The sequence below is a fragment of the Mobula hypostoma genome, chromosome 22 (genome assembly GCF_963921235.1).
Source record: "Mobula hypostoma chromosome 22, sMobHyp1.1, whole genome shotgun sequence".
NCBI classification, from domain to species: Eukaryota; Metazoa; Chordata; class Chondrichthyes; order Myliobatiformes; family Myliobatidae; genus Mobula; species Mobula hypostoma.
The window spans coordinates 52,983,535-53,224,618 of record NC_086118.1 but is presented as its reverse complement, the minus strand read 5'-3'; the positions used below and the strand labels follow the sequence as shown (position 1 = coordinate 53,224,618).

General features: G+C 40.9%; 3 protein-coding genes, 2 non-coding genes and 1 pseudogene across 15 annotated transcripts; 3 read left to right on the top strand and 3 right to left on the bottom strand.

Annotated features, from left to right (window-relative positions):
• Positions 1–353: 353 nt before the first annotated feature.
• On the bottom strand, positions 354–435 carry trnas-aga (transfer RNA serine (anticodon AGA)). Its single transcript has one exon. It is a non-coding gene; the product is annotated as a tRNA-Ser (tRNA).
• A 19,143-nt stretch (positions 436–19,578) lies between these two features.
• On the top strand, positions 19,579–196,955 carry bptf (bromodomain PHD finger transcription factor). Of its 11 annotated transcripts, none has more exons than XM_063030611.1 (32): positions 19,579–20,108; positions 35,286–36,111; positions 72,326–72,549; positions 98,880–99,095; positions 100,396–100,605; positions 107,523–107,723; positions 108,660–108,853; positions 109,721–110,076; positions 110,668–110,799; positions 113,944–114,073; positions 114,684–114,819; positions 116,013–116,249; positions 117,554–119,864; positions 128,821–128,945; positions 132,669–132,797; positions 135,133–135,283; positions 138,213–138,255; positions 141,553–141,805; positions 146,821–146,985; positions 155,750–155,895; positions 156,929–157,049; positions 158,810–159,045; positions 161,447–161,672; positions 161,997–162,610; positions 164,267–164,352; positions 166,586–166,811; positions 176,542–176,789; positions 179,292–179,465; positions 182,432–182,624; positions 185,737–185,821; positions 192,116–192,302; positions 195,470–196,955. In XM_063030611.1, exons 1-32 carry the CDS (start codon positions 19,601–19,603, stop codon positions 195,480–195,482), a joined length of 9,102 nt encoding a protein of 3,033 aa, XP_062886681.1. In that variant the 5' UTR covers positions 19,579–19,600; the 3' UTR covers positions 195,483–196,955. The 11 variants fall into 11 exon arrangements, with proteins under 11 accessions (XP_062886681.1, XP_062886676.1, XP_062886675.1 ...); XM_063030606.1 differs by having other exon boundaries at positions 155,750–155,901; positions 156,929–157,064; XM_063030605.1 differs by having other exon boundaries at positions 138,213–138,336; positions 146,821–146,907; positions 155,750–155,901; positions 156,929–157,064.
• Positions 196,956–211,977: 15,022 nt separating this feature from the next.
• Positions 211,978–222,616, bottom strand: LOC134336553 (UPF0450 protein C17orf58 homolog). Its single transcript, XM_063030825.1, has 5 exons — positions 222,538–222,616; positions 219,991–220,659; positions 216,266–216,343; positions 214,263–214,454; positions 211,978–212,250 (listed from the first exon to the last, which is right to left on the bottom strand). Exons 1-5 carry the CDS (start codon positions 222,608–222,610, stop codon positions 212,036–212,038), a joined length of 1,227 nt encoding a protein of 408 aa, XP_062886895.1. The 5' UTR covers positions 222,611–222,616; the 3' UTR covers positions 211,978–212,035.
• Positions 222,617–223,928: 1,312 nt separating this feature from the next.
• trnar-ccg (transfer RNA arginine (anticodon CCG)) lies at positions 223,929–224,001 on the bottom strand. Its single transcript has one exon. It is a non-coding gene; the product is annotated as a tRNA-Arg (tRNA).
• Positions 224,002–235,483: 11,482 nt separating this feature from the next.
• LOC134336552 (importin subunit alpha-1-like) lies at positions 235,484–241,001 on the top strand. The gene is made up of 5 exons (XM_063030824.1): positions 235,484–235,590; positions 235,972–236,072; positions 236,261–236,398; positions 236,487–236,569; positions 240,722–241,001. Exons 2-5 carry the CDS (start codon positions 236,001–236,003, stop codon positions 240,999–241,001), a joined length of 573 nt encoding a protein of 190 aa, XP_062886894.1. The 5' UTR covers positions 235,484–235,590; positions 235,972–236,000.
• On the top strand, positions 240,069–240,135 carry LOC134336627 (U2 spliceosomal RNA; annotated as a pseudogene).
• Positions 241,002–241,084: the final 83 nt, after the last annotated feature.

The window sequence follows — 241,084 nt, the reverse complement described above, 5'->3', positions numbered from 1 at the left end:
ATTGTACACGGCAATTTTGAACAATTTCAATGGCTTATCCAGAAATGCGGCATTTTAACACAGTTATTACCACCGTTTTAATTATTCTAGCACTTTAAGATGTTCCATATATTTGTAAACTTAAAGAATCTAAAAAATTAGAGGTTCAGTTCAGCGGCTGCGGAGCCGACATGAGGAAGAAAGTTCGTTATTGTCAGAAGACCTCGACATTTCTGCAGATCCGAGTGATGAAATTGTGGACTCTTTGTTCAAATTTCGGTGTCGAGATCGCAGGCGACCTGTGCTGATTATTGTTCAGTGAAAAGAAACGTGGACGGAATGTATCAATAAATGTAACAAAAATGGAATCACCGCGTAGTCGGCAGGATTCGAACCTGCGCGGGGAGACCCCAATGGATTTCTAGTCCATCGCCTTAACCACTCGGCCACGACTACCGATAAGAAAATCTGTTCGCCTGCCGCTTGTTGTAGCTGTGGAACGTTGTGATGTCTGATTTTCGGTATCCCAGTGATGTTGCAATTGGTGTGGCGGGGTCATCCCAGGTCACAAGGACCCGCCGCACTGCCGCTTCATTCATTCATTCCTCCGGTCGGCTCCGAGTGAACCCGTGCGTTCCAAAGCCTCGCGTCCAACAATGGTTTCTTACTCCAATTCTGTGCACATGCACATCTTGTAGCAACCACATCGGCTAGACTCTTAGAAATTGCTTTGATTTTTTAAAAAATCATTACTTATTTGATCATGGTAAACTGACAAACTCTAAACATCACTGGACGTACGTTTCTGTCTGCAAAAGTCGCGCCGAGCAATTACCGGGATATTGACGCAGACATTAAGTATAAAGTCTGCGATTGTTTCATCTCGGAAACGCTTCAAAAATTTGCCCTCTTTATCAAATGACCTCAGTTTCCAGCACACAAGAAAACAAAACAAAGGCTTTGTGATGTAGTACTCGTTCTTCGTTTTCCTGTTGACAACGAAAAGCGCTGTTTTGTCAGTTGGAAAGTTAATGAAAAGTAATCAAACTGTTAAAAACAAATCCGACTATAACTTCATATTTTGTCAAATTATGCTGCATTTTCAAATGATTTTTCAATAAACTTTAATGGCATGAAAATTAAGAAACTTCTGAACCTGGTAATCAAAGATCATAGAAAAATTATGACACAAAAACTCAACGTATCCGTACAGGTGAAAAGAGCAGGTCTGTCGAATCTCACTGTCACCGCCCTTCAATTTCGCGTCCCATTGCCTTTTCAATGTAATGAGGGGCTTGTCTCTGGAAGGTAGCGGGTTCCTGACTCCAAGTGAAAAATAAATCCTCTTTTCTTTTCTAATCCTTCTACCGATTATTTTACATCTCCGACCTTTGATTTTTGATCCCCCAACTAATTGAAATGTGCCCTATTTCAAAGTGCAACATAAATTTATAATCTGTGACCGTATACTAACCCGCGACTTGTTTTCTTGCAGGCATTCACAGTAAAAACAAAGACATGCAATAGAATGAGTGAAAAACTACACACAAAGACCGACAGGTAATCAACGCGCAAATGAAGGCAGAATGGGCAACTGGGAAAAATAAATACAGAGAACGTGAGTTGTAGAGTCCAGAGGTTGTGTTCAGTGACCATTTCAGTGTTGTGGTGAGTGACGATGTCCGGGCTGGTTCACCAAACCGATGGGTCCTATTCTACTTAATCCTGTCATGATTTTCCACACGCGAATTAAGCACTGAAAATACTTCGTGGAAATTTTGTATCAACGACCACTATTCACCCATCCTGAAGGTTTACCGTGCTCTTTATCTCCACAGGCACCTGCCTGATTTGCTACAATTTTCCTTTGAAGTACAGTATTATGAAAATAACATTCAGTGGGAAGATGTTTAGGGAGAGCTCATCACTCAGTAAGTGAGTGAACCTTACTTACTGTGTAGCACAGAATAAACCAGGAAGGCCGCAGGTTCAGCCTTAACCTGCTTTCACTAAATTACATTGGCAAAAACAACTGTTCACCCGGTTATAGATAACTAGCAGCTATCCAGCTGAGGCACTAGGTTGCTGGCAGTGCCCATGAGACCGGACGTTGCTGATAAGAAACAAGAGAAAAATGGGGCGGGGGGGGGGGGACATAAATAATGACTGCAAAATCAAAATAACTTTTCAATTCCATTGTTCTTTCTCTCTTTTTAAATCTTTTTATTGAATAAGTACACAGAAGGTAAACCATATAGGCACTAATACACTGTTAGAATATAATATATTACAAGAAATATTAATACAGAAAAAAATTAATACAAACAGTGCAATTTAAACATAAAATAACAAGGTAATATAATAGTACACTATTTTTTCTATATATCAATAAAGAAAAAAACAAAAAAAAACCCACCGTGCAACTAAACTAAATAAAAAGCAAAGCAATGGGCTAACTAGGAAACAAGTAGAGTTAAAGAACTTAAAATCACGTCCTCAAACCCGACCTCCATTAAAAAACAGTTAAAAAAAACAAGAAGGAAATATAAATATGGACAGAGAGAAAAAAAATTACATTAAATGAAAATGTTGAATAAAAGATCTCCAGGTCTGTTCGAATTTAACTGAAGAATCATAAAGATTACTTCTAATTTTCTCCAAATTTAAGCATAATATCGTCCGGGAAAACCAAAAAAACGTAGTTGGAGCATTAGTCACCATTGTTCTAAAATGATAGCTCAATAAAAGTGGCACCAAATACTTATTTATATTTTAGAAATAAACTTCATGCATACTATATACCCAGTGAGTACAGCTGGAACATGTCTTTCTCTACAATTAATATACTGTACATTCTCTTACATAATATCCATTCTCTTACATTGCATCAACATGTCACAACCACGGATTCGGCAGCGCAGTAAATACGGCAATTGCGCTTGTGAATATGCAGGTGTCAGCTAATTGTTATTTAATCATGATAGTATTTAACTCCATACTTGTCAGCATAGTGCTTGTTGAGACTTGAACAGAGCACAGTAATGCTTCGCTGCCTGTTTGCATTTGGCCTTCCCTGAGAAATTGCACTGTCCAGTCATTGACTCTGAAGACTAGCGGTATTTGTTTAATGTTTAGATGTTCTTTTCAGCCGCACTGTAGGCTTCGTTTTCCATTTGAGAGTTTTAGTTAACGGCCCTGTTTGGCCTAGTTTGTTTTACTGTTTTATTTTCCCTTTAACACTGTTTGAAGTAAAGTCTGTGAACTATCGACCGGCTTCAGTGTCTCTCGCTCTGCACTTGGGTCATGTCCGAACCCGGTGACGCAACAATACTCACATTTCCTCTTTGGTTATTGATTAGTAAGGTTTCTTAGCTGTGTCGCACTCTCTGGGGGTCAACTCAGAGTGGAGATTCTTGCATTGTTGGGGCTGAGGTTCAGTGGGTGACAAGGTTGTGCTCAGGAGGTTGTTAACCCTGTAGGAAAACAGATTATTATCTGAATGGTGGCCGATTAGGAAAAGGGGAGGTGCAACGTGACCTGGGTGTCATTATACACCAGTCATTGAAAGTGGGCATGCAGGTACAGCAGGCGGTGAAAAAGGCGAATGGTATGCTGGCATTTATAGCGAGAGGATTCGAGTACAGGAGCAGGGAGGTACTACTGCAGTTGTACAAGGCCTTGGTGAGACCACACCTGGAGTATTGTGTGCAGTTTTGGTCCCCTAATCTGAGGAAAGACATGTTTGCCATAGAGGGAGTACAAAGAAGGTTCACCAGATTGATTCCTGGGATGGCAGGACTTTCATATGAAGAAAGACTGGATGAACTGGGCTTGTACTCGTTGGAATTTAGAAGATTGAGGGGGGATCTGATTGAAACGTATAAGATCCTAAAGGGATTGGACAGGCTGGATGCGGGAAGATTGTTCCCGATGTTGGGGAGGTCCAGAACGAGGGGTCACAGTTTGAGGATAGAGGGGAAGCCTTTTAGGACCGAGATTAGGAAAAACTTCTTCACACAGAGAGTGGTGAATCTGTGGAATTCTCTGCCACAGCAAACTGTTGAGGCCAGTTCATTGGCTATGTTTAAGAGGGAGTTAGATATGGCCCTTGTGGCTACGGGGGTCAGGGGGTATGGAGGGAAGGCTGGGGCGGGGTTCTGAGTTGGATGATCAGCCATGATCATAATAAATGGCGGTGCAGGCTCGAAGGGCCGAATGGCCTACTCCTGCACCTATTTTCTATGTTTCTATGTTTCTATGTTTCTATGTTTAAGGTTCGCTTCCTCACAACTAAGCGCACTTTTGGATTTTGCAGTTTACTTGGTTAAACTGGGATCTATCTGATCAGAAGAGAAGAACTTACCAATGGCAGACAGGCTTTACATTGACACTTCTTCCACCTGATCGTCACCTTCAGGCTACTCCATTCATTCCCCCCCGCCCACTCATCCTGGGCTTCGTGGGGAATCGATGCACAGACTTGAGTAAATGATGTATTGGGTTGTACGCCCTCTCTGCAGAACTGTTTCGATGTTGTCTCTGTGCAAACATTCACGGCCACTGTATCAGATGGGATGGCCGTGCATAGTTTTATGCCTTTGCTGGGATGTTCCACATATCCCACCAGCGCCTTTACTTCCTGAGAAAGCTAAAGAAATTTGGCCTGTCCCCTAAAACCTTCACTAATTTTTATAGATGCACCGTAGAAAGCATTCTTCTAGGGTGCATCACAACCTGGTATGGAAGTTGTCCTGTCCAAGACCGGAAGAAGCTGCAGAAGATCGTGAACACAGCCCAGCACATCACACAAACCAATCTTCCGTCCTTGGACTCACTTTACACCGCACGATGTCGGAGCAGTGCTGCCAGGACAATCAAGGACACGACCCACCCAGCCAACACCCAAAGGCTCAGGAGCTTGAAGACTCGTACGGCCAGATTTGGGAACAGCTTCTTTCCAACTGTGATAAGACTGCTGAACGGATCCTGACCCGGATCTGGGCCGTACCCTCCAAATATCTGGACCTGCATCTCAGTTTTTTTGCACTACCTTACTTTCCATATTTATATTTTCTATTTATGATTTATAATTTAAATTTTTAATATTTACTATCGATTTGTAATCCAGGGAGCGGGAAGCGCAGGATCAAACATCGCTGTGATGATTGTACGTTCTAGTATCAATTGTTTGGCGACAATAAAGTATAAGTACAAACGTTTGTATAAAGTATATCCTGCACTAATGCAGCTAACTGGGGCTAATACATTTAATTAACAATACTGTCTGAAGGTGAGTACACAGCTTTAAATCAATGCTACGATAATAAACTGCTTTCTCCCCCCCCCCCTTTTTCCATCTCCCTCTCACCCTTCTCTTTCCCGCACCTTCCCATGACCTCCCTCTGGGGCCCCTCCTCCTTCCCTTTCTTCTATGGTCTCTCTCCTCTGCTGTTAAATTCCTTCTACTTATCACCTTCCAGCTTCTCACTTCATTCCCCCTCCCCCTCACTTGCCTTCTGTCTCAGGGGTTCCCAACCTGGGGTCCGTGGACCCCTTGGTCAATGGTAGGGACCCATGGCATAAAAAAGATTGGGAGCCCCGGTTCCAGCTTATCCTTCTTCCCATCACCCCACCTTCTTCCCCCCTCCTTTCCAGTCCTGACAAAAGGTCTCGGCCTGAGATATCGACTGATCTTTCTCCTCTGTAGATGCTGGGACCTGCTGAGTTCATGCAGAACTTTTTGTGTGTGTGTGTGTGTGTGTGTGTTACTTTGGGGGTTCCACAGGACCCGAGTTTATTCCGTTGCTCTCTGCCTGTGTCAATGTAAAGTCATGGCATCATACATTTAAACTACATATTTGCATATGATGCCAACATTTCCCGTGTGGACGGCAGTGAGGTGGGAGACCTCAGCCTGAAAGAGGATCGGGGTCGGGACAATTGGGCAAAAAGTAGCAAATGAGATTTAGTCCAGAGAGTTGCAATAAAACGAAGGAATATGCAGTGCAGGTGGGGATGGGGGCAGATATTGAGTGGCCACAGAGGAATAGAGAGATTCATAGGGTCATACAACATGGGACTGCTCTATGCCAACCAGGATGCCCATCCAAGCTGGCATAATTGACCAGTGTTTGACCCATAACTCAAACCTTTCCTGTCTACATACCTGTCCAACTGACACTGAAGTCGATCTCTACAGGTAGCAAAAAAAACAGCTGGAGGAACTCAGGCAGAATCTGTGGAGGCAAAGTAATGGTTGAAATTTTGGACTGAAACCCGGCATCAGGAACTTTGAACAGGAGAGCGGCGAGCGGATATGATGGCACACAGCACACATTCCTTTTTCATCTGAGGGAGGTTAAGTTAGTTCAAAGTTATTTATTATCAAACTATATAAATGTCAGCATAAATGCAAGGATGTAATGCTGGGGCTGTATGGCGAGGCCTCACTTGGAGTGTTGTGAGCAGTTTTAGTCCCTTTTTGGGGAAAAAAGGATGTGCTGACGTTGGAGAGGGTTCAGAACAGGTTCACAAGAATGATTCCAGAAATGAAAAGGATTACCATATGGGCAGCCATTGATGGCTCTGGGCCTGCGCTCGCTGGAATTTAGAAGAATGGAGGGGGCAGGATCTCATTGAAACCTATCGAATGTTGAAAGGCCTTGACACAGTGGCTGGTAAGAGGATATTTCCTTTGGTGGGGGGGAGTCTCGGACCAGAGAGTACAGTCTTAAAACAGAGGGATGTCCATTTAGAACAGATAGAACAGCCAAACGCTGGTGAATCTGTGGAATTTGTTGCCACAGGCGGCTGATCCATTTCCCTCTTGGTCTCAATCTCCTGACTAATCAAGAATCTATGAACCTCCGCCTTAAATATACCCACAGATTTAAGGCGGAGGTGCATAGATTCTTGATTAGTCAGGAGATTGAGACCAAGAGGGAAATGGATCAGCCACAATGAAATAGTGGAGTAGACTCGATGGGCCAAATGGCCTAACTATGCTCCTATGTCTTAAGGCTTTGTTTACTATTCCTGAGATTTTTTTTTCCTTTTTATAAGCTTCTAAGCATGGTTGAGGACTGAATACATCTACACCTAAGACAAATTTATTAGAGAGACAGCACGGTAACAGGCCCTGCCTGTCCAATGACCCCATGCTGCCCAACTACAGCCCTGTGACCAACGATCCTACTAACTGGTAGATCAATGGAACGAGGGAGGAAACCAGGCACGCAGAAGGACACCCACATGGTCATGGGAGAAGGAGAGCTGATCGCCATCGTTGCAGATTGTTGCACTATCCTCTACGCTACCATGAAACCCGTCCAGCAGGGAAGGTTAGGTTAGTTGTGGAGTAGATTTATACCTTCAGTGGCCACTTTTTTCAACATCTTCTGGACCTCCTGTCCCTAATGAAGTGGGCACTGAGTGTATGTTTGTAGCCCGTCCACTTCAACGTTCAACGTGTTATGTATTCAGAGATACTCTTCTGCACACTACTGTTGTAACGTGTGGCTATCTGAGTTACAGTTGCCTTCCAGTCAGTTTGAACCAGTCTGGCCATTCTCCTCTGACCTCCCTCATTAACAAGGTGTGTTTGCCCTCTGAACTGCAGCTCTCTAGATTTTTTTTTGTTTCTTGTACCATTCTCTGTAAACTTTAGAGACTTTTGTGAAGATCTCAGTTTATGAGATACTCAAACCACCCCATCTAGCACCAACAATCATTCCAAAGTCAAAGTCACTTAGATCACATTCCTTTCCCATTCTGATGTTTGGTCTCAACAACTGAACCTCTCAACCATGTCTGCATGCTTTTATGCATTGAGTTGCTGCCAATAATTAGCTGATTAGATTTTTGCATTAACAAGTAGGTGTTCAGGTCTACCTATTACTGAGTGTACAACATCATGGGCTGACCGGCCCTCAATCGTGGTGTACTTTTTCCAAGTTCCGTGTTTTTTTTTTGTGTGTTCTATCATGATTCTTGTTGGAAATTTAAGTTATTTTCTGCTTCAGACTTTTTTTTTGGCAATAACACTCTGAATTCGACCTTCTCCAGTTGTTCAACAACTTACTTCTGCAACCTGAAGATGTAAATTTTTGCATTTATCTAATTTTGGTTGACACTAATCAGCTCCAAAGGAATTAACACTAATATTGTTAATTAATTACTAAGGTTTTGGATTCTTGTTGAGTTTTGTAATTCTCTAGAATACTTTACATGGAAACCACAGACATTATCAATTGTTTCAACTTAGCATCTATTTTCATAATTGGACCTGGCTGTGGGCAAATGGGCTTGCGTAGAATCCCACAAAATACAACTGGAATAAGACCAACAGTACTTAAATGGTTGTAACAATTATTCTGATTTGGAATGCCCTTAGGGGTGGCGCAGTTAGTGTAAAACTATCACAGCGCCAGCAACCTGCGTTCAATTCCCGCTGCTGTCTGTAAGGAGTTTGTACGTTCTCTCCATGACTGTGTAGGTTTCCTCTGGGTACTCTGGCTTCCTCCCATGTTCTAAAGACGTACAGGTTAGTAGGTTAATTGGTTACAGGTGTGTAATTGGACAGTGTGGCCTTGTTGGGACCAGAAGGATCTGTTACTGTGCTGTATCTCTCAATAATATTAAAGAGCTTAGATAAATGCCCTCTTGTTTGTTTGAGTTACTTTCTTGATGGGAATGTGTGAGTCATTTCTCAATGACATGAGATCACCTACCAACATTTCCCAGAATGAATGGTCTCGGCACCGAACCAGAAACCAGTGTGGATCGTACTTGCAACTTGCAAATCTTCAATTCAATTGGAAGAAATGATTCCCTATTACAGAAAGTATATTTGGAAGGCAAGGCAAGCTTATCATTCAAACTTTTTCTTCGTGTATTATTCAGTGATGTCAAAGATCAGGTTTCTTTAATTGGGTTCTTCCTGGTCTCTTGCTTAGTGGTTACCTGTGAGAAGGTTGTATAATTTATACATCCTTTGATAATAAATACACTTTAAATCACCTTTATTTGCCATATACAATTACAGTGCCTATAAAAAGTATTCACCTCCCTCTGCCTTGGAAGTTTTCATGTTTTACAACATTGAATCACAGTGACATTTGACCTCTGACACTGATCAACAGAAAAAGACTTTTTCATGTCAGAGTGAAAACAAATTTCTACAAATTGGTCTAACTTTATTACAATTATTAAACACAAAATAATGGATTGCATAAGTATTCATCTCCTTCAAGTCAGCATTCAGTAGATGCACCTTTAGCAGCAATTATAGCCTTGAGTCTGTGTAGATAGGTCTCTATCAGCTTTGCACATCTGAACACTGCAAATTTTCCCCATTCTGCTTTACAAAACTGCTCAAGCTATGTCAGATTGCATGGGGATTGTGTGTGAACAGCCCTTTACAAGTCCAGCCACAAATTCTCAATTGGATTGAGGTCTGGACTCTGACTTGGCCACTCCAGGACACTAACCTTGTTGTTTTTAAGCCATTTCAGTGTAGATTTGGCTTTATGCTTGGGGCCATTGTCTTGTTGGAAAACAAATCTTCTCCTAAGTTGCAGTTCTCTTGCAGACTGCATCAGGATTTCCCTGTATTTTGCTGCATTCATTTTACCCTCTATCTTCACAAGGCTTCCAGGGCCTGTTGCAGTGAAGCATCCCCACAGCACGATGCAGCCACCACCATGCTTCACGGTAGGGATGTTGTGTTTTTGATGATTTGTGATGGCAAACATAGGGTTTAGTCTGATGGCCAACAAGCTCAATTTTGGTTTCGTTAGACCATAGAACCTTCTTCCAGCTGACTTCAGACTCTCCCATATGCCTTCTGGTAAACTCTAGCCAAGATATCATGTAAGTTTTTTTTAAAACAGTGGCTTTCTCTTTGTCACTCTCCCATAAAGCTGCGACTGGTGAAGCTTTTGTATGTACAGAGTCTCCATTCTCAGCCACTGAAGATTGTAACTACTCCAGCGTTGCCATAGGTCTCTTGGTGTCCTCCCTCACCGGTTCCCTTCTTGCACAGTCACTCAGGTTTTGAGAACGGCCTGCTCTAGGCAGATTTACAGCTGTGCTATATTCTTTCCATTTCTTGATGATTGACTTAACTGTACTCCAAGGGATATTCAGTGACTTGGAAATTTTCTTGTATCCATCTCCTGACTTGTGATTTTCAATAACCTTTTTGTGAAGTTACCTGCAGTGTTCTTTTGTCTTCATGGTGTAGTTTTTGCCAGGATACTGACTCACCAGCAGTTGGACCTTCCAGATACAGGTGTATTTTTACTACAATCAGTTGAAACACCTTGACTGCACACAGTTCTCCAAAAGCAGATCTCAATTTAACTAATTATGTGACCTCTAAAACCAATTGGCTGCAGCAGTGGTGATTTGGTGTGTCATATTAAAGGGGGTCAATACCCATGCATTCAATTATTTTGTGTTTTATATCTGTAATTAATTTAGATCACTTTGTAGAGATCTGTTTTCACATCGACACAAAAGTCTTTTTCTGTTGATCTGTCAAAAAATCCAAATTAAATCCATTGTGATTCAATGTCGTAAAACAATAAAACATGAAAACTTCCAAGGGGGTGAATACTTTTTATGGTATTGTAGTATGAATTTGCAAGGGCGTGTTAGTCAGGGTGTGGCATACAACAGAAGAACACCAATATTCAACAATTATAAATAATTGTATAAAAATAAAGTTAAAGTACGGATGTGGAATAAAATTTGCTTACACCAACATGTATTTGCAATGTAAACAACATTATTAAATGTGGTTCAAAGTGTTTTCAGAGCAGTGCCAGTGCCTAAGGTAATGTTAGAGGGAGGTGAGGGGCTAACTGGAATGGTTGATCAGATTAACCTACTAGAGGAACGAACTTTTAAGGTGGAGAGAAGTATTGGTAAATGTATTTCTTATTAAAGACAGTTAACTCACATACAATAGTATGTGTGTCTTTTATGCATCTGCTTTTGACTGTTTTATATTTTATGTAAATAAATATTTTGGCATGTACACCCTAGTTTTGTTTAATGTCTATCAACTTGGGATGAGCGTGTTTATCCTCTCCCCACAGCAGACATGACTAATGAAGTACTGTACCTGCTCCCAGAGCCACAACTGTTGAACGCAGGGTGAACTCGAGGAAGCAATGGGCTTCTCCTGCCCGTCATTTGGTAAGCTCACTTGAGGGTGGTGGCACAGAGGGAGCTGCAGTTCAGTCTGACAGACCTTACCCCTATTTGATGCAGGCTCAGGCTCAAGGGCTGGATGGCTTACTCCTGCTCCAATGTTTCCTCACAATCTCCGGAAAAACCTGGGACATGAATTTGTCCAGGAAAATGTGTGGTGGAGGTGGAAAGTGGGAGAGGAAGGGTTTCTAAGAGTGGAGAGCATGTAAAGAAGCAGGATTAGGCTGCATGCCCGCCAGTCAACTCCAGAAATCATTAAGATAACCATGCACGTGTGTGTGAAAGTGAGTCTGCTTTTGCGTGTATTTGTGCATGATTGTGTGTTTGTTTGTGTATGTGTATACATCACTGAAAACTGTGTGTTTCTCTCTGTTTTCATGTGCGTACACCACTGAGCACTGTGTGTGTGTGTGTGTGTGTGTGTGTGTGTGTGTGTGTGTACCACCGAGTCCTAAAGATCTGTTTTCCCACAGACAGACAGGTCACTGGAAGCCCAATCCCACTCAAACCTGACATTCACCTGAAGAATTGGAAAAGCTGGAAATGAATCAAATCGGAGAATTTATCTTTAAAACTAATAACAACTCACTCGGGCCTGTTTTGCATTTTACATTAAGACCATAAGATGTAGGAGCAGAATTAGGCCATTCAGCCAATCGAGTCTGTTCCACCATTCCATCATGGCTGATCCCAGATCCCACTCAAACCCATATACCTGCCTTCTCACCATATCCTTTGGTGCTCTGACTGATCAGGAAATTATCAACTTCCGCCTTAAATATACGCATTGGACTTGGCCTCCACTGCGGTCTGTGGCAGAGCATTCCACAGATTCACTACTGTCTGGCTAAAAAAATTCCTCCTTACCTCTGTTCTAAAGGGTCTCCTCTCAATTTTGAGGCTGTGCCCTCCAGTTCTGGATATCCCCACCATAGGAAACACCCTCTCCACATCCACCCTAACTAGTCCTTTCAGCATTCGGTATGTTTCAATAAGATCCCCCAGCATTCTTCTAAATTCAATCGAGTACAGGCCCAAAGCTGCCAAACGCTGCTCTTATGTTAACCCCTTCATTCCCAGAATCATCCTCGTGAATCTCCTCTGGACTCTCTCCAATGACAACACATCCTTTCTGAGATATGGGGCCCAAAACTGTTGACAATACTACAAGTGCAGCCTGACTGGTGTCTTACAAAGCCTCAGCATTATCTCATTACTTTTATATTCTATTCCCCTTGAAATAAATGCCAACATTGCGATTGCCTTCTTTACCACAGACTCAATCTGTAAATTAATCTTCTGGGAGTCTTGCATGAGGACTCCTAAGTCCCTCTGTACCTCTGATGTTTGAACCTTCTCCCCATTTAGATAATAGTCAACACTATTGCTCCTTTTACCAAAATGCATAATCATACATTTCCCAACACTGTATTCCATCTGCCACCTTTTTTGCCCATCTTCCAATTTATCTAAGTCCTGCTGCAATCGCATTGCTTCCTCAGTCTACCTATGAACATTGAAAACATGACTGTGTCAGATCTAATCGGAAATGTTGATGAGATGCAGAGCATGGTCCCTCCACTTGCAGTGGGAGTCATTCACTTGGTAATGAGATTGATCTCCTGGGCTAATCAAAACATTTAATTTTTCAATGCAATATTGCAATTTATAGGCTGTTCTCCTTTAAGAAGAACAACTCATTAATTGGTGACACTTGTCATAATGAACAATGGAGTGTTAATGAGATCTATTGTACCACTCCACTGCTGTGGTACTTTGGAGTTGAGCTTGATGCATAAACAGAATTTTAACAGCATAAGATGTTTCCCTGCCTCTCATTTTGTTTCTACTTTCTGAACTTTCCCAAGAATATCAAAATGTGGGCATTGTTGTCTCACCTGAAGTTAATTGCTCATCTATAGCCGTCCTGAGATGAGGGGTGGTTTCCTGAATCACTAGTTTGAGTGGCAAACTCTATGTGATACAGCTGAGTGCAGCATTAAGCTAATATAGAGAGTAGTTAATCACCAGTCATGTTGGAATGGAAATGAAATCACTTGTAGGCAAGACCAGGTAAGAATGGGTTTCCTGTGCTACAGATGAAGAAGTGTTTTTTTTGAAAACATTCCAATAAAATTAATTTTCCTCCACTTTATAAAATATAACTGCACCTATATTTTTATATTATTGTGGTGAAATGTAATTTGTATTCTTTTGACGGAACTAACGATGAATTAAATCCACTATTTTAAACATTACCTCTAGGAAACATTTGTACAGCCTTTTTTAAAAAGATATTTGTTTTATTTTCTAAGTGAATTTTTGGAAATGTAAAACTGAACACCAAAAGCTTTTTCAATTTCATCTCCAACATTTTTTATTCACACCAGTCTTTAGCACACTTGTTTAGGCAGCTCCATCTTCACCTGTCTCCTTTGATCATCTCGGGGTTTCCATTTGATCACTGACCGATACAATTTTTTTGTCTAGTTGTGATAAGAGGTGACTTCTCTTTCCATAGACGCTGATCCCAGCTTTTCCCGCTGCTGTTGGTATTTTGTTCTGTATATTTTTCAAATGTGTTAACTTGTAACCTAGGTGTTCAAACAAGGGAGTGTTTTTCAACCACGGATGTAGTTTCCAACATTTCAGAAGTTTATTCTTCAACCATCAGATACCTGAACCAATGTAAACAACTTCACTTACCTCAGCTCTTGAACTGATTCCACAACTTGTGGGCTTGTTTAAATTGAATCTCAGGATTATGTATGGTGACATATATACTTCGATGCATCCAACTATGGCAACTGTAATGAAAACCAATTTCCCCCGGGATTGATAAAGTATGACTATAATAACTTTTCAAGGACTCATGTTCTCATGTTTTGTATGTCTGTTTTCTGCACATTGGTTATTAGTCTTTGTGTGTGGTTTTCACTCACTATTGCATTTCTATGTTTTCCTGTGAATGCCCACAAGAAAATGAATCTCAGGGTTTTATATGGTGATAATAAGTTACATTGACTTTGATCTGGGTTCAGATTTCCAGAATCTGTAGTTTTTCCCCCTTTCTATTGAGTTTCTTTTTAAGAATTGTTGGATGTTTCAGGAGATCTGTCCTGGGACCAGCACATCAGTGTCATCACAAACAAGTCATAACAGAACCTCCACTTTCTTAGAAGTTTGTGTAGGTTTGGCACGCCGCCAAAAATGGACAAACTTCTATAGGTGCACAGAGGAGAGTACTGTATCCTAACTGATTGGTATTTCCATACCAGGCCCCGATATGGAAAAGGCTTAAAGTGGTGGACACAGTTCACCCCATCACAAGCAAAGCCCTCCCCACCCCTGAGGACACTCACATAGAGCACTGTTACAAGAAAGCATCATCCATCATTAAGGGCCCCCACTATCACTGCTATGCTCTCTTCTCACTAATACCACTGGGTGGGACATAAAGAATTCTTGCGTCCTGCACCATCAGGAATAGGAACAGTTATTACAGTACAAGCTCAGCCTCCCGAATTGATGTGGATAATTCATTTACAACAACTCTGAACTGATTCTGTGGCCTACGGACTATATTCAGCAACCCTTTACAACTCGGTCCTCAGCACTTTTTATTTTCACAGTTTGCCTTTTGTCTCTCTCTCGGTTTATTGTAAAATTCTGCTGTTTTTTTTTCCCCTGCAGGAAAGTAAATCTGAAGGTAGTACATAGTAGTTGTGGTCGTCTGTCGTGTCCGACAATGACAGGGAACCTGTGCAGGAGAGTTTTTAAAGAGGAAAAGCTGTTGTATTGGGGCAGTTGCGCTCTCTCGACCCCAGGTCTGGGTCTGGTGGCCGCCTTTGGTTGCAGTGGATGACCGTAACGTTTTCTGTGCCTTGTCATGCCCTTTGCTCTCCCGGAAGCGTGGCGGAACTGCCTTCCTGGCCAAGACTAAGGAGCTGGTGGTAGACCTGAGGAGGGCTCAGGTACCGGTAACCCCTGTTTCCATCCAGGGGGTCAGTGTGGACATGGTGGAGGATTACAGATACCTGGGGATACGAATTGACAACAAACTGGACTGGTCAAAGAACACTGAGGCTGTCTACAAGAAAAGTCAGAGCTGTCTCTATTTCCTGAGGAGACTGAGGTCCTTTAACATCTGCCGGATGATACTGAGGATGTTCTACGAGTCTGTGGTGGCCAGTGCTATCATGTTTGCTGTTGTGTGCTGGGGCAGCACGCTGAGGGTAGCAGACACCAACAGAATCAACAAACTCATTCGTAAGGCCAGTGATGTTGTGGGGATGGAACTGGACTCTCTGATGGTGGTGTCTGAAAAGAGGATGTTGTCCAAGTTGCATGCCATCTTGGACAATGTCTCCCATCCACTACATAATGTACTGGGTGGGCACAGGAGTAGATTCAGCCAGAGACTCATTCCACCAAGATGCAGCACTGAGCGTCATAGGAAGTCATACCTGCCTGTGGCCATCAAACTTTACAACTCCTCCCTTGGAGGGTCAGACATCCTGGGCCAATGGGCTGGTCCTGGACTTATTTCATAATTTACTGGCATAATTTACATATTACTATTTAACTATTTATGGTTCTATTACTATTTATTATTTATGGAGCAACTGTAACAAAAACCAATTTCCCCCAGGATTAATAAAGTATGACTTTGACTGTTGGAACTCACCGTAGATCTCGTCCGCCTAGTGTGCCGGAGCGGACTTTGTGTGCTCAGACAGGCACGTCCCTTCCTCACTGGGGTACGAGGCCACCAGCGACCCTCGCCTGTCGAAGCCGGTGTACCGGTACCCGGGTGTGGCTGCTGTCACATGCACATAGCTACTTGGAGCCACGGGAGAGAGCTGAGTGTCCGGTGGGGACCAAAGGTGAGTGGACACGACAAGCCCCTTCACCAGAGGTGTTACCCCTCCCTGGACACCCTATGCACCCCTGGTAGTACAAGCATAATAAACTGACTTTGAACAGCAAGTTTAGCTTTAGGCCTAACATGATGTTCCCCACTGGGTACAATGGTTTCCATCAGAAGACAATGAAGTTTTCATGCTGGTGTGACTGACCGTTTATTGATTATGCTGCAGCTCGAGGATAACATGCAAATGCAGTGAAGACTCCATGTCATGGACATTGTCAGGCCGTGTATTACCTTCCAAGTAAATTGAAGATAAAATCAAGATTTGGATAGTACTTAAACGTCCAGGATATCTTTCTCTCTCTGATGCTGGTGTGGGCTCTACTCTGACGTTTCCCTCTGTTCCACTCTTCACACGAGACTCCACAAATACCAGCTGCTTCCCAGCCTGTCCTTTATAATTTTCTTTTCTGGTTACAGTTCTGTGAAGAGTCCTGAGATGCTTCCTTGGAGAAAAGAGAGTTGTCTTGTTTTTTTTTAAAAGAGCCACACAAAACAAAATGCTGGAGGAACTCAACACATCAGTCAGCATCTGTAGAGGGGAATTAACAGTGCCGTGACCCTTCATTGGGACTTTGTTTTAGTACAATTGTGGGGAAGCTAATTTGCAAAAAAAGAAACTTCTGCAAACAACAGAAAGGGCTGGAGAATCTGTGGAAGGTGTTGTTTTATAATCTACATGCACACTGATGTGATTCGTTCTCTTGCACTTTGGTCATTGATACAGACAGCACAAGATTGTGGCCAGCACTTCAGAACATTTGTAAGATTCTTGTGTTTACTAAGATTGTAGATGGACTTCACTCTGCAACTTGAGAACTCCATGAACACTTTGTTTATAGAACACTTTGGGCCCTTTGCCCCATATTGTGTTGACCTTTAAACCTTCCCAATCTAACCCTTTCTTCCTCCATAGCTCTTTATTTTCTATCATCCATGTGCCTACCTAAAGGTTTCTTAAAGGTCCCTCATGTATCTGCCTCCACCATCACCCCTGGTGGCTGTGTGCACCCAGCACCCTGTGCCTCAAGCAGTTCTTCCAGCTGTGAGTCTGTTGGGGTCATTTACTGTGTCCAGTCCTCCCAGTGTGGCCTCCTGTACATCGGCGAGACCCGATGTAGATTGGGAGAACACTTCGCTGAGCGCCTACGTTCCATCTGCCACAAAAAAGCGGAATTTCCCAGTGGTCACCCATTTCAATTCCACTTGCTGTTCCCTTATGTCAGTCCATGGCCGCCTCTGACGCAATGAGGCCACCTTGTATTCCGCCTGGGTAGCCTTCAACCTGATGGCATGAATATCTATTTCTTTCACCCCCCCCCCACTTCACCACATTCCCATTCCTGTTTTCTGCCCCCCCCACCTTATCTCCTTTCCTGCCCATCATCTCCCTCTGGTGCTTCTCCCCCTTCCTGTTCTTCCATGGCTTTCCGTCCTCTCCAGTCAGATTCCCCCCTCTCCAGCCCTCTGTCTCTTTCACCAATCGACCTCCCAGCTCTTCACTTTGTCCCTTCCTCCTCTCCTGGTCTCACCCAGTGCTCCCTCCTCCCCTCCCTCCACCCTTTTTCTCTGACGTCTCATCCTCTCTTTCCCAGTGCTGAAGACTGTTTACTCCTTTCCATCGATGCTGCCTGGCCTGTTGAGTTCCTCCTGCATTTTGTGTGTATTTCTCTGGATTTCTTAGCATTTGCAGATTTTCTTCTGCTTGTGACTCCACTGAAAGAATTTGCCTTTGACACCTTCCCCCCCCCCCATATACTTTCCTCCAAATCACCTTAAAACATCTTATTTTGCATTAGTCATTTCCACCCTGGGGAGAAAGGTCTCTGGCGGTCCACTAAATGTACTATTAACTCCCAGGAGTTAACCATGTTGGTGTTGTACAAGAGGTGCTAACACACCCAGAGTTGCAAAATACCAACATTTGCCAAGCCCCAAGTGACTCCTGCTGTTTTGACGCGCCCATTTATGCCGATGAACAGTCATTACCTCGATTTCTCTCTCCACACATGCTGTCTGAACTCAGGATTTTTTCTGATACTGAACTTGCTGCAGTTGGGGAAAGTTCTCTCCTGATGTACAGATCTGACCTAGGTCCGACTGTGCGCTCTGAGTTGTTTGGGACGGGACGAGTCAGACGACAACGGGGATCCCGGGCACAGCTGGGACTTCCGCCTCGGTGTCTGGACACCGGCACCGCACTTTGACAATTGGGGTCCCGGTCGGGTCTTTTTTTTAATATCCGAACGAGCAATGAACTTTTCCCACCCAAGACGCATCTAAAAGGTGCGTGTGCGTTGTAAAAGGGGGTTGGGGGAGGAAGAGGGTAAAATGCGCAGCGGCAACCCTCGTTCAAATGATTGTAGCAGCATCTTGCAAAGAGCAACGACGAGCTCTCATCCAACATTTAAAAGTGTACTTTGCGGAATTTGTTGCTTTATTTTGCTTTTCTCTGGAAGGGGCTTTTTGATTCGCAGTTGCCATGGGTTCAATGTTACGAGCGCATTGATTGGCCCCGGGCTCCTACCGCCACTCTCCGAGCCTTCCAACAGTTTGATTTAAAGCCTGAACTAATAAACTACCGGGGAATCCACCGGCCCGAACCTCACTTTATTAATATTATTACTTTTGTTATTATGGGGAGTGGACTGCAACGGCGGAAATCACTCCGCTCCTTTTCCACTCTGCAGTCTCTATCTCCGGTTGGAGTTAAAAGTAACCAATAGCAAAGCTGATCGCGTTTGATGCAAAAAAAAGAGATAAGTTTTTGTTTTAAATCAACCGGCTTCAGTGCAAAATTTGCTGAAGATGCTGTGTAGTTCGGATCTCAAACAGAATTTTTACTTTGTACGTTTTTAAAAAAAAGTTTGAGAAAACATGACCATGGTTCTGCACAAGAAAAGGCGGGGTGAAGTACTGCAGCCAGTTATATTTATAAAAATATATCTCTATATTCCTTCCGAGAGGGGGATTGCAAAGGCGGTGCGGCGAGGTCGGCTGCAGCAGCAGCGCTCGCGCCGCTCCGAGTCCGGGAAGCGGCGGCGCGCGCCGGGGCCGGGCTGGAAGTGAGGGGGGGGAGGGGGAGGGAGGGCAGGCGTCACGTGACCAGTTGACTGGTTGACAAAAATGGCGGCGATCCCCGAATACAACATGGATGCCGGAAGATCGGAGTGAAGCAGGAGGCGAGCGAGGAGGGAGGGGGGAGAGGGAGAGAGAGTGTGAGAGTGAGGGAGAGGAGGAAAATAATAATAATAGTCCGAGTGCGCGGGGCTCGGCGCCTCACTCCCGCCCGCCGGCCGGCCGCGGAGGGAGCAGACAGACTCTTGTGGAAAAAATAATAATAATAAATCCCAACATTTTGTGGAGGGGGTGGGGGGAGGGTCCCCGCTGAGGGGGAAGGGGGTTAAAGAGAGAGAAGGGCCGGGTGGGGGGGTAACTGAAGCCGACTGAAGTGGAGGGGGGGGTGAGAACGCCATGAGAGGGAGGAGAGGTAGGCCGCCCAAGACGCTCGATGCTTCGCCGGCCGCAGGTGGCGGCGGCCCGGCGGGTAGCCTGAGGTACCGGGCCGCCGGGGCGGGCAGGGGCAGAGGAGCGGACAGGCGGGGCAATCACTCGGCGACCGAAGCTGGCGGTAGAGGGAGTCGGACCCCGAGAGGGGGCAGGACGGCCACCCGGGGCAGGGCCCGGGCGGCGGTGCATCAGCAGCACCACCAGCAGCAGCGGCAGGGCGGCAGGTCCCGCAGGCTGACCGTCAACAAAGTGATCTACGACGACCACGAGAGCGAGGAGGAGGACGAGAGCCTGGTGTCGGAGGAAGACGAGGATGATGACGAGGACGAGCGAGGGAAGGAGGACGAGGACGAGCAGGATTCGGATTATCACCAGGCCAGCGATGAGGAAGAAGAGGAGGAAGACGACGATGATGCGAGTTATTGCACAGAGAGCAGCTTCAGGAGTCACAGCACTTACAGCAGTACTCCAGGTAATACATTGAAACATGGGCAGCAGCTTTCCTCCCATCCATAAAATGTTAGATCATCAGCCTAACGTCAGGGTTGTTGGCATTGTTTGAAAGTAGCACTTATACAGGCAAAAGCTTATCAAAACTATTTTGGAACCATGTATGCAACAGTTGCCAGTAAGTGACATTTGCAGAAGTATGGCAAATTTTATCTGTTGGAAAATATATTTCAACCTAGTTGTCATACTGATCAAAAGTTGAATGGGTTTGATCATAGACAGTAGCTTGTTCTAGCACCGTTGAATGGTTGGGATATGCCCAAAATAATGTACTGCCAACTTGTCTTGCTGTACACCTGCTGCAGAGTCGTTGGAAAGTGGTGGTGAGGGGCGAGGGAGGGAAGCAAGTTCAGAATGTCGATGTTGACAGGCCAAGTGTTTCTGACATCTGGGAAAGGAGGAATACTAAAATTTTTGTTTATCCTGACAGTTTTAAAATTGAGTTTGTATTTCTTTGTTTTCAGTTGTTTATAAATTTAAAGCAATGAATGAAAAACTGTAGATTTTGAAAAAAAATTGGAAATGTATAAAAGTATAGGAAAGCATGGTAATCTGTTTTAGTCAGAAGGAAGAAATTTTGATGTTTTAGGTCAAAACTATTGAGTCCAAATTAAATATTAATCTGTTTAAATACAAAGATTTTAATAAGTTGGTGATAAGGAGCCAAAAATTTGTATTATGGCATAGTTACTAAAACATTTTTGAACATTAAACTGTCATGATAAATGGAATTGTATTTTAGAACATTTTTGCAATTGTGTTCAGATTATCTAAATATAATACCAGTGATGGTTATTTTTGAATATCTTGCATCGTGCTTTTTAATATTAAAAATCTGCTAGTTATGCATAAGTTTGGAAGTGAAAATTCAAATTTGATTCATAAATGATAATCAAAGTACAGTTTCAAACAATTTCAGTAAATTTCAATTTCATTGCAAACCTTGCAAATAATAACTTGTAGCTTTTCAAATTACAAACATTATTTTCCAATATCCCTATTTAATTTTTAGTTATATGAATGGTAATTCTGTCCTACTTGAATGAAGCTGAGGTTATCAAAATAGGCCACAATATCTTTATCCATGAACCACAACTACTTGTGGAAATTGTTGAATTTTGTTTTCATTTTGGATTTACTTATGATTGTAATACTGCATTTTACTTTTGATTGTGGAGATCAATCAATCTGGTAATATTCTCATTTTAAATTGCTAATATTCTCCTTCAGGATTCTGTGTTCTTGCCCATGTTCAACTATTACTGACTTCAGCGTTCGTCCTTTGCCTTCAAACAGTACGAAAGTTGTACAATGCTTGAAGTTGCCTTTCAAAGTTCAGAGTACATTCATTATCAAAGTGCATTTATGTTACTATATAAAACCTTGAGATACATTTTCTTGCCGACATACTCAGAAAATCCAAGAAGCACATTAGAATCAATGAAAGACTGGAACAGAACAGTCAAACAACCAATGTGCAAAAGACAACAGGTGTGTAAATACTAAAGAAAAAAAATAACCAATAAATATGGGAACATGAGGTTAAGAGTCCTTGAGAGTGAGTCCTTTGGTTGTGGGAATAGTTCAGTGAACGGGTGAGTGAAGTTATCTCCTCTGGTTCAAGAGCCTGGTGGTTGAGGGGTAATAACTGTTTCTGAACCTGGTGGTGTGGGTCCCAACCTTCTTCCTGGTGACAGCAGTGAGAAAAGAGCATGGCCAGTCACCAAAAAATTCTTTTATTCATTCACGAGAAAATTGAGGCCCTTGCTCTGTTTCATGCCTGCTTTGGTCTGGTGCTCACTTCAAGCAACTGAAACCCAAATCTGTGCTAAAATCTTCGCTGGATTTTCTTTTTCAATGCTCTCCTTCAAAAACATTAACTAGCATCTAGTCCAGGTCCTTACTAGGGGGAGTTTTGTATACACATAGCCGCTTTCCCTACTTAAGTGCATGCCTGTAAGGGTCTCGGCCCGAAACGTCGTCTGTACCTCTTCCTATAGATGTTGCCTGGCCTGCTGCATTCACCAGCATTTTTTGTGTGTGTTACTTTGATTTTATGTTGCTTAATTATTTTCAAAACCCATAATTTTACCTCTATATTAGAGGGTTGCTCCAATTTTTATGACCCTTCTGTAGCCTTCTGGTTTATTTGTTTTCTGTGTATTTCCTAGTCATAGCACTTTTTTCTTTTTGGAACATTCTTTAAGAAACTTAAAATCTTCCCTTTAAAAGACTACCTCTATTTGTATTTCAGGGTCCAAGTTTCTCCCTGTCTTCTCTGCCATCTATCCCTCATACTCCGTCCCTTTCTTTCTCATGCTTTCTCCCTGGTCCCCTCACCTATATTGCTTATGAAGCAATGATTTTTTTCTAAGGGAGATTTGCAATGATTTTTGTATGGTTATGCTTTGTTTAAAACAAAAAGTTTTTTGAAAAAAAAGTTTCATTCTACTCATTATCATGGCCAAATTATAGTAGTTTGTATTTGGGAGAAAGTACTAACTAATAAAGACAAAAGATTCTGCAGATGGTGAAAACCAGGAGGAACTCAGCAGGTCAGGCAGCATCTATGGAAAGGGCAATTAGTACTGATTAAAACTAGATCTCACTACTGGTTGGGTGGGACAAGCTTGTAGCTAATTTGTGCAAAGTGAGCAGTTAATTTGGTCGAGCCATGCTGGTTGATTTATTGGGAAGGGCATTGGCAGAACTAACTACCTTTGAATAGTACTGTTGGATTTGGTTTTATATATGCTTGAGTATGATGTCTCTTTTGGAATGTGTTGCCTTTGAATGGAGGTTTTCATAATATGCACCGAAGGCTGTGTCCAAATTATGTGCTCAGGTCTGTTTGTTCTGCTGTGTATGTACTCCTGCTTTTCAGAAAGGGTTTAACAGTACAGTGAAATTATTTAGAGCATCTGGATTATATCCTTGATAACTCAGTGATATGTTTGCCAGTGTGCATATATTTAAAATAAAGCAAACTGAAATCCTATTTCCAGATAGTTCTAATTATGTTCCCTAAACCAAACAGAATGCCATTGTGTTTGAGTGGAAGATGTACTCTGATTATAGAGGATGAAGTTTAACTTTAAAAAGTTAAATTATTAAAAAAAGTAATCTAAAAGATGTTTGAAGGAGTATTGTCTTAGTTGGGAGAAATCCATTGATTCTGTTCAGATAGTCCAAAGGATCTTTTTATTAAACAATTCCTTGGAACCAAAGATGCCTTGATTTCATTCTGGTTTTGTGGGTACTGAGATGTCTGAAGAAACCAATGTGGGAACTGCAGAGTTATCCACAGAGGTGATGCTCTTGAGTGTGTGTAAACACACCATGCATCTGTCTGAGAGGGCCGGTAGTGTCCTGCATTAATATCCAAGCAAAGGGCAACATTTTATCAGTGAGCAGTGATTAGTTATCAGAAACACAGTAAAGTCTTCGACCAAAATTGTGTGCTCGGGTCTCAGGACTGTGGTTTGGTTTGCAACTCTCAGACTTAGGTGTGTAGTTTCAAGGTTGATAGCTTCTTGTCTGAAGTTACATATGTTCTATAAAAGTATGTTGCTAAGGAATTTTTAAATATTCAGGCAACACTTTTTCTTCCTTGTTGCTTTTGGCAAGCCACGCAATTGACTTCACGGTGGCATCGTGGTTAGCATAATGCTTTACACTGCCAGCGACTTGGGTTCAATTCCTGCCACTGTCTGTAAGGAATTTGTACATTCTCCCTGTGGGTTTCCTCCAATGGCTCCGGTTTCCTCCTACATTCCGAAGACATCTAGTTTAGTAGGTTAATTAATCACTTGGGTGTAATTGAACAGTGTGGGCTCGTTGGGCCGGAAGGGCCTGTTACCGTGCTGTATCTCTAAAATAAAAAAAATTGAAGTTGTATTTTGTTTTGAAAATACTGTAAATTTAACACAGATGAAATCTCTAAATTATGCATTACTTTTAAATAGTTGAGAATGTTTATAATTAATTAACTTGGGAGTTATCTGAACATGAGTTTTTTTTTCCATTCAGAATGTTATTCTAGTAATATTTCTGTGGACAATAGTGGTTAGACTAATGCAAACATATAGTAAAGTGGCCTTTATTGAAAAGAGGAGAGACAAAATGCTATTACTCCATGCACAAAATGCAGGAGGAACTCAGCAGGTCGGGCAGTATCTATGGAAATGAATTAACATTGGACACTTTGTGCTGAAACCCTTTGTCAGTTCCAAATGAAGAGCCTCGGCCCAAAGTATTGACTATTTGTTCCTCTCCAAAGATGCTCCCTGACCTGCTGAGTTCCTCCAGCATTTTGTGTATTGCTCTAGATTTCCATCATCTGCAGAATCTTTTGTGCATACGACTCCATCCCAATTGTTTGTAATGTATTAGTGTGCAAGTTCAAAGTATTCTGCCTTCACCATACCTAACTATTGCAATGCGCTATGAAACAACTTGGCTACTGACAATACAGTTCAGTATAATACTGTTAAGCTATAACAGTGAATTTGCTCAAATGTAGTGCATTGTTTTTTGACAGAAACATTTGAAAAGAAATACTGCATCATGAATTAGTAGGAAACAGTTTTCATTTGTACTTTCTCTTACTATATGGTGTACATTTTTGTATGAACCTGGAGTAGCAGTAAAATAAAGTTATCTTTCCACAGTAGGGTTGGGAAATTTGGAAAGCTGATAATGGAGCTCTATTTGCCGGTACTAAAATATAGAAACATAGAAAATAGGTGCAGGAGTAGGCCATTCGGCCCTTCGAGCCTGCATCGCCATTTATTATGATCATGGCTGATCATCCAACTCAGAACCCCGCCCCAGCCTTCCCTCCATACCCCCTGACCCCTGTAGCCACAAGGGCCATATCTAACTCCCTCTTAAACATAGCCAATGAACTGGCCTCAACAGTTTGCTGTTATTAATATTAATGGTTTTTTACCATAAATTTGGTTTCTTGGTTTCTAGCTTTGAAGTTGCAGATTTTGATTGATTTATGAGACTTGTACTTAAAGTTTCAAATTTTAGTTTGTGTGAAAAGACAATTCTGGGTGCATAGTTAAACATAAACAGCAATTTACCTTGAACAATCCTGGAAAAAAAAGTCAGAACTGGAATAACAATGAACAAGTTTGTATATTCAGAGTCCAATGGTGATGGTGTGGTTTAGTGAAAAAGAAGTTAACTTTTTTCTTCATCCAGATGCTTTGACCATAAGTCATACATCACACATTACTGGTAATTATGAAATAGATGCCCTGCTCTAATTCCAGCATTATTGGATGCTTGTTTTTGTTGTGGCTTTAAGACATTGTTCGGAAGATTCGTGTGTAAAGATATTGATACACATAGGTTAGAACTAGAGAAGCATTACATTTAAGCAATCAAGCAAACTTGTTTTGATTGAGAGTTTGAAAGGAATATTGATAATTATATTGGTGTAGCTAGTAGGTGTCCAAATTACTTTCTGCTGTTTCTAAGGGCTTAAGTTCATGAATTGAAAACAATGAGATTTAAGGTAATCTCTTAAATTGAGTAATTACAATTCTGCTGAATGAAATTAGTATATTTCCTGTCAGATGGAAGGAATGCAAATATTTGGAGTATTTACATTTGATTAGTGATTCTACTTGTGCAAAGAATTTGTAGACAATTTTAAATAATTCTAATTAAACATAAGCACAAGATTCTGCAGATGTTGGAAATCCAGAGGAATACAAACAAAATGCTGGAGAAACTCGGCATGTCAGGCAGCTTTTATGGAAATGAATAAATGGTCGCTGTTTCAGGCTGAGACCCTTAATCAGGACAGTTCTGATGCTGCCAACCCTGCTGAGTTCCTCCAACATTCTGTGTGTGCTACTTTGGGCTTCTTTTGTTTAATTGTTACTGATAGCTGTTTTGGCAGAGATGGTTGGGAGGCTGATGGAGCGAGTTAGCAGCATTAATATGTATAAAATGGTATATATGTAGGTGTCTTAGATTGAGGAGTAATATTTTAGAGTGTGTTCATATTTTTAGAAATTCTTTCCCTTTCGTTAAGTTATATTCAAATTTACGAATGAAAATATTGTTCTTGAAGACTCCACACTGAAAAACAAAATAAAACATCAATCTGTGACCTTTTGAAAGGAAAATAGAATACTTTTGGATGATTAGGGTTTCAAAGGTACATTTAATGTCAGAGAAATGTATACAATATACATCCTGAAATGCTTTTTCTTTGCAACCATCTACAAAAACAGAGGAGTGCCCCCAAAGAATAAATGACAGTTAAATGTTAGAACCCCACAGCCCCCCTCCAACTCCCTCCTCCCACGCTTAAGCAGCAGCAAAGCAACGATCCCCCTCCCCCACCAGCAAAAAAAAAAGTATTGGCACCCACCTCCAAGCACTCAAGCATGCAGCAAAGCAACAGCAAAGACACACTTGTGGTACCCTAAAGACTACTCATTCACCTGGTATTCAACATACCACAGGTGCGTGCTCCCTCCCCCTCCCGCCCCCTCCCTAATAAGGGAGAAAGAGGTGTCTTCGTTTCACAGCAAGAGGGGAGACCTAACAACTTGCTGATTACAATTAAAAGTCCGTTGCATTGCTTTTTCCAAGCTCTGTGCCCAAAGATCTTGGGTCTCTTGGCACATAGCCAGAGATCTTCCATCTCCCACGATACACTGATTTCCTGTTGGGACACTGACCTTCGGTCCGCCCGTCTCCAGAGCCACGAGCTCCCAGAACTCCAAAGGCGAGCTAATCTCTTGGGCTGCATCCTTGGCATATCGAATAACAACCAGTTGTAGAACCCTGAGAGCGGGTCCCATTCCCACAAAGAGCTGAAGTCAGTGTGCAACTCCAAGTCCGGGTCTTCAAAAGAACCCTTAAAGGGAAAAATAGAGATATTAAAGATGGAAATGGAGCTGTTTCCTAAGATGCAAGCAAAGGAGTTGCAGTTAGGTATCATTGTCTCCCCCTAAGCTTAGGGATGAGCAGGAGAAATATCTTCAGCTTGCGGACTTAATGTGGCTCAAATTCAGAATCTCTAATGAGTTGACAATGTTCTGAATTAGCAGTATCACAATTTTTTTTAGTTACTAAAAGCATTTCAAAGGTAAGATTTTTTCCCCCAGACTTGTAACTCTGACGTACCTGAGTAATATACTTATGAAAATCATGTTCCAATTTGCATCCAGTATTAAGTTTTCTTTTGGTGATTTTATTTTTGTTTTTAACAGTATAATTGACTCCATAGAAAGAACAGGCTATTGATTGGCTAACTGGAAAGGCAATTGAAGATTGGAGAATTTGGGGCTTTGGGAACTAGTATGGAAGAGAAGTTCAGGCCTAGGGCAGATAACTTTAAATGTTAGAGTGGACTTGATGCACCAGGTGCTGGTCCATTCTTATTTCCTTGTGTTCCTTGGTAGAAAGAATTGGAAAAACAGTGCTGAAAAATGGAAGCGAGGAAAAAGAGGTCAGCCTTCCAGAGCATTAGGGGTTGAGGGACAGACAAGAAAGGTCATGATGGCTTTGGTACAAGAATGCAATTTGGCTCTGGTCATTGAACATTTGAGAATGAATAATTAACTGCAGTTTGTTTGACTTTGATAGAATTCAAGAACCAGTTATTTTAATAACTGGTAGAATTGAAGAGCTAGTTATTTTAACATGTTTCAAGCAGTTTGGAGATGGTATATTTTTGATCTTTCGGGTACAAAATAGAGAAGTATTTTGTTATCTAAGAGGTACTGACGATCTGTGCTCTTTTAATTTGGGAGTGAGCATCATTTTTAGGGAACAGAGGTAATCTTAAACTGTATACTTCTAGTGAGTTAATATGCATTATAGATAAGGAGCAATAGGGGAATGCCCTATAATGTATATCTGCTTAATATGCCTACATACTGAATAGTTAACCTTTATAAGCACTTTTTGAAATTTGCCACTGTCTGACACTATTCCTATGGATAGCTTTGGTGACATGGTGTATAGTTCTGTTAATTATAGTGAGCTTTTAATTTCAGCCTGGTAGCTTTTGGAATGGGTGAACATACTATTGACTGGTTATGCGATTGAAACCACAATCATTTTAGACAAGCTGGACAGCCTGTTTTGACACTGTACTCAAGTTGAAAATCCTGCATCATATTGAAAGAATTGAGTTGCGGTGGCTATTTTGTCCCCTTGTTCATTTCTTTTCCCCCATATTTTTTTTGCTTTTAGATTATTTGTATTAGGGTATTTTGCCATGGGTAACAGTTGATCTGCAATTGAAATATATATAGCTGTTGCTACACACACCAGCTGGTAAGCATATTGCACTATTGTGACCAAGGGCCACAATGTCTAGGTTATGAAAGAGGTGTAGGGTGTCATAACATAATTCTAATGGATTAACTTAGAACTTTAATTAGCTTTAGCTGTCGCTTTATTTGTCAGATATGAAATGCATTATTTGTGTCAATGACCAAATTCTAGGGATGTGCTAGGGGCAGCCCACCATTGTTGCCTTGCTTCCAAGTGCCAATGTAGCTGGAAAAATTTCTCCAACATCTATAACAATTAAATTTTAAGAAAACGAACATTTGGAAATCTAACATTTGGTCTTTTCTACTGGTGCACTAATGCAGAAGACTAAAACATAAACATGTAAAACAAAATTTATATTAAAAACAATCTAGGGTGCCTGAGACTTTTGCACAGTACTGTAAATTAATTATTTAAGTTATTTTAAAATTATTTTTTGATGCAGAGCCAAGTTTAAAACTTGCATCTGGTAGTAATCCATTATTGATTTAAAAATGATGAACTGGTGACTTGTTTTAAATAATGGTTTTTAGCTTAAACTTTGAGAATAATCATTACAGAATGCTGGCATCTGGTTTGCTTCATTAGCTTGACAGAAAAAATTGAAATTAGGATTGGCCTAAGGAATTACTGGAATTGGACGATGGAAGAGGCATTTAGCATGCTGCCCTTCAGTCAGAGCATTGAGTATAGGAATTGGGACATTATGTTGCAGTTGTACAAGTCACTGGTTGGTGAGGCTGCACTTGGACTACTGTGCACAGTTTTGGTCACCCTGTTATAGGAAAGATGGGCTTAAACTTGAAAGAGTGCAGAAAAGATTTACTAGGATATTGCCAGGACTAGAGGGCCTGTGTTATAAGGAGAGTTTGTCCAGGCTAGTTTTTTTTTGGAACATAAGAAATTGAGGGGTCACCTTGCAGAAGTGTTTAAAATTGTGAGGCACAGGTTGATGGTAAGGGTCTTTTCCCCAAGGTAGCAAGTCCAAAACTATGGGATATATACTTAGCATGAGAGGGCATTGAATTAAAAGGGATATGACTGCCAGCCTTTTCAAGAAGAGGGTGATGAGTATATGGAATGAGTTGCCAGAGGAAGTGATTGAGACAGGTACTACAGTATCATTGTAGAAGCACTTGACTAGATACATGAAGGGGATGAGCCTGGATGGATATGTGCCGAATGCAGGAAATTGGGACCAGCTAGGTGGGCAACATGGTGTGTATTCATTGGACCAAAGGGACTGGATCTATACTGTGTTGCTCTATGACTAATGGAGTGATCATTAATCACAGGAAAGAAAGGGTCTTTGGTGAATTATGTTATGCTAGTGGATAACAAAAAAAATTGAAGAGCAATAATGTTGAGAAGGTTGCCTATGCATCTAACTGCACTGCATTTTCCCTGTAGCTGTCGCACTTCATTCTGCGTTCGGGTATTGTTTTACCTGGTACTATCTCAGTACATTGTGTAATGACTAGACATTAGGCAAGACAGCTTTTTGCTATACCTTGGTACACGTGACAATAATAAGCCAAATCCAAAGCCTTATGTAGATCACTGTCTATGTGAACTCCTGTGTCCACTTATTCCTTCCCACTGTCTCTCTCCTGGTACTGGGTGAAGTGCTGTATATGCCCCCCTGCACCACCTCCCTCACCCCCATTCAGGACCTCAGCAGTCCTTCCAAGTGAGGCAACACCACACAAGCCCGACAGGGTCATCTACTGTATACGATGCTTCTGGTGCGGCATCCTCTACATTGTTGAGACCCAATGGAGATTGGGGGAGCACCTTCGCTCCATCCAACTACAAAAAATGGATTTCCAAGTGGCCAACCATTTTAATTTCAATCCCCATTCGTAATCTTACATGTCAGTCCATGGTCTACTGCCACGATGAGACCACTCTCAGGTTGGAGGAGCACACTTTGGGTAGCTTCCAACCTAATGGTATGAACATTGATTTCTCCGAGTTCCAGTAATTTCTCCCCCCCCACCCTTTTCTCTTTATCCATTTCCTTTTCTGGTTGCCATCTCACCCCTTCTCTAAACTGCCCATTACCATCATTTGCTCCCCCTCCCCTTTCTTTTCTCCCATGCGCCACTGTCCTCTCCCCAGGTGTGCCAGTCAGTTGTTAATTTAGTTGGTTAAACTAGGGAGAGAATGCTCAAGAGTAGTGATTTAATTCTGAACGAAATGTATGATCTAAAACAGTGTAGTTTGAGAGAGAAGCAATATCTTGTTACATATCGCAGAAAGTGATACTGCTTTCACAGTGAGTAATCACTTGTTTGCCAAAAGAAGCAACACAATTCAAGTGTTGTGTGATATGTGATGTGATATTCTCTAATTGTTTTATTTTCTTCCACTCTCTCTCCTTTTTCTGTTTTTTATTCTCCCCTTCACCCCCGCTGAACCTTTATCTTTATTTGCCCCAACTGAATTGTGGCATTTGAAATCTTTCCTGTGTTAATCTGCTTTTTTTGTCTTAAGTTGTCATTTGGTGTTTCAAATAATGTTAATACATCGTCAAGCTGAATTCCTTTTGTTGATTTATTGAAATGTTATTTGAAGGTGATGTGAAGAGGTTTGGTTTCATAATGGCATCAGTAGTAATGATTTTGAAGCTGCAAAATTGTGCCTTGCAATATGACTGGATGCATTTCAAACATCAACAACGTTTTTCCTCATCAACCGTTCAAAACTTGAACATTTAAAAAGGTGACAAACTGCTGGAAGTAAGGTATTTTAGTAAATTACTTAATCTGTGTCATTGGTGTGTTGTGCAAAATTTTGCTTTATTAAAATATTTTTAAGCTTACTTGCCTAAAGATATTTACACAGAATATGCTGCCTGGCCTGCTGCGTTCGCCAGCAACTTTTATGTGTGTTACACAGAATAATGTCAGTTTCTTTCTTTAATTCTGCAAACGTTGATAAAAGTGGGAAAGCCACATTTACTGCTCAACCTTAGTTGCATTCTTGATAATTTCTTGTTTTATAACTTGTATTGAGAATTGGAATTAGGTATTATCATAAATCAAGTAGCTTTCGTAGTAAAATATTTAAAATTCCTGCTGTCCAATATTCAACGAATTAACTTTTACAGATTTCCATGATAAAGTTTTTCCTCAAGATCTTTGGTCTAGTGCACTTATAAATGATCTGTGAATTTTTTCTCAGTATTATGCATTTTGATTTGACAATTCTTCTTCTGGGGTCTCTCACTCTGTCTCTCATTGCTACTTGTTCACTAGGGAAACATTTCATGGAATGGATAGCTGCTTCCACTATCTGTAATGTTGAAGTTAACCACAATACAACTAATTGCTTTAATCTCTCTTATTCCACGTTTCTCTCTGCAAGAAATTTAAATCATGGATTTCTGTGAAGGGATACATTTGAATTTTATAGTGTGGTGTCCACATCTTGATAAATGTGTATGTATGTTTCTGAATTTATTACCCAGTCATATGGCCTGAGCTAGAAGCCAGTGCAGGTGGAATCTGTGTTTCTTCTGTTAGGAAGGAGGGAAGCTCTGAGCTGATGAAATTCACCTTTCATTATTATTTTTGTTTATGGTTCTCAGAATCAGGTTTATTATCACTGGCGTGTGTTGTGAAATTTGTTAACTTAGCAGTTCAATGTAATATATAATAGAAGAAGAAGAAAAATATACTAATAAATAAATCAATTGCAGTATATAGGATAGATTAAAAATCGTGCAAAAACAGACATCATATATATTTTAAAAGTGAGGTGGTGTTCACGGGTTCAGTGTCAATTTAGGAATTGGCTGGCAGAGGGGAAGAAGCTGTTCCTGAATCACTGTGTGTGCTTTCAGGCTTCTGTACCTCATACCTGATGGTAACAGTGAGAAAAGTGCATGCTCTGGGTGCTGGGGGTCCTTAATAATGGATGCTGCCTTTCTGAGACACCACTCCTTGAAGATGTCCTGGATACTTTGTAGGCTAGTATTCAAGATGGAGCCGACTAAATTTACAACCCTCTGCAGCTTCTTTTGGTCCTGTGCAGTAGTGCCCCCCCCCCCGCCGCCCCCCAATACCAGACAGTGATTCAGCCTGTCAGAATGCTCTCCAAGGTACATCAATGGAAGTTTTCTGAGTGTTTTTGTTGACATACCAAATCTCTTCAAACTCCTAATGAAGTATAGTCACTGTCTTGCCTCCTTTATAGATACATCGATTATGTTGGGACCAGGTTAGATCCTCAGAGATCTTGACACCCGGAAACTCTGCAGGTTCTCATTTAATTTGTCTTCTGTGAATGCCTTGTTTTATATTGGAGATGCTTTCTAAATACAAATAATTCTTGACATAATTTGAAGAGTAGTTATAATAGTTTTTCTTATTTATATTTCCTTTTCCTTACAGGCTCTGAAACCTGCTGTGGCCAAGGCCCTACTTAAAAAATATGTATTCTGCAATATTAAATGTATTTTGCAATTGCCCAGACTATCTCACACTCTTTTGATCTCTAACCTTCATCTTGGCTTTTCCTGAAGCACACTCTTTTTCAATTCACTCTTTGGCTCAGAGCTTGCCTGTTTGTGCAGCAGATCTTGCAAACTAAACCAGTTGCATACTTGGATTAGAGCAAAGATTTGCAATTCACTAAGGGGATATATACTAGGAAAAATACCCTTCAGTGACAATTTAATGGCATGACTTAAATGTTTCCAAAAAAGTATTAATAAAAGCTGCTCCCCTGAAACAAATAAACTTACTGATTTATGCAAAATACTACAATTACATAAAGTAAATAATAATTATCAGCAGTTTACTGCCTTATCAGCAACATGTCACAATTATTTCAAAGTTCATCCATGATCTGGGTTGTGCTTCAGCTATACTGTAACAAAATAATTTACAGTTGTTCTAAAAGTCTATTTGTAATTTTTAAAACTTTGGCTTCTGTTTGGAATAGGCAGGTGATCCCATTGATCTGCAAGAAATTTAAATTGATACATTTGTATTTCATTGCACATCTTGATGAGTATGTATGTTTTACCCAGTGTAGGTATTCCAGTAGGTGGGAGGGAAGATATGAGAAAACTAGCTGCCCTTGTTACTATCTCTTAAACATATTTAGAATTGTTTTACCTCTCCTGGAAGTATATATAGTCTATTATCTGAGAGTTGAAAATTTGGGAATTTTCCCTTCTCTATGTGAGAGGATGGAAAAGATGTATGTTGACATGTTAAATGGCAGCATTTCCTCTAGTTAACTTGTAATGGTCATTAGTCAGAAAGCATCATAACATTGGATAATGAGAGACAAAGACAGTGTTCTGATGAATGTCTGTGTAATTATGCAACAAAGATACAGGTTCACCAAGCAGCTATCCATGCTAATTTTGCTTTCTTCCCCCCGCCCCCCACATCCGCATTTCTCCACACCCCCTCCACCAGTTCTGCTGGCACCCACTGTTTTTCAGTTGCCAGAGAACCTGCTAAGTAGCCTTGTTTTGGAACATGGGGGCAGGGGATGGGGATGGGAGGGAATCAGAACAGGAAGAATAAGGAAGCAGAATATTGCATCCAAGTCTCTGGAGCTGTGTGAAATTGCACTGAACTGTTGTTCTACCCCAATGCAATGATACATTTGTACAATTGGATGTCAGAACAAAAGACTCTAGGTTTTAACAGCATTGTGGGTCATTCATTTAGCCTCTGGAGGAGACTCTGCAAGCTTTAATATTACATTCCTTATCTATTTGCATGGATCTCATTTTTGAAGCGTCCAAGATTGGAGCAATTTGATGTTCTAGTTCCAGATTTATCATTATAGAAGTGACAGAGAAGATTCACAAGAATGATTCTGCGAATGAAAGGGTTACTGTATGAGCAACGTCTGGCAGCTCTTAGGCTGTATTCTGTATTCCCTGGAGTTCAGGAGAATGAGAGGGGATCTCATAGAAACATTCTGAATATTAAAAGGCCTGAACAGATTAGATATGGCAAAGTTGTTTCTCACGGTAGGGGATTCTAGGACAAGAGGGCACAACTTTAGGATTGAAGGACGTCCTTTTAGAACTGAGATGCGGAGAAATTACTTTAGTCAGAGGGTGGTAAGTCTGTGGAATTTGTTGCCACGAGTGGCTGTGGAGGTCAAGTCATTGGGTACATTTAAGGCAGAGATAGATTGGTTCTTGTTTATTCAAGGCATCAAAGGGTAGGGGGTAAAAGCAGGGTTGTGGGGATGACTGAAAGAATTGGATCATCCCATGATTGAAAGGCGGAGCAGACTCATGGGCCGAATAGCCTACTTCTGCTCCTATATCTTATGGTCTTATCTCCAGAAGTAGACCTCTTCAAGCACTCCTTACTTGGTTTTGAGATAATGCAGTAAAAAGTAAAATAGAGTAATTGATGATAAAAGGGGAAAAAAGCTTGAGAAACAGCTGGTTAGTATTTAACTGCAGCCTATTTTTAGTAATAAAGATTTCAAAGATGCAATTATTGATTTATTGAATACATCTAATTTCTGATAGTGTCTTAACTGGTTCCATGTAATCAAAGCTTTGATGCTTTAATATTGGTTACAGCAGGTTACCAGTGTCTTCAACCAGTTTGAGAGACAAAGCAGTTGAGTGCCCTCCATTCATGTCATCCACAGACCCACAATATTTGACATATGGAGCAAAAGCCAAATGTGGATTTCGATGTCAACATGCCACTGCCTTAACAAAAATGAGGGAATTGATTTAAAAACGTAGATGTACAGAAGTATTGTCACTGAATTTAGAACTAGATTTGAAAGTTGAACAAATTTTAATTATATTTTTCTACTGCATTTACAGGAAGGAGAAGGCAGACAAGGGTCCACCGGCCACGGTCGCCACTATTTGAAGAGACTGATATTATTCCTCTTGATATTCCAAAATGTTCTGAGGACTTATTAGTGCCCACTGAACAGCTGATGAGCATTATTGCTATTTATGAGGTATTGAATAATTTTGGAACAGTCCTGCGACTTTCACCTTTCCGATTTGAAGACTTTTGTGCTGCCGTGGTTGGTCAAGAGCAATGCACGTTAATTGCAGAAATGCACATTGCTTTATTGAAAGCTATTTTACGAGAAGAGGATTCCTCTAATACCACCTTTGGTCCTGCTGACTTAAAAGATAGCATCAATTCGACATTGTACCTTATTGATGGAATGACGTGGCCAGAACTGGTACGGGCTTATTGTGAGAGTGACCCAGAATACCATCATGTACTGCCTTATCAGGAAAAGGATGACTACCCATATGGACCAATAGAAAATAAAATCAAAGTTCTTCAATTTTTAGTGGATCAGTTCCTGACAACGAACATTGCCCGTGAGGAGTTAATGTCTGAAGGCGTAATTCAGTATGATGACCACTGTCGTGTATGTCACAAGCTGGGTGATCTTCTCTGCTGTGAAACCTGCTCAGCAGTATACCATTTGGAATGTGTGAAACCACCACTTGAAGAGGTGCCAGAGGATGAATGGCAGTGTGAGATATGTGTGGCACATAAAGTGGTTGGTGTTTTTGATTGTGTGCCTGAAATACAGAAAAATAAACCATATGTTCGCCACGAGCCTATAGGATACGACAGGCACAGAAGGAAATATTGGTTCCTGACAAGAAGGATTATTATGTAAGTATACTTTGTAGTAATGGAACTTGCCCAATTCGGAAACGTACTTCTGGTCAATGTAAATAGAATTTCTTACTTAAATAGGAATCTGAGAATTTTAATAATTTCAAAATGTTAACTTGGGTTGAAAATGTGTCCAAAATACTGCTTGCTTGGTTATGTTTTGTTGTGCTCTGTTTTTTCTGCCCTGAGAAGTGGGCATGCTACGTTAACACCAGAATGTGAGGCGAAACTTGCAGGCTGCCTCCAACACATCTTGGATATGTTGGTTGTTAATGCGAATGACACATTTCACTGTCTGTTTTGATGTACATAGTATAAATAAATCTGAATCTGAAATCTGAAGAATCCAAAATCCTTTCAGATTTTTGGCCCAAAGTGCATTTTAGCAGAAATATATAGAGTTGTGATATGCTCCTCTTGGCATTTTTGATGCATCCAGATAGCAGTTTGGATGGATAAATTTGTTTTGTGTCGCTGTCTTACTTTGTTAAATGATGATAGAGAATTGGGAGGCGAGGATAAATTGCCACATCTTCATGTGTTAACAATTTGAAAGGAATTCTTCCAAGATTCTTCTGATTCAGTTTGTGTGTCCTGTTTTCTGAAAAGCCGAAATCCAGTTTTTTCAGTTTGAAAGGCTGCATTGTGGTAATTTAGACAAGTCTTTGTCAGCATGAAGCACATAGAAATAGTTTTTTTTCAGCATATATCCTCAAATAAAATTGGCTAATTAAACACAAAAGTTATATCAAACTTGCTGCAAGTTTTAATAAAATTTATGTAACAGGAAAGATTTTTTTGTTGATGAAGTCACAACAGTCATGTTGTGTTCAAGCCAGTAGATTTGACTTTTTTTTGCATATTCTAGTATCCTATGTGGCATTTTCAATGTTGCATCCTGCAAGTCTGATGCACTTTTTTTTGAGGCATTGAAATGAGTTTTTTTGTGGATGTTCCAGTGAATCTAGTGCCTCTAGGATATCCATGAAGAGCAGGAAGTAGTTGTGTTGTTGAGTCATTACCACAAAAACAAAATCAGCAGAAGTAACTCCTTGTGTGAATTATTGAGAAATTGTGATAGGTAAACTTCAACTCAGTGAAAATGTATGAAAGACTGAAAGAGCTTGAATTTGATATATAGAGCATTATTTTTATAGTTGCATTTGACTTTGCAAAATTACCTTGTCTCATTGCCTTGTTATTTTGTAATTTTCTCTTTTCAAGAGTACTGAGGTAATCTGGGTTAGGGACAAGTTATTTTGAAATTTTATTTTTTTTTTTCCCTTGATAGTTTTGTAATACACATGTTCCCAAGAGACAATGATTCCCAATTAGGTACTTTTTTCGTAGGCAATTATAATCTTTGGATCTTGCTGACATTTCATGGTAGATTTTGAATATTAATGTAAGGCAATATGTTTCCTATCACCTACCAGAGATTGTGTTTGGAAGAGATAACATTTTGACAATGGAAAGAGAAACAATGTTTTAGATCAAAGACATTTCGTTAGAACTGAGAGAGGAAACTGGAATAAGTAGCGGAGAAGATTGGGGAGGACCTGTGGGTGGAACAAAATGTATTTGTAATGGGGTGAAATAATGAAGCTGTTGAATAATCAATTGAACTCTCTTGTCTGAATATTATCTTGCTAATATTATGTCCAAGTAGTGTTGTATAACCTGGCTTCTGGGGCATTCCAGCAGGGCAGCATATGCACATGAAAAATTGCTTTTTCAGTCCAGTGTACTGCATTCATGGAGTTTTAAAATTTTGCAGCTGGAAGTGGTGCCATTGTTCCAGCTCCTCCATGCTGACCAGGATGTTTATCTGAGTTTGTCACATTTGCCTGCATTTAGCATATTTACCTTTTAAACTTTTTCTATCTGTACGTGTCTAAATATCTTTTAAACATGTCGTGTCATTGCACCTATCTCCACAGCTTCCACACTGGCAGCCCGTTCCATGTAGCAACCACCCAATGTTTGAATTAAAATGTCTTGTAGTAATATGGATAAGGTCCAGTAAATTAATTGACAGTTTTGGTTTTTGCAACTAAATCCAGAGTATGCTGGAATATTGGAGTTTTAGCAAAGTTGTTGCTAAAGTGTACTTATGTGAAATGATGGCCAAATCTTAATCTGCAGAGAGATAACAATGAGCGGGTGAAATTGGCTGAAATATGTCAGGTGAAGTTTAATCCAGACAATTGTGAGGTGATGCATTTTGGGAACACTTATGAGGTTAGGATGTACAACATGAATTACAGGGTCTTCAGGAGTATTGTGGAACAGAGGGACCTTGGAATACAAGCCCATTGATTCTTGAAGGTGGCATTGCAGGGAGATAATGTAGTTAGGAAGGCATATAGGTTACTGGCCGCCTTTAGTCAAAGTGGTGAATGTGGAAATAGGGAGATTTTCTCCAACTTTATAAAACTTTTAGGATATTTTAGGCGGGTTGAAAGAAAATTTTTCATTTTGTTAGTGATGATCTTGAAAGTTAATTCTCAAAGGGCAGGTTAAGAGTGAGATATTTTAAAAAATTAATGACTTTTTAAAAAACTAATGTGTGTAAGTTAAACTATTAACATTCTTGAATAGATTTGAGGCTTTGACAGGTAACCAGCTAGACAGGACTACTACATGAGATGCATCACTTGTATTTTAAGCATTTTATCTTTTGTGTGCTCAGTACCAAGTACCAGCTAAAAATTATTTGTGCATTCTAATTTCTTGGACCTTCATGATACAGAAAATTTGCAAAGGCTATTTTGCAAAATAGAAAATCTTGCTCGTGTGTAGTATCTTTTAATATAGCAAAATGACCCAGTTATTTCACAAGAATCTTATCTTATGGCTGGTTGAGTGGTGCTGCAACAACAGTCTTGCACTCAGCATCAGGAATTGATTGTGGACTCGGGGAGGGGAAATCAGGAAAACACACACAGGTCCTCATTGAGGGTTCAGCAGTGGGAAGGGTGAGCAGCTTCAAGTTCCTGGGTATCAGTATCTCAGAGGAACTATCTTGGGTCCAACACATGGATGCAATCATGAAGGAGGGACACCAGAGCCTCTACTTTGTTAGGAGTTTGAGGAGATTCTGTATGTCATTGAAGATTCTTACAAATTCTGTTAAGAGTATCCTGACTCATTCCAGCACAGACTCCAATGTACAGGATCATAAGAGGCTGTGGAGAGTTGTAAACTTAGCCAGTTCCATCATGAATGCAACCCTTTGCACATCTTCAGGAGGCAGTACCTCAAAAAGACAGCATCTATCAGAGGGTGGTGAATTTCAGAATCAGGTTTATTATCACCAGCACGTGTCGTGAAATTTGTTAACTTAGTACCGAAAGAAAAAAAATAAGTAGATCAATTACAGTAAGTGTGTGTGTGTGTGTGTGTATGTGTGTGTGTGTGTGTGTATATATATATATAATGAAATAGATTTTAAAAATAGGAATAACATAGTTGGAAGAAAAAGTTTGTGAACTCTTGGCGATTACCTGTTTTGCATTAGTTACTCATAAAAAGTGGTCTGACCATCTAATTCACAATAATAGACAAACACAATTTGCCTGAACTAATAACACAAACAATTGTACTTCTCCTTGTCAATACTGAGCACACCATTTAAACAGTCACTTCTGGGGTAATTAATGCCTTCTACAAAAGCTGTTTGGAGTTGGGTGTTCCAATCAATGAGATGAGATTGGCTGTGTGGGTTGGAGAGGTGCCCTACCCTATAAAAAAGACACACACAATAAGGTCACTGACAGCTCCTTCTCTTAAGAAATATCTGTTTATGTGCACTGTGCCTCAATCAAAACAACTTTCAGAGGACCTTAGAAGAAGAATTGTAGAGTTGCATGAAGCTGGAAAAGGCTAGAAAAGCATTTCTGAAGACCTGAGTGTTCATCAGTCCGGCGTAAGAAAAATAGTTTACAAATGGAGGAAATTCAGTACTGTTGCTACTCTCGCTAGAAGTGGACATCCTGCATAGAACACACCAAGAGCACAACGTGCAGTGCTGCAAGGAGGTGATAAAGAACCCAAGGGTAACAGCAAAAGACCTGCAGAAATCGCTAGAACCTGTTAAGGTCTGTGTTCATGTGTCCACTATAAGAAAAACACTGAGCAGCAATGGTGTTCATTGAAGGACACTACAGAGGGAACCTCTGCTCTTCAAAAAAAAACGTTGCTGCATGTCTCAAGTTTGCAAAAGACCACCTGGGTGTTCTGCAACACTTCTGAGACAATGTTCTGTGGTCAGATGCGATAAAAGTTGAACTTTTTGGCAGAAATGCACACTGCTATGTTTGGAGGAAAAAGGGCACTGCACACTAACACCAAACCTCATCCCAATTGTGAAGCATGGTGGAAGGAGCATCATGGTTTGGGGCTGCTTTGCTGCCACAGAGCCTGGACAGCTTGCGATCATTGAGGGAACAATGAATTCAAAATTGTACCAAGACATTTTACAGGTGAGTGCCAGAGTAGCGGTCCATCACCTGAAGCTAATAGAAGTTGGATGATGAAACAAGACAATTATCTGAAACACACGACTAAATCAACGGCAGAATGGTTTAAAAAGAAGAAAATTAGTGTTTTAAAATGACCAAGTCGGAGTCCAGACCTTAACCCAATTGAGATGCTGTGGCATGACCTGAAGAGGGCTGTTCATGCAAGGTATCCCAGAAATAATGATGAACTAACAGTCTTGTATGGAAGAATGGTCAATAATTCCGTCTTGCCAGAGTGCAAGTCTGATCAGCAGCTTCAGGAAGCGTTTGGTTGAGGTTATTGCTGCTAAAGGAGGTTCCACCAGCTATCAAGTACAAGGGTTCACATTTTTCCAGCCTGGACTTTGAGTGATTAAACAGTGTTCAATGAAGACGTGAAAAGTACAATTGCTTGTGTGTTATTAGTTTAGGCAGATTGTGTTGTCTATTATTGTGACTTAGCTGAACATCAGACCACATTTTATACATAATGCAGAAAACCAGGTAATGACAAAGGGTTCAGAAACTTTTTGTTTCAGCTGTGTGTGTGTATATATTATATATAATATTTAAAAAAGTGAAGTAGTGTTCATGGGGTCAATGTCCTTTTAGGAACTGTATGGCAGAGGGGAAGAAGCTGTTCCAGAATTGCACAGTGCGTGTTTTCAGGCTTCTGTACCTCCTTCCTGATGGTAACAATGAGAAGAGGGCATGTCCTGGGTGATGGTCCTTAAAAATGGATTCAGTCTTTCTGAGGCACCATTACTTGAAGATGTCTTGGATACTATGGAGGCTAGTACCCAAGATGGAGCTAACTAATTCTACAACTTTCTGTAGCTTCTTTTGGTCCTGTGTAGTTGCCCCCCCCACACCCCATATGAGACAGTGATACAGCCTGTCAGAATGCTCTCTGTGCGGTACATCTATAGAGTTTTTGAATATAGAAGTAGTGGAATTCATTGCCACTGACAGCTGTAGAAGCTGAGTCCTTTGGTATGTTTAAAGCGGAGGTTCATAGGTTCTTGATTAGTAAGGGCATCAAAGGTTGTGTGGAGAAGGCAGGAGAATGGGGTTGAGAACAATAATAAATCAGCCATTGTAAAATGGCAGAGCAGACTTGATGGGCTGAATTTCCTGATTCTGCTCCTTTGTCTTGTAGCCTTATGATCGAAGGTTGGTCTAGTGGTGACTATTAATGTAATTTCCAAAATGTAGAGACTAGAAATGAACTAGATCTATTTGACGAAACAGTGTGTCAAGATGACAGAAGATCAATGATGGTTATTTTTTAAAAAATGGTTTCATGTGATATAACTCTAAATTCTGTCCTTAAGATGCAAAAGCTCCAGTGGCCAACAAAACCAACTGGTGACATAATCTGCAACCCCCCCCAGCATGCAGATATCAATCATGTTGCAAATGAAAATAAGGTGGTTGGTGGACTTTGAGGCTGGTAGTCAAAGTGAATAGTTTGTACATCCCAAAAAAGTTAATTGCATATTTAAAAAAAAAACAGAATAACAGCAATGAAGAGTATATTACAACTGAAGGTAACAGTTAAATAGAATAATTTAAGTTTATATAGGACCTTTCTTGACCTTTTTGAGATGTTCGAAAATCACTTTACAGCTCATGAATTAATTCTGAAGAGTTGTGGTATAGTAAATGTAGCATTAAATTTATGCACATTAGACAGTTTTCGAATAATATACGAATGACCAGGTTACCCGTTTTAATGGTGTTGAGCAAAGGATAACTATAAGGTTAATGGTCACTGGGAGGTTTTCATGGATGAATATGAAGCCATGGAGAATGATTATAATTCTGAAGGACAAAAACTTAACAAAGGATAAAGAGTTTTTATCCCTGGGTTTTTAAGGAAGCAGTTGTCATAACTTTTTTAGTTATGCAAAAGTTATTTGCATTCTGTAAATACTCTTTTTATTTGGAAAATGGTGCATGTCACACTGCTCTTTAATAATGATGAAGAAAGGGAATAATGTGATGGAAAGCCAGTTAGTTTTGTATTTGTTACTGGGAAATATGAAGAAGTCTGAATTGAAGCTGAAGCTCGGTTAATTGGAAGTAGATTATAGTCCTCGCTAGGAAAGTGGCTGAAGAGCAAAACCGAGAATTGGGACATTCAATTGAAATTCAGAGTTGCAGAATGTGACCATTTGTGTCTTGCATAGACTGCTAATGGGGAAGCAGTGTTCACCATACTTAAAGGTAGCTTAAAAGGAGATACAGAAAGCCAGTACTGCCCAGAGTGCACTATTCAGCTGCTGCAAAACCACACATTTAACATTCTGTAAGCTGATGATAACAAACTGGATTCTGATTTGAGATATCTTTGGTTGCCGGATTGCTAGTGTTAGTTTTAGTAATAGTTTAACCAAATGGGTAAAAGTTGTGTTAAAAGGAAATTGGCATAGGCAGATATCAGGTCACACTAGATCTATAACAATTTTCTGCTGTTACAGGAAATGATTAAAGTAGTCAATACATTGATGTAATTTATATTTAGAAGGCTCAAATAGGAAGAGGGTTATGGTAGATTGGGATAGTATTTGTGCTGCAGCTGAATGAAACTGTAACCAGTTCTAAGCACCAAATCTTGAATGAAGTGAAGGGTAGATTTAGCAGGTTAATAATTAGTATTAACAAAATTCTGCAGTGAAATTCTGAAGAAGTGTATAGAAGCTGATGTTGTATTTCCTTGAATTTAAAGGTTATATGGTGGTTTTATCAAAGTTTTCAGATATCAAGAGGAATGGTAGTGAGAAAATACTGCTAGTTGGCCCAGGGATTTATTGTTTAAATTGGAGCTTAGGCTGTCTGGAGTAAATTTAGCGACTATTTACATATAACTGGTAGAGGTTGTCTGAAAATCTGCTCCAGGAGTGAGTATTATTTTTTTTCTTGGAGATGTTATATCTTTTCCCACAGTATATATTCAATAGTAAAGTTCTAAAATTGTCTGTAAATTAAATGTGATTTTGTAAAAATGAAATTGTGTTTAGCCATTTTATTACAGTTTCTGAAGAAATAATGTGCTGTGACTGAAGTATGGATAGAATCAGAATCTGGTTTAATATTACTGGCATATGTCAAAAAAATTTAACTTTGCAGCTGCAATGTGATGCAATATGATAAATATAGAAAAATACTGAAGTACAGTCAATGTGTGTGTGTGTGTGTGTGTGTGTGTGTATATATATTCCATTTAGAAGTACTAAACTTTTGTATATGTTGGTCTGGGAGAGGGCAATATTAGTTCAGTTACCTTTGCAATGAATTCAGTGGGTTTATGGAGACATGAATGGGTGTTTCTCCTGTATCTTCAGGGGTGCCTGATTATGAAGTCCAAGTCTGGATAGAAGACTCATGAGAGAGATGGGAGAAATGCTACCTTGGAAATGGTGAATTTTGTATCATATCAGGGATCCTGACCTAGAAATATAATTTTCTTGTATTAACTGAAGTTTCATTGAAGGAAATTATGAATTTCATCATTCATATCTGCCTTTGCCAAAATATTGAAACTAGTGTATATTTTCCCATTCCCAATGGAAGTTTGTTGTAGATGTGCAGCATCATCAAGGATGCAAAATGTGTAGGGATAAAGATGCAGTTTTCATTTCAATGCCTTTGTTGTTGAGCCGTTGATTTACTACCATGGCTTGCATGCTATGGTGGCAAGTAAAATGGAGGTGAATTTCTGTGGGAATCCAAATTTGTGAATTGTGAACCACTGCCCTTCCATTTGATAGATTCAAAGGTCATTGCAGGGTCAGAAAGGCCAGAAAATAGCCAGTGCCCCAAATGATGTGTTTACTTGTGAAGTTGTCATGTGGAGAATGGCCATGATTGAAAGCATTCATACTTGGATTCTGGGAAGGAGCACGTCAGAAGGATCCTGTTAATGACTTTACCTGTGACAGCCAACAGGGAGACCAGTTTTAAAACGCAAACAGCAGATGCTGGAAATTCAAGCAACACACATCAAAGTTGCTGGTGAACGCAGCAGGCCAGGCAGCATCTCTAGGAAGAGGTACAGTCGACGTTTCAGGCCGAGACCCTTCGTCAGGACTAGGATAATAAACTTAATGGTGGGATCCAGTTGGAGGTGGCGGAAGTTACGGAGAATAATATGTTGGACTCGGAGGCTGGTGGGGTGGTAGGTGAGGACCAGGGGAACCCTATTCCTAGTGGGGTGGTGGGAGGATGGAGTGAGAGCAGATGTGCGTGAAATGAGGGAGATGTGTTTGAGAGCAGAGTTGATGGTGGAGGAAGGGAAGCCCCTTTCTTTAAAAAAGGAGGACATCTCCCTCGTCCTGGAATGAAAAGCCTCATCCTGAGAGCAGATGCGGCGGAGACGGAGGAATTGCGAGAAGGGGATGGCATTTTTGCAAGAGACAGGGTGAGAAGAGGAATAGTCCAGATAGCTGTGAGAGTCAGTGGGCTTATAGTAGACATCAGTGGATAAGCTGTCTCCAGAGATGGAGACAGAAAGATCTAGAAAGGGGAGGGAGGTGTCGGAAATGGACCAGGTAAACTTGAGGGCAGGGTGAAGTTGGAGGCAAAGTTAATAAAGTCAACGAGCTCAGCATGTGTGCAGGAAGCAGCACCAATGCGGTCGTCGATGTAGCGAAGGAAAAGTGGGGGACAGATACCAGAATAGGTACGGAACATAGATTGTTCCACAAAGCCAACAAAAAGTCAGGCATAGCTAGGACCCATACGGGTGCCCATAGCTACACCTTTAGTTTGGATGAAGTGGGAGGAGCCAAAGGAGAAATTATTAAGAGTAAGGACTAATTCCACTAGACGGAGCAGAGTGGTGGTAAAGGGGAACTGATTAGGTCTGGAATCTAAAAAGAAGCGGAGAGCTTTGAGACCTTCCTGATGGGGGATGGAAGTATATAGGGACTGGACATCCATGGTGAAAATAAAGCATTGGGGGCCAGGGAACTTAAAATCATCGAAAAGTTTAAGAGCGTGAGAAGTGTCACGAACGTAGGTAGGAAGGGATTGAACAAGGGGGGATAAAACCTTGTCGAGGTATGCAGAAATGAGTTCGGTGGGGCAGGAGCAAGCTGAGACAATAGGTCTGCCAGGACAGGCAGGTTTGTGGATCTTGGGTAGGAGGTAGAAACGGGAAGTGCGAGGTGTGGGAACTATGAGGTTGGTAGCAGTGGATGGGAGATCCCCTGAGCGGATAAAGTCGGTGATGGTGTGGGAGACAATGGCCTGGTGCTCCTTAGTGGGGTCACGATTGAGGGGTAAATAAGAGGTATCCGCGAGTTGTCGCTGTGCCTCGGCAAGGTAGAGGTCAGTACGCCAGACTACAACAGCACCCCCGCTTATCGGCGGGTTTAATAGTAAGGTTAGGATTAGTGCGGAAGGAGTGGAGAGCAGAGCGTTCGGAATGAGTGAGGTTGGAATGGGAACAAGGTGCGGTGAAGTCGAGACGGTTGATGTCCCGTCGGCAGTTAGCGATAAAGAGATCCAGAGCAGGCAGGAGACCAGAGCGGGGTGTCCATGAAGAAGAGGAGGGTTGAAGACGGGAGAAGGGGTCATCGGTGGGGGTGGAAGAGTCCTTGCCGAAGAAGTAGGCTCGGAGACGGCGGAAGAAGAGTTCCGCATCATGGCGAACACGGAACTCGCTGAGGTGTGGGCGAAGGGGGACAAAGGTGAGGCCCTTACTGAGGACAGAGCGTTCTGCCTCAGGCAGTTGAAGCTTGGAGGGGATGGTAAAGACCCGGCACGGATGAGAGCTGGGATCAGAGGGGGGAGGGGGGAGGCTGGGGGTGTCGGTGGAGAGGGGAGGGTTGGGGTGAGAGGAAGATGGAGCCTCTGAGTACCCAGGAGCTGACGATGGGATCTGAAGGAGACGGGATTGCAGAGTATTGGTGGGGGAAGGGGAGACTGGCACATAAAGACCTGGCCTGGAGTTCAAGGCTGGAGTCGCAGTTGGCGGTTGCGCAATGGCTTTGAAGATGTCCATGGTTGTTGCTGGAGTCCGAGTTTTGAATATGCCCTGAGGTGTTGGAGGCCGGTGAGATCAATGGCAGAGGCAATCTGAAGTTCATGCCTGCTAGTTTCAGGGCCAGCAGGCTCTGGAGTCCGTAGATGTAGGATCTTGCGATCTTTGCCTAACATGACAAAGTCAAAAAAACAGCGATTGCACGCGTTGATCCGACGGAGGATGAAATAACAGGTAAGACCCGTTTTCATACAGCGAAGAAAGTGTCCCAAAGGTGTGGAAGGGTCTGGGATAGGGACACCAAATACCTCCTCATGGCGGAGAGGGTCACCTTCAGAGCTTGACGGGAGAAGCGGCAAGAGGCAGAGTCAATAAAATGTGAGTACCTGGGATCCTCAGGAGGTTCAAATTGAGAGGCTCGGAAACGAATCCTAAAGCCAACTGGAGTAAGTTGGCGACGGAGGCACGTTCCAAGAAAGGATATATGGCTGTGATAGCGAGTCTGAGTCAAAATGTGGTCGAAAAGTGAGCCGAAGAAATTACAGATGGGGAGCAGTGAGAGATGGTTTCACTGAACTCCCGTCGAAGAGAGGATCTAAACTTCTTCGGTGTAGGTCCTGACGAAGGGTCTTGGCTTGAAACGTCAACTGTACCTCTTCCTAGAGATGCTGCCTGGCCTGCTGCGTTCACCAACAACTTTGATGTGTGTTGCAGGGAGACCAATTTGTAGTTAGCATTGGTCTTGCCTCCTTTCCTGAAGGTGGTTGTGATTAGGGCATCTGAGTTACATTGATATATCCTCTTCCTAGATGTGGACGATGAAAGTGTAGATTTATGACTGCCGTGTTTCACTAAGCTGTAGGTTTACGGCAGGAATACTGTCTGCTGCTGAGGGTTTGTTTAATAGGGATATGGCCTTTTGGATGACTTGTTGATCAGCAGTACAGCAATATGGCTTAAATAGTTTGCTGTGAGATGTAAGTCAAGAATATACATGTCGAGGGGAGAGTTGTAGTTTGGTCTTTGAGACTTTCTGCCAACAGATGATGCCTTCCTCTCAGTCCCTGATGGTTGATTCCATGATTGAACCTTTGAAGAATCAGAATATTCATTATATCAAGGGCATGTTCCAATAATTCTGTGAAGAAAAGGCAAGGGTGGGGGGATGTTATCTTAAACGAAGGGATAAACTATTTAAAATACTGAGGCCACTCCACCCCCCCCCCCCCAGTTCTTTGGAACATTCTTCCTCAAAAGGCAGTGGAAGTAGAAACATTGGCTATCTGTTTCCATCTGTAGATGCTGCTTGAACCGCTGAGATCCTCTAACATTTTGAATGTTGCTGCTAGTTTTTGTATATTTTGATGGTAGAGGTAGAAATATACCTAAGCAAGGGTATGAAAGATTATTAGGTGGGTAGTTAACCATTATTCAAAGGCGAAGCAGGCTGCAGAAGCTGACTGATCTATTCTTACTTCTAATTTGAATGTTTGCAAGTAAAGGCGTATGTATGGAGATACAGAGTTTGATAATGGATTTGTCAGGATCCCATTGAAAGGTGGAACTGGAACAAGAGTATCTATTCCTGTTCCCACATTCTAATTTACTACAGATGCTAATGATCTTCTCCCGACAGATTTTTCCATTGCCTGCTTGAGTTCATGAATTCATGTTTTAAGATTATCCCCCTACCACCCCCATGCCCTTTCCTTCCTTGTGGTGTTGAATAGAGGTATAAGTTCTTTCCCTAAACTTTCTGGGTTGCAGAATGGAATACAAATCCCTACCATTTCGTCATTTTTTATTTGGGCAACTTAAGGTCTCAATCTATTTTGATTTTATATTGTCTATGGAAAATTATTTTCCTTCATCCTTTAAGTTCTTGAAATACTTACTGTGGTCTCTTGATGTAATGTAAAATTGTTTGGATCACTATTGCATATCTGACTAATTGTTTTGTATGTGAACAACTTTTAGTATTCCCAGTACTCTTTTTGATTATTTATTTCAGATATTGGTTTGCTTTATGCTGTGAGCGAAGTTCTGACACTCTCAGGTTGATTAATAGCTTGAATAGTATGGTTCTTGTTGATGTTCCAGCATTGGTGACATTTGTTCTATTATTTTGATTACCTTTTGAGACCACAGTAAGTATTTCAAGAACTTAAAGGATGAAGGAAAAAATTTTCCATAGTGAAATCTCTATTGCTGACTTTCCTTCATTACAGGTGATGGTGGTTCAGAGGTATTGATTCTGCTGACCAACAAACAGAATGGCTGAACCTGTACCTTCAGCCTCTCTGCACCTTGATCCTAATTTTTTTCCCTCTCTTTCCTAGTTCTGACCAGGAGTTTTCAACCTCTTACATCGTCCCTGTTTCTTTTTCCACTTATGTTGCCTCAATTTTGTGAGCATTTTTATCTTTTTCTGTGCTTGTCTTTGTTTTAGTGGCATATCTAGCTTGTGGGGTTGTTGCCACTGGACCAGCAATCTGTTGCTAGAGAATGTCCAGGTGTTGCTGCATCTTCAGCATCTTGCAGTGATGAGATGAAAGAATGGTACAGTAGGATTGTACTGTGAACATTTCAAAGGGAGAGATATTGCTACTTCAGAGTCCTGACGAAGGGTCTCGGCCTGAAACGTCGACTGCGCCTCTTCCTATAGATGCTGCTTGGCCTGCTGCGTTCACCAGCAACTTTGATGTATGTTGCTACTTCAGACTTGGTTTGTTCTGCTGCCATTTTCATCCAGGTTAAGTAATTTATATTCAAACACTTCTGTTTTATTAAAATCTTCTTTAACTTCACCAAGCAATAGAATAGTTGGGAGTGTTTAGTTTCAGTACATACTAAGTTAGCCACCCAGTTCATGCCCTCTTCTCATTGCTACTCAATGTTTTAGGAATAGCTTCTTCCCTTCTGTTGTTAGATTTCTGAACGGACAATGAACCTATGACCGCTATTTTCAGGTTCAAATTTGTTATCTGACTGTATGGTACTGTGCAAAAGTCTAAGGCACTTATATAGCTAGGTTATTTGTCAACATGGAGAGGAGAATGAGTTTGTAAATCTGGCAGGAGCAAAGGATGTTGGGAATGGTGACGGTGGAGTGCTGCAGGACGGGTGTGGTACAGATTGCAAAGGAGGAGTGCCAGGGGCAGGGGCAGGAGGTGGGGTTGGCGCAGATGCGGACGCACCCAGCTCTGAGACACCAGGCAAGGCAATTTGATTCCAAACACTTGGTTTATTGAACACTGCAAAATGTCTCTCTGGTCCTTCCTGCTCCTTTCCCTTTTCCTAACCATGATTTCCCTTTCCCTGCCCCCTTCTCACTCTCAGTCCACGATAGAGAACCACATCAGTATCAGGTTTATCTTCACTCACATGTCATGAAATTTGTTTTATTTTGTGGCAGCAGTACAATGCAATACATAAAATTACTACTGTACTTGTGCAAAAGTCTTAAGTACCTTAGGTATACACATGTGCCTAAGACTTTTGCGTAGATACATACAGTATATGCAACTAAACAAAACATTGTTCCTTGGACCACACTGCACTCACAAAACACATCACACGCAGCACATAAAACAAAATATGACCTCAAATAAGATAATAAAATGCCTGTATATAATTTATAGTATATTTTGTATATTAAATTGTACTGCTGTTGTAAACTTCTTTCGATCTACCTGATGCAAAGACACTACATACTACAGTGAATATAACTTTAACTCTTTATTAGCAAGTTACCAGAGAGAACCCTTCTTAAGCAATCCCTTGGGCTGCTCCGGGGGGACTCCTGCTTCTGAAGCAAATACAGCCCTTTTTATACATATGCAGTCACGTGCAGAGGTAAATGTGGGTTCACCCTCTTAGTTTCTGTACAGATGAGTATTGTTAACTTTATCAGCCATAAATTGTTTGTGTAACAGTTTTAATTGCCACTATGCCTAGATACAGACAGGCACAGGCCTTATTCAAAGCTTCCTATCCTTGAAACAGCCATTCCTTTTAATGCTTATCTTGCAGGTGCTATAGTGAGTACAAAGCAGAGTATATCTCTTACAGCAATTAATTAAGCAATGATACAAGTTACTCTAAGCAAGAACTGAAATTAAGTACAGGTCGCATACCAAAGATGATGGCACCAGCTCAGCTTATCTTATGAAAAAAACATTTGTGCTTCTATGCTTTTTTTCCAAAGTCTTAGCTGCTATGACCCTTACAAAATAGTCAGGGTCACAAGAGGCCTACGAGATGCTAACTTCTTAACATTACACTGCTGCAAAACAACAAGTTTCATGACACATATCAGTGATAATAAACCTGTCTCTGATTTTCTGGTTCTGACACTGGTTTCATGATTTCAGCTGAAGCAGAGGTATCATGTTCTTTAAAGCTGTTACTTAATGCAGAATAAAGAGGAGTATTGTTGCTTGCAGTTTCGAGCCAAAGCTTCTTTGCCTTTTTAGAGGAGGGAGAACAGTATACCAATGAGAAGTTGGCCGCATACCTTAGCAATCCTAATTAAATTGTGAAATACTGTAACAATTGTTCAGAATTTCTGCTTACTTGTAATATTGAACTTGAGAAAGGAAATGGGGTGATATAATAATCCCAAAACAAACATTTTTTGCTCTTACAGGAAACAAAAATTTGGAGGGAAAAAATAATATTGTTTGTCTCAAGTTTAGGAGAAAGTACGGATTTAATCATTGGAAGAGAGTTATACTGATTCTCCCATGCCTTGGGTGACAGTGGGTTCAATCTTCTGGCACTGTTGAGACTGTTGTCCAGCCATGTTATTGATTTGCTTTCTTGGGTTTCAGGAAAACTTGTCTAAATTTTGATTCCTGATTCCTTTCTCTAGGAATCATCAAGTTGTACATGGCCACATTGGACTCCGTTCTTAAGATGTCAGCTTAATTATTCCCTCAGTAGTTGAACGAGTAGTTCAACAATGATGCTTATTATATAGGTCAAGGACACTTGCCAATTTATTTAAGAGCCACAGTTACAGATCTAAACAGTTTTTAGAAGATGGAACAGTTTAAAGAAGGTGGTTAACTATTGACTTTTGAGTAATTATACCATCTTGTGTAATATATGCATATGCATATTTCCTGTTTACAAAACCAAATTTATTGCTACTTCTCCTTTCTAAATTCCTCTGACAAATTTATAATGGAATCTCTTATCAACTTGTCACACTATAATTGCACCTTCGACACAGACCAATTAATATAAATTTGTTAATTTAACTTCATTCTGAACTCCTTCCTATTTTCATTCATTACCCCATACCTTACAGCAGTCTAATGCCTAGGGAAGTACAAAATACTTTAAAATAAAAAAAAATTGAGCCCCTTTACATCGGCAGTGGAAACTGCAGGCAGTTTCAAACTCTTGAGAGTGCACATCTCACATAATCTCTTGTGGTCCCAGAACACATCCTACATAGTCGGGAAAGCTCACCAGTGCCTGTTCTTTCTGAGGAGGTGAAGAGAGCCGGACTATGCACATCCATACTCGTGTCATTCTGTAGATGCACAGTAAAGAGCATTCCAACAAACTGCATCACTGCATGTTACGGAAACCGCACTGCGATGGACCGAAGGGCTCCACAATGGATTGTCAAAATTGCCCAACACATCTCCAGCACCAGTCTACTTGTCATCAAGGACATGTATACAGAAAGGTGCTGGAAAAAGGTTAGTAGCCTCATAAAGTATCTCACCAACCCTGCTCATGGACTGTTTGTCCCATTCCCTTTAAGCAGGAGACTATGTAGCATTCATACCAGGGCCACCAGACTTGAACAGTTGCTTTCTCCAATCAGTAAGTCTGATCAACACCTCTGCCCACTAACACACTCCTCCATGCCTTGAACCATCACTACTTTATAATTTTCTGTCAGCTACATTAAGTACAGACACTCCTGTGCCTAGCGTCACTTTATGGACGTACAATACATAAGCTATCTTGTGTATTTATATTTATTGTGTTTTATATTTATTGTATACTTCTATCTTTTGTGTTTTTACTTGTGCTGCAACAGATCTGGAGTAACAATTATCTTGTTCTCCTTTATACTTGTGTACAGGAAATGGCATTTTAACAATCTAGAAATTTGACATGCCCCCTTTGACCCTCACCAGTTTTTATCAATGCACCTTCAAAAACATCCCATTCGGTTTCATCTAACGTCTACCCACCCCGGACATGCTCTCTTCTCAGCCCCTCTGTAACTGCAACATTTTATTTTGCATTATGTTATTATTTTCCCTTGTACTATCTCAGTGTTGTAATGCAATAATCTGTATGGACAGTACGCATGACAAGTTTTTTACTGTACCTTGGTACATATGACAATAATAAACCAATTTACCGATTTGATATTAGAAGAGGAAAATCTGCCAAAGTTCTTGACTCCTAAAGGGAATGGAAATGGAATCATGCAGCTCATAATCCAATCTTTGAATTATAATATCATCCACTGCCATGGATGCTTCCTGCACCCTTTTGACTACTTACAATGAGTTATCCTTGCCTCATAAACTAGTGTTTTTTTTTTGTGGAAGAAACGTGTGACCACTTCCTCAATGTTCAATTTAGTTCTATTCTTGTGCAATTTGTGTGTGCATATGTTGCTTTTCTTAACCTAGCTGACTCCATTACTACTTTAACCACCAGTCCAATTCTTTCATAAAGGCCTCAAGCAAATTGGTCCAAAATCTTGGAGGAACTCGAGGTCGGGCACATCAATGGAAATTAATAAGCAGTCGGCGTTTCAGGCTGACGTCCTTGGCTGTCTTTGACCTTTCTCCCACCTTCAACCCTCCTCCTCTTCCTGGACACGCTTCTCTGGTCTTCTGCCTGCTCTGTATCTTTTCATTGCTAACTGCTGATGAGCCATCAACCGTTTTGACTTCACTGCTCCTCTCTCCAATTCTAACTGCCTTTGGAATGCAGTGCTCTCCACACTAATCCTAACCTCACCATCAAACCTTACCCGCAGATAAGGGGGTACTGTAGTAGTCTTGCGGACTGACCTCTACCTTGCGGAGGCCAGGCGACAACTCTCAGACACCTTCTCTTACTAGCCCCTTGAATAGGACCCCACTAAGGAGAACTAGGCCATTGTCACCCGCATCATCATTGACCTTATTAACTCTGGGGATCTCCCATTCACTGCCACCAGCCTTATAATTCCCTTACCCTGCATCTCCCGTTTCTACTTCCTGCCCAAGATCCACAAATCTGCCTGTCTAGGTAGACCCATTGTTTGTGCTTATTCCTGCCCCACTGAACTTGTCTGCTTAACTCGATGGTGCTTTATCCCCCCTGGTTCAGTCCCTTCCTACCTGCACGCGCTCTGGATCTTTCCAATAACTTCAAGCTCTCTGGCCCCGGTTGTCTCAGTTTCACCATGGACATTGAGTGCTTATACACCTCCATTCCCCCATCAAGGAGGGCCTTAAAGCTCTCCACTTCTTTCTAGATAACAGACCCAACCAGTTCCCCTCCACCACTACTCTCTGTCTGGCCCAACTGGTCCTCACTCTCAATAAATTGTCCTTCAGCTGCTCCACTTCCTTCAAACAAAAGGTGTAGCTGTATGTGTTCCAGCTATGCCTGCCTTTTTGTCGGCTGTGTGGAACAGTCTATGCTCCAAGCCTTTACCAGTATCGCTCCAACTTTTCCTGCACTACATTGACAATGGCACTGGGGCTGCTTCTTGCACCCATGCTGAACCCATCAACTTTATCAACTTTGCCTCCAACTTCCATCCTGTCCCTTAATTTATCTGGTCATTTCTGACACCTCCCTCCCCTTTCTCGATCTCTCTGTCTCTATCTCTGGAGATAGTTTATTTACCAATATCTTTTGTAAACCCACTGATTCTCACAGCTACTTGGAGTATGCATCTTCCTACCCTGTCACTTGTATAAATGCCAATCAACCCCTTCTCGTAATTCCTCTGACTAAGTGTGCATCTGTTCTCAGGATGAGGTTTTTCATTCGAGAACTAATGAGATGCCCTCCAAAGAAAAGGGCTTTCCTTCCTCCACCATCAATGCTGCTCTCACCCACATCTCTTCCATTTAGTGCAAGTATGCCCTCACCTCATTCTCCTGCTACCCCACCAGGGATAGGGTTTCTCTTGTCCTCGCCCAAAACCCTAGTAACCTCTGCATCCAGCACATAATTCTCTGTAACTTCTGCCATCTTCAACATTGATCCCACCACTAAGCACCTATTTCTTTCCCTCCCATTTTCTGCTTTCCACAGGGATTGCTCCGTATGTGAGTCCCTTGTCCATTCATTGCTCCCCACTGATCTCCCCCTTGATACTTATCCTTGCAAGCAGAACAAGTGCTACACCTGCCCTTAACACCTCCTCCCTCATTCTTATTCAGGGCTTCAAGCAGTCCTCCCAGGAGAGGTGACACTTCACCTGTTAGTCTGTTTGAGTCATCTACTATATCTGGTGCTCATGGCATAGCCTCCTGTATGTCAGTGAGACCCAAAGTAGATTGGGAGATCACTTTGCTAAGCACTTATGCTCCATCTGCCAGAAAAAGAGGGATCTCCCTGTGGTCATTCATTTCAATTCTACTTCCTATTTGCATTCTGACGTATCAGTTCATGGCCTCCTCTTTTGGCCTAGATGAGGCCACACTCAGGTTGGAGGAGCAACACCTTGTATTCCGTCTGGGTAGCCTCCAACCTGATAGTCTGAACATCTATTTCTCAAACTTCCTGTAATGCCCCCTCCTCTCCTTCACCTGTTTCCCTTTCTCACCTTTATCTCCTCACATGCCAATCACCTCCCTCTGGTGCTCCTCCCCCTTACTTTTCTTCCATGGTCCTCTGTCCTCATCTACGAGATTCCCCTTTTTCCAGCCCTTTATCTCTTTCACCTATCAACTTCCCAGCTCTTTACTTCACTCCTCCCCCTCTCCTGGTTTCACCTATCAATGACCCCTTTGGACTTCTTCCTCCCCTTCTTCCACCTTCATGCTCTAACTTCTCAACTTTTTTTTCCCAGTCCCGTTGAAGGTTCTCATCCTGAAACATTAACTATTTACTCTTTTCCATAGATGCTGCCTGGCCTGCTGAGATCCTCCAGCATTGTGTGTGTTCCTTGGCTGCCTGACCTGCGTAATTCCTCCAACATTTTGTATGCGTTACTGTAGATTTCCAGCATCTGCAGAATTTCTTGTGTTTGCATTTTCAGTATAAAAAGATGTACCCCCTTCTATCCTGGAAGTAAGGAGAGAACAATTTAGTGGTGTCCTTCTTGTAATGTCTGTAGAGGCTTTGTTCTTTACCAGCTGAGAATACAAAAACTCGTGCAGCATTTTTGAAGAATCTCAATTGAGGCTTTAAAGTAGGATAATGTGAACCTTTATTTGCATTGTGGACCTCAGCTCATCATTCAGAGCTTTTCAATTTAATATCAGAAAACGCATCTTCACGTTTTAACAAGAAAATGTTGGAAATACTCATCAGGCTGCACAGTATCAACCAAGAGAAAGTTAATTAATGTCTAGATGGATGCCAAATAGTTCTAATGGCTGGCATTATCACATACATTATCTAACCTTTGAATATTTCTAACATTTTCGGCTGCTATTTGGGATGAATAGCAATTCTAGTGACACACATCAAAGTTGCTGGTGAACGCAGCAGGCCAAGCAGCATCTATAGGAAGAGGTGCAGTCGACGTTTCAGGCCGAGACCCTTCGTCAGGACTAACTGAAGGAAGAGTGACACTCACTCTCACTCTTCCTTCAGTTAGTCCTGACGAAGGGTCTCGGCCTGAAACGTCGACTGCGCCTCTTCCTATAGATGCTGCTTGGCCTCCTGCGTTCACCAGCAACTTTGATGTGTGTTGCTTGAATTTCCAGCATCTGCAGAATTCCTGTTGTTAGCAATTCTAGTGATCTTTATTTGTGAGTGAGGGAGGGGTTGGGGGAGGTTTTTGATGCTACTGTTGCTGTTCTTTATTGCGAGAGAGGGGGTTTGGGATTGCTATTGTCTTTTTCTGTGGGGAGGGAGTGAAGATTTGTTGCAATTACTGTTTTTTTCCTACAGGGGAGGTGATGAAGTATTTTGGGGTCTGCAAGTTTTTTTTTGGGCAGGGGTGGACTTGATGTATGATCTTCTGTATTTCATGGCTATCTGGAGAAGACAAACATCAGAGTCGTATTGTACGTGCATACTTTGAACCTCTCAATACCAGGTCATAGTAGTCGAATGCTGCATAAATATCAAGAGCAGTTGCTTTCACCTTGCCTCTGGAATTCAAATTCAATTTGTTGTCATTGCCATATTTTCATTCTGAATCATTTCATTAGCAGTGTTAGGCTTTAAATCTACATTACCAAATGCTGATTTTTGTTTTTATATATATATATATATATATATATACACCCCCCCCCCCCGGCAGGGCATGCACACCAGAGTACAACAGTCTAGTTTTTGTTCAGATTGTTACTGAAGAACCACAAGCTGATAATGGTTTCCTTATTTAAAATGAAGGAAATTTTGGCTAATGCTTTTGTGTTTTGATAACATAATTTGCTTGTAATGTATTTTATGGCTCCATTCGATCATGGAGATTCAATAACGTTTTTGGGTTTTCATCCAATCAGCATTAAGAATATAAAAAATTGCAGTAGCAGTCAGCCATTTAACCCCTTGAGTCTGCTCTGCTTTTTAATTAGATCATGTATGAATTTCTATCTCAACATTGTTTTATCCCTATCATTGGATCAATTGATTGTCATACCCAGAAATGTATTTATTTTAGTTTTGAATGCAGTCAGTAACAACCTCCACAGCTCTTTGGTATAGATGATTCTAAAGATGCACCACCCTTTGAGTGAAGAAATTTCAGTATCAGAATCACTTTATTGCCAGTAAGTAAAAGGTGCCAGAATTGATTGTGGTTCAGTGCCAAGCATAAAACACAGGACAGTATCATTAACAACACAATAGCAACCAACTGTTTGTAAGACAATAGTGCAAATGGCCAGGAGCAATCAACAATGAGCAGAATGGTCACATGTACAAAAGCAGACTTAAGTCTGTTCATATGTTCACATTTATTTAACAATTATTAACAGAATAAAGAGAGCAGGAAAGACCACTAAAGGGATGTTGTGCAGAGACAGTTAGAGTATTACACCTGAGTGAGTTCTCTTAAGAAGCTCATCTTCTCAATCCAAAAAAGGTTTTGAGACTGTGGCTTCTAGTTCTGGGTGCCAAAGCACAAGGAAACATCCTCTTTCATATCTGTCTTGACTTATTTTTCTCTCATTCCCAATCAGTGGAAGGACTCTGGGCCTGAAACGTTTAACCATTTCAACTTTCACAGTACTGCCTAGCACTTCCTGTTTTTGATCAGATTTCCACATCTGCAGTTTCTTCTACTTTTATTTACCTCCTACATTGTCATTGTCACAACAGATGTTGATTCCATTACTCATCGCTCATCTCTTTCTTTACAACTTCAATATTTCTTGAGGCTCTGAGTTGAGGTGAAAACAGCCCTGGATATAGGCTGAAGGCCAAAGCTTTTCCTTTGAGGTTAGAAGGAAAACGAATTCTACTTATTGCATGGTGATTGAAGTTATTTTGCATTGTGGATTCTTTGTCCATGTGCAAGAAAGAATGAATTTGTCCATATGAGTTTTTAAAATTTCAAAATAAACTATCCATAATAAAAATATATGAAGGAACATCAAAGCCCATGCTGTTTGTAGTATTAATTCAGTCAATACTTTGAGTGTTATTGCTGGTTCTATATAGAATAGTGTTAGCACATTAACAACACAAAATGCTGTTGGAACTCAGGTGGCCAGGCAGTATCTATTGAGAGGAATGAATAGACAACATTTCGAGTTGGGACCACTCATTGAGATTTCCAGTATCTGCAGAATCTTACGTGTGTATGTTGTTAGCACATTTTAAAAAAAAATGTAGTATCATTACTACTCATAAGATGTTCAGCTGGGTTGATACACACTTCTGTTGTTTGAAAGGCTTCACTATTGGACCTGGCCCTCAATATCCAGTAGCAGAAGGACTCTACACTGCAGTCCTTCCCCACAAGGTCTTTACATTAGTTGTACAAGGCTTCATTGTATACTTCAGCATGGACATCTTGATGTGCTGGAAAACCAACAGGTTCTTGGTAGACCAAAGTGTTAGTCACTGAGTTGGTGGTCTTGCAGCAGCACTTAATGCCTGTCTCTGCTTGTGTCCCCGGGAACAGCCCATAAATCAGCAAGTCCCTGCAAAGGAGATGGTACTTGTTTGTACACAGTATAATGGGCCTATATTAACTGTAACTTAAACTACCAGATTCCTGATTTGTACTTTGAGGATAAACAGAGGTACATGAAAAATGCATTTTTCTTAAATAAGTAAATAAAGGAATTAGGAAACAGTAAGTGAAACAATGCAGTAAGACATGAGGCCCCAGAGCAAACTAACCCTGCATGACCACACAGACTGGAGATGCCAAGTGCCTTTGTGGGTATTTCATCCTTATGGTTCCAATAGCAGTCAAGGGACATGGCATACCATGATTCATTAAGCTCTGTGTCATCGTTAGTGCACTTAAAAATCACACTTTGAGATGCAGTAAGAAGGAAATTGTATGCATAGTATTTTATGTTGGATGTACAAGTTATGACTAGGAGTTAAGTAAATTGTACCTTTTAATTGGCTATTCAAAACTTTTTGCAAAAGGACTTATGAAAATACTATAAACATGAGATCCTGCAGATGCTGGAAATCTTGAGCAACACACAAGATGTTGGAGGTACTCAGCAAGTCAGACATTATCTATGGATGGGAATAAACAGGTGGCGTTCTAGGCCGAGAACTTTAATCAGAACTGTTTATTCTCTCCTCTTCCCCCCTCCCCCACCACCCCTCCATAGACACTGCCTGAATTGCTGAGTTCCCCCTGCTTTTTGTATCGTTTATAGAGATATTACCAGAGTTGCTTTCAACTGGGGAGATCTTTGAGCGAGAGAGCAAAATCCAAATTTAAAAAATGACACCAAGTAGCTTTTCTAATACCTATCACCTTACTCATTTTTATTGAAAAAGGCAAGTGAACTGACTGATTTCCCTTCCTTTTAACTTGTGAATTTTTTCCCATGTGTTTTAGAATTGTTTACTAGTTTCATTATATCCAGTGGAACATTGGGGTGATACAGAGTTGAAATGAATTAAATTATGGCAATAGATTTTATAGGCTAGACGATTGAGTAATGTAGGTTAGCTGAAATTAATTTTGAATCAGAAATGTCCATCCATATTACTTTCTGTGGAAGATTGCAAGGGTGTAGAATAAATTTAGACATTCAGGCGGAATGTCATGGATCAATTTGAACAACAGAGAACAATAGAAACAGTTGAATATATTGAATCCTGAGATCAATAAATTTGATTTGTACAAATATAGAACGGTGAAGGGAAATGCAGATATGTTGAAATTAAATGATGGAAAATGCTTTGGATGCAAAGTAACTTGTTCCTGTTTTATTAAGTTTAATTCTTTTCGTATAAAATGTCCTTCTCATTCTTGGGTCCTGTCAAAGCATTTCAAACTAATTTTTTTGTATCAGTGGAGGAATACATGCTGATCCAGGCAGTGGAATAAAGACCCTCCTTTCTGAATAATTGGTTAGTATTTTTGTTATTTTCTTGAATTAGCAAAAAATGGTTTTGATTTAATACTTTCGGTGAGTGCAGTGCTGATGCTATATAAAAACAATTACCTTATCTATTCTGTCCATTTGACAGAGTATCTTTTGTTATAATTAATGCATTAACATCGCTGACCATTTAAAGTCTTTAGTAATTTAGACCAAGTTGAAGTTTAAATCATTTTTGAGTTTTGGTCACTTAGAATATAATTGAAGCATAGCTGTTCTTAAAAGTAAATGTTTCAAAAACTAATTCTGTTGAATATTTTGTGTAATTGTTCTTTTTTTCCTCCTTCACTGCTGGCTGTCTGGCCTGTAATCACAGTGAGTCATTTTTAATCTGGAGAGGACATGACAGTAAATTACTCCACATCTGCATATTTTAATCACAAAGCTCATTTCTAATTTCTTTCATTTTCTTTGTGAGATAATGTTGTCTTGGCCAAAGCCCTTGTTGAACATTGCAGTTTATCCTAGTGAGCTGAAAGGAAGAGGGAAACATTCTAGCAACACACATAAAAGTTGCTGGTGGATGCAGCAGGCCAGGCAGCATCTCTAGGAAGAGGTACAGTTGACGTTTCGGGCCGAGACCCTTCGTCAGGACTAACTGAAAGAAGAGCTAGTAAGAGATTTGAGAGGGGGAGGGGGAGATCTGAAAGGATAGGAGAAGACAGGAGGGGGAGGGATGGAGCCAAGAGCTGGACAGTTGATTGGCAAAGGGGTCATGAGAGGATCATGGGACAGGAGGCCTAGGGAGAAAGAAAAGGGGGAGGGGGGAAAACAGGATGGGCAAGGGGTATAGTGAGGGGGACAGAGTGAGAAAAAGAGAGGGAAAAAATGTGTGTATATAAATAACAGATGGGGTACAAGGGGGAGGTGAAGTTTGAGAAGTCAGTGTTCATGCCACCAGCTTGAAGGCTACCCAGACAAAATTTAAGGTGTTGTTCCTCCAACCTGAGTGTGGCTTCATCTTTACGGTAGAGGAGACCGTGGATAGACATATCAGAATGGGAATGGGACCTGGAATTAAAATGTGTGTCAGCTGGAAGATCCTGCTTTCTCTGGTGGACAGAGAGTAGGTGTTCAGTGAAACGATCTCCCAGTCTGCATCGGGTCTCGCCAATATACAGAAGGCCACATCGGGGGCACTAGACGCAGTATATCACCCCAGCCGACTCACAGGTGAAGTGTTTCACTGAAACCCCATGCAGACTGGGAGATGGTTTCGCTGAACACCTATGCTCTGTTTGCCAGAGAAAGCAGGATCTTCCAGTGGCCACACATTTTAATTTCACATCCCATTCCCATTCTGATATGTCTATCCACAGCCTCCTGTACTGTAATGATGAAGCCACACTCAGGTTGGAGGAACAACACTTTGTATTCCGTCTGGGTAGCCTCCAACCTGATGGCATGAGTATTGGCTTCTCAAACTTCCACTAATGCCCCACCTCCCCCTCGTACCCCATCTGTTATTTATTTATATACACACATTCTTTTTCTCTCTCTCCTTTTTCTCACTCTGTCCCCCTCACTATGCCCCTTGCCCATCCTCTGGTTCCCCCCCTCCCCCTTTTCTTTCTCCCTAGGCCTCCTCGCCCATGGTCCTCTCATATCCCTTTTGCCAATCAACTGTCCAGCTCTTGGCTCCATCCCTCCCCCTCCTGTCTTCTCCTATCCTTTCAGATCTCCCCCTCCCCCTCTCAAATCTCTTACTAGCTCTTCTTTCAGTTAGTCCTGACGAAGGGTCTTGGCCCAAAACGTCAACTGTACCTCTTCCTAGAGATGCTGCCTGGCCTGCTGTGTTCACCAGCATCTTTTATGTGTGTTGCTTGAAATTCCAGCATCTGCAGATTTCCTTGTGTTTGCGAGGGAAACATTCTAGTTTAGTAATTGCCTTTTCCTGTTTCTTGGAGCTTTCTTGCTTGTTTGGCCTTTACAAATAAAATATTTGGAAGTTCAGAGCCATTACAAATGAGTAATTAATCTGTTTCTTCAAAATACATCTAAAATGAAATTGGAAATAATAATAAATACAGGCTGCCTCAGCCTTTTCCTTACAGAAGATGTCATTGAAGAATTAATTTTCTTTGGAATTTTTTGAATACTTGCACCAATTCCACACGATCTCTTATTCTTCCAGATTTTTCAGTGCCATCACACTATTATTCAAAGCATAGATGGGTTTAGTCAGTAGTCTCTGGGTATTTTGAAAGCCCAGTTGTGGAATTTTTGAAGCAAAGTGAATCCAAATGTGAATTTTATGGCTTTGACGGTTGTACTAGTACTGAGTTTCATCAGTAGGATGAAAAAATCTATTTACCAGATATATAAAAAAAAACTTCTGGAAAGCAGCATGAGATGGCGCTAAGTGAGAATACCACAAACAGTTGATCCCACCAATTATAGATCTTTCATATTAAGGCTACATCCACATTGAACCGGGTAATTTTGAAAACGCTGGTTTCACGTAAAACGATAAGCGTCCACACCAGGTGTTTTTGAAAATACCTCCATCCACATTAAAACGGGTATTTGGCTGAATCTCCTTCTGTGGGGCATGCGCAGGACACATCTACAGAAAACAAGCAAAGAGGAAACGGTATACTATTTCCGTTTCCGCGGCGGTGTTGTGCTATTTCCATTGGTCAAAAACTAGAATACCTACAACAACAGCAAAAGGAAATTTTCAACAATGTCTTTGAGGAATACAAAGAAAACCTCCGCTGGAAAAAGCAGACCGGACTTCTTCGTTTCGACAGACGATGAAGTTGAGCTGCTTCTGTGAGTTACAAATGACCACAAAGTCAGCAAAGCAGTAGAGAAGTCGTGCCAAACCAAATACAACCGCTATAAAGAACGCTGTATGCGTTCAAGAAAACAATGAAACGCCGCGCTGCCGCCACCATCTGTTCTGGCCCATCATGACAGCATTTTTAAAAAGCTCCAGTTACCCCATACACACTACACCGCTCAACTGGCGTTTTCAGATTTACACACTCTGGGGAGTGTTTTAGAAAAGCTCTGTTTTCGGGGGAGGAAAATGCCGTTTCAGTGTGGATGGAGGGTCAAAACGAAGAGGAAAAGCTTCGGTTACGGATTTATCCGGTCTAGTGTGGATGTAGCCTAAGTCATGAACAGTGAGGATGTCACACCTCGTTATCAGGTGTGGGTAAGCGTGCCTGACCAGGATCACCAGTTGAACAAAACAGATAGTAAACCATAACACTTGAGTGCAAAGAGAAAGTGCAAAAGCTGCCCAAAAGTTATGAAGAAAAAAATATTTGCAAGTAGACAAATGAAATACAAACTTGTATGTACAAATATTTACAAATATAGAGGCTTTCCCCATAACATGCTTTGTCTTTAACTTTCCAATATAACTATTCACCAACTGTCAAATCCAACCTCCACACCTCTCTGTAGCAAAACCAGACTGAGGGTTTAAATTTGCCTTTGCCTGGCCTTGAAGAACCAGAAAATTCTACTATTGGTCTGGTTGGGGGGGGTGTGGGGGAGAAGAGGGGGGAATAATCACATGACCAGACCATAACAATTATTTCAGATACAGAATTGGAACACTGTAAACAGGGATTCTAACACCCTACAGTTTTATCCCACAACAAATACCTTCGTTAAACCCATGGATCAGTGTCCACATGCTCAGATGAATATAAAAGAATAATGCCTCCTCACCAGTAGTGTTGCCTGCATAAGGTGTAGTGTGCCTGCTCCCACTAACCCAAGTATTATTTAAGGATGCCCCAGACTCTCCCTCGGGTCTTTTGGGGCTGTTCTGTTGTCTGCAAACCAATGTAACGGTGTGAGTGAAAATAAATGAAACTGTTTGAAATGCCTATGTCTAAAAACCGTATTTTTATGAGTTATAAACCAGTAGAGCATGTTAACTGAAGGGATTGTTTTGATTAGCCAAGCTAGCAATTGTTTACTGTTGGGCTGTGTAAATGGTGAACTCCCCAAAACTGCAGACTGGGAGGGCACAGTGTGTGAACTACTGGGGAAACTAGACCGGGAACGGAATAAGGAGGAGTGACTAACCAGGCAAAGGGATAAGTTTAGCGGGAGAATTAGCATTGCAGGAGACCAGTACTGTCTCATCACCCACTCCCCCACTTCTGGATTGCACAATGTGGCCAATCGGGAGAGATAGTCTGCCGTGACGTTGTGCTGTCCTGCCTTTCGATGGATGTTGAAATGGAATGGTTGTAGATCCAGCTAGCATTTCATAATGCGTGCATTGTGGTCTTTCATGGAGTGGATCCGGGTGATGCTTTGTAGTTGGTCTCCAGAACGAACTCTCTGCCTCGCAGGTAATTTTATGGCAAGAGCTTCCTTCTCAGCAATGTCTTCATTGGTAGCACCTTCTGACTAAGGTACAATACCGGCTGTTCTCCCTTTTTCCCCTGGGTCATGACTGCTCCAATCCCCACTGCTGAGGCATTATCTTGGATGGTGAAGAGTTTGGTGAAGTCTGGGCTGATGCGGACCGGCCGAGAACACAAAGCCTCCTTCAGAGTCACAAAGGCTTCCTCACATTCTTTAGTCCACTGGACCAGATTCTTTGCAGATTTCAGCATCAGTTCTGTTAGTGGGACTGCAAAGGTGGCAAACTGAAGGATAAAGCAGCGATACCACCCTATTAACCCCAGGACCTGTTCCCTCCTACAAGACTGGGGATTGTTTCTCATGGCCTTGATCTTGTTAAACAGTGGCTGAACTCGTCCTTGCCCTATCTGGTAGCCCATGTACTGCGTCTCACTGCAGGCCCATACTTCACCAAACCATTCCCCGTCCATGGTACTGCCCAAATGCAATAACTCCTTTTTTCACAGTGTTATATGTTCGTGCTGGAAGGTGAGATTTGGCTGGATAGTCTTACTGTTGGCACAAATATGATGGGCTGAATGCTCTCCTCCTCTGTTCTAATTTCCAACCGTCATCAGTGGAACATTTGAATTTACATTGGTGGCTAGTTAAAAAGGTGGGGGGGGGGGAAGAGAAGGGCAATAATATTGCAAGTTAGGCAGTCATTCATTCCAACCACATATTTATAATAGTGCAAGTCTGACACTTAAAGGTGATTTGTGGGTTATCTGCAGTTAGTGATGTGATTTTATTGCAATAATTTAGTTATGGAAAATTTGTTAATGGAAGCAATTTAAACCTAAATCTTCATTCTTTTCGGTGTTCATTATGTCTGCAGCATGGTAACAGGTAGCAAACATTGTGTGACATTTCCTGAAATGTTAAACAGAGTTTATGCATAATGCATGGCAGTGTACACCCAGCACATCAAGTTGGTTGCTGGAGTAATTATTTTGGGGCACTGTTTCTAAAATAATTTCAAAGCAGTGTCACTAAGTGGAAGTGCAAGTTGTTGCAATGAATAAATCATGATTTAGCATAGCAGTTGTGTGGAAAAACTGTTCCTTTGCAGCTGCAGAGTGTTGTTAAAATACTGATTAACACTAAGGAATTCACAGACTCACAATGTATGAGAGACCCAGTGGAATTCCTTGAGGCTGCTGGTAGTATCACTCTGAGTTTGTGTATTACACATTAAGTGCATATGGTCTTTTCCGTCAAGGATTTTTGAACTGTCTGAACTGTCAGCAATAAATTATCAGAAATATAGTAATGATTTGTACTTTGTAAGAAAATGTAGAAGAGGTAAGCAAGAGTTCATGAGGAATAAATTCTTCTCAGGCTTCCAGCTGGGTACGGATATCGTCTTTAACCGATGTTTTGATGACAAACTCTGCCATCTTCATCAGGGATGATTCCTGGGCATGTCTGGTCGGGTGGTACTTATACCCCAGTTGTCTGTCCCTCCTGATTGGTTAGTCCTCATCCAATCAGGTTTCTGCTGTGCCACCTTGTTTACAATCAAACTCCAGTTCTTAGATAGAGTGAGACTTTGTCTTTGCTAAGATTCTTTCCCTCTAGTTTTATTTCAATGGCTCTTCTCTTTTGGCTTTTCCCACTTTCTTCAGACCAAGGGTGTAGCTATGGGAACTCGCATGGGCCCTAGCTATGCCTGCCTCTTCGTTGGTTAGGAGGAACAGTCTGTGCTCCAAACCTATTCTGGTACTGCTCCCCAACTTTTCCTTCGATACATTGATGACTACATTGGTGCTGCTTCCTGCACCCATGCTGAGCTCGTCAATTTCATCGACTTTACTTCTAACTTCCATCCAGCCCGCAAATTCACTTGGTCTATCTCGGACACTTCTCTTCCCTTTCTCGATTTCTCGGTCTCCATCTCTGGAGACAGACTGTCCACTGACATCTTCTACAAGCCCACTGACTCTCATAACTACCTCAACTATACCTCTTCCCACCCCGCCACATGCAAAAATGCCATTCCCTATTCCCAGTTCCTCCGTCTCTGCCGCATCTGCTCCGAGGATGAGGTTTTCCGTTCCAGGACATCTCAAATGTCCTCTTTCTTTAAGGATCGTGGTTTCCCTTCTGCTGTCATCAATGATGCCCTCACCTGCATCTCCTCCATTTCCCTCACTTCGGCTCTCACCCCGTCCTCCCGCCACCACAACAGGGACAGAGTTCCCCTTGTCCTCACCTACCACCCCACCAGCCTCTGGATCCAGCACATTATCCTCTGCAACTTCCGCCACCTTCAACGGGACCCCGCCACTAAGCACATCTTTCCCTCCGCACTTTCCGCAGGGATCGGTCCCTTCGTGACTCCCTGGTCCATATGTCCCTCCCCACTGAACTCCCACCCGGCACTTATCCCTGTAAGCATAAGTGCTACACCTGTCCCTACACCTCTTCTCTTGCCACCATTCAGGGCCCCAAACAGTCCTTCCAGGTGAGGCAGCACTTCACTTGTGAGTCTGTTGGGGTCATCTATTGCATCCGGTGCTCCCGGTGCGACCTCCTCTACATCAGTGAAACCCAACACAGATTGGGGCACCGCTTCGTCGAGCACCTCCACTCCGTCTGCCACAACAGACAGGATCTCCCAGTAGCCACCCACTTCAACTCTGCTTCACATTCCCATTCAGATATGTCCATACATGGCCTCCTCTACTGCCATGATGAGGCTAAACTTAGGTTGGAGGAGCAACACCTCATATACCATCTAGGTAGTCTCCAGCCCCTTGGTATGAGCATAGAGTTCTCTAACTTCGTCGAGCACCTCCACTCCGTCTGCCACAACAGACAGGATCTCCCAGTAGCCACCCACTTCAACTCTGCTTCACATTCCCATTCAGATATGTCCATACATGGCCTCCTCTACTGCCATGATGAGGCTAAACTTAGGTTGGAGGAGCAACACCTCATATACCATCTAGGTAGTCTCCAGCCCCTTGGTATGAGCATAGAGTTCTCTAACTTCTGGTAATTCCCTTCCCCTCCCTTCCCCTATCCCTATGTCACTCTGCTCCCTCCCCCACCTCCCTCATGGTTCTGCCTCCTTCTACTACCCATTGTGTTTTCCCCTATTCTTTCTTCATCTTTCCTGCCTATCATCTCCCTGCCTCCCCTCTCCCACCCCTTTATCTTTCCCCTTACTGGTTTTTCACCTGGAATCTACAGCCTTCTCCTTCCCACCCTCCTCCCACCTTCTTTATAGGGCCTCTGCCTCTTCCCTCTACAGACCTGACGAAGGGTTCCGGCCCGAAACATCGACCGATCTTTTCCACGGATGCTGCCTGACCTGCTGAGTTCGTCCAGCATGTTGTGAGTGTTGCTTTGACCCCAGCATCTGCAGATTATTTTGTGTTTCTCTTCACCAAGTGGTCCCAAATGTCATTGTCGTAGCAAAGTAGTTTTGTGCTGTTGAAATCAATCCTACAGCCATTGCAAATACAATGTTCTGTTACCGTTGATTTCTCCAGTAACCTAAACAGATACACCTCTTGGGCTTCTTGATGTGGGTTTCCACTGTGAATCCGCCTGGCTGATACATGCTGCTCTGCATTCACAGGGAATCCTGTAAACACCAGCCATCCTGAATCCCAGGTCATATACGTTGGGAAAGCACTAGATCCCTTTTTCAAGGGCTCATGAGATCTTCTGAAAGACATTTTTTGTGGCAAAGGCACCTTAAGTGAGAATTTATCCAACATGGAACATCTGAAAATTATACTTTAAACATCTAGAAATATTAAGGTTGGAGATACCTGAGGAGGATGTTTGAGATAGCGGTTTGCAACTTTGTCATCCTAATTATAGCAAATGGATTATTAAATATCCTTAAATTCATTGCTTCAGTACTTTTAGGTGTTTAATCTATTTAAAACTCAAGTAGAGCACAAAAGCTGGGACCTAGAAGAAGCTGGAATGGTGCAATGTCTTAGGAGAATTTATGGATTAGTCTCAAATTGCAGGAGGGTAGCTAACTTCAAATCCTCAGAGCTAAATACATTGAAGCCATTGTCTATAAGATATTTGCAGTTGTTATACCCTCAGAATTTGATTGACAGTAAGTGTGTTCCTCTGTTGCTGTCTGTCCAACACGTACTTTAAAATCTTTCTGGGTTGGTTCATTACTGCAGTCATGGTGGAGTACATACTTGTGCCTCTAACTTGATTTCCTGAAAAATAATAAAGTTATTAACTTGGAGATACCTGACAAAATCTTAGCTATACTTCTGGATGTTTCGTAACTTACTGGCCTGGCTTTACTTGACACTGATTATCAAGATATCATATCAAATCAAGTCAAGTTTATAGTCATTTAACTATATACATGTATATTACCATTAAATGTATATAGAAACAAGACAAAGTTTCTCTGAACCTGGATGTAAAACACAGTACACATATGATGTGTTATGTGTGCTGTGTTAACTTAAGGATAAAATCTACAGAAAAATCACATGAGTAATAAACTAAAGTGCATTAGTATTAAATATTGTAAGGTACAAAACAGATTAACCAATGACATTTCAATTGCGTTGCGGCAAGGAGTTGAGAAGCCTGATGGCCTGGGGAAAGAAACTGTTTCTCATGCTGTCCACTCTTGTTTTTATGCATTGCAGTCTCCTGCCTGATGGTAGAAAGTCAAACAGGATGCTGGATGGATGGGTAGGATCCTTAATAATACTAAGGGCCCTGTGTACATAGCACTTCTGATAAATGTCCCCGATTGATGGTATGGAGACCCCCCTATGATCCTTTCAGCCACTCTCACAGTCCTTTGTAGAGATTTGTGGTCTGATGTTTGGCTGCTCCCATACCAGGTAGAAATGCAACTTGCCAAGATGCTCTCAGTGATGCTCCTTTAAGATGCAGTTAAGGTGGGAGGGGAGGGTGCCTTGCTTGCCTCAATCTTCCAAAGAAGTGGAGGCACTGCTGTGCCACCTTGTGATGTGAACTCCCAGGAACTTGGTGCACTGAACTTTCTCTACGGAGGAGCCATGTATTCGCAGAAGGGGATGGTTTGTCCGCACCTTCCTGAAGTCCACTGTGATTTCCTTTGTCTTCTCCACGTTCAGGCTTAGGTTGTTTTTTTTTTCAATCAACAATCACTTCACTTTCTCTCTATACTCTGTCTCATCATCATTCTTGATAAGGGCACCCACTGTTTTGTTATCTGTAAACTTGATGACCCAGTTTGAGCTGGATCCCGCTATGCAGTCATTCATCAGCAGCGGGCTGAGCACACAGCCTTGGGGAGTGCCAGTGCTCAACATAATGAGACAAGAGATACTGCTGCCGATGTAGATTGACTGTGGCCTTATTGTTCAGAAGTCCAGTATCCAACTTCAGAGGGAGGTGTTGAGCCCCAGCGAGGACAGTTTCCCCACCAGTTTCTGGGGTATGATGGTGTTAAATGTCAAACTGAAATCTATAAACAGCAGTCTGACATACGAGACCCCATTTTCCATGTGGGACTGGACAGAAGGGAAGGCATAGGCTATTACATCATTGATTTGAGCGGACTGGAAAGGTTCCGATGTAGCAGGGAGAAAGGCTTTAGTGTGCTCTATGACTAGCTGCTCAAAGCATTTCATAATAGTTGATGTTAGTGCCACCAGACGATAGTCATTTAGGCAGGTTACTGTCACCTTCTTTGGCACTGGAATGATGGTTGTCGTCTTGAAAACTGAGGGGATGATGGATTGTTTCAGAGAGATGTTGAATATATCCACCAGCTGGGCCACACAGTCTTTCAGAACTTGACCTGGTATATTATCCTACCCCCAGCTTTATGTGGGTTGACTCTGGCCAGGGTCTTCTACACCTCACTTTCAGCCATACATCTGACAAAAAAGGCATACATCTGTTCTGCATTGTTAGGCCTGTTGGCCTTCAGTAGAAAGCACCTGAAAATGATGGGTAAGAGAAAATTGACATGCTGGATGACAAAAATTTATAGCATCAGGTCTGAAAGCAATATCATGTTAAACAGAAACTTCTTCACGAATGCAAAAACTCAGATTTCCTTTTTAGATCACTGGGTATTAAACCTAATTCACAAATTCCTCATGACAATTTCCAAATATTGCCCAAAGTCAGCAAGATGTTCAAAACCATATTTGCTCATACATTTTCTCAGAAGTGTATTCAAATAAAAGTTAAACTTACTTAGCAAACATGTTTCATTAAAAAGTTATCATGCTGGTATATTGCATTAGGTTAATTCAATTAAATGGCCAAGAGCTCAGGTGCTTATCAGTGTTGGTAGCTGCTGCCTTTATTCATTAATTGACCAGGGTTAATTTTCATTGTCATAAAGATGACAATAGACAATAGGTGCAGGAGTAGGCCATTCGGCCCTTCGAACCAGCACCACCATTCACTGTGATCATGGCTGATCATCCACAATCAGTATCCAGTTCCTGCCTTATCCCCATAACCTTTGATTCTGCTATCTTTAAGAGCTCTATCCATCTCTTTTTTGAAAGCATCCAGAGACTTGGCCTCCACAGCCTTTTGGGCCAGAGCATTCCATATATCCACCACTGTCTGGGTGAATACACTCAGTGGGAACATGCTTCCTGCCTCCAGCGTGTCCAATTCCTTAATAATCTTATATGTTTAGATAAGATCCCCTCTCAGCCTTCTAAATTCCAGAGTATACAAGCCCAGTCGCTTCAATCTTTCGACATATGACAGTCCGGCCATCCCGGGAATTAACCTTGTGAACCTGCGCTGCACTCCCTCAGTAGCAAGAATGTCCTTTCTCAAATTTGGAGACCAAAACTGCACACAGTACTCCAGGTGTGGTCTCACCAGAGCCCTGTACAGCTGCAGAAGGACCTCTTTGCTCTTATACTCAATTCTCCTTGTTATGAAGGCCAGCATGCCATTAGCTTTCTTCACTGCCTGCTGTACTTGCATGCTTGCTTTCAGTGACTGATTACAGTTTGCTCTGGCTGCAAGTTGTTACAGGAGTTTTTCAAAATCAGGTTTTAGGAAGTGCAAGGGAATAATATTTAATTAGCATATGTTTCTTTTATGATTCTGTTTTCCGTGAATATCAATGCCATGTCTAATCAATAACGTATCTTGGTGTTTTGTTCTTCGATTTTCAAAATATGCAGATTAGTTTTTGCCACTATGTTAGCTTTAATATTACAGTATCTTAAATCTATTAAAACATAATCCTTGTAATGTACAAATCACTAAACTTTAACAGTACAAGAGTATTTTAGTACCTGTAATAATGCAATATTAATTATATTCTCTTCTCATCTGTATATAGCAGTATAAGTGGTGGGAAATTGAATTTGTGTTTCCCAGCCTCATTTTCAATAACCTTGAATGGTAAGAAAAGGATTTTGCAACTTAATTTGGAATATAACACTGTTATATTAAGTAAATGAGGCATTTTACGTGCCACATAATGAAAACAAGCTCAATGGGATCATCTGTTGTTTGTGCTTCTTAATCCTGACCCCATTTGACCACTGTGTTTTCACTGTGTGATAATCTTGCCTTGCCTTGGATGCCAAATTGATCTAAAATGGTTTTACCTTTCTATTCAGTGAGGAAGACAAAGAAGACGGAAAGGATAAAAAAGTGTGGTATTACAGCTCAAAGGTACAGCTGGCTGAACTTATTGACTCTCTGGACAAAGAGTACTGGGAGTATGACCTCTGCAAAATACTGGAAGAAATGCGTGATGAAATTCATCGGCACATGGATATTACAGAAGACCTGACGAATAAAGTTCGTGGCAATAATAAATCTTGTCTAACCGCAGCTAATGGTAAGTGAATTTGGCACTTAGGATTTGTGATTTATGTCTATAATTTTAAGATTTGAAGAAAAGGTAGCCTTCAGTTTTCTGTTGTATAGGAGCATTTCAGGTGTTAAATACTGATGGTTTGTCTGTAACAAGTTTTGATAAGTGATTTGGAACTTCAGAAATAAGCAGCAAGTTCTGCAAATGCACATTAGCTTGGGCAGCATTTGAAGAGTATTTTTCATGTGTAAACTTTGAAGACTTTATCATGATCACTGTTGTGACTTTTTCTTTGATGCTGACTAATCATTTTTCTTTGACCAATTAACAGAGTCATAGAATTGTACACCACAGAAACGGATCTTTTGGCCCGCGCAGTCCATGCTGACCTTTTTTCTATTAATACCAATCATATCTGCATCCTTTGCCTTATCTATTCAAGTGCTGACCTAAATGTTCAAAGTAAATTTATTATCAAAGTCCATATCTGTCACCATATACCACTCTGAGCTTCGTTTTCTTGTGGGCATACTCAATAAATCTAATAACCATAACAGAATCAATGAAAGATTGCACCCAACAGGGCGGACAGCTAGTGTGCAAAAAAAACCCAACAAACTGCAATACAAAAGAAAAATATGATATAGTAATAAATAAGCAATAAATGCCAAGGATCAAGGTGAAGAGTCCTTAAAAGTCAGTCCATAGGTTTTAGGAAGTTCAGTGATGGGGCAAGTGGAGTTGAGTGGAAATTATCCCCTCTTGTTCAAGACCCTGATGGCTGTGGGGTAACAGCTGTTCCTGAACCTGGTGGTGTGAGTCCTGAGGCTTCAGTACCATCTTCCTGATGGCAGCAGCAAGAAGAGAGCGTGGCCTGGGTGGCGGGCGTCCCTGATGATGGATGACGCTTTCCTGTGACAGCATTTCACGTAGGTGTGCTTAATGATGTAGGGCTTTACCTGTGATGGTCTGGGCCGTGTCCACTACTTTTTGTAGGGTTTTCTGTTCAAAAGCATTGGTGTTTCCATACCAGGCAATCCAGCCATTCAGGATACTCTCCACCACACATCTATAGAAGTTTATCAAAGTTTGAGATATCATGCAGAATTTTTGTAAACTTTGAAGGAATTAGAGGCTTTCTTTGTAATTGCACTTATGTGCTGGGCATAGGACAGGTCCTTCAATATGATAACACTGAGGAATTTTAAGATGCTAACCCTCTCCACTTTTGATCTTCTGATGAGGGCTGGCTCATATACCTCTGGTTTCCTCTTCCTGAAGTCTATAATCAGCTTCTTGGTCTTGTTGACATTGATTTAGAGGTTGTTGTGGCACCAGTCAGTCAGTGTTTCAGTCTCGCTCCTGTATGCTGACTTGTCACCACCTTTGATTTAGCCAACGACAATAGTGTCGTCAGCAAGCTTAAATATAGCATTAGAGCTGTGCTTAGCCATGCAGTCATAAGTGTAAAGTGTGTGGACTATGGGGCTAAGCACCAGTCTGTGCACCTGTGCTGATGGGGATTGTGGAGATGTTATTGGCAATCTGAATTGACTGGGGTCTGCAAGTGAGGAAATCGAGGATCCAGTTGCACAAGGAGGTATTCAGGACATGGTATTGAATGTTGACCTGTAGTCGATAAAGAACATCCTGATGTAAACGTCTTCACTGTCCAGAAGAGCCAATGAGATGGCATCTACTATGGACCTGTTGTGCTGGGAGGCAAATTGGAGTGAATAAAGAACATAGTAATCCATAGCATATTACAGGTCCTTTGGCCCACAATGTTGTGCCAACCATATAACCTACTCTAGAAACTGCCTAGAATTTCCCTACCGCATAGCCCTCTATTTTTCTAAGCTCCATGCACCTATCTAAGAGCCTCTTAAAAGACCCTATTCTATCTGCCTCTACCACCATTGCTGGCAGTACATTCCATGCACTTACCATTCTGTGGAAAAACTTGCCTCTGACAATCGTCCTTTACCTACTTCCAAACTTCTTAAAACTGCCCCCTCGTGTTAGCCATTTCAGCCCTGGGGAAAAAGCCTTTGGCTGTCCACATGATAAATGCCTCTCATCATCTTATACACCTCTATTAGGTCACCTCTCATCCTCTGTCGCTCCAAGGAGAAAAGGCCAAGTTCACTCAGCCTATTCTCATAAGGCATGCTCTCCAATCCAGGCAACATCCTTGTAAATCTGCTTTGTACTCTCTATAGTATCCACATCCTTCCTGTAGTGAGGTAACCAGAACTGAACACAGTACTCCAATTGGGGTCTAATTGAGGTCTTGTATAGCTGTAACATCACCTCACAGCTCTTGAACTCAATCTCATGGTTGATGAAGGCCAACATACCGTACGCCGCCTTAATAACACTGTCAACCTGAGCAGCAGGTTTGAGTGTCCTATAGACATAGGGCCCCAAGATCTCTCAGATCCTCCACGCTGACAAGAATGCTTCCCTTATATTCTGTCTTCAAATATGACTTACCAAAATGAATTACTTCACCATTATCTGGGTTGAACTCTGTCTGCCACTTCTCAGCCCAGTTCTGCATCCTATCGATGTTGCGCTGTGACCTCTGACAACCCTCCAGACTATCCACAACACTCCCAACTTTTGTGTCATTAACAAACTTATTAACCCACCCTTCTACTTCATCTAGGTTATTTATAAAAATCACAAAGAGGAGGGGTCTCAGAGCAGATCTCTGCGGAACACCACAGGTCACCAACCTCCATGAGGAGTACGAACCATCTCCAACCACCCTTTGCCTTCTGTGGGCAAAGTATCCACAAAGCAAGGTCTCCTTGGATCCCATGCCTCCTTACTTTCTGAATGAGCTTTGCATGGGGAACCTTATCAAATGCCTTATTGAAATCCATATACACTACATCTACTGCTCTACCTTCATCAATATGATTTGTTACACCCTCAAAGAAATCATTCAGGCTCGTAAGGCACGGCTTGCCCTTGACAAAGCCATGTCTCTCCAAATGCGCATAAATCCTACCTTTCAGGATCTTCCTCAACAACTTGCCCACCACTGAAGTAAGACTCACTGGTCTATAATTTCCTGGGTTTTCTCTACTTCCTTTCTTGAACAAGGGAACAGCATTTGCAACCAGCCAATCCTCTGGTACTTTTTCCATCCCTATTGATGATGCAAAGATCATTGCCAGAAATGTAGTAATCTCCTCCCTCATTTCCCACAGTAGTCTGGGGTATATCTCCTCCGGACCTGGTGACTTATCTAACTTAATGCTTTTCAAAAGCTCCTGCACATTTTCTTTCATAATGTCTGTATGCTCAAGCATTTCAGTCTGCTGTAAGTCATCCGCATAATTGCCAAGGTCCTTTTCCCTGGTGAATACTGAAGCAAAGTATTCATTAAGTACCTCTGCTACTTCTCCAGCTCCATGCACACATTTCCACTGTCACACCTGATTGGTCCTATTCTTAGATCTTTCGTGCTCTTCCTGTTCACACACTTGTAAAATGTGTTGGGGTTTTCCTTGATCCTGCTCGCCAAGGCCTTCTCATGGCCTCTTCTAGCTTCGTAATTTCATTCTTAAGCTCCTTCCTGGCAACTTTGTAATTTTCTAGAGCTCTAACAGTACCTAGTTCCTTGAATCTTTTGTAAGCCTTTCTTTTCTTAACCAGATTTTTCTACATCCTTTGTACACTATGGTTCTTGTATCCTACCAACCTTTCCCTGCCTCAATGGAACATACCTATGCAGAAAGCCATGCAAATGTTCCCTGAGCATTTGCCTTATTTCTGCCATGCAGTTCCCTGAGAACCTCTGCTCCCAATTTATGCTTCCAGGTTTCTGTCTAATAGCATCATGTTTCCTCCTACCCCAATTAAATGTTTTTCCAAATTTTCTGCTCCAATCCCTCTCCCAGCACTATGGTAAAGGAGATAGAGTTGTGATCACTACCTCCAAAATACTCTCCCACTGAGAGATCTGATGCCTGACCAGGTTCATTTCTCAATCCCAGATCAAGTACAGCCTCTCAATGTTAGGAAAGTTAAAATCACCTATCACAATAACCCTATTATTGCACTGTCCCAGAATCTGCCTCCCTATCTGCTCCTCGATGTTACTCTTGGGGAGGGGGTCTATAAAAGAACACCCAACAGAGTTATTGCCCCCTTCCTGTTTCTAACTTTCACCCACACTGACTCAGAAGACGATCCCTCCATGACTTCCTCCTTTTCTGTAACCATGATACTATCCCTGATTAGCAATGCCACGCCCCTATCTCTTTTGCCTCCCTCTCTGTTCTTTTTGAAATCTCTAAAGCCTGGCACACTCAGCAGCCATTCTTGCTCCTGAGACATCCAAGTCTCTGTAATGGCCACGATGTCGTAGTTCCATGTATTGCTCCATGCTCTAAATTCATCTGCTTTGTTTATGATACTCCTTGCATTGAAACAGACACATCTCAAACCATCTGGCTGAGAGTATCTTTGCTCTATCACCTGCCTATCCTTTCTCACAAACTCCCTACAAGCTCTCTCTACTTGTGCGTCAGCCACCCCATCCTCTGCCTCTTCACTTCGGTTCCCACACCCTTGCAAATCTAGTTTAAACCCTCCCCAATAGCATTAGCTATTGGTTAACCAGAATATTGGTTCCCTTCCAGTTCAGGTGCAACCCGTCCCACTTGTACAAGTCATCCCTTCCCCAGAAAAGGTTCCAATGACCCAAGAACTTGAAACCTTGCCCCCTGCACCATCTCCTCAGCTACTCATTTGTCTGCGCTATCTTCCTGTTCTGACTTTCCCTAGCTCATGGCATCGGGAGTAATCTGGAGATTACCACCTTGGAGGTATGGCTCTTAGTCTTCTTCCTAGCTCTCTAAATTTACTGCGCAGGTCCTCTATCCCTCTCTTGCCCATGTCTTTGGTACCATGACCTCTGGCTGCTCACCCTCCCCTTCAAGAACTCCCCTGCAACTGCTCAGAGACATCCTGGGCCCTAGCATTCGGGAGGCAAAACACCATTCTGGCATGTCTTTTGCTGCTGCAGAATTTCCTATCTGTCCTCCTAACTATTGATTCCCCTATGATTATTGCTCCAGTTGACTTCACCATACCCTTCTGAGGCTCAGAGCTGACCACAGTGCTATTGGTCTGGCTGCTGCTCCCTTGGCCAGATATATCATTCCCATCAGCAGTATCCAAAGGGGTATTCCTGTTGATGAGGGGAATGGCCACAGGGAGACCCTGCACTGACTTCTTTCTCCCTTTACTTCTCTTGGTGTTCACCCATATACTCCCTGAATTCTGCACTCTGGGTGTATCTACCAGCTCAAATGTCTTATCTATCAATTGTTTTGCCTCCTGGATGATAACTTAGTTCATCCAACTCTAGCTTCAGCTCCTTAGAGTGGATCCAAGCCGCTTCTCAGGCAGGAGTTATGTTTCATCACCATCCTCTCAAAACACTTCATCACTGTGGATGCCAAGTGCTATTGGATGATAGTCATTGAGGCAGGTTACCCAGTTCTTCTTAGGCACCGGTATACTTGAAGCCTACTGGAAGTAGGTTGATACCTCAGACTGCTGAAGTGAGAGGTTAAAGACCTCTGTGAACACTCCACCCATTTGATCAGCACAGGTCTTTATTACTTGGTCAGTAACCCATCTGGACTGAATGTTTTCCATGTGTTCACTGTCCTGAAGGATGCTCTCACATTGGCTTCGGAGGCTGAAATAATAGGATCACTGGGGGTTATGAGAGTTTATCATGGTTTCTCCATGTTTTAACAGTCGAAGCGAATATATAAGTCATTGAGCTCATCTGGAAATGAAGCCCTGTTGTCAACTATGTTGCACGATTTCACTTTCTAAGAGGTGATAGCATTCAAGCTCTAACACAGCTGTTGAACATCCTTCGTTGATTTAAGTTTAGTTCAGAATGCCCATGAGGTGGCTTCCAATGATCATACCTGGACCTCTTGTAACTTTCTAGTTTGTCAGATATGAATGCCCCAATCCCTCAGCAGATTGTGGATCTCATGGTTCATGGCTTCTGGTTGGGGGAGATCTGAATGATTTTGTGGGGACGCACTCATCTATAACTGTTTTCATAAAGTCTGTGATATCTGGGGTGTATTCATTCAGATTCACAGATGAGTTCTTGAACACGGCCCAGTCCACTGAGTTGAAGCAATCCCATAGCAATCCTCTGCCTCTAGTGACCATCTTTTTGTTGTCCTTTTCTCTGGAACCTTGCTGTTTAGTGTTTGCCTGCATGCAGGTAGGAGAAGGACAACCAAGTGATTAGATTTCCTGCAGTGTGGTCCGGGCATGGAACGGAAGGCATTCCTTATCTTAGAAAGCAGTGTTCTAGTGTGTTGGAATCTCTAGTGCTACAGGTTATATGCTGATGGTAATTGGGCAGGGATTTCTTCAAATATCCTTGATTGAAATCCCCAACTACGATTTGAAATGTGTCAGGGTGGACTTTTTCTTGTTTGCTGATGGGATCATGCAGTATCTCCAGCATTTGATTATGGTCAGCTGGTGGTGGTATGTAACTGCACTCAGAATCACGGAGGAGTATTCTTTTGGTAACTAGAACGGTTGGCATTTGATCGTTAGGTCTTCAAGGTCAGAGGAACACAAGTATGATAAAACTGCCATAGCGGAGCACCGCGGAGAGTATATCGTGATACACACACCCCCACCTTTTGCCTTTTCTGAACCATCAATTTAGTGCATCCTGTGTACTGAGAAGCCTTCGGGTCTGCTTGCCATATCTGGCGTCCTCTGAGTAAGCCACGTCTTGGTAAAACACAGAACACAACAATTCCTCATTTCCCTACGGTACATCAGTCTCACCCATCTGTCCTCAATTTTGTTCTCCAGCATCTGCACATTTGCAAATAAGATTCTGGGTTAAGTGGACCTCATCCCTCTGCGTTTCAGCCTGGCTGGGAGTCCTTCTCTCCACCCCCCCCCCCCCACCTCGCTTCTGGTCATAGTGATGAACTTTCATCTACTTGAAGGTGCTGTACCTGCTTGCTTGGGAGCTAAAACGACCAAGTCCTTCAGAAGGTCGTGAAAGCTGTAGTTCATTAAGTTGATTTAAAAGTACATTGCTTAAAGGAAAACACAAGCTGCAGATTGCAGTGAGAGTAATTCAAAAGAAGTATATTTTGAAGTATTGTGTGTAGCCCGCAGAACATTGCTGTGGTTCATTATGCCATCTTAACAGAATGTCTTTTAAACATAGTGATTGCACCTGATTCCACCACCACTTCTGGTAATGAGTTTCAGGTATCAATCACTCATGTGAAAAAAATTTTCTCCCAAGATCTCCTTTAAACCTTGAGTTTATTCCCTCTTCTTCCCTCATGTTATTATAAATCTGCTTCTTATTCTTTTTTTCTTGTCCTTAACAGAGGGGGAGGGAGATTTTGATCATCTACTCTACCTTTGTCTCTTGTATATACCTTGAATAGATCGACTCAGCATCCTTCAGTCCAGGGAAAGAGCCCAACTAAATCCAATCCAATCTCTTCCCCATAAGACTAAAGTCTTCCAATCCAGGCAGCATCCTGGTAGATCTCCTCTGCATTTTCTTCAGTGCTACCACATCGTTTGCATAGTGTGATCAGAACTGTATGGTGTACTCCGTGTGGTCTAACCAGTGTTTTGTGAATCTGCTACATAACCTCTTAGCTTTGTACAGTCTGTGCTTCAACCTAGGGCATATTCATTTTGCAGTACCTTTAGTGCTGCTCTTGGGGAACTAGTCTCTTCAGCCCAAAGGCCCCTCTAATTATCAACATTTCTTAACTCCCTTCTATTTACAAGATAAGTCCAACTCCCTTTTGACTAAAAAAAAATGCATCACTTTTAACTTGCCAGGATTAAATCCCACTTTCCATCTGACCTATACCTTGTATTAGCCTTGGACAACCTTCCTTTGCTATCCATAACGCTAATAATTGCCATGCCATCTGCAGTCTTGATAATCATACACCTAACATTCACGTCCAATTCATTATGCATCACAAATAGCAAGGGTCCAGTCATCGATCTCTGCAGTACACCCCCAATTACAAACTTCTAATCAGAAAAGCAACCTTGCATATTACCACCCTTTGCCTTTCATCACCATGACAATTTTGGATCAGGATAGCTGGTTATGTACCCATGTACCCATCCCATGTACCATAATCTTCTGGACCAGCATACTACATAGGACCTTGTGAAATACTTTGCGTTTTTGTTTGACTTGCAATTGACCTTGTTTTTGCATGTAGATCTTTACCTTAAAAGATATCCTAATCTTTAAGTTAGCTCTTGCAACCAGTTTTACAATAAATAAATTTGGAATTTATTTATCATCTCTCGTTCTCATTGAAATGAACAAATAATAGAGTGTGTTAAAGTCATGTTTCACATGAATTGGTTTTCCTCTTGTGAAGTTTCAAAGTTGTTGACAATTTCTTCAGGTACCATTTTAATAGTGTTGGTTGGTTCTCAAAAATTCTAAGTGACCGTTTTGAAAGGGAGAACATTTATGGTGGGTGCTGTCAAGCTGCTTAGTGACCAGATATAATTAATATGCATTTAAATGTGATTTACAGATTGCTATTAATCAAGAACTATATCATCTTAGTTTCAGCTCGAAGTGCACAGTGGTGGATTCTGATGGAAGCATTTGTTTTGGAATTTGTGCACCATTTGTTTGCCGAAAATGTTTTGGTACACTTGACAGGTTTCATAACTTATTCTTCGAGCTTAATCAGTGTTTGAACTTGAACATGTGTTGCATGTATACAGTGGGGCAATTCATTAGTAATCCAGGTTATTTACATGTGTTCTGTGCTGTTGGTTTAAATGTTAAGTTACATTTAAACTTGGATCACGTGTCATGAATTATTTTCTTTAATATATCTTTCAAATCATTGTATTTCGTATTCTTATGATCATTGGCCTTGTGCATAATACTGTGGTGGCCCATACTTGAGAGAAGTCTCTGGTGCAAAATAGTTTTCACCTTGTGATTGTTGACATGCAAAGTATTTTGGCAGGAAAAAACAGCTCACTGGTATGGTTCTTGTTTTCAAGTTTTCCTTGCTTTCTCCAACTCATCTCCGTCTAATGAAAACCCATCAAAATTCTTGGCACCTTACTAATGCCAATACTAATTTTAACAAAACCACTTGACTGTGATATTTTAAAGGAAAACTTTTAATTTTGGTTCTGTTTACCTCTGGGCACAAAATATTTCAATGATTTTCATCTTTTACTCTCACCCTTCAGTAGTTGGAAATAATTCCGTTTCACTATGTGGCCCATCAGTTGATGTAACAGCCCATGTTTTTCTACTCATTGATATAACACAATTAATAACTTAGGCTGTGCACTTTTTTATGTGGCTTCATAGTTTTTGTTATTATTTAGGCAGCAACTTTGTCAAGTAGCAAATTTGGATATAAGCTAGAAATGCAGAAAATAGAAAAAATATTTCCTAGTAACACAAAAGTTAAAAAAAAAATGCCTAAGGTATTGGAGCAGATGCCCATCGAGTTGGATCCAGCTTTGGTTTTAGATGACTGGTTTTGTGCTAGGGTGAAATTTATTGTAAAACTGTTTAACGTGGTGATGGGTTCAGTTTTCCAAGGATACTTCTACCTTTGTTATGACAAGCACAAGGAAATTGCATATAAGTAGATTTAATCAAGGATTTTCTGGATAAATTGCTTAAAGTAATCCATGCTGCCTAGCTTGAGACATTGCAGAATCAAAATTGCTATGAAGCCTGATGCTAAAGGTATATTTTCCATCTGCACTCTTGAGAGATTAAATCACAAACGTTAATTGACTATAAATAAGGAGAAAACTTAATCAACGCACATAAAAGTTGCTGGTGAACGCAGCAGGCCAGGCAGTATCTCTAGGAAGAGGTGCAGTCGACGTTTCAGGCCGAGACCCTTTGTCAGGACTGGGTCTCAGCCTAAAACGTCGACTGCACCTCTTCCTAGAGATGCTGCCTGGCCTGCTGCATTCACCAGCAACTTTTATGTGTGTTGCTTGAATTTCCAGCATCTGCAGAATTCCTGTTGTTTGAGAAAACTTAATGTACTGTTGTCTGTTACCAGCTGATGTAATAATGGCTTGTTACGTCAGACATGCTTATCAGATTGCGTAGCAAATTTTATTGGTAAGCTGGTCCCCTGTTTAATGCAACATCAATTAGTTTTTGTACCAATTATAACTTACTTTTAGGTGTTATAAATCGTGATCTTGGGATTTGTATACATTTGATGTGAGCTGTTGCAACCTCCGAAAGTGGCCTGCCGACAATTCTTGAATTAAATGTTCAAATATTAACAGTTGCAATTCATTAAATTTGTTTTTCCTGCTGTGCTTGTAATATAATCATAGCACAGGTGAAATAATTGACTCAGGGGAATGGTAACACAATTAGCACTTGAAGAAGGAGTTTGAATGACATATTCTTTGCCGCTGTAGAATAGAGTGTCGGTAGCATGAGTGAAAGTTACTTCACCCCTGCATTCAGCTGTTGTATGTATGGACGTGTGGTATATGGGTTCGGGATATCTCACCTCACCTGCAGAGGAATTTGGAGAAGGAGAGGTAAGATCCAGTTGTTTATTTTATTTTTCTTATTTCGAGTTAAAAGTCCTCCTGGCCCTTTGAGCCACACCACCTGGCAACCCCTGACAACCTGATTTAACCCTAACCTAATCACAAGACAATTTACAAAGACCAATTAATGTACCTGATATGTCTTTGGACAGTGGAAGGAAACTGGAGCACCCAGGGAAACTCACTCTTTCCACAGGGAGGGTGTACAGAGACACCGTGCAGACGTGCTGGAATTGAATGCCGAACTCTGATGCCCCGAACTGTAATAGCACCACTACACTATCATAGCGCCCATGTAGGCACCAACAATGTGGGGAGACAAAGAAAAAAGGTCTGCTGAGGGAATTTGAGTGGTGGGGGACTAAATGAGAATGCAGAAGGAAAAAAGGTATTTGGTCTCTTACAGGTTAATAAGATTAGAGCACCAAATGTTTGGCTCAAAGAATGGTTTGGGAGAAGTGGGTTTGAATTTGAGGGACATTGACACCTGTACTGGGGAAGGAGGGAGCTGGTCTGATAGGATGGGGTCCAACTGAACCATGCTAGGACCAAGGTCCTGGCAAATCATATAACTAGGGCTGTAGATAGGGCTACAAACTAAAAAATGTGCGGAGTGGGAGTGGCATTAGCAGCTTGGAGAAGTATGGATAAAGTAGAAGACAATGTGAGTGTAGGAAAGTTTACTTGAAGTTTCTAGAATGAAAAATAAGACAAAAATATTTAGAAGGGGATAAGAATTTAGCTTCAGGCAACATGGAGATGAAATTAAAAAGAAGGGTGAGAATACAGGACAAAAGATGTTGGTTTGAATGCATGAAGTTTATGAAGCAAGGTAGATGATTATGTAGCGCATTTAAAATTGGCAGGTATGACATTGTTGACATCTCATTTGTGGATGAAAGAAGATCACAGCTGGGAGCATCAAAGCAAAGTGATGGCATACGAGATAGCAAAAATTAGTGGGAAGCTAAAGGATTGGGAAGCTTTTAAAAACCAACAAAAAACACCAAAAAAAAAAGGAGAGGGGAAAGATGAAAAACTGAAGGTATGTTAACCAATGATATAAAAGAGGATACCAATTTTTTCCCCCAAATATTTAAAGAGTAAAAGAGAAGCAAAAGTGGACATCAGACTGCTGGGAAATGATTGAGAGATAGTAATAGAAGCAAAGAAATGGCAGACAAACTGAATAAGTACTTTGCACCAGTTTTCACTGTGGAAGATATCAGCAGTATGCCAGAAATGTGAGTCTGTGAGGGGGCAGAAGTGAGTGTAGTCGCTATTACTAAGGAAATGTGCTTGGGAAGCTGAAAGCTCTGAAGATAGATAAGTCACCTTGACCAAATGGACTACATCCCAGTGTTCTGAAAGAAGTAACTGAAGAGATTGTGAAGGCATCATCAGTGATGTTTCAAGAATCACTTGATTCTTTAAATGTTCCAGAGGACTGAAAAATTGCAAATGTCACTCCACTCTTTAAGAAGGGAGGGAGACAAAATGCAAACAGTTAAAAGCCAATTCGCCTGACTTCTGTGGTTGAGGAAGTATTAGAGTCCATAATTAAGGATGAGATTTCATGGTACTTGAAGGCACATGATAAAATAGGCCTAAGTCAGCATGGTTTCTTTTGGGGGAAATCTTGCTTGACAAATCTTTTGGAATTCTTTGAAGAAATAACAGTCAGGATAGAAAAAGGAGAGTCAGTGGATGTTGTTTACTTGGATTTTCAGAAGACCTTTGTCAAGATGCCACACATGAGGTTGCTAAACAAAATAGAGCCTGTAGTGTTACAGAAAAGATACTTTGTATTAATGGAAGATTGGCTAGCTGGCAGGAGGCCAAGTATGGGAATAACAGGGGCTTTTTGGCTGCTGATATTTAGTGGTGTTCCACAGGGGTTGGTGTTGGGACTGCAACTTTTCACACTATATGTTAATGACCTGGATGAAGCAGTTAATGGCTTTGTGTCAGGTTTGCGGATGATACAAAGACAGGTTAAGAAGCAGGTGGTTTTTAGGAAGGACATGGACAGATCAGGAGAATGGACAAAGAAGTGGCAGTTGGAAAACATTTTGGTAGAAGAAATAAAGGCTTGGAATATTTTCCACTCGAGTATCAAATTCAGAAATTGGAGGTGCAAAGAGTGTTTTGGTTGTAAGAGTGAAGAATCCTATTGTCTTGTCTAGGGTAGGGGTTCCCAACCTGCAGTCCACAGACCCCTCAGTTAATGGTAGGGGCCCATGGCATTTTTAAAAAAAAAATGGTCATGAACCCTTTGATTAGGGCCTTGATGAGATTGCATCTGGAGTATTGGGTACATTTTTGTTCTTCTTACCTAAGAAAGAATGTATCTTCCTTAGAGTAGGGTTTCCCAACCTGGACCCCAACCCAGAGTTGATAGACCCTTTGGTTCATGGTAAGGCTCCATGGTATTTTTTTTAAAAAAGAGGTTTAGACCCCCTGCCATAGAGGAAGTACCGCGACAATTCGCTAGATGTTCCTAGAATGGCAGGTTTGGTGCATAATGAGAGATCAAGTGGTTTGTGATTGTATAGTTTAGGGCAGGGGTCCCCAACCTTGTTTGCACAGCGGACCAGTTTAATATTGACAATATTCTTGTGGACCGGCCGACGGGGGAGTGAGGGGGGTTGCTCAAGTTCAACAGTGCGTGACAAGGAATGAGGAAGGGTGCAGCTGACTCGTATCGTTACATATCGCCAAATCATATCATCTCTTCGTGGCCTGGTAGCACATGCTTTGCGGCCCGGTGGTTGGGGACCACTGGTCTAGAGTTCAAAGGAATAAGAAAGATCTCTTCGACATTTAGAAATTTGTTAAAGGATTTGACTACATAGAAGCAGTGATAACATTTTCCCTGACTTAGGAGCCTGGAACCGAACCTAAAAATTAGGGCGCAGGGCACTTAGGATTGTGGTGAAGAAAAATGACTTCTGTCAAAGAGTGAACTCTATCCTGACACATTTGTGTTCATTTTAAAATGGAGTTAAGTAGTTTCCAGAAAAGGGAATGATGTGGAAATTATGCTACTTTGTAGTGCCAATGTAAAAGATCAACTAGCATCTTGATGAAAAGTGGAGCAGGCTTAATGGGTTAGATGGCCCATTCTTGGAACTGTTGCTTGTTTTATTATGTTTTTTAAAAGGCATTTAAAATATCCAAATTATAATGTTTTTTTTAGCGTGTAGGTTATAAGAACATTGGTTGTAGGATGGTTTATTAAAGCAATATCCTTAATAACCTTGTTCATTTCCCTCCCACTTCCATTTGATTCTTATGAGGTATTCAATACCAATCTTGCTATTGGAAATGGGTTTTTAAAAGCACAAGTTAATTCTCAAGTTCTCTAAACTTGGAGGGGGAGGTGTGCAGTGCTACATGGTTTATACGATATACCTTTCCTTATTCTTCCTGCCCGTTATGTCACTAGTGTATGGGGTAGCAACGAAGGCTTCTTTCATTGCTGTTTCTGTAACAATTTATTTTATTTTTTGGACCAGTCAGGGTTGTTAGCCCTGAGCGGAACCCCTGAACCAGCAGGACCAGTGGACCACTCTTAGTCTGGCCTCTATCCTTTGACCTGTTTGGCATGGGTGACCCTACCAGTAATCAAAGCACAAGGCCCTGACTCTAGCCAGCATAGCTGTGCAGGTCATTGAGGCACACAAGCCTCCAAACCCTAGACAAGGTTGTGGTCCTCTTGGAGGCATTCCCTTAAGTCTTGCATTAAACATTTTGGTGTCACACAACACAGGATTTGCTGAATCTTGGTGTTTTTGCTTCTAATGTATTTCTTGTACAGATTACCATCAAGCAGTACTGTCTTTCAGGAAGTGGGGTATTCATGTGTCCTGGAACAATATGGATACATTAATAGTTCAAAGTTAAAAGTAAATTTATTACCAAAGTACATATATATCACCATATGCAACCTTGAGATTCATTTTCTTGCAGGCATACTCAATAAATCCAAGAACCACAATAGAAGTAATGAAAAACCACACCAGCAGGGTGGACAAATGGTGTGCGACAACAAAAGCTGTGCAAATACAAAAAGATAGAGAAAATAATTATAATAAAAAGTAAGCAATAAGTATAGATAATATGAGATGAAGAGTTCTTGAAAGTAAGTTTATAGGTTGTGGAACAGTTCAGTGATGGGACAAGTGATGTTGTGTGAAATTATCCTCTCTGGCTCAAGAGCCTGATGACTGAGGGGTAATAACTGTTACTGAACTTGGTGTGGTTCCTGACCTCCTGTACCACTTTCCTGGTGACAGCAGTGAGACGAGAGCATGACCAGATGATGGGAGTCCCTAATGATTGATGCTGCTTTCCTGCGACAATGCTCCTTGTAAATGTGCTCCGTGGTGGGGAGGGCTTTACCTGTGATGGACTGGACCACATCCATTACTTTTTGTAGGATTTTCTGTTCAAGAGCATTGGTGTTTCCATACCAGGCTGTGATCTAGCCATTCTATATATGCTCCACCACAAATCTCAAGAAGTTTGTCAAAGTTTTAGTTGCCGTGCTGAATCTGCGCAAACTCTTAAGGAATTAGAGGCGCTGCTATGCTTTCTTTATAATCGCACCTGTGTGCCGGGCCCAGGACAGGTTCTCTGAAATGATAACACTGAAAAATTAAAGTTGCTGACCTTTTCCATCTCTTCTCCAATGAGAACTGGCTCATAGACCTCTGATTTCCTCCTCCTGAAGTCAATAATCAGTTCCTTGGTCTTGCTGACATTGAGGAAAAGGTTGTTGAGGCACCACTCAGCCTCACTTACTGAAAGACAGCATGGGAATGTTTAAAGTGGAAGTTGACAGATTCTCAATTAGTATGAGTATCAAAGATTAGGGGGAGAAGACAAGAGAATTGGGTTGAGAGGGAATAATAAATCAGCTACAATCAAATGACGGAACAGACTAATTCTGCTCCTATGTTTTATGGTCTTATGTAAAATGTAATGTTTGGGTGTTAACGTGAGGAGAAAAGTGTGATCGTTACAATACACGATGTCTTTATGCAGCCTTGGAGTAGTTTGCAATATCTGGCATATGTCCATGCTAAATCATTCACGTTAAGTGTTGTATTGGACAGGTGCAGTGTAGGCTTCCAGACAGCTGCAGGAATGCAGGCCATGATCAGGGGCTCCCCCTGCAGCTCAGCATACTTTTGTATGTTGGGATTCCTGTAATTTCCATGATTACTCCGGATTTTTTTGTCTTAATATAAATTATTCAGAACTTTGCAATGTCATTTGGAGATGGGTTCAAGCTTGTTTTCAACAAACATGTATGTTACTGATTTAATCTGAAATTTAACAAAAAAGTCATCAGAAATAATTGCCACAAAACCCCAGATTGAATCTAATACAATTGAATCTTAAGTGGCCTCTGAAGTGGTGAGGGAAGCCTCATTGTTGCAGGGAAGCCAGAGTTGCCAACAGGGCCCAAAAGATGCATTTAAACAATATTTTGTTTTGGATAGCTATTCACCCTTTGTTATAAATGGCTACAAAATGTGGAAGTGATAGAAAGCCACAGTGATCCTTTGGTGATTTAATATTCTGTCAGGAAACTAATTGTTTGATTCATCTATAGATTTTATCTTTACCAACATAAATTATTGTGTGTTATGTATGGTATGTGTACTACTGTGTTTGCACCCTGGTTAGGAGAAACATTGTCTCGTTTCTCTATACATTATATGGTTGTATATGTTACATACATGTATATAGTTAAATGACAATAAACTTGTCTTGTTTGCTAACTGGGAAATTACAGCTGTCTTATATCGAAGGTGAAAGATGGTGGTAGAATTCACAGGATAATGTTAGCCTTAAAAGGATTACCCCAAAGAATTAATTAGAAGTGTTTTGCAAATTGACCCAAGTTTCACCCGGTGAAACTCGGATATAGATTGAAACATGGAGCCATATAGCACAGTATGGACCTTTCAGCCTACAATGTTGTACCAATCTACATAAACCTACTCCATGATCGATTTAACCTTTCCCTCCTATACAACCCGTAACTCCCCATTTTCTTTATATCCATGTGTCGATGTAAGTCTCTTAAAATGTCTCTATTGTATCAGCCTCTACCACCACCCCCACAGTGTATTTGGGGCACCTATTACTCTCTTTTTTAAAAAAAAAATGACCTCACCCCTGAATTTTCTTCTAGTTACCTTAAATGGATGTATTGGCTATTGCCGCCCCGGAAAAAATGTACTGGACTCCCATACTCTTAGACATTTCTATCAAGTTGCCTCTCATCCTCTTGTCACTCCAAAATGAAAAACCCTCGCTCGTTCAAAGGCATGTACTCTAATCCTTGTAATTCTTATAATCTCCTTTGCACTCTCTCTGAAGCTTCTATATTCTTCCTATAATAAGGCAACTAGAACAGAACACAATACTCAGCATAGTCCAACCAGTGGGTCATGAACTTAGTCCCCTGAAAATGAAGATCAACACCTTGCCCGACAACTTTGAAGGATCCATGGATTTGGACCCCAAAATTCTGCTGTTCTTCCACACTGCTAAGAATCTTGTTATTAACCTTGTGCTCCATTTTCAGGTTCGATCTTCCAAAGTGCATCACTCACACTTTTCTGGAGTGAACCCCATTTGTTACTTCTCCCTCCAGCTCTGCATCCTGTCAAACCACAACATTCTGCACTATCCACAACATCGTGAAACTTTATTTCATCTGTAACTTTACTAACCCACCCTGCCACTTCCTCATCGGGGTCATTTATAAAAATCACAGAACAGATCCCTGCAGAACACCATTGGTCACCAACCTCTGGGCAGAATGTGCTCCATCTATTACCGCCCTCTGTTTTGTGGGAACAAACCAGTTCTGCATCCATGCAGCCAAGTTTAAATGGAGTCCATTCCTTATGATTTTCTGGATGAGTCCACCATGGGGAGTCTTGTCAAATGTTTTACTAAAATCCATAAGTACTATACCCACTGCCCAACCTTTATCAGTTTGCTTTGCCACCAAAGAAGTTTGATACGTTGGCTGCTACCTCTGAATATGTATTTTTTCTGTTTAATTTATTGCTGAATCATTCACAGATTTTCATTTGCCCTGAAGTTGTGTTTGTGCATTTCCTTCAATGCTGTCTTTGGGGGTAGATTTCTGCTTGAGCTGGTTTCTCAGGGCAGTTGGCCATCTGACAGAACTGTGACAGCTGATGATGCTCCTCCCTTGGCTCACTGGCTCTCAAAATTATTGTTTAAATTGAATTTTTGTCAGTGTCATAGGAATACACACATGCAATCATACATACGTGCAAACAGAATTTAAAACACTAATAAAATGCTTCAACCAACATACATCAAAGTTGCTGGTGAACGCAGCAGGCCAAGCAGCATCTATAGGAAGAGGCGCAGTCGACGTTTCAGGCCGAGACAATGCTTCACTTTTTTTCCCCCCAACAACCAGTCTCCTTCATTTTATTGGGCCCATTGCAGTTCAGTGCATGTTTTTTTTGCTTGAAAATATACAGAAGCTCTACAAAGAGTCCAAAAGCAACACAGGTGTTCTGTGGCTAGCACCTTGCTAAGTAGAAGCTTGTGCTATGGCATCTGCTCTGCACACAGTAATGGGCACATCTGCTGGCATGTCTATGTGGGTCACAATGGAAGACTTGCATCTTGTCTTTTCTAATTAGATTGCACACAGTGACAAAGCCAATCCAAGACACAAAGAACATGAGTAGATAGTTTTGCTATGAGTGGAGTTTGGGTAAATTTGTTGTATCAGTTTGAAACTGAATCTAAGCCCATAGGTTTATATGTTGCTATAATTGTGTTTCTGGTAAAAAAAAAACACACTTACATTGCGAGAAGTTATGGTTATTTCAGCCAGATTTTCTGTTTCCTTCAATGTTTAATCTTACTCAAATTTGATGCACGCTGTACATTCAGTTGCTCACTTAGCATGACCCTAAATATGTCCTCTCATATTTAAGCCATTGATTGATATATCATTGTAGATGGAGACCTTTTAATTTTTGTTCATTTAATTTGGCCCTAAGTGAGAGTGCAGAGGAGCTGCCAGCACAAGTGGTGCATGCGAGCTCGATTTCAACGTTTAAGAGAAGTTTGGAGAGGTTAATAATGGAGAGGTTTGGAGAGGGTATGGAAGGTCATGGTCCCAGTGCTAGTTGATGGACAAGGCAGTTTAAATGGTTTCAGTATGAACTAGATGGACAGAGGGCCTGTTTCTGTGTTGTACTTTTCTATGTCAATGACTTTAATGTTTTAAAATAACACTTTTGTTACTTGCTTTAAATTTTATTTTCTTGATATCCTTTTTTTTCTTTTCCACCCAGTAAGTCTCATCTACTTCATTACTTTGTTTCTTTGAACTTTGAGGCTGTTTTCTTTACTGCGAAACAAGCGTATTTATAGCATTGTGGTCTTTAGCATTCTCCACGTTAATCTTGAAGGCCGTAAATTTCTTAAAATCTAGTAGATGTGATAATTCATCAGATTATCTTTTCAGTTTTTTTCATATATCCATGTCATATCAAAAATGCATGCATGGGTGTTGTGCTTTATTTTTAAATAATTTAAATTTAATTTTTAAACTTTTTTCTGGGTAAATAAGGGCTGAAGAGAACTAATCATGATAGTATGTCTGGTTAGTTGGTAGGCAGTTTGGCTGTTGACTACCATTTATTAAAGCCTAGTTGACTGGAAATAGCTGATAAAATAAAAAGGTGAGCCTTCAGAGTGAATGAGGTTAAGCATAGGATCCTGGTGGACCCATTGTTTTAGCCTGTACTTGTCCCACAGAGGGTATTTTCCCTGCCATTTAGCACTTTCTCTGCTTACCAAATTTCTTCCCAAATATGTCCACCTCCACCTTTAATACCCTCGGCCATTTTGACATTTTCCATTGAATTTCTCCACCTCTAGTTCACCTTCATGCTCAATACCTCTGCATCTCCAGTCCACGCTGTAAAGGGTTTGTCATTTGTATCAGGGAGAGGTTTGATCCTTCATCACTACTCTTCTTCACATGGTTGAACTCCTCCCTTTTCCAACTCAGAGGTGTAGTTATGTCTGACTCTTTGTGGTATACTCAGAACAGGCTTTGTTTCAGTACTACTCGGATCCCTTCAGTTGTTCATCATAACCCCTCTCTCACGTTTCTGATACAAGTTGACGTCTGTAAAGTTTTATCCCCTTTGCTGCACACACAAAAAGCTGGAGGAATTCAGCAGGTCAAGCTATGGAGGGGAATAAGGTCTCAGCCCGAGATGTCTCTTCATTCCTCTCCATAGCTTCTTCCTGACCTGCTGAGTTCTTCCACCATTTTGTGTGTGTTACTCTGGATTTCTAGTATCCGTGGAATCTCTTGTGTTTATCATCCCCTTTGTTGCCAAATTCAACTCTGCTCTCACTTTTATGTGGTCTATTTCTGAGTCTTCCATTTGCTTTCTTGGCTTCTGTAAACTAACCCCTGAGATGGAGAAGGCTCTGGGAACCTGTGAGCTTCCCTATTGCACTATCGGCAATGTGTTGACTAAATCTCTTTCTACTTCCTTTAATGACTCCACACATCTCTTCAGTTTCTCCAGATCTGTCGTATCTGTTTATCTTATCTAACCTCCCATTTCAGCCATCTGAGGGAGTTTGTTCTTTCAGTGACTCTACCATTTTCAGCAAAACTCACTTCTTTACTTTTGCAACTCTCGATTATACTTTCTCTTGCATTTTGCACTTCCCATCATCTAGCCCATCATGCTCTCCTAGTGAAGCAGCAATTTATGTAGTCCACAAGGTGCATCTTGGCTTCCAGTTATCTTTCTTATTCCATTCTCTATCTGACCTCTGCCTTTAGCTTCTGTTAAAATGAAGCCCAACCTAAGCTTGAAGAACAGTATCTCTTCAGGTTATGCATGTTCTATCCCTAGAGGTTTGGTAATGTTACACAACCTACCCTTCCAATTTGTGTCATATTGGGAAATTGTGAAGTCATTCATTCACTTTGAATGCTGCAGAAAAGCAGATTATTTATTAAGTGGTAAGAGATTTGGTAATGTTGCTATTCAAAAGGATCTGAGTAAAATCACAAGTTCCTGAAGGTGATTGGAGGTGCAGCTGGAAGTAAACAATACTTCTCATTACCCAGACTCCCAAATAAAAGGTCATTGATCTGTAAATAGGTTTTTCTGCTTCACGTTTTCCATGACCTGCTTATTATTTTCAACATTTTCTTTTATTTCTGGTTTCCTGTAATTACAGTGCTTTGCTTTTCTCAGTTTCAGCATTACTTTCCACTTCTTTCCTCATCACCCCTTCTTAATTTCTCCTTTAGACACATCAACTAGCAAGACTTCACTGCTTTTTTTCAGCTGCACTGTTACAAACTACAGCTTTCAGTTTCTCCACTCATAACCTATTCTGCAACTTAAAATATGCTAATGTTTAACTTTCCTTAGTCTGGGTCTATCCTGAATTAATCTTCACAGATGCTGCCTGTATTTCCTCTATTTTTTAATTTCTATTTTGGATGCACACGTGTTATGTAGGACACAAAATCTCCAAATTCGTGTAGGAAAGTTCCAGAATTAGATGATTTCATATTTGTTGCTAAAATTGTTTTTTTTTAAAAAACCAGTTAAGATAAGGGTAAAATAAAGTGAGTTGCCTTTTATTATTATATCCAGGTTTAGTACCAGGAAAATAAATCAATGTGAAAATCGTATACCATTTCCATAATGGTTCATTCTGCACTTGACAGTTTAATTTCAGTTTAAGATGATGAGTCTTAAATGTCTTGCCAAATCTCTGCAAACTCAAAAGAAGTAGAGGCGTTGCTGTGCTTTCTTTGTAATTGCACTTGCAGGCTGACTCCAGGATAGGTTCTCTGAAATAGTAATACCTAGGAATTTAAAGTTACTAACCCTCTCCACCTCTGATCCTCTGATGAGGATTGGCTCCTGGACCTCTGGTTTTCCTCTCCTGAACTCTACAATCCGTTCCTTGGCCTTGCCGAGATTTGAGTGAGAGGTTGTTGTTAAGACACCACTTAGACAGATGTTCAGTCTGCCTCCTACATGCTGATTCATCACCACATTTGATTCAGCTCGTGACAGCGGTGTCATTCGAAAACTTGAATATGGCATTGGAGCTGTGCTTCATAAATGTTAAGCAGGCTAAGCACACAGCCTTGTCGTGCACCTGTGCTAATGAAGATCATGACAGATATGTTGTTGCACAAGGAGGTATTGGGGCCATGGTCTCAGAACTAATTAGTTTTGAGGGAATGATGATATTGAATGCTGAACTGTAGTTGATGAAAGAACGTCCTGTAAGTGTATTGGAGCACCTAGCTGTCCTTCTACCTGCGTACAGGCAGAGGCTAAAGAGCAAAGCTTTCAGAGATGAGGACAATAAATAGGTGGTTGCAGGAGGCAGAGGAGTGGCTCCTGCAACCACCTATTTGTTGTGGTTGCAGGAGCCACTCCTGAGTCAGCGGATTGGGCCATGGTTCAAGCACTCGTCTAGAGGTCTGAATGAATACAGCATGGTTGTAACAGACTTCTATTAAAACAGCTGTAGACAAGTGTGTCCCCACTAAATCATTTAAGAGTCTTCCCCAATCAGAAGCCCTAAATGAGCCATGATATCTGAAATCTGTTGAGGACCAGATCAGAGGCATTCGGGTCTGGAGACCAAGAAAGGTACAAAAGGTCCAGGTACGATCTTCAGAGAGCCATCTCGGGCAGTGTGGAAATTTCATACCAAACTTAAATCCAAAAAGGCTGCTCAACAGCTATGTCAGGGCTTGAATGCTATCACCTCTTAGAAAGTTAAATCAAGCCACATGTGACACAGCAGGGCTTCTCTTCCAGATTAGATCAATGCCTTCTATGCTTGCTTTGACCATCAGAACATAGAGGAACCATCACAAGCCCCCCACATCCCCCAATGATTCTATGACTTCAGTCCCACAGAAAGCATCTGGACTAGATGGGGTATCTGGCCACATACTAAAGACCTGTGCTGATCAGCTGTCTGGAGTGTTCACTGAATGTGTGGTTAGAATTTTTGAGATGGTAGTTTAGGACTAGCCAGTTGATATGATGTTTATAGACTTGAGGAAGGCCTTTGATGTGTTACAGCAGAGATAATAAAACACAATTAAAGCATGTAGATTAAGGATTAACAGTCGAGAAATAAATATTAAATAAGCCATTTAAAATGAAAGGTGAATGCCACAGGGATTGGAGCTGAGTCTCCAGCTGTTCACCACTATCAGCAATTTTGATTTGGAATGGGGGGTCATGTACATCATTTAAATAGTTTTTAAAAAAGTAGATGACATTGGTGTTCAGAGAGACTTGATAAACTTGGATGGTGAATCCTGATAATTCAATCTTCCGTCCGTGGTCTCACTTTACACCGCACGCTGTCGGACCAGTGCTGCCAGGATAATCAAGGACACAACCCACCCAGCCAACAGACTTTTCGTCCCTCCTTCCTCAGGGAGAAGGTTCAGGAGCTTGAAGACTCGTACAGCCAGATTTGGGAACAGCTTCTTTCCAACTGTGAGATGACTGCTGAATGGATCCTGACCCGGATCTGGGCCGTACCCTCCAAATATCCAGACCTGCCTCTCGTTTTTGTTTTTGCACTACCTTACTTCCCATTTTTCTATTTTCTATTTATGATTTATAATTTTAAATTTTTAATATTTACTAATTTTGACTATTTTAAATATCTTTAGCATTTAATATTTGTAATTCAGAGAGTGTGAAGCAGAGAATCAAATATCGCTGTGATGATTGTATGTTCTAGTACCAATTGTTTGGCGACAATAAAGTATAATAAGACTATGGAGGGTCAGTCACTGAGTATGTTAAAGACAGAGATCAAGGTACAAGGGGAATTCGGGAAAATGGAATCAGAGCAGGAAAGAAGTGCTGAGATATGGATCAGCCATGATCATACTGAATGGCAAATTATGTGCAAGGGAATAAATTACTCACTCCTATTTATTTTCCAAAGGAGCTACAACCATTTTCCTTAGAGTAAAGTATAACCCCAATGATTTAATTGTTTCTTTTCTCCCCTCAATGTGCCGTGACTTCAGATTTGCCAGTAACCATTAAGCTTCTCCAAATCTTGCCCTGCACCTTCAAATTTATTAAAGGATTTTGAATTTTTATTTTTGGTAATCACTCATCATAAACTAGCATCTCATTCACTGATATTGTACACAGTAAATCTGTCACCCTTAGTTGATCTGACATACATGTGTGCAGATAAATTTTCTTTTATTGTTGACTCTTGATCTGGTTAAGAAATCATGTCGTGTGTCATTCAATTGTATCACAGTGGAGTAGTTCAAGATGATGGCTTCCAATGGGTATTATATGTTAAGGATTAGAATCCGGTTTATTATTACTGACATATTTCATGAAATCAGTTGATTTGTGGCAGCAGTACAGTAAATACATAAAATATACTTTAAATTACAATAAAATGTATTAAAAATTAAATGAGCAGTGCAAAAAGAGAGCACAATGGTGAGGTGGTGTTCATTGACTTTTCAGAAATCTGATCGTGGTAGAGAAGCAACCTTTACAAAACATTGAGCATGTGTCTTCAGTTGCTGTACCTTCTTTCTAATGGTGGTGATGAGAAGAGGGCATGTCCTGGGTGGTGAGGGTCCTTTTAGAGGCATCACCTTTTGAAGTCTAATGGGTCTTGGGTCACTCATATTTTATGATGTTAGTCTTTAAGAGCAAGTAACAGTACCTTTATTGCTTTGTTGAAGATATGTTTTACAAAATCTTGATGATTTTGTCTTGGACGTTCTGCTCACTCTTCTACATGTATGTTTCGGTCATGTGTATTTTGTTGTGTTTTTCAGAAATGATATAAGCTTCAAATATTAATTGCTGAATTGCAAATAATCTACCTGAACTGTTGTTTCTGTGACTGTGCATGTCATAATTAGTTGCTTCAATAATTACACATTGTATTAGTTTTTGCTCCTGGAATACTTCATCTGGAGTATCGACAGATGTGGCTAACAGTTAAATTTCCAGTTGTTCTGGCTCCAAGGCTCAATTTCCCACTATCTAAATAACTTATTATGGCTCCTCCTGCACTTTGCATTAGTTATCTTCTTGTTCATTTCAGGTTTCCTGAGAATCATCTTCATTCATGCTATTAGCTCCATTGCCTCATCTGATAACTTCTATTCAGAATTTGTTTAATGCCCATCCTTTTAGGTGTTTGTCCTTCAGTGCATCTTGGATAGTTATTACACTTCTTGCTCTGCTAAATTACCTAATGCTGAGCCTTCTGCGTCCTCTGCAGTTGGCCATTCCGCCTTAATTTAGTAATACACAAGTAAAATATTTCACTTAGATCCAACCCCAGATGGTAAACAAAAACCTAGACTGATACCTTTTCCACCTGGTTCTTGAAAATGTTAATTTACTCTATGCGTTTTGTTTTTTTGCTACCCCTCTGTTAATGAGGCTGTTTTAACTTGAAAAATCTTGATTTTTTTTCTACACCAATTGTTTCTGATTAAATACCTTGATGAATATTCAAGTACTTAACTTGTACTTTGAAATTTGGACCCAGGTTATATAACAAAAGCAAAACTCAGTAGTTTGCCTGCAGACACATCTGTAGCCCCCTTTGCTGCTAGATTGTATAAATTGGCCCATAATTTCCTGCCTTAATCCTTTCTCATTTTGTTAGAGTGGAACATTTGTTTTAATAATCCTTTGGCACAATAAATTTCTGTTTTCAAGCTTATTTTGGTACATCTTTATTATTAGCTTTTCCCATTTCTTTCCTTGTTTGCATGGCATTGAGTTTATATTTTTGTAACACCTTAATCCATGTTACCTTTTAATTTAGATGCTTCTGAATATACAACTGGCATGGTGGCTACTTCTGATGTTGAGTGCAGTTTTTCTTGTTAACTCTATTCCCTTGGGTCTTTCGTCTTTTCTCATGTAGCTTAGAAACGCTATGTAAGATACTAGACCTAGTTGTAGAGTAAGATATCAACTTGTGTCCTGAGAGTGCATATGTCTCTTAACTTGTGCTGATGTCCATGGTTTACTAATCACAATTGCTATTCTTATTTGGTCTGATTTTACGAAATGATTTGATCTATGGCAAGAAGAGGTTTGTTAAGGTTGCTTGTACTTTGCAGTTGAGTCATTTTAATTGGTGATTCTTTCAGTAGAATTAACATGAACTTTTATTTAAAAATCAATTGAATCATCAATCTAATTTGTGTTGTAAGCTATCTTTGAAGATTTATTCTGTGCTTCCTGTGAAGTTGAATTGATGCTGACTTAACAAAAACTATGATATTGTCCACCAAATTCCTCAATATTTAGCTGTTCTGACCACCCCCAGGTCATGCTGATTTCCCCCTTCCAACGCTGAACACGTTAATGTTCTGTAAAGCCATTAATTTTCTTTGTTATGAGTACTAAAGGGCACAGATTTCATATTGTTTCCAGCTTGTTGAACTACTGTCAACTTGCATTAAAGAAGGATTTTACTGTTTTGGATAGCAGTTTGGAAATGCATTCTCTCAGTTTTTTTAATCCGAATTGGAATAGTACAGCTAGTCTATCTCTAGTACTAAAAGGAATCTCCATTCTTTTCCTCAGAGGAAATTTTGGAGCGGCAGAAAGCAAAAGAAGAAGCAGAGTTGGAGGAAGTTAAGCGAAAAGCAGCAGATCAAGCAGAGAAAGACAGGCAAGAGAGTGGGGATAATACCCAGATGGATATTGAGAAAAGCAAAGAAGCATCAGAAGAGCAAACTGAAGAGAAGGACAAGGCTAGGAATGAGACTGAAGAAAATGTTCAGGAAAAAGGCACAGAAGGTAACTGATGTTTACCCCTGTAAAGTCATACTGGGTTACTTACCAGCAAAAAGCAGGGGTTTCCAACCTTTTGTATGCCATGGACACTTACCATTAACCAAGAGGACCATGGACCCCAGGCTGGGAACCCCTGCTGCTAGAAATATTACAAATTGTTTTTGATTCCACTGAATTGAGACAGTTTGTTCCTGTTAGTCTGTAAAGTAGTTTGAGGATTCAAATGTCTCCTGAGTCATTAATAGTTGAAACCAGACATTAAAACCACTCTACCAAAATAAATGTGCCGATTGCTGAATATACTCAGCCGATCAGGCAGCATCTGTGGAGAGAGGGGCAGGTAATATTTTAGGTCGTTTCCGTTCATCAGAACTACTGCATTGCAGTGAAATTAGTTCCAGATCACAAATGGAGCAAAAAAATTAGTCTTGTATTCAGAAGAATCTGATTCAAGTTTTCCTGGTCTAAGTTAATGGAAATATATGCGGCATCACATTTATGAAAGGTTCAAATCCCAAATGAGCCTCTGAACTTGAAGTTGATTTTCAATCAGTTGCTGTCATTATAAAGAGGGTATATTGCTTTCTTTACCAGTAAATTGCTTTTATTGAGCAGCTGTGTTAAAGCTGTCAGACCCAACATGCAGGCACCTTAACCAGGTTGTACTTGAAATCATATGGAAACAATATTGTCCAAAGAAGAAAAGGGTGAGGATAGCAATACAGTTGCTGATTTTTGTTCTTCCTTTCCTTTTGGGTATCACATTTAATATTCAATTTTTACCAATCCTGCTGATGAATTTCATAATTATGAAAAAAATGTCATGGATTGCTTTTAATGTAACAGCCAGCAAGGGCGACTTTTAATCTGTTTTGAAAGAGGTTTAATAAAGCCAGATGGCATTCCATGCAATGCAGCATTTTTTGAATTGAAAATAAGATTCAAATCAGTTGCTGTCATTATAGCTCGTATCTTTTGTAAAGAAACAACAGAGTGTCAACTTGTGAAATATTACCAGTGGTGGTCAAGGTTAAACTTTGGAAGCAATTATTGCACCTGTTCATTTGTTTCGAGCATTGTTGGCTTTAGGGAAGTTAAAAATTGCTCAGTGGTCCTTTTATGGTAAAACCTGTGAAAACTCTATACATGTTAGACTGAATTTGGTAATCTTTATTATTTTTTTCTTAATTGTACAATATGAAAGGAATTCCAATCTCAATTTGTGAGAATTCAAATATTTCCCAATAGTTACAGACAGGGATGTATTCAAAAGGTGGTGCTTGTGTTCTACATTTTGCTATAGACCCCACATCTAGTGGAGATAACCATAGTTCGGGAAGTTCTGAGACATTGAAGAATGATGGCAACAGCCAAAATCCTTCTACAGAGGAAAATAAGACTTCCCCGTCGAAGGATACTGCAGAGAATGAGCTGGCAAACTCTGAAGCTGAGAAACTACCAGAGGAGAAGAAATTGGCAGTCGAATCAGTACAGCTTACCATGGATAGAACAGGTACATGAGGTTACTCAGAACCTTTGGGGGAACGTAATTTTTATCTGGACTCATTCTAAGCGACAAAACTACTTTCCTTGCAGAAATCATTCACAAGTTTTTTGGTTTTATTTCTTTGAATTGCAGGCTGCTTTTCTGTCTGCCAACATATCCATCAACAAAATAATAAAGCATATGACAATTCACTGAATCTGCTAACATTCTGGTCAAATCAAAAAATATAGCACGTCTTTTGAGCTTTTCTCTTGTGACTGAGTTGTATTTTGATTGTAGCTTTTATATTTATGTTTCCTCTGTCCTTGAGTTTGTTTCTGCCTTCACCCAATGGGTCTGTGCATTAAATAGAAATTTATCACTCCACCAACAAGTTGTTTTTTTCCCCATTCTCATACTATCACCATCATCATTGTGTTGCTTTGAAACCTCGTGGCTGTTTACCTAACTTGGGGCTTAAACTCAAAGCTGGCCTTTATATGCATACTCAAAACGCATAAAGCATGGTGCAGAAATTTTCTCCATAAGTTGTAAATAACTCATAATGAGCTTGGACTTATGAGGGACTGTCAAATACTTGGTTGCATGCATATGTGCTAATTTGGCCAGCGAAAATGCAGGCTGTTGAAAAAGCATGCCATCGTGGAAAAGGGGCTTGGGAATACAGGTGTTAACAGAAAGGCAAATGATAAATATTATGTGACATTAAGGTGAACAGCATGCGGAATATAAAGACCACTTTTTTGTGTATCATGTCCTTTGTCCTTATCCAGGATAGGCTCTCCTGTATTACAGCTGATTGGGTAATGGTACTGATTTCTTAAATTACTACTCCAAAATTTGAGATGTGGAATAAACTTCACTTTCACGGAGCATATTTAGAAAAATAGTAAATAAATGAATGCACTATTTTTCAACACTCATTTCACAGATCACATAGGTGTGTGATGGAAAATTGTGAGGCAGACTATGTTCTAGGAAAGCAACCACAGGCTTGTAATCCAGAGGATCATCTGTGTTTGCTTCTTTGACACCAAGTAACCAAGCTCATAACAAATATGCTTCTAAATGTACACATTGTCCGGATACTCAGCTCATCATGTGTAGCTAACAGGAATATAAATTTCCTGTATGTTTCTCTGTTTAAATTTAATCAAAATAATTGCATGAAGAGATAAATTTTTGTATAAGTTTACACAAAACAATGGTTGGGTTAACTTGATTATAATATAAGTAGTTTTGAGTGCTCTTTTATTAAAAGAGAGAGTGTTCAATATGTGTATAATTACATTATAGAATAAGCAGAATGCCATCAAATGTTGAACCTAATGACATTTCAATTGTTGCAGTTCTGTCCTTTGGCCTTGCTGAAGGCCAGGTGGGGATGTAGGAAAAATTTGAAGTTGTTTAATAAATTACCAATTATGTAACTTCTAGTTGATTCCCCCTCGCCTTGTGGAGTTCATATGTAGAGCGTTATGAATAAGAGATATCCCTACCATTAATATCCTAGAGATCACCATTGGCCTAATCTCAGCTGGACTAGCCACACAAAAAGTGGCTGCCTGAGAAGCTCTTGAGGCCCTAAGTTCCTCCTGACACTCGAAACATTTTGCCACTTACAAAGTATAAGTCATGATTATGATGAAATGCTCTCCACTGCCCTGGATAAGGGTAGCTCTGACATAATTAAAGGTGCATGCAGGATAAAGGAACACATTTGGTTGAAATCCCATCTATTACCTGAAATATTAATTTACTTTATTTTACCACTTGTATAATGTGGCGGCAATCTGCTGCTTAGGAACTGCATTGTCATTACCTTCCACTGCTATTCTTTCAGCACATCATAAACCTACAACCTCGAGCAACACACACAAAATGCTGGAGGAACTCAGCAACTCAAGCAGCATCTTTGGAGCTGAATAAGCTGTCAATATTTCAGGCTGAGACCCTTCACATCAGAGCTTCAATTAACATTAGAAATCAAAAAAGTTGATTTATAGAATCATAGAACACTACACCATAGAAACCGGTCTTTTGGTCCATTTAGTCTCTGCCGAAACATTAATTCAACCAGTCCCATTGACCTGCACCTGGGCCATAGCCCTACATGCCCCTCTCATCCATATACCTATCCAAATTTATCCTGTATGTTGAAATCAACCCCGTATCCACCATTTGCACTGCGAGCTCATTTCACGTTCTCACTACCCTTTGAATGAAAAAATGTTTTCAGGGCAACAGGGGTATTGTCCTTAAACATTTCACCTTTCACCCATGACCCCTTGTTATAGTCTCAGTGGAAAAAAGCCTGTTGCATTAATCCTATCTATCCTTCCCATAATTTTTGTATGCCTCTCAAATCTCCCCTCAATATTCTGTGTTCTGAGGAATAAAGTCCTAACCTATTCAACCTATCCTGATAACTCAAGTCCTCAAATCCTGAAACATCCTTGTAAATTTCCTCTGCACTCCTTTAATCTTATTTACATCTTTCCTGTAGTTAGGTGACCAAAACTGCGCACAATCCAAATTAGGCCTCACCAGCATCTTATGTAATTTCAGTTTAACATCCCACCTCCTGTACTTGATACATTGATTTACGAAGGCCAATGTGCCAAAAGCTTTCTTTATGACCCTACCTACCTGTGATGCTACTTTCAAGGAATTATGGAACTGTATTCCCAGAGCTGTCTGTTCTACCGCACTCCTTCATGCCCTACCGCTCACCGTGAAAGATCTACCCTGGCTGGTCCTCCCAAAGTGACACAGCTCACACTTGTCTGCATTAAATTCCCACTGCAAGCATTGATAGTATACCCCAAATCTTGGTGTCATCCGCAAATTTACTGATGCAGTTTACTACATTATCATCCAGATCGTTGATATATATGACGAACAACAATAGACCCAGCACTGATCCTTGCGGCATACCACTAGTCACAGGCCTCCAGTCAGAGGAAGCCGTCTATAACCACTCTCTGGCTCATTCCATCAAGTCAATTTCTAATCCAAATTACTATTTCATCTTGAATGCCAAGTGACTGAAACCTCTTGACCAACCTCTCATGTGGGACCTTGTCAAATGCCTTGCTAAAGCTCATGTGGACAATATCCACTACCCTGCCTTCATCAATTTTCTGGGTAACTTCCTCGAAAAACTTTTGAGATTGTTTAGACACGACCTACCAAGCACAAAGCTTCAAGATAGCAAACGCCCCTCCTCTGTAATCTGTATAGGATCCATGACCTCGCAGCTGTAAGGCCTAACATCCATAGACTCTGTGTCCATCTCCCAAGTAAATGCCTTTCAAGATTTCACCACTCTTTCGACTCCATGCATAGATTGCCACTCTGATCTTCTAGAGGGTCAATTTTCTCCATTGCTATCCTTTTGCTCTTAATATATTTGTAGAAATCCTTAGGAGTCTCCTTCATCTTGTTTACTAGAGCAACCTCATGTCTTTTTGCACCCCCCCCCCCCGATTTCCTCCTTAAGTGTTGGGTGCCATGCTAGCACAGCAGTTAGCGAGACACTATTACCGCTCACGGCATTGGGGTTAATTCCAGCGCCCTTCTATAAGGAGTCTTTGTATGTCCTCCCCAGGAATAAGAGGGTTTTCCCTGGGTGCACTGGTTTCTTCCCACAGTCTAAAGTTGTACCAGGTAGTTTAATTGGTCATTATAAATTATCCTGTGGTTTGTCAGAGGTTGCTGAGGCAGCATGGCTTGAAGGGCTGGAAGGGCTTATTCCATGCCGTATTGCTAAATAAATAGTGTTCTCTTGCATTTTTATACACAAGTACTTCATTTGTTTGCGCCTCTCTGTAGCTGCTATGCATTTCCCCTTGTTTTTCTTAACCAGGACTTCGATATCTCAGGAAAACCAAGCTTCCATTAACCTGTTATCCTTGCATGTTATTCTGACAGGAACATACAAACTGTACTCTCAAAAATTTCAATTTTGAAAGCCTCACACTTAAATGCACCTTTGCCAGAAAATAACCTGTCCCAATCCACACTTGCAGGATCCTTTCTGATACCATCAAATTCTCCAATTTAGAATCTCTTCTTGGACCACACCTATCCCTTTCCATAATAATCCTGAAACTAATGGCACTATGATCATGCAAAGTGTTCCCCTACACAAACTTCTGTCATCTGCCCTGTCTCATTTCTTAATAGGAGATGTAGTATCACACTTTTTCTAGCTGGGACTTCTATGTACTGATTAAGGAAACTTTCCTGAACACATTTGACAAACTCTTTCCCATCCAACCCTTTTACAGTATGGGAGTCCCAGTCAGTTTCTGGAAAGTTAAAATCACCTACTATACAACCTTGTGTTTCTAGCAACAATCTGCAATCTCTCTAATAATTTTCTCCTCTAAATCTCAGACTATTGGGCTGTCTAAAATATAATTCCATTAATGTGGTCATACCTTACTTATTCCTTAGTTCTACCCATAAAGCCTCACTGGACAAGCTCTCTAGTCTGTCCTGACTAAGCACTACCATGATATTTTCTCTGACTAATAACACCACCATTCTTCCTTTAATTTTTCCCACTCAGTCACTTCTAAAACTATGGAACCCCAAAGTGTTGAGCTGCCAGTCCCCTCTCTCCTGCAACCAAGTCTCACTAGCAGCTACGATGTCATAATTCCACGTGCTGGTCTATGCCTCAAACTTATCTGCCTTTCCTACGATACACCTTGCATTGAAGTATACACAACTCAGAACATTAATCCCACCTTTTGATTCCTGACCTTCTATTATCTTTTCTGGCACTCTGGTTACCATCCGCCTGCAACTCTGGTTTAAATATGCCCAGGCAGCACGAGCAAACCTTCCTAGTAGGATATTAATCCTCCTCCAGTTTAAATGCAAACCTACCTTCTGTAAAGTGCAACTGAATCAATAGGCTGTTAATGATGCAAAGATCTGAAGCCCCTCCTCCTGCATCAACTCCTTAGCCACATGTTAAACTGTATGATCTTCCTATTTCTGGCCTCACTGACAAGTGACATGGGTAGCAATCCTGAGGTCACGACCCTGAGAGTTCTGTCCTTCAAGTTAGCAGCTAATTCTCCAGACTCACTTTGCAGGACCTTATCACCAATTCTACTTATATCATTGGTACCTACATGGACCACGATCTCAGGCTGTTCACCCTGCCACATTAGAATGCTGGAGCCTCGATCTGAGATATCCCTTGACTCTGGCACCTGGGAGGTGACATACATCCAGGAATCTCATTCTAGAAACATAGAAAACCTACAACACAATACAGGCCCTTCAGCCCACAAAGCTGTGCCAAACATGTCCTTACCTTCTTACACACGGAACTTCCTTTCTGTACCCCTAACTAATGAAACCCCTATCACTACAACTCCCCTCTTCTCCTCTTTCTCTTCTGAGTCACAGAGCCAGACTCAGTGCCAGAGACCTTTCCCCTGCTAGGTCATTCCCCCTGTCCCCAACCAACAGTTTCCAAAGTTTCCTGTTATTGAGGGGAATAGCCATTGGGTACTCTGCACTGGTGGCTTATCCCCTTTCCCCCTCCTGATGGTCACCCAGTTACCTGTATCCTGCATCTTGGATGCAACTACATTCCTATACCTTCCTGTACGTCCTGTCTATCATCAACCCCGATTCTGAGTTCATCCAGTTCCAGCTTCAACTCCTTAATACGGTGTTAAAAGCTGTAGCTGGATACACTTCTTGTAGATGCAGTCGTCAGGGACACTGGAGGTTTCCCTGCCTTCCCACATCCTGCAAGAGTCCATTCCATTACCCTGTCTGGTATCCCCACTGCCCTAAATGTGCAATATGAAAGAAAGAGTAACAAAAAAAATCTAGCTTCTTGCTGAAGCCTCAATGAGCCAAAGCCTCAAGTTTCCTAATCTAACTCTGGCCCACTCACACAATGGCTGCTCTGCTTAAAGCTAACTTTTATTGGACATTGCCAAGTGCCTAATTATGTGCAATCCAATGTCTCCTTTAGAAAGTGGTGCGCAAAATCTGCCAACTGCCCCTGCTCACTTCTACACTTTCTATCCCTCCAGGCAATCTAGTGATTCCTTGGGACTATGCTGCACAAAATGTGCTGACTGCTCCCACTCACTTCTTTTAAACTCTCTCTCCCTCTTTGCAATATGATGATTCCTCAGGATTATGCCGCGCAAAGATGTGCAAATATTTAGGATCAAACAGTTCTTCACGCCAACTCTTCAGTTTAAAAGATGGTGCCTGGCTCAGATCCATTTGCTTGTCTTGTTTCTGAATGCTCATATTACATCTGTTTACTAAACAATGAAAATACTAAAAGGATAACATTTTATTGCTAAACCTGGCATGAAAGCAAGTTGCTCTGTCTATGTACGTGAAGTATTCTAAAATTTGCTCCATGACATCTGTATCTCACATTACTTTTGTCTCCCATGTTTTTATTTTAGTTAAATACTGTTTATGCTGTTTATGTTAAACACTGTTTATGCACTTCAGAATTCATTTCATTCAATCATATCTTTTTAGATTATATGGTCTTCTAATTAGAGTGGTTTAAATTTAGTGCCTATTCTCTGCAGGTCCCTGTAATAGTGGATTGGAGACAGAATTTGTCCTTATTTATTATATACATTTTTCTGCAGTGGGAATAAGCATTCAAATGGTGGTCTAGTACAGTTGAATTTAAGGAGTTAAAAACTGCATTGTCTTCAGTTAAAAACTTAAGAGAACATGAAAATAAGTTTGATCAATTTCTTTTAAGTTCCTTTCTGTAATGTTCATAAGTGCAGAATCAGGTCTACTGAAGTGATTGACATGGTTTCAAGGTGATTATTTTTAGAAATGGAAGGGAGATGTGCATGGTTTTTTTCAATGTCAAAGGTTAATAATATTTTTCCCCACTTCCTTAGAAGACAGTGGTGAAAATTCTACTGACTCTACCGCCACAGCCATGAAAATGCTTCCACCTTCATTGTCTGCTGATGATAGTAACAGCAATGTGGATATGTCCATTGAGACATCCACTCAAGAGGCCAGTTACAAGATATCTGAGGATTTGGAGAATATGGAGGTGTCCTCCCAGTCTCCAGCCAATGGTCAGGAAGACCCAGGTGATTTTATTTAATTCATAGAAATTTTGTAAATGTGAAAGGAATACCAAAATATCATGGAAGTACAGATCAAGCTTCAGCACTGGTGAGGGTTTTACATGATAGTTCTGCTCCATAAAGTTGTGTGTTTAATTTTTTAAATTATAATTTGGAGCATTTCAAACTTATCACAATATGATATTGGAAGATGATGGGGTTTCAGCTAAGTCAATTTTCCAAAAAGTGATAGAACATGAAACTGTTTCACACAAGAATCGGTCATTTGGCCTACATAAAACAGCTGAGCCCCATGAGGGATATTTGATTACTGGGAATTTCTCCACCTCTTTGACCAAATGGACCACTTTAAGCATTGTATATAAATGTACAATTATTTTTGTAATTTTATTTTCCATTCTGTTTTAAGTAACAGAATTGTTCCCCCTTCCTTTCCAGTCCTGATGAAGGATCTTCGCTCGAAATGTTGACTATTTATTCTTTTCTGTATATGCTCCCTGACCTGCTGAGTTCTTCCAACATTTTGAAAATGTTGTTTTGGATTTCCAGCACCTGCACAATCTTTTGTGTTTATGATTTGTCACCTTTGATTATTTTACAGTATTTGTATTAGTTTTCTTATCTATCTATTATATGGTGTGCCTCTATGTATAAAATACTTCAGATCATCCACTTGACACCGGCCTAATTTCTAAACTCACCTCGTGATGGGAGATTTATGCCAAAAGTTTCAAGAACATTAATACTTTATTGCAAAGTGAATTTTAGATATTTAATGGTGTTTTTATGGAGACTGCATTTAATCAATAAATTTAAAGCACATCGACTTGGCCTGCAGTGTTGAATGTGTGTGAGTGGTAAATGATAGTGTATCTGGGACTGTTCTTTGATTCGAGTGTGCACTACCATTGACACCTGTGAATTGAATATTTGCTGTAGAATCAGTAGAACTCGGAAGTGATAAAACAAATGGCGAAAATGGTGATTCTTCTGAAACTGGTAAAGGCTCATCTATCCTAACCAGGATGGTCACAAGGTTACGGAATCCTGACAGCAAGTTGAATCAGCTGAAGAGTGCACAGGCTGCTGCTGCAGCACATGAGGCAAATAAATCATTTAAGGAAGGCAAAGAGGTGAGAACCGAACTTCACTCTTCTTTGGAAACTGTGTTTATATTTAATTATTTTTTGTTCTTATCCTAAAAATGCAAACTTTGTTATGAAAATTTCTTTTAACGCTAAATCTGACCTTGCTTCCTGCTCTTCTTTTAAGCACTGTTTAAATTGATTTCGGGCATCTTTTTTCTCCCAAACTATGGAGTAAGAGGCAGCCTTTTAGGTTGCATCCAGAGTAGATGTATTCTTTCCTGGATAACTTTCCTCCAGCTTCTTATCAGTTCCTGCTATGGAATTTCAAACCATCTTGTACTTAAATTTATTCTGTTGTGGGTAAAACTGTAGCTCATAGTGCCAGAATCCATTCCTGATTACCATCGAACTAAGGGGGTAGTTAAGGTCTGGCCACATTGGCAAGTAACGTATGGACCGTATGTGCAATCTGAGGATGGCAGATTCCTTCCCTGAAGGTAGATTTTTCTGATAATCTGGTACTTGTATGTCATTTAAATTGATATTTAGTTTGTACATTCCAATTCGATTTAATTATCATGAAATTCTGTATATACTCCATCTAAGTTTGAATTTGTGTCTCAGGATCAGTGTTCCAGAATCTGACTGCTAGGACAGTAATTGTAACTACTGTCTCACTATATTCGTGTCCACATGGCCAAGAGCAGAAACAGGAATATAATCTATATAATCTCCAGTCCCCCTTTCCAGTTGTGAAATATGATGTTGCTCATTTGCCCTATATGTCTTCCCAAAGAGTCTTAAAACAAATATTCATTTTAAAGCAGTTTAGTTAAGAGTAAATGGGGCCAGTGTGAATTTGAGGATTGTATTAATATAAAAGAGTAAATTTGGCTAATTTTTCCTTTTCAGGTCCTGGTGGTAAATACTCAAGGGGAAGTCTCTCGCTTGAACACAAGGAAAGATTTGGTGATGAAAGGAATTGTGAATAATTTGTTTAAGTTAGGTCAAGAAGGAAAATATCGTGTCTACCAAAATCAATATAGCACTAGCACCTTGGCACTCAACAAGCATCAGCATCGAGAGGACCATGATAAGCGGCGGCATCTTTCTCATAAATTCTGCATGACCCCTGCGGGCGAGTTCAAATGGAATGGTGCTGTGCATGGATCAAAAGTACTTACAATATCTACTTTAAGGTTGACCATTATCCAACTGGAGAATAATATCCCATCGTCATTTCTGCATCCGAACTGGGCTTCACATAGGTGAATGGGATTAGTTTCTTTGTGCTTTTCCAGATAAGTCATGTGGAAGTTCAATTTGTGTTTTATTTTGTGCTACCTCAATTTCCTTTGAAATTTATAAGAAGGAGGTGAATGGGTAAGCCTTTTTCAACCCAAGATAACAGTTGCATTTCAGAAATATAAACACTTCTGGAAGTTTTTCTCCTCTGTGTTCCTCGTGATCTTGCGTTGATGATTTATATTTGGACGAATTTCCCAAACTGTCATGTTAAAATTGGCATTTTCTGATCCCATCCTTGCATGTAATGCAAGTGCACATTTGTAGCAAAGGGTGTTTAACTATGAATTCCATGCATTTTCTCTTTCTTACTGAAGTACAAAGAGACTGTTTTCTCAGTGCTTTTTCATGTCGCTGAAAAAGGTGAAAGATACAGCTCTCTTGTCTGTGAGGCATAGTACATCAGACTTACTAAGTTACCAGAGTACTCCAGGTTTTATTCTGATTTCCAGCTACTGATGCCACAAGTCAAATAAATATTTAAATGAACATTTTAACGAGATACATATGATATATATTAAATATTGTAATCAATGTGATTTAAACATTTTTAGATCTAATTGGATAAAAGCAGTCCAGATGTGCAATAAACCAAGAGAATTTGCACTAGCTCTTGCTATCCTTGAATGTGCAATCAAACCTGTCGTCATGCTTCCTGTCTGGCGAGACTCTTTAGGACATACCAGGTGAATTCTGATTCCTTTATTTTGAACTTTTTAACCTTGGCTTGAGACTTCTTAGAAATAAAATATTGCCACTTAACAGGTCTCTGTTAATTCTTACATTGTGTATTAATTTTTATTTTGCATGATTAACCATTGAAAGACAGTTTGCATGTCAAATCATTTTACACAATTAGAAAGTAAAAGAGAAGTTGATCTATATTGCTCTTCTGGTCTCTTGAATGTGCTGAGTAACTTAGTTATTTAATACACTGCTGCCATGCTTAATACTCGATGTTATGCTCCCAGAAGTGTGAGTAGTCTGTCAACACATAGACTGCAGTTAAGGTACAGAGCAGTTGCATTGCTCTTCCCAACCTGCCCATTATTAGCCCTCGCAGACGGCCACTCCACACCAAGTCACGAGTGATTCATTACTGTGCGGTACCAGCAGAGGGCAGGGATTAAAGGCAGGTTCCCAGGACAGTGATGCAAGGCATGCAGACAAAGTAGATTTTCTTTAGAAGTTCTATAGGCTCTGTGTCCGAACGTTTGTGATGAAGGACTATAATCCTGCAATGAACTAGCACTCTGAAGGATACAACTAAATTACTACAAATGTTCAGAATCAAGTTTATTATTACTGACGTATCATGACATTTGTTGTTTTGAGGCAGCAGTAGGTTGCAATGCAAAAAATACTATTTAGTAATGGTAAGAAATATATAAAAATAAATTATACAAAACACATTGATGCAATCATAAAGAATACAACTACAAACATTTGTACATTTACGCAAGTACTTGTGAAACTAAGAAATGCAATTGTGTTGTACCAAACTATGTTGACCTCGACTTGCTTTTGAGAAGACTCTTCAGGATCGATCAGAGTATGCTGTTCTGGAGTTATCCTGCCAGTCAGATGCAGTGCAGCATTTGTCATTTGTCCTATTTTCTCAGTTTGCTTGTAGTTCATACTGTATTAAAAGCCAAGAGCTATTGGTGTTTTAAACTGGTAAAGGATATAAACATCACTTCAGAAGGATTCCAGTAACTCTGATTTACTAAAAGCAGAAAGCGGTGATGTTGATTTAGGAAGATATTAAAAGAACATCCTGACTTTCCCACAGCAAGAGGTGCTGGTTACTTTTCGTATATTTCAAAAGCACTTAATTTCAAAGTGACAGAGTCTGTTTATTCTTGGTATAGATGAGAATAATTCACAATGTAAATAGTACCTAAGATGGAGGGATGTAGGGAAGAAAATGAGCCATTGCAGCATAAAGTAAACAAGTCGGCATGTAGTACCAAAACTAATATAATGCATTAGTGCAAACAGCTTGGTAAAACCAAGGAATTGATTGTAGTCTTCAGGAAGGGGAAGACAAGGGAACGCACACAAGTCCTCTTCAAGGGATCAACAGCGGAAAGGGTGAGCAATTTCCTTGGTGTCAACCTCCCTAAAGATTTGTCCTGGGCCCAACATATTGATGCAATTACAAAAAAAGGCATAACAGTAGCTTTGTTTCATTAGGACTTTGAGGAGATTTGGTATGTCAGCAAAGACTCACCAATTTCAACAAATGTACCATGGAGAGCATCACTCACAACATGCTGGAGGAACTCAGCAGGTCGGGCAGCATCCGTGGAAACGATCCGTTGACGTTTCAGGCCAGAACCCTTCGTCAGGACTGTAGAGGGAAGGGGCAGAGGCCTTATAAAGAAGGTGGGGGGAGGGTGGGAAGGAGAAGGCTGGTAGGTTCTAGGTGAAAAACCAGTAAGGGGAAAGATAAAGGGGTGAGGGAAGGGAGGCAGGGAGGTGATAGGCAGGAAAGGTGAAGAAAGAATAGGGGAAAACAATGGGTAGTAAAAGGAGGTGGAACCATGAGGGAGGTGATAGGCAGCTGGGGAAGGGGGCAGAGTGACATAGGGATAGGGGAAGGGAGGGGGAGGGAATTACCGGAAGTTGGAGAATTCTGTGTTCATACTAAGGGGTTGGAGACCACCTAGACGGTATATGAGGTGTTGCTCCTCCAACCTGAGTTTAGCCTTGTCATGGCAGTAGAGGAGGCCATGTATGGACATATCTGAATGGGAGCGGGAAGCAGAGTTGAAGTGGGTGGCTACTGGGAGATCCTGTCTGTTTTGGCGGACGGAGCGGAGGTGCTCGACGAAGCGGTCCCCCAATCTGCGTTGGGTTTCACCGATGCAGAGGAGGCCACACCGGGAGCACCGGATGCAATAGATGACCCCAACAGTCTCACAAGTGAAGTATTGCCTCACTTAGAAGTACTGTTTGGGGCCCTGAATGGTGGCAAGAGGGGAGGTGTAGGGACAGGTGTAGCACTTGCGCTTACAGGGATAAGTGCCAGGGTGGGAGATCGTGGGGAGGGACGTGTGGATCAGGGAGTCGCGGAGGGACCAACCCCTGCGGAAGGCGGAGAGGGGTGGAGAGGGAAAGATGTGCTTAGTGGTGGGGTCCTGTTGAAGGTGGCGAAAGAGTGTTCTAACTAGTTGCATCACCATTTGGTATGGAGGGGTCACTGCACAGGACTGGAAAATTCTGCAGAAAGTTGCAAACTCAGTCAGCTCCATCATGGGCATTAGCCTCCCCAGCATTAAGCATATCTTCAAAAGGTGATGCCTCAAAAAGGTGGCATTCATTATTAAGGACCACCATCACTCTGGGCATGCCCTCTTCTCATTGCTATCATCGAGGAGATACAGGAGTAGGAAGACATGCACTCTATATTTTCTTCCCCTCTGTCATCAGACTTCTGAATGGACAATAAACCCATGTACACTACCTCACTTCCCCCCATCTTTTTGCATTGTTTATTTAATTTTGTGTGTGTATTTATATATTTGTAATTTATATTTATATTATGTATTGCACTTAAAGCTGCCACAAAACAACAAATTTCACAACATATACCATTAATATTATACCTGATTCTGATCTTGAAAAATAGTATCGTTTACCATATTATTTATAGGGTCTTAATTTTTTTTGGTAAGTCTCTAGTGGTATAAAACATCTGCAAAATCAGTCACTTTAAGAGGTGGAAAGTTTAGTCCTTTTTGCTGAATTGTGCTCTTTGAGCTTATTCTGTAACAATTATATTTAATTTTCCAGTATGCTAAATCTTTGTACTCCATTAATAACAGATTACATCGGTTAACATCTGTTGAAAGAGAAGAAAAAGAAAAAATCAAAAAACGTGAGCGGAAACAGGAGGAAGAGGAAGTTATGCAACAAGCTACCTGGGTGAAATATACCTTCCCTATCAAACATCAGGTGGGTTATTGTAGTTTACTGTTTGTTCATGCACAGGGTATGGACATTGCTTCAAGGCCGGCATTATTTCTGGTCCATCCTTGTAGCCACAAACTGAAGAGGCAGTTAAAATTTCAACCAACTTCGTTGGTCTCGAATCAGAAGTAGGCCAGACTAGAAAAGGAATAGGGGTTTTCTTCTCTGAAGACATTAAGGAGCCACATGAGTCTGATCTGGTGGCTTCAAGGTCACTATTGCTGAAACTGGGTTGTCATTTCAGATTTTATTTTGTGAATTGATATTAAGTTTCTTGCCTAACATGATGGAACTTGGAACACCTGTCTCTATACAATGGTCCAGGCTGCTAGATAACTATCCAGTAACTTTTAGTGTTAGTAAGAAGTCCATTACCTGAAACTGGTTGGGTATGCTTCATTTTTCTTGCATATATAAACAACTAATTATTGGATCACAAGTTTGAATCTCAGATTTTGTGTAGATTTGTGACATAAGATCAGGGCAGCATCTTAAACTGCCCATTTGAGAGGGTGCATTTTTTTGTATCTTTGAACAACATAACATCGACGCTTTTTCTTTTAAGTACTTAGAATTAGATTTAATATTCATGCAGGTATGGAAACAAAAGGGAGAAGAATATCGCGTGACAGGATATGGCGGCTGGATGTGGATTAGTAAAACTCATGTCCATCGTTTTGTGCCTCGGCTACCTGGAAATACTAATATTCATTATAGAAAGGCACAGGAAGGTGCGTTTGTTGCATTTATAGTTAATGACATTTTTGCTTAGCTTTGAACTTGAATCATTTTCAATATCTTGACAATTCACATTTCATTAAATCATCATGCACTGCCATTATTAAACTTGAAAAATAATTCCAGTTCGTTATACCTGAATTAACTGGAATTCAAACCCCCTAAGTTTTATACTCTAAAGACTTAAAACATAAAATGTTTGATGATACTGAATTGTGGGAATACTGTCCTTTCAGGAATATTCTCAAAATGCCATGGTCTCATCGGTCCTCTTGCCCAAAATTGAAAGCTTTTGCATTATTCATAAAGTGTAGGGAATTCTTTACAACATCATTGATGTCGCTTAATCAACTTCACTGAAATGGATCTGATGGTTATGCCCTTCTCCAATACTGTACAACTGAATTTTTTTTCTCCTACAAACCTTATCTGCATGAATGTTCATAATATTTTCATTTCGTACCTGACAGTATTTATTTCTGAAAACGTGGACATTTCCAGTTGAGAGAACTTTCATCCTATGCTGTCTGTAAGGAGTTTGTATGTTCTCCTGTGAGCTGCATGGGTTTCCTCCATGAGCTCTGGTTTCCTTCCATCGTCCATAGATGCACCATTTGGTAGGTTAATTGGTCATTGTAAATTGTCCTTTGATCAGGCTTGTGTTAAAGGCTGCGTTGCTGGCTGGAAGGACTGTTCTGTGCTGTCTCTCAAAATAAAATAATAAATGAACCCAAACAGGTATACTTTCAGAAACGAGAAAATCTGCAGATGCTGAAAATCCAAGCAACATGCACAAAATGCTGGAGGAACTCAGCAGGTCAGGCAGCATCTATGGTCAATGTTTCAGACCAAAACCCTTCATCAGATCTTGGTCCAAAATGTTGATTGTTTATTCTCATTTATAGATTCTGCCTGACCTGCTAAGTTCTAGTACCATTATGTGTGTGTTGCTCTGGGTTTCTAGAACCTGCAGAATGGCTTGTGTTATACTTTCAGAGTGCAAGTTTTTCATGCTAGAATGGAATTAAAATTTTCTGAACCTTTGAGTTAATGTAATGTTATGGAAGTTGCTTCAAATGTGTAGTTACCTTAAATCTGAGTTTTGATGCTGATTATTATTAAATTAGCGTGAATGAAGATGCAAGTGCTTTGGTCTAATGTAATGGCTATTTTGATAATCTATTAGGTCTGCTGAAAGATGGCTCGGGCCTGAATGAAAATGAGAGTTCCTCTGGGGTGAAAACTGAATCTGAAACTTCTGAGAAACACTGTTCCTCTCAAGATTCTAAGGATCTCCCAGAAAATGACATAGTCACAGACAAATCTTTTGAGATAAAATCAGAAGAGGAAGAAAAAGTAGAAGAAAAGGAGGAAGTAATGCAAATCGATGCGAGTCCTGAGTCACAACAAACTGAAAAGAAAGGTAAAGGTTCTGTATGGGTAAACTCTGTCAGCAAGTGATCACTGTGAACAAAAGGATTTAAACTAAATGTATTTCTATTCTTTATGATCCCCATCAAATTTCTCTCACATTACAGTAACACCAACTTTGATGATCATTCCCAGAAATCAGACACCATATTGTCCTGGTGGAGATATGAATGAGTGCTCTCTCCCCATTATTGACTTTTTTATTTGACCCCTCCCTGGCATTGGTAACAGTCCTGACGCCTACCTCTGGGCGGTTGATAAATTCAGCGAACCGTTCCACTGTGTACCCAGGTATTGTTCTCAAAAGTAGACACAAAACTAAATCTGCATATAAATGTAGTTTTCTGATTTTTGTGCATTCAGTTTTTGACCTGTTTGTCTCTTTTGTGAAAAAATGCCATTGTAATACAATGATGTCACTGAAATGATATTGTTTCAAGATAGATCAAACTAATTAAAATAGATGATGTAAGGCTGACATTTGTACTATATTTACTTTAACCTGATTTAATGGATAACAGGATGTTGCTTTAATCCAGAAATACAGTAATAAATCAATGAAATTAGTTCAGACAAGAAGTTATGAAGATTAAATTGCATTAGAATTTTGTCATACATCAATGAAAATTAACGTGTGTGTGAATGGTTTTAGTTAATAAAACTTATAAATAGGAACATAGCAATTTAATGAGCTATCTTTCAGCAAAGGGCTAAGTTTGTTTTTCTCAGTAACTGTACAGTTTCCGGTTAATGTAATAATTTAATATTTTCTAAAAATATAAACACAGAATATGTGCCAGTAAACATTACTTTCAGTTTAGTAGGCAAGTGGGAGTATATTCCTTAAACAAAAATCATAAGATGTAGCTTAAAATCATTAAAACACATTAATCTTTTGACCTGCCAGTTCCTACTTTACATTTTTTTTGAAATGTAGATTATTTTTCAGTATTCAGAAGAATTTTTTAATGTTTTATTTTAAATTCCACCTGGGATTGAGCTTATCTGTGAAGCAAATGAAAAGGATCAGATCCTCTGCAGTAAAAAAAAATCCCTCAATTCTCCATGGGCGATAGGCAATAATTGCAGTCGCAGTAAGAGTTCCACCTTCAATTTAATTGCCCTTTCTTAGCCCTGGTGCAAACCTACTGTGTCTTCATTCAGAGTTAACCTAATGTCTTGTGAGGGTACTGAGGGTACTTAATTGCAGTTTGGTTATGAAAAGTAATCAGTGCAGAAAATACTGACAACATTATCAATAACTACAATTACTAACTATACATTGTTTTATTTTAGAAAACATTGGTGCTGTCAGTATCGGTGGGGATAAGTTAATCAAGGAGGAACCAGTGACTATGGATGGGACCAAGAATGAATCCAGTTCAAAAGAACAGGAAAAGTTTATCTCGACTGATCTCGTCAATGTAAGCGAAGGATTTCAACTGAGGACTTGGTATAAAAGGAGGGTGAAAACATCTAAATTAGATGGGCTGTTGGATCGGCGGGTAAAACAGTTTACAATGGAAGAGAAGCAGCGACAAGAAAAACTGAAACAAGAAGCCTTAATGAAATTACCCAAAAATGAACAGAAAAATATAGCTGAACCACAGAAATCTGATAAACCTGAAAACTGTCATCAGAGAGAGCCTGAATCACTGGAGAAGGAGAGTGGACACGTAGGTCAGAACTCTCCAAAGGCCACAGCTGAAAGCTCAGTGGCATCAACACAAGAAAGCACAGTTGGGAAAAATGAAGTCTTGACCCAAGAAAAACTGTCAGCCTTTCCATTGTTAAAGGAACCAGTCATTAACAATGTTGTTTCTATCCAAAAGGAGGCGGTTGCTAATTCCACTGAATCAGTGGTTACAGGTGGTGAAATCACGGACCCACATTTGAAAAGCAAGGAAAATGGTACCGAAGGAAAAACTCAGCAATTGGGTATGGGGACAAATTCTGCACATAATAATTCTGATACAAAGAATGAGAGTTTTGGGAAGAGCTGTGAGCCAGTGGTGGGAGAAAGTAACAATGGCAATTTAAACACAATCGTGGGAGTAAATGTTGCTGAAGGTGATGGTGATCTGATGGAGACAGATGAATGTTGTGAAGATAACTCCGAAATTAAGTCAAACAAAGGGATTATTGGAACTATACATGCAGAGAAAATAGATCGTGCTATTGAAGCAATTACTGATGAAAGCAGTGGCCCAGTGATTGTTGAGGAAAACGGTGTAAAAGAATTCTCTGCCCACAAGGAAAGTAATAGTATTGAAAATAGTTCTCTTGAAAAAATGGACACAGACTGCTGTTCAGAAAATAAGATCTTTGAAATGAAAGCTTCGGAGAACAAACTGGAACATCGGCACCCTGTTGGTCAGATTAATGGAAAAGATGTAGAATCTGCAGTAATGAAAAATTCTGAACTGGTCTCATCTGAAGCATCTGAAGTGGAACTTCGGAAGGAAAAGTGCAGTCCCAGAGCGAACTCTGAAAATGAAAAAAAATCATCAATGAAAGAGTCAGGTGTAAAGCTGGTTATGAATGGAGATATTACCGTAGATGATCTGGAGGAAAAACCTAACAGAAAAGATAGGAAAAATTTAACAGCAGCACATCCTAAAGTTCATGATGGTGTTTCAGCAGATAAAGAAGAGTTTGATGACGCAGCACCGCAGGTAAAGGCGCCCCGGTTAGATGATGCAATTGTTCAGCTAAAAGCACCTACATTAGGTGAAGCAGTCCTACAGGGGAAGACAACCAAGTTAGATGAAACACTTTTACGTGCAAATGATCCCAAGTTAGATGATATTTCTGAAATTCTGAATTCTGAAAAGTCAGGACTTTTAAATCTAGCCCCAGATAAATTATCAGAGTCTGAAAAAGAAGTGAAACCTTTAGAACTCGATGGGCAGCTGTGTGAGAGAGTGTCTTCACCATCCTTTACTTCTGCAGCTGATTTAACTTCAAACAAGGACTTCAGTGAGCAAAATGGGATTCAGTCTGAAAGCGAAGGAGGTGATGCCAGTGGAGAACATAGGATTAAAACAGTTGTTACAAAAATGACCACCACAACCACAACCATATCCACGGAATCCAAGACTATTGTTAGTGTCGCAGAAGCTTCTCCACAGAGCAATATTTCATCGGTGCTCACCTCTGTTAAGAATTGTGCTGTTTCTTCAACAACCACCACAACAACAACATTCACAAAAGTGACCTCACCAAGTCTAGATAGTACAGTAGATGCCTTGACAGTAACAGAAAAAACTGTTGTTACAACCACAGTAACAGATTCTGTGGCCACTCTAGATGGAGTGTCGACAACTACCATGACTGTAAGTAAAGAGTATTCCACCAAGGACAAAGTGAAACTCATGCGGTTTAGTCGGCCAAAAAAGACGAGATCGGGCACAGCCCTCCCTTCGTACCGTAAATTTATCACCAAAAGTAGCAAAAAAAGCATATTTGTCTTACCAAATGATGACCTGAAGAAACTGGCCAGACGATCTGGGATTCGGGAAGTTCCAGGATTTAACTACAATGCAAAGCCTGCATTGGATATCTGGCCATACCCATCTCCAAGACCAACCTTTGGCATTGCGTGGAGGTATTTTAAATTAACTCTTCTTAAAACTGTTAACTTGATGGTATTTGTACATTATCTTGACTTAAGATTGTTTATCTCTGTCCAATAATATTTTTGGATTGGTTATCATGGGTTAAATATTTGGATAATTGTCTCTCATTGTATTCATCTTTGTATTAAACTTTTGATGTGAATAAATTCTGTCAAATTCCTGACAGTTTTCATCTAAGTAGCCATCATTCACCATTATGATCAATTGGTGACTCTGTGGGAGCCTCACTGTAAAGCTTGATCATACCTGTGCATGCAGTACCTCTCATTCTATATTTCCAGCAAAGTTCAATTTATCTTTTTTCACAACTGTCCTTGGGCCTTCTTCAGAACATCAAAATTCATTTGGAGATAGCCAATGTACAATTCAACAATTTCTTCTTTGGCTCCTTCCACTTCTTGCAAACCCACTGACTCATAGCTATCTGGAATATACCTCTCCCCACCCTGTCACTTGTAAAAATGCTATCCCCTTCTCCCACTTCTTCTTTTTCTGTTGTATCAGCTCTCGGGAAAAGGCTTTTCATTCCAGAACTAATGAAATGTCCTCTTTCTTCAAAGAAAGGGGCTTCCCTTCCTCCACCATCAATGCTGCCCTCACTTGCACCTTTTCCATTTTGCGCACATCTGCCCTCACCCTATCCTCTTGCCACCACACCAGAGATAGTTCCTCTGTCCTCACCTACCACCCCACCAGCCTCCACGCCTAGCACATAATTCTCCATTACTTCCCACTCAACTTCAACGGGATCTCACTACCAAGCACAACACTCACACTCCCTACGCAACTACCTTGTCCACTCATCCCTCCCCTCTGATCTCCCTCCTGCCACACGTGCTCCTACACCTCCTCCCTCACTACCATTCAGGGCCCCAAACAGTCCTTACAGGTGAGGCAACACTTCACCTGTGAGTCTGTTGGTGTCATCTACTGTATCCTGTGCTCTGTGTGTATATCAGTGAGACCCAACGTAAATTGGGAGACCGCTTCATCGAACACCTTTGCTCTGTCTACCACAAAAAGCGAAATTTCCCAGTAGTCACCCATTTTAATTCTGCTTCCCATTCCCATTCCAACATATCAGTCCATGGCCTCCTCCACTGCCATGATGAAGCCACTCTCAGGTTGGAGATGCAACACCTTAAAATCTGTCTGGGTAGACTCCAACCTGATGGGATGAACATCGATTTCTCAAACTTCTGTTAATTGCTCCAACCCTTCACCATTTCACATTCCTGTTTCCCCTTCTCACCTCATCTCCTTACCTGCCATCTCCCCCTCTGGTACTCCTCCCCTTTCCCTTTCTTCCATGATCTTCTGTCCTCTCCAATCAGATTCCCCCTTCTCCAGCCATTTATCTCTTTCATCGATCAACTTGCCAGCTCTTTACTTCATCCCTCCCCCCCCTCAGTTCCACCTTTCACCTGTCACCTTGTACTTCCTCCCCCCCCCCCAACCTTATTCTGACTTCTCATCTAGTTTTTCCAATCCTCATGAAGGGTCTCAGAGCAAATAGTTGACTACTTATTTATTTCCATAGATACTGCCTGGCCTGCTGAGTTCCTCTAGTATTTTGTGTGTGTTGCTTCGGATTTGCAACACTTGCAGATTTTCTTGTGTCTTTAACGTATATTAGTTGTTGACCTTCTCATACTTTTGGTTTGGAGTAGCTTTTTAAACTCATTTTGTAGCCATGAAGAGTGTTAGTTTATCCTGGGTATGAAGATCCCCAGCTTGAATTGCATGGAGTTTTCACATGTGGTTGACTTTGGATTTTACTGAGTTGCTGTTTTTTTTCCTCTTTGGCATGCCCTCGGGATGAAAGGTGACTTGCTTCCTCTCTGGTTCAGTGGGCTCTGTGTAGTGTGGGAGCCTGGACTCTTCCATAGAAGGGCAAGAGGCTTCTATAGGGTTGGCAGGAAGGTAGTTTGTGAGGTAGTGCACTTCATCCACCATTGCCACAGGATTTCTGTGCCCTAAAAAAAAATACTTCAGATTCTCCTTCACTTTGAGTGATCATGAACCAGAAATTCCTAAATCTTAGTAGGGATATTTGATTTTTTTTTAAAGAGGGTTTTGAGGGCATCCTTGAATCTTTTCCAGCAGCTGTTGGAGTCTGTCAATCATGTGAGTGAAGTGACTATCCAATGGAGCCAACAGGGTGTAACTAGAGTATTAATACTAGGAAGGTTGGCTAAGGACACAGTTTATTAAGATGGATTTGCTTACCCTTCTACTCAACTTGGAGGATTGTTGATAGTGTTTTTCCAGTGCTTTATGCTGTGGCTGTAGGTAGTTCATATCTCAAAACAACATAGGAGTGCAGAGACCACTGCTATCCAATAGAGAGGACATAAAACTTGTGGTTCGGTGCCTTGATCTTCCAGCACTCTTCCTTAATCAACCAAGGGTATTTGAGAGCACGGTGAATTTCATCATTAGTAAATCCTTTGCTGGGAGGTGACTCCCAAGATTTGGAAACCTTTAAGCAGCCATTGTGCCAACATGGCAGATTGGCAGAAGACCTTTCACTTACCAGATGTTACATATAAATACATAATCTTATATGCTTCAGTGACCAACTCAGTCATGCCCAAACACTAGTGTCACCTGCTTGCTGCAGCTTGCCTATAGCGATTGGGGTAACCATGCTTCTCAGGTATTCTTGGTTCAGATCAATGCTTGCGTGCCATCATGAATCAGACATAAGATGGAGATGTATTTCTATAGTGAAATGAATTTGAAGAGTGCTCTACAAATCAGCCCAAAACATCAACTGCACTCTTTTTCTAGATACTGCCTGGCCTACTGAGTTCCTCCAGCATTTTGTGTGTGTTGCTCAGATTTCCAGCATCTGCAAATTTTCTCTTATTTGTGATTGGCTCTACAAATCTTCGTGATTGTTGGAAGCAGAAGCTTGAGGAGTAGCTGGTAGAACATTCTGCACTTCTGTTGGTGTGCTCGTGCAGTGAAGATCATATCCACTAGATGGACTACAATTTGGGGAGCAACTCTTTGGCTATTGGGATGAGGCAGTGGAGGAAAAAAAACACTGTTGATGGCTTTCTCCATGGGCTGACATCAGGGAAGCTCTACTGTAGTTCCCACAGATAGATCTCGTCTTGAAGATACTTATAAATATAGCATTTTTGAAGTCTTCTGGCACGTCCTTTTCTTTTCAGATGTTAGGGATGAGATTATGCAATTTTGACTAAGCTCTTCATTGTCACGTTATAAAACTTCCGCAGGGATAAGGCTTTTTGACTTGTCAGTCAGGAGTGAGTCAATAATGCTTCTAAATATCCTGGGGACATTGTAGGATGTTTTGCCATGTGAAATTCTGGCATGTGGCCTTGATGCTGTGAGTTTGACTTCCTGTCACCAGTGTTCAGTCTGAATTATTCATGATGTTAACTTGCTGCTTTTACTGTTTTCTGTGACCAAAGTGCCTGTGTTAATTGAGGTGGTATTGCAGATTCACTAATCTTTTATCTATTGCAAGCACCAGAAACACAAAAGTTCAGCCTGTAAGATCAGAACACAAATAAGCCCTTTGAGCCTGCCCAGTCATTTAGTCAGATCATTAGTTGATAATGACTTTACTTTCAGCTAGCTCTACTTTGCTGTCTCTTTCTCTAAACTTGCATAGACTACCATGAAGACACATTGTCCACCTTGACCTAAATACATTGAAAGACTCAGCCACTACACTCCTGGAGTGGAAAACTCGTAAAAATTCATGACTGTCTGGGAGAAGAATTTTTTCCTCACCAGCATCTTAAGTGCATGATCCCTTATCCTAAAACTTTGTCCTTGTTTTCATTTTATTTCATTTTTTGCACACCTCTAAGTTCTTTGTCCACACACAGTTCAACTACAGAATGACGTGATAATATAATGGTAGCCAGTTCTGACTAACTTTGCAGGTGTTCATATTTGGCTTTTTGCACTTAACCCTAATCTTCAAAGCAATCTTTTGCTGTAGCCCATTGTGTACAGTTTTATGCCTTGAAAGGAACAATGGGCTTGCACATTGAAGTGTTATTTCAAATTTAACCAGAGCAGCAGGATAAAGCTTTCATCTTACCCATCAGATAAGACTTGTCTTGTGTGATATTAATTCAAGTAAGTTCAAGTACATTCATGTTGTGATTGTGCAGTGCCAATGTGTTGTTCTGGTGTGACTGTTTTCCTCCACTTACAAAAGCAAAAATTGTACAGTGAGATTCTTGGAGTATGCTTGAGAGTTTCTTTTAAAACTGCTGGATGATGCTTGGTAGGAGTAGTAGATGCAGTGTCATTCCCATAGCTTTGAATGAACAATGAAATCTGCATGTCAGAGTTGAATTTAATGATATAAACAAAGGTGCAATGAATACATGACATGGAATAATTTGTGTGCTTTGCTTGTCTGTCAAATAAAGTGCACAAGAATACTATAATTGTAAAGCATTGAGAGCTTAACTGAGCTGATAGCATTATTGTCTTAGGTTACCCAGGTTCAATCTGCAATGATTTATCAGTATGATACTGGAGTGTGATGTCGAAGTAGTACATTATTTAAGTGTTCTGTCATTCAAATGTTAAGAAAGACTATGTTGCTACTTGAGGTGAAGCTGGTCTCTGATTTGGGACATTGTGGCTTTGTACTTGCCCATGTTTGAGAAGATGAGCTAATATAAAAATTGACCCTTCACAAGGTTTAATCCTAAACAATTTTCCTAGTATACAATAATTGGTTTGGTCCTGAAATTGTTTGAATTTAAGGCAAAACCTTGACCTATAAATAATACCCTATAATCTTAGAAAAAGTTATAGTTCATCCTTTTAATTTGAGTGATCAAATACCTCTATTTTCTTTTCCGCTCTGTAATCTATTCCAGTTCAACAACTTGCAAGTAGTTTAGCTTCTGCAGTTTTAGGCTCTTGCAAAATCCCGATTTTGTTGCTGCACAGTTAATGTCATTCTCTTCCCTTCGCCTCCCAGGCTCTATAATTGCATCCTTTCATCTCTAATCTCTGACTCTTTTCCTTGAAGTTGTTTGTTAAAATCTACCTGTTTGAACAACTTTTGGTTACCTATTGTCTATCCTTTTGAGTTGTTTAGTGTCAAATTAACCTGACAGTTTCTGTTAAATGCTTTAAGATGTTTCAGATATATTATAAGCATTATACAAATCTGAACTTTGCAACTATGCCATCTTAGGCCCTGGTTTCCCAGCCTTTTTTATGCCATAGGCCCACCCCTACCACTAACCAAGGGGTCCATGGACCCCAGGTTGGAACACCCTGTTTTAGGCCTTGTGATGTATCACAGGCAGCAATCCAGTGGTATTCTTTTTCCCAATCCATGGGTATGGCAAATATAATAGATGAAATCTCAGATGTCATTTGTACTTTGGTCCAGGCGTGAACCTTAAGTTTGTAAGGTGTTGCCATTTTATTACTCTACTTTCACAGAAGACAAGGTCAACATTAATTAACAAAATGAATACTTTTAACATAAATCAGCGAGTTGTTTGTTATGTTCCCCTCTCGCTGTGAAACAGAGACGTCTCTTTCTCCCTTATTAAGGAGAGAGAGCGAGCCTATGGTATGTTGAATATTGGGTGAACAAGTAATCTTTAGGGTATTACAAGTCTTTGTCTTTGATGCTTTGCTGCACGCTTGAGTGCTTGATGGTGGGTTCCAATGCTTTTTTTTGCTAGTGGGGAAGGGGCTTTGCTGCTGCTTACGTGTGGGAGGAGGGAGCTGGGGGCAGCTTTGGGGTTCTAACATTTAAATGTCATTCATTCTTTGTGGGCACTGTTTTCATGGATGGTTGCAAAAAAAAGAATTTCAGGGTGTATATTGTATACATTTCTCTAACATTAAAGGTGCCTTTGAAACTTCGTGCATTATTTTGGATTCAGATTCATTATTGCTTTGAGCATGTGTACATCGAAGCATGCAAAGAAATGCATCATTTACATTAACAGCCAACACACCTGGACTGTGCTGGGGGCACCTCACAAGTGTTTCCAGGCATTCCAGTGCTAACACAGCATGCCCACAATGCTTGGTAGAACAATACAACAAGCAACAAAACAATCCCCTTTCCACCCTCCCTCCCACCCATGCACACACACAGTCCCTTAACTCCAGTACAGGCCCTGGCAGACTCAAATTTACAAACATTGAGCTTCAAATTCCCCAGTGAACAGCTATTTAACTTTATTTTGTAAAATTATAACTTTGAGATACTATTTAACTTGATTTAATAGAATAATATTTTCAATCATACTTTTGTAAAGTCTAAGAGTATTAAATTCCACTTTGCATGATAGATCAATGGGGACAAATGTTGACAAGAGTAAATGATCACATTTTAGTGCTTCAGTTCAAGATATATGGGTATAAAGAGACGTGGTTCATATCAAAACTTTTTCCACAGTGGGCCATGTATAAATAATAAAACTTCATTTTAAAAGTATAATTTCAGCTAATTTCAAATACGATAAAATTCCTGTATGTTTGTTGCGCAATAAAATCCCGTTACACCCTCAAGTGAACATTTTCCACCCTAGATCAGCTGAACATTCACCTGCTCTGTGTGCATCAAATTGTGCACTCCATGGCCGTTTTACTGTCTGTCCCTTTCTAGTTTCTTTGTTTCTGGTTAATTTTTCACTAAATGTTAATCTTTCACCATTCCTAGTCCGAATGAAACATAGAAGCATAGAAAACCTACAGCACAATACAGGCCTTTCTGCCCACATAGCTGTGTCGAACATGTCCTTACTGAAGAAATTACTTAGGGTTACCTGTAGCCCTCTATTTTTCTGAGTTCCGTGTTCCTATCCAGGAGTCTCTTACAAGACTCTGTCGTATCCGCCTCCACCACCGTCGCCAGCAGCCCATTCCACACACTCACCACTCTCTGCGTTTTAAAAAATAATAATAATAATTTACCCCTGACATCTCCTCTGTACCTACTTCCAAGCATCTTAAAACTGTGCCCCCTCGTGCTAGCCATTTCAGCCCTAGGGAAAAAGCCTATGACTATCCACACGATCAATGCCTCTCATCATCTTATACACCTCTATCAGGTCATCTCTCATCCTCTGTCTCTCCAAGGAGAAAAGGCCAAACTCACTCAACCTATTCTCATAAGGTATGTTCCCCAAATTCAGGCAACATCCTTGTAAATCTCCTCTGCACCCTTTCTATGGTTTCCACATCCTTCCTGTAATGAGGTAACCAGAACTGAGCACAGTATTCCAAGTGGGGTCTGACCAGGGTCCTATACAACTGCAACATTACCTCTCGGCTCTTGAACTCAATCCCACATTTGATAAAGGCCAATGCACTGTATGCCTTCTTAACCACACAGTCAATCCATGCAGCAGCTTTGAGTGTCCTATGGACTGGGACCCCAAGATCCCTCTGATCCTCCACACTGCCAAGGGTCTTACCATTAATACTATATTCTGCCATCATATTTGACCTACCAAAATGAACCACCTCACACTTAGCTGGGTTGAACTCCATCTGCCACTTCTCAGCCCAGTTTTGCATCCTATCAATGATCCGTTGTAACCTCTGACAGCCCTCTGCACTATCCACAACGCCCCCAACCTTTGTGTCATCAGCAAACTTACTAACCCATCCCACTTCCTCATCCAGGTCACTTATAAACTGGAATGATAAATTCAGTGTTCAAAATACAGCGACGAGAGCCTTGTGTTTCAGTACCATGAAAACTGCACACAGTTTACAATGAGATTGATGTGTGTGAAATGAAAGAAAACCTTGTACTTAATCAGAGCTTTGTCAACTATCTTATTGCCTCGTAACAATTAATTTGAAGTGGACTCACTACTTTCTAAAATCCACTTCCCTTCAATCTGCATGCTCTCGGACTTGAACATGGCTTTATTCAACCTGTGATTTTTTTTTCACAACTCTTTCCTAACTTGTTGAGCTTTTTAATCACTTTTTTAAACCTTGCTGTAGAAAATTAAGATTATGAATTGTCCAAATTAATGTTTTCCTTCTGAGGCTTGTATTTAGATATTTGAATATGTGGGGTGGAATCTTTCTCCTGTTTGGGAGGCTGACCTTGCAGCATAGTGGTTACCGTAATGCTTTAAAGCACCTGCCAGTGGAAGATCTGGATTCCCACTACTGATTGTAAAGTGTTTGTACGTTCTTCCCGTGACTACATGGGTTTCCTCCCACAGTCCAAAGACGTACGAGTTAGGGTTGGTAAGTTGTGGGCATGCCATGTTGGTACCTGAAAGCATGGTGACACTTGGGGGCTGCTCCCTATACATCCTTGAACTGTGTTGGTCGTTAACGCAAACAATGAATTTAACAGTGTATTTTGTGAACATGTGAAAAATGAAGCTAATCTTTAGCTAATCTTTGAAGGTTGAAAGGCCATGGCAAGAGTATTGTTTACTTCTGTTTTCTTTTTGATTATCTTTAACCTTCCTGCCAAATTTCATTGCACTCAGCGATTCAGAAACAACATCTTCCCTGCTGCCATTCAATTTCTAAATGGACATTGAACCCATAAACACTACCTCACTTCTATTTAAAATTCTGTTATTTTGCGCTAATTACTTTTAACTTGACTATTAAAAAATATGTATATATAAAAAAACTTAATATAACTCAGGTTTTTCTCTATATTTATTTTGATGTATTTCTTTGTACTGCTGCTGTGAAGTTAACAAATTTCATGATATGACAGTGATATTAAATCAGATTCTGATATAATGTCTGTTGAAATGAACATCCAAATAGCATGCTTGACAGTGATAGATCACTTCGGTGGTATGATATTTAAGGTCTAAATTAAATATTTTGTAACTTATTCTTTAGATTCTCCATAAATATTGTCATTGCTTTGAATTAGTGGTGTCTTATATTTTTGCCCAGGTATCGACTGCAAACTGTGAAATCCTTAGCAGGTGTCAGTCTTATGCTGCGGTTATTGTGGGCATGCTTACGATGGGATGACATGGCAGTTAAACCACCAGCAGGTGTCAGCACCGCACGCACAGGTAAGGGTAGCACAAAACCACCCGTGGTTGCAACTTAAATGTGGTATAAAGTATGATGATCAGTGTTTGCAATTGTTCAGGTTATAGATACCACAAAATAAAAGGTTGTGTGAGGTTTATGGTTTACAGTGCATCACATATTTCCATTATGTACATGTTGACTGGTTTAGTTTCAAAATCCAGAGAGTGAGAGAGAGAGAAAGTGCACTTGTATTTGCATAACAGCTTTTTAGTACACAGATATACGTAAAGAAAAATGATTCATTTAAACAATGGAATGCTATGTCATGAAGAAAGTTTATAGAGGGGAAAACAAATAATTTGGAATTCTGTGTACACAGAATAACTTTTATGAGGATACTAGAGGGAAATTCTGCACCCATTTGCAATAATATTTACATGTCTTGGGTATCTGTTTCCTTTCAAAATTACATTCCTTGAATTGATCAGAATTATCAACATTGCATTTTATAAGTCTTTCTTGTCATTTGAAGTTTTAGAATTTTAGATTTTTTAATGCTTGTTGCTATCATGAAAGGAAGGTGACTTTTATGACCAGAGAAGAGCTTTGAGTCTTGGAATGCTATGATTTACATGCACACTTCACCAGCAACTTTGATGTATGTTGCTTGAAGGAATAGGTGTTCCTTTGTTGATTGTGGTAAAAACATATAATCACTTTTGTTTCAATTCTGCACATTGGAAGGTATGAAGTATAAACTTTGAAAACTGAAATACAGTGGATTCCCATTTAATTAGACCATCATTTAATCAGGACAGCCACTTATTTGGGACAGTTAGAAAAAATAAAAACTAATGGAGAAAACAGCCAGGATTCCCTTTGCTTATTTGTGACACCATGCCACTTAATTGGGACTGGAGACTGTTGCTGAACAGTTTCTAACTAGAGTCAGATGCATGTACTTGTGTGGCCATTCGACATTACACCATGCTTAGAGCCAACAGTTTTTAAATAGTGTCAGTTTCATGTGCCTGCATTCAAAAAGCAGTAATTATGATTATGAAGACACGTAGTTCTCTTTTATTGTCATTTAGTAATGCATGTATTAAGAAATGATACATTATTTCCTCCGGTGTGATATCACAAAACACAGGACAAACCCCCAAGACTGAAAAAAACTGACAAAACCACATAATTATAACATACAGTTACAAACAGTGTAACAATACCATAACTTGATGAAGAAGTCCGTGAGCACAGTAAAGTTCAAAGTTTCTCAGATGTCCCACATCTCACGCAGACGGGAGAAGGAAGAAAAACTCTCCCTGCCATGCCGACCACAATCCGACTCTGAGTCATCCGAAAACTTCGAGCTCTGATCAGCTCTTGGACACCGAGTACTGAGTGCCATCTCTGTCCAAACGATTCGACCTCCTTCTCAGCTGCCAAAAGCAGGCAAGGCCGGGGATTTTGAGGCCTACCCTCCGAAAGATTCCCAACCATGCAGTAACGACAGCAGCAGACGGGCGTTTCAGAAATTTCTCCAGATGTTTCTCTGTGCTTTCACGTGCATTCTCCATCAAATCAGAATTGTCCACGCCCCCTATTTGACAGATAGGACATCATTTTTCACCGGAGAGCTGCGCACACGCAGACGCACTGCCATCTTCTCTTCCCACCTTTGGTAGTTGGTGAAAAATTTGAAGGTATCGACAATCATCTTGAATGTTACAATCAAAATAAAGATTTGGAGGATGCAATTGTCGAAAATTGTATGAAGGCATACAAGATATATGAACTGATTTTGTTTACTTACAGTCAGTCAAAAGAACAAGGCAGTGTAGTTCTTTCGTCAATAACTATTAGAAACTAATACAGTTTTATAGCACTGTAGTAATATTGGTAATGTTCTAATTTGTTCTGTATTTCATTTAAAAACTTAACTTCTTACTCGGTTAAACAGTAGTTTGTCTTTTTTGACTATTTCCATAAAACTTCCGCTAATTGTGACAGCCACTTAATTGGGCCAAAATGTACTGGTCCTTTTGGCCCAATTTTGGTCCCAGTTAACTAGAATCCACTGTACTCAAAACCTTAAAATGTTGCATGGTACACGCTGCATGGTGGTCATTTAAGGCAATCTAGTGCAGTGGATAGTGCTGGTGCTCTACATCTCCAGTGATTTGGGTTCACTCCTGGCTACCGCCTTTGGGGAGCTTGCACATTTTTCCTGTGACCGTGTGAACTTTCCTCAGGTCCTTCAGTTTCCTCCCACATCCCAAAGATGTGCTGGTTGGAAGATTAATTAGTAATTTATCCCAAGTGTGGGTGGATGATAGGTGAACTGAGGGAATTGATTGCAGAGAAATAGATTGGGAAGTGGGATTTCTCTGAGAGCCAATATTGGCTGGTGTGTTTACGGACATTTTTAATCTCTCCCTCTCCCGATGTGTAGCACCCTCCTGTTTCAAATTATCCATCATTGTCCCTGTACATAAGAAAACCAAGGTAGCATGCCTGAACGATTAGTGCCCTGTTGCACTCACCTCAATTATATGCAAATGCTTTGAGAGGCTGGTTGAAGGCTACATCTGCAGCATGCTACCACCCATACTGGACCCCCTACAATTTGCCTACAGACAGAACCAGTCTACCGATGACGCCATAGCCACAGCACTACACACTGTCTTCACTCACCTGGAGAAGAGGGATGCATATGTTAGAATGCTGTTCCTGGACTACAGTTCAGCATTCAACAGCATAATTTCCTCCGGACTTGACAGGAAGCTCAGAGGCCTCTGACTGCACCTTGCCTTGTGCAGCTGGATCCTTGACTTCCTACTGGATCGCTGAGAGGTGGTAAGGATGGTTTCCCTCACCCCTGCCCTTCTGATTCAACACAGGTGCCTGCAGCGTTGTGTCCTGAGTTCCCTCCATTGAGGATGTTTGCAGCAGGAAGATCATTGGGGACACCAGTCATCCAAGCCATAAATTGTTTCAGCTGCTTCCGACTGGCAGACAGTACCACAGCATTAAAGCCAGGACCAACAGGCTACAGGACAGCTTCTTTCTATGAGCCATTAGACTTATAATCCACATATGTGTACATTGCAGTAGAGTCATGACACAAAGATTTTTACTCCCTCATGTTGTGGGACAGATGTAAAATTTAAATAAATTCAGTAGTGAAATGAATAACCTCCCCTAGTGTTGTAAGGGAAATATGGCATTTTTCACAAGTTGCCTTGGTGATTAAGTACATCACAAGGCAAAATGTTCAAGTTAAAACTACCAGTCAGTCTGACAACTGCGTTAAATTAATGTATCAAAAATGGGGCAGTAAATAATCTGTTATATGTATCCCCGGCATTCCTGGCTTGTAGTTGATGAAGATGAAACTCCTGGAGACTGAGATATTGCACTTGGCAATAAGAATGTGCATATAATCTTGCCAATATGCCTGTACATACGAATGTCTAAAAATTCATGATCCAGGACATAGCAGTGTTTATTGTCTAGGTTGAAATAATAAAGGGTTTAAAACTGAGACTTTGCCCAAGAAAGGGCACTGAAATTAATATCAGTGTTACTTGAGTAACTTTTGACTTTTAGGCTAACTTCCACAGAAGAATAAATGCTGTACAGAAAATATTTTTATTGTATAATTTTATTTGGTAGAATTTTAAGTGGTGACTCTTGATATTTACTTAAGATGACCATCCGACATTAAAAATACAATTATGAATTCACACATCTTGCAGAGACTACAGAAACTGATATTACCACTACTGAGATTATCAAACGCAGAGATGTTGGACCATACGGAATCCGTTCTGAATACTGTATTCGGAAAATTATCTGTCCCATTGGTGTACCTGAAACCCCTAAAGGTATAGCTCATCTTGTGAATGTTTTCAAATTGAATATAGCATTTTCATCCTCTTGCTTTTTAAAAAATTTTAGTACAATATATCATTTCTAATTCTTTTGATATTAACTTTATTTAAATATAAAACTTTGTCTAACACGTATTTTACTACTTCCTCAAACCTAATGTTAAAGTCATCATATTATAAACATGAAGTTGATGATGCTTCTTCAGTACCAGACTGGTTATTTGTCTAGTCCAGAATCTTTAATAGAAGCAGTTTTTTTTCCAGTTCTTTTCTTTAAAAAAAAAACTGCAACAATATTGTTTTTTCTTACTTTAGTTCTGCTACTGGAGCTATTCTGTTTCTCAAGATTCAAAATGTTTAATGTCATTTCCAGTACACAAGAGTAAAGGAGAACAAAATGACTGTTACTCCTGATCCGATGCAGCACATGAAAAACACAATCAGATAAAGGACACAATTATAATAATAAAAATACAATTAATATAAATACATAAGATAGTTTATAGACATGGATAATTAGTGTAAAGAAAAATAATTAGAATCTCCCACTTCACCCGGACATCACCTGCCATCCTCTGCCTTTACTCTGTATTACCATACAAGTTGCTGGTGACTTGTCTCTCCTTCAATTGAACTCACTTTATTTTCGCCCAGTTTAACATTCCTGTTTTTTTATTGTAGGTTGTATTTCATCAGAGTTGTTTTCCCTTTCTTCAGCCAATCTGTACACGTTCCTGTATACCTTGTCCAGTAGTTATTTAAAATTACAAGTTTTATGTGCTGATTCTATCCTGTTCTGTGTGATGGTTACTACACCATACCTTCCAAACTTAATACAATTGCCTTTTCATTAAATGTTTTTGTAGTTCTGTACAAAGACTTATTCCAGTGACTGTTCATATCATGACTTATGAGTTTGGCATGAGGATTTGGATTTCCTTCTGCTATGCCTATTATTTCAAGAAAGTTTATCTCAGTCACTTGTATCCTTTTCATACAGCTCAGAAAGGAGTCTTTTTGGGCCACCTTGTCCATGTTAATTCTAATTTCACTGGCCAGCCTTAGACCCAGATCTCTGTACCTTTCATCTTCAGGTACTAGTCCAATTGCCTTTTAAATCCACCTCCAAAACTTCCCCCAAGAGCTGTTCCAGATATTTGGCGCCCTCTATGTGAATAAACTTGGACCATGGTTTCACCTTAAATCTGTGCCCTCTTGTTGTAGATTCCCCTGCCCTGGGAAATTTATTCTATTTCTCCTATCGATGACCCTCATAATTTTATAGACCTGTATGAATTCACTCCTCCATAGTGAATAAACTCAGCCTATCCAGTCTCCTTAAAACTACAGAGACCATGTGTCCAATCTGTGACATAGCAGCCAAAACTGAATACATTACTCCAAGTGTTGTCTAAACATTGTTTTGTATAACTGCAGCATGACATCCCATTTCTGGTACCCGACTGCTTGCACTGATCCCTGTGGTACACCACTGAAGATTAAAGATATTTAAAGATTAACTTTGTTTGTCACATGTACATCAAAGCATAGTGAAATATGCCGTTTGCATCAACGACCAACACAGTCTAAGTATTTGCGGGGGGCAGCCCCCAAGTGTTGCTATGCTCTTGGCACCAAAGTAGCATGTTCACAACTTACTAACCCTTACTAATACATAACATCTTTGAAATACACTTATTACAGATATCCAGCCAGAAATATACCTATCCACCACTATCTTCTGCCTCAAGCATTCAGTCAGGTCTGTGGGATATGACCAAACCATACTGAAGCCTTCTGATATGTCCTTGTCCATAAATCGTACACCTCAGAATCTTCTTCAAGTTCCCTAGCGCTGATACAAGGCTTACCAACCTGTAGTTTCTAGGCTTTTTGTAATGATACTAATTAATTTCTGGAGCACTGCAAAATAACAAGTGCACCTACACCGTAGACTGATATAGTCTGGTCAACAGTATGCTGCAAGAGTAGCATGCTTATTAGGGCCAAATTTTGAATCACAAGTTTGATACATAAACCTTTGCAGTCTTTATTTACTGCATTTTGGTAGCTCTTACTGAGGTCCATAGATGAAATTCCTTACTCTCAAAGTTTTGGATATGGGAATGAAGATGAATGTTTGTCTAATTTAAAGACGAGACATGTTCATGGACAAGTTTTGTTGCCTTGTTTTAAGATACAAAATACCGCCAAGAAATAAGGAAACGTAATATTAAAGAGTAGGAAGTTGTAAAAGGTATTATCAAAACTTATGGGTTAATGTGTTAATTATTTTTATTTCTTTCTCCATTCCTTGCCCATTTTAAAGAAACTCCAACACCACAGAGGAAAGGTCTTCGGTCTAGTGCTTTACGACCAAAGAAATTTGAGGCCCCAAAACAGACTGGTCCAGTTATAATTGAGACCTGGGTCCCAGAGGAAGAACTGGATTTGTGGGAAATCCGCAGTTTTGCAGAGAGGTAGAACAGATTTGGTTTTATTTGATGAAAAGTATTGTTCAATGTTAGTACCACAAAGATCTCCAGCAAATCAGAACCTATCTTCATTTCGCCTCAAATTTACTAATCTTTATGCAGGTCCTCTTCAATTTACTAACAATTGACTTATGAACAGCCTGTGCATGTGATTGCACGTTTGGGTCATTAGGATGGACTTGCTGGCTGCTGCAGGACTGCAGGAATCTTCTGCCATATGAGAACATAGTTCCCAGCCGTACTTCCAACTTGTAAACTGTCCGGGTTTTGAACTGTTGACAGGCATGGAATGCTGCCCTAACCTGGGAAGAACTTGTTGTTGGGAGGTTTATAAGATATCACATTACTTTGGATTTTGCTGCATATAATCAATAAAATAAATCTCAGGGTAGTATGTGATGACTTAGGTCCTGCCTTTTATTATGTTCCCATTAAAAAGTATGTGAAAAAGGAGTTGTGATTTTTTTTTTAAAGAAAATGGCCGCATTCACCCAAAGGATGTATGCAGGTAAACTAGGAAAGTAATTAATAAAAATCCATGGGAATGTAAACTTACTCTGCAAGTCACAATCTACAAGCAATATTTTTTCAGTTGGGGTTTTATTTCTTCCACTTATGGATGCCTGAGGTGGGACGAAGTAATTATTAATATTGCATTATCGAGTTATCATAGGCAAATGATATGCCAGAAATTCGAGACTGTCAGGGAGCAGAGACAAATGTTTTTGCTATTACTAAGGAGAAAGAGCTTGGGAGCTGAAAAGTCTGAAGGTAAACAAGTCACCTGGATCAGATAGACCACACTCCAGAGTTTTGAAAGAACAGGTTGAAGAGATTGTGGAGACATTAGTAGTAATCTTTCATGAATCACTAGATTCTGGAATGGTTGCAGACAACTGGAAAATTGCAAATGTCACTCCACTCTTTAAGGGAGGCAGAAAAAAAGGAAATTATGTGCCAGTTTGCCTAACTTCAGTGGTTGGGAAGATGTTGGAATCCATATTAAGGGTAAGGTTTTGGGGTACTTGAAGGCACCTGAGAAAATAAGCCAAGGTTAGCATGATTTTCAAAAGGGTAAATTTTGCCTGACAAATCTGTTGGAATCCTTTGAGGAAATAACAAGCGGGTAAACGAAGAGCCAGTGAATTTGAATTTTCGAAAACTTGATAAGTGCTGCACGAGGTTGCTTAACAAGAAAAGAGCTCATTGTATTACAGGAAAGATAACATAGATAGAAGATTGTTTTACTCGTAGGAGGCAAGAAGTGGGAATAAAGGGAGCCTTTTCTGGTTGGCTGCCAGAGTATAGTGGTGTTCTGCAGGGGTCAGTTTTGGTTTTGTTGCTTTTCATGTTATATGTCAATGATTTTGAGGACTTTGTGGCCAAGTTTTCAGATGATACCAAGATAAGTGGAGGGACAGGTAGTGTTGACGAAGCAGGGAGTCTGCAGAAGGAATTAGGCATTAGGAGAATAGGCAAAGAAGTGGCAGATAGAATATAGTCTCGGGAAGTGAAAAAATAAAGGGATGTAAAGGGACATGAGAGTGCAAGGTTCCCTAAGGGTTAGCTTGCAGGTTGAGTCGGTAGTAAGGAAAACAAATGCAGTGTTGCCATTCATTTCAAGAGGGCAAGAATATAAAAGCAGAGATGTAATGCTAAGGCTTTATAAGGCATTGGTCAGACCACACTTGGGAATATTGTAAGCAGTTTTGGTTCTCTTATCTAAGAAAAGATGAACGGGTATTGGAGAGGATCCAGAGGAGATTCACAAGAATGATTCGGGAATGAAGGGATTAAAATATGAGGAACATTTGATGGCTCTGGGCCTGTACTTGCTGGAGTTTGAAAAATTGGGTGGGGGATCTCATTAAAACAATTGAATATTGGAAAGCCAAGATAGAGTGGATGTGGTGAGGATGTTTCCAAGAGCGGGGAAGTCCAGGTCCAGAGAGTACAGGCTTAGAATTGAAGTATGTCCCTTTAGAACAGATGAGGAGGAATGTCTTAAGCCAGAGGGTGGTGAATCTGTGGAATTCATTGCCACAGACAGCCAAGTCATTGGGTATATTTAAAGTGGAGGTTGATAGGTTCTTGATTAGTCGGGGTGTCAAAGTTTATGGGGAGAAAGCAGGAGAATGGGTTGAGAGGGATAATAAGCAGCCATGGTGGATTGGCAAAGCAGACTCGATGAGCGGAATGGCCTAATTCTGCTCCTATGTCTTATGGCCTTGAATGTAGAAGAGAGCTTCCTCTAATCCTTGCTAATAAAAGACATTGGTGGAATTTCTTCAGTTCCCTCATTTCTGGAATATGCACTTAAATGTTTGTGCTGGGCTGTTGGCTTGAAACCAACAATGGATTAATGGAACTGAGTACACAAGTACATTGCTCTCAGGCCTTTCACTTCAATACTCAGTGTAAACCCAGCCCAGATGATGTGGAAGTCTATTGCCCTCTGTTTGCTATTTTCTAAAGCCCTCTCCCTCCCCCCCACCCGTGAAAGGAATGGAGGTCTTGATCCATTTCCTGGTAATCACAAAACTGCACCAACTGCAGTGTCACTCACCACAGCGTGACAGCTATCAGAGAGGTGAAGAATTTGTTGTGCTCATGCAGTGTTCTGCTGATTTGGAAATGCTCAATATCTGTGCTGTCACCAGAGCGTCACAAACAAAGGGTTCCACTCTCCAGCACCAACAATCTGATTGGATTCAACCTCTAGAGATCAGAGGATAATAATCCAAATTTGGAACTTGCCTGTCTCTCACTCGTGAATGTTTATTTTTTATGTGAAACATGAACAATGAAAATTCTATTGAGTATATTGTAGTAAAATAGCATTTGGCCAAGTTCCTTGTATGGTTATCAGTAATTTCTTAATGAATGTCTTTGATCATATATCTGTCTGTTTTAGGGTGGAAAAGGAGAAGGCACAGGCTGCTGAACAGCAAGCAAAGGTTAGTGAGCAGAAGAAATCGGAAGAGTTCAAGGCCCAACTGGAGGCCCAGCTTAAACAGCAGCGCTTGGCTGCTCAGCAGGTGGGAAGGCATAAAATTTCCTTATCCCACCTGTCAATAAATCGCATTATTTATCAACTTAAGGAATATACACTCACTGGCTACTTCATTAGGTACATGAAAGGAACCCAATGTGGTTTTCTGCTGCTGTCGCCCATCCACTTCAAGTTTCGATACGTTGTACATTTAGAGATGCTCTTCTGCACACCACGGTTGTGAAGTGTGGTTATTTGAGGTACCTTCCTATCAGCTTGAACCAGTCTAGCCATTCTTCTCTGAAGTCCCACAGGGTTTCTATTCACTGGAATTTTTTTTGTTTTTGCACCAGTCTCTGTAAACTCTAGAGATTGTTTTACATGAAAATCCCAGGGGATCAGCAGTTTCTGTGATACTCAAACCACCCTGTCTGGCACCAACAATCATTGGTCAAAGTCACATATAATCACAGTTCTTCCCCATTCTGATGTTTGATCTGAACAACTGAACCTCTTGACCATGCCTATATGCTTTTATGCATTGAATTGTTTCACATAATTGGCCAATTAGATATTTGTATTAAAGAGCAAGTGTACACGTGTACCTAATAAAGTGGCTACTGTGTGTCTTAATCAAATTGTAGGTGACTGAAGAAGCATGTAATTTTGCCAATATTTGAATGCTTGGATAGTCTTGATCATTTATGTTCATTTTTGAGGCCATTAGACTTCAAAATGCAGAATGGATATGTGGTAAGAAAGGACATTGCTATGAAGATTTAATGTGCAGTTGCATGTTTTTGTCACCATTGTTCAAGATACCTTGCACAAAGTAGTGATTTTAAAAAGATGTCCATTGTCCAACATGTTCTCAAAGGCAACTATTTTGAAGTTTTTCACATGGAGTTTTGTGGTTATGTAGAAAAGTGTTAAAGTACTTAAATTATTATTAGCTTTACTCATGTTGGAACCATTTTTTATTATCAGTCTTTAAAAACAAACATTTCCTCCTAAGGCATAAAGAAGATTTTTGCAGTAGCTGATAAACGAACTTGTTATGTCAGAGGGCTATACAAGTTCAAGTAATATAAATTCTAGTGTGTTTTTTGAAATGAAATATAAAGTTTTTCACAGGAAAGGTAGAAGGATCTTGCTTGTTCTCCAGTAGTAACATTTATATTTCTTTATGAATAATTGCATCTTTGGTGTCAAAACCATTTACTGAAAAAGGGTGATAGCCTCTTAATAGTATGATAATTTAAATGTATTATTTCAGAATGTTGATTTAAAAAAGCATTTATTTACGAAAGCTGTTGTTGCATGATAGAGAGTACTTGGAGTTTAAGTACATTTCTGGAGCTGGAAATTTTTCGCCATGATTGAATTGCTTGTGATTGTTTTCTTTGGAATGAATGAGGCTAAACCAAAGCTTTTAAAGGACTTGCATGAGGCCACGTTGGGGAAAAAAGGACATTTTTTTTTGATCAGGATCTATTTTGGTAGAAAAAATATAGTAGGAAGGAAGAAACGGATGAAAATTCTTCTCCTTTCCACTTAGAGATGGTAATAGAGATGACGGATGTATTAAACAGTTACTTGGAAGCATACTTCAGGTAACATTACTGGACAAGTTACAGGCCAAGACCCAGAGGACAATTTTTACAATAGCTTATGATATCTACCCCTCCCCCCCCGCCCCCCTTAAAAGCAGTATATAAAAGTAACTTCTGACAGTTGGTGAACTTGGGTTTGGTACAGGATTGAATTTTATTAATTCTGTGGAATGAATTTGGTACCAGGCAGGAATTTCAGTGAATGTAGTTCGAATCCTGTAAGGGATTCAGAAATGTCTGTTTTACACCTCCAAATTGTACATAGTTAGGGCTAATGGAATGGACAAAGTAATGGTCTGTATTTCTGTCCTCTTAACCATGAGTTAAAATGCCAGCAGATAGAAAGGGGAGTATTTCCTCAACGCCTAGTTACAGCTCTTACATTCCTCACTCTCTAGTCCGTTGGGTGAAATGGGAAACTGATGAGATAATTCTTTCTTTGATAATGCATTTCTGCACTAGTGCCTCACATGACAGTTCTTCTGTTTGTATTAGTTGATTTTTCCTAAGTGACTTTTCTGAAAAAATCCAATTGGAAGGAAGTTTGATCAATTTTGTAATATTTCTAAAGCATTGATTTGTTCAAAATATCAATTCCATGAAAAGACTTGACTGTAAATGGATTGCATTTAATATATTGAATATGTTGAGTGATTCAGGTGATAAGCATTTACTTGAGCTTTTTAAACTGTTTATCAATGACATTTTGCCATCAGCCTGTTTGTTGTAACTTATGTATTTGGTACTCCTGAAGCAAATTTATTATACTTTAATCTGTATCTTTTTCATCTGCCAGTTTGTAGTTAAGCATCTTTTGTAATGAATTGACACTTGGTTTTTATCTTGCTGAATTTTAAAGAGAATTGTACTTTGTGAATATTATGAAAGGGTGAATGCTTACTGCTGACTTTGATTGAGTTTAATCAGAATAAAAGTGGCTGATTTCATACCTATTTGCATAACTCTGGCACTGATAACCTATTATCACCCCAGTTATGCTGCCCACTGAAATGCTTCATTATTTTAGCTGCAAAATAGCTGAATCCTTTTGTCTGAAGGGGAAAATCAGCTGCAGTATTTCATTGCATGCTCCTGGCCAGTTATCAAATGTTGATGTGGCTTCTCTACCTATGGCTTTGCATTTTAACGTCTTTTAAATTTGAAGAATACTTTTATCTTTTGAGTAACTTTTTTCAGTAATCCTGCTTTTTAAAGAAAAATCATATTTTATATTAAAATATGAAATCAGTTAAACAGTGTATTTTAAGGAGCTGGGAAGACATCTAATTAATTGAAGCCAAAATTTCAAAGTTTCTGATATGGAAATTATTATTGTCTCTGGTCCGGCAAAGTACATTTAACTTGTTAATTTAAGTTTCATTTACCCATTAAGTTTGTTTGATTATTTTCTAAATCCCTGCTCTAAATGATGTGGTGTATTGATAATGAATTTGAATATTGTACACTTTATATCTGTAAGTAAGATTGATTTTCATGCAGGGAGTGGAGGAAGAGAATAACAGCAAGGAATTGTCTCCTTGTAGATCTGAAGACTGGAATATTAGCAATCAAGTGTTTTATTTTTATGTTGTGAAGATATTTTTGATTCTCAATGGAAAACTTTTAATATTTTTGTTGTACCTCAACAGAAACGACTTGAGCAGCAAAAGCTATCTGCCACACCTAATTCTGCTGCTCCTGCCTCTACAACCAACAGTACTGCTACCACGATTGCCACTCCTCAAAAGTTAGTGGTAGGCTCCTTGGCAGGACAGGTCTCCCCAGGAACAAAGGTGGTATTTACCACTAAAGTGGGTTCACCAACTACTGTAACATTTCAGCCAAACAAGAATTTTCAGCAGAGTTTTGCTACCTGGATCAAGCAAGGCCAGACTGGATCAGGTTCGTGACTTGATGGATACAGCTTCTTAGTATTTGTGAGAGTGAGTGACAATGGAATGTGATTTAATGCACAGGTATATTTCATTTTCAGTGTCATCAAGCAAGCACATATCACGGATACGTGTTCTTATCCAGAAAAATGGAGAGAAAGATCAATTAACATTTTTGTTGTTAATGACTTTATCAAAGAAATGAGTCAAACAAATACTGTACCTGAATTGAGAGCTAAATTGATACCAGTTCAGATTCAATTCATTTGAATAATTTTAACTTTGTATTTTAGATGTTAGTCCAATTATTTTGTATAAGGTAAGGTGAAATATACGAGTTTGTCAAGACAACATTATAAAGTTAACTTTTTTTCTGCAAGTGAACATATTAGCATAGAAATCCAAAACAACATGCACAAAATGCTGGAGGAACTCAGCAGATTAGGCAGCATTCATGAAAATGAATAAACAGTTGACATTTTGGGCGGAGATACCTCTTTAGGACTGGAACGGAAGGGGGAATGTGCCAGAATAAAAAGTTGGGGGGAGGGGAAGGAGGTTAGCTGGAAGGTGATAGTTGAAGCTAGGTGGGTGGGAAGGGTGAAGGGCTGGAGATGAAAGATTCTGATAGAAGAGAGTGGACCATGGGAGAAAGGGAAGAAGGAGAGGCACCAGGAAGAAGAGATCAGCAGGTGAGGAGAAGAGATAAGATGCCAGAATGGTGCTTAGAAGAAGAGGGAAGGGGATAGGAAAAAATCACCGGAAGGAGAAATCAATGTGCATGCTGTCAGGCTGGAGGCTATGGAAACAGATAATGAGGTGTTGCTCTTCTACCTTGAGAATGGCCTCATCGTGACAGAAGTGGAGGCCATGGATTGACATGTCAGAATGGGAACAGAGATAGGAATTAGAATGATTGGCCACCAGGAAATTCTGCTTTTGAAGGATGGAGCAGAGGTACTCATCAAAGTGGTCCCCAATTTACGTCGGGTCTCACTGATGTTGAGGCGGCCACATGAAGAGCATTGGATACAATAGACAACCCCAACAGATTTGCAGGTGAAGTGTTGCCTCACCTGGAAGGACTGTTTGGGACCTTGATAAGGAAGGAGGTGAATGGGCAGGTTTTTGTTGCTTTCAGGGATATGTGCCAGGAGGGAAATCGGTGGAGAAGGACAAATGGGCAAGGGAATCATGGAGGGAGCAATTCCTCCAGAAAGCAAAGAGTTGGGGTGGGTAGGTAAAGATGTTTTTGGTGGTAGGATCCAGTTGAAGATGGCCAAAGTTGCAGAGAATGATGTGTTGAATGCAGTGACTCATGGGGTGGTCGGGAGGACAAGAGGAACTCTATCCAAATTAAGGTGGCTAGAAGATGGTGTCCAGGAAATAGAGTAGATGTGGGTGAGGGCAGTATCAGTGGTGGAGGAAGGGAACCCCAAATGTTTGAAAAATGAGGACGTCACTAATGTCCTGGAAAGGAAGACAGTCCGGGGAACAGATGCAGTGGAGGCAAAGGAACTGAGAAAAGAGAATAGCATTTTTACAGGAGACCCAGTGGGAAGAAGTAGAGTCAAGATAGCTATAGGAATCTGTAGGTTTATAGTGATATCTGTGGACAGTTTGTCTCCAGAGATGGAGACAGATTAAGAAAGGGGAAAGAGGTCTCAGAAATGGACCAAGTGAATTTAAGGGCAGGGTGGAAGTTGGAGGCAAAGTTTATGAAATTGATGAGCTCAGCATGGATGCATGAAGCATCACCAGTGTGCAGTGTACATCATCAATTTACAGTGCCTTGTAAAAGTATTCAGCCCCCAACCAAAGGTCAAGACTGACTGGGCCACTCAAGAAGATAATTTTCTTTATTTGAAGGCACTCCATGGTTGCTCTGGCAATGTGCTAAGGATTGTTGTCTTGCTGAAAGACAAACTTGCTCCCCAGTGTAAGCTTTCTTGGATAAAAATCTGCTAGCCAAGATCTCTGTATTTATCAGCATTGATCTTCTCATCAATCCTGACCAGATTTCCAGTCCTTGTTGCTGAAAAGCATCCGTTCAGCATTTTACTACCTCACAGTACTTTACAGTAAAGGTGGTGTTACCTGGCTGATGCACGGTATTAGATTTATGCCATACATCCTGCTTCGTGTTGAGGCCAGAAAGTTCTGCTTTAGTCTCATCTGACCTCAAGACTTCTTCCGTATCTTTACAGTATCTTCTTAGTAATGTTTTACGGGCAAGTTTATGGTTTTTTTTAAGACAGGGCTTCTACTTTGCCTCTTCCATAAATACTCTGTTTTTGTTTGTCCAAGGCGTTTGATATTGTGGAGCCATGAACTTTATCTCCATTTGCAGCCACTGACTTTAGCAGCTCACTCAGAGTGACCGTTGGCGTCACAGTAGCCTCTCTTACAAGCGCTGTACTTCTCTGGCGATTAAGTTTAGAGGGGTGGCTTGACCTAGACAGTGTGGTTGTGGTTTAAATTCTTTTTTCACTTTTTCACAATGGACTGCACTGAGCTCCGAGGTATGTTCAGTGCCTTTCAGATGATCTTGTACCCTTTCCCAGATTTGTGCTTCTCTTTTATTATTTCCCTGACTTGTCATGAATGCTCTTCTGTCTTCATTTTGGTTTGGTTTGTTGAAAATCTGCCATACTGTTGGACCTTATAGACAGAGGGAGTATTCTTATGAATTCATTGAAAACAAGTGATCCTCCAATTTTCTACATCAACAAATTGGGTGATTTGGTAAGGTGACTTCACTCAACCCTGGAAAATCTGGACAGCAATGATGCATGAAGGCGAGAAAATCTGCAGATGCTGGAAAGCGTAGTAATCCCAAAGGGGATGGTTACTTTTCAATCTCGTTTTGGTTTTTAATATTTAGTAAATTGTCGACAGGTTTTGTCATTTTTCTTTCAATTTGACATGCACAATCTTTTGTAGATTAGCTCAAAAATCCTGCTTCAATATATTTTAAGTTTAGAAAATGAGACAGTAAAATATGAAAATAGTTGTGGGGATAAACGAGCATTACCAGGGAAGGCTTGGAACGTGGACTGTTCTACATAGCCAGTGGGGTCCATGCAGATGCCCATGGCTACCCCTTGAGTTTGGAGAAAGTGGGAGGAGCTGAAGGAAAAATTAGTGAGAGAGAAGACCAGGTTGGCCAAACCGCAGAGGGTGGAGGTGGAGGGGAACTAGCTGGGTCTTTTAATGAGAAAGAAACAGTGCTTTAAGGCCTTTTTGATGGTGGATGCAAGTGTCTCGGGACTGGAGAAAACAAGCTGGTCGTGACCAAAGAATTAAAAATTAATGAGGAGATTGAGAGCATGTGAAGTGTCGCGGATGTAAGCGACAAGAGACTGAACCAAGGATAGAATGGAAACTAGGTATGCAGACATGAGTTCAGTGGGGCAGGAACAGGCAGAGATAGTGGGCCTACCCGGAGAGTCAGGTTTGTGGATATTGGGTGGGAGGTACAGTGGAAATGAGCAGTGTGGGGTAGGAGAGCTATGAGTTTGGTGGCAGTGGAAGGAAGTTCTCCAGAGTTGATGAGGTTCGTGATGTTCTCAGAGGTAATTTTCTGATGGTCCAGAGTGGGGCCTTTTTTAAAAGGGTAATACGAGGTGATGTCTGAGAGTTGCTGCCAGTAAAAAGAGAGCGCTGTCAAAAAACGACAGGCCCTTATAGTCACCATGCTTTGTAACTTTCTTCAATTGAATTAAATGAAATCTTAAACTGACAGGGGCTAGTTCATAAAAAAAAACAACTATTTATTTGTAAAATAGTCCTGGATTAAAAATACCCAGAAATTGTATCTTAAATGGGGACAGAGTAAATTTTAAGGGTGCACTGAGTCTTTATCATTGCTCAGCAAGGTATCTGGCCCTATTGTAGACCAATTTTATTTGTATATTTTGGCTCTTGCTTCATCTGAATGTTTTAAAATTTAAGGAATTATTTAAGAAAAGTATTTCTGTCAACTTCTACCTTAAAGGTGCTTTCCCCAACCTTACTTTCAAGATGCTTTGAAAAGTATTGGCTTTTTTGCTTCAGGATAGTATGCTGGTTCTGTGGATTCTTTGTAGATTTACTGCTCATCTAGCTGACTGACATGACAGGCTGCAGAGATCTGGGGATGTACAATAATTGAATTGATGCCTGACGCAAGCTGAGAACAAAAAGATGTTCTTACCACAGATTGCCAGACCTTTTTGTAGGCAGCCTCTCTATGAACAAATGTTGGCTCATTGGTTTTATACCTTCGTATTGCTGGATCAGGCAGGTTCACCAACCAATTTGTGAAATGTACTTAGTATGCATAGTTGAACAAAAAAAAACAAATTGCCTATTTTCATCTTTGACTTGGCAAATAGGTTACACTATTTGGAATCAGGCCCTGATGTCTCAAAATGTGAATAGGGCATTGGATGATTTAATGCTCGTTATTGCTTTGTCCTTATTGCTGCACAACATTATATATTTATCACAGGACTGTGCAGGGGGTGGGGTGGGTGTGGAATTGAGCAATGTTTCAAATCAGTGTTCTCTACTGGGAAGAACATGAAGCCAGCTTTGTGTTCATCAAGGGTTGCTGAACTGTACGTGACATATACATTGGCATCAGTTGGAGAATGAAACAACTTGGAAAAACTTAAATGAAAATCCTGAATTTTAAAAAAGTATTTTTTTTTGCAAGAGATCAGTGGATACTGTATATTTAAATAGTTTTAATATATTTAACATGTTTTAATTATGTAGGCAGTGATGCTAATCATTCACAAGTGGATTAATAACTTCACATCATTATATGACTCAATTGTACATAGGGTTATTTTTTAAATCAAAAGAAAAAATATGTATCTTTTATTCATGTCTGCATACTCAGGATTATTTTATTTAGTTTTATTTTTTAATAGCAGATACTGTCATCAAAAGCTGCTCTTCTTAATATCTGTGTGATTGTAGATACAAGTCTAAGTGTTTTTTTTATTTCTCTGGCTGTCCATTTTATTCCCCTACTAGTCACCAGCACAGTTGCCAACACAGGTACAACAATTGCCACCACAGGTCAGACGTTCCAGATCACAGGGAGTCCGGTAACCATGACGGGTAAGGTGATCACTGCCAAGCTTCCAATTCCTGCAAACAGCAAAATCCTCACCGTCAATGTGCCAACCACTCAAGGAGGTAGGGTGGAGTCAATCAATGTTTAATTTGTGTGAATGCACCCAGTATCTGTCAGGATTTAATAAATGCCTACCCTGTCCCTTGTTAAATATACACAAAATGCTGGAGGAACTCAGCATGTCAGGCAGCATCTGTGGAAGTGAATAAGTGGTTGACGTTTTGGGCTGGGACCTGTCATTCAGACTGCAAAAAGAAGGGGGAAGAAGCCAGAATAAAAAGGTGGGGAGTTGGAGAATGGAAAGAAGTGCAGACTGGAAGACGATAGGTAAAGCAAGGTGGGTGGGGGAGGGAGGGATGAAGTAAAGAAGCTGGGAGATGATAGGTGGAATTGAAGAAGGGGAAGAGGAAAATTGCCTCTCTTGGGAAGTTAGAGAAAGAGATGATCATGCCATCATGTTGGAGGCGACCCAGATGGAAAATGAGATGATACTGCTGTAGAGAAGGGAGAAGGCATAGACTGACATGTTGGAATAGGAATGGGGAATGACATTGAAATGGTTCACCACCTCAACATAATCTGTCTGGGTCATTTCTAACATGATGGCATGTGCATCGATTCATCTAACTTCCGGTAATTTTCTCCCCTGTCCCTTCTCTTTTTTTTCAGTTCTCCAATCTGACTTCCCCTCTTACTACTTCTCTTCACCTGCCTATCTTTTCCCCATCTTCCACTTGCCTCTCCTATCAGATTCCTTCTCCAGGCCTTCACCTATCACCTCCCACCTTCTTACTTTGTCCTCACCACCTTATTCTGGCTTCTTGCTTCCTTTCTTGTTCTGGTGAAAGGTTTTGGCCTGAAATGTCGACTGTTTATTCCTCTCCATAGCTGCTGTGTGACCTGCTGAGTTCTTCCAGCTTTTGTGTGTGTTGCTCTGGCTTCCCAGCTTCTGTAGAATTTCTTGCATTTAAGCCTTGTTTAACTGTTCGTTGCGTGATCTTCATTTTTAACCATAAGCTGAAAGCATCAGAGGAAAAAAACTGCTGAGACCTCTTAACTCTGACAGCATAGCGGGACATGGTAGTGTGTCACTCTGTTGGTCACAATTATCTTACTTTCATACCAACAATGGATCTAGCCCCACCCACACCAGTCTTTTATAAATACTGAAGTCCATTAGACCATACGTCAGGAGCAGAATTAGATTATTTGGCCCATTGAGTCTGCTCTACCGTTCCATCATGTCTGACATATTATCCCTCTCAACCCCATTCTCCTGCCTCCACATTCATCTGAGGCATTGAATTCGACAAATTTACCACCTTCAGACTAAAGAATTTCCTCATCATCTGTTCTAAAGCAATGTCCCTCTATTCTTAGGCTCTGCCCTCTATTCCTAGACTCCACTATAAGAAGCATCCTCTCCACATTCCCTTTGTCTAAACCTTTCAATATTCAGTAAGTTTCAATGAGATCCCTCCTGATTCTTCTAAACACCAGTGAGTATAGACACAGAGTGATCAAGTGCTCATCATTTTGGAGATGTTGAAGTTAGAAGAGATGTTCCACAGTCTATGTGAACTATGTTCCACTGTAGTTTCAACCTGGTATTATTGTATTCACAGAATTAAATCCATCATCCCAGACATGTCTGCCATGAGCACTCTCCCACAAAGCTACAAAGAGCCAGTATTTGAGTGGTATTTGCTCAGATAGGAGTGGGTCCTGCAAGTTTTTAAACATTCACTCTGGACTCCTTTTAGTGTTATGATTTCAGGTTAAGCACAGGCAAGTAAACTCTGCAAATTATCACCTACCACCCTGCCTCAGCAAATGGGTCAGTATTTCTCCATACTGAGCAAAATTAAAAAAGAAGTGAAAAGACACAGTCGCTTATCCAGTGGAAAAGAAAGGGTGCAGAAGCCAGAATAAGGGCTTCTCTTTCCTTTCCAATCCTGATGAAAGCTCTCTGCCTGAAATGTTGACTGTTTATTCCCCTCACATAGATGTTGCCTGGCTTGCTGAGTTCCTCTAGCATTTTTGTGTATGTTGCTCAAGAGTTCCAGCATCTGCAGAATCTCTTGTGTTTATGACTTTCTGACTGCAGAACTCTCAAAAATCACTGGTGTAAAACATAGTTACACGCAAGCTACTTTCTGAAGAGCCGTGATTCTGTTTTTAAAAAAAAACACAATAAATGTAATTAATTGCAAGGATGTGCAGTGCAACAATACTTAATACCATTACGGTGCATACATCACGATGCTCTTTATCAACTACGGTTCAGCATTGAATACTTTCATCCCTTCAAAACTAATCAATAAGCTTCAAGACCTTAGCCTCAGTATCGCCTTGTACAATTGGATCCTTGATTTCCTCACTTGTGGACTCCAGTCTAGTTTGGATTGCAACAACAACAACTCTACAATTTTCATCAGTACAGGTGCACCACAGGGCTGTGTGCTTAGCCCCCTGCTGTACTTGCTTTACACTTAAAACTGTGAGGCCAAGCACAGTTCCATTGCCCTTAAGTTTGCTGTCGACACCACTGTCACAGGGTGAACCAAAGGTGGTGATGAATCAACATATAAGAGGAGGATTGGAAATCTGACTGAGTGGTGTGACAACAACAACCCCTTACTAATGTCAGGAAGACCAAGGAGCTGATTATTGACCACAGGAAGAGGAAATCAGAGGTCCATGAGCCAGTCCTCATTGGAGGATCTGAAGTGGAGAGGATCAGAAACTTTAAATTCTCGGTGTTATAATTTCAGAGGACCTTTTCTGGGCCCAGCACGTAATTGCAATTATGAAGAAAGCACAGCACTGGCTCCACTTCCTAAGGGATTTGTGAAGATTTGGCATGACATCTAAAACGTGACAAACTTCATTAGATATGTGGTAGAGAGGATATTGACTGTCTGCATCACAGCCTGGTATGGAAGCATCAGTGTCCTTGAATGGAAAATCCTACAAAAAGTAGTGATTGTGGCCCAGTCCATCATTGGTAAAGCCATCCCCACTATTGAACACATTTACATGGAGCTTTGTCATCGGAAAACAGTATCCATCATCAGGGAACTCTCCTCTTGTTACTGTCATCAGGAAGAAGGCACAGGAGCCTCAGAACTCACATCACCAGATCCGGGAGCAGTTATTACCCCTCAACCATTAGGCTCTTGAACCAAAAGGGATAACCGTTCAATTTCACTTGCCCCATCACTGAAAAGTTTCCACAACCTCTGGACTCACTTTCAAAGACTCTTCATCTTATGTTCTCAATTTTTTTTTGCTTATTTATTTTTTATTATTATTTGTTTCTTTTTGTGTTTGCACAGTTCTTTGTCACCTGTTGTGTGGTCTTTCATTGATTCTATTTATTGAGTTATGGCTGCAGGAAAGTGAATTTCAGGTTGTATATGCTGACGTACATGTACTTTTATAATAAATTTACTTTGAACTTAATTCAGAGCACAATGTGTTTAAAGTAATTTGACGGGAACCTGAGTGATAGCATGGATGGAGCATTGGCTGATTGGCAGAAAACAGAGTGGGAATAAAGGGATCCTATTCTGGCTGGCTGCCGGTTACCAGTGGAGTTCCACAGGGGTCGATGTTGGGACTGCTGCTTTTTATGATGTATGCTAATGATTTGGACTATGGGATTAATGGATTTGTGGTTAAATTTGCCAATGATACAAAGATAGATGGAGGAGCGGGTAGTGTTGAGGAAACAGCCTACAGAAAGATTTAGATAGTTTAGGGGAATGGGTAAAGAAGTAGCAAATGAAATAGAATGTTGGAAAGTATATGGTTATGCACTTTGGTGGAAGAAATAAACGGGCAGATTGTTATTTAACTGGGGAGAGAATTCAAAATACAGAGATGCAAAGGGACTTGGAAGTCCTTGTGCAGGATACCCTAAAGGTTAACCTCCAGGTTGAGTCGGTGGTGAAGAAGACAAATGCAGTGTTGGCATTCATTTCTAGAGGTATAGAATATAAGAGCAGGGGAGTGATGTTGAGGCTCTATAAGGCACTCATGAGACCACACTTGGAGTATTGTGTGCAGTTTTGGGCTTCTTATTTTAGAAAGGATATACTGACATCAGAAAGGGTTCAGAGAAGATTCACAAGAATGATTCCAGGAATGAAAGGGTTACTGTATGACGAATGTCTGGCAGCTCTTGGGCTGTATTCCCTGGAGTTCAGGAGAATGAGGGGTGATCTCATAGAAACATTGTGATTGTTAAAAGGCCTGAAGAGATTAGATATGGCAAAGTTATTTCTCATGGTAGGGGAGGCCAGGACAGGAGGGCACGACTTAAGGACGTCTATTAAGAACAGAGATGCGGAGAAATTACTTCAGTCAGAGGGTGGCAAATCTGTGGAATTTGTTGCCATGAACAGCTGTGGAAGCCAAGTCATTGGGTGCATTTGAGGCAGAGATAGATAGGTTCTTGATTAGCCAGGGCATCAAAGGGTATGGGGAGAAGGCAAGGGAGTGTGGATGACTGGAAGAATTGGATCAGCCCATTATTGAATGGTGGAGCAGACTCGATGGGCTGAATGGCCTACTCCTTTATCTTATGGTCTTATGATAGGGCCGAGGAGGGACAGTTGGTTTAAAAATAAAGGGAGTGTGTAGTGAGACTGCTAGCAAGGACAAGCTGATGGTAGAGCAGAACTGCAGTCAGCAGGATGAATTGTAGTGTAAAAGATGTTGAAAACTGAAAAGAACGATGAATAGAGGACTGCAGTTGTTATATTTGAATGCACGCAGTATATGGAGTAAAGTAGGTAAACTTGTAGCAGTTGTAGAGATTGATGGGCATGCAGTTGTGGGCACCATTGAGTTGTGGTTGAGGGAAGGTTAGAGTTGGGAGCTTAACATCCAAGGAATCAGAATCAGGTTTATTATCACTTGAATTTCTGGTGAAATTTGTTAACTTTGCAGCACCAGTTCAATGCAATACATAATAAAGAATGAAATAATAGATAAATAAATCAATTACAGTGTGTGTGTTTGTATATATTTATTATATTGTATTGAATAGATTAAAAATAGTGCAAAAACAGAAGTAATAATTTTTAAAAAGTGAGGTCGTGTTCATGGGTTCAGTGTCCACTTAGGAATTATATGACCAAACAAGCTGTTCCTGAAGCGCTGAGTTTGTGCCTTCTGGTTTCTGACCCTCCTTCCTGACAGTAACAATGAGAAGAGGGCATGTCCTGTGTGGTGGGGGTCTTTAATAAAGGACATCGCCTTTCGGAGTCACCATTCCTTGAAGATGTCTTGGATACAGAGGCCAGTACCTAAGACTAATTTTACAACTTTCTGGAGCTGCTTTTGGTCCTGTGCAGTAGCCCCCGATACCAGGCAGTTGTATTGAAAGGACAGGTAGGAAGGCAAAGGGAGTGGGGTAGATCTGTTTGTAAAAAAATTACATCAAATCATTAGAAAGAGATGACATAGGACCGGAAAGTGTAGTGTCTTTAGTGTCTTTATGAGTAGTTAATAAACTGGAAGAGTACAAACTCCCTGATGGGAGTTGTATATGGGCCTCCAAACGGTAGCCAAGATGTGGGCTACAAATTACAATATGAGATGAAAAGGCTCGTCAGTAGAGCAAAGTTATGATCGTCATGGGCGATTTCAATATGCAGGTAGATTGAGAAAATTAGGTTGGTGCTGGATCCCAAGAGGGGGAATTTGTAGAATGCCAACAAGAGTAGCTCGAAGTTGAGCTGGGGATCTGCTATTCTGGATTGGGTGTTATGCAATGAACCAGAATTGATTAGAGAGCTTAATGAAAAGGAATCCTTGAGGGACAGTGATCATAATGTGATAATTCACCCTGCAATTTGAGTGGTAAAGTCAGATGTATCAGTATTATAGTGGAGTAAAGGAAATTACAGAAGCATAAGAGGAGCTCACCAAAGTTGCTTGGAAGGGGACAGTAGCAGGGATGACAGCAGAGCAGCAGTGGCTGTAGTTTCTGGGAGCAATTTGGAAGGCGTAGTATAGATACATTCCAAAGTAGTAGTATTCTAAAGGCCCAATGATGCAAGTGTCAAAGTCAATATAAAAGCCAAAGTAATGGAGCAAAAATTAATGGGAAGTTAGAGGATTGGGTTGCTTTTTTAGTTGCCCTCTGTTGGTGTTTTTTTTTAAAAAAAAAAGGATGGGAAAATTGCAAATGCCACTCTTCATGGACTCAAGAAGGGAGAGAGACAGAAGAAGGGAATTTGTGGGCTAATTAGACTGACCTCAGTGGTTGGGAAGATGTTGGAGTCAATGACTAAGGATGTGGTTTCCGGATACTTGAAGGTACATGATAAAGTAGGCCAAAATCAATATGGCTTTCTTAAGGGATAATCTTTCCTGACAAACCCATTGAAATTCTTTGAAGAAATAATAGGCAAAGGAGAATTGGTGAATGCTGGATTGTCCAAAGACCATTGACAAGGTGCCACATATGAGGCTGCTTAACAAGTCTGAAGCTCATGGTATTTCAAGAAAGATACTAACATGGATAAAGCATTGGATGATTGGCAAGAAGCAGAGAGTGATAATAAAGGGAGCACTTTCTGGTTGGCTGCAGGTGACTAGTGGTGTTCCACAGTAATCGGAGTTGGGATTGCTCCTTTTTATGTTATATATTAATGATTTGGATGACAGAGTTGATGGCTTTATGGCCAAGTTTGTGGATGATATGAAGACAGATGGAGGGGCAAGTACTGTTAAGGAAGCAGAGTGGCTGCAGAAGAACTTAGACTAGGAATTCCTAACCTTTTTTATGCCTTGGACCAATACCATTAAGTAAGGGGTCCATAGACCTCGGATTAGGAACCCCTGACTTAGATTAGGAGAATGGGCAAAGAAATGGCAGATGGAATACAGTGTCAGGAAGTGTATGGTCATGCACTTTGGTAGAAGAAATAAAAACACACTGTTTTCTCAATGAAGAGAAAATTCAAAAGCCTGAAACATTAGGGACTTGGGAATCCTTGTGCAGTATTCCCTAAAGGTTAATTTGCAGGTTGAGTCAGTGGTGAAGAATACAAATGCAATGTTAACATTTATATTGAGAGGACCAGAATATAAAAGCAAGAATGTAATTTTGAGGCTTTATAAGGCACTTGGAGTATTGCGAGCAGTTTTGGGCCTCTTATCTAAGAAAGGATGTGCTGACATTGGAGAGGGAATGAAGGTTTCTAGGAATGAAAAGGTTTTCATATGAGGACTGATAGGTAGCTCTGGGCCTGTACTCATTGGTATTAAGAAGAATGAGAGGGGTTCTCTTTGAAACCTATTGAATGTTGAAAGGCCTTGATAGAGTGGATATGGAGAGGATGTTTTCTGTGATGGAGGAATGTTGGGCCAGAGGACACAGCCTCAGAATAGAGGGATGGCTATTTAGAATGGAAATGAGGAGGAATTTCTGTACCAGAGAGTGATAAATCTGTCTTTGCCATAGGAGATGTGGAGGTCAAGTCAGTGGGAGTTTGATAGGTTCTTGACTAGTCATGGCATGAAGGAATGGGGCTGGTGGGAAATGGACCTGCCATGATGACGAGGCAGAGCACTGCTCGATGGGCCAAATAGCCTAACTTGTTCTGTATCATCTGGTCTTATAGTCTGATAATAAAGAACACATTTCGACTTTTAAAAAAGGACTTTGCAAGAAGGTTCCTTTTCTCCCCAACTCAGAGATGTGCTAACTTCTTGAAACATTTTGCATTTGAAGAGCTGTTTTATCTGTAACTTTGAAGGTGACAGCAAAACCTTTTGTGTGATCAAATGTTTTCCAGCTATCAATGGTGGCAATTGTCATTCAAAATTATTATTATTTTTAAACATGCAACAAGTGTCCTATTCTGTTCCATGTGGATACAGCAAAGTAGAAAAAAAAATAATCTTTCAGATTCTGCACTCAAACCAACACAAATTGTGAATAGGAAATGGAATTTAGTCATGGAATGTCCAGCTAGCACTTAAATATAAATGTCCTATTAGCACTACTTATTGTGCTGACAAACTTAGTGTCCTCAGAAACTTCAGCTTTTTATTCACTTATCCAGTACATAAATTACAGTAAGAGTTGGCTCCAATTCCATGCAGTGTTGATTTTTGCCAGTCTTTCTTTTGTGCAACACAAGTAAATAGCTTCTCTCCATAAATAAAATCAACAACTGCTTTCTTATTCAACCTGATGTCATCCTTATAAAATTCAGCTATTTGCTACAGCTGACTTCGCATAATCCATAAAATTCAAAATATTGGAAATACTCAGGCAATCTATGATGAGAAAAACAGTTAGTATTTCAGATCATTGATCTTGCATCAAAAGGATTTTATAATCCTCCTTGTCTCCCTCTGATCAGATGATACTTTACCTTTGTCTCTGCCCTGCACTCTAATGCTGTTATATTTTGATAAACATTTTATTCCATATCCATACTTTAATCTCTAATGTTATTTGTTATAGAATTCTTTGTACGTAATTGTTGCAAATTTTTTGGTTGCATGTTGTATCCTGACCAACACACAACAAGAAGTTCGTAATACATGTAATGTATATGGTGAATGAAGTTGATCCTTGATTGTATTTGTTCAAGCACTCAGCCACTCTGTCTATAATAATTTCTAATAACTACATCACAACATTCATTGGACACGAGCTATCAACATAATTTTTCACGTTATCTCTTTGCTCTATAACACAGATTGGAAGCGTTTTGCTAATGATTTACTGTTGTCCAATGATTAGGCAGTGAATTGAAGTGGACGAACAATGAGTTTTCCCTCCTTTTACTTTTGCAGGAGTAGTTCAGGTGCAGCAGAAAGTTTTGGGAATCATTCCATCGGGCACTACTTCAAGCCAGCAAACCTTTACTTCATTCCAACCAAGAACAGCCACAGTAACTCTACGACAGAATGCACCAGGTACAACGACATCAACTCAGCAGGTACAGGTACTTACTATTCTATTACTAATAACCGTATAAATCTTTGTAGCTCTAGTGGATGCTGTTTTGGCATAGCTGCACCGATGTTTCACCTGCAAAGTGAGTACAAGCTGAATTCACAGTGAGTGAAGGGAATTGGAAGGTACTCAATCAAAAAAAAAACCAAAAATGAGACCCTCCTACCTACACAATGTCCATGTCCCTCCATCTTTGTTGTATTCATGTGTTACTTTCATGATATCCTAGAACTTTGATTTAAAAAATCTTTTAACCAGACATGCTGCAGTTCATTGAGAGCAGAAATAAATACTGTCTTTGCCCATGATATCTGTATCTTGTGAATGAAAAGCAGTCAGGCATGTTGGACCAAATGGCTGTAGAGTTGTTCTTTGGCTAAGCACATTTCAGCAACAGGCAACAAAGTTAACATGGACACCCAAATAATTAAAGATTTTTCTTGTGTCCTATTACATGGTCTGTTTGGAGGTCCTTAGATAATTTCAGTTTTGCTCAGTTTTACAGGTCAGTAAATCTGTTCATCAAATAATTATTTGATATTTTTTGATATCAAACTTTGGGGTTGGTTAGTAAAACCAAATTTTCAAACTCCAAGGGGGTAGTATTGGTTAGTGTAATGCAATTGTAACGCCACTGACCCAGGTCAGTTCTGCCACCATCTACAAGGAGTTTGTACGTTCTCCTTCCCTGTGATTGTGTGGATTTCCACCAGGTGCTCTGGTTTCCTCTCATGTGCAGTTCAGTAGATTAATTGGTCGTATGGGTGTAATTGGATGGCCCAGGCTCATTGGGCCGGAATGGCCTGTTACCGTGATGTATCTCTAAATAATACAATTTTTAAAAAACTAAATTAATTCATTTCTAACACATTGGATTGAGCTGTCTGGATTTGATGAATTTGATAATGTTGCGCTACAGCTCCATATATTCATAAGGGATTTTGTTATCTCTAATATTGTACTATAGAATGTGGATTGCTATTTCATAATTAATATTATTTAATGTTTAATGCCAGGTTCTCACAACAGGAGGAACAACACAGATACGCCCTGGCGTTACAGTTATAAGGGCACCTTTTCAGCAGACAGCAGCAATTGGGAAAACTATAATACGAACACCTTTGATGGTACAACAAGGTATACTTCCAGCCAGTAGGTTCCCCTTTTATATTTCCCATAAAGATAGTCATCTGATGCATCACCCACTCCATCTGTGCTTCCCATCTGTTATGCAGGCCAGGTCACATTTCTTTTCATTTCACAATAAAAATGTACAGTATATCAGTACACATCTTTCTCTCCATTTATTGTGCTAGCATTTCAATACATTCTCTTACAGTGTGTCAAATACCACTCGTGTCTCTTCCCTAAACAATGAACCCATGCAGCGTGTGAGAGGCTGTTAGTGAAGGCTGGTTTCCTCCCTGTTTTGTGACAGCAGGGACCTGAATTGTAATCCTTGCCCCATACTATCAAGTGATTGCTGTACTGACCTTAGTACATCTTATGTACTACTGCACTCTGAAATACGTCATTTAGTAACATTTGCTTGTGGACATTTCTTCACCATTGGCATCTTCTATTTTATGCAGTATTGATTTATTATTGTCACATGTACCAACATATAGTGAAAAGTTTTTCTTGCATACTAATTATACAGATCAAATCATTATAGTGTTGAGCTAGAATAAGGTAAAACAATAACAATGCCAAAAAGTTATCGAAGGAGTACAGTGCAGGTAATGATAAAGTGCAAGATAGATCATAATGAGGTAGAATGTGATACCAAGAGACAATCTTACTGTACATGAGGCCTGTTCAGAATCTGTTAAGTGGGATAGAAGTTGTCCCTGAGCCTGTTGGTACGGGCTTTTAGGTGCTTTATTGTATGTTTGAAGGGAAGGGGGATAAGAGGCAATGTCCAGGGTAGTTGCAATCTCTCATTATGTTGGCTGCTTTACTGAGACAGCAAGAAGTACAGACGGAGTCCATAGAATGGAGGCTGGTTTCTGTAATGTGCTCAACTGTGTCCACAACTCTGCAGTTTCTTGCAGTATAGAGTAGCTGTCATAGCAACTGTTATGCATCCAGACTTGCAGCATTGTTACTATCCTGTCCCCCTAAAGATGGATAAATCTGTTGCTTGAAATGTCTTGGAGCTTAAGTTGCATAATTCAATAACTCTTCTGTGTTGGAGTCAGGATGAGAATAAATGAAAATAAACATAATTTTTAAACATAAACATTAGTCTTGAGCAAAATAAAACAAGGAATTAAAGTTCATAAGCAGTGCAATGAATGCACAAATACATATTGTATATCCAACATATGAAATAAATTTTGAAGCAAAATGAACCTCAATTTCTCGCTGGCCAATATGCTTCAAAGACAATTATTCTGTCATGAGCTTAACACAAGCATGGGAGTCCTCCAAGTTAGCACAACACTTCACAGCACTAGTGAACATCCATCATTCAATTCCCACGACTGTCTGTAAGGAGTTTGTAGTTCACCCCATGACCACATGGGTTTCCTCCACGTGCTCTGATTTCCTCCCACATTCCAAAGATGTACCTTCAGGGTTTGTGAGTTGCGGGTATGCCTTTGTTGGTGCCAGAAGTGTAGCAACATTTGCAAGCTATCCCTAGCAGAATCCTTAGACTGTGTTGGTCATTGACGCAAACAAAGCATTTCACTGTATGTTTCAATGTACGTGTGACTAATAAAGCTGATCTTCTAATCTTTTTACTTCATTGATCTCCTTTTCTTTCATAATAAGATGTGATGCATTGGTTTACAAGGTTAGGTATTGCACTTAAATTCAAAGATGAACTGGATTTGATAAGGTCTAGCCTTAAGAATAATATACCTTCCAATATCCTTCTACTTGTATTCCAGCTCAAAACCAACAAGTAGTCACCCAGATTATTCGTGGACAGGCTGTAACAACAGTACCAAGTACAAGCAATTTGGTTCAAAGTTCCACCCAGAAGATGGTTACCGCTCCAAGCACGCCTATGCAGCCAGTCCAAAGTCGGCCTGCCACACCACAAGGCCAACAGCCAACCCAAAGGCCACAGCAGGGACAGGTCCGGTTAACAATGGCACAGCTCACTCAGCTCACACAAGGGCAGGTAAGAATTGAGGTAAATGGCTAGGAAAATGACTTGGAACAGTAAAAAATGTGTTTTAGTTCTAAAATATCACTCCTTAAATCAAGTAGGTAAAGTAACTGATCTAAATTTTCTGTTTGAAAGAGAAATTTGGAAGTAATTATTGGTTATATTTATTTGAAGCTGCTCCACCCAACAGTAGCCAATCTATCCCATTTGCTCAAAAACAGGTGAGCACTAGTCATGAGGATATTTGGACATTATCAGATGCAGAACATTAGGTGCATTTGAGAAATACTTAGGCATAAAGGTGATAGAAAAATGAAAGATCATGGAGGGAATGGTTAGATTGATATTAGAGTAGGTTCAAAGATCAGCACAACATCATGTGCCGAAGGACCCATAATGTTCTATATTCTAAGAAAGGCAAACTATTTTCAGTGGAGAACGATTGCAAATGAGCAAAGTATAAGAGAGATTTAGATGTTCTTGTGGATAAATTGCAAAAAGTTAACAGGAAGGTGCAGCAAGTGGTGCAAAGGTAAATGGCAAGAGGGTTGGAGTTTAGAAATGAAATAAGTATTGTTAAAATTGTACAAAGAACTGGTAAGGCCATAACTGGAGTACTGGGCAAGGTTTTGGTCCCCTAATTTAAAATAACATATACAGTGGATTCTGGTTAATGGGGACACATCAGGACCTGTACATTTGACCCAATTAAGCAGATGCCCCAATTAGCTGAAGCTTCATGGAAATAATTAAGAAGGTATTTTTTTTTTAAAAACAAACTACCGTTAAACTAAGTAACAAATCATGTATTTGAATGAAATACAGAACAAATTGGAACACTACCAATACTTCTGCAGTTCTATAAAACTATGTATTAGTTCAGAAGAGTTATCAACAGAGGAATTCATCCAGTTTATGCTGAGTGTTCTTTTGATTGACTGTAAATGAATAAAATCAGTGCAGACACTTGGTGCAGATAGTGGACTGCTTTCAAAGAAGGCTTTCAGTGATTACATCCTCCAAATCTTCTTTTTCATTGTAACATTCAAGATGATAGCTGATAACTTAATTATTCATACTTTCTAACTTGTTCATGTAGTGAAATTGTTTAATGTTCACTTCTAGCCATTCTTGGCACCTGCAAGCCTAAATGCTTGAAATAGGAGTGAGCAAAACATTTCTGAATTGTCTTGCTGCTTATTACTGGCCAATGGTCAGTGACAAAAATCTTTGTTATCTGAACACAAAAACACACAAGTAACGTTATTTAAAAACTGTTCACTCTAAACGCGGTGTAGTGTCTAATAGCCACTTGACATGAGTGTGACTGATGCTAATTACAAACTGTTCGGCAACAGTCTCCAGCCCCAATTTAGCAGTATGGTGTTCCAAATCAATGAAAGAAAGGAATCCCAGCTATTTTCTCAATTTGATTTTATTCTTTAAGAGTTGTCCCAAATAAGCAGCTGCCCTGATTAACCAGTGGCCCAATTAACTGGAATCCACTGTACTAGTTTAGGGGCAGTCCAAAATAGATTCACAAGTCTAATGTCTAATTCCTGGATTGAGAAGATTGTTCTATCAGATAAAGAAATAAAATCTATGTTATTTGAAGTTGAGGAATCTCAGTGAAGCATCTGAACTTCATTGGAGAATGACAGTGTTGATGTTGGAAACAAGATGTTTTGGTTTTGTGATCAGGGTACTGAGGCAAGAAGGAATTTCTTCTCATAGGGAGTGGTGAATCTCTGGAATTCTCTACCCCAGAAGGTTATGGGGGCTTGATGATGGAGAGTATTTGAAGAGGACATGGATACATTCATGGAAGATAAAGGGGACCAAGGGTTTTAGGGAACTGGTACATGGGAGCAACCTGGAGTAAATTGTGTTGAATGGTAAGGCAGGCTAGCAGGGTTGAGCAGCCTACTCTTGCTTCTATATAATGAGCTTATATTCACACACTTGGTAATGGTGTGGTTTTATTGACTGGATTTGGAGAGTTTCACCCAACAGTTATAATCCAAGGTATGAGTTAACTACCTACTATATGGTCTACTCAGTTTTGAGTATTTGAACAGCAGATCTTTCAACTAACAATACCAAAGTAGACAACCCAAACATTGTTACATTGATTATGGAAGTTTGCTGTGCACAAATTGATAACCTCATTTTCATTATTACAGTAATGATGTGTTTCAAGAATATTGGTGTCCTGAAAGGGATATGAAAAGGACAGTACAAATGTCAGTATTCAGTAGCATGTGTCCATAAAACATAGAAGTAGAATTAGGCCATTGTTGGTTACTAGCTCTTCCTATATCACTTCCAAGAAGAGCATTAGCAGGATAATTTGTTAAAATATAGATGCATTACAAAGCTCTTCTAACTGGTAATTATGCTGCTGATGTTGCAGAGTGGAGGTCAGGGACTGACTGTGGTTATTCAAGGGCAGGGACAAACAACTGGACAGCTTCAACTTATCCCACAAGGTGTATCAGTTATTCCTGGGCCAGGCCAGCAGTTGATGCAGGCTGCCATGCCAAGTGGAACTATTCAGAGGTTCCTCTTCACACCATTAACAACAGTGACAGCATCAGCTGCTGCAACTACAGCGGCCACTACGACAACGATAGCACCAGGTAAGATCTTTATGATGGAAAAGTCATTTCCTGATTACTTTTCTGGAAGTTCAAATTTTTTGATATACATACAATGCAATTGGTGAATGTCATCACCAGAATATTGCTGTAAAATTACCCTATCATTACCTTGTGCACGAGAAGTGTGTATATTTTTGAATATTTCATTCACTAAGCAATTAACCTCTAAATCATTGTACCAGTGATATTGGAATTTATCATAATAGGCACATTGTCTATTTTGCATTGATTACCTATTATTTATTTTCTATATTGTATGTATACACTTATGAGATGCTGCATGTATTTGATCTTGTTCTATAGCTGCAGTGGAACCAAAACCTGTGCAGACAACTGTACAACAAACACAATCTCCAGTTCAGTTACCTCCTCAGCCTCCGCCGCCTTCTCCAGTTCAGACGCCAGCTGCCTCCCAACCTCCGTCCTCTGTACAACCTGTCCAAACGCAGCCAGCACAAGGCCAGCCAACTGAAAAGATCCAAGCTCAGCCACAAACCCAGGTTCCTTCAGTACAGGCTGGAAGTCAGCTAACTGTACAGTCCCCACCTCAGCCCCAGCAGCAGACCCAGCAACCTCAGCTCCAGGTTCAGACAATGGCTCCTCCTCTTCCGCTTCCACTTCAAACCCAGGTTACGACTCAGGCAGCAGCTGAGACACAGACTCTGCCTCAGGTCTCTCAGGGTGTGGTTCAGCAGCAAGTGAAACTTCAGGTCCCTGTTCAGATTCAGCAGCCAGGTCTGACCCCAGCCCAGCAAATCCAAAATGTCGTCAGCGTGCAAGCAGCCAGCGTTCAGGAACAGCTCCAGCGAATCCAGCAGATCCGCGAACAGCAACAGCAAAAGAAACAACTGCAGATAGATGCTAAAAGGGAACATTTGCTGCAGACAACAAATCAAAATGAAATTATTCAGAAACAGGTAATAATTGCCATGAAGAATTAAGTTTATTTCCTGCGTGATATGGTTTTCTTCTAAGTTTTGCATTCTGTCACTTCCTTCATTAATTTGAACCAGTATGTCCTAATTTAATTAAGGATAGTCAGTAACTATTAAGCACTAATACACACTTTTATAGTACTGTCATAGTATTGGTAGTGTTCTAATTTGTTCTGTATTTTATATAATTACATAATTTGTCACCCAGTTAAACAGAGGTTTGTCTTTTTTTTATATACCTTTTTAACTGTTTCCATGAAATTTCAGCTAATCAGGGCAGCTACTTAATTGGGCCAAAAAGTATTGGTCCTGATGTGTCCCAATTAACCAGAATCCGCTGTATCATGTGGCAGGAACTTAGTGCATTAAAAACATGTGGACATGGTCAAGAGGTTCAGTTGTTGTTCAGACCAAACATCAGAATGGGGACAAAATGTGGAATGATTGTTGGTGTCAGACAGGGTGGTTTGAGTATTTCGGAAGGTAGCCACTGAGTATTAGGTACAGAAGGTACCTAATAAAGTGGGCACTGAGTTTAGGTTTTTTTGGGGAACTGAATTGTACATTGATCAGTTAAAAATAGTATTAGTCAAATAACACTGCTTTTTAGGAGCACTTGAAGTGTAATTGATTTTTATTTAGTCAAACTAAATCATTGCAGTGTATAAATTTTGTATTCAAATCTGATTCAAAATAACTACCTCAGGTCACCTGCTGGCGTTGATGGTTACTGAAGTCAACAGTGACCACCCTCCTAAGGATGTCAAACAACATCTATGGAAGGGAGTAAAATGTTGATGTTTCTGCCTGAGATCTCTCGGGGCCTGTTAAAGGGTCTCAGCCTGAAACATCATCTGTTTACTCCCCTCCATAGATGCTGCCTGACTTGCTGAGTTCCTCCAGCATTCTGTGAATATTCAAGATGCTCAAGATTTCCAGCATCTGCAGAATCTCGTGTTTATGACCACCCTCCTAATCTTACTGGTTGTTGATTTTCTAAGGAAGTCCTTATTGCTTGTGATGTTTTAACTTAATAGCCAAGTGACCAGACTCCTTCATTTGAAGGTTGATAAGCTACCTTGCCAGAGGCTCACTTGCTGAGGCCATAAATTTGAACTAACTGCATCAAGTAATTACTTGAAGGCAATTCTGCTATTAAGCTTCTCTGGAATAACATGCCTGTTGAACTGTTCTGATCGGTGAACTTTAATATGCTGCATTGTACAACTAGTATTTAATACAGTAATTTTTTTTTAAAAGTTGCTTCAGAGTAAGCAAGACACTCATTTCCCCCAAGTAGTTTTTGTCATCCTATTTAGTCATTAAGTGTCAACTTAATACTGGCTATTTGCCCCATTCCCCCCCCCGCTCCATTTCCAACCTCTATTCCTGTTTATCAAACCTATCTCACTCCATTTTTTCATCCTTCCCTACCCTCACCATCATTTCCCCCACTAATAACCATCCTTCTCCGACTACGATGTGATGTATCTATAACCATCATTAATCAAACATTTTAACAATGTATTTACTGCTGCCACACCTCCCCAGTGTTTGCTGATGTAAGACCTTGAACTATTTAGTATTTCATTTAATAATGTTATCTTTTATAATATTAACTGTTTTGTTTCTATGTAGGTGGTAATGAAACAAAATGCTGTCATAGAGCACTTGAAGGCAAAGAGTAGAATGATGTCACCTGCAGAGCGGGAAGAAAACCAGAGGTATATTTATCTAAAGACTATTTGGTAGAATTATGAAAGTATACATCAGTAGAGTTTTATCACTCAGTAAGGTTGGAAGTCTCTCTATCAGCAAGAAAGTTATTTTAACAAAAATGACAAAACTCTAGTTTTCATTTCCTTAAAATGATCCACTTATTTTCACTCCACTCTGACCTTCCATGTAGTCGAATTGACAAAAGCCACTTAACTGGTTCTTGATTTATGCAAATAGTTTGGCATTCTCTTATACACGAATACAAAATTTTTAATTGCCGTGAGAAAGCAGTGGAATAAAACAGAATAAAGTAGTTTACCTAAAATAAAATGGCTTATCCTCTACATAAGTTGGACTGCAATGATAAAGGTTTGCATGTGAAATGGAGAGAAGTGGTGATTTACGAAACTGGCTCTAACTTGGTGTTTTAATTGACCCACTTCTCAATTTAACAAAATGCACCAATGGATTATTAGATATAATCCTTTGTAATTGCTTGCTACGATTTATAACTTGTGAGCCACCTTTGTCTGCCATTTCTAAGAAGACATGGTTCCTGTTGAGAGATCTTGGTTTTGTTAGCTTAGTTTTATTTAAAACACAAAAATATCTTGTATTTTTCAGTTTACCAGAAATGTATTAAATCTGTGAGTCCATAAAATGTAATTTTGGTCTTGAGACTGAATTACACTATTTTGCTTCCCTCATTTTTCTTATTGGGTGTATAGTTTTCTCTGTTCCAAACTAGAATGGTTAACTTTTAAGGAGTAAATTTGGTATTCGCCTGAAAAATCACTTCCTGAAGCTTTTGTACCATCATTGATTATTCAGAATGTCCCAAATTCTAGCCCAGATTGGGTACGGCATGCACCCATAAGCAATAATGTAAGTTACCACAAAGAATTTTTTTTTGTTTTTTTGGGAATTAATGCAAAACTCTACTCCACTGTGGTATCATGAGATTTCCTTTGCATCTACTTGAGAAGGGAGGTATTGTTTTCGTCTAACATCTGATTTCACCATGGCATCTTCAACATTATAGCTCAGTATTAAAATGGAGTATTAATTTATGTAGAGTGGGACTTGAATCAACAATCTTCTTGACTTTAGCAAGATTATACCAATATCCATATGAGTTGAGTACTGGTAAAGGAAATGTGGAACTAGAAAATGTCCATGCATTCGGTCATGACCTGTGAACAATAACTTGACATCATGAATGGTCATAGGTTTTCAAGCAATCTATTTATTAGTCTTTTGGGTAGAAATGTGAAAAGATTGAGGGGTACTTCATGAAACGAGTCTCTTTTGAGACTGATTATCCAGTGCTTTTCAGACCTAAAATAATAGAGGTAATTTGTGAATATACAATTCACTCCCTTTGAAACTGTATCAATTCCAACCAGTTTCCTTTATGATGATCTGTTCTGAAACCGGTTGAGATTTTTCTTTAATATACATTGAAATTGAGATTTTCCTCTAAAATGAGTGGTGTTTAACTTCTCCATAGGCAATACAGTTTTCCTTTTGATTCAGTATACATGTTGGTTCATAGCTTGCTGATCAGGAGGTCACCTTGTATGATGTAGTAATAAATATTTCCAATTGCTATACAAGAACTATTCATTTTCCCATCTTAAGAAACATCTTATCCCTGCTTGCTGAATTCTCAAATAACACAAAGATTGTCAAAAGCAGCTTGAGAAATCATGGGTATAAATGTCATGTTGTACTCCTTACCTTCAAGATCTTAAATTGGCCAATTAATATTTAAGTAACCCATTCTAGTTTTTATGAAGGTAAGAAATTGGAGTTGCTTAGATTCATGTGAATTACACTAACAAACTGAAGATTGGTAGTGATTTATTCCCACACTGATGATACTTGTTGGTGTAAGTCCTGCACACAATAATCAACTAATGATCTTGGCTTCTTGGAGAAAAGTTCGAGGTTGATTGGGGGGGGTGCGGTGGGGGAGATTGCAGAGAAAAAAATTACATGCTTTCACTACAGTGGTACATCTGAAGAGGGAGCCAATCAACCTATGATTTTGGCAATAAATATTGATGCAAGTATTGTTTCCAATAGACTTCATCTTTTAACGGTTTGTATTGAAGGAAGAGATTTATTAATGGAAATTATTTATGTGCTTTACAATTTCCTATAAAATGTTTGATGGAGATTTAATAGATCACTGAGAAGTGCGTTAGCGATTTATTTTCTTCTTGTTGGGTCCAGAATGATTGTGTGTAATCAGGTCATGAAGTATATTCTGGATAAAATTGATAAAGAAGAAAAGCAAGCAGCAAAGAAGAGAAAACGGGATGAAAATGTGGAGCAAAAGCGCAGTAAACAGAACGCCACCAAGCTATCAGCACTGTTGTTCAAACACAAAGAGCAATTGAAAGCTGAGATCCTTAAGAAAAGGGCATTATTAGACAAAGAACTTCAAATTGAGGTCCAGGTATGTGACCATTAAGCACTTTCTTTGTTTTAGAAACAGATTTCCATCTCTTTCGCACGTAACATTTTACATAATATAAAATCCTCTGCACAACAATAAAATGTATATGATAAAGGTTCATCTTTTAGACCATAAGACATAGCATAATTAGACCATTGAACTCATTGAGTCTGCTCTGTCATTTTATCATCGCTGATTTATTATTTCCAGTCAACCCCATTCTCCTGTCTTCTCCCTGTAAACTTTGATGTCCTTACTAACCAAGAGCTTAACAACCTCATTCCTAAAGATTTGCCTTCCACAGCCATCTGTGGCAATGAATTCCACAGATTCACCACCCTCTGGCTTAAGAAATTCCTCCTCATCTCTATGTAGGATAATGAGGAAGAGATTTGATTATGCAGGGTGTTCTGTTCTTGGAAAAGAGGTTGTGGTTTCCACTGCTCAAAAGTTCTCAAGAATTATATGGCAAGAAATTTTAACATCTAACAGCATAGACAATTTAGCCCATTGTCCTTCCCAGTTCCTTTTGAGAAAGCTATTCAGTTCATCCTATGTCCATCTCTTTCTGCCAGTAATGTTAAACTGGTTATTAGCAAGTGTAACAATTCTCCTTATTTACTTGATCAGATCTATTATTAATCTCCCTTTAATCTTCTTTAACAAAATTAAATCCATATTCCTTAAGCCCCATTTCTGTGACATGCTTCCTAAAGTTTGGTACTCAAAACAAGGGTCATTTCTTTGGATGAGGCCTAATTACTGAATTTTGAAGGATTGGTATAATTTTCTTGCCTTTGTCCTTTCGATGCTTCTATCTGTAAGACCACAAGTCTTTTACTCTTTTAATAGTTTATCAACTATTCCACCAGCTACAAACCTTTAAAGTTAAATAATTTTAGTTCATATTGCCACTTCGCAGTCTTTACAGAATATATTACTTCACATTATTTTGCCTGTTTCACCCAATTTTTTCTCAGTCCTCCCTGATGTTTGCTACTATCATCCTTGCTGTTTGCTGTTTCAGCTTTATAGAATCACACTTGCTATATCCAACTAATGTCATTGATATTTATTTAAAAGATCAAAGGTTTTGGTACCAAATCTTGCAGAATAACAGTGTGCATTTCTTTCTAAGTTAAGGAAACACTGCTTTCTTGGTCAATTTTTGAGTTCAAGTTTATTGTCATTCGACCATACACATATATAGAGTGAAACAAAAAAAAATTCCTCTGGGACCAAGGTGCAAAACACAGTACATATATTACATACAGCACATAAAATAATATTAATACTATAATATTAGCAGGTAATAAAAATATTCTGTAGATGTACTAGTGCATATGTGACATACAGTTAAATATACAGCAGTATAATGCTACTTGAGCTGTCATAAATAATGTGTACTGGGTGATAGCAGGATGTTCAGAAGTCTCGCAGCCTGGGGGAAGAAGCTGTTAGCCAGCCTAACAGTCCTTGTTCTTATACTGTGGTACTTCTGCCCAGTGGTAGGTGGTCAAGAGATTTTGGGATGGATGGGCAGGGTCCTTGACAATGCTCAGGGCTTGGAACACAGTGCTGTGGTATATGTCCTGGATGGTGGCAGGAAGAGGCACCTTGATGATTACCTCAGCAGTCCTAAGAACGTAAGAAATAGGAGCAGGAATAGGCCATCTGGCTCGTTGAGCCTGCTCCACCCTTCATGGCTGATCTAACCATAGACTAACAGTGGTATGCAAAAGTTTGGGCACCCCTGGTTAAAATTTCTGTTACTCTGGATAGCTAAGCGAGTAAAAGATGACCTGATTTCGAAAAGGCATAAAGTTAAAGATGACACATTTCTTTAATATTTTAAGCAAGATTACTTTTTTATTTCCATCTTTTACAGTTTCAAAATAACAAAAAAGGAAAAGGGCCCAAAGCAAAAGTTTGGGCACCCTGCATGGTCAGTACTTAGCAACACCCCTCTTGACAAGTATCACAGCTTGTAAACGCTTTCTGTAGCCAGCTAAGAGTCTTTCCATTCTTGTTTGGGGGATTTTTGCCCATTCTTCCTTACAAAAGGCCTCTAGTTCTGTGAGATTCTTGGGCCGTCTTGCATGCAGTGCTCTTTTGAGGTCTATCCACAGACTCTTGATGATGTTTAAGTCGGGGGACTGTGAGGGCCATGGCAAAACCTTCAGCTTGCGCCTCGAGGTAGTCCATCATGGATTTTGAGGTGTGTTTAGGATCATTATCCTGTTGTAGAAGCCATCCTCTTTTCATCTTTGGCTTTTTTACAGTTGGTGTGATGTTTGCTTCCAGAATTTGCTGGTATTTAAAATGTTCCCTGTCCCACTGGCTGCAACACAAGCCCAAAGCATGATCGATCCACCCCTGTGCTTAACAGTTGGAGAGGTGTTCTTTTCATGAAATTCTGCACCCCTTTTTCTCCAAACATACCTTTGCTCATTGCGGCCAAAAAGTTCTATTTTAACTTCACTCCACGGGGCTTGTTTCCAAAATGCATCAGACTTGTTTAGATGTTCCTTTGCAAACTTCTGACGCTGAATTTTGTGGTGAGGGCGCAGGAAAGGTTTTCTTCTGATGACTCTTCCATGAAGGTCATATTTGTGCAGGTGTCACTGTACCGTAGAACAGTGCACCACCACTCCAGAGTCTGCTAAATCTTCTTGACGGTCTTTTGCAGTCAAATAGGAGTATTAATTTGCCTTTCTGGCAATCCTATGAGCAATTCTCTCAGAAAGTTTTCTTGGTCTTCCAGATCTCAACTTGACCTCCACCGTTCCTGTTAACTGCCATTTCTTAATTACTTCAGCAACTGAGGAAACGGCTACCTGAAAACGATTTGCTATCTTCTTATCGCCTTCTCCTGCTTTGTGGACATCATTTATTTTAATTTTTAGAGTGCTAGGCAGCTGCTTAGAGGAGCCCCTGGCTGTTGATTGTTGGAACAAGGTTTAAGGAGTCAGGGTATTTATAAAGCTTTGAAATTTGCATCACCTGGCCTTTCCTAACGATGATTGTGAACAAGCCATAGCCCTAACAGGCTAATTAAGGCCTGAGAACTTGGTAAAATTTATCTGAGAGCTCAAATCTCTTGGGGTGCCCAAACTTTTGCATTATGCTCCTTTCCTTTTTTTCACTCTAAAATTGTACAAAACTAAAATAATACACTAATCTTGCTCAAAATGTTGAAATGAATGTTTCATCTTTAACTATAACTTTTGGAGATCAGTTCATCTTCTACTCACTTAACTATTCACAGTAACAGAACTTTTGACCGGGGTGCCCAAACTTTTGCGTGCCACTGTATCTCCACCTACCTGCCTTTTCCCCATAACCTTTAATTCCCCTACTATTCAAAAATCTATCCAACTCTTGTCTTAAATATATTTACTGAGGTAGCCTCCACTGCTTCATTTGACAGAGAATTCCACAGATTCACCACTCTGGGAAAAGCAGTTCCTCCTCCTCTCCATCCTAAATCTACTCCCCCAAATCTTGAGGCTATGTCCCCTGGTTCTAGTCTCACCTACCAGTGGAAACAACTTTCCTGCCTCTATCTTATCTCTCCCTTTCATAATTTTATATGTTTCTATCAGGTCTCCTCTCATTCTTCTGAATTCCAGTGAGTACAGTCCCAGGTGACTCAATCTCTCCTCATTGTCTAACCCTCTCATCTCTGGAATCAACCTGGTGAACCTCCTCTGCACCACCTCCAAAGCCAGTATATCCTCCTTCAAGTAAGGAGACCAGAACTGTACGCAGTACTCCAGGTGTGGCCTCACCAGTACCCTATACAGTTGCGGCATAACCTCCCTGCTCTTAAATTCAATCCCTCTAGCAATGAAGGGCAGCATTCATAGAAACATAGAAAATAGGTGCAGGAGTAGGCCATTCGGCCCTTCGAGCCTGCACCGCCATTTATTATGATCATGGCTGATCATTCAACTCAGAACCCCGTCCCAGCTTTCCCTCCATACCCCCTGATCCCCGTAGCCACAAGGGCCATATCTAACTCCCTCTTAAATATAGCCAATGAACTGGCCTCAACTGTTTCCTGTGGCAGAGAATTCCACAGATTCACCACTCTCTGTGTGAAGAAGGTTTTCCTAATCTCGGTCCTAAAAGCTTCCCCTTTATCCTCAAACTGTGACCCCTCGTTCTGGACTTCCCCAACATCGGGAACAATCTTCCTGCATCTAGCCTGTCCAATTCCTTTAGGATTTTATACGTTTCAATCAGATCCCCCCTCCAATCTTCTAAATTCCAACGAGTACAAGCCCAGTTCATCCAGTCTTTCTTCATATGAAAGTCCTGCCATCCCAGGAATCAATCTGGTGAACCTTCTTTGTACTCCCTCTATGGCAAGGATGTCTTTCCTCAGATTAGGGGACCAAAACTGCACACAATACTCCAGGTGTGGTCTCACCAAGGTCTTGTACAACTGCAGTAGTACCTCCCTGCTCCTGTACTCGAATCCTCTCGCTATAAATGCCAGCATATCATTCGCCTTTTTCACCGCCTGCTGTACCTGCATGCCCACTTTCAATGACTGGTGTATAATGACACCCAGGTCTCGTTGCACCTCCCCTTTTCCTAATCGGCCACCATTCAGATAATAATCTGTTTTCCTATTTTTGCCACCAAAGTGGATAACTTCACATTTATCCACATTAAATTGCATCTGCCATGAATTTGCCCACTCACCCAACCTATCCAAGTCACTCTGCATCCTCTTAGCATCCTCCTCACTGCTAACACTGCCACCCAGCTTCGTGTCATCAACAAACTTGGAGATGCTGCATTTAATTCCCTCATCCAAGTCATTAATATATATTGTAAACAACTGGGATCCCAGCACTGAGCCTTGCGGTATCCCACTAGTCACCGCCTGTCATTCCGAAAAGGTCCCGTTTATTCCCACTCTTTGCTTCCTGTCTGCTAACCAATTCTCCATCCACATCAATACCTTACCCCCAATACCGTGTGCTTTAAGTTTGCACACTAATCTCCTGTGTCGGACCTTGTCAAAAGCCTTTTGAAAATCCAAATATATCACATCCACTGGTTCTCCCCTATCCACTCTACTAGTTACATCCTCAAAAAATTCTATGAGATTCGTCAGACATGATTTTCCTTTCACAAATCCATGCTGACTTTGTCCGATGATTTCACCGCTTTCCAAATGTGCTGTTATCACATCTTTGATAACTGACTCCAGCTGTTTCCCCACTACCGACGTTAGGCTAACTGGTCTATAATTCCCTGATTTCTCTCCCTCCTTTTTTAAAAAGTGGGGTTACATTAGCCACCCTCCAATCCTCAGGAACTAGTCCAGAATCTAACGAGTTTTGAAAAATTATCACTAATGCATCCACTATTTCTTGGGCTACTTCCTTAAGCACTCTGGGATGCAGACCATCTGGCCCTGGGGATTTATCTGCCTTCAATCCCTTCAATTTACCCAACACCACTTCCCTACTAACATGTATTTCGCTCAGTTCCTCCATCTCACTGGACCCTCTGTCCCCTACTATTTCTGGAAGATTATTTATGTCCTCCTTAGTGAAGACAGAACCAAAGTAATTATTCAATTGGTCTGCCATGTCTTTGCTCCCCATAATCAATTCACCTTTTTCTGTCTGTAGGGGACCTACATTTGTCTTTACCAGTCTTTTCCTTTTTACATATCTATAAAAGCTTTTACAGTCAGTTTTTATGTTCCCTGCCAGTTTTCTCTCATAATCTTTTTTTCCCCTTCCTAATTAAGCCCTTTGTCCTCCTCTGCTGAACTCTGAATTTCTCCCAGTCCTCAGGTGAGCCACTTCCTCTGGCTAATTTGTATGCTTCTTCTTTGGAATTGATACTATCCCTAATTTCTCTTGTCAGCCACGGGTGCACTACCTTCCTTGATTTATTCTTTTGCCAAACTGGGATGAACAATTGTTGTAGTTCATCCATGCAACCTTTAAATGCTTGCCATTGCATATCCACCGTCAATCCTTTAAGTGTCATTTGCCAGTCTATCTTAGCTAATTCACGTCTCATACCTTCAAAGTCACCCCTCTTTAAGTTCAGAACCTTTGTTTCTGAATTAACTATGTCACTCTCCATCTTAATGAAGAATTCCACCATATTATGGTCACTCTTTCCCAAGGGGCCTCTCACGACAAGGTTGCTAATTAACCCTTCCTCATTGCTCAAAACCCAGTCCAGAATAGCCTGCTCTCCAGTTGGTTCCTCGACATGTTGGTTCAAAAAACCATCCCGCATACATTCCAAGAAATCCTCTTCCTCAGCACCTTTACCAATTTGGTTCACCCAATCTACATGTAGATTGAAGTCACCCATTATAACTGCTGTTCCTTTATTGCACACATTTCTAATTTCCTGTTTAATACCATCTCCGATCTCACTACTACTGTTAGGTGGCCTGTACACAACTCCCACCAGCGTCTTCTGCCCCTTAGTGTTACGCAGTTCTACCCATATCAATTCCACATCTTCCCGGCTTGTGTCCTTCCTTTCTATTGCGTTAATCTCTTCTTTAACCAGCAACGCCACCCCACCTTCCCTTCCTTCATGTCTATCCCTCCTGAATATTGACTATCCCTGAATGTTGAGCTCCCATCCTTGGTCACCCTGGAGCCATGTCTCTGTGATCCCAACTATATCATAATCATTAATAACAATCTGCACTTTCAATTCATCCACCTTATTACGAATGCTCCTTGCATTGACACACAAAGCCTTCAGGCGCTCTTTTACAACTCTCTTAGCCCTTATACAATTATGTTGAAAAGTGGCCCTTTTTAATGCTTGCCCTGGATTTGTTGGCCTGCCACTTTTACTTTTCTCCTTTGTACTTTTTGCTTCTACCCTCACTTTACACCCCTCTGTCTCTCTGCACTGGTTCCCATCCCCCTGTTGTGAACTAACCTCCTCACGCCTAGCCTCTTTAATTTTTACCCCCCAACCATTCTAGTTTAAAGTCACCTCAGTAGCCCTCGCTAATCTCCCTGCCAGGATATTGGTCCCCCTAGGATTCAAGTGTAACCCATCCTTTTTGTACAGGTCATGCCTGCGCCAAAAGAGGTCCCAATGATCCAAAAACTTGAATCCCTGCCCCCTGCTCCAATCCCTCAGCCACGCATTTATCCTCCACCTGATCGCATTCCTACTCTCACTGTCGCGTGGCACAGGCAGTAATCCCGAGATTACTACCTTTGCGGTCCTTTTTCTCAACTCCCTTCCTAGCTCCCTATATTCTCCTTTCAGGACCTCATCCCTTTTCCTACCTATGTCATTGGTACCTATATGTACCACGACCTCTGGCTCCTCACCCTCCCACTTCAGGATATCTTGGACACGATCAGAAATATCCCGGACCCTGGCACCAGGGAGGCAAACTGTCATCCGGGTCTCTGGACTGAGTCCACAGAATCGCCTATCTGACCCCCTTACTATCGAGTCCCCTATCACAACTGCCCTCCTCTTCCTTGCCCTATCCTTCTGAGCTATAGGGCCAGACTCTGTGCCAAAGGCACGGCCACTGTCGCTTCCCCCGGGTAAGCTGTCCCCCCCAACAGTACTCAAACAGGAGTACCTATTGTTAAGGGGCACAGCCACCGGGGTACTCCCTGTTACCTGACTCTTCCCTTTCCCCCTCCTAATTGTGACCCACTTGTCTGCCTCCCGTGGCCCCGGCGTGACCACCTGCCTGCAACTCCTCTCTATCAACTCCTCACTCTCCCTGACCAGACGAAGGTCATCGAGATGCAGCTCCAGTTCCGTAACGCGGTCCCTTAGGAGCTGCATCTCAATGCACTTGACGCAGATGTAGTCGTCCGGGAGGCTTGGAGACTCCAGGGCCTCCCACATCCGACACCGAGAACAGCAAACTGCCCTCACACTCATACTGCCCCTCTCCTCAAATAACAACAGAAAATGAATGCCAAACCTTCCTCGCCTCGCCCGTTTCCGCCTAGGCCCGTTGAGCCGAAGCCCTTAAGTCTTCACTCTGCTCCCGGCTCACTCCACTGCCCGCAAACTACGCTGCCCACTCTATGAGGCTCTGTTCCTTTTAAATCTGCCGTGCTGCACTGCCCGACGTCACACGCCTGCGCAGTCCCGCCTCTCAGAACGCCGTTGGAGAAAAAAAAAATAACGAAAATTTCAAAAATGTCTTTCTCGGCACTCCCACTCAGACTCTCAGACTCCTTTTTCGAATCCATTTGCCTTGATAGCCTGCTGACCTGCAAACCAACCTTTTATGAATCATGTACAAGCACTCCCAAATCCCTCTGCATAGCAGCATGCTGCATTTTTTAACAATTAAATAATAATCTTTCATTTTTCCTTCCAAAGTGGATGACTTCGCATTTACCAACATTGTACTCCATCTGCCCACTGGCTTGTATCTCTGTGCAGACTCTCTGTATCTTCTGCACAATTTGCTTTTCTACTCAGTTTAGTATTATCAGCAAACTTAGATAGACTACACCCATTCCCCTCTTCCAGGTCATTAATGTATATTGTAAACAGTTGCAGGCCCAGCACTGACCCCGGCGGCACACTGCTCACCACTGATTGCCAACCAGAGTAACATTAGTCCTCACAATTGGTTGCAGGGCCGTACAGGCAGATGGCTTGCAATTACCATACCAGATGGTGATACAGCTATGGAGTTCTTGTTCTGATTATCAAGACAGTGATGAAGTTCAAACTAGGTTATGCTTGAATAATGGTTCCTTTTTTCCTTCGAATGCATGAACTCCAAGGAACATTCTGGCAATGTGACCAAAACCACATTTAGGTTACCCAACATAAATAAGTTCATGTCTCAGAGGATGCTGTCACTTCTGCCAAATACTTACTTCCATTAACGTGGTGAAATGAAACTCAGTCAGCAATGTGAGGGTGTGGTTTAGGATTTTTTGGAAGTGGATCCTAGATTACTGAATTTTAAATTTCCCCAGTTAGCTCTATAAAACCCTAGTTAGACCACACTTGGGATACTCTATTCAGTTCTGGTCACCTCATTATAGGAAGGATGTAGAAGCTTTAGATATGGTGCAGAGGAGATTCGTCAGGATGCTGACTGGGTTAAAGAGCATGTCTTATGACGATACTTTGAGTGAGCTTGGGCTTTTCTCTTTAGAGAGAAAGAAGATGAGAGGCGACCTGATAGAGGTGTACGAGATGATAGTAGGCATAGATCGAGTGGATAGCCTGAGCCATTTTCCCAGGGTGGAAATTGCTAATACCAGGGACATAATTTTCAAGTGATTCGAGGAAAGTGTAGAGGGATGTCAGAAGTAGGTATTTTATACAAAGTGGTACATATGTAGAATGCACTGCCATGGATGGTGGCAGATACATTCGAGGCATTTAAGAAACTCTTAGATAGGTACATAGATGTTGGAAAAAATGGATGACTGTCGAAAGGAAGGGTAAGATTGATCTTAGAGTAAATTAAAAGGTCAGCACAGCATCATGAACCAAAGGGCCTGTGCTGTGTTATAGTGTTCTATGTTCTAAAAACACTCTGAATTTGAGCTTCTGTGCTGGCACCAGGCAGTCCTCTTCTTGTGTCTGAGAGGCCTGGAAGTGAAATCCAAAGCTGATGGTGCAGTATTGTTCTGATCAATACACACATGTTCCTCACTTCTTGACTTTTTTGTGAATTTAATCCCATTGACTGAAATTCTATTCCATTTGATAGGAGGAACTAAGAAAAGATAGGAATAAGTTAAGGAAAGAGAAGGAGAAGGCACAGGCAGCTGCTCTGCACACCGCAGCCCTTGCAAATACAAATGCAATACAAACTGTGGTGACGCAGAAACGAAAAAGAGAGGAGGAGAAAGAGCCTGCAAAGGTGAAGAAGAAGAAGATGATTTCTACTACCTCAAAAGAATCCAAGAAGGACACAAAGCTTTACTGTATCTGCAAGACACCTTATGACGAATCAAAGTATGTAATAGCCAAATGTTTCTAATGCCTATATTTCAAAATTTGAAACAATTATTCTTGGTTTTGTAATGGCCTTATATCACAAATTTCATGCAGGATTCCAAAAAGATTTGCAAAAGATCCCTTTGTTTCAGCAGATGCATAGAATTAGCATGCAAGGTCTCGATCACCATATTAAGATAGATAAATATTTGAAAGATTGACAAGTCTAGGCTTTTGGTCAACTGGTACTGAGGACTTGAGACCAGCATGGATTACTTTGAATGTCAGGGCTGGCTTTAGGGTCTACTGCTCCTATTTTGTTGTATAATTGTGCCCTCATCAGTGTGATTCTCAGGAATGTCCACTGTTCAAATTTTCTGACAAATTTGTACAGGAAAGCAGTATGGCACATAGAAAATTCTCTACCGTGGCACTATAATCTGAAAGTTTCAAGTTGCATGAGCTGAGTTCATGGAACTATGGAATGATTTATTGTAGGGGATAGAGACTGTTGCAGTGTCTTTAAGTGAGGGGTGTTCATATTCATAGAGGAGGGTATTGTCTTATCCTGAGAGAGCAAAGCAATGAGAAGTTGTTTTAAAGACAGAATAGTTCAAGTAGTTGCTTCCAGTGCTATAGATTGTAGTTTGCTCCCTCTCTTCAATAGTGAGGCACATGACAGGAATGTAGCATTGTCAATCAGGCTGCAGGTCCATAACACATTGTCACCACACTTTCTGCATTTTATGATCAAACTACTTTTTCACTACTTGGTCTGCCACGGTGATGACTCGGGGTAGCCTTTGGGTAGGAATGAAATGCTTGTTTCCATTTTAACCAGTGTTATTGTCCAGTTCATTTTTGAGATTGTGTACAATCCTTGTTTCTTGTAGATAAACTAATATCCTGTTGTTCATTTTGAAACTGAATTTTTGTACAAAAATAAGTTGTTTTTATGTTGGTTCTAACTTTTGTTTTTTTTTTCCCAAGCCCTGTTGTAAAGGATAATGAATGTTTAATAATCATGTAAATAGAATGGGTGTTGGACTGTACTAAGATTAATCTGCAATCCTGTACTATTATTCGTTGATATCTGATTGTTCCTCTTCTCTATCCTACCACAGTGTCAAAAACATAATAAGTCGCCCTTTATTCCCAGGAATAAAGTGTGGTATATTCCTACAATTACGGGGAAAACTACTCTTAACTGTTCCATTTTCCAGGTTATTTCATCAGTTCTGCAAGAACAGTTTAGTAGCCAGTCTTACTCTGAAGAAAAATCAGACCTTTGACTAGAAAGCATGAGGATCAAAATTGTAGGAATTTGCAAAATAACCATGTTGTTATTGTGTGGCATGGTCCTGTGCCACAGTTGCTCGTAAAGACTGCCAGATTCAATATTTCATAAGACCATAGATCAGAAGATATTGGAGCAGAATTACACCATTTGGCCCATTACGTCTGCCCCACTATTCCATCCTGGCTGATTTATTATCCTTCTTAACCCCATTCTCCTGCCTTCTGGCTTTCTTCGGAATTTTTTTTTTAAAATCTGCTTTGGTTTTGACTCTGAAAAACATGATGCAATGTCACTTCCATATTTTGGTTGTGATCTGTAGATCTGACCACCTAAAGTAAATGCTAGTGATCTCTGTTGCATCATTATGAAGGCAGAGAGGAAGGAGAAATTTTCTTTGTCATTACACAACACTACTGGCCTGCAGGAAAAGGAAATATTCATTCCTCATGGAATATGTCCATCAGAAAAAAACACAACTTCAAATGCAAAATCAAAGGAGTACCCATATCTCGTATTCTGACTAATCCAATGTGATCAGGTGGTCTGCTATCTGGGGACTTTGCCATAACAAAATACCATGTACTTTCACTAAAATTTAGTTTGCATTAAAGGGAGTTCTGTTTTCCTTTTCTATCACAAATGAGAAAAAGGCTCAGTCAGCCTTTTGAACTTCCTGGTAGGCTAACTGGAGCCATTGCTGTTGGCCAGTATGCTGTCTTGGATTGTAGCATTGAACAATCCAACTTACTCCAGTGATTATGTTGGAAATAGGGTAAGCATTTTGAAAGTATGAATTGAACACATTTCTGAAGCTCCATTACCTGTGAATCCATGAATTGTTCCTTCTGTTTTGGTTTTCCTAATTAATATCGTGCCAAGCATCATGATTTCTTGTGTTCCATGCTGAATTCCCAAGCAAAAATACCAGACAGTTCTGCAGATCATTTATCATTAGCAGTATACAAGTGAGGTCCTTTTTGACTCTCTCTCATTTTTGTATTTTTTTCTCTGGGGAGGTCTATAAGGTCACCCTGTCTCACCATGGTTGAGACTGATTTGTTGTTACTGTAGGTTAAGATCCTTACCTGCCTGCTCTGACCTAACATGTCAGCACATTAGTATGCCCCACCATCATGTAGCCTCTGCATTATTTTTTTTTAAGTTAATGGGAGGGAAGAGAGAAGCCTAAACACACTCCAATGTGTGTGTTCGTTTTTCAGGTTCTACATTGGCTGTGATCTCTGTACGAATTGGTATCACGGAGAATGTGTTGGTATCACAGAAAAAGAGGCTAAAAAAATGGATGAGTACATTTGCAATGAGTGTAAACGAGCACAGGAGGGCAGCAGCGAGGAGCTCTACTGTATCTGTAGAACACCATACGACGAATCACAGTAAGCTGAAACACCAACAGAGACTTTATATCGCCCTTTGAATGCTTTCCTATTGAGGGACAGGCATGTACTATTGTCCTTTGTAGATGCCTTTTACCTGCTGTTTGTGATGCAAACTGCATGAAATCATTTTAAACTTGCCTGTACTATCTGTTACTACTCCATTTTTTTTATATCTTCCAATGGTAATCCATTCACTGTCTGCTTTGCTGGTATCTTCTCCATTAAATTTGAATGTGTGCAAGTTAATATCCTGCAGTCCCATCTGTTCTGGTTAGGACAACCACAGTTAATCCATTTCATCCCTTCTCCTTTGTCTGAAGACATTTGACTCGCTGCTGAGATATGCTCCCGTTGGTTCTAAGCATTCTCACAAACTGAACAACAAATACTCTAGAATTACAATCTTATGTCCATGTTGAGTCATCATGGCAAAGCTAATTCTGTCCTTTTCCAACATCATAGCTTTCAGTAGCCGTAACAGGTTAAAGTCTTAAAACAAACAGCTGGAGGAACTCGGGCAATAAATATCTGTAAGGGGAAATGGACAGCTGATGTTTCCGGTTGAAATCCTTCATCTGGACCGAGGCCAAGCTGCGTTAAGGCCTTAACAATTTTATTCCTCCAGTTCTCAGCTCAGGAACCCACTTGTCACTAGCTTGCTTGCTAGATCCACAGATTGAAATGAAGCTAGGAGACTTTGATCTGTCTGGCTCTTTCATTCCACATCTCGCTGAGTCACTCTTGGAATTGCATTTAATCTTAAATCTGCTTGGGGTTCCTGAAAAATTATTTTACTTTTATGAGTAAAATGAAAAAACTCAGGTGACGGATGTGAATTGTACAATAGGGGATTAAAAATTGGCACCTTGAAACCCAGAGAAAATTCTGCAGATCATGATCAGAAGATACTGGAAATGCTCAGCAGGTCAAGTAGCATCAATATTCGGTGAATTCTATTCATTTCTAGAATGTTAAAATTATCTATCCATATCTGATTTTTTTCTTACTATTAAGCTTTTTGGAAGTTTTGTGTCTAACATTAAACAATACAATTTTGCAAGGTTCAAGAAGCAGTTTTCTGTTTTGTTAATAGTGAAAACTTTATTATGCTTGAAATATTAACATTTTGACTTGGACATTACTGTTTAACAAAGCAGAAAATTGCCTGTAGTGTCTCAAAAATATATAACATTTGTTCTGGACTGCATTAAATGTTGCTATTCATAGCTTTGCAGTATTGTCTTTCTGCTACCTGTGATGGTGTTTACTCTTTTGAAATATGAAAAAAATATAATGGGCCAAATATTTTAGTGGCTTAAATCATTCACTACCTATGGCCAGTTTAGAGATTTTTCTGATCCCAAAGCTTGCTCATAATTGTGCGTGTGCTTTGCAATTTTGAAGTTATTGGGGAATAATTTATATTTGAAATAATTGCTTTCTTCGCTGACTTGCTTGAAACTGGGCCTGTAAAGCAGGAGGGATTACGTCTGGGTCAGGCCGGAACCAATGAGCCTGCTTGAGGAGTTGGGGGGAGAGTGCTGATGCTCTTGGAAAAGATTGAAGCTGGGATAGTAACCAGAGCAGGATGAACGGGAAGAAAGATTTGATGATAGAAATGAAAGGTGGGAATCAAGAAAACAAAAGTGGAAAATAAAGAATTTGGGTGCTAGGAACAAATAGGGTCACACTGTAAAACAATGCTAAGGTGACTAGTAATGTTAAAAAGACAAGCTTGAAGACATGGTATCTCAAGGATCAACTTTATTCACCATATACATTTACACATGTTAGAAATTTGGTCAGGCCGTGTCAGATGGTCACGCTCTGTGCATTTGGTCATTGCGCAAGGTATTCACAGTAAGGTAGATGAATTAACTGTGATTATAGTTATAAATGAATATGATATAGTGGTGATTGCAGAGATGGCTTTAGGGTGGCAGGGATGAAAACAGAACAAGAAAGTATATGAGAAGGGTGAGCAAGAAGGACATGGAATTGCGTCCTTAGTAAAAGAAGGTAGTGAAGATGGATATTAACTAAATTCTTATATGTTCATCATGTTCTTTTTAACCAATGTATTTGGATAGAAATAAAGAACAGATCATTCTAGACTGGCTGTGATGTAATGAGAGATCTTTGTTGTACGGTATCCCTTCAGAAAGAGCAATCAGTGTATGACAGAATTAAATTTGGGAAATGAGAGAGTTGATATTGACAAGTGATTTCTGAAACTATATAAGGGAACCAGTATAGATACAAGGGGTGAGTTGCAAAGTCACTTGAGGGTTGGGAGTGTATAGGTAATGGCAAACATTTTAAAAAGTTTATGGATGAATTACAGAAATTATTTATTAATGTCTAGTATAAAAATAAAACATGAAAGGAGACTCAGCCAAGGCTTACAAAACTATTTTAGAGTCAATGTTAGATACAAGAAGAGAAATACCAAATGGACAGAAAAGGCAGCACACCTGAGATCTGGGAATAGTTTTAAATTCCAGCCAAGGGTGACAAACTGGTTAAAAAGGAAAAGTAGAGTGTGTGAGTGTAACTGCAGTGAAGGTTAAAAGCAGGTTGTAAAAGCTTCTCTAGATTTGTGAAGCAAAAAAGATTAAACTGATTTTTCACTACTTAGTCTGTCACAGTGATGATTTGGGAACAGGGATCTTTAATGGGAAGCACAAACAATTGGAGAAGTGGATAATGATTAGGGATGGGAATTGGACTGATTCCAGATTTTGTGGCCTTTTGCAGTGCTGTATTATTTAAGCTAATTCAGCATAGTCTAGTGATTAAACTGCAAGTCTTTTGATCTGCATGGCTGAACTACATTTTACTACAAATAGTTGGTGTCACCAAGAGAGTATGCTGAAAGAAACTAAATACATAAGCAATGGTACAGTTTGTTGTTGCTGAACTTTACAGTTAATATAATTGTTTTTTTTTGTTTAAACTCATAGGTTTTACATCGGCTGTGACCGTTGCCAGAACTGGTACCATGGGCGCTGTGTTGGCATACTTCAGAGTGAGGCCGATCTCATAGATGAGTATGTCTGTCCACAGTGCCAGTCCACAGAGGATGCTATGACTGTGCTCAGCCCTCTTTCAGAAAAAGACTATGAGGGTCTTAGACGGGTGCTGCGCTCATTACAGGTAGGGAACTTACTTCAAAAGAAACTTGCTGTTATAACTGCAAACGCAGTCAGTTCTTAACTTTTCTGCTTACAGTTAACTATTTTTCACTCAAAAACAATAAAAGATTGGGGAGTAGTTTAAGTAACACACAAAATGCTGGAGGAACTCAGCAGATAACGCAGCATCAGTGGAGAGAAATAGACTGTTGATATTTCGTGCCGAACCCCTGCATTACAACCCTTCTTGGCCTGTAATTTCGACAAATGAGAAAATCTGCAGATGCTGGAAATCCAAGTAACACAAAATATGCTGGAGGAACTCAGCAGGCCATGCAGCATCTATGGGGAAAAAATACTGTTGATGTTTCAGGCCAAGACCCTTCGGCAGGAGAAAAGAGGATGAGTAGCTTTGAAAGGTTGGGTGGAGAGAGAAGCACAAAGTGATAGGTGAAACCGAGAGCGGGCAAGGATGAAGTAAAGAGCTGGGAAGTCGATTGTTGGAAGAGATGCAGGGCTGGAGAAGGGGGAGTCCAATAGACGAGAACAGAAGGCCGTGGAAGAAAAAAAATCTTTTTTTTCCTCCGGTCCTGCCAAATGGTCTCAGACTGAAACATCAACTGTACTTTTTTTCCATAGATACTGCCTCGTCTGCTTAGTTCCTCCTGCATATTTTGTGTGTGTTGCCGTAAGTTTCACAGTTTGTTCCTTTATATAGATGCTACCTGACCTGCTGAGTTCCTCCAGCACTGTATGTGTGTGTGTGTGTGTCTCTGAATTTCCAGCATCCCCTCAAAGAATGAATGACAGTTAGACGTTAGTACCACAAAGCTACCCTCCTAGCTTCCCCCTCCCATGCACAAGCAGCGGCAAGGCAACAACCCCCCCCCCCGCCTGACAAAAAAAGCATCGGTGCCCTCCACCGAGCACTCAAGTGTGCAGCAAAGCATCAATGAAGGCACGGACTTTTAGTATCCCAAAGACTACTTCTTCACCCAGTAATTTGACATACCACAAGCTCTGTCTCTCCCTAATAAGGGAAAAAGAAATGTCCCTATTTCACAGCGAGAGGAGGGACATAACAAACAACTTGCTGATTATGATGTTAAAAGTATGATGTGTTGCTCTTACCAAGCTCTGCACCCAGAGAATTGGCTCTGGAAAGGCTTATGTCTCTGGACACATAGCCACCAGCTAACCCACTGCTCCCAATATTCAGTGTTCTCCTGTGACAACTCAGTCAGGGGCACCAGACTTGAATCAGCCCGTTTCCAGAGCCACAAAAATCTGGCACCCTGAAAGTGCACTAGTCTTCCAGGCCGCATCTTTGGGATATCAAAAAACAGCCGGTCGTGAGGCCCTGAGAGCGGGTCCCACTCCCTCAAAGAACCAAAGTCAGAGTGTAACTCCAGGTCAGAGTCTTCCAAAGATGTAAGCAAAAGAGTCGCCGTTTAGCGCCATCTTGACTTTGCTCTGTCCTCCTACATGTTAATTGGTAGTATTAACCATTGAAAGGTTTAGACTAGCTTGCTGCACAAAATGCCTTAGTTAAACAATGATGCAATTTACTACAAGTGCAAAGCAAAGCATTTTATCAGTGACAGTTTTTAAAAATGAGCTGTGAAAATTTAAAATTCAGTGGTATTACTCTGTCACCAATTTTTTAATGAAGCAGTTAAATTGCGAATTGCAAATACTGTTTCAAGTTTTTATCTTGTGAAGATGCTATTGTCAATCCATTTCTTTTTTTGTTGTTTTCTAATTTTGGGTCTATAGTCTTAAGAATGTCTGCCTCTCTCACCTGTGACAGCAAAGGAATTATTATCTGGCATCAGTTGAGCATCACTAGTTCAATAAACTTTTGTTTGCAAGAGATGCGTATTAATTTATGCTATTTAATCTTGCAGTGGGAGTTCTGAGGTTTGAGTTTACAGAGTCAAAGGAATGCCTAATCATTCACAATTTGCAATCCTATTTAGCGAGACACATTTCTAAAAGCTGATATGTGTTTGAGGATTGTGCTCAGCCCCTTTAAAAACACGATGCAAGATATTCGGTATTGTCATCCAAGCCTGCGACTCCAAACAGGCAAACCACTGAACCTCCTTGTCAACTTTGGCTGCCCATAGAAATAAGTCTTTATTTTATGTTAGCACTACAATAATAAGTAAGCTGTGGTACAAGTCATTGGGTCTACAAAAGACCAATCTCAGTGAAGACCAGTGTCAAATAAAGGCTGTGTTCCAGTATTATTCTCAATCTGTCATGTTGGCACCCTCATCTCCAATTAATATCCTGTGAAAGCAGAGCTAATCTTTAGAATTAGTGGGAAATTGTTAGGTTTATCTTAACTACAGGATCTCCCAAATCTCAGGAATCCAGCTGCAGTAGTTAGTGGATGATTGTTCAGAGGCCGAGCTCCAAATTGTTATTGAGTCTTTAACTAAAGTGCAGAAGAGGATGGATTCAGTGCTGTGCCACATTGCCCTTCAGTGAGATCTTGGAAAACATGGATCACTGCTCAAATCTCCAGAGCCACATCTCAGTGAAAGTAAACATTGATGATGAAATTTACTGCAGCTTTCGATGTGCCAGCCCAACCTTCAATTGACTGAGTATGATGGTATATGAAGATTAAGAGCCGAGATCTAAAAAACCTGAGGTCTACTAGGCAGCAGTGATTGCTGTGCTATGTCCTTCTGAGCTCAGGACTGCCTTCAGCAGGCATCTTGCAGTACTAGACAAACACCACCAAAGCAGCTTCCACAACATCTTCCAAATGTACTAGATAGTAAAATGGCCATTTGAGTACATGTTTCAGATTCCCTTCCCACTTCCTCTATTCTCATTCCACAAATTCTCCTTCTGCTCACCTCAAAGTAGAAATGTGCTGGGATACAATTCCACAGGTACTGGCAGCTCCCTAGTCCTACTTTCAAGTGGCTTGGGATTGAAGAATCACTTAAAGTAACGATCATCGTAGCATTCCCAGGAAAACTCTGAATTGAAAATGAAGGTATCTTAACCTGCACTCATTTTACATTTTCCTTTTACTGAAAACAAGCAGGAGCACCATTCACTGGTGATTTTTATGAAACATTTTAAGTTTAATATACTGTTTAATTTTTCAATAGGCTCATAAGATGGCTTGGCCCTTCTTGGAACCAGTAGATCCCAATGATGCACCAGATTATTATGGTATCATCAAAGAGCCAATGGGTAAGTACTATATATCTTTTTCAGTTTGACAACGTTTTAAAAAGAAAGTAATGGTGACAATTATGCATGATTTCCTTTGCACAGTTGTCCAGTCACAGCCTTGCCACTTAAGATGGCAGAGTGCTTCATTTTATGGAGAATTGAAGTTGTTATACACAAGTCACTGGATATAAAGCAGTAGTGACAAGGAAGTTAGTTAATTAGCACTGTAGCATAATGGTTAGCACAACGCTTTACAACGCCAGGGATCACTATTCAGTCTTCCATTCCTGCTGCTGTCTGTACGTTCTTCCTGTGACTGCATCGATCTCCTCCGGGTGCTCCGGTTTCCTTCCAAATTCCAAAGATGTATGGTTAAGATTAGTGAGATATGGCATGCTATGTTGGCGCTGGAAAGGTGGCGACACTTCTAGACTGTCCAACAGAATCCTCACTAATTTGATCTGACACACACAACATATTTCGCTCTATGCTTTGATGTACGTATGACAAATAAATCTAATCTTTATCTTTGAAATAGGAGCAGAAGTAGGCCATTAGTCTCTTTAAACTGTTTGTCATTCAGTAAGATCATGGCTAATTTGATCTGAGCATCAAATCCACTCTCCTACCTCTTCCCAATAACTCTTACTGCCTAATACTTCGAGAATCGGTCTGCTTCAACCTTAAAAAGATTCAGTGACTCATTTTCCATGACTGTCTGAACTAGAGAGTACCAGATCTTCTGAGTGATAAAATTCTCCCTTATCACCTTCCAAGTGGACCTCCTGAGTTCAAGATTCCTCTGTGAGGGGATAAAATTCTCTTGGTATCTGTGCTGTTGTAGTCTTTCAGAATATGGCAGAATAAGCAGTGTAGTGGTTAGCATAATGCTATTACTGCCCCTGCAACCCAGTTTCAATTCTACCACTCTCTGTAAGGAGTTTGTACGTTCTCCCATTGGCGCTTAGATTTCCTCTGGGTGCTCGTTTCCTCCCACATTCCAAAGATGTATGGGTTAGTAGGTTAATTGGTCACATGGGTGTAATTGGGTGGCCCAACCACAATGTGCAGATAGGACCTGTTACCATGCTGTCCCTTAAGTAAATAAATATGTATGTTGCTGAACCACATCCTTTGTGCCATAGGTTTCCTCAATTCTGATGTGAATTTGGTTCTAAAAGATTGATTTACCTCATAGATGGACATCGATCAACTCTGTTTTTGTTTTTGAATAGAGCCTGAAAATTGGAAGCCAAAAAAAAAATTATAGAGTAAGGCAAGGTAGTTTCTGGAGCCATGTTCCTGAGGGTAGATGTAACTGAGGTAGTTGGAATTACCATGTACCTAGACAAAATGAAAAGGACATACTTCCCTTACCAGAAAGATCAAAACAAGTGGCAGAGGTTTAAAGTACTTGATGGACGAATTAGGTAAGATTATTTGATTTATTTAGACACCAGTCTGAATTCAAGTCAAGTGAATCCTGTAGTAAGCATTGAAAAATACAAGTTCAACTCATAAATGCCGACAGTGTTGTTAATCCCATTTGCCCATGTTTGGCTCATATCCCTCTAAATCCCTCCTATCCATTACTTATCCAAATGTCTTTTAAATGTTGTTATTGTACCCACTTCAGCCACTTACTCTGGCAGCTCAATCCATGTTTGCACCGTCCTCTCTGTGAAGGTGTTTTCCCTCGGGTGCCAGTGGAACATCTCTCAGCTAGTGCAGTACTTGTACCAGTGCCCTGTAAATTGTAACCCATTTCTCTTAACACCAATCACATTCATTTAATGCTCACATATACTTGGGCACTTCTTCCACTGTGATTTTGATTCTAGAACTAGAGGTCATAGGTTAAGGGTGAAAGATGAAATGTTTAAGGGAAACCTGCGGATGAACTGTTTCACTCAGGGGATGGTGAGAGTGTAGAAGGAGCTTCCAGTGGAAATGGTGGATACAGGTTCAATTTAACACTTAAGAAAAGTTTGGATAAGTAAAAAATGGAAGGATTATGGAGGGCAGGTACAGGTCAATGGGACTAGAGTAGAATAATAGTTTGGGTACAGACTAGATGGGCTGAAGAGCCTGTTTCTGTGCTGTATTGGTGTATGACTCTGATTCTGTCCTGAGTTATTTTACAGACACGAGTGCAGAGGACTAGTTAGCAAAATACTCGCCTGTTGTGGAGTAGATTTTAACTGCCAGAGCAGGTACATGATGAATGGCTGCTATGCAGGCATGATTAAATTAATTTCATGTCTCCTTTGGCAATTATTTTTCCCACATCCCTTTCATCCTTGGATTAAAGTTGTTTGCCATTGCAATGGCAGTTTGAAAGGATTTAATCCAGAGCAAGGAAGAAATCTAGGAAGAACAGTGAGTATGTGTCCAGTCACGAAGCTGATTTGAATGATTGATGAGAACATGGTTTATTCTAGTAGTTTAATAATAGCTTATCGCATTTGCAGTTTATACAGTAATAGTTGTAAATTTACACTATCTTTTGTGATCAGCACTTTGGCTTAAAGTTATGCATGCCCGCCCTCTGTCTCCATTTACTTTCTAAAACTTAATTTGTTTAAGAGCAATCAAAACAAAGCAGGCCGTAAATTACAGACTTGGAAAGCTGCTTGTTTTTGTGTTGATGACAAATAAGGGGTATAAATACCCAGATGAAAGCGGCTCTGTCTCTTGGTCTTTCACACTTTAGTAGCTTTAGTCCCAGGAGTGAGGACTGTTTGAAGGTAGTAGTCAGGGCATGCAATGATAACAATCTTCCTCCACAGGACATTAACCAAGACAAAATTTTAATGTTTCTCACTTAGTACACAAGCATGTGGGAAAACATTTGCTATGGACCAGTTGGTTGAATCAGACTGGTGGACTTTTTAAAGTTCTAAATAACTTCAGACACTTGCCATTTCAACATAAATAGCCTAACAGGTTTTGCTTATTACAAATAATGTGCTTGCAACATTGACCAAATTTATTTTCATATGTTAATCTTCTTGCAAGAAATAAAATTTCCAATGTGTCTTTCACAGTTGAGAATGGGGCTGCTGTGTCTCCACTTTTCTTGATTAGTATCCTTAGCTGGGTTGCCATTCGGTAGTTTCAATTTACAGATAGTGATTTATTTGTAAAACTGTTCATTGTGTTGTCAGGCTTTGATGAGATACTGAGTGCTCCAATGAACTCCAGTGATGATTTACTATTCCAGTCCTCCAGTCCAGTTATTTTCCATCGCCTAGATTTAAACAAAATACCTAGTCTAGTCACGAACTTCACCTTTCATTTTTATCTGAGAAAGTTCATCAATTTGTCAAACTGCCCAAAGAAGCAAGAAAACTCTGGCTGGCATGTGAGCAGATTCAGCTGCCCAGGTGAAGAATAGATTTGGCATTTTCTCCTTCTAAGTTAGGGTTCCCAAACCTGGGGTCCACAAGCCCCTCAATTAATGGTAGGAGTCCATAGCATAAAAAAAAGTTGGGAACCCCTGTTCTAAATAAACTTATTTGACCATTTATAGTTACTTCTCTTGGTACTGCTATTTGCATCATCAGGTGTATTCCAATAGCATTTTTCTAAGCCACCATGATATGATAAGTACATGTAAATATAGACTTAATACTCTGTCTTCATTATCATTTGGGGTTTGTTAGAAATGTATCAGGTTTAGATAAATGTTCTTTAATTTGTTCAGTAATTAAAAATATATACAATTGTTCCTCAGCCCTGTTTGTATTAGCCCAGATTAGGCTCAATCTGACTGCTCACAAAATGGAAAATTATTACAAATTGCACATATTAAGTGGCTGAGGGATCTTTTTCCATTCAGTATCTTGCTGTGACTTGATTCTCATTCTTCAGTGCTATGGGATAAATGCTGCTTGCCCTTCTCTGAGGAGTGTGGGCTTTGAGTGGCCATTAGGCACTGAATGAGGACCTGTCCCCAACATCACTGCCATGAAAAGGCAACTTTCACTATTTTAAATATGTCTGATACTTCAACCTCCATCACATCTCCAACTTCCACACTTGGAGTGTACAGAAAAACACCAAATAGTGGAGGTTGGATGAGTAGCAGCACCCTACAGAACTGTCAGGCGCAATGAAACAAGGTTTGTCCCATCTTATTCAAGATCTGGGAACTGAAATCTCAAACAGCTACTTTGTGTTTTCCTTTCTTGTAAATTGCATAAATGCAGAAAACATATTGCTGAAACTATTGTAAGTATTTTAGTTAAGTTCTTGCTATTCATTGCCACTGCTATTGTTAAAGATTCGAAGAAGACAGTAGGTGGCAATGTAGAGTACTGAAGTATTCTTCACATTTGTGGTCTCTTCCAAAATTTGGGAAATTCATGCTGTATGAATATGGCACAGTAACGTGCAATTAGCATAACGCCTTACAGTAAGATCAGGGCTCGATTCCCACCACTGTCGGTAAAGAGTTTGTATATTCTCCCTGTGACCATATGGGTTTCCTTCAAGTGCTCCAGTTTTCTCCCATATTCCAAAGTCATACAGTTAGGGTTGGTAAGTTGCAGGCACGCTGTGTTGATGTTGGAAGCATGGCAACATTTGTGGGCTGCTCCCAGCACAGCCTTGGACTATGTTGATCATTGCTGCAAATAACACATTTCACTGTATGTTTCAATGTACATGTAATCTCTTTAATCTCTAAATTATAAATGCTTCCTTCCCTCCACCTCTTCATACTGGCTTTTGGTCCCAATCAGATGTTGAGTCTTGATCCAAGATGTCGACTGTTCATTTCCCTCCATAGAAGTTCCTCCAGAGATGTTTGTGTTTCCCCAGTAATACTGCAGTGCATAACTGTTGTTTCTCATTCTGGACACAAGTTGGTGAAGGAGCTGGCTAGTCTGATTACTAATAATTTTGGAGTAAGGTAGTAGCAGATTTAGGACGCTGGTTTAAACCTGAATTTTAAAATCATATTACTGTGTGTCATTGTTTATGCGGTTTGGTTGTACAAGATTTGTTTGTACCACCCATAGTTTCAGAAATTCCATGCTTGAGCGAATTGGGTGTTTAAGTACAGATTTTTCTCCCCATTATGAAAGAACTCATTTTTAATGAAAATCTGCTCAGAGCAGACCAGTACACATGACTCACATGTATGTTTTAAATAAATGCAACATCTCAATCTCTTACATTTCTCAAGCTGATATTTTAGTAGGGAAAGTATTAGATGTTATTATGAAGGGTGTTATACACCTAGGAATAATTCAAACTGATCAACATCGTTTTGTGAAAAGGTACTCATGTTTGACCCATTTATTCATGAATTTGAAGTAGTATCTTAACAGTGGATCAAAAGGAATGGGTGGATGTATTGTGCTTTGATTTCTGGGAGATCTTTGACAAGTTTGCACATCAAACATTGAAGGAGGTAGAAGCTCATGTACAGGAGGTAATGAATAAATATAGATTGAAGATTTCCTGGCTAACGGGAGAGAACAACAGGCAAAATGTGTCTTTGCTAGGTTCAAGATGTAACAAAAGTCACAGCACAGGGATTGATGCTTGGACCTCAATTCGGTCACTGACTTTGATAAAACCTTTAATAAAGCTAAAAGGCAAGGAGGAATGTTGTGAAGAGGATAAAGAGGCTACAGAGAATATAAATAGGTTAAATGAACGAATAATGACCTGGTAAATGGGGTAGAATGTGCAAAGATGTGAAATTGTCCATTTTGACAGAAAAAAAATAATTGTGTAAATGGATATGGAGACAGGGAAAGGGAGCTCAAAAGTGCAAATGGACCTGGGTGGTCAAGTGCTTAATCTGCAAACAAAGCAAATAATTAGGAAAGTTAACCCTGTTATTGTTTGTTGCAAGGAGAATTGAATGCTTAATAAGGGAGGGCATTACTTTGAGTGCTGTGAGTTTTGGAATTCTGTTCATTAGAGGATACTAGCAGATTATTTGTATAATTTTAGGGCAGCAATAGAATCAGAAGTCTCATGAAATTTGTTGTTTTGAGAAGCAGTACAGTGCAATAGATAAAAATTACAATAAGTTGCAAAACTAAATGGTGCAAAAGAAGAATAATGAGGTGGTGTTCATGGATGGTTCAGAAATATGTTGGCAAAGGGGAAGAAGCCATTCCTAAAACATTTGAGTGTTGGTCTTCAGACTTCTGTACCACCACCTCGATGGTAGTCGGAGATTCCTGATAGGCAAGGAGATGAAACATTGTTGTGGGTCATTGTGAAGCGGTATTTCAGACTGCTTCCAGATTTTTAATTATTTAATGAAAATATAACTTATTTTTATTACAGACTTGGCCACCATGGAAGAAAGAGTGCATCATCGATTCTACAAGAAACTGACAGACTTTGTTGGTGACATGACCAAAATCTTTGACAACTGTCGTTATTATAATCCAAGTGATTCACCGTTTTATCAATGTGCAGAGGTTCTAGAATCGTTTTTTGTACAGAAACTGAAGACGTTCAAAGCAAATAGGTAAGACCTGTACCTGTGGTCAGTATGCACAGTGGCTGCTCTTGAGTTTTGGCAAGGGGAAAAAGAATGAAATGGGTTTTCCCTGTATATCAGTGAGACCCAACGAAGATTGGGAGACTGCTTCGCCGAGCACCTACACTCGGTCCGCCAGAAGAAGGGGGATCTCCCAGTGGCCACCCATTTTAATTCCACTTCCCATTCCCATTACGATATGTCAACTCATGGCCTCCTCCACTGTTGTGATGAGGCCACATTCAGGTTAGAGGAACAACAGCTTGTGTTCCATCTGGGTAGCCTCCAACCTGATTGCATGAACATTGATTTCTTCAACTTCCGGTAATTCCGTCCCCTGCCACCCCCCGCCCCCCATTCTCTTACTTTATCTCCTTGCTTGCCCATCATCTCCCTCTGGTGATCTCCTCACTTTTCTTTCTTCCATGGCCTCTGTCCTCTCCTATCAGACTCCTCATTCTCCAGCCCTGTATCTCTTTCACCAATCAACTTCCAGCTCTTTACTTCATCCCTCCCTCTCCCTGTTTCACCTATTACCTTGTGTTTCTCTCTCCCATTCTCCCATCTTTTAAATCTACTCCTCATCTTTTTTGCTCCGGTCCTGCCGAAGGGTCTGGGCCCAAAATATCTTTTCCATAGATGCTGCTTAGCCTGCCGAGTTCCTCCAGCATTTTGTTGTGTTGTTTGGATTTCCAGCATCTGCAGATTTTCTCTTCTTTGAAACAGGTTTTGATTCTGGTTTTCTTTTGTGGCCACTTCACAACCTCTTTGTCAAACCTGAGTTCTCCAACTCAATAACTTTTCTTTCACGAAGGCTGCCTTGCCTCACTACAACATTAACCATCTGCTACTGAAGCTATAATTACATGTGTTTATTATATCTGGACTCAGATTTAACAGTACTTTCTAAATCAGCCACCTATCTTGCACCTACCAAATGCTTCTGTTCTTCCAAAACTACCTCATTCATATCTTGCCAGTCAAGTCCCACATAGTAGTAGTAGTCATAGTCATACTTTATTAATCCAGGGGGAAATTGGTTTTCGTTACAGTTGCTTCATAAGTAGTAATAGGACCATAAATAGTTAAATAGTAATATGTAAATTATGCCAGTAAATTATGAAATAAGTCCAGGACCAGCCTATTGGCTCAGGGTCTCTGACCCTCCAAGGGAGGAGTTGTAAAGTTTGATGGCCACAGGCAGGAATGACTTCCTATGATGCTCAGTGTTGCATCTCAGTGGAATGAGTCTCTGGCTGAATGTACTCCTGTGCCCACCCAGTACATTATGTAGTGGATGGGAGACATTGTCCAAGATGGCATGCAACTTGGACAGCATCCTCTTTTCAGACACCACTGTCAGAGAGTCCAGTTTCATCCTCACAACATCACTGGCCTTAATGAATGAGTTTGTTGATTCTGTTGGTGTCTGCTACCTTCAGCCTGCTGCCCCAGCACACAACAACAAACATAATAGCACTGGCCACCACAGACTCGTAGAACATCCTCAGCATCGTCTGGCAGATGTTAAAGGACCTCAGTGGCCTCAGGAAATAGAGACAGCTCTGACCCTTCTTATAGATAGCCTCAGTGTTCTTTGACCAGTCCAGTTTATTGTCAATTTGTATCCCCAGGTATTTGTAATCCTCCACCATGTCCACATTGTCCCCCTGCATGGAAATAGGGGTCACCGGTACCTTGGCTCTCCTCAGGTCTACCACCAGCTCCTTAGTCTTTTTCACATTAAGCTGCAGATGATTCTGCTCACACCATGTGACAAAATTTCCTACTGTAGCCCTGTACTCAACCTCATCTCCCTTATTGATGCATCCAACTATGGCAGAGTCATCCGAAAACTTCTGAAGATGACAAGACTGTGCAGTAGTTGAAGTCCGCATCATCACCTCAGTAATTCGCATGCAATAATATTTCACTTTTAAAAGTTTTCAAATCCCTCCACAACACCTCTCTGAGAGCCTCCATCTATCTGCAAAACAACATTGTGTTGTCTATCCCCAACTACATTTGCCGCAGGATTATGTTGTACAGTCTTAAACTCTAGGTGGTGTGGATGTGAAGAGGATGTTCCCTATAGTTGGGGAGTCTGAGGGCACAGCTTCAGAATACAAGGATGTCCCTTTAGAATAGAAATGAGGAATTTCTTTAGATGGGGGTGTGGGGGTGGAATCTGTGAAATTCATTGCCTTGGATGGCTGTGGAGGCCAAGTTGTTGGGTATATTTAAAGCAGAGGTTGATAGGTTCTTGATTAATAAGAAAATCAAAGGCTAAGGGGAGAAGTTGGAAGAATGCGGTTGAATTGGATAATAAATTGGCCATGATGGAGTGGTGGAGCAGACTCAATTAGCCGAATGTCCTAATTCTGCTCTTGTGTCTTATGGCCTCTGAAATTCCCTCCAGTCTTCATCTTTTATTCCCCCTTTAAAACCCTTGAATAAGCCTCTTTGTTTAAGCTTGCGTGTTTGATTGTGATTATGCTGTGAGCTAACTTTGTCAATTTTCTATAATAAAGGTGCTAAGTAAATATGCCGATATAAAATAACATTATTTCTTGGATTTCAACTGTAACTACATGAAAATTACATGTAATTATGTTTTCATCCTTGTGTGCAATTCCTCCCCTCCACTTGCTTGTCTAAATTTATTGCTAGAGCAGAACCAGATGCTTGCATGTTACTTGAATATGAGGAGGGGGAAAAATAACAATTACTAAAGTATGAATTATTTTTCATGTAAGGAAATATTTTTCTTGGAAAATTATTTTTTTAAATGTAGTAGATTGTTTACTCTCTTCCAAAGTTCAAAGTAAGTTTATTATCGAAGTATGTACACGTCATCATATACTACTTTGAGATTCATTTTCTTGAAGGCATTTGCAGGGGGGAAGAAAGCAATAGAATTTATGGAGAACTGTACATTTTTTTAAATTTCCAAAATTCATTATAGATGCTGCCCGTCTTGCTGAGTTCCTCCAGCAAGGTTTCCAGCATCTGCAGAAGCTCTTGTATATAAATTATTTTAATGTAATTATTTGCCTGTTTGTACATTCTGTGGATTAGAAAACTTTGCTGTTGAGTTATTGGCTACTGTTCTGTGGTTATAAGAATACTGAAATATTACCTTCTCCATTCCATAGGTCTCATTCCTAACAAATTACACTCTACTGCGTAGACTGCAGCACTCTCTAGACTTCAAACAACAAGGAACAATATCGTACAAAGCATGAATGACAGGATCCGTATCCAGAACGCAGCGAGAAGTTGATGCCACCAGAGGCAGATATACTTATTCAGGTCTCCCTGACTGACTGACCTTAACCAGCACTGTTGTTCAAGCACCAATCAGTTACCTGAATTGGATGAAGCCCCATTTTGTTTGTTAGAAGTTCAAAGGGAGAGATTAAAAGAAGAGGAGAAGGAAGGAAATTAGAAATAAGCAAACCACCTTTTACCAGCCCTATCGACTTTGCAACCTCCTCATATGGCATTAGGTGGGAGGCACGATGCATCCTGCCCATTCTTGTCATTACAAGGGGCTGGCTTCAGTTTTCCCAGCGAAATTCATCACCACAGTTCTTCAGTGAAGAAGCTGGCTGCAAGCTGTCTTTAATGAAACAAACGTGTTTAAGTTTGACAGCTGTATTTATTTATTACTGAGAAAAGATGAAGCTTTCTTTTTTAGAATCTGCTGCCCTTGTTTGTCAACTAATTATGTGCTTTTTTTTCCTATTGATATAAAAAGACCTCACTTGCAGATAAGCTGGTCTTTTTTATGTAATTGCTGTAGGTAACGGTGAGTGATAAACCCTTGTTCCTTTCTTTCATTGAAAGGAGTCATTTCACATACACATGCACGCACACACACAATGTACACGCTGACACACGTGAGCACAGTGAAATGGGATCCAACCAGATGTTTCTTTTGCTAACCGATCTGACCGTGGTGGAGCTCCGTGTGGCTGAGTGGGCAACAGCATTGACACCTTCCAGATCGACTGCCCGCGTTGGTGAAGGGAAAGCACCAGAAAACTGTCAATCACTCTACAGAAATTTGTTAGACTGAAACAGTGTGTACTGAAGATATCTTGTATGTAAACATTTTGTCAGATGCTGATTTTTTTTGTTTCTTTTTTGTATTAAGGTTCAGAAATATTGATGTATATGAAAACAATAAATGGAGGAAACCATTATCTCCCACAGAGAAAATCCACAAGTGTTTCTGTATGTGCTTAAAATGACCCATTTGTGAGACTTCAGGTCTCCCAAGAATTCTAACTAAAGAAACAATATTTGGAAAAGGTGTAAGGACACTTTAAGTTTGAAATGCTGCATATTGTATGCATTTGTATTGAGTTTTAAAATAAGGGGGAGCTATGGACTAACTCTCTAGAGTTGTGAAATACTGCATATCTCATCACCACATCACAGTATTTCTGTACTATTTATTCATATCCACGAACTTATTCGTTTGAGTAATGTTGCAAAAAAAAATCTTTCCTACCTGTAGGCAATAGATTGCTATCTATGTTTTTAACAGATTGTGGCGACTATGAAGAGTAATTCTTTTGTACTTGATAGGACATTTCATCCTAGACAATAAAGTAATGTTTTTGACATCAACCTTGGTGTCATCTTTTTATCAAGTTAGAAGAAAACATCTCTGGAGTTTTTTTTTTTGCCATTAGTTCATTTTTATACCTGACAGTTTGGTGAAAAAAAATTACTTTTTGGTTGTGTGGCCGGACTGTGGCCTTGGAAGAGATTATTAAAAATTTGAGGTCAGTTCCCCTGAGTAACATGGTAAATTGCTCCGTTTTAGAATGATGAGAAACTTTTCTTGCTACCTCTATGTGTTTCTTTGAGCACAAGCATCAAGTTATTTATATTTCAATTTTTAAAAACTTGTAAGAAGAAATTGCTGTGACACATCTGATGTCATAATCAACAAGCGGTGATGCTGAAGTGGACAGTAGAAACTCTCCAGGTTGCTTTCCTTCTGCGCTTGTGTTTGAAGTTTTAAGGAAAAGATGGGAATTGAAATTGCCATTAAAATATTTCTCCAAATTCCTCTGCAAATTGAACCCAGCTGAACTGAACGTGAACAGTTTTACAAATGGACTTGGTAATCTGGAGTAAGGGACCTGAAAGCAAAATACACCATGATGTTTGTCTGTAATGGTGGTTGTGAATAGTCTCAGGCTTGGCTGTGATGTGCTTCACGGATACACTATTCAAATAAAGTGACCCAGGAACTCCAGTTCCCTCAGCAGCTCACTCATAGTTAGATAGCGAAGCGCTCAAAATGCATGCTTCATTCCACCCCAGCGTAAGTATTTAATTTAAGTTTATTGTCATCTGATTGTATATTTATACAACCAAATGAAACAGTGTTCCTCCAGACCTTAGTGCACCCACAAAACATGTATCACACACAGCACATATGTTTTATTAACTTGTATGTAGTAATATTTTGTTTTAAATAGTAAATGGGGCTGTGTTCAAAAACATTTTAACCTTTGGAGTTATTTTTTGCAGACATACACCTATTCTGATGATCATGCCCAGGCTTCCCGTAGGAGGCAATGCATGTTGGTGCCCTTTGCATTGCTACTTGCTGACTTGAAGATCCAGTATGGTAAGTTTAATTGCATCATAAGTTTATACACAAATAGAAATTGAAATGAATAAACTCTTCTCGGATGTCCAGCGAGATATAGGTATCAATTTTAATCGATGTTTCGATGACAAACTCTTCAAACTTCATCAGGGATGATGCCTGGGCATGTCAAGTCAATTAGTATTGATATGTTTGATACTCTCCTTCATTTGACCCATTTATAATTACTCTTTTGAACCAGGAACATAATTTAACATTTTAAAGACACACAAGAATTTTGTTTTGGTTTTCTGAAAGAAAGCTTTGACCTCCGTATGATTCCATATCTCAAGGGCACACACCAGCAGAAGACCATGTTCCTTCCTGTACTTAAACTGGCCACTGAGTGCAGATTAAGACAATCTCAAATAAATTTTATTTCAATTTTTCTACATTAGAGCCCCAATATAATCTGCTTTGAAATAAATTCCTACACCCAAAGTGACAGGACCAAAATGTTCATTCAAAGTATTCCTCTACATGAGTGGAATAAAATGGAAATTGGAACCACTAAGTCCTGATGAAGGGTTGTGGCCCAAAATGTCAACTGTTTACTCTTTTCCATAGATGCTGCCTGTTTGTGTGTGTGTTGCTTGGAAACAGTGTTTAATCTGTTCGGGTGATCTTGAGCTTCCGGTTGCCCATCTCTTTAATTGTTCATCCTATTCACTTTCACTAATTACACTGTTCTAATGCAGCTCAATCTAAGTAGAAGGAATAGCACCTCATCTTTCAACTCGGCAGGTAACAGCTGTCAACACTGAATTCAACAGTTCCGCATAACCGGTTTGGCCCATTTGTGACAGTAAGCTGAAGGATCATCAACCCCATAACAGGTCATCGAGGTACAACAAGGTAAAACAATGACAATGCAGAATAAAGTGCGATAGCTACAGAGAGTGCAGTGTTGGGTGATTGGCATGGGAGCGTAGCAGTTAGTGTAACACCAGCAGTCCTGCTTCAGTTCCGTTACTGTCTGTAAGGAGTTTGTACTTCATGTGACCTCATGGGTGCCCTGGGGTGCTTCAGTTTCCTCCCACATTCCAAAAGGGTACCGGTTAGAAAGTTAATTGGACACCTGAGTGTAATTGAGCAGTGTGGGCTCGTTGGGCCGGAAAGGTAAGATACTGTGCTGTATCTCTAAATTTAAAAAAATAAAATAAATAAGGTGCAAGATCATGTGAGGTAGATTGTGGGGTAACATCATAATTGGTTATTATCTGAAAGTCTAGTAACAACAGGGTAGAATCAGAGTGTTGAGTGCAGGCAGTGGATGTTATGTTGAAGTTGTACGAGACATCGGTGAGGCCTAATTTGGAGGATTGTATGCAGTTCTGGTCACCTATCTACAGGAAGGATATCAGTAAGATTGAGAGTGTACAGAGAAAATTTACAACAGGGATGTTGCCAGAACTTGAGGACTTCAGTTATTGGAAACTTTATTTCCTAGAGCATAGAAGAATGAGGGGATAGACCTATACAGAATTATGAGGGCTGCAGATGTGGTGGATGCCAATGGTCTTTTCCCACTGTGAGAATAGAACTACAGGTCAGGTTAAGGATGAAATCAGAGGGTGGTGTGAGTGTGCAACAAGCTGCCAGCGGAAAAGGTGGATGTGGGTTTAATTATAACGTTTAAGGGACGTTTTGGATAAGTACTGCGCAAGGATGGCAGGGGTATGGAGGATTATAGAACAGCTGCAGGTTGATGGGGCTAGAACAAATAACTGTACAGCACTGACAGGATGGGCCAAAGACCCTGCATCTGTGCAGTGCTCTGACTCTAGAAGCTGTCCTTGAACCTGGTAGTATGTGCTTTCAAGGTTTTGTATCTTCTGCCCAATGGAAGAAGGGAGAAGAGAGAATTCCTCGGGTGGGTGGGGTCTTTGATTATGCTGGCTGCTTTACTGAGGTAGAAAGAAATAGTCACAAAAGCTGCAATGGTTGAGGAGAGATATCAAGCGCAATTGGTGATGGACAATAAATGTTAATCTCACCCTCGACACGCTTGCTCAATTAATAAAGTGATGAAGAGACAGAATTTAACAGCATGGGGGTGATGCCGGAAGTGGATCAAGCCGTACCTGGAGAACCACAGAAATTCTGGTTCAGCGTGTTATGTGATAGTACAACAGAGATTTCTGAGAAGTTGGAAAGGGACTAACACTAACCTTACAAATGAGGGAAGGTTAGATTGGTTTTGTTTTCTTTAGATCTTTGCTGAAGTAAGAGTTGAGTTTTGAAATTTAATTGTGAAAGTTCAATTGAAGATTGAAGGGTCTGCATCTCAATGCCTGAAGTTAGTGATCCTCAGTGGATTTTAGTTGTATCTGCATTTGGACTTTCGGTTTCTATGGCCAACATAGTAATGGAACAAGAGCTGAAAAGTGGCCCATATTTCACTATCCCTTTCCTGCCCATGTTCCTTTTAAATATTTAATCTGCCTCTACCACTGGAACCCGTTACTTATCCTCTGTGTGGAACAACTTGCGCCTCAGTCTTGCACTTTTCATCATCTAATGCAGTTCCCACAAATTGTTCGATTTTTTTGAGCCTTAAAACTTGACATGATAAGGTTTGTACATTATCTTCTGATATCAAGTTGGTGATCCTTAGCCATTTCTGTTTAGGATTTTATCACCACTCTCAGTACGTGGCCAAAGTAAAATAACAGACGCAAAATGCTCAAGGAACGTGGTAGGTCAGGCAGCATCTATGGAGAGGATGAAAGAGCCAATATTTCAGGCTGAAGCCTGACATTGGGACTGTTAATTATTAATGTATATGTATTTTATACTCATATTTTATTCATAGTATGAATAATTATGATTCACTAATGCAGAGTTTTTTAATTCCTTTTCTGTGCTGGCGGGAGTTGATAATGTTAAATAAGGGAGTGATTTGGCTCTAGTTCCTGGCTTTGATCCACTGAGAAATCCAAATGGGTAGAGGTTGAATGAGAATCCAGATTCTCTAATCCTCCTTGCTTCACAGGAGTTTGCAAACAATGATTCGTTTTGTGTGGAAGATTCTTTCCCTTTTAATTATTAACCTATTTTGCTAGTTAATAAAACATTCTCAAAATGAATAAATTCTGCTTTGATCATGTTTTCCCTCACTGATCTCCAAATATCTATCTGACTGAATTAAATTTCTCCTTTATCTCCCACACTCGCTCATCATCCCTGATGAGTCTGTTCCTTGTCGACACACAATTGCTTGTACCTTCATTCCTCAAATGCCAATGTGGACCTGCTACAGTAGTTGCTGCTGTCATGTGTGACAACACATGCAGGCTCCCCCCAGCAAGTCCTTGAGCGTGTCAATTGTTACTGCAAATCATGGATGTCACTGTATGTTTCAATCTACAGTTGACGAATAAATCTGGATATTAATTTTAATCTGAAATCATTCCAGGAACGGGAAAATAGTTAATGGAAAGGTACATTAGATTACTCTATAAGACGCAATACTAGTGCGAGATTAGAAAGAGTATCCTGAAACAATAATGCATTGTGAGGAGATTTGGCCAAGTTATGGTGTACATATGGAAGCAGATTTCAGTAACTTTTAATGTCTCTGGAGAAGCGTGGTTTCATTTCTAGTCACTTTGTTATCGGAAAGTAAAGTAGAAGTGCTTAGCACAAACAAATGCATTAAAAGTGTGAAGTAATTCACTTTGGAAAGTCAAACTTGAAGGCAGAGTACAGGGTTAATGGCATCTTTCCCTGCCTTAACAGAGTTCCTCTTGTCCTCACCTACCACCTCATGAGCCTCCACTTTCAACACATTCTCTGCAACTTCCACCATCTTCAATGGGATCCTACCACCAAACACATCTTTACCTCCCTTCCCCCCCACGTTCTGCATTCCACAGGGATCACTCCCTCCATGATTCCCTTGTACTAGGGTATTCCTCCCCAATAATCCCCCTTCCCAACACTTATCCTGGCAAGTGGCCAAAGTGCTACACTTGCCCATTCACCTGCTCCCTCACCTCCATTCAGGGCCCCAAACAGTCGGTCCTTCTAGGTAAGGCAGCATTTCACTGCCAATCTGCTGGGGTTGTTTATTGTATCCAGTGCTCCTGATGCGGCTTCCTCTACATTGGTGAGACCCGTTGTAAATTGGGGGACCACTTTGTCAAGCACCTCCGTTCCATCCACCAAAAGTGGAATTTCCCGTTGGCCAACCATTTAAACACCTATCCTCATTCCTGTTCCGACATGTCAGTCCAGAGTCTCCTCTTTTTGCCATGATGAGGCCACTCACAGTCCGGAGGAGCAACACCTCATATTCCATCTAGGTAGCCTCCAACCTGATTGTATGAATATTGATTTTTCCTTCCAGTAAAAAAAAATTGCTCCCCCTTCTCTCTCTCTCTCTCTCCTATTCTCCAGTCTTGTCTCTAGCTTGGTATCCTCACCTGCCTATCACCTCCTCCTACCTTTTCTCCCATGGCCCACTCTCCTCTCCTATCAGATTCCTTCTTCTCCAGCCCTTTAACTTTCCCAACTACCTGGCTTCACCTATCACCTTCCAGCTTGTTCTCCTTCCCCTCCTCCCCCTTCTTATTTTGGCACTTCCTTCTTCCTTTCCATCCTGAAGAAGGGTCTTGAGGTGAAACATTGACTGTTATTCATTTTCCATAGATGCTACCTGACCTCCTGAGTTTCTCCAGCATTTTGTGTGTTGCTCTGGACTTCCAGCATCTGCAGTATCTCTCAGCTGTGTGGAGAGGAAATCTTGGGGTTTATGTTCAAAGGATCGTTTTTTTATCAAAGTAGGTATCCATATACTACTCTGAGATTCGTCTTCTCCAGGCAGCCATGAAACAAAGAACATGGAAGGTCATTCAGAGAGAAACATCAACCCCTTCCCCATACAAAAAAGAACAGCATCGCGATCATTAACCCCTAAAACCCCTGCCTTCGCACAAAACAGAACAAGAACGGCGACCCCCAAAAGCCCCCCTGCACAAAACAAGAATATCGACAACCAAACCCCCAATCCCCACACAAAAAACTAACAACGCAGCAAGAGCATCAACTCCCAAACCTCTCCCCGCGCACAACAAAACAGAAAGGAACAGGGAGGGTATGGAATATAAAAACCTAAGCTTGAAAAAGTCCACAGTCCATTAATACAATAGTCCAATCCGTAACGCAGAACCACGGTAACATCCTCCTTCTTCGAAAGAGAGAGACGCCGCACGACTGCAGAGAGGTCTACCTGCCTACCACAATGCGCCACACAGCACTAGGCCGCTCACAGACTCCTTCTCCGACAGCAATCAAAAGGAAGGCAGTCAGTGCTGAGCTCTCACTTGCCTTCCACATTCACCTCGATGTCTCAATCTTCCTTAACACTTCAATCGGTGATTAATGGACGCTCCAAACAGCTAAATAGAGTCGGACATCAGCTCCATTTGAACGTGAATAGTTCCCTCACAGTTGTGGTGCAAATTGATAGGTTGGTTCAGAAGGTGTATGGTGTGTGGGCCTTCATTAGTCAGAGGAGTAAGTTAAGAGTCACAAAGTAATATTGCAACTTTATAAAATCCTGTTCAACCTCGCTTGGAGTATTTGTCTCACCTCATTATAGGAATATTTAGAAAGAGCGCAGAGGATATTTACCACGATCCTGCCTGGATTAGAGAACATGTCTTCGATAGAGTAAGCTGGGGCTTTTCTTTTTGGTGACTTCAAAGTAAATTTATTATCCAAGTACACAGAGTATTGTGCAAAGGTCTCAGGTACATATACCTAGGGAGCCTAAGACTTTTGCACAATACTGTAGTGATTTTATGTATTGCATTGTACTGCCACAAGAAAAAACAGATTTCACAATATGTATGAGTGATCATAAGATCATTTATTTATTATTATTTTTATTTTTTCTTCTATATTATGTATTGCATTGAACTGCTGCTGCTAAGTTAACAAATTTCACGACATATGCCAGTGATAATAACCCTGATTCTGATATGATACAGGAGCAGAATTAGGTCATTTGGCTCATCATCAAGTCTTCTTTACTATTTCATCATTGCTAATCCAATTTTCCTCTCAGCCCCAATCTCCTGCCTTCTCTCCATATCCCTTCCTGCCCTGACTAGTCAAGAATCTATTAACCTCTGCCTTAAATATACATAAAGTCTTGGCCTCCACTACTGCTTGTGGCAAAGAATAATACAGATTCACTACTCTCTAAAGAAATTCTTCCTCATCTCTGTTCTAAAAGAATACTCCTCTATTCTGAGGCTGTGTCCACCAGTCCTAGACTCTACCACCATAGGAAGCATCCTCTCCATGTCCACTCTTATCAAGGCTTTACACCATTCACGAGGTTTCAATGAGGTCATCCCTCATTCTTCTGAATTCCAGTGCCATCAAGTGCTCTTCATATGACAAGTGATTCAATCCTGGAATCATTTTCATGAACCTCCTTGAACCCTCTCTAGTTTCAGTACATCCTTTCTAAGATAAGGCGCCCAAAACTGCTCCCAATATTCCAGGTGAGGCCTCGCCAGTGCTTTAAAGAGCCTCAGCATTGCATCCCTTATATTCTAGCCCCCTTGAAATGAATGCTAATGTTGCATTTGCCTTCCTTACCACAGACTCAACCTGAAAATTAATCTTTAGAGAATCTTGCACAAGGACTCCCAAGTCCTTTTGCGTCTGTTTTTTTTGTATTTTCGCTCCATTTAGAAAATAGTCAACATTTCAATTTCTTCTACCAAAGTATGTGACCATATATTTCCCGCCACTGTATTCCATCTGCTACCTCTTTGCCCATGATGATAAACCTGATTCTGATGTGAGTCTCTTGTGGACTGAGAGTGGAGAGGGGAAATCATGGTTGCGAAAAGGGAGAGGGGAGGGAGCGGAAAAGTCCTGAGACTTCTGTACCACCTTCCTGATGGCAGCAGTGAGAAGGGAGCATGACCTTAGTGGTGGAGGTGCTTGATGAAGGATGCGGCTTTCCTGCAACTCCTTTCCTTTAACTCCGTGTAAATATGCTCATTGGTGGGGAGGTCTTTACCCATGATGGACTGGGCTGTAACGACTACATTTTTTTTAAACTTTCAAGGGCATTGGTATTTTCATACCAAGCTGTGACGTAGCCTGTCATTATACCCTCCACTGCAGATTTATGGAAGTTTGTCAAAGTTTTAGATGTCATGCTGAATCTTCGCGAACTTCTAAGGAAGTAGAGGTGCTGCTGTGATTTCTTTGTAATTGCACATGTGCTGGGCCCAGGACAGAGCCTCTGAAATAATAACTTAAAAGAATTTAAAGTTGCTGACTCTCCACCTCTGATCCCTCAATGAGGACTGGCTCACAGACCTCCAGTTCTGTCCTCTTGAAATCTATAATCAGCTTTCTCGTCTTGCTGGCGTTGAGTGAAAAGCTGTTGCTTTGGCACCACTCAGCCAGATTTTCAGTCTCTCTACTTTATGCTGATTTGATTCAGCCAACAACAGGGGTGTTGTCAGCAGATTTAAATATGGTATTGGAGCTGTGCATAGCCACAGAGTCATAGGCATCAAGCAGATAGAGTCGGGGGCTAAGCACACAGCCTTGTGGTACACCGGTGCTGATAGAGATTGTGGAGGAGATGGTGTTGCCAGTCTAAATTGACTAGGGTCTGCAAGTGAGGAAATCAAGGATCCAATTCCACAAGGTGGTGTTGAGGCCTAGGTCTTGAAGCTTATTAATTAGTTCTGATAGAGGTTATAAGATGATAAGAGGCATAGATAGAGTGGATGGCCAGGGGCTTTTTTTACCAGGGTGGAAATGGCTAATATGAGAAGGTGTAACTTTTTAAGATGTTTGGAGGGAAGTACTGGGGTAAAGTCAGGGGTAGGTGTTTTTAACACAGAAGGTGGTGAGTGCATGGAATATGCTGCCAGAGGTGGTGGTAGAGGCAATTACCATCACCATCATTATGTACCGTATCGTATGATGTGGGTAATTGTTGTCTTTGACTATAATTGTACTTGCAAATTCTACGGAAGTGGTTTACTATTGCTGCCTTCTGGATAGTGTCTTTACAAGATGGGTGACCTCAGCCATTATCACTCCTCAGAGATTATCTGCTTGGTGTCAGTGATCGCATAATCTGGACCCGTGATACGCACCGGCTGCTCATACGACCATCCACCACCTCCTCCCATGGCTTCATGTGACCCTGATCAGTGGGGGCTAAGCAGGTACTACATCTTGCCCAAGGTGACCTGCAGGCTGGTGGAGGGGAGGAGCACCTTGCACCTCCTTTGGTATAGACTTATCTCCACCCCGCCACCCAAGCGGCAAATACATAATGGACATTTAAGAGAGTCCTAGATAGCCATATGGATGAAAGCTTTGTGGGATTAAAGTGTTCGATTGATCTTGGAGTAGATTAAGGGTTAGCACAACATTGTGGGCTGAAGGGGTCGTACTGTGCTTATACTGTTCTCATTCTAAAAGTAATCCTGAAAAATAACTGGAACTCTGAAGAAAGTAGGATTATATACTCAGGAGAAAGGGGAAAATGTTCGAATGAGGCATGTAGATGCAAGGGTCTTGGATATAATGTATTCACTGTGCAAATAATGTGTCTTAATTGTATTGTCTCCCTTCCCTAGGAAAGTAACCACTTCTCAGATCCTCAGAGCTGTGAGGAAAGAAGTGTTATTCAAGTTGAACTGATTGACAACAGACTAAATGTGTTTCGACTGAGGCAACCTTAAAATTCTTTAAATGGGTTCTTATTAACAGATTATGTACAAGAACCATAATGAATCGTGTGAATCAGTTTTCACTCAGTGTGTGTTGCTGTTCCCAGACAGATATCGGGTATCATTTTCTTTGATCCTGATGGGTTTGAAAGTTGGAATCCCACAAGGTGCACTCGTTTCAGAGATTGTTAGTTGTTCAGATGTTTTGAGTCACTTTAGTACTCATGGAGGAAATGGGGGTCAAGCTTTTTATCCATCCAGAGGTTAAATGTGACAGTAGAGGGGTCATTAACTGCGCATTCAGAGGAATATGACACCAGATTCTCCCCACTAATAATTAAGAATCTTAACCAAATCTTCCTTTTGTGAGATTGGTGCCATTAAGCAAAAGGTCAAAGTGAAATCTAGCTTCTAGTTAATTAACATATTGTTAAAAAATTATGAAAGTAAATTGGATTACTGATACACTGAAGTTAAAAATACAAAGTAAAATCAATGATCCATCGCAATGAAAATTACTTGGCTTGGGAAGTTTAGCTGTCAAAAATACACAAGCAGATGATTTATTGAAAAGGTTCATTAAGTATTAATACTTACTATTATCATAGCCAGACCAAACCCAAAAGGAAAAAAGTTAAGTTACTTAACCATTTTTTTAGATTACAAAGTCATAGTGCTGCTTTTACTTGTGCAATTTGAGTGTTCGCTGTAGTTTAATTGTCAAAATATTAGTTCAGTTTGTACTTATTTTGTTCGAACACAGCTCCTTATATGCAGCACACAAGAGCTTCAACATTCCCCATTCCACTGTATACATTTGTTCTGCCCTTTCGTTCTCTACTCTTATCCAAATATTTTAATAACCTTTGGCATAGCTACTTCATGGATATAACCACGCCGTTCCCAGGATTGCTCTCTCATATTCTTAGCATTGCCCAAATCTACCACATAATGGCTGAAGAAAGCTGGGTAAAATTCACAGCCAGTAGTTAATGTGTTCCTGAAGTCCTTCATGGACTCCTGTGATTGTTTTGAATGTAAAACATACAGCAGTTTTCCAGGTGCCTATCACTGGGTAAATTTACTGCTTGGTGTGGAATTGAGCCACAGAAGGTCCAGGTTCAATTCTCAGCCAACAGAGCAGCAGTTAGTTTTAGCATCCCCAGGCCAGGAGCAATTTGTGTGACTCTTCACCATCTGGTGCTTCTGCTGGGAAGACACTGGTGATTCAGCTTTTGCCCCAGGTTATATCTAAAGAATCACTTGGGGAGCTGGATCTTGGAGCAGTTATTGCTAACTCTGAACCAACCCTAAGCATCAAAAGTGACTAGTGTCTAGTCTTGTTCTTCTAGTTCTGAGGTTCCAGGACATGCCCTCTTCTCATTACTACCATCAAGAAGGAGGTACAAGACCCAGGAGTCTTGTGCTCTTCAGAAACAGCTTCTTCCCCTTTTCCATCAGATTCCTGAACAGTTCTTGGGCCCATGAACACTACCTCACTGTCTTGCTCTCTTTTTGCACTACTTATTTATTAGATTGCTATAATTTATAATATTTTATTGCACTGTTGCTGTAAAACAAAAAAAAGCATGACCTACTGAATATCGGGGATTATAAATCTGCTTCTATAAGGTAATATTAGGAATGACAAACTATTCTAATACAGGCAGATGGTTGCAGTTTTTAAAGTACTTTGGCATGCATCCTTAACATTTTTTGTTGCCCGGCTTCTTCCTGTGGAAAAGCTATCTCTAAATCTCTCATGCTTCAAGAGTTTGAGTAGTATTGTTAAAACCGGGAAATAATTTCTGCATTGGACCGGGAGTCCATAACCTTAAGGTCATAACAGGAGGACAAAACGTGAAAAACCAAATGGTTGGTCCATTGGATTCAGGGTTAGAATGTCAAAAATCAATAGGTCTTCTTGAAGAGCTCAAGGAATAAGAAGGGTAGGTGAACTGTGCCATTTCCAAGTTTAAAAACTTGGATTTTAAAAAAGCACTAGATTCTGCAGATGTTGGAAATCCACAGCAATGCACAAAATGCTGAAGGAACTCAGCAGGTCAGGCTGTATTTATGGAAGGGTTAACCCCTTGGGCCGATAGCCTTCATTGGGACTGGAGAGGAAGGAGGATGAAGCCAGAAAAAGGGGGGAGGGAAGAAGTACAAACCTGGGAGGTGATAAGTGAGGGGGAAGGGGGCATGAAGCAAGTATAAAGGGCTGAAGAAGGAATCCAATAGGAGAGGAGAGTGTACCATGGGAGAAGGGAAGGAAGAGGGGCACCAGAGGGAGGTGATAGGAGAAGAGACTGGGTAAGAGGGAAACTAGAATGAGGAATGGGAGAAGAGAGAAGGGGAGGGGTCAGAAATTACTAGGATTTGGAGAAATCAATGTTCACACCATCAGGTTAGAGGTTACCTAGCCAGAATATGGGGTGTTGTACCTCGTTATTCATTAAAAATATCATCTTTCTCCTTTTAAATAATTATGTATCATAGTAACTGTGGACAGCCTTGGAAGGAGTAGGCTACACCTGTTATTTCTGGAAAAAGTTAATTCACTCAGTAAACATTCTATTTAAATAATGGAGGAAGCAGAAATTACATCTCCTTATTCCAGGAAAATGGATTGAAATGCATCAGAGTAAATCTTCCAGTCACAGTTCACTCTCAGTTGTGCATGTGCATTGGGACTTGTTGCTGTGTAGCTGGAATTTTCTTTTATATAATAATGGCATTTTGAAATTATAATAGTGAATATATCCATAAATTTTCTAAATAATAATAAACGTACCACAACCTTTACTTAGAACATTGGAGCTTCAACATATTTACATTATCAGTGTTTCAAGTTACAACAGTGTTACAAATTGTAACAATAAACACAGAATGGAAGTTGGTAGCTCATTGTTCATTAACCACCATGGCACTGAATGCCGACGCCATCTAGTCAAAGCATTTTAGTTTTACATTGTGCCTGTCAGATGTTTTGACTGCCTGACTTCCTGTGTGTTGAGTTGTGTTTGTTGTGCATATTACAGAAAAAAGAAACATTTAAAGGGCTACACAGTTTTCAGCCGTGTTTAAAAAAAAATCCTGCTCAGGGCAATAGTCTAGTCAGCTCTTTATAAATAAAAATAAGGGAAACGTTGCTTCCGGTTCACATTGGTGTAGGCAGCAAATTTGCTTGAAAAAAATATCTATACATCTGTTGGTGATCGTGTTTAAAGGTATTTCATAACAGAAGGCGTAAACGTTGGCAGAATGATATCCACTTAAAGTGGGAGAGATGTCGGCCACTAACTCCTATCAACCAGTAGGTTGAGTAATAGTTATGTCACAATTCCCATTAATATCTTTAGGATAGTGTTAAATTTAAACACGTTCTCCTCCCGGAAACTTGAAAATGTATGCATTTACCCTCACTAAATGCTGAATGGAAACAGCTCAACTTTACACTGCGAATGCACAGAAGCAGAATATGCATTCAGCCCACCGCAACTGCACCACCATTCCATCACGGCTAAATTATTATCCCTCTCAGCCCCATTCTCCTGTCTTTTCTCTGTAACCTTTGACGGCCTTACTAAGAACCTATTGACCTCCCATCTTCTCCACGGCTACTCTATTTGGGCCTTTTTGGGTGAACCCCACTTGCACCATCGCTACTTCTGGCTGCATACGCTCATGTGAACCACGGGCGCAGGAGCTCTTCCCGCCTTTTGTCGAGTCATCCAAAACAAGGATTTTGATATGGGACAACTGCTGGTGAGACAGGAACTTTGCGGGCGTGGAATGCTCCCGTCTCTCCCGTGGAGTGGGATCTCCCGGTGGCCAGCTGCAGCTGTGAGGAGCAGCGGAAACATTGAGACGGGAAATGACAGCGGGAGTTCTACTGGAGCGAGGAACATTGTAAACTTCCCCTTCTTGGAGTGCATTAAAATGAAAATAAATCTCCAGCAGAAAGCGATCTGATTTCAGACAAATTACCCCGTCTTGTTTTCACGATGACTTGTAAAAACTTTGAGAAAACCTTCAGCTGCCTGGGTGCCTGAATTATAGTTCTTCCTCCGACCGTCTGTGTCCATTTCATATGGGGAAAGTTTGCTCTACAGTCTCCGGGGGACGCTGAGGAAATGGCTACAGCGCGACCTGGCCGAGGACTTTGAAACCTCAGCTTTTAGATAAATATCAGCGAAAGAGCCGATGGTCCTGCACCCACCATTGCTGCTTTGATCTCCTAAAAACAGTATTTCCCAGAGGAAGGGGAACGGTTCTTGTGTTCTCACAACCGCCACTTCGTGTGTCTTCCTTTCACTGGGAAAAGATCTCTCCCCTCTTTCCTCTCCTCACCTCTCTCTCTCCCCCCTCTCTCCCTCCTCCCCCCCCCCCTCTCCGCCCCCCTCTATCTCTCTACGCAACGCTGCTGTCAAAGGGCAGGAACGTTGTCTAGTGTCAGATTAGTGCTGGTCGGTCAGCTAACCGTTCCCTGGGCTCTGAAAATTAACGCCAACGCGCAAAAGCACAATGGAGACCGGAGACGCAAGAGGTTCAGATGCTGGAATCTGGAGCAATACATTTTTTTTAAAGGGTCAGGTAACAACTATACACGGAAATGCAGAGTCGTAGTTTCGGGACCAGACCCTTTGTCTGGATTTACAGTTACTGAAGGTACCACAGAACGTAGATTAGTACAGACCCTTGGGCCCACGATGTTATACCGACCATTTAACCTACACTTTCTCCACCCCACCCCCGCCCCTTGTATTGGCCATTTCTGCCCTGGATGAAAGGCAGCAGGAGTGAGGTGTAGCCAGAGTGTTTTTCTCTCCAGGGCTGAAATGGCTAACATGGGGGGGCATAGCTTTAAGATGCTTGGAAGTAAGTATAGGAGGAATGTCAGAGGTAAGTTTTTCAGACAGAGAGTGTGGTGGGTGCGTGGAATGCGCTGCCGGCGAAGGTGGTAGAGACGGAGACAACAGGGTCTTTTAGAAGACTCTTAGATAGGTACATGGAGCTTAGAAAAATAGAGGGATATGCGGTAGTGAAAGCTAGGCAGTTTCTAGAGTAGGTTACATGGTCAGCACAACATTGTGGGCCGAAGAGCCTGTAATGTCATGTAGATTTCTATGTTCTATGAACCAAATATCTCCCCATCTCCACCTTGGCTGCTGAGGTCAACTATGAAAAAAATGAGCGGGGACAGAGAATCCGAAACTATAAATATATAATGCATCTTTCTTTAAAAAATCAAGCTGCATACTTAAAAAATACAAATAAAACTGCAGTATTATTACAAATGTTATAAATGCCCTCCGATTTCATTTCTGCTGTGATCCTTGGAAAGGGGTTTCACAGATCCTGTCATTTAGCAGCTGGACTTTCTGGTCCCTCTTTTTGTTAAATCTTCTCACGTAGCTGCTGCTCTTCACCAGGCCATCACCAGGTTTTAGTCTCCCAATAACCCTTTCTTGTACCCATGTGGGTAGCGGGTATCTTCTGTGATATATCAGACCCATCATGATGTATCTACCACCTGGAATTATGCACAGAGAACATCCATGAAACACTGGAGCCTTCACCCAAATTCCCCCATCCTACCCCAGTCCCCGTAGTCTTCTCACTCTCCCTTCACTCCCTTCAGCAGAAAGACACAAATTTCAGAAACGGAACAGCCTGGTCAGTTTTCCTCTTAAAAATACTGTTGGATTTGTTTGTGTTTATGCATTTCCCCAGATGCTCAGGTTTCCTTCCAAATCCCAAAATATTGCCAGGTTCATTGGTCACTGTAAATTGCCCCTAGTGTTGAATCTGGGTGAAGCTAATGGAATGGTGGGGGGAGGAATAATAAATTGAGTTTCATGTGAATAGGTGTTTGGAAATGTGGACATGGTCAGTTGATCACTCCAGTGTTCCCCTGCTGTGTGACTCTGACTCTAAACACACTTGATATCAGCCCTGATGAAGGGTCGTTACCCTGAAACATTGCCTACATCTCTCTTTCTCTCGAAAGATGTTGTGTTGAATGGCTGCACATGTACAACATTTTCTGGGCATTTGAATCATAGAGCACGAGCATAGAAACAGGTCCTTCGGCCCATCTAGTCTGTCATTCTGTTGTTCTGCCTAGTCCCATCGACATGCACCTGGACCATAGCCCTCTCTATACCCCTTCCATCCAAACTTATCCAAACTTTTCTTAAATGCTGCAATCAATACCACATCCAACACTTCTGCTGGCAAATTGTTCCACACTCACATCCCTCTCTGACTGAAGAAGCTCCCCCTCAGGTTGGCCTTAAATATTTTACCCTTAACTTATGACCTCTAGTTCTAGTTTCACCCAACCTCAGTGAAAAAGCCTGCTTGCATTTACCCCATCTATATCCGTCATAATTGTGTATGCCTCCATCAAATCTCCCATCCTTCTCCTACGCTCCTATTCAACCTTTCACTGTAACTCAAGTCCTCAAATCCCGGCCACGTCCTTGCAAATTTTCTCTGTACTCTTTCAGTCTTACTGATATATTTTGTGTTGGTAGGTGACCAAAACTGCAATACCTTTCCATGTTTTCTTCAGCAGGTTTGCTTGTGAACGACAATTGCCAAGTGCCTGATCCAAGATGGTGCCTCGGAAAAGCAAACTCTGACAGTACATTGTGCACAAAATGTCATAGGAACTCAACAAGTCAGGTAGCATCAAAGAAATGAAATATAATAGTTAACATTTTGGGCTGAGAAGTTCATCAGGAGTTGGCCCGAAACGTTGACTCTTTATTCCCTTCCACAGATGCTGCCTGATCTGCTGAGTTTCTCTCACATTTTGTGTGTTGCTCCGGATTTCCAACTTCTGCAAAATCTCTTGTGTTTACATTCTGACTGTGGCTCTGAATGTTTAAAGATGACACTGAAGAATGAAAATCTTTCCATTTCAGGCAGTTTAGGACTTTGGATATTTTCAAGTCAGATATGAAACAGGTGTATTCAAAATAAAGCTCCTTCAATGTTCTTCTATCAGGGTATCTCAGTATCTCGTGTGTCTAGTTCTTCCATTTTTTTCCTTGGTCTAAGCGATGCTGCCAGTTCATAACTCTGCCTGTGCTGGGGTTGGAGGACTGTATGTGCTTGTGTAGGTGGGAGGGAGGAACAGGGATTCTTGTGCTGTTGTTGTTTTGTTGTTTGTTGTGTTCTGTGTTGGTACTGCCGAGCACTGTGAGCAGGTTGTGCTGACGCCAACATGCGGCAACACTGCAGGCTGTCCCCAGCACAGGCGCGGGTGTGTTGGTTGTTGAGGCAAATGACATATTTCACTGTATGATGTGATGTAAGTGTGATAAATACATTTGAATCATGAAGTAGGGTAATTCTAGTTCTAGTTATTGATGAGATAAAGGGACATGACCTAAATTCATTTTAGGTCTATAGTAATTTCGTTTTCATTACAAAGACACTTGTTCCTTTGAACCCAGGGCAAGAGCTGGGTAATGGAACACATTGCATCATCCCAGGACCCTGTTTCTCGTCAGGAATCATTGGTATTTAACTCACCAAACTTTAAGTCTGGACAAAGCCTTTTACAGTTGAATGTATCGACCACGAGAATGTGCACTTTGAAGAAGAATCCGTCTGGAGTAATGTAGAGCCGACCCATGCGGTAGAATCCATCACTATCCACCAGTAATGTCACCATTTGCAGTCTTTTATCAAGGATTACTATATCGTGGACTATACCATTGATTGCTGTTGGAAGACAGAAGCTGTTACCACATTAAAATAGCAGCAATTGTGAGTATTGTACCAGTCCATTTACAGGTCTGATAACTTCTAATTGAAAATCACTTCAGTGTTTCCTTAAAAAAAAACACTCAGTGGCCACTTTATTGGGTACCTCCTGCACCATGTAAAGTGACCATGTATGTTCATGGTCTTCTGCTGTTTGTAGCCCATTGACTTCAAGGTTTGATGTATTGTGTGTGCATTCAGAGATGCTCTTCTGCACACCACTGTTGCAATGCATGGTTATTTGAGTTACTGTCGCCTTCCTGTCACTCTCCTCTGACCTCTCTCATTAACAAGGCATTTTCACCCCCAGAACTGCTGCTCACTGGATGCTTTTTGTTTTTCGAACCATTTTCCATAAACTCTTGAGACTTGTGCATGAAAGTCCTAGGAAATCAGCAGTTTCTGAGATACCCAAACCGCCCTGTCAATTATTCCATGGTCAAAGTCACTCAGAACACATTTCTTCCCCAATACAATATTTGGTCTGGACAACAAATGAACCTTTTGACCTCTCGTGCATGTTTTTTATGTATTGAGTTGCTGCCACATGATTGGCTGATTAGATACTTTGCATAAACAAGCAGGTGTACCTCATAAAGTCGCCACCTTGTGTACAGCAGGGATATCAGACCCTGAACTGCAACCTGTAAAAGCTCTTATCTGGAAAAGAAATTTCCAGGTACTCCGGTTTCCTCCCGCAGCCCAGTGATGTCCTGTAGCTTAATTGGTTATTGTAAATTGTACTGTGATTAGGCTAATTAAACAGTTGGGTTGTTGGGTGCTATGGCTCATCGGGCTGAAAGGGCTTGTTCCCACTGTATCTCTCTAATTAAATATAAAATAAACCATTTCCCCCTCTAGGAGAGTGCAACCACAGAAGCTGCAAAGTTAAGACAAAAATATGGGAAATTGGAAAGACAGGTTCGTTCCAGAATGTGGACCTATGGAAATGAATCATTATCACTCCAAACACAGGAGCTTCTGCAGATGCTGGATTTCTCACTGTAACATTAATAGTTGCGTGCCATCTGCCTTACTGGGACTCGCAAAGTGGTACTGAATACTGTAAGTAAAGTAATAAATGCTAAGTTTACACCAAATTTCAACAAATGTGTCAGAAATCAAAATATTTCCCTTTATCAAACAAAAATCTAGGGTACGCCTGTTCAGAGATGAGCACCAGATCACTGGGGAAACAGAAACAGTTTATCCTCATGAATAAGGACAAAAAGAGGGCTTAAATCAAAAACTAATGTAAACACAAGAGATTCTGCAAATGCTGGAAATCCTGAGCAACACACACACAAATGTTGAAGGAACTCAGCGGCTCAGGCAGCATTTATGGAGGGGAATAAACAGTCGAGGTTTAAGGCTGAGACGCTTCAGCAGGGACTGGAAAGGAAGGGGTAAGAAGAAGGTGGGAAAGGGGAAAGAGTACAAGCGGCAGGTGAAAGGTGAGACCAGGTGAGTGGGAAGGTCGGTGGGTGAAAGAGAGAGGATGAAGTGAGAAGCTGAGGAGATGAATGGAAAAGCCAAAGGGCTGAAGAGGGGACCTCACGGAAGAGGACAGTGGACCATGGAAATAAGGGAAAGAGGAGGGGAACGGGAGAGAGATGATAGGCAGATAAGAAGAAAAGGCGTAGAAAGGAGCAAAAATGGGGAATGGAGCAAGGAGAGAAGGGGAGGGGAGGGGTGACCCCGAGTCAGAGAAATCGATGTTTATGACATCAAGGGGTGAAAAAACAATGGAGTTCTCCATCTTCTCGTACCAAAGTCACTGCTACAGTAGAACTCCCTCTCGTTCTTTTCTTTCCTGCATTCAACAGAGCACATCGGCTTCTCGTAATCTGTGGAAAACAACCAGTTAGTTCACGGCCGGCACCGGTGAGATTTTTCAACGAAATGATTTTGGAAGATTATTTAAAACAAACAGTTCCATCCTTTCCGAGAGTGAAGATAAAAGTTAGCCGACATAACCCCCTAGACAGTGTGCGGTAAACGTACAGTAGTGACCACATTGATACTTGAGTTTAACTCTGATATGGGTTCGTTCCTCAGTGTGGCCACTGGCCAGGTGAGGCCTGAATTCAACTCCCACCTGTGGCCAGGTGGGGGCGCCAACCGAGCTTGGCGTCAGGCATGAACTTACAGACTGTGTAATTAATGTAGTACTTTGATTCTCTCTGACCCTTTCCAGCCGGGGAGGCGGCATAGGTCACTGCCTCGGCAGCAGAGGATTAGACGTACGGGGAAACATCGAGCAAGGTACTCCTGGGGGTGGGGTGGGGGGGGGGGGGTTGCTGGTGAAACCAAGGGAGGGGAGGTTACAATAGGCATCTCTGGAGGCACCAGCAAAGTATCAGCTGTCCTTGAGCGCGGTGGTATGGGCTTTCCAGGCTTTTGTATTTTCTGCCCTGGATAGGTGGGGTCTTTGATGATGCTGACTACCTTACTGAAGTTTGTAGTTTCTTGCGGTCACGGACAGAGTAGTGGCCGTACCCAGCCCTGATGGATCCGGATAGGATGTTTGCTGTGGTGCGGCGATAAACGTCAGTGATTTTAAAGAATAGGAACGTTACAGCACAGTACCGTACAAGCCTATCGACCCACGATCTTTTAACCTACTCTAAGATCAATTTAACACTTTCCTGCTACATAACCCTTTATGTGCCTATCTAAAATTTTCTTAAATGTCCCTAGTGTATCTGTCACTATCGCCACCCCTGGAAGGGAGTTCCATGCGCCCACCACTTTTTTTTTAAAAAGCCTACCTCTAACACCCCCGCCCCCCACCTATACTTTACTCCAATCACCTTAAAGTTGTGCCCCCCTCTTATTAACTATTTCCACAGGAGGGAAATGTCTCTGGCTGTCCACTCGATCTGGAACAACGCACACAAAATGCTAGAGGAACTCACCGGGTCAGGCAGCATCTATGCCTGAAACGTCGTCTGTTTACTCTTTTCCATAGATGCTGACCTGCTGAAGTCCTCCAGCATTTTGTGTGTGTTGCTTTGGATTCCCAGCACCTGCCTTTCTTTCTCCTGTTTATGCTTTACCGCTCGATTATCCGATCTATCAAGTCACACCTCATCCCCCTTCACTTCAAAGAGAAAAGCCTTAGATCGATCAATTAGGTGTGAACCTATCGGGCCCCATGCTGCCAAAAGGGACCTACCAGCTTCGATGGGAATCTTGGTTGCCATGGACCAGTTGGGGTGATAGGCCTGTATCTGTGTTGCACGAGTCTTTGTCATTCCTCCAGCAATTTGCAAACACTCTCAGTGACCACTTTATTAGCTACAGGAGTGCAACCCTGCAAGGTCGTCTTCTGCTGTCGCCCATCCACTTCAATGTTCGATGTGTTGTGGGTTCAGAGATGCTCTTCTGCACACCACTGTGTAACGTGTGCTTGTCTGAATTATTGTCACCTTCCTATCAGCTTGAACCAGACTGGCCTTTCTCTCCGACCTCTCTCATTAAGATATTTTCGTCCACAGAACTGCCACTCACTGGATGATTTGGTGTTTTTTTTTGTGCCATTCTCTGTATCCTCTGGATACTGTGGGTAAAAATCTCAGGAGTTCAGCAGCTTCTGAAATACTCAAGCCACCCCGTCTGGCACCAACAATCATTTCACTGTCAATCACATTTCATCCCCTTTCTGATGTTTGGTCTGAACAACAACTGAACCTCTTGACCACGTCAGCATGCTTTTATGCATTGAGTTGCTGCCACATGATTGGCTGATGAGATATTTGTATTACTAAGCAAGTGTACCTAAGAAAGTGGCCACTGAGTTTAAAATGTCCACGGATCATACACATGTTGGGCCCTGGACTCTGTCCTTACAAACAATTCTCCCTTCTCATCCCTGTTGAACTTTGAATGGAAGTCGGTGGGGGAATCCCTGGAGCACAGAAGCCACTTCAAGCCTCAGGCTGCCAGAAGGGGAATTCAATATTGTCCCTTTCCTTGCTTTGATGTTCACCTGGCATTACAAGGGAACTGGGTCTGCAAGAGGACGTCGTTGCAAATGGTAATAAAAAAAATTAACCCAGGGCAAGTGTGAAGTGATATACTCTGCCAGAGAATCAGAATCAGGTTGTTGTTCTGCAGCAGCAGTACAATGCAATAGATAATAATAAAACTACAAATTTCAATAAGAAATAAACGACCATATGAGACATATATGTACAGTGTGTGGGTACTGTGTGTAATTAAGTAAATTGTGCTAAAAGAGAGCAAAATCTAGTGTCCATGGGTTCATTGCCCATTCAGAAATCTGATGCTGGAGGGGAAGAGTGTGTCTTCAGACTCCAGTACCTCCTTGGATGGTAGCAATGAGATGGAGGTTGGGATGATGGGAAGAGAAAGACTTGTAATTTTTGAAGGTTTTAAAAAAAAAGACAAGACTGGTTGATAAAACATTCGGATCCTGGACTTCATCAATGGTGGCAAAGAGTGAGAAAGCTTTCATGAAAGATCAGTACCATTCCTTTAGAAATAAGAGTCTGGAATGTACAACAAAAACGGAATGCTGGGGTAATCCAACGGGTCGAGCAGCATCCCTGGAGGCGGAAGGTGTGTCCATATTTGGAGACCCTGTATCTTCTTAGAGGGAAGAGGAAAGATGGACAGTGCGTGCGTAGCAGTGCAAGGGGACAGTGGGTGATAGATGGAACCAGATGGGGGAGAGGACGTTGGCCGGATGGAACCAGGTACCATTGGGGTTTGGGTTCAATGCTGAGCAACAGATTTTTATCGGGGGGGGGTGGAGATGGAGATTTCTCGTATGAAGCTCGGACACAATGAAATATTGATGCAGGCGTGACGGAGGCAAATGGGTAAAGAAACTTGCTCAATTCTGTCCTTCCGGAGCAACAGGTTTGTGCCGACTTCTGACTATTAACTCGAGAACTCACCTCAGTGTCAGCGTGTCTGCTGGGACAGAGTTAGGGTTTCACAGCACGACACAGACCCTTCGGCCCAACTCATCCATGCCCACCTCAGCTAACTCCACTGTTGGCCCTCCTCCCTCTAAACCTTTCACATCCCTGTGTCCATCCAGATACCCTTCAACGATGAGATTGTACCCACCTTTACCCTCCTCTGGCAGTTCGTTCCATAAATCATCACCCTCTGTGTAAAGAAACTTCTCCGCACCCCCTGCACTACGGAGGGTCGAGCAGGAGGGCGGGGGGGTTAGATTGACATTAGAGTGGGTTAAAAGCTCGGCACAGCATCGTGGGCCGAAGGTGCTGTACTGTGCGAGGTACTGAACAGGATACCTGGGTTGGTTCTCCCTTCAACGAGCATCTGGAGACCCGTGTGTCTAGACCGGGAAGACCTGGATTTCGGTGAGGCTCAAAGCAGCTCCCCGCGGGGCGGAGGGAACCACAGTTAGCGGCGGCTCCCGATCACCTCCGCGTTGACAGCGGCGAGGAGAGACTTACAGAGAGGAGAAGAATCTGTTAGCCGGTACAGTACTCACCTTCTCGGAGTAGGTTAAAATGGTAGAGCAAACTCGAAGCGCGGCGGCTGCTTTCCGAGGGGGAGTTAATGCTGTTCATTAACGTGTCCCTGGTTCGGTGGCGTGTGGACTTCCTAGGCCGGTTCTCCTCGGCGTCCTGGCCGGAACTTGGAGATGCTTCGCCCTCTCTCGTTCCACTGTGCGTGTCCGTGAATTGTCGGTAGAGTTGGGAACCTCCGTAGCTGTGAAACCGGTACACTGAGGAATTGGGCTGCTGACTCTTGGACAAGAGGCTGTGGTAGGCTGGCGACCTGTTCAGTTTGGATTTATCGTGATAGAATGAAGATAGGAGACCTTGGAAGTCGCTGGGTGACCACCCTTCTCGCTTCTCGGGATATCCGCCTACCATTACCCGGCTTGTCTGCCTCTCCGAGTTCCCGTTCGCTGCTATCACGACTCGCGGAACCGTGAGCCGAAGCCGCCCGTGGGAGCTTCCACCCGGCGCCGTGGCCGGTTGGGAAATATCCGCCACTCTTCCCATCAAGGCTGCGGTGGCCGGCCGATTGGAGTCGGGGTTGCCACGGCTTCTGTGCAACAGTTGTGTCAGGTTCACGGAGGGGTGGGGCGTCCTGGAGATCGCCTTGGAGAGAGCTCCACTCTCCATCAGCTTTCCAACGGGTGGTGAGAGATCTACAGAAAGAGGAACCACCAGGGTCTGAGATACTTCCATCTCCGGCGTCATTAGAACATTCACAACACACCTTTTGTGGTAGTTTTCTATGAGACCCCCTCCTCTCATTCTTCTAAACTCCAGTGAATACAGGCCCAGAATGTCTCATCGTTAACTCCGTCATTTCCCTGAGCGACCCTGCGAATCTCACCTTCACCAATGCCAGCACATCCTTTCTTCGATATGGAGCCCAAAACTGTTCACAACACCCCGGGTGCTTTTATATTTTAGTCCTCTTGAAATAATTCTGCATTCTCCTTCCCTACCTCCGACTCAACCTGCAAGTTAATCTTTGGGGAAGTTCATGATCTCTCTGACTCGCTCTCCGCAGCACACACAAACTGCCGGGGGGATTCGTTAGGTGAGGCAGCATCCATGGAAACAATACAGCCGGTGAACTCTTCTCCATCGATGCTGCCTGGCCCGCTGAATTCCTCCAGCATTTTGTGTGGGTTGCTCCGATTTCCAGCATCTGCAGATTTTCTCTTGTTTGTGAGTGGACCACTCGCTCTGTTGTTTTTCTGCCATTATTTTCGTTTCCGGGTAATTAATCAATTCATTTTTGGAAGTGACTTCTACGGCCGCTAGTCTGGTCGTAACTCATTCGATTTTGTGTTTAAAGTTGTCCATATAGGACTTACGCTTACCTCTTTATAAAATATCTGGCCAGTGGAAGCAATTGTAACTCTGGGAATTGTGGACTTCACCAACTCTCCGCCGCCGACTGCAATCACATTTTCACTAGTTTAAGGTATTAGACCGGAGAATTTCACTGTTTCGATGTACGTGTCAAATAAAGCAGATCTTTACTGTAACTGGTGACTTTTCACAACAGCCCCAAAGTTTCAAGAGATTTTTTTATTTCATATTTAAATTCAACCCTCCCCCCCCCCCCCGAGGTTTGCTCTCTAGTTGGCCGGGTTAGTTTTAACTTTTAAATTCTGATTCTGACAGTCAAAGGCTACAATGAAGCAAATGATGATTCCCAGTTCTTCAAACAGAGTCGCGCTGGTCAGCAGGATTGAGGTTTTGTCTTCGATCAAAGCCCTATTCCTCACGGTGAGAGCAACTGGCTGATTTGTTGTTCCTCACAATTAGACCTCCTGCCGATCAGCGGGTACCAAACATTACCAGGAATCCCAATTGTTTCTCCCCGGCCCGCTCACCCTTTTAAGTCTAACTGTAATAATTGAGATAATCAGCGATGCCGACTATTCAAGGACCCCGAGACACTCGCAAATCTGCTTGACCAAGCGACATACTAGCCAAGTTCACACTTTTGAAAAGATTCCAGCATCTCGTTAAAGTGTGTCCAATGATCAAATTCATCTCCATCCTAACCACGGCAGGAGGGGAGGGCAGGAGAATGGGGCTGAGGGGATAATAAATCAACCGAGATAGAATAGCGGAGCAGACTCGATGGGCTAAATGGCCGGATTCTGTTCCTAAGATTTATGTGTTTATAATAATCATTAAAAATCCACATAACGTATCTTTGTCAAAGTGCCGGATCACATTTTGCTGGAACGCATCTAAAAAAACTTTGCACTATCACGCTCATCATACCTTCCAAACTTTTTTTGGTTTACCAGTTTCATATTCATTCTCTCTCTCTCTCGCTCTCGTTTTAGCATGCAACACGCCTACAGATTGTTACGAAAACACTGAGCTGTCTTTCCCAAAGCAAAGAAATCCAAAATATTTTAGGATTTTGTTCAAATTCTATCAGAGATTGTGTGTTTTTTTTTCAAATACAACGCAGCCTTTACCTTTCCCACCAGACATCAAAAGACATTGAACGTTTTGCTTGGAGTTGGATATGAAACAAAACCGCTCACCTTTATTTTTGGCATTGATAATTTTTAAAAATATCACGAGCGAGAAGACCTGAATTAGTAACAACCCGTTCATGTCGGAGCTGAGGCGGGAACACAGTGACTGAAGAGGAGAGGCGAGCCCTACCGTTTTATACCCATTCCGTGCTATGCTAATAAGGGACAGCGCTGCAGCCCGGACCAAGATCAAATGTCATTACTTTCCACTTTAGAAGTCATCCACTGAGGTAATATTTTAATAATTACTCTGAAATGGTCCAAAAGTCAGCAATAAGGCAAAATTAAAAGTTTTCAAGATGATTTGAACAGTTTTATTGAGGCCGCAGAATTTATTGCGGAAATAAATGATTTTAGAAGTTTCGTTACATTCGGCAGACGGCACATGGAATGTCATCACAATACAACTGCTCTAGACCATTACACGTTTGATTTCTCTCGTTTTCTCAATGTAACGTTAGTTTAGAATGTTATATATCACACAATTTTACTTACTAAACGTGTTAACCCTGTTTATTTTGCATCGGGAGTAAACAGTAATCCCTTTCCTACTCACCTCATCGCAATGATGAATAACAAAATACCTGCAGTGCATAACAATGAATGCCAATAATAATGTATTGTTTTAATGCTAAGCTATGGTTCCTTAAAGTGGTTATAGCCGGGGTAGTAATGGGAATATGTTCCGAGGCTCGTCAGCCGGGGTTGGCAGCTCATCTGGGAGAAAGAAAAGTCTGATCTCAAACTTAGCTGCTTTGCGGCTGTACCCACTCATGAGGAAGGCTTTGGGAGTAAAGTCCGGAGCTAGAGTCCCTAAGCGCCGGCTTCAACGCCGACTGGCAATTCCTGCGATGCCGCTGGTGCCAAACTGCATCGGTCTCTGCCGTTCCGTCAGGTGCGTGGAGAGGGGGAGCCTGCTGTATGGGCAATAGCTTGCTCTCCATATCGTCCAACCCTGGCGTGGGTATCACATAGACAGCATGGATGCATCGTCGTCCATGGTCGACCGGACGAACAAAATTTTAAACTATGAACATTTTGAATGTTTTTCTATCTCATTTTTATGTTGTTGTAGTTTTAAAAATATTCAACATTTTAAATTATTATTGTGAGTGCTAACAATGGATGGCTATTCTTGCATTGTTAAAACAAAACAGACAATTTGGAGCGAAGATCGGGCCTCACTATCGCCCTCTCCCGCTGGTCGACTGGAACCACCACTGAGACACGCGTCCGAACGACGGTCTCCCCCGCCGCCGAGGCCGCTCATCCGAGGTCAGCCGTGGGTGGACGGGAGCGGCGGCACAGCCGCTGCCCGAATTACCGGGGAGCCCCCGCATGGCGACAAAGTGCGGGGCCGCGAAAGCGGGCAGGCGGCACAAAAAGGTGCCGCAGCGCGACCCAGATGGGACTCGAACCCACAATCCCCAGCTCCGGAGGCTGATGCCTTATCCATTAGGCCACTGGGTCACCACGAGAGCTCGGTGTTAGCAGCGACTTACTTACACCGGGACGTGCGAAAGCATTATTCTTCAAAGTTCAACGGAAGAAAACCATAAATCATATCCTAATATCGCCTTGAGCAAATAATATCTAACAGACGGTGTGCATGTAGATTTATTTGTATTTATGAAAGAAAGCGTCGAAGTCAGGTTTATCATCACTGTCTTATGTGATGTGGAATTTTTGTTTTGTGGCAATAATACAAAGTAAAGTCATAAAAATTCTCCAGACTCGTATGAAAAATAAACAAATAATGCACCATTCAGTACATTTACATGAAGAACTGTCAAGGACACGACAATTCATGTTCTCAGTATTTTTTTTTGTTTGCAGTTTGTCTTCTTTTGAACATTTGTTCTTTGTAGGCTTGTAAGACCATAAGATGTCGGAGCAGAATTAGGCTATTTGGCCCATTGAGTCTGCTCTCTATCGTGGCTGATTTATTATCCCTTTCAACCCCATTCTCCTGCCTTCTCCCCGTATCCCTTGACGCCCTGAATAATCGAGACCCCCCCCCAATCAACCTCCGCCTTAAATTTGTGACAGAGAATTCCACAGATTCACCATCCCTTGGCTAAAGAAATTCTCCCTCTTCTCAGTTCTAAATGGACATCCCTCTTTAGAAAACACCCTCTCCACATCACTCTGTTTAGACCTTTCAATATTCGATAGGTTTCCAAGAGATCCCACCTCATTCTTCTAAACTCCAGTGCAGGCCCAGAATGGTCAAATGGAGCGCTCGGACAACAGCGAAATATGTGGCAGTCTGCTGTTTATCAATCACCGTTTCACAGAATCATTCCTTCAGTATAGATGAACAAGCTTCAAAACCCAGGTCTCTGTAACTCCCTCTGCAACTGAGGGTAGCAGACACCAACAGAATCAACAAACTCATTCGTAAGGCCAGTGATGTTGTGGGGATGGAACTGGACTCTCTGACGGTGGTGTCTGAAAAGAGGATGCTGTCCAAGTTGCATGCCATCTTGGACAATGTCTCCCATCCACTACATAATGTACTGGGTGGGCACAGGAGTACATTCAGCCAGAGACTCATTCCTCCGAGGTGCAGCACAGAGCATCATAGGAAGTCATTCCTGCCTGTGGCCATCAAACTTTACAACTCCTCCCTTGGAAGGTCAGACACCCTGAGCTGGTCCTGGGCTTATTTCCTGGCATAATTTATATATTACTATTTAATTATTTATGGTTTTATTACTATTTAATTATTTATGGTGCAACTGTAATGAAAACCAATTTCCCTCGGGATCAATAAAGTATGACTATCACTATGAATGTTTAACTTCTTCATCAGGAGACCACAGTCTGCGCTGATCAGTAATATCTCCTCTTCATTGACGTGTCATTAGAAACTGGGATGGTGCCGGAGGATTGGCGTATTGCTCAAGTTGTTCCATTGTTTAAAAAGGGTTCTAAGAGTAAACCTAGCAATTATCGGCCTGTGAGTTTGACATCAGTGGTGGGTAAATTGATGGAAAGTATTCTTAGAGATGGTATATATAATTATCTGGATAGACAGGGTCTGATTAGGAACAGTCAACATGGATTTGTGCGTGGACGGTCATGTTTGACAAATCTTATTGAATTTTTTGATGAGGTTACTAGGAAAGTTGACGAGGGTAAAGCAGTGGATGTTGTCTATGTGGACTTCAGTAAGGCCTTTGACAAGGTTCCACACGGAAGGTTAGTTAGGAAGGTTCAATTGTTAGGCATTAATATCGAAGTAGTAAAATGGATTCAGCAGTAGCTAGATGGGAGACGCCAGAGAGTAGTGGTGGATAACTATGTGTCAGATTGGAGGACGGTGTGTAGCGGTGTGCCTCAGGGATCTGTACTGGGTCCAGTGTTGTTTGTCATATATATTAATGATCTGGATGATGGGGTGGTAAATTGGATTAGTAAGTATGCAGATGATACTAAGATAGGTGGCGTTGTGGATAATGAAGTAGGTTTTAAAAGCTTGCAGAGAGAATTAGGCCAATTAGAAGAATGGGCTGAAAGATGGCAAATGGAGTTTAATGCTGATAAGTGTGAGGTGCTACATTTTGGTAGGACTAATCAAAATAGGACATACATGGTAAATGGTAGGGCATTGAAGAATGCTGTAGAACAGAGGGATCTAGGAATAATGGTGCACAGTTCCCTGAAGGTGGAATCTCATGTGGATAGGGTGGTGAAGAAAGCTTTTGGTATGCTGCCCTTTATAAATCAAAGCATTGAGTATAGAAGTTGGGATATAATGTTGAAATTGTATAAGGCATTGGTAAGGCCAAATTTGGAGTATTGTGTACAGTTCTGGTCACCAAATTATAGGAAAGATGTCAATAAAATTGAGAGAGTACAGAGGAGGTTTACTAAAATGTTGCCTGGGTTTCACCTCCTAAGTTACAGAGAAAGGTTGAACAAGTTAGGTCTTTATTCTTTGGAGCGCAGAGGGTTGAGAGGGGACTTGATAGAGGTGTTTAAAATTATGAGGGGGATTGATAGAGTTGACATGGATAGGCTTTTTCCATTGAGAGTAGGGGAGATTCAAACAAGAGGACATGAGTTGGGAGTTAAAGGGCAAAAGTTTAGGGGTATCATGAGGGGGAACTTCTTTACTCAGAGTGTGGTGGCTGTGTGGAACGAGCTTCCAGCAGAAGTGGTCGAGGCAGGTTCAATGTTGTTGTTTAAAGTTAAATTGAATAGATATAAGGACAGGAAGAGAATGGAGGGTTATGGGCTGAGTGCAGGTTGGTGGGACTAGGTGAGAGTAGGAGTTCGGCATGGACTAGAAGGGCCGAGATGGCCTGTTTCCGTGCTGTAATTGTTATATGGTTATATGGTTTAACCAACGCAATCGTACCTCAGGGATACGCGCTGTAACAATAGTCAAGACCTTTCCGACTGTTGCAGTTTACCTTCCACAGCAGCGAATAGTTTTTCCGGGGGGTTGGCACGATAAGTTGGGTTACAGATCTTTTGTTTTACAATGGACAATTCCCCATGCCATTGGAATTATTTTTTTTAGTGCTCCTTCTGTTGTACGTTGAGGCCTGCAAGGACTGAAGTTTGGTGACTTCTGCCTTTTTTTTAAATAACGACTCCACTCGCTAACTCCAATTCTCTACCTGCACTATCATCTGTTGTATACCTGCTTTTCTATACCCTGTCTCGTACTCGACTTTTACCCATTCCCCTGGTTCGTCCTTGACCCCGGAGGAGTGAAGAGCAGGGACATCCCTAATCGTGTTATCCTCGCTCCTGTCTTTTTCCTGGCTCTGCCTGATCACTTTATATTCTGTAGGGATATGCCTGTTTCTCACTTCATCTTGAAGGGGGTTGGGATGTGTCTGTTACAAAATTCGATCTAATGATATCCCGTGGAAAGATGAACTGATAAACATCTTTCACTCACATATTTGGACGTTACATATTTACCGCTGTCAAAGCTGGAGACCAACCTCAGCCCCAGTCCAGATCACCAGCAGGCTTGCTGGCAACTGAGAGTCGATCTTGGTGAGCAATTAAACGTTCCCTGATTTCATCACATCATCATCCCTGAGGCCTGACATGGTCATTCTGTCAGAAAGCTCAAAGCAGGTGATCATGGTAGGACTGACAATGCCCTGGGAAGACCGGATTGAGGAGGCGTTTGAGAGCATTAAGAAAGCTGGCGGAGCAGAGCCAGAGACAGGGGTGGAGGGAACGATGCGAGCCTATAGGGGTGGGGTGTGGTTGCTCCCTGTGCAGAACCTACTCTCTCCTTGGCATTATGGGGGCTGCAAAGAGAAGAGCTATCAGGACCATCACAAACAACACACATAAAAGTTGCTGGTGAACACAGCAGGCCAGGCAGCATCTCTAGGAAGAGGTGCAGTTGACGCTTCAGGCCGAGACCCTTCGTCAGGACTAACTGAAAGAAGAGCCAGTAAGAGATCTCTTACTAGCTACTAAACACAAAATAATCTGCAGATGCTGGGATCAAAGCAACACTCACAACACGCTGGAGGAACTCAGCAGGTTGGGCAGTATCCGAGGAAAGTCCTGACGAAGGGTTCCGGCCCGAAACGTCAACTCATCGTTTCCATGGATGCTGCCTGACCTGCTGAGTTCCTCCAGCGTGTTGTGAGTCTTACTGGCTCTTCTTTCAGTTAGTCCTGATGAAGGGTCTCGGCCTGAAACGTCGACTGTACCTCTTCCTAGAGATGCTGCCTGGCCTGCTGCGTTCACCAGCGACTTTGATGATTGATCAATGTGTTGGCCAGAAAGAACTACATTCTACAAATCAGTGAACTCGAATGAACCAAGGACAGTGGAAACAGTCAGATTAATTGTCCTTGTTCTTGCCGTGTGCTTGGGGATGGAGGCTGCCATTTTGTGAAGACACTCTATTCTCCATTTTGTGAGCTTGACATGCTGGGCTTGATCGATGTCTTAAAGAAGGCACAATGATACTTCATGTAATCTGCTGGACTGGAGATCATTTCCAAATAAGAAGTTATTTGTGAGATGTTCTTTGGTTGGATATAACATGCGGGTTTGTGCATGTTGGGACTGGTGCTTGTCTGGAGTGATTCAAGCTCATTGCTGATTGAGAACAAAAAGCCATAAATTATCGACTGTCACTTGATGGGAAGAGAGCAATAAATGGATGCTAGCTTGGACCAGAGCCAATAGCAAGGTGTTAAAGGGCAGACACATGACCTGTGGCCAGTGACACTGGAATGCGATATTTGAATTGATGAGGAATGGATATAAAAGTGGATGGTTCATGTGTGCTGGTAGTGGTAACTTCGAAGAGAACCATCGCAGATACAAGTGTGAGTAACCTTGCGTGAAACACGTGGCGAGTAATCGGACGACGAGGAACGCCTGGCCAGCATAAACTCCTTTGCCCGGGTAATACCTTCACTATTCTTTGACTATTCAGGAGAGTCAGGGATACTTAGCGGGTGTGCACACAAGATATTTAGTGCATGAATTCATGTACTTGTTAGTTTAAACAATAAATGTACTTGTCGGTAAATACCAATCTCTCTGTGCCTCACTAATGGTTATAAGAGGTAATTCTTACAATACGTTGTTGTCACACATTTATGGAAAAATTATAATGGCAGTAATCCTTTGAGATTTCAGAAATGTGTGCAGTTGAGATTAAGGAAGTGAATACTCTAACAAGAAAATCACACCTAAACCCCGGTACTCAATGAGTTCTTTGAGCATTGGATCAAGGAGAGCTCTTCTAGCACTGGTAACCTACTAGAATGGTTGGTAGAGTAATAGTTTGCTCCCAAGAGGAGTCTTGGCTGTGCCTGATCTCAAAACTGATTTCTGTAAGGAGAAAATGGGTTAAAAATCTTTGCTTAGCAAGTGGAGGCAGGGTGATGGATAGTAACTGTCCAGGGACATCGCCGAATTCAGCTTTCTAACATAGAGATCAAAGGGTTGTTTTTGAGTAAGGTAAACTTCCAACCAATATTCTTTGTTCAGCTTCTTGTTGTAAATAGGAGCCCATCTTCAGTTCTTAATGCAAATGGCAAGCAATAATCAGTCTGAAGTTAAAAGAGGACAGCTTTGTTGATAGAACACAAAATACTGGCCCATGGTACCTGGACTGATCTCTCAAGACCTACAGTGTAAGATGATAGGGTTATTTAACTACATAATGTAGCTAAGTTATTTAGTTCTAGGGATCTTGCAGACCAGATTGATACTTTCACTTACCACATCAGATAGCTGATCTGTTAATAGTTAGAAGGTTTGTGTACTTTGAGAGTCAGCTTCACAGCATGAATTGTGGAAATCTGGGAATTCTGTCAGACCAGACTTGGGATGTTGTGAGCAGTCTTGGGCCTCATATCTAAGAAAGGATATGCTGGCATTGGAGAGGGTCCAGCAGAAGTTTATGAAAATGATCCCAGGAATTAAGCCATTAATGTATAACATTTATTCATTCTAGGCCTTTATTTGCTGGAATGTATTAAAATTGTGGCGGGGGGGGAGTGTGGAATCTAACTGAAACCTATTGAATATTGAAAGGCCAAGAGATAGTGGATGTGGAGAGGATATTTCCAATAGTGGGAGAATCTAGGACCAGAAGGCATTGTATCAGAATAGAAGGAACATTTTTTAGAACAGAGATGAGGAAGAATTTCTTTAGTCAGAGGACGATGAATCTGTGGAATTCATTGCCACAAACAGGTGTGGAGGGCAAATCACTGTGTATATTTGAAGTGGAGATTGATAGGTTCTTGATTATTCTGGGTGTCAAAAGTTTTGGTAAGAAGTCAGAAAAATGGGGTTGAGAGGGATAATAAATCAGCAATGACGGAATGACAGAGCAGATGATGGGCTGAATAGCCGAATTCAACTCCTACAGAATGTCACAGACTGCAACCAGCCTCTGCCTGATTCCCTCTAAACCTCCTTTCCTCACTTTTAAACACAAGCTGTTTGATCTTGGACACCTCTGTTAAGGAGAAACACTCTTTATTATCTACCCTATCTGGTTCTTAACCGCTCCCCTCCACTCCCCCCCCCCACCACCCACCATCCTCTTTACTCCAAGGAAAAAATATCCAATCTATCCAGTCTCCCTTAACTGAAATATTCCAACCCAGGCAAAATCCTGGAGACTCTCTGCACCCTGTCCAGTGCAATCAAATCCTTCCCACTGGGTAATGAGCAGAATTCCACATGATATTCCATCTGTGGCCTAACCAAAGTTTCACAGAGTTGTACCAACATCGACCATGCATTGGCTAATGAAGACAGTTCCAGTATATCTTCTTCACCACCCTGTCTACCTGTGCCGCTAACCTTGTTTACCCAGGACCCTTTCTTCTTCAATACTACCTTGGGCCCTACTATTCTTATCTATGCCCAACCCCTATTTGACTATCAAATGCATCACCTCACATTCATCAGGATTAAATTCTATCTGTTATTGCCCTGCTCGATTTACCAGCTGGTTAGTATTATTTAGTAGCCTATGTTTACCCTCTGCACTACCAACTCAATCACCAATTTTCATGTCATTGATAAAGATAGGGGATTGAGTTTAAGAGCCCCAAGCTAGTGTTGCAGCTCTATAAAACTCTGGTTAGACCACACTTTGGAGTATTGTGATCAGGCCAATGTCGGGCAGGCACTGTAATCAGCAGCTACGGAGCTGGGCACCCTGATGCCTTTCCCAACATGCCAACATTTCAACCAGGCCAACTTAAAGTCATCTCTGAACAACGACCACCAATATATCATGTGTGGAACCAGAGGAGACAACACACTTGACCACATTATCCCAAAAACAAGAGCATTTACAGTGCCATTGCACGCCCTCACTGGAGTGCCTGATCGTCTGGCTGTACTTCTGTTCCCAGCCTATAGGCAGAAACTAAAGAATGCAGCATCAGTGGTGAAGACTGGGAAGGCATGGTCAGGGAAGGCAGAGGAGCACTTACAGGACAGCTTTGAGTCAGCAGACTGGGCAATATTCAGGAATTCATCTTCAAATCTGAATGAATATGCCACAGTTGTCATCGACTTTATCAGGAGCTGTGTGGATGAGTGTGTGCCTTTGAGAACATACCAGACATACCCAACCAAAAGCCATGGATGAACCAGGAGATTCGCAGTCTGCTACGGGCTAGATCTGCGGCATTCAAGACCGGTGATCTAGATCTACACAAGAAATCCAGGTATGACCTACAGAAAGCTACCTTAAGGGTTAAAAGAACAATTCCAATTGAGGTTAGAGACCGAATTGGATGCACATCAGGGCCAATACTTCCTGCAAAGCAGAACTAACATCGTGAAAGGCTGTGATGTTTCACTCCCAGATGAGCTCAACGTTTTTTATACACGCTTTGAAAGGGAGAATAAAACTGCACCTGTGCAAATCCCTCAGCCTCTGACGACCTTGTGATCTCTGTCTCAGAGGCCAACGTCGGAACATCTTTTGAGAGGGTGGACCCTCGTCAAGCCCTGGTGGGGCTCTGAAAATCTGGCAGGTGTGTTCAGCGTCAGTAAGACGAAACAGCTGATTGTCGACTTCAGGAAGGGTAAGACGAAGGAACACATACTAACCCTCATAGAGGGATTAGAAGTGGAGAGAGTGAGCAGTTTCAAGTTCCTGGTGTCAATATATCTGAGGATCTAACCTGGTCCCAACATATCGATGTAGTTATAAAGAAGGCTCGACAGTGGCTTTAATTCATTAGTTGTTTGAAGAGATTTGGTATGTCAACAAATACACTCAAAAACTTCTATAGATGTACCATGGAGAGAATTCTGACAGGCTGCATCACTGTCTGGTATGGGGGGGGGGGGGCTACCGCACAGGACCGAAAGAAGCTGCAGAGGGTCGTAAATTTAGTCAGCTCCATCTTGGGTACTAGCCTACAAAGTACCCAGGACATCTTCATGGAGTGGATTCTCAGAAAGGGAATGTCCATTATTAAGGACCTCCAACACCCTGGACATGCCCTTTTCTCACTGTTATCAGGTAGGAGGTACAGAAGCCTGGAGGCACACACACAGTGATTCAGGAACAGCATCTTCCTCTCTGCCACCTGATTTCTAAATAGACATTGAACCCTTGGACACTACCTCACTTTTTAAAATATGTAGTATTTCTGTTTTTTTGCACAATTTTTAATCTATTCAAAATATGTATGTCGTAATTTATTTAATTATTATTATTTTGTGTTTCTTCTTCTATATTATGTATTGCATTGAACTGGTGCTGCTAATTTAACAAATTTCATGTCACATGCTGTTGATAATGAACCTGATTCTGATTCTGATCTTCAATCTCTCTCTCCTGTGGTCGGAAGGGCGATAATCATACCAGTGTCCAAGAAGAGGCAGGTGAGCTGTCTCAATGGCTGGTCTGATGAAGGACCAGCACTCACATCGACCGTGATAAAGTGCTTTGAGAAATTTGTCATGGCTAGAACCAACTCATACCTAAACAAGGACCTGGGCTGGGTGCAATTTGCCTATCACCACAATAGTTCTACAGCAGATGCCACCTTACTGGCTCTCCACTCAGCTTTGGATCACCTGGATGATACCAATACCTATGTCAGGATGCTGTTTATTGACCAGAGCTCAGTGTCCAACACAATCAAGCCCTCAGTTCTAATCAACAAGCTCCATATTCCGGGCCTCTGTACCTCCCTCTGCAACTGGATCCTTGACTTCCTCACTAGGAGACCACAGTCTGTATGGATTAGAAAATACAACCAACACTGGCACACCTTGAAGGTTGTGTGCTTGATAAAACTAACCTAACGGAATGGTTGGCGGAGTGATGGTCTGCCCTCTTCTGATTGCTACCATCAAGGAGAAAGTACAGGAGGCTGAAGACACACGATGTTTCAGGAACAACTTCTTCCCCTCTGCCATCAGATTTTTAAACGGACGCTGAACCCATGAACAATACTTTAGTTAGTTTCCTCTTTTTCCACCACTTATGTCATTTAATATTTTAATATATACTTATTGTAATTTGTAGATTTTATCATTATGTACTGCTGCAGCAAAACAACAAATTTCACAACGTATGCCAGTGATGTTCAACCTGATTCTGATTCTGAATCAGTTCTGGTTCCCCCATCAGAAGAAGGATGTGGAAGTTGTAGAGAGAGTGCAGAGGGATTTGCCAGGATGTTTCTTGGATTAAAGAGCATGTCTTAGGAGGATAGGTTGAGTGAGATAGGGCTTTTCTCTTGAGAGTGAAGAATGATGAGAGATGACTTGATAGAGGTGTATAGATCATACGAGGCTTAGATAGAGTGGTCACAAAGATTTTTCCCAGTGTGGAAATGGCTAATATGAGGGGATATAATTTTATGGTGTTTGTAGGAACGTATAAGGGGGACTTTTTTTGAACACAAAGAGTGGTGAGTATGTGGAATGAGCAGTTGGGGTGGTGGTAGAGACATTTAGGGACATCTAGGGACATTTATAAGGCATCTGTTAGTCTAGCGAGATGATGGATCTGCGCTTGGAAAGTCTTCACTCTCCAGGGCGCAGGCCTGGGCAAGGTTGTATGGAAGACCAGCAGTTGTCCATGCTGCAAGTCTCCCCTCTCCATGACACCGATGTTGTCCAAGGGAAGGGCATTAGGACCCATACAGCTTGGCACCAGTGTCGTCGCAGAGCAATGTGCGGTTAAGTGCCTTGCTCAAGGACACAACACGCTGCCTCGGCTGGGGCTCGAACTCACGACCTTCAGATCGCTCGTCAAATGCCATAACCGCTTGGCCACGTGCTCACATGTGGGATGTTTAAGAGAGATAGTTACACGGGCAAAAGAAAAATGGAGGCCTATGTGGGAGGGGAGGGTTAGATTGATCTTAGAGTAGGTTAAGAGCTTCCTACATGTACTGTACGTGTTCTATGATCAACACCTGGTCCATAACTGAATCTTCACCATCATAATGGTTTTTGGTTGCAGCCAATTTCTGTCCACATGGTGCTGTGTGGCGAGCACTCAATTTATTTAGCGATACAGCGCGGAGGATTTCCTTCCAGCCCTTTGAGCCAAGTCACCCCTCCAACGCCCAGCAAACCTGATTAACCCTAACCTAATCGCGGGTCGACTTACAATGACAAATGAACCAACACGGTACAAGTTTGGACTGAGGGAGGCCTGGGGAAAGTTCACACACTCTACGGGGAGGATGTATAGGCCCCTTACAGAACGTGGCCGGAATTGAACTCGGAACTCCTGAACGGCGGCGTACATATGGGAGCCAACCTGTTTGTGGATGATGTCACTGAGGTAGCCCGTATTGATCAGCTCAACCAACAAGCAAAAACCCAATGTCATTACCATCATTACGTCCCAGACATTGACATTGCTACCAACAGCGTTGTGGGGTCATCTTCACAATGAGGATTACAGTCATTACGACATGTCTGACCACACCACCTTCTCAAGGGTTATCAGGAATGGTAATCAGCCCAGGCTGAGATTTTCCAGCAATTTCACATTTCATTCCCAATAACTACAGACCGTTCTGGCACAGAAGGAGATCATAAAGAGCAACTCGTCCATCTAAATTTTACCACCAGCAAACTTATTTTCCCTCAAGTACCATTCTAATTCTTCCAAAGTTGACTTCCTCTGGACTCTGAGAGACAGTGAATAACTCAGCAGTATTTGGGATAACGTGGTTGAAAGTTAAAAATTAGTTGCAAAGGGAAGAAGATGAGGAAATCAAGTATTCAGTCTACACCAGAACAAGGGCAGATACCGCGGTCGGCGCTCTCCTTGGAGTGGAGTTTTAACAATCTCCACCTGATTGGCTGCGCGGTTGCCACGGAAATCCTTCTCCCTTTGCATCCCCGGCTTCTTTCAAACCAACCAATCAAGAAATTGCTTTGAATCGAACGAGCCAATCGGAGCGGCACAACTTGAGGAATTTAAATAGCCGGGGCGCCACGGTCTCGCCAGTTCTGTTGGAGCTGTGGTGTGTGGATCCCTCGGTGTAGTGGGTCAACGTCGGAGCTGGTTGTGCGAGCACATTTAACCTCTCTACAGAACTGGTGCGTAAAATTATCCTAATTAGTTATCTCGAATGGTATTCATAGCTAGATAATAGTTGCAATCCTTAAAGGGGCCCAAGCCGGTTCCCATTGAAGCGTGGCGTGTCCATAAAACTTTTTGCCCTTTCGTAACTTGTACGAGCAAGTATCACAAATTGTGTCCCACTTGGTGTTGTTTAACCCTGTAATTGTCTTTACCGATTTATCAACTGTGGTATCCATTTTTAAATTCACGAACTCAAAATGACGGGCACGTTTCCTTCACGTGTTATAGATTTAACTCTTTAGTTGCTAACTATGTACTTTGAAATTGAATTCGCAGAATATTTAGCTGACGCTGACCATCGTGTCAATTTCTTGTTTTGTTCTGTTGCATTGCAGTTTGATTTGAACGAGTTTCTAGTTTGAAGATGTCGACCACAGCGAACGAGAACGCCTCACCCCGTTTGACCAAGTTTAAGAACAAGGGGAAAGACGCCAATGTAAGTTCTGCAGAACCAAACTAAACGTGCTGGTGGAAATCCGCTGTTCCTGTGCGAACAGAAGTTGCATTTAAAGCTATAGAAAAAGAACGGAAACAAAATGGAAGGCGTGGCAGGGGAGGAAAATGTAAGTTTTATAGGGAGAGTTATTTCCATGTCTGTAAATGGCCTCTTTTTCTCTGCTGAAGGAATTGAGACGCAGGAGAATTGAAACCAACGTTGAACTGCGAAAAGCCAAAAAAGACGATCAGTTGTTCAAAAGAAGGAACGTGAACAGTTTTCCCGATGAAGCGTTATCGCCCCTTCAGGAGAAGAACTCTGTCCAGGTATTACACACTTAATTGGCAGCTTATTTCTCAGTCTTTGCTTTTTTTTTTGGGCTGTTGTCAATTAACATTTTTAACGTCCTATTAGATGCATATGAATTTGGAAGAAATTATCCAAGGTGTTCAGTCCAATTATTTGGAAACTCGACTTCAAGCAACTCAAGCTGCTAGGTAAGACTACTGGTTTGTATCAGCTTGGAGATCTTGTGAATTTGAGTTTGAAACCTAGGGCTGGAAATTGATTTTTATCAAATTTCTTTAAAGAATGACACAGGCATGACCTTGAGTAAGCTGACTCTTTAGAATTGGAATCAATTAGACTATTTGGAGAATACCAGGGGCATTGAGCAGGAGGGAGCAGTATTTAAAGAGTATGCTGTTCTATTTGCTCTGTAGTCAAATAATAAATCTTTAAAGGTGGCTGGTAAGGTTCTGCTGTTTATACTTTAGTATCCCAAAAGACAATGCACATAGTTGTCTGCATTAAATAAACCCCACCTGCTAGTTTTCTGCCCAGTTTCCAACTAGTCCAAATCCTGTCGGACCACTGGTTATAGACCTCCGTTTGAAGAAAATGTGCCTCCATATGTCTAGAATGACCAAACTAGTTTTTGATAAAGCTGGCAAGCTGGATCCAATGACTTGATCTTCTGGAATGGTATGCAATAAGGGATCTTGTCAAACGTGTAGATAACATCCACTACCCTGCCCTCTCCGGATCAATCATTGTCATCTCAATACTGTCTCATACTTAAAACCACCCCTCAAAAGTCATGCTGACTGTATATAATGTTCTTTCTTCTTAAATCTTTTTAATTTTCCAAAATTATAAACAGAATAACAATATTGATACAGAGAGATTGGAATAATCTTATTGTTGATAAGCATGTACAAAAAAGATTTCAAATAATACAGGTATAATAGACTTCTAAACTCTTGATATAATTAATCATAGAGGGAAAAAAAGAAAAAAATACAAAGAAACCCCCCCCCAAAAAACCAAAAAAAAGAAACTAAATATTAACCCCCCAAAAAAGGAACAAAACAAAGCTAGACCAGTATCTTAAATCGAACACGTTCAGTAATGTCATCAACTCTGCTCCTCTATTCATATATCTTAAGTTAATAAGAAGGATTTGGAAAGGTCAAACTACATATGAAAATGTTGAATTGTATATAATGTTGAGTAACACATAATACTGGAGGAGTTCATCAGATCAGATGGTATCTATGCAGATGAATAAGCAGATGATATTTCAGCTTGTGACCCTTAATCAGGACTTTGGCCAGTTCTGATGAAGTGTTTTTGGGCTGAAACATCAACTATTCATTCCCCTCCATAGCTGCAGCATGACCTGCTGAGTTCCTCCAGGATTTTGTATTACTCTGGATAATCAAAGTACATTTTGTCGCCATGGACTACCCTAAGGTTCATTTTCTTGTGGGCATTCACAGTAACTACAAAGAAACAACCAGTGGAAAAACTGCACATAATAAGATGGGCAAACAAATGTGCAGAAGGTGACAAACTGAAAATACAAAAAGAAAAGTAAACTGGAAACAGTCGGATGTAAGAGCAGAATTTGACCCAATGTGTCTGCTCTGACATTTGATTGTGGCTAATTTTCCTCCTTGGCCCCAATCTCCTGCCTTCTCTCCATATCCTTTCATGCCATGACAAATCAAAATCTATCAAACTGTCTTAAAATACCCAGTGACTTGACATTCAAGCACCTGTGGCAACAAATTCTGCAGATTTGCCACTCTAAAGAAATTCATCATCTGTTCTGAATAGATGCCTCTGTATTCTAAGGCTGTCTGCTCTGGTCTTCGACTGCCCCACCATAGGAAACATCCTCTCCACATCCACTATGTTGAGGTCTTTTAAACTTTGATAGGTTTTAATGAGGTCCCCCTCATTCTGCTGAATTCTAGTGAGTAGAGGCCCAGAGCCATCAAATGCTCATCACTTGATAAGCCTTCCAATTCCGTAATCACTTTCATGAACCTTGTTTGAACCCTCGCTAATGTCAGCACATCCTCTTAGATAAGGGGCCCAAAACTGCTCACAATACTCCCAGTTGAGGCCTCACCAGAGCCTTGTGTAAGCCTCAACATTACATCTTGCCCTTGTATTCTAGTCCTCTAAAGTTTAACCTCTAGGAAATCTTGCACGAGGACTCCTGAGTCTCTTCGCACCTCAGATTTGAGTTTTCTCTCCATTTAGAAAAGTCCATGCTTTTATTTCTTCTACCGAAGTGCATGACCATACACTTCCCAATGCTGAATTCCATCTGCTTCTTCTTTGCCCATTGTCCTAATCCAAGTCCTTCTGTAGCCTCTTACTATGACAAAACTACCTGCCCCTCCACCTACATTTGTATCGACTGCAAACTTGGTCACAAAGGCACCAATTCAGTCATCCAAGTCTTTTGACATTACAAAAAGTGACCCAATACAGACCCATGTGGAACATCCCTAGTCACCTGCAGCCAACCAGAAAAAGCTCCCTTTGTTCCCATTCTTTGCCTTATCCATACTTTATCCATGCTAGAATCTTTCGTGTAAGACCATGGGCTCTTGTTAAGCATCCTCATGAGTGGCACTTTGTCAAATGTGGAGAATAATATCTGGTGATAGACAACCTCGTCGGTTCTTTAGCGTTTTGTTTTTTGAGGGCGAGTTGCTAGCTTGGCGCTCAACCCAGCACGAATGGAAAGCGTGCAAGGAGCTGGCTGGATTCGAACCCGCGACCACTCCCCTCGAAGTCCAGTGCTGATGCCACTCCACCATTGGCCAGCTACTTTGTCAAAGGCCTTCTGAAAATCCAAGTACATAACATCCACTGTTCTCCTGCTTGTTATTTCTTCAAAAAATTCCAGCAGATTTGTCAGGCAAAACTTTGGCCTATTATGTCATGTGCCTCCAAGTACCCAGAAACCACATCCTTGATGATTAACTCCAACATCTTCCCATTCACTGAGGGCAGACTAATTGGCCTATAATTTCCTTTCTTCTGCCTCTATTCCTTGAAGAGTGGAGTGACACATGCAATTTTCCAGTCCTCCAGAAAGAACCATGGTAGAATCTATTCTTTATTGAAAGATTTTCACTAATGCCTCTGCAATCTCTTCAGCCACCTCTTTCAGAACCTGGGGTGTAGACCATTTGGTCCAGGTCCTTCAGGCATTAGTTTCCCAAGCACCTTCTCCCTTATAATGGCAATTTCCACACTTATGCCCCTGGCACTTTCTAACTTCGTACTGGCGTACTGCTAGTGTCTTCCACAGTGAAGACTGGTGCAAAATACTTCAGTTCATCTGCCATTTCCTTGTCCCTTATTACTACCTCTCCAGCAGTCAAATATCAGCTCTCATCTCTTCTACATTCATGCATTTGAAGAAATATTTTGTATCCTCTTCAATGGGATCTTTTCCTCTTTATTACCTTTTCAGTTTCCTTCTGTTGAATTTTAGAATCTTCCCAATCCTCTTTAGTATAGCTTCAATTCTCAAAGTTCAAAGTAACTTTATTAAAGCATGTTGTGAACATACTACCTTGAGACTCATTTTCTTGCAAGCACTGACAGAACAGAAATGCAGTGGAATCAATTTTAAAACTTCAGACATGCGAAGAACATTGTGCAGAAGATAAACTGGGCAAATAGTAAATCACTTCTCGGCCTTTTGGCTAAGATCAAGTGTAGAATCTATATTTTAAAACAAACAACAACAAAACTGCAAATAAAAAGTAAATACTGAGAACATGAGTTGTAGAGTCCTTGAAAGTGAGTCCATTGGTTGGTGAGTGAAGTTATCCACTCTGGTTCAGGAGGCTGATGATAATAACTACTCATGAACTTAGTGCTGTGGAACTGAAGGCCCCTTCCTGATGATAGTAGTGAGAAGAGCATAGCCTCGATGGTGGGGGTCCTTTATGATGGATGCAGCTTTCTTGTGGCAGTGGTGAGGAGGGATTTTCCTGTGATGAATAGGCTAAGGTTACCCTTTTTGTAGGTCTTTTCTTAATATAAAAAATTTCTACTATATCTGTAATTGACTTGCAACACATAAAAGTTGCTGGTGAATGCAAACGTCTCAGCCTGAAACGTCGACTGTACCTCTTCCTAGAGATGCTGCCTGGCCTGCTGCATTCACCAGCAACTTTTATGTGTGTTCCTTGAAATTCTAGCATCTGCAGATTTCCTCGTGTTTGCGTCTGTAATTGACTTGTTACCTTATTGGAAGAAGTAGGTTTTTAGATCAATGATTTCTTCACTATTTAGTTTTATTAACAACCTCATCTATCTATTCCCCCCCACAGGAAGCTGCTTTCTAGAGAAAAGCATCCTCCCATTGACAGAATCATTCAGTCTGGGCTCATCCCCAAGTTTGTCACTTTCCTTGGTAACTTTGACTGCAGCCCAATTCAGTTTGAAGCTGCTTGGGCTCTCACCAACATAGCTTCTGGAACATCAGATCAGACCAAGGCAGTTGTTGATGGTGGCGCTATTCCTGCTTTCATTAGTCTCCTGGCCTCGCCACATCCCCACATCAGCGAACAAGCAGTGTGGGCACTGGGAAACATTGCAGGTAATGGTTAACTGTTTCAGAAGAAATAACTGTCCAAATCTATTAATGTGATGAATATGTGCTCTATATTCGCTCTAGCTACTCCATTAGGTAC

What these genes read in the sequence shown, in the direction of transcription:
- bptf (XM_063030601.1), top strand. Translation starts at nt 19,601, where the DNA reads ATGAGAGGGAGGAGAGGTAGGCCGCCCAAGACGCTCGATGCTTCGCCG. An exon ending in ACAACAAACTGAAAAGAAAG is followed by an intron (nt 116,250 to 117,553) that starts GTAAAGGTTCTG and finishes GTTTTATTTTAG; the next exon opens with AAAACATTGGTGCTGTCAGT. An exon ending in AGCGCTTGGCTGCTCAGCAG is followed by an intron (nt 138,337 to 141,552) that starts GTGGGAAGGCAT and finishes GTACCTCAACAG; the next exon opens with AAACGACTTGAGCAGCAAAA.
- LOC134336553 (XM_063030825.1), bottom strand. Translation starts at nt 222,610, where the DNA reads ATGAACGGGTTGTTACTAATTCAGGTCTTCTCGCTCGTGATATTTTTA. An exon ending in TTTTAACCTACTCCGAGAAG is followed by an intron (nt 216,344 to 219,990) that starts GTGAGTACTGTA and finishes TGTTTTCCACAG; the next exon opens with ATTACGAGAAGCCGATGTGC. An exon ending in TTGTCCAGACTTAAAGTTTG is followed by an intron (nt 212,251 to 214,262) that starts GTGAGTTAAATA and finishes GCATAATTCCAG; the next exon opens with GTGGTAGATACATCATGATG.
- LOC134336552 (XM_063030824.1), top strand. Translation starts at nt 236,001, where the DNA reads ATGTCGACCACAGCGAACGAGAACGCCTCACCCCGTTTGACCAAGTTT. An exon ending in ACAAGGGGAAAGACGCCAAT is followed by an intron (nt 236,073 to 236,260) that starts GTAAGTTCTGCA and finishes TCTCTGCTGAAG; the next exon opens with GAATTGAGACGCAGGAGAAT. An exon ending in CAAGCAACTCAAGCTGCTAG is followed by an intron (nt 236,570 to 240,721) that starts GTAAGACTACTG and finishes TCCCCCCCACAG; the next exon opens with GAAGCTGCTTTCTAGAGAAA.